This window comes from Pectinophora gossypiella, chromosome Z (genome assembly GCF_024362695.1).
Source record: "Pectinophora gossypiella chromosome Z, ilPecGoss1.1, whole genome shotgun sequence".
NCBI classification, from domain to species: domain Eukaryota; kingdom Metazoa; phylum Arthropoda; class Insecta; order Lepidoptera; family Gelechiidae; genus Pectinophora; species Pectinophora gossypiella.
Genome location: NC_065433.1, coordinates 19662326 through 19950683, shown reverse-complemented (window position 1 = coordinate 19950683; position 288358 = coordinate 19662326). Strand labels below are relative to the sequence as shown.

The window sequence follows — 288358 nt, the reverse complement described above, 5'->3', positions numbered from 1 at the left end:
TTTATTATTAATAAAACAATTTTTTTAATAAATAACATTCATTAATTGGCCGGAAATAAAAAAAAAATACTAAATATAAAACTGTAGTACTCTATCATAGACACTAACATAAACACTAAAATAGACTCGAGCCTGTGCTAAGGCATCAGCTACCATCTTAGTGTTACAATCATTAAATTTTAATGCCTATCAATACCTCTACATTGACTTGAGAAATGTTTTACGAAACTAATTACGTTAATGACCTCGTACCAGCTTTGTGAATAGATTTGACAAAGCACAATACACAAATAAATATCAATGGCAATACAGTAAAGGTTAATCCCTTGCGTTGCGATCGAGAATACATTTGCAGATTAAATTAAGCTGCAAATTACACTAGGGCATTTGGAACAGAGCATGTATGGATTCAAACGTGCTTTAATGCTATGGATGACGTGCCCAGTGGGCCTTATAAGGGGGTTAAAATGGGGCATAAAGTGTAGCAGGCTAGAAGTTTATAGTGACGGAGGTGAAGAAGAGGTGCGGAGGAGATTTTGGCAGGAGTGCGCAAGGCTGCGCGAGCCTAGTATGGCGTTCACCTGCGCGTACGCCACCTGCCGCACATCTGACACAGATGCAGACTAGTGCGGTGCCGCTGTGACAAATATCGATACATGTATTTAATCATCTCCCTAGCCTTATCCCGTTTCTCACAGGGCCCGCTTACCTAACCTGAAGATTTGATAGGTCCGGTTTTTTACAGAAGCGGCAGCCTGTCTGACCTTCGAACCCGCGAAGGGAAAACCAGCCCAATACAGGTTAGGTCACACACCTCCGAAAATGCATTTATCGGGAATGTGGGTTTCCTCCGATGTTTTCCTTCACCACTGAGCACGTGATAATCATTTAAGATCCAAACACGAATTCGAAAACAAATTCAACAATGATTGGTTTATTCTTGTACTGGATTCGAACCTGCGACCTCAAAGTGAGAGGCAAGCGTTCTATCAACTGAGCTACCTACTATCGATACACATATTTAATTACTTAACAGTTTACTTTTTTTATGTTATGTTTATGTTACTTTTTCCGCTACTTATATTCTAAAATTACTTTGATTACTTAGGGGATATCATAACGGCTCATGACATAATTTTGGTATTCGATCAAAAAAGTATGAAAATGATTATGTGTAATGTTATCAATCGGAAATGTTACTATGAAAAATCCATACTTTTAGTGTTATTCATTGTTATTATTAGTCACTAATGTACTAAGTTGGTACACACCTAGCTATTACGAATTAAGAAAGAATTTCTAACGTCGCAGCTTTGATATGCCTAACCGGTAAACACAATACTTGAAACCCGTATTATCTTGTCGTTTTTAACAGATTACAGAATTAAAAATATACATACTCCTACTACCTACTACGACTGCTACTTGACAGTCGTAACAAAATATGAAATATTATGTCAAATATGGTAGTTTATCGATAATAAATAATAATCTCCTGCGTCCTACGATAATCATCCAAATGCTTTTATATTTATTTTTACAAAATAAGAATAATAAAAATATCTGTGAAACGGACGGCCATGATTGAGCTTCGTGTGACGTCACGTATCCCAAAATAAAACTATCTGTCAGGTTTCAAGTTATACAGTTTTTTTTGCGAGAAAATAAAATATTTTGCTAGACTAAGTTACTTATATCCTCCTAAGGCCCACGGCCCTACTAGTAGTACTAATCCCATTGTTTAACTATTGTGTCTGGAAATCCGGGCCTTACGACGATATAATAGCATTAAATTGGACTTTTGATTGTTTAAAACACAGTACCTTTGGAAACCGGAAAAACCGCATGCTGTTACAATTTTGTTTCAGGTTAACTTGACGTGACCATCGATATAAACAACGTCAATCACTATTCCGTTGTGTTCACAATCTCAAAGCGAATAAGAAATGCGCTTTACGCTGCATAGTGTTCCAGTATCTACGATAATGTAGACGACCACCGCAGCGGTCCAGCGCTTCGTGCGCTTACGAGCACTATTGATCAATTACATAACTAATATAATCATTGTTTTTAACCATATCCCTGACGTTTATATGTGCGTCTATTTATGTTTTTCTGTTTTTCTCCACACCTCTTCATATGCATGACTCGTACGTAACACTCTTACTTATTTTATACAGGAATGGGTTCATCGATTATACTTACCAAATAGCAATAAAAAACTGTATTTTTATTCATTTATTGTTTTTAGCGATTCTTTCAATGCGTTTTTAAAGATATATTGGCATTGTTCACAGGTATTATTAATAATCATGAGCTAGATAAGACATTTTCTTCTTATAACTACTTATCTACATCTACAGTGGTATTAAATTTGTATGTACGAGTATATGTGTATGAACAAATTATGAGTTATTAATGAATACTCGAGCTTTGTTCGCCGGCGAATAAGTGTCGTCTCAACCGAAGTGCCGGAAGGGCGGCGCACACATGCAGCTGTGCAAATAACATGACATCTTCATTCTGATATCTCTATTCCAACCTCGCATTCACTATTGTTTATTTTTAATTTAAAAAATTAGAACGCTTAATTACTCTAACACTTTTGTAGTCATCATCAGTCGCCGATACGACGCACTTGTATGTATAGAGACCTTTATGTTTGTTCATGGCAGCAATAGTCAAAAATTTTAATTACTTAAACGAGATAACATGGCGGGTACTATAATGGGTCTTGGTTCTAACTGAAATAAAACAGAGTATACTATAAGATATTATTCTTTCTTAGTAAGTACTTTGTAAATTCGCATGTTGATTCGTAAGTAATCGAAATAACAAACTCGTTTGTCGGCAAAGTTTATTTTATTGCTGTCACAAAGTTTGCTCAAGCTAAATTCATTTAAATAGAGTTGTTTTCACAACAACTTCAGTTATAAAATATCCTAATCCTCACTAAATCAGCCTTAGATATGGCGAGGTGAATGAAAGCGTCCGAGTGCGCCCCCGGTGCGAGCAAACATCGGCGCGATAAGCCGCGCCGGCGCCGATCCGTTATATTGCTCCCACACCAACAACTCCTCGCAAATAATTTAAATTCGGTGATCGGAAGTAACGCCACCGATAACGTATTGTATGTTACACCCTGTACATGTTTAAGAATATTTGAACAGGTAGCCCTATATCGGTGCTGCAATTTTTAAAAGTTAAATAGGTAATAAAAATGTAGGCCTCGGGTGTAGAGACACTTTTCACATCCTGAGTAGTTTCCTCACGCGCCGGGTAATAGGTAGGTGGGTGACTTAAAGGGTCTCGCTATCGAGTTCATTTCGAGTACATAAAGGAAGAGCCTAATTACGTGAATATAAAAGTGAACCCGGGGCGGTATCCAAGGTCTCTCTGACCGGCTGTCTCATCCGCCAATATACGGAGAGCTCCGAAATTCAAAGAAGACGTATGGTACATACGTCCACAGTCTTGCATTGTAAAGTGGTCAAACAATAAAAACTACTTTATCACTAAATTGAGACGTTGAATTTTATGCTATCTGTAAGTACGATCTTATGCTATCTGTAAGTAGTTTCAGTCGCTTAATTTTTAATTCTCTTCCTACATCATAGAGTACGTTCCTAAACTAGTTTACCCACCTTCCTAACAATAGGGTTCCCTTGCAGATGTACGAGACCATAACCTTACCACAAGCATTACAAGCAACGGTGAAAGCAGTATTTCATAGCCAGTAAATGGCAACACAGTATAGAGAACATCTTCAGAGCAGCAAATCCAACGGAGATCACAGTTCGCCGGCGACGTAGCGCCCGCGCACGCGATCTGCCGTGGCGATTATCGCGACATCGTCTGGGAACATCGCATTTCACACAACGCCCGTCTTTGGTAATTACATGCCTGCATAGGAAAGTGACGGTTGGCATGCGAATCCGGCGAAAGACTTGTATAAAAAATTAACCGTTTTAATCGTCAGGATATGTATGTAAAGTACGAGCTATTTGGCCGTGATAACATCGGGTAATCAAAATTGTTGCCGAGTTCCACAGCGTTGGAGCCCACAGTGTTTTAATTTAAGATAATTATAACTTACTTACTAAGTATTTTGTATCAAGTAAGTACATCAGACATTTAATAAACATGCGTACAATGCTGAGCTAAACAGAAATGTAAGATAACTAACTACATTTAATGGACTGTATAACACGCCCAATTACCCATAACGTTACACCAGTACGGCAACGGGATATTCACCAGCTTTTCCATGTGTTCCAAAACGTTCATGTAGCGAATTAACACCTATTCAGCCTTTTAAAATAAGGATGTTCCTACGTACATTACACAACGAAAAACGTAATCCTGACTAGACTATGCACATCTTTCAACAAATTGACCGTAGGGTATCCAGAATTGCACTCTTGCTATTACGTCTAAGATGGATTTAGAGAGCATAATAATTTAAGAATTAAATTATCCTTATGTTCATATCTTGTTCTGAGACAGTCCCCAAAACCAACAGGTTGTCTATCACTCTGTTATCTCGGGTGCTAGGCGATAAATCGATAATCATATCGATTCGCAAACATTAACTACTATTTGCGCAACACACTACTTTACTTGAGTTACTGACTTTAATACCTTTTAACCGTATTTTTTTTTTTCATTAAAAAAATTGAGTGCCTCTGAGCACTATCAAACCTGGTTAAGCAGCGTTGTGGCCTATTCACTCTTGCCTTGAAATTCCCCAAATTATATGTATCGAGATTTATTTTTTTAGTAGTTCGCATATTGAAGCAGGAAGCGAATCTAGCGGTCTGAAGAGGAGGAATGTTGACCACATATGGATGGAATCCCTGTGTCATCTGATGATGGAAAGGTGCAGGTAGAATAATTTCGTGTAATTCCTGTCCACACTCACCGAAATGCAATATAAAAACTACAAAGACAAGCAACCGAGGTTTAGGAGCTTCCCAGATAGAAGAAGAAGAGGGATCCTATAAGTTACGGAGGCGCTGGCAGCAGATGTCATCGTGCGCATAGAAACAAACCCCTGTTTTCGCACAAAAATGTATTTAGATTCTAATACTATGATTAAAGATTATGATTAAAGAATCTGCTGCTATGAATTAAATAATAAAACAGCTTATGTTACAAAAACCAGCTTATCATTATAATGATTCCAGATTATAACGTTTGTAAGTAAGGATTATTATAAATATTGTTGTTACTTATAGCTGTACAATTAAGTATTTATTAACCTTTTACGAAATGTCAGAATAAATACGTATACAATGTAATCCATTATAGAATACCAACAAAAACTGAATTAAATAAGTAATAAAGTCAATTTCCAATAGAGAAATGGTCGTGCTTTATTGTGCAGATTATCTTAATATGACCAGTATGGTATATCGGACGGTGGTCGGCAAATGAGTCACTATTAAGGCAAATTACTCTCTTACGCTCATACGCGAATAAAGAACGCTGACAATCGAAAGGAATTTCGATAAGGTACACAGTATATCGAAAGTATTACAGATATAAAACACTAGATCCTTTAAAGTATATTTTTTATTTTCGTTGGCTGCAACATTCGTTTTCAAGGATTCAATATTTCTAACGATTTGAGGCTCTGTACGGCGCGCTGCTGGGATTATTGAATATTATTTTAGCCAATAAAGAACACACATGTCTAGCTTACTCAAAGTTCAATAACAATCATAAAAAATCATATTGCGTTGTTAGAAAAGCTTTATCTTCGGACGTCTTCAGGGTCTTAAGCCACCGTCGGAGCGGCAGCGGCAGAGGGACAAAAAACGCCGAATCACAGACTAGTCCGGTTTAATGGAGAAATAACAGCTCACTGTATATTGTAGTTTATAAAAATTTACTCTTAAAGGTCACCGTCATTTACTTTGATGGATTGTCTGTCCATCAATGGGGGCTGCTCTTAATATACTTTTTAACACTGAAAATTATACCGACATTCTATAACTACATGCCAACATAACTACTTTGTTCAAGACACGTTTCTCTTTTAAGTATCATTAATTGCAATCAATTAATTACCTAAACAAAATAACTCAATTGTAAAATCTTGCAACACGGAATCAAATATGAAGTCTGGAGCAATTACAGAGATAATTTCCTTTACAAAACTTAATTAAGTGTCATAAACATGAACAGCTTACATTTAATTAGAGGCTGTATGGAGGAGATCATAATCGCGCGCTCTTTTAAAAATTAAAACTTCCTTGGATCCACCCCAAGTTTTTAAATCCTCCACATCACGGCAGGGGGCGTGGCCTGTGCATCCGGTGCCGTTATCAGTTCCGGTGGGTATCGCCACTGTTTAATTAATATCTTGTGTGAATGATAGATATATCAAGTTTCTTTTTCTCTGCTTATCATTTTTATGGAGATAAAAATATCAGGCTTTATGCTTTTTATACCATTCTACGGACAATATTTTCTCAAACGTACCTATAGCATCATAGGTAAAGAATGCAAATCACGGATGTGCCGCATTGCTAACAAGTAGGTGCTAGTACTAAGTATCCACCACTCATTTGAGATCTAGAGATAAATTTAAAACATACGATTATAAATCATTTGTGAAAAAAATATAATCGCCGATGGTTTCTCACAGAGTGAACACTGTGCGGTGTTGCGAAGTTGTGTCTAACAATGAACAAATATCTAACAATTATTTCCTTCTGCCTTTGTAATAAAGTCATTTACCTACCTATTTAAATATGTTTATAAAGTATAATCGTCGAATTTGACACAGTGAATGTTACTCCTACCTACTAAGTATATTTTTCTGATAACTTGGGTCTACCATATTTTAGCAAAGATTTTGCGCCTAAACCGTTGGGTGAAAGTTGACATATAAGTAGATAGATTGAAACCCAGGGCACAGAATAAATAACAGTATTTTCAGGGACAAACCTAGGGTAATTTTTTTGGAACTTTTTTAAAGTAGGTACTGGCCAGGGACGGACTTGACGCACTTACCGAAGTCCACGCGGATGAAACCGCCGGTATAAAATGAAAATATAACTTTTCAAATTAAATACATTCGCAATTAAACACTGTAACTTATTAAAAGTAGATACCTAGTTACCCTGATAAGTAGGTACATAAATAAAACATAAAGTTAATTTTATATTATTATTAGCATAATTTATGGAAAAGTGTTTTTAATTAAGTATAATTAAACATTACCATAGGTTAATGTTACAAACTTGCTTATGGGATTAATATAAGTCTAAGTCAGACGCGGACAGTGCGTGGCAGGTGGAAAACTATAGGTAGGAGTATATCCATTATCCACAATGACAATCCAACCTTGAACTTTACATCTTAATATTGTTTGTATTCAAATCATTCAATGAGTACGCGGGTAATTGTTTCATAATATAATACAATCGATAGATTAATAGCTTATAAGTACATATGCCGACTATAAAGCATTCAGAGACGTACCTATTCTTTTTTTTAGGTATTACGTACGTTCTGACTAACGCGCGCGATAATCTATCACCAAATAGCTCTAAGAACGGCTGCAAGTTTTCTTCTGACCAAAGGACTTGCACTCTCGGCCGCCCTAGGCCTTATAGTACCAGTAGCCCCCTTTTCAGCTTAGGCGTTTCACACACGACCCGCGGTTGGCGGGAAAGCGGTTGGCAAGGCCGTATGTCCTTGTATGTAATCCGCTAATTCAAACACACGAACACCGCGTCGCCGCGCGGTTGACCGCTGCAAAATCCGTGTCGTATGAGAATCGTCCGATCATTTATCATATTATGAATTTGCGCCGCTCCCATGTAATTTAATGACGCAACCCCCGCATGTACTCACCACCACATCATAGTCAGGAAAATTTTCACAATAATAGTAAATATCTTGTTACAAATACTATCAATATCTGCCTACAGGTCAAAATATACTGTGTGCTTTTGTGTACTGTGATTTAGTGTCCTTTCATGTTCATTTCATTGTGGTGTATTGCAGTGTATTTTTACCTCGATTCATCATCACTAATTTAAGAGCGACGCTCTTTTCGGTGTAGCATTCTCCATGCTACTTTTTAGGGAAAATAGGGCAGTGGTCCTCCCTCTTGCCTTCCGCCCCGCAGTACTCTGACTGACGCGAGTGGGATGGCGCCCAGAGTAGTATATTTCAAAGCCGTACTAGGATTCCCGTCCGCCGCCTCTGAATAGTACTGACAGTTACTGCGACCCTCTGTCAGGTTCCAGGTTACAGTCCCTGTGCCTCGCCTCTTTGCTTTCGCCGTCCTGCATTGCCGTACCGATAGCTCCCATCTACGCCTCTACAACCGCTCCTAATACCTATTGGGCCACTCTAAGCTCGGGCTTATTCGACCTAAAGGGAAATCCGCCACTTCTAATGTATGTATTTACAGGTAACTCTTTGTAAAAGAAAGAATGAAATTTTTACTATTTTAGACGGTTTTAGAATTGTTCTATTTTCTATTAGGTAACTCTGTGTAATATGTATGTAATACCTATTACATTATTATGCTCAATCGTTATGGAACCACTATATAACTTCTAAGGAGCTGGTAGATGAGTTGCGTGTCGTGGTGGTGAAGGTATACTTCTTCGAATATACAAGTACTTGTGTGAGAAAATTGGAATAGGTAATCCAGGGCCTCTGGTGATAAAGTTAAGGCAACGTGCCTAAAGATGCTCAGGTAGACTCGAAACTCGGCTCAGGCGGTTTGACCAGGATTGGCGATAAGCTTTCAAGGAGACCGCTGAATGGAATGTGGGCTCTACACTCCCGGAGGTTCGTGGCCAGTGGTGAGAAGCGTAAAGACGAAGAAGAGCTTATGACAGCTCGGATCAGCAGTAAATTTAAAAAGTTCCCTTTTAATAATCGTTAGTATTATCATGATATTACGATTTCCCTGAATCTAACCACAAACATTAGTCTTTGCTGACGTAGTAACTAAACTTAATGTCAGTAGTAAATTGGATAATTGTCACAGGCACACTCACACGCAGAGTTATACTTTACTCCACCTTCGCAGAGCTCGTTTTGCATCGAGCATCTTTAAATATACTCTTCGTCTAACCTTTAAAGGAATACTTATCTTATGTCTTAACATTAAGACAGAGTTCAGAGGCAGGGAGCTTATAATAATTTTGATAATCACAAAGATAACCGGGCCGGCCGTTAGACAGCGAGTCAATTAAAAAGGGACATTAAAAATATTTCACCTGTGAGCATCACGAAAATTACTTCATTTAATGTCGGTTCAAGGAGCTTGGGAAACTCCGTATTTACGAATACGTAGGTAATGTAAAAATAAAGATTATTTAAAAACGTGAAATCTTAATATTCATGAACGTACATAGTTTATTAGGTAGGTTACTGACTAGTTCATATTTTTTTGCCTGAATGTTGATTTTTATTGTCTATTCTGTCCGAGTGTGAATACTAGGAATGTGTGAATGGTTTAATCCTGACCACAGAGCGTTAAATAAAACGTATTCAGACAACGAAACAATACGTTTATACTGAGCCTCTCAAAAAATTTGTTTATTATCTTCGTCGAATTCAACTGTAGAGTAGGTACCTTGATACTTTCGACAAACATAATATTTCGGACGTACGAGCTACGGACTATTACTGTTATGAAATTTAATTAAGCCAATATAAACTCCGGGTTAATATTAGTAGAGTAAGTGAAGGCAGATACGTACACATAAAGTTAGAGCGCGTCACGCCATCTAGCGACGAATAGCGAAAGCTCCCAGTGTCTTCTACAACTTTACATCAATGTAAAATGGTAGTTCATTTATTTTCTTAGATAATAAGTACGCAGTTTAATTTTATTCGTTAACTATATTAAAAAATACTACTTCAGACTCTCTACTTCTTAAATGGTTTATTCGTTTTGACATAAAACCTCGATCATGGGTAAGAAATCAAATTTTACGATCACTTCCGAGCCGGTCAAGGAGTGGGGTTATTTACGAGTTTTTGGCATACTGTTTACGATATCCGCTTTTCATGTGGTACGTATGGGCGGTGTGCGAGTGAATCGCGGCGCGCTCGCAGTGGGCACGCAGGTGCAAGTGGCGCACGCAATCTTTATGCCAGGTGATCCACCGCTGGCCGACACATCCCCCGCTTAATATAAACCTCCCTACTAAGTAGAAATACTTATTACAAACATTATAACCCTTCAAGTAAGTATAAGTTTGCAGGTGGGTGAAGATCTAAATTATTTAAAAGCGCGAAACTGATGTTCAAATTTCCTTGTTTAGCGAGTGATTTGTCTACTTTTTACTTTACTTAATTCAAAGAGTAACAAAACTTATTCTTTACTAGCTATTTATAAGTAAAGATAGGACGTAAATAAGTAACTAAAAGAGATAGAGCTTAAATAAGCTCTACCTAATAATTTTATGTTTCAGATAATAATATAGCTACCTACTTATTTATTTACCTGGTTGTGAATTTATTTTTCCTCAAAGCATTATTAATAATAAGCCACTATTCCCCACATTAGAGTAGCTTTTTCCCGTAAATGTTTTGTAATATTGTTTGCAATAAATTGTTTAATCATTATTATTGATTAAAAGCAAAACATATTTACGAAAAGGGCGGAAGACAAGAGGGGGAACCGCTGCCCTATATTTCCCTAAAAAAATTGCATGGACAATGCTACAGCTACACCGACAAGAACGTGGCTGTTAAAATAGTGATGATGAAAAGCAAAACTGATAAGAATATTCTTGTAAGCAACTCTTTATCAGTTATCGGCCCGAATCACCCTTCGTTCAAAACTCAAACAAAAAGAGCCATCTAACTGTCCAACGGTCATTATTTTTTACTCGGGAGTAAATTGTTTGTTTCGTCGTTAAATCATAAGGGTTGAAAGGGGTGAGCTCTCCAAATTATTGCCACCCCTATAATCCTGGCATAATTTACGAAGTCGTTGAAAAGTTTTATGCGAAACGGTAAAATGTTTTTATACTGTTTTTGTTCCTAAGTAAGTATGTGAAATTAATGTATGTGGCAATGAATTCTTGAAAGTGCCTTGTTGCATATTTTCGGTGGCCCTTTTTATCATTTTTCTTGTGAAGTGGTAAATAGACTGCCAAAAACCATAATAATAAATACGTATAAAGCTCATAAACTATTCGAGTCGATCGACAAAAGCTAAGCTATTAAGAATGAAGTAAGTATAATACATAATAGTCTGTCAAATGTAACTACTTAAAATCATGTAGGTTACCTATTAATCATTCAGATTTAAAACCTATTAGTAAAGTGTTCTATGTTACTTATAATAATATAAATACAAAATGTATACTTATTTATAGTGAAACATGTGTCCACTTTTTAAATACCTATTTAAAGCATTACATCTCATAGTTCGATTCATCAGTTCGGTCGTCGAACTAGTGAGATTTTTTTACTCATTTGTTCGACGGTCGAACTATTGAGAATATAAAAGTTCTACTGCATTTACGTGCGTTACTGCTTGGCAGGTTTTTTATGACTGAAATATGCTGTATACCGTGTGTACACCGTATACGCGTACTTACCAATGCAAAATTTTGCTAAAAAAGTTCAACAGCTCACAGGTTCGACAACCGAACAAATGACATAAAAAAATATTCTCACTATAATTTGACGTTATAATTTACAGACGTGAAATACCTCACTTAATTTGACGATAGAGCTAATGAATCGAACTAATGAAAACAAACTACTTAAAACACAAATCGTAAACGGTTGCATTTAAATTATTTAACTTGTTCAGTCTCGGATAAACTCTTTCCAAAACGTGTTCGATTGTTATGAAATCTTTTATTTTTGTCTTTTATCGTATAGAACAACAACGGACTTAATTTTGTCCGAGAATAATATGATGACTCTGCTGTCTTACCCCTTTGGACTACTCTAGTGATACGACTGTATCATTAGAAATAAGTAAAACGGATTGAGTAGCTTCTATTGAAACATTAATAAGTTAAATGGTAAATTAGAATTCTTACTTTGTTGGAATGTTTTTAAATAAAAATGGAACGGAATATGTATTATTGTAGTAGGCATAAATGCCTAATAATATAGAGTACTCCAAGATAGAAGGAGATAAATAGACTCACTTTAGAGAGTCTTCTAGGTAGGCAGATCCGTTACATATCCGTGAGCACGGGAAACATTCTAAGCTTTCCGTCTCTACCATGCATAGGAGAGTAAGTCACGTCAAAAATAATGTGTTTAAATAAAAGTACCTGAAATACCTATTATTGGAGTAGGTATAAAGTGAGTAGATAGGTAGATAAGTTCAATGTCTCTCCGCGATCCTAAGTAGGAAACATAGAAACATTATAAGTTCCGTCTCTACCATGCATAGACAGTGAAAAGTTAAATACTACACTTTTAAAATTATAATAACTGTATAAGTAGGTTTATAAGATAAACTTTACAATTAAACAGGACTCGAAATGTTACAAAGAAAGCTGCTAAAAATAAACTATAAAATCGTTCTTATTTTAAATCTCTATTCTCAAACTCTCATACTCAAACATCATAGTTTAGAATATATATTTTTTTTAAGTATAGCAAGTACTTAGTTTTTCTGGCCTGTGTATCTAAACATCTCCCAACATCTTATTATTACAGATAATTAAAACGTGGTAAGCTATTGTTATGTTTAATTACCTACAAGCAAATGACGTATATCATATTCTTTACCAGTAAAATGTCATAATAACATCTATTCAAAAATCTGTATTATTATACGTATATTCACACAATTGAATTAAGCATTTTATGAAATCATGATACAAATACAAAAGCTAAGTATAATGCTTTTCGCACATCAAATACTTCAACGTCAACCAAAAGATTTACTCTTGTAAGTACATTGTTTCCATGTCTATTCATTACCGTAGCTTCATAAAAAGGTTTGCTAATTATACCTATCCCATCCCATAAAGTACACTTTCCAAACGCAAGATTTTTTAAACGATATTTAATATAAGTAGTAGAAAATGTTTATTATAAAGGGACACCACACACATAAACAAGACAATGGTGCTAATTCCTGTAAATACCATCTAATTTTATTTTAAGTTATATCTGTCATTTTCTTATCCGCCGAAAAGGAAAGGGACGGGTAATCGACAAGCATAAAATTAATGGAACACACGTCAATTTTAAGCACAAATCTAAACCAACCGTCTAAAAATTTTACATCCGTCAATAACCCGACACAGTTAAGTAGACAGCACGTCAAACGGATTGCATACCAGCGACGTACCTTTTGATTCGCCCGGGTTATTCATTCATTTACTCATTCTTCCTAAAATTAAGAGCTGTGAATCATCCGTCCCTTTCCTTTTCGACGCATATGAAAATGACGGATATAACTTAAAATAAAATTAGGCGGTGTCTGCAGGAATCGGGGCCAATACATCATTAAAAAAATTCACAAAATAACAACAAGGCAGAAAGGATGTTCGTCGAAATGATCATTAGGTGGTAGGGGACGTCCTGAAATAAAGGCCTCACTCAGCACGAGTCGCAACGTGAACCACGACGCTGGTATTATGTGGACCCTAATGGTTTGGCTATTTAGCAAAATTTAAGACAAAGCCTTGAGTGTGTCCAATTGAGCGCGAATATCGGCTCAGGAAAGTCATGAGAAAGAATTATATTTGCTGAGCGATAACGTTAAGCGATAAATGGAGGAAAACATCTACCACGCCGGCGGGGTCTGGTGTTTACTGTTCGAGCTGATTGGCCGTCTCTACGGTTATTTAAACATTTCGTCAGGATCGGTATATTACGTTCTTTTGGCGCCAATATTTTCTTCCCGTACTTACCATCCCAAAACTACAGATATATGTATTAAAAAGTATGAAATATGTACTTACTATAAAAATGATGACCGAATAAAGTTTATACATTCACCACACTGCCGCTATTATAAAATTCCTCATGCTTTCCTCATTTAACGATTAATTCTTTCAAATATTCTTCCTCTCAGACGACGCCCTGAGCCGAGGTTCGCGCCCAACTGGGCACCCTCAGGCCTGTTGTCTTAAATTTTGTACCGGGTAAGATCCCTCAGCGCTCCCCATTTATCCGACCAAGTAGTTAATGCCATCTGTGGCAAATCTACAATAAGTCACGTCGAAAAAAAAGCTGTTATAAAACACACCGTGGTAGATACAGAGCAAACTGCGCATTACTCCACAGCGGACTTATTGTTAAGTACTTACCTGGAAGTAAATAGTGTAAATAATTCATCCCAAGTCCATTATTATCCATGCTAACATCTCAATCGGTCGGTGGTGGAGTGGGACATGTCCCATTGTGGTCACGTGCTGCGCGGGCGCACATTAACATACAGCGTGACGGACGTTGCGTCTAATGAAATAATAACGCGACATGTGTCCCGGCGAACTCAGGGAACGGACTAAGGAAAGGTAAGATTTAGGTAAATAACTGAATGAGGTTATTTAAGGGTACCTTGGTCTAATAATAAATGGGTCGTGTACTAGGTTCACGCTAACAGCCTCCGTGGTCTAGTGGTTAGAGCGTTAGGCTCACGATCTGGAGATCCGGGTTCGATTCCCGATGGGGACATTGTCGAAATCACTTTGTGAGACCGTCTTTGTTTGGTAAGGACTTTTCAGGCTTGAATCACCTGATTGTCCGAAAAAGTAAGATGATTCCGTGCTTCGGAGGGCACGTTAAGCCGTTGGTCCCGGCTATTAGCCGTAAAAAACACTTCCACCAACCCGCAGTGGAGCAGCGTGGTGGAGTATGCTCCATACCCCCTCCGGTTGATTGAGGGGAGGCCTGTGCCCAGCAGTGGGACGTATATAGACAGTTTATGTACTAGGTTCAAGATAAATTATGAAATTCCGATTACTAAATAAAGACAGATCTAAAACTAACGATAAACATTTTATATTTCTATTTAACTTATTTACGAATTTTAATCAAGAAAAACGTAATTAATCAGTTCAAATTTTATCACGTTTTTCTATGACGTCATAGTGTGCTTTTTCATACAGTTTCCATAGTAATTTCGTGTTTCGCAAAAAGTAGTCGAAAAGACGAAAAGTAGTCGCGTTCAGTAAATAGTAATTTTGGTAAATTTATTTACTTACCAAAAAACTGAAATTAATTTACTGAAAATATGAAAGCACAAAAATAATGATTATATTATAATATTCTGGATTCGTTCCTGTATTAATCTATGAGGCAACGGGCCAAGCAGCGGGTGCCTGATATTTCTTTTTTTTCTACAATTTTGAAAAGACACAATGGATCGGCGCGAAGGTGTCAAACACAACCCTTTCGATGTCGGCATATGCCGTTGCTATTACTACTGTACTCGGTTTCCGTTGGGCACCCAATACCACCAATGTAAACGTTCAATAAAGCTATTAATAGCTTCAAGTTTTTATCCTTATTCCCAAAAGAATAAGCAGAAACTATAGATTATATTTGTCGTCGTTTTTGCATCTAGTTGTCTTGCTTCTTTAACGTCCTTATGTAACAGGTTCATAGAACTGCGTCAGTTTTTCAGGCTTATTCATACGTTTGACATCCACTTTATTTTGACGTGTCTTATTGTAGACTAGCTTTTGCCCGCGACTTCGTCCGCGTGGCGTGTTATATAAGAGAGAGATCTTTGTGTGTGTGGGAGTGCATACTTATGCAGTTTAGATTTTTTCATACAATTTTTTTCCTAATAACTCCCATTTTTCAAAATATTACAGCCAAAAATAAACTTTATATTTACTAAGGTATGCATGCATGCTAGATTGAATTAATTGATTGAATTGATTTTTTTTTTAATTGATTGTTCATTGAGTTTTAATTTTAATACACACTTCCTCTCTTCCCTTCAACTATGCTGTGCCCTACAGGGTCCATGTTTTAGTTCCTATGCCTATGTAACACCCCATTGTACTACATGGAATGCAATAAATAATTTAATTGAATTGAAAACATCTATCTTACGCGGTTTCGATTTTTTCATACAAATGTTTTTTTCCCGCTAACTCCCGTTTCCGTGGGAATTTTGCAATAACCTGTTGCAACTAAGCTTTAAGTTAACTAAGGTACCTGCATGCCAAATTTCAAGCGTCTAACTTAAGCGGTTTAGATTTTTCATACAAAAGGATTTTCCCGCTAATTTCCGTTCCCGTGGGAATTCCGGGAATTCCTTTCTTAGTGTACCTCTACGGTACCTAAGCTATGTCCCTTCCAAATTTCAAATGCCTACGTTTAGCCGTTCAGGCTATGCGTTGATATGTCAGTCACTGAGTCAGTCAGTTTCTCCTTTTATTTAGATTTGACTTTTTTCATACAAATGTTTTTTCCCGCTAACTACCGTTCCCGTGGGAATTTTGTAATATCCTGTTGCAACTAAGCTTTAAGTTTACTAAAGTACCTGCATGCCAAATTTCAAACGTCTAACTTGAGTGGTTTAGATTTTTCATACAAAAGGATTTTCCCGCTAATTCCCGTTCCCATGAGAATTTCGGGAATTCCTTTCTTAGTGCACCTCTACGGTATCTAAGGTACCTGCGAGCCAAATTTCAAACATCTAACTTGAATGGTTTAGATTTTTCATACAAAAGGATTTTCCCGCTAATTCCCGTTCCCGTGGGAATTTCGGGAATTCCTTTCTTAGTGTACCTCTACGGTATCTAAGGTACCTGCATGACAAATTTCAAACGTCTAACTTGAGTGGTTTAGATTTTTCATACAAAAGGATTTCCCTTCACTACTCTGCTCCTATTGATTGTAGCGTGATGAAAAGTATACTATAACCTGTCCAAGAGTGTGAAGAATAATTGTACCAAGTTTCATTAAAATCCGTCCAGTAGTTTTTGTTTCTATAAGGAACATACAGACAGACAGACAGACAGACAGACAGACAGACAGACAGACAGACAGACAGACAGACAGACAGACAGACAAAAATTTTACTGATTGCATTTTCGACCACTTATCATCCCCTGATAGTTATTTTGAAAAAATATTTAATGTACAGAATTGACCTCTCTACAGATTTATTATAAGTATAGATTTGCCGCAGATTATTATTAACTACTTATTGGCATTAACTACTTGGCCTAAATAAGCGCTGAGGGCTCTCACCCGATACAAAATTTAAGACAACAGGCCTGAGGGTGCCCAGTTGGGCGCGAACTTCATTATTCCCTAGTAAGTAAGTATAAATATTTACGAAAATTCAATTTACTTATTCTAAACATAACTATTTATTTTTACCATCGCGTACCAAACACCTACACACAATGAAAATCAAGTTTTACAAAAATACCTAACTTCTGGTACCTTATTTTTGGATTTTTTTGGATGGTATTTATAAAATAAGTACGTTTATTTAACAATACTTTATCATACTGCAAAGTTTCGTCGCTTGGGGAATTAATGTTGGGGTCCACTAGCCTGCCTCCTTTCCTACACTAAAAGTCTATCAATTATACTACATGAGCATAGAATACTTTGAATTCCCAACACCTATATGTTGCATAAAGAAATAAGTGACACAAAATGTCCTTTTGTGCAACGGTGCATGTCATTGATATAAAGCAATACGCAAAAGGTGTATTTCCGTGGCGTCTATTGCACAGTACTCGTAAAGCGCAATCTGCATCATTTGCGGTTGCACATTTTAATTTGCAATTGTGTGCATTGTGGACACATTTGCATTCAGCAGCTTTCGGCCGCTCATTGTTATCGAGATAATAGTGTTTAGGAAATGACAGTCATTTCAAATGTGCATACTTTTTGTGATGCGATAATCATACTGATTTTGCGGCTAGTTACTTTACAGGTCGCCTGTAGGTAAGCTTCACGACCGCAAGCTGTTTCAATCATGAAATTACTTGAATCGAACGAAGATCTCTTTATCACTCCAAACAGTTTATTCAACAAATGAGAAGTACAAGCTTACTGACTTGAAGAAAAATTGGTTCTCATACAACCCAAATTCTAATTACTGTGTGTGCAACACATAAAGACCATTACACACGTCAGTCGGACGAGCATTAGGGCAGTAACACACCGGCTAATGGCGTGCCTCGTTATAAAACCCCTAATTATAAGGCCAAGGACTCACTACCCAACAATAACGACCCAGTGCGTCCTACAAGTAAAAGTGATTATTGTATCGACGTCGTCACAATCTTGATACTGTTAGAAAAACTATGAATACGAATGAGATGTTTGTGTCTAAAATCAACAATAAATAGTTATAGAAAGTTCGATTAAAGTAATATTTGATGTGAGATTTTCTGGTCTCATTAAAGAAACGGTCATTTGGTTGGAGTTATAGCATGAACCGTGTCGCTGTTTGGAAATATTGTTAAGAAATTGAGGGTCCTACTCGTATTAGTACCTGGGAACAAAACGAGTATGCGCATCAACATTTAAGTCGTAGGGCAAGCACTCACACAGACACATACACACGCTCATATATATACGCACAAAATTGATGTTTATTTTTTTTATTTTACCAAATAGTGTCATATAAGTAAATTCAGTTTAACAATGGTTTGCCTCAACTGACGTTATAAAAGATGTAATTGCTTAACACTGGTTCCTGAGATATAGGTCTCCTAGTTCAGGTAGCAGGGTTATACTTCTGTAGCATTTGTGTGTCCTAGCTATAGTATCCAATGTTGTGTCGACCTTTTGTATGACAATAAACATTTTCTTTATTTTTTTTTAATAATGAACCGCGTGGGTTTGAGCAGCCGGGTAGTGAGGTGTCGCGTGTGAACCGGCTCATTACAATTCGCCGGTACACATTAGTTCAGCTTACGGTCTGCTAGCCTCACACATTACCATTAATAATGTTTCCAGACACTGGAAGATTCGCTTACAAATTGATATGATTATGTCAGATAAGTAAGTGTACGCCTGGTACGAAAATTGAGGAAGAAATCACTCAAACCTGGTAAGTGAGTATCGCAAGCATAATAACCACTTAGTATGTACTAGACCTTCTATCGTGGAGGTTGTGAGGTGAATTACCAACCTCAGCTACCTTGGTGTCAAGGTCAATGAAGCCGCCAAAGGCATGACATGGCTCATGTAACGATTACTCACTTACATCAGTAACTACTAACCGGGACCAACGGCTTAACGTGCCTTCCGAAGCACGGATCATCTTACTTCCGGACAATCAGGTGATCAGCCTGTAATGTCCTAACCAAACTGGGGATCACAAAGTGGTTTTTTGTGATATGTCCCCACCGGGATACGAACCCGGGACCTCCGGATCGTGACCCCAACGCTCAACCACTGGACCACAGAGGCCGTTAATAATTTATTGTAAGTAGCGATGGTGATAGGTGTTAAGGGTCACTCAGAGTTTGGAAAAATATTGTATAGCTTGTTTGGCGACGCCTACGTTGCCACTGTCCACAACAAAACAGTCCGCCAGTAATCACCGTGCGGCCACGACATCAATACTTTTTATTACCCCAATATAATTTACATTTGATATTGATTAAAAAAGCGGCAAAGCTCCCAAAGTGCCGGCTTGTCACGACACGCTCTAAACAATAAGGCACGCGACTACGGCACGTGCTACACGACCAGTGTGGTCATGCCCTAAGGTCGTGACGTGCGTGATTACTTCATAATAGGTGATTATTGATATTCACAATGTTTTATCAAAGTTTATATTAAAATTCTGGTGACGCTATGAATGTTCATGTCGTCGAGAATAACTACAATAACGTCGTTAACAAGAAATCATAATGCGGGCGCTTCATTACCTTCGCCCATTGCTTTATAAAACGATAAATAAAATAATTACATTTCTACTCTTCAAGCAGCGGTATATTTTACTTCCCGGGCCCTACTCTTCGAACAATTTCAGTTTGAGAATCGCAAACTGCGGATATGCTCGTATTTTGTGTGAACAAAGTATTTCGGAGATAATTAGGCGTGGCATATATCAAGGAGGTAGGAATGTGAGGAACACGTGTCCCTGTCAACACTTTATTATTAACCGATGGGCCGGGACGGAATTGTTTCAGAGGGGATGCTGGCGACGTGCGCCAAATAATTTATACAGCCCACCGTCCCCACCCCACTCGAAAAAAGTAAACTATTAAGTTATCAATTACAATTCACATCACAGATGATCCAATTTCGCATGTCAGCGTACGTCTTTCAACGGCACAATATTTTTATTTTCTAAATTCAAAGTTCAATTCAAAGCTTTGGACATATCAATATCACCATAAGTACGTAAATGTTTAATATTTTATAAAAATCTTTGTGTACGGCTGAATAATGTTCAAACGTTCATTTCAAAAAGTCAAGCAAGTTTAGAACGGTTATTCAAATGCTGTGACATTTCTAAACTCTCGTAACTATCTTTAAGGACGGTTTAACCGTTGAACACGGCTTGTGCATTGTTTACGACCAATAACTGTTCACACATATAGTATTTATTGAGTCGGAAGCCAATTTAGAGGGAGATGCGAAATATGGGATGCGTGTGCGGCAAATCACTTTCACGTTTCCATTACAGTTTCCAGGTAAAAGTTCAGAACCTAAATTATTACACATTAGGTACATTTCAAACGTTACTTTCTCGTGAATATTTAATTTTCCGCCAGAAATAAAAGTAATTTGTACAGATTTGTTCTTTATTATGCAAGAACTACACTCACGAACAATATTTCCTAAAAAAGAAGAAATTCCCCACAATTAGTAAAGTTACAATTTGTTCTTCAAATGGATTATGAAATAAAAATCACGTGTGCAACGCGACCGCAGCTGCATACAGGCAAAACCGGGAAATTAGTCAAAGCTAATGCCGACATATTCGTAACACTTAAAAACGACCGCAGACCGTCGAAAACGCAATTTTTCACAGTCGAAAAACAAATATTTGGAGCGTACGAAATCGAATTTTTCCCCCAAAAACAGACAGTGACTGTTATTCCATACAAATACGCCGAGGCACGGAGCTATTAATTCATATTAGTGTTCTATTTTTAATATTTAAAAAAACACTGAATAAGTTTTTAACGTAGCTCGGTGAAAGGTGATAGCGTACACGGCGCTTCTTTGATATTTGAACACGTTACAAATGAGCGCACACTTCAGTCTTAATGTAAATTAAACAAATCTGTTTACAGACGTACTTATGTACTTACATTGTACATACCTATATTACAAAATACCTACAAGTTGACTAAATTGTAATGAAACGCGTCATTGTATATTTTATAAAGGCATTTTGTCGATTTGTATATACGTATCTATAATTTAATCACTCTATTATGCATCTCCTGCATTATGCAAATTTCCACAAGGAAGAGCCAAAAAGCGTGACTGTTTGCCTGGGAGCGCGGTAAGGTATCGGGGACTATTGTTGGCCCTGAATAATGTTAAGTGTTTCGCTATAACGTTGCGCCCGCGCCGGCCCTATAAACAATTTCGCGAAATAAATCCTCCACTCGCGCAACCTGTTGTGGGATTCTAATAAAATGGCTACTTGGTATAAAGTTTTGATCTAACTGCTATAAACGCAAAAGCACTTTGAGTCTGTATCATGATGAATTGTGTGTAGGTAGGTATATGGTAGTGACATACAATGTAGGTACCACCCCCACCACACACATACATGTGTGTGGCACACGGGGAAATCAACTCAAAATCATGATCTGAATCATTCCCCTTAGTATTCGTTACGTTGTCACTCACTAACATCCTCTAGAAGTAAAATTTTTATATAAAACCAAGTATGATATTATTTTTAGGTGAGAAATATTAAATTAAATTTTACTTGTATTTATTTTAAATGAGTATGTCTTGATTAAAAAGGCAATAGTACAATATATATATATATATATATATATATATATATATATATATATATATATATATATATATATATATATATACTCGTATAATAAAATATACTTACATTTCAATAAAGTATATACAAAATAAATAAGATTACGCTGTGAAGCTGTATGGTTATATTCCATTGCCGTCAGAACTTTGTTTCACAAGAGAATAAAACGCGCTTTGCACTGTTTTAAGTAAGAAGGAACGGTGAAACAATATTAGAACGTAAGCAGTAATAGCAGAAAGATTACTGTAATCTTTCCTGCGTATATTTCTTTACATTATGTTGCATGCTATTAATGGCTATTGTACACAAACAAATTTTAAAGATTTTTTGTATTTGTTGGTAGTTAATGAGGTAAATAAATAAATAAATAAAGGCAAGCCAATACGTGGTGGTCGGAGTGCAGTGGAATCCCGGGCGCGCAGATACCATCGACAGCGGCGTCTCCGATGCGACACGAGCCTTCTTTACAATTTACATTGTACACCGAACTAACCTCCACTCCAAGTAATTGTTGTAAGTATCACTGCTTTGTTACTACCACGGAGTAGAAGAAAGGGGTTGGAAAGGCCCTAACCCGCATTTTGTGTTTGAACCACTGTCACCGGTTCGACCCTACTCTCTTTTACTACTACTCCTGCAAACAAATATCTACGATAGCTCTACTGCTTCTCAAATTCCATAGCCACTTTACCGGCAATGTATATTTCATGTGATAGGTTGCAATTTTATCATTGTTTTTCGTAAGATACTGCATACAAAAGTATTTTTTTGACAAATAGCCGATCGTACTAAGATTTTTAGCTGTCCTGTAATAAGGAGAGATCTCCTTGCATGATAGTGGATATTAGTTTTTTTTTAACTGCAGATTGTAATGCACAAGATGATCTTTTTTAATATACTATCATAGAGCTCCGAGTGTCGTAAAGTTTGCGAACGAGTGGAGTGTAAAGTTGAAGTATGAACTATTTGCTCATACTTGTATGGCGCGCGTTTCCTGCTCACTTGGCCCTTCCAACATCTTTCTTCTATCCCGTAGCTACTACAGTACACTTTTCGAAACTCTTTACTTATTAAATATATAAGAAAATTTCATGTATGTTATTCATTTGTAGGTACTTACCCATAACATTCATGTTTAAAGTTACGTTACGCCATGCAATTTTTGTAAGAAAACGCTCATAACACCTATTCAAACCCCGACATTCCAATAAGCCTTTCAAATATCGAAATAACGATTCTTCACAACCAATATATATTATATTAATTCTCTATGCGCAGTAAATAAATTACACGGACACGTAATATTTGAATCTTCGTGTTTATGCATTATTTATGGTCGAGACACTAGCATTTGTGTAATGTTTATTTATTAAAGAGAAGTCGGTAATGTTATTGAAAACGCCTGCGCTTTTGCCGATGACAAATGAATTAATAAAGTTTAGCCACTCAAGTTGGCTGTAAATCTGTCGACATAAGCACGACTAACGGTGAAATTGTGTACGAAGAGCTTCGTTTGTATTATAGGTAAGGCGTTTACGTGACTTTCTCCTTTGAGAATATATATTCAAGATCAGGGTACAAATGCACAAAGGTATAGGAAAACCATGTTAGGTACTTACCGAACTAAAGAATAAACCTAAAGGCTATCACTTTGTAAAAAGACATAAGTAGTGATGATTTTTCCCGTTTTAATTTATTTTCAGGGCATGTTATTGTTTCGACGCTATTACAATAAATGAAGCGTTGTAATCCTTCTCAATCTGGGGCCTGTTTAATAAAACTTACAATTGTAAATTACAATGACAATTTGATGTACATTGCGGAGTGTGTGATTATGAATATTTTGCAGTTTCATATTAGCTACGTAATGAACATCAAATTGTCGTTGTAATTTACAATTGTAAGTTTTATTAAACAGGCCCCTGGCCATCTCTATGCAATGTAAACGTAACTTTACCAAGTTACGTTCGTTACCAAGCAAGCTTAGTCGCCGGATCCACTCAACCGTTTCTCCATACGCGTTTATTAAAAACCTAATTATGCCATTTATCATTTTAAAAGTTCATTATAGCTTCTTTATACAAACCGATTATTGTAAACCTTTGGAGAGTCGAGGTAGCTCAGTTGGTAGAACGCTCGCCTCCCACTTCGAGGTCGCAAGTTCGAATCCAGCACAGACTACATTTTCAGTGGTATATGACCTAACCTGTATTGCGCTGGTTTTTCCTTCGCGGGGCAGATTAGAAGGTCAGACAGGCAGTCGCTTCTGTAAAAAATCGGACCTGTCAAATCTTCAGATTAGGTAAGCGGAACCTGTAAGAAACGGAGATGATTCTTGTAAACCTTTATTCACGAAATGAAATGTTATGATAATTATGACATTACCTTCCTTATTACGTAATGTGTAGGTACGTTCGAAGACAAGACAAGTGCCAATTGTACTATCATTGACAATATTCGCAATTCAAAAATGTATTTAGGTACATTCACTTTCATATCATACAACCATTTATTTGGTATAGATATATCAAAAAATTAACTACCTACTTATTTGGCTAATAATTGAAAACTATGTAACTCGCTCGCCAGTTTATTTTTAAATTATTTTTCAAATATAACTGTATCCAAGCTGCAATTTTTCAGATAGTTTTCAGTTCTAAGAAGTAATGTGAATATATTGTAAGATACTGAAATCAGTATTGTTTGTCTGTTAAGATAAATAGATTGTGTTGGGATTGATTTGTAGTTATAAGACAATATGTTAGAACTTACCACAGTCGCTAAATAATTCATTTCTTGTGTAAGTAGGTAGGTAAGTCTGAGCCTGAGCATGGTATTTATAAGAAGACCAGATATGCTTGAGCATACCTGGTCTTCTTATACCATGCAGGATTGATCCTATGATAAGCCGCCATTGATGACGTAAATGTTACCATTAAATTGGTATCTCCAACATTGGAAGAACGTAAATTTTATTATTGAAAATTAAGTGAATTGCTGACTAATGTATTTAAGTAATTACTATTATTTTTCACATAATTAAAAATCATAAAACTGTACTTACTTAAAAGTAAATATTTTACTAAAAGTTCAAAATTTCCTTGCAAAGTAAATATTATAAAAACATTGGTCGTGGTTAATTTATTTTTTACGAAATGGCAACGTAGGATGGGATGACGTCAGCTGCTGCAGCGTGCAGCTAACCTAACCTAACCTAACCTTGAAATGTTAGCTGTCACTTTTGAGTATAAGTACCTGGTTTTCTTATACCATGACTAAAAATAGGTAGCTTGGATGTACACGTAATGAAATAACCAGTGTAAGTGGTATTAATTTTCCCATTCATACATTCATTTTTAACGTTTATACCTGCCTTATTTACGTTTATGAATCAATTACACCTACGATTACGAAATAATTACAGAATATCTGAGTATGTAATGCACATAATATGACGTCTGATGAAGTAATTGTCCTGGTTATAGCTTTTATTTAATTACTGTAAAACCTGAGTGGATCGTTTTAGGCGAGTTCTATAATTTAGTAGATTATAAAAGAGATTTTACTATCAATAAAACTTACAATACAAATGCCAGGACGAGGGGCCGTGGAAACGTGTCTCGGCGCTCTCTGTGGGGATTACAGTCGCGAGGTGCCAGCACGGCCCTGCGCAACCCAGTGACAGAGCACTATTTAGATATTTATAGTCATTGGCATTTGACGTATTCGCCTTATTTGCAGGAAGTAACTTAGCCTAACTATGGCATAGGTATAGAATAAAAATGATAAACAAAAGATTGCATCGGAAAATGTAAAAAATATATTTTTAATTTATCTTTATAAATTATATAACACACACATACATAAACAGCCTATATACGTCCCACTGCTGGGCACAGGCCTCCCCTCAATCAACCGGGGGTATGGAGCATACTCCACCACGCTGCTCCACTGCAACAAATTACAACATCTATATAAATCGTTTTGTTTTCTAATACTCTCCATCTTAGTGCGCTTATAGACCAGCGATCGTCCTTCGTCTGTAAGCGCCCTAAGTGATTAATTATTCAACAAAATATGTACATGACATTTCGCTAATTCGCTAATAGAGTCCCTAGCACGTGACTAACAACACCAAACGCCGCTTTAACTGACGGTCAATACAAATCTCCCCTTAAATAACGTAACGTTCTGCCAGATTTGCTTAGAATTGCACAATACAATTTCGGAGATTTATCGATAAAGCCATAAACAACAGATGTGCAGTAAGTCTTTAAAATCGAATGTGGCGTAAGCAATTCAACAAAGCAAAACTATAATGGTTATACTGACGGCTTTACCATAACTATGAAATAGAAAGCTGACATAAACAATAAGAATAAGAAAAATTAGAATAAAATAAAAGATAAGAAAGCTTTGGAAATTAAAAATAACGGTAGAGTAATCTTCTTCTCTCGTCATAGAATAAGGAATAATATACTACGTATAGAACGGCAACTCTCCGCTCCCCACCAGCAGCTGAGCTCACCCCCTCTCGAACATAGTTTAGACTCGAATCGTATGGTGTCACACGTCACACACACGGATGCGCGTGTACGATAATGTCAATGTGTAGAGTCTGAGTAAAACGAGGTTGTTAGTATGAAGTGTCCGGGCTGTGCTCTCGTGTGGCTTGAGAGGTGGATTACCAACCTCATCAACCCTGGTGTCAGGGTAACTATTGACCCGCCAAAGGCCCCTGACATGGCTCACATGGCATAGCTGACATGTAACTACTACTTACATGAAAAAGTAGTAACCGGGACCAACGGCTTAACGTGCCTTCCGAAGCACGGATCATCTTATTTTCGGACAATCAGGTGATCAGCCTGTAATGTCCTAACCAAACTAAGGATCACAAAGTAATTTTTGTGATATTTCCCCATCGGGATTCGAACCCGGGACCTCCGGGTCGCGAGCCTAACGCTCAAGCACTGGACCATGCCGTTATGGTAGGGTAATATGTAAACGTATAATCCTATACCCGATCTTGATCCATCGTCACTGTAAGTAGCCCAGTGTACCAGTCGCAACGTGTTGCTGAAAAAATGTCTAAATCATTTTATCGGCCATAAGTCAAAAACAAAACACGCCGCCCTGGCGCTCGGTCGGCACATGTTCAAGAAATCGCGTGACAAAAACATATAGTCGGTCGGGTGTCCGACCACCGCCATGTTGGATCGTTTGGCATGGGATGGGCGGGCATTGACCCCCGCCTGAAATAGGCAACCTTGACCGCCAACTGCCCTGTTTACCCTACTCCTTGGGAGTGTGGCGTCTACGACGGCCGTTCGTTCAGGACCACAGAGCACGTTTTATAGCTATAGTATATTTCTCCTGTTTTGACGATTTGCAAGGACGACAGGTTTACGTCTATGTATAGTTGATGTGACACCATGGATAGGCGAGTTTATTTAACCTTACCCTATGAAAGTAATTTTAATTTCTTTTCAAATGCTGATTAAAATTGTAACTACTTTTTTTTGGTAAGTAGGTATTTGACTTTTACGCAATATGGTACTTGCTCTTATAATGTATTATATTATAGGTAGGTACTTCTATTGATTATTTTATTTTAATTTAACAATTTACACGGTTATAAACTCATTAAGTATTAACCTCTTAAGGCCGAGATTGCCAGACACAATAGTTAAACAATGAAGTTTGGATTTAAAAAGGACTCTCGGTCTTACGACTTTAAAAAAAAACTTGTAAATCACGGCTACTTATGAATGGATCAGCTTTTTATTATAAAAGTTACTCATCATCAGCCGTACGACGCCCACTGCTGGGCATAGGCCTCCCCCAAGGATCTCCACGACGATCGGTAAAAGTTACTATACGTCTTTAAATTGTCAATAGTTTCCAGTGTAGACAACACAGAGTGTGTCGCCGAGTACGTACACAAGTAAAACTAAATTACGCGTGTTAAAATGTACAGAGCTGTTCATGTTTTTCTGTCAGAGTGGAACGTGTGGTGAGCCAGCCGGTCTCGGGAGGTCTCCCACGTGCCGCCGCTCCCACGGCCGGGGGGGGTCACAATCTCGCCACTCCCGCCGTATCTGGCACACGACCTCCACTGAAAACCTACAGCCTCGACAAACAAACACATTAGCCCTATTTTTCAGTTGTCGCCTGTTTGATGGATATTATGTAGGTGCTAATCACTGAAATACTATAAACAAATAGACTCACATTCGCTAAGGACTTTTTTAAATGCGTCCGAACCGTGTTTAATTATGTAGATAGTATAAATTCTTTCCCCCCAAAGTAAGATGTTATGGCCGTTCAAATAAAGTGCAATATCGGTTGTGCAGTGTAGTTACACGCCGTCTCTTGTGACAAGATGCGCCGAGGACGCTTTTTTCAGACATTGGTTGTCTATTTGTTATACGAGGTCTATGGTGCTCATATTCATTTTATAAAAATATTGGGCTTGATTTTGACTCCTTATTTCGTACCTTTTTAGATAATAGCTGTTTTGTTTAAGAATTACAACACATCACACGCAGTGTACCGCGACCGAAATTCGCAACTAGTAGGGCAGTTGACACCTAGTCTTAATGGTTGCGCAACCAACAAGCAACATTTTGTGGCGCCACAGAGATTACAACACCGAGGTGTCCTAACGAGATAAAGCCCTAAAAGCACAACACATTGTATTACCTAGCTTGACTTCACTGCAATAGAGCTTGAATCACAAAAAATCCAAAAACCCACTTTTATTAATACTACGCATACGCGAATGATCTAAATAACAGCTTCATTTGCTAGATTTGCAAATAAAACATTCATAAATCTACTTCAGCATTTCCTGTACAGCATTCATCCACAGCGCTTAAAGAGCTTCGGTAAACTGCCTTGTAATCAGCGCACATTCGAATGCCTAAATATTATTATAGGTAATAAATTAAAGCAGTAGGTACTAAATCCCAGTGAATTCGGCCCAGGAATACCTAAGCTGGATTACAGGATTACATGTGACGCCCGCAACACATATCTTGTAAGACACAAAAGATCTCTACAAATACATTAACGGCCTACCAATTGCTATAGCTACTAGAATAATCGTTACGAAGATTATCATATTCTTGATTTTAAAATATACGATATTCTGAATTTTACAATAGGGTTTTAAAACGAATTTGTTAATTAATTTAATTATATAGATGTATAAAAAATATTAGTAATAAAATAAAGTTTAATTCAGGTCCCTAAATTGAAACAGCGCGCTTGCTGAATACCGCGTGGCGCCATCTTTGGGTGAGTAGCGTAACAGTAAAATGAAATATAAGTTTAGAAGTTTAGAGGGTAGTAAAAATGATTCAAATTGTTGTCAAAAATAGGAGCACTTGTTATTTTACGTATTTTACATGCAGCCCCTTTACACTTAAATTGCACTTGTCGTTACATTAGTCATATATAATTGACAGCACAACGAAGTTACAAAAAACAAACTTTTACGGAACTCATTACGAAATAGATAGGTAATATCGGTGAACATTACAATTTGCCCTTCATCATAAGCTCACACTTCTCAGTCGGTAATATATAGCTTAAAAACCACGTAGTATTGATGACTTTATTACTTACTAGTTAATCCACCTGCTACTCTGTCTGCATGGACTTCGGTTATCTATCAAATTTAGCACTTAGCACTCGGAGATAATGTAGGTTAATACTGGTGAAAGAATTTTCATAATCAGTTCAGTAGTTTCAGAGATCAATTCCTACAAACAAACTTATACATTTTACCTATTTATAACATTAAGTAGGTACTTAGGTATATTAGTGTCGATAAACTTGTAACGAAATTTCAAGTTCGCTATCCAAAACTCTAGTAGCATGTCTGGATGAGTTCACTTATACTATAAATAGCCAAGGATCGAGATGCCTGCTCCGAAATAGCTTGTAGACTTGGAAATAAGCGTGTTTCTGGATTGTAATGGCCGCTCCTCATGTACCCTGCCGGCTTTTGGCGCCAGTCCATAGATTAAATAATAATTTCAACTTGACCGCTTGCAATGAAATCTCGCCATTTTTGCTACCTATTAAGTTTTTTTTTAACTTCAAAGTTCAAATGGTTAGTGATAGGCTGTGTTTTGGTCGTGATTTATAAATTATAATATTTTTTGCGTGTACAGTGTTGGCTTTTTACAAACACATTTTTAGATTAAAACTGAAGTTTCAGTATAGTCTACACTGGGAATCTGAATCCATTCGAAGTATGATGTCGGTGTAAGTATTAATGATAAGTACCATCCCTAAAGACGAATGGATTCAAGAAATAGGCTAGTTTCCTACTAGTCAAATGAGTTACTTTTTACTAAACGTCAAAACGCGAAATTACTATGAAATTTGTATAAAAAAGCACACTGTGACGTCGTAGAAAGACGTGATAAAATATCGGACTTATTGATACGTTTTTCTTGACTAAAATTCGTAAATAAGTTAAATAGAAAAAAGAAAAGGTTTTTCGTTAATTTTACATTTGTCTTTACTTAGTAATCAGAATTTCATAATTGATTTTGAGCCTAGTACGGTCACGAGCATTAATATGTATACACTTTGGTACCATGTCACATTAACTTTTTTGACAAATTGAACTGTAAGTCTCACTAAATGTCAAATATGTTAGTGCGACAGAGTCCTAAAGTGAGTACATTATATTGCTCATGACTGTACACGACCCAATTACAAAATGGGATTTACCATCTATTATACACTCGTATAGTATCAATCTTTAGAGGACGGCTTTTTCGCTCTCTTGTAGACACTAACGGATGCCGAACCCTAGCTAGATACCTATGACATGCATGCATTTAGCTGTATGAAACAACACTCCTGCGCACTTTCTCGAGACATACCTACCTACAGTTTGCTCGCCGCGATCACACACAATTCAAACTTTCGAGTCATGCAGAATCGCACAAAAATTACCTAAGCCCAAGGTATTGTTCCACTCGTAGGAATGTTTACAATGCCACTTTCGCAACACATTATTATATTTCGTATTTCAACTTTCCACGATAATTTTTATGATATATGTACTACTCATATGTCCCAAGTTGGTCTACAAACGTTTTGTTTGTTTCCATTGTAATCTGTTATCTATGTGAACTTTTCTGTAAGTTAATTGTATTTAATAATGTTCAGACTTTTCAAGTTCCGAAGGTGTTTACTTATTACTTACTTACGTTATAGGTATACTTTTTGGATATGTAATACTCAAACCGTAACTACCTCATAGAAATGTAGTGAATGTACTACTTTAGTATTACATACATACATAAATACGTCCCACTGCTGGGCACAGGCCTCCCCTCATTCAACCGGAGGGTATTGTGTTTTAGTATTATTTGTGACCAATTAGTAGGTTAACCTACCTTGTGTTATAGCTTTAGTTGATATATTTTGTCCAGAAAATAAGTACGTATTTTTGTATACATAGAAAATACTTCCAAAGCGACGATCAAGGAGAAGAAGCCTGTGCCCAGCAGTGGGGCATAAATATATACGGGTTTTATGTCATGGTAAAAGGAGGCAACCAACTACTTATCTCAATTCAATACGTTTTACGAAACTGGTTGAGCATATAACAGATACCTAAAGTATATTACTTACTTATAGAAGATGGACGTTTATTAAAAGTCGCATAAAAGAAGCAAGTGGGAACAGACAATAAATGCATTAGTATGCTGCAGGGGCGCGGCGGTGGCGGCGGCGGTCTGCCACGACGCGGATTTACTGTTATGAGGCGCAAGCGCATCTCCTCCGTCTCTCTGACGACGACAAAAATGCACGGAATTCACTCATCTTTCATCCTCTATTGTGCATGCATACTCGTATGCGGTTTCGCCATTTTACGCATAATTCAAGCAAAATAGGTTCTCTTGGCGTTTGCAGAATTTATAAACTTTGTACTGGGAACATTGGTATTTTCAACTTAGTTCAGCGCAGGTAACAGTCAAGCAAAAATACAAAACTAAGTACTTCAATTCACTGTGTCCAATTACTATGCAGATCATCCGTGAGAAATTTTTCTAATCCCCTCACATCCAAAGGGGTTATTATTTTCCATGATGGTAATTACGCGAGTCTGGCTTCGATCCAGCGCCGTTTCCACACGGCTGAAAGCGAGGCGCTTCTTTTGCCAAAAAGTTTTACCACGCTGACAATGGCATTACTAAACAAATTGACCGTGTAACAATAATTGAGTGTATAGTGACCTCGTAGCAATAGAGTCATTTATGGCAGACAGACACACAGACAGACGGATACATAGCCTGTGGGAACCGGCACACCATTGTTCACGTCCAACATAATATACTGAAAACTCAGATCATTACTAAAGAAAATAATAAATAACTGCCGTATTTTATTATGTATTTTATTTTCAATAATATTCATTTAAGCAAATAACATTTCGCCTAGAAAAATCGCGAATGCAATGGCGTTGGATAACGCTTACGATTTTATATAGATACGAGGTATTACAAACTAACTAGGAGATACGAGTACTTATACTGAGTACTCACGAGTTAGGTTCTTTAGGATGTTAAATTATGAATAACTAACGAACTAACTAACGAACTTTATCGTCTAATAATGTGATAGGTACTAAGTACTAGTCTTGTTTACTTACATGTGCTGATAACATAAAATTCGACCGAGAAATGTCACCATACGGTCATTCAGGTCCTTAAAATCCCTTCCTATTGTTCCAAAATGCCACGCAGAATATCCCTTTCCCAAATTGTACCTTTTCCAAAATATCACTTTTCCAAAATGTCCTTTTTCCAAAATGTCCCACTCCCAAAATGTCCTGTCCCCAAAACACCCCTCCCTGCCTTCGGTTCATCATAATTATCCATCTTTAGAAATAAACAAATCCTAAGCTAAGTTCTTGTTCTGCGTGTATCCCGGCATCAGTGACAACATGGGAGTACCTACATAATGTACGTATCTTATAGCGTGCGAAAAACGTTTCACGGTCGACTTCGTGCATTTACGGTGCATCCGCCCACAGACTGCATATTTGGGCAATTTCAAACTAATCACACAAGCAGATAATTTCTGCTGTAGCCGCTGTAGTTACTTATAAAATAAAAATAATTTTATTATCGAACAACTACGTATACTTACTACTGGTACTTATCTATATTATTGTATCATATAGGTGCTTAAGTAAAGTTTGTATTCATATTTTTTCCCAGATTTTGCGCATAGCCAATAGGCTGCTAGCCAAATTATTTAGCACATATAAACATGTAACACGACTTTCTTCTCGTCTAGCAACTGTTTTGACACATACACACATAATATCACGCCTATTTCCCGTCGGTAGGCAGGAACCACGGAATTACACTTATTACGATCCTGACACATCTCTTTCGCTTCTTTTGAGAGTACTTTGAGTGACTGTTTTGAGTGTTACTTGAAATATAATTGATATAATGTTTTTATTCGTATGTTTATGTCCTTTGTATATGTCGTTGTGCAATAAAGTATTATTGATTGATTGATATAATTGATATAAAATCACATTGACTGCTGGAGCAAGTACTATCTCTTTGACTCTTTTGTCCAGGTAAGTTTATTACCCATTTGACCCGTGCATTATTAGGCTATTAAGCGACATCAGATCCCGGTGTATTGTTGGTTACAAATACCACTAATTTGACGACACAAACTCAATCGCACGCATACCTATTGTAGCATATTTCGCTCATTGACCGTGTGAAAACCTTTTTTATCATTGTGAACGTCCATGAATGCGTGATTGTACTTAATTTACAATAACTACTGTATATCTACTGTCATCGAATTAAATGCATGACGGATGAATAAACAATGCATGCATCTACTTATAGGGCCAAAACTCACCGAAACACCGAAGGCCACGTCGTCGGCAACGTCGACATCGCATGTCGACTAGTAACTCACTTGGCGATGCTTTAGCATCGTTGCTAAAGCATCGCCAAGTGAGTTACTAACCTAGCATTCATTTCAGTATGAATTGTTAGCGACCGTCGCCTGCGATTAGGCCATGGCGTCTCGGTGAGTATTCAAACGTGTAGCCTTCCTTTGAACACAAGATTAACCTTATAACCGGATATGTCAATTTTTTAAGACTTCTAAAGACACCACTTAAAAAGAGATCTGATGTAGCGTAAATTATGACAACAGCCTTCGAAACATGGAGGAACATCAAACGCATGTTGCTGAACCATGGCACGTAACAAATTGAAACGCTACCAAGGCTTTAAAACGAGTATGAGGACCCTATTTCACTAGGACACCATAGTTGCGCCACCAGCGGGTAAAAACAATTGCGTAACAAGCTGATACCAGGTGAGATATCACGACGTACGACTCTTATGATGCCGCGGTGGTGTCCTTATGTGACTGTGTAAAACCGATATAATAAGTGTATGTATTTAGGTACTTAGGTGTAAGTTAATGGTCGGTAGTGCTAGGTGTGTAAAAGTTCAATATAATATTAACGGACTCTGTGGTCCAGTGGTTGAGCGTTCGATTCACAATCCGGAGGCCCAACTGCCCAAGGTTCGAATCCCGGTGGGGACATATCATAAAAAACAATTTGTGATCCCTAGTTTGGTTATTTATTTTTTTTTTACTTATACCCCTGCCGCGCAAGATAGGCAGGGACTTTCGTTAGCAACATACGTATCTTATCAACATATAGTATATTATTTCTATTCTGCCCGGAATAGGGCCCTACACTACGTATACGCACACATTCATTCTGATCCTCTAGTACCATACCAGTTCTCGCTTTTATTCCTCTCGCACTTTTATTCGTCGTCTTTCATTCTTGTCATACCTACTTCCCTAGTCTATTACTTAACTTTCTAGGATGCAGACACAGAGGGGTTTTCTTTATTGTAATAAATGGTTGCAAAGGTGTTTTATTTACAGTCTTAATTTACACAGTTTTAATTCATACAAGTTTGTTCTTAGTCTATATCTTATAACTTATAAGCTAACAATTGGTTACTAATGTTTATCTTAAGACTAATTGCTTATCTCTATTTTTTCACAGTGACTGTTGTAGGTATATTACAAAATATACTATGTAGTCATGTTTCTTATCTATGAGTTCCTTTTATTTACTAATTTTACAATTTTTACGATGTAGTTCACAAAAGTTTCGCTATTTTACAGGCTGATCACCTGATTGTCCGAAAGTAAGATGATCCATGCTTCGGAAGGCACGTTAAGCCGTTGGCCCCGGTTATTATTTACATGATATAAGTGAGTAATCGTTACATGAGCCATGTCAGAGGCCTTTGGCGGCTCAATCATAACCCTGTCACCAGGGTTGATGAGGCTAGGCACCTATTCCACCTCACAACCCACACGATAAGAGGAAGAAGAAGATATAATATTAGCGTGAATATAAGTATGATGCATAACGTACAAAGTTGACAAGGTGCTTACCAACGTACAGTTGTAACCATTGTCTCAAACCATCATATTATCCCCATAAGCAGAGCATGAACATATTAAAAACAATTTGCAATGGCAAAGCTACACCTACTAGAGCTGCCACAGTGATGCAACGGATGCTTCGCTACTCAATGGTTTTATTCAGTTTTATCATACTTAGTACAGATTATAATCCTAATAACATCTAGACACTGCAATGTAGACTAAGTATCTGTAATTATGTCGAAACTTTATTCTATTTCAGACTTTGATCTCATAGATAACAATCTGTATAACAATAACGTCCTAATTGGTAGTAGTGAAATTGCAGTGTTTGGGGACAATCATAGTTTAAAAAATAGTATTTGGTATAAAATATCACTTCTGGGACCAACCCGACAGCATGATTGCAGTGCCGCACGCAAATAGAAATTGGAATATTCTCATTATGTTACAATTGTAATTGAAGAAAAGTCTGAAGAGCAACACAGATGACACTAAAATGTATCCGAAGGAAACCGCGGGCGGCGCTAGTTTTGTGTTTTCGATTCTGCTCCGCACCACCCAAATCCCCTGGTAGTTGCGGATTCCGAGTACATTCCGCTTAGGGACGGTACTGAAAAGTATCGGCGTCCGAAGGACGTAATATACGATCCCGACGACCCCATTACTCTAGCCATAGAAGCAGCCAATCAGCTCGCGACACCAAACACTTCAGGGCCTTGATATCGACCCCGCCGGCGTGGTCGACGATTTCCCTCATTCAGCGCTTATCGCTATCGACCCACTAGGGTCGATTAATTCATTCAAATATTTTTCCTCTCAGACGACGCCCTGAGCCGAGGTTCGCGCCCAACTGGGCACCCTCAGGCCTGTTGTCTTAAACGTTATACCGGGTGAGAGCCTGCAGCGCTCCCCATTTGTCCGGCCAAGTAGTTAATGCCATCTGCGGCAAATCTACAATAAGTCACGTCAAAAAAAAGGTAGTTTTGTGTAATGCCTGTACTTAGTACATTACCCGACCAGACATCTAACTAGGCATGTCAAGGCTCGTCCCGTGTCATTGCCGCTACTTGCAAAATTCACTCTTAAACGCCGTATTTCACAGTCAAAATTTGAATGTGTGGGGGGTTGCATAATGAATAAACACAATGTACCTACGTGTACTCCAGTGTATCAAGTCTTACACACGGCTTGCGACATCAATGTACACAAATGCGTATGCGCTCATACGGACATTGCGTTCGCGTATGTGCACCTTTAAGGTGTTTTTAACATCCGATCCGAAATCGATTCTAGTCTGAGAATGACGGATAGTAAGTATACAATTATTTAGAGATATCGGATGACGGATATCGAATGTAGTGCGTACCTAATATGCAAATAGCTCTACGACCACTTTCGAGCCGTCCCGGACTCGGATCGGATTGGAATCGGAGGTAGCGCGAACACACCCTTATGCTTATGAGCAACGTTACTGTGTACAGTCATGAGCAATATCATGTACCCACTTTAGAACCCTGTCGCACTATCACATTTGACAATTAATGAGACTTACGGTTTAATTTGTCAAAAAAGTTAATGTGACATGGTTTCAAAGTGTATACATATTAGTACCTACTCGTGACCGCACTCGTAGCTGAGAGATTACTGCGGGTTAAAACGGCCACACCGAAGCAATCCATTTAAGAAAGCAATATTGCATTTTGACATTTGCGCATATAAAAGTAAGTGCGCAATGCAAACGACTGTCAAATATCATTATGGCTTTCTTAGATGAATTGCTTCGATGTGGCCACTTTAACCCCCCTGTTCCTTATAAGATACTTATAACAGGCTAAGTTCAGCAAGACGACTATTTTGGACTGTTGTGAAAAATCCCGAACGTTATTCAATCGTATATTTCATAATACTTCAGTCTGATAGCTACGTAAAACCTTTAGATATACTTTAGTCATAGCGTTGATTGCACATCAAAAGAGGTAACAGACGTGAGTCTGTTTGCTAAGTACCTACATAAGATCGTTTATTTACGGAAATATATGCAAAACATCTAAATTACAGAATCTTATTCAGAACCAATTACCTATTATTTCGCGTAACAAGCGCTGCTGTAATATAAATACCGATATCCTGAACGGGAATTATCAGTGCATACGAAATCCTAACCATCTGTTGTTTACTGCCTAATAATTTTGATAACTGCGTATATTCGTGTTTCCTGTTTCTGATAAATTAACTGTGAAGTGAATGGGCAATGTGCGATTACTTAGTTCCTTTACGAATAAGATGACGCAATACAAGTACTTATTAATAAAAAAGAAAACTCGAAAAGGCGTTGTGAAGTGTAAGTGTATTGCTCAGAGTGTATTGTATAGTATTCTTAATACACCACTTTTCTTGTCGATCAAAAAAATATCAAAGAATATATACTAAGCAGACTGCACAAAAACATACATGTTTCAGAAGTAGTGATTAATATTATTATTTAAGTTAGACAACGGCTGGTTACGTGCTACTAATATTCGCTCAAAATTAGTCGAAGACATAAACAATCACAAAAAATAACGTGCAAATGACAATAAACATGTTGACAAAGTTATTAAAATGACAGTACAATATAATAAAAATACTTGTCTTAGGTATATGTACCTACGTAAGTAGGAGGTAATTATTAGCATCTTGACATTTAGTCCTTGTCATTTTTGCGTAATCTCATTTTCTTACAATTCCCTTGCAACAATAAGAAGATAATTATGGGTGATGTAGCAACTGCATTTGTGTAGATTTGTTGGGATTTTCCAGAGTAGCAATCGAATAAAAAGTCACTTCAATTAATTACATACGCTGTGAACCATCAAATGACGTTTCTGTCTGTAGCTTACGCTACACGCTAGATTATCTTATCATCGCGATAGTTTAAATAGACAAATAAGTGAAAAAATCTTAATCAGTTTTCTAAATAATTCTATTTACAGGGGGAGGAGCCAGTGATGGTTAACGCGCTCGTCCCGGCGCGGGTTCAAATCCCGTCCGAGTCAAACATTTATTCGATTTAAGTAATTTTCTCTTTGTGAGTGTTCTTAAGCACTGCTGAGCGGTAAAAAAACGAAAGATATTTAATAATGATGAATAAATCATGTCCTTAAGTAGTTGAAGAGGGTTTGATTTGTACTATTTAACCATTATAAGTACATTATTAGACACATCACAACTAGTTGTAAGTACCCGTAGTTTATCAAAACAATTACATTCTTTTCCAAACATTGGTCCAAATATTTTTCCATTAGTATCAATAGCCGTCAAACAAACACGACACAATTCACACACCTCTTGAGCAAATCGTCATCATCATCATCATCATCATCATGTCGTCCAAACCGGTGACGGCGACTCCTAAATATCTATCCCGGGTCGTTGTTGTGGTAGGCTCTGATGTGGCTGGCGAAACCGAACTTCGACTTGAAAGTCCGGTCACACGGCACACAATAAAATGAAAAAAATGAGTAAATGGTACCAATGTGATGATCTGAAAATGACAAGTTTCTTTAATTTCGAATAAATCAGTCTTTGTTCTTCTGCCGTGGTGGGTTTGTATGTCGAGTGCAGTCCTCAGTCCTCACCAACCGCGATGTCGCAAAAATAAGTTGCCTCTTTGACCTTGACATGGCCCATCTTACAACGATTAAGGAGGAGGTTACTTACTTAAGTAAGTAAATAGCAGTACGAACCAACGGCTTAATGTGTATTCCATACTTCGAATTATCGCTATTTGGTGAAATTGTGAACTTCCCAATCACAGATGTAGAAAATATACGTCAATTTATAAAAAATATATATAAATAATTGTAGTTTTATATATATTCTTTTATTTTCGCATTTAAGAATAACGACATGGGCTATGATAGATATGTACTGTGTTGGTCATCAATAGTGCGTACTTACTTACAAAATTTATTTCTACCAAACAACTGTTATTTACCTAACGTTTACTTACGAGTTATGGCAGATAATCTTGAAAGTACGTAACAAGATACTTTGTACCCAATCAAACATACAGTCAAGCGAAACTAGGTTTCGTATGAGAACCACCTTAATGTCCTTGGAGTGTTCATTTAATTACTTAAAATTAAATATCCGTAAGACACGCGCGATGCCGGCTCTATCGCCATTCGCTAAACTCGCGTCGGATATAACGCACTAATACTTACTGGCCACTAATAAAACGTCAGATAAAATAATTTCAAAATGTTAGATTTTAAATATTCTTTTCTGTTAGTGTTTTGTTTTTGGTGGCATGGCAGCTTCGAATTGGTGCCGTTGCGTAAGTTTTGAAACCTTCATTTTATTCTAATTTTAAATGTCATTCATTAATTCATATTATATCATATTTCCTTTTTTTAAATAATGTTTATACTTATTACCGTTAATTTACATGCATGCTTTACGGAATTACGAGTAGCAAGCAAAATATAGGAAACCAAAAAAATGCCAATACCGGCGGTAATTTACTTGTGGATTATTTTAACTTATTTTTAATTTTTGTATAAACTAAACTTATCTTACTTTTAAACTATGAGTTATGTTTATAAATTTAATTATGTTTAATTTGCTAAGCGACTTCATTTATCTCTCTCTCTATTTAAGAACTGCGCTCTTGTTATTGGAGTAATCGCCATTCCTCACATCCTCATTTTCTTGACTTCTTTTATGCATTTGATTTTTCAAAGTTATAATGTTATTTAATTATGGGATATTTTAGATTAAGAACGACTTATTAATATACTACCTAGTATTTTGATTTCCAAATTTCAAAAACGTAACAATAAAAGGTCTGTAATACAAACCTTTCATTGTTTCGTTTTTGAGGAAGATCGAGCAATTTTAGTGTTTATTTCATTTAATACAGACTCTGTATTAAATAAACAATAAAATTGCTCGATCTTCCTTCTGTAGGGGTTGCTTCCAAAGATAAAAATAGAAGTTCACGAATCTTTTAATATTATTTAACAGATTATTTATAAATTTTCCATATTCATAAACAAAACTTGTTCTAATCGATGTGTAAAGCGATTGCACAGTATAACTGGGTCGCTAGTTGCAATAGTGGGTACGTTTCGTCAGTCGTAGAGGCTTCGATACACTGACTTGCTAGACGAAATCGCTATTTGAGCAAACTACGAATGCTATTTATAGGTACTCTACACTTATAAGTATACGTAATTGTTACTCCCTATAGGTAATAAGTATTAGGTTTTAATTATGTTAAATCAGCGTGGAAAGTATGGTACTAGCGTCTTCAACGTCGGCTAATTCAATTGTAGATAAATATGCTTCATTTTCGAAACTTTTGTCATATTCTGTAGTACCACACCGCATAGATCCGATACTCCGAAACTACTGATAGCATCTGGACGCCCTTCGAATTGCAACGCGAGTTGAGATCGAGAGGAATGGAAAGGCGCATTGCGGGCATTAGGACAGTCCTAGGCAACAGGAGATATCTAGATATCGTAATTAGATTTTAGGTAAAAAAAATATGTACTTATCTAGTACTTAAAAATAAATACAAAATTTTGCACATAAAATCTTATTACTCCTGCGCAACCAACTGAGAGTTCGAGTTCAACACTTGGAGTAGGTACGTTGGCACCTGCGAGAAAATCATAAGACACAATTAGGACACTATAGGTAACTACGTACTTACCTAGTACTTATTAAAGGAAAAATACATATTTTTTTTACCTAAAACGTAATTACGGTATCTAGATATGTCCTATTACCTATAAATTATATTAATTTATATTTACTCTAGAACAGTAATTAGGCATAATTGTATTTATAATTCTATTAAGAGTATTGTTGTCCATAGAAACTTAATAAGTAAATTAAATAATTCTATACATCAATCTATCAAAATAAAGTACAATTTGATTCTCAATAATCTACCCCAGAAAAAATGTTTATTATTCCGGCTAGTTACATAGACGCCGAGTCAAAGGGACTTCACAGTGGCGAAGTATATACTTAATTTATACTTACGTGTTATGTACGTAACGCATTTCTATATTAGGTACTTTTTCGCAGCGGACTTCATCCACCCATGCGCGGAGTTGACAGACGAATGCTTCACGAAAGCCACCTTAGATGCTATACCGGGCATCGTAAAAGGGATCCCTGAGGCCGGCATCCCGAGTCTGGACCCGCTCTACCTGGACCGCAACATCAGTATGGACCTGCCCGGCAACTTGAAAATGACCTTCCACAACGGCAAGCTGATAGGCCTGAGTACCTGTATCCCCGACAAAGTATCGTAAGTTTAACCTATTTGTGGTATATCCCGCCCGGAACCCCCTCTACCTGGACCGCCACATCAATATGGACTTCCTCGGAAAGCTCAAGATGACCATCCACTTGGTAGGCCTGAGTACCTGTATAACCCGACAAATTATCGTTAGCAACTTCGCTCTCCAACGATCGTTAAGTGTAAGTCGTTTGAGGTTTAGCCATTGTGAAGGATTTAGCGAAGAGCGGTACACAGGTTTATTCTTGTTGCCTGTGGAACTGTCAGGGCTGAACAGAAGTCTATAAAAGGAGAAGGGTCAAATATATAACTTTTCATAGTGAAGTAGGTAATTTGTAAGAAATGCCGGTACAACATAACCCGTACTTATACGGGTATGAATGCTTAAGAAAACTAAGACAGCGTTTTATGGCTGGCATTAAAATTGGTCATGTATATTATCTGACGCGAATAAATAAGATTACCTAAGCCTAAATTGAAACATTAGTCATAGTCCCTGAACAACTTCTTCTGTAAAACTATTGTCTAGTTGGTTATACCTCTACCACTGTGTAGGTATATATTCTCTTCTCTTCTATCGTGTGGGTTGTGAGGTGAATTCTCCTCATCAACCCTGGTGCTAGGGTTATTATTGAGCCACCAAAGGCCCCTGACATAGCTCATATAACGACTACTAACTTACAACAGTAAATAGTAACCGGGACCAACGGCTTAACGTGCCTTCCGAAGCACGGATCATCTTACTTTTTGGACAATCAGGTACTTATATATAATCAGGTATAGGTATATATTAATTCTATACCTCAATCGGTTGGTTGTCAAATCAGGGATTAGTGGTAAAATTATGATAGAACGTAAGTAAGCACATGTTCATTTGTAAATGGCTATTGTCTTTCTGTTATTATGACCTCATTTATGTGATGTCCTTCACTTTTTCAGACAAAAGCAATGTCTAATGATACAGCAAAAGGGTATTAAATACATACCTAATGATGTAGGTATTTTATTAACGTCACCTGTCGCCTGCGAAACCCAACAAACAAAACAAAAAGCTAATTAGGTACTTTAAAAGCTGTTCAAATTTAATAGAGAAAAAACAATAGTTCTATGAAAAACCCACATTCAAGATAAACGCATTATACGCTTCAAAAGTACCTACGTGATGAAGGTCAGTTCAATGTTTACATTTGTTTATTTTCTTAGAAAACAAGGAAAACTTTTTTAAAGTGTCAACCGCGTCACGCGAGCTTGTCAAGATCTTGCTTACAGTCACATGTTTAATAATAAAGAAAATTTTTATTTTTCTGACGTGTCGTATTGTAGATTTACCTTAGATGGCAATATAACAATTACTAATTATTATTCGGCAAGAGATAAAGTAAAAAATCATCATGAGGAACCATGAGGAGCCATGTCAGGGGCCTTTGGCGGCTCAATCATAACCCTGACACCAGGGTTGATGAGGTTGGTATTCTACCTCACAACCCACACGATAAGAAGAATATCATGAGGAATAGAAACTCATGTGCAGTAAGTTAATAGTAGTTTTCGAGCCGTAATGTGGTCTAACCTACAACTTAGCTAGGTTTGGAAGATCTTTTTGGTCTTCTTCTTCTATCCTGTGGGTTGTAAGGTGGATTACCAACCTCATCCACCCTTGGTGTTATGGTTATCATTAACCCGCCAAAAGCCCTGAAATGGTTCATGTAACGACTACTTACTTACTCTTAACTTGACTACATACTTTTTGGTCTAGTTATGACTCTTTGTACTTTTTATTTTTGATCATATAACTTAATTGCCCAGCAGTGGGATCGAATAGGCTAGATAAATAGACTTAATTGGCAGATCACCGAGAGACACCGTTTTGATTGTAAAATGTTTATTGTTATTGTTAAATAATAAAATAATAAAGAGGGGGGGATAAAAGCTAGGGAGATAAAATATATATTTTAAAGTACTTACAAACAATGGAAGAAATTGTTGTGAGAAATAAGGCCGCTGAATGTTGTTCTTTTGACATTTTGTAATAGTTCTATTTGTTATGTTTTATGTGCATTAAGATTATTTGTAATAATTTGTTAAATTATCGAGGCAGACATCTTTATCCCTCTGACAGGCACAGCAAAAAGAAAATATATAGTTTATGTTTATGTTAACAGCCTCCTTGGTGTAGTGGTTAGAGCGTTTGGGTCACGAAATGGAAGTCCGGGTTCGATTCCCGTTGGAGACTGCCCTTTGTTTGGTAAAGATACTGCAGGCTTATCCTCTCATATGCCGAGATACCAGACACAATAGATTTTACATTGTGTCTGGTCGAGATCCGCGTTCCGGCGTTCGAAAGATTAAATCACCTGATTATCCGAAAAGTTATGTGATTCCGTGCTTTGGACGGCACGTTAAGCAGTTGGTTTCGGCTATTAGCCGTAAAACAGCTCCACTATCCCCCAATGGAGCAGCGTGGTGTAGTATGCTCCACACCCCCTCCGAGTGACTGAAGGAATGCCTGTGCTCAGCAGTGGTACGTATATAGGCTTTTTATGTTATGTTACAATACAATACGTAAATACACTTTATTGTACCAAAATAAAAAGAAATAATTACAAAAAGACTCTTAACTCTCTCACCTCTCTCTCTTATGTTAATGTGTTTGTTACAGATCACGGCGTGAGAAACGCACGTTTATATTCGACATGCACTGCAATTTCACCATCAAGGGCCACTACAGCCTTCAGGGTCGTCTCCTGCTCTTCAACCTGGACACTGATGGCAACGCCAAAATCAAAATCTGTAAGTACTTATCCATAAATGCGAAAGTAATACCACAGATCATACTACTAACTGTCGATTTGGGTAAAACCCCGCCGAAAAAAAACACATTCCTATTTAAAACAAAAAATATATTTTAAAAATACAAAAATAAAACAATAAAGTTTTTCTAAAAATTTTGCGAAAAATCTTTTGCTGTAAAAACAATAATTAATTTAAGTACTTAAATAAGCGAATGATAAATCAAAAAAGCAAGCTTACTAAAGTAAGCTTTCTAAACTAGATTAATCTCTAAAACTAGTATATTTCTGAAGTGGAATGTAAGGTCACTTTGGGTAAATGACCTAAGTGTTTCGATTCAAGGTTCATAAGAGTTTTTACACGCGTGACCTAAGCACTTATAATAAAAATATGAACCTGAAATGCCAAACAACTTGTTGGGAAAACCGATTTACTTAAATTAATTTCGGTCTATAAAAACCAGTATTAGTTCTTTTTCTAGATTTACTTTTTTAATAGGTATAAGTAATCATCCGTATAATATGAACACATTCATCGTCACTAATTTAAGAGCCACGCTCTTCTCGGTGTAGCATTCTCCATTCTTGTCTATCAAAGGCCAATTCTTTCGCTTCCTAATAACATGACGTTCACCTTCTCTTTCATCTGTTCCATGTAAGCTCTTCTTGATCTTCCCCTTCCTCTCTATCTATGTAGCTAGCTTCCCTTCTACGATGGTTTTAATAAATTCGTCGTGCCTTATTAAGTATCCAATCATCTTGCTTCTTTTGTCCTCAATAACTGTCAATATTTGCCTGTTTTCCCTTACTCTTACTAGCAATTCTTTCCATCCTCCTCCGACACCATTTTTCAAAGGCTTCGAGTTTCTCATGCGTGGCTGTAAGTTATATATTGAATAATTGTATAAATCTTGTTCTGCCAGGGAACCAGCGCATTCGTCTGGAGGTCCTGGAGAAAGTGGTGACGAATGCGAAGGGCGAGGGTCACTACAAGATCAACTCGTACAAGTATAAGGCAGACTACGGCACCGACTTGAAGCTCAACCTCACCAATCTGTTCCGGGGAAGCGCTGAAATCAGTAAGTATTGCCGATCATCTTCTCTCTCCCTCTCTCTATACATAGAGTAATTAAGCTAAAAGTAAGAGCTAAAACGTCACATTGAGTATTTCACAAAAAAATCATTTTTTTCTATTTGATACTGTGTGAAATGCATCATTGCGAAATTCGTAAAATGTTGCACATTACATAAGAAATAATAGAATTCCTTCTTTAGATGTGGCAATAAATGATTAAAAAAAATCTAAGTAGTCAAAAGTCAAATAAAGCGCATTTTAATCATGACGGAAACAAATGATCTCATGAACATGACATAAGATAAAATGATAAACAGGAATTCTAAGTCCTAATTAAATCTTCCTTACATCTATACTAGCTTATTTACCTGTTTCTTTTTTTTTTCTCGCAGGTGCCAACGTGCTCCAAGTGTTGAACTCGAACTCTCAGTTGGTTGCGCAGGAGTTCGGCGGCCCGATCCTCGACTACGCCATTGACTACGCGATGAACGTCACGCAGAAATTCTTCGACACCTACACATATGACCAGCTCAGCCCCATTCCGCTCACAGATGACTTCTTCGTGAAGGAGTAGCGAGAGATATCAAATAATTTAACACGTCCTGAGACATCACGTCTATAAGCCTACATATTTAGGAAGTCTAAAATCCCCGCATATCCCACATTTTTCTTAACAACTCGGTTCCGGTATCTCACAAAACAACACTTATATATGTCTTGCTTAATTTTAATTGTGATTGGGCTCCTGAAGACAGAAGCATACCTATATTCAAACTTTAAACCAATCGTCGACATTCTTTCAAATTCAAAATTCAAAACTATAATTATTTGTCATAGTTAGCTTACAACATATTTACTAAAACTTTCCTCTCAAGCCGAGTGCAGAAGATTAACCCTTCTTCATCAATTTAGGTAAACCTGTATTTTGAAAGCTGTTGGTTTACTGAATAAATATATACATGCTAGATTGCGTGTATACGTCCCACTACTGGGCACAGGCCTCCCCTCTATCGACCGGAGGTAGTATGGAGCATACTCCACCATGCTGTTCCACTGCGGGAATAAATAATAAATAAATGTCATAATTATATATCTGTACTCGTCTCTCGACGTTGTCTCCTAGAACTTGTTGAGTAAGTTAAACATTACTAAGGGGTAGAGTAGAATAAACATTTGCATTTGTCAAGAATGGGGTATGGGGTTTTTGCTTAGTCTAAGAATTTGCCTACTTTGCTTGAAAAGTTTTCTAAGGTCATCTCACGATGTACTAACGACAATGCCAAAATTGATATTCATTAAGTCTCATGGTTTGAAATATCCTACCAATTGTTTGTATTAAGTTTTAGTTGTAAATAAAGTAAATATTATAAAAAGAGTGATTTATTATTGGTTGTTTTTGTACTTAATAAGGTTTTTTTTTAAATATAAACATAACCTTGACATTTGTTTATAATAGTTCCAGTTTGACGCCATCTCTATGAACAACGATTCCGAACCAGTCCTATTACATAACACTTATTTTCTTATCGCAAGTTTATCGATGCCAAAATAATAACTAAATCTGCATACCATTAATTTTGAGAAAACGATAGATTGTGTGTTTTATTTTATACGTCTAGGATGAAGAAGCAGTAAAATTGCTTTGATAGATTTGCATAAAGGATTAGGATAAGTAATTACATTACCATATTCATTTCCAATCAAATACCTACTTGTTTATAATAGAGGTCAACAAACTAAATGAAGTAAGACTAACCAGTCAATCGCTTGCTGACGGCAGAGTCAAGCCAACTTACCTACTCCATAAAATCATCACCATCATCTCCCTTGCGTTATCCCGTTTTCACAGGGTCTATCTGACCACTCAACCCGCGACGGGAAATCCAGCCCAATATAAGTGCATTTACCTCCAAAATGAAAAAATGAGTCATTTATGAACCAAACATGAATTCGAAAATCATTGGTTTAGGCTTATACTGGGATTCGAACCTACGACCTCAAAATGAGAGTCAAGCGTTCTACCAACAGGGCTACCACGGCTTACCTAGTTCATAAAATACTTATAAAAAAATAACCTAGACCGAATAATACAACATAATGGTGCCGTCCATCTCTCTAACAATTAATTACTAGGCAGCCGAATATCATATACCTATTTACTTATAATAAGTACATCAAAGTTATTTAACATCTCTAGACTAGTGATTGTTGTGTAAGCGAATTCCCTAGACGTCAGGGCTGACGCAAGCGCAACAATTACTTAACAAGGTTGGAGGGAGCACGCAGTATCCTCACCATCTGATAATGATCAAACGCCACCAGAAGACACGGTGGTAAAATAAATAATATATAAACTGGTAGGTAGGCATAGTATGTCCTTTACGTAGTTTTGACGGACCTAATTAGAATTATTTAAGTTTTTTGACCAGAACCACGATATAATTAATATTAATTAGATAAATCATTTAAAATATTGGTTGTTTATCCTTAAATAGGCAGTTAATCAGGTTACTTTTGTTTACCTTAAGTTTATACCTATATATTTTATGTATATCAGTGTAAGGATTTTTATGCTTAGGGAAACTCACAATGCAAAAATTTAATACGAAAAAAAATCTGACTCGGACTGGACTTGAACCCGAAGCTCTTGTCAAGCCGGGACGAACATGTCAACCATAACACTACCAGGTCCACCTCCTGTGCATGCGAAATTCTTTCGATCTGTGTATCCTCAATAAGCCGACGCCGGCGACGCCATTTATCTAGAATAAGTTCGGTTTTAAATTTCCTCTTTGTCAGTGTAAGGAGCCCAAACTGTACTTACACTTAGACTTGGTACTTAAACTTACACTATAGCGAGAAAATAATATTTTTCCCAACGTTAAAGCAGCCACGAAACACTCAAATAAATAATTGGCTATATCAGCAATGAGTCTATTATATCCAAAGTCTTAATCATCAGAACTATGAAATCATAGAAAGTGTAGACACTAAACACATGGTACTGGTAAATAGAATAATAAGGCTTAAAACAATAGAGGCCTCCTGGCTATAATCATAACCTTGATTGGGCGTGGTAAATGGACCCGCAGTCCGTTTCCCATAATCTGCATTAACAATTTGCCAACAGTCTTGTTGGCAACATAGTAGTCATACTCTGTGATCCGACGTCCACCCACGACGAGCTTTCACAGCGCATCCACTCCGGCGCATTGGTACACAGGGCTGTCAAAACGCTTAAATTGTCTTACATAATTTGTACATGCAGTCGTTCACATAAAAATAACATTAATTTATAGTTTTACTAATTAAATAGTTTTTTGACGAGAAAAATGTTGTTTCTTTTCTATCCTGTTTCGCTGCTTTAGTTTTAAAATAAAATTTACCAATTCTATAATATTATTATGATATTCTATATAAGAGCCATAGCTCTTCAGCATATTATTTTGTCATGATTTCCAGTACCTATAGTTTCCAGTACCTATGCCTCCGATAACATTGCCTACTTTACCTGTCTAGGTACTTAAACGGAAATCATGTTACGACAGACAAATGTGTATATAGGAACCTCAGTTCTATATATCTGTGAGTGTTCCTATGAACATTCCTATAGACATGAGAAAAGACAAAAAACTTAAGTTGTGATAAAATGGTAGGTTTAATCGCGGCCCTAGCAGCAATGAGCGTCGATTATGAAAGTTTCGAACTAAACGCCCGCGCCCGCGCAAATTTGGATCGATACGCTTGTAGCTGTTACTTGTAAGTACTTAGTAGACACATATTCGTGGTTAGAAATGCTAGTTACCCCTCAAAAATGTATACATCAATTGTAAGTAATAACTAAAACTTAAAAATATTAGTCTATTTCATCTGACATCATAAAACATATAGACTCACATTCGCTAAGAAGTTTTTCTATAAAAGCGTCCGAACCGTGTTGTAAGTACGTATACATTAAGTAATGTAGATACTATAAGTTCATTTTCTCAAATTAAAATGTTATAAGTGTCGGTATACGCCGCCCTTTGTGACAAGATACGGCGCAGACACTTTTTTCAGCGATTGGTTATCTATTATTAGTTATACGAGTTACATTTCTAAAAAGTCACATACTAGCTCCATCTCTTTATTTATTTATATAATATAATATAGATAAACGTTGGGGTCACCCTCTATGTAGTTAGTTGTAGCTTAACGATAGTAGTTCTGTCGAAAATTTTAACGTACCTACTAAGATTTGCCACTTTAACTTTTGCCTATCGCATCGATCATTCGTTTCATCAATAATATTCTCCACTCTATTTTTGCCAATTTTATAACTATCAATTTTATCATAAGTATTTTAAACTTAACTTGATTTCCCTAAATGATTGAAATTATCGACAGTTGGTACAAACCAATCTAATTAACACCCCCCATTCCGATGAAGGTCCTGGGTTCGAATCCCGCTGGGGAAATATCACAAAAATTACTTTGTGATCCCTATTTTGGTTAGGACATTACAGGCTGATCACCTGATTGTACAAAAAGAAAGATGATTCGTGCTTCGGAAGACACGTTAAGCCGTTGGTCCCGGTTACTACTTACTGATGTAAGTAAGTAGTCGTTACATGACCCATGTCAGGGGCGGCTCAATAATAACACTAACACCAGGGTTGATGAGGTTGGTAATTCATTTCACAACCCACACGATAGAAGAAGAAGAGGCACAATTAACCAAACTTCCTGCCGGGGTTTCGGATACGAAACGAAAGTACCACTCAATAGTAGCAACATACCCGTGGGCTGTTTATGTTAAACAGGAATAACTAAGCAATTTTTCCGTCATGAGACCAATTTTTATACTGTTCAAAATATTGGTAAGGTAATTCGTTTCTGTCAAGCATTTCGTTTTGATCACGCGATCCATAACATCGTCTGTGAACTTTGATTGTGAATTTATTTTACACAACTTTTAACCAAATAAACGGATATAAAGAGGGCAATAAACTGGAAATATTAAAATAAAACACATTTTAGTAGGTAGTCTCATTATCATTCAAATAAGTTATCACTATAAATTGAGTAACATGCTCGCCGTCGCGTTCGATAACCACATAACATGTGGTCGGGATCCTCAGCAGTGATGGAGCGAAGAAGAAAAAGAAGAATAAAATGTAGTAAGTACTTAGTTCCTCATGCGATTATGTGCCTCTGACTACCCCAATCAGGAATACGGCCGTGAAATTTTATTAATCAGTCTTCAGTAATAGCTAACTTTCAGAATTCAAAACATCAATAAAAATATTTACAACCACTTTTTAGTACTTATCTATTATTATAGTCACGTTCACCTTCTTCCTTGTGAGTTTGTGAGATCAATCCTGGTGTCACGGTTAGGTACTATTGAGCTGTCAAAGTCCACCCTGACATACATACAATCGTTATATAATAATAATATGAGCTGAGGAGCTCAGTGGCGCAGCGGTAAACGCGCTCGGTCTGCGATTGTTGAAGTTAAGCAACTTTCGCAAAGGCCGGTCATAGGATGGGTGACCACAAAAAAAAAGTTTTCACCTCGAGCTCCTCCGTGCTTCGGAAGGCACGTTAGGCCGTTGGTCCCGGATGCATTAGCAGTCGTTAATAACCACCAATCCGCACTGGGCCCGCGTGGTGGTTTAAGACCCGATCTCCCTATCCATCCATAGGGAAGGCCCGTGCCCCAGCAGTGGGGACGTAAATGGGCTGGTGATGATGATGATGATGAGCTAAGTAGTACTTAAGTAAATAGTGGCCGGGACCACTGCGAAGCACACATCATCTTACTTTCGGACAATCAGGTGATCAGCCTGTAATGTTCTAACCAAACTAGGGACCACATGTGATTTTTGTAATATGTCCCCACCGGGATTCGAAGGCCTTAACCATTGGACCACTGATTCCATTCATGATAATCTTCTTCTTCTATCGTGTGGATTGAGAGGTACATTACCAACCTCATCAACCCTGGTGTCAGGGTTATTATTGAGCCGCCAAAGGCCCCTGACATGGCTCATGTAACGACTTACATCATTGAGTAGTAACCGGGACCAACGGCTTAACGTGCCTTCCGAAGCACACATCATCTTACTTTCGGACAATCAGGTGATCAGCCTGTAATGTCCTAACCAAACTAGGGATCACAAAGTGATTTTTGTGATATGTCCCCACCGGGATTCGAACCCGGGACCTCCGGATCGTGAGCCCAACGCTCAACCACTGGACCACGGAGGTCGTTTTCATGATAATGATTATTTGTTAATATTACGGAAAATTCAATTTCATATTTATTCAGAATCATGGTCTGAATAGTCCCCCTCAGTCTTCGTTATGATGTCACGACACTCTGTATGCATATTCATTTTAAAACTCCAATAATCAAATACCAACTGTGACTGCAAATTGGCTGTTGGCATGACCACTTGTGAGTTGTGTCTACTAAGATGGGATTTCGAGGGAGAGTTATGTATTATGCTGTATTACTTACACTTAATTAAGTTTTTGTTTTGTTTCTCACACGAACGATAATATCACACGCACCATAATTTATCTCTAGGTAAACATAATGAAGAATATCAGTGCAAATGTTTCTCATCATCATCAGCAGTACGACGCCCACCACTGGGGGGGGTTTGGACCATAAGCCCACCGCGCTGGTCCAGTGCGTGTTGGTGGGTCGCCAGAGCCTCTCTCGTTGTACAGCAGGATCTACCGCGTGCAGGCGAGGTTGGCTTGGGCTCCGAATGGTGTCATTTGGAGCCCCTCACAACCCGAGCAAATGTTTCTACAAATTACTATTCCTAAAATCATTGTGGTAATATTCTCGGTGCGAATTAAATTTCCCACCGAGAGAAGTCCAAGATGATTTACAATCAGCTAAATGCGTATAGATAGCACCATACATCATGGCTACTACGCCGATTTGGCGGGTAATTAATTCATAAGCCGTTATTAATGAAAGTACAGGCGAGACAAACAATTGTTTCCGAAGTATTGTTCGTAATGGTTTATCCATTTGGATCAATCCAGAACGGTGGAGCAGAGACATGAGCAAGAGCAGAGCATGATGTAACCCTATTAGTGTATTTCGCGTATTTTAGAGTGCTTATATCAGCTTTTCGATATCAATGAATGTAAAAATCAGGGCATAAGTGTAAATTAATTTTCCAATATGCAAAATAGGGAGTCTAAAAGAGCACATTGAAGCTAAGCTAAAAATCGAATCTCAAAAGCAATATTAAAATTTGACTCTAACGCATATTAAAAAAGTAAATCACAATGTCAATTAGCAATATTTCAGGTTTAATTGAATTGTGTTAATTTGGCCTTTTTTTATCCAAAATCAATTCAAATTTTCATACAAAGTTACGTCGCCCTCAGCAGAGCTTCGCGCCCACCTGGGCACCCTCAAACGTTGTTTTAAATGTTGCACCGGATGAGAGCCCTCAGCACTCTTCATTTATCTGGCCAAATAGGGAATACCATCCGAGACAAATCTACGATAACAAACTTAATTCAGATAAATTATCAATAATGCAACATACGAAATCGTAGAAACATAACAATCGTTTTTTTTGACGTGACTTATTGTAGATATGCTTCAGATGGCATTAACTACTTGGCCGGACAAATGGGGAGCGCTAAAGGCAACCCACCCAACGGTACAACGTTTAAGACAACAGGCCTGAGGATGCCCAGTTGGGCGCGAACCTCGGCTCAGGGCGTCGTCTGAGAGGAAAAATATTTGAAAGAAACAATAGCGATAAGCGCTGATTGAGGGAAATCGTCGACCACGCTGGCGGGGTCAGTATCGGGGTCCTGAAGTGTTTAGTGTCGCGAGCTGATTGGCCACCTCTATGGCTAGAGTAATCGGGTCGTCGGGATCGTATATGACGACCTTTGGACGCCGATACTTTTCAGTACCGTCCCTAAGCGGGATATATTCGGAAGCCGCAACTACCAGGGTACTTATGTGAAAGGTATGTTATTCAATTCACTGTCTAGGTAAGGAAACAGAACAAAACATTTTTTTCATTAATTAAAGGTCTGCCTGTTCAATTATAATAAACAAAAACAAACCTACGCTACTAACGCGTGTCGGCGGCAAAGTTGAACTTATTGCACCAAAACAACGACATATAACAATTAGAAAGTTGGAACAGTCTATTTGCGCCGCTCAGGACGCAAATATAAAATTATGCACGAGGAACTTCTGCACCATAACAGTACCAGCCATTACTCCATTAGCCGTTGCAGACTCCATGTATTGATCTGGCTAAATTTACACCACGACGCATGCAATAATTGAGTAGCATGACTTGTAGTGGGAAATCCATAGCGACCATCAATTAAAGTGAACTATTAATAAAATAATAGGTCTAAGCTAATTTTAAAGGACTAGGTTGTGTAGTAACTATTACCTAATCTGTGACTAGGCGACCAATAATTAATTTCCACCGCGTATGATTGCCACATTTTTAGCAGCTACTGTCAATTACGGATCCGAAAACTGTTGGAATTTACTAATTTATCATGAGTATTCATCGCTCGGTTTTCGCACCCCATCCCCAAAACATACGGAAGTGTCTATCACCAAATACGGAATTAGATGCCGACGACAAAGTTGATGGTAAAAAAGTAAATTACGTACGTCCTCACAATGCTTATAGTAGGTATACCTGAACAATGTAGGTGATAAGTATTGTCATATCCTGAGGGTCTAAAAAGGCCACATCAAAGCAATTCATCTAGAACCAATATTGCAATTTGACATTTGTGCAAAAGTAAGTGCGCAATGTGTTCCTCGTGCTCAATATGTTCTCAGTACACCTACTCTTTTCATTTCAAAGAAGGGAGGAAATCACTGGCTCATCTCAACGACTTTACGTTCGTCATAAACTGTGTAGTTTACATTACGACCGATTGCAGACATGAGAACTGGGTTAATATGAAACTGTTAAGTCTTCTTTGAGAAAATTACTGAATCCTTAGTAAGTTACATTTAGACCAGAGAGTCGCCGCTCTTATTTAAAATCACTTCTTTGGAAATGTCTGGCTTCGCGGAAAATTTCCCTTTTCAAAACATATAATCTAAATTGTAAAAGTGATAGCAAAAAATCCAAGTGCATCATTAGAAAGGAATCTTTGAAAAAGGAATAAACTACTTACTTTAAACATTATTACCACGGGAGGTGAGTAGGTAACTATGTGGTAACATTTTAACCATGGCATGTAATTATTATACTTACTAGAGTTCATGTCGTCCATGGTTAAGTTACTTCATAAGGTCAGAAAAGTAGAACCACTATTTCGAAATAATTCGTAATAAAAAAATATAAATGAGACATACAAGACTCCTAAAAATAACTATTGACCTGCATAAAAAGAGCGTCTCAAAAAACTGCGTTCATAAATAATTTCAGTCATAACAAAATTGTCACGTAAATGAAAGACACGTTTTTCGTGCGTTATTTTTGTAAGTTCGTCGTCAGGCACGTGGGGTGCCATCGGATACGAAAGATTTTTGGTAACGTTTTAATTCGACTTCTCAAAAAACTGAGGGTGGCTAAGGATACACTTATCTTTCGCGCAAACGATATGTTATCGCTTACATCTGAGCTGTTCTCAAACTGGCATACAAGTAAGTAAGTATATGTTTTTTATAAGTGTATCATTTTGTTACATAGCAGCTAGAGCATTTGTTACCGGATGACACAATGTATGAATTATGGGTGTTTAATGTGCTTACCTACCTACTAGCATTGACTTATTAAATACATCGCACAATGTTAATAGAATATTGTTTTGACATAAACTAAGGTCAAGGCGCTTAGAAGTCAAGAGCAAAAGTGTCAGTGCGCTTCATAAAATGAATAATATTATGTAGATTATGCAGATGAGACTTCGTGAAATTTCTCGTGTACAGACACGATGTGTTCGGTGACCCATAAGCGATATGTTTGAGCAGCACTGGCGAATGGTGGGATGATCTCTAGTGACAAGCTTGCTAGCTTGTAAAGACATCCGTCATTCTACGCTCTACACCGATTAAGCCACCCCTGCGTTTTAACGCGTTACTAACACCCTCCTTTTGAAGTCAGATGAAGATAGATCTCTCGTCATCCTACATCCCTCATTTTTTACCAACGATTTCACAAACGCATAAAAGAAATCAAGAGGTCACAATAAGCTGGATGTCACAGGCAGCACTGTAATGTGCCATTTCCGATAGAGAACTTTAGTTGATTTTTTATCTGAGTGGTAATTGAAGAACCACGTCCGCTGCTATGTTCAATTTTTGTCGTTTAAAACTTAGCTGCCGGGATTAGCATGTCTTTTTGTTTCGAAAACAACAACTGTTTTATCGTCATTACTCGTAGGTACGTAACAAAGAAAACAATATGTAAGTACCTATTTATCATAAAAAATACTTAGAAATGTTGACGTCCCTTCGGTAGCCTATTTTTAGCCAAAACGTTCCCTTTCATTATAGTAAATCAAACGATGTGATTTTCCACCTCTGTATCTTTGGCGACATTCATCACTCGATGACAGTTACAAACTGATGTGTTTTTGTGACCATATATCATCACAAACCTCCCGCTGACGTGTCTCGTGCCCACCAATGTGGCGCATCCGCACTTTTTGCAACATCCAACGTCCCCTAACATTCTAACATTCTTCGTATATGTACCTCATCAACTTATCTACTTAATTAGTTTTATCTCGCTTTAACCACCACAAATTGTTGTAATCAGCCTCATGACTGCGACAATTATAAATCATCTTCTGATTTTCTTGAGTAATATTTTTTTATTATTATTGCACATTTATATCTACTTCAATTATCAGGTACAACGTTTTCTAAAAAAATGCACCTGGAATATAAAGTAAGTAAGCGTCCTTGGAGGAGGCCTATGCCCAGCAGTGGGCGTCGTACGGCTGATGATGATGAAGCGTGCCGCGGAATTGAGATAAGTACGTAAATGTTATGCTCAATATACGACTAAAATTACTTTTGCTCAATTTACTGGATCTAGGTACAACAAAGCACTCGACTACATTATAAAATAGATCTGATTACATCTAGCATCTTGTCACGCTAGACTAGACACTTATTTAAATAAAAAATAAGTACAAATAGGGTATTTGACAGGGTCAAAGTCAAATTATAAAATGCTAATCTAGAAATAGAAGCTAGTCTAAGACGATCAAACATCAATCTCATTTTACATTTAGGCTTATTTTCGAATTTTATTTAAGTACTTACTTATGAATTAAGTAACAATGAGTACGACGTTTGACCGCTTTTACTGTTGACGTCACAGGACAGTATTTCCATGCAAACTTCAAAGAAATATTTTGTTTTGACGTTTCGTAAAAAGTATATCATTTGACTAGATTGTCAAGTAGCCTATTGTATGTAAGACTGGTAGCCAGTGCTCATAATATGTGCTACTGTACTGTGGATGTATCTACCATAGGTACCAACGCGATGTGACGGGAGATTCAACGCCATGTACGGTCACGAGCCTTAATATGTATACACTTTGGTACCATGTCACATTAACTTTTTTGACAATTTGAACTGTGAGTCTCACTAAATGTCAAATATATGTTAGTGCGACAGAGTCCTAAAGTGGGTACATTATATTGCTCATGACTGTACTTTACCTACAAGTATCTACCTACCAGACGAAAACAGTTATTTCCATCTTAATTATTAACATAGTATCACGCCTGTTCTCCCAGGGGGGTAGGTAGCTCGCTAAGTTATGTTTTAAGTCCCATGTAATAGGTGCCGAGCCAATTGTCATTAACCTTGCATAAAAAGATTTATGGGCTTGTGACGTCATAGATAAGAATCTATGATCCAAACATGAATTCAATCTCATGTGTATAGTCGAATTCAGTGATTTAGATCCTGAGCCGGGATTCGAACCAGGGACACTCCGATATAAGACACGCGGTGTCCGAACAAGGCAGGGCTATTATGGATTTTCGTAATTATTTTAACACTTATCTAACAGCCTCCGTGGTCTAGTGGTTAGAGCGTTAGGCTCACGATCTGGAGATCCGGGTTCGATTCCCGATGGGGACATTGTCGAAATCACTTTGTGACACCGTCCTTTGTTTGGTAAGGACTTTTCAGGCTTGAATCACATGATTGTCCGAAAAAGTAAGATGATTACGTGCTTCGAAGGGCAGGTTAAGTTGTTGGTCCCGGCCGTAAAAAAACACCTCCACCAACGCGCATTGGAGCAACGTGGTGGAGTATGCTCCATACCCCCTCCGGTTGATTGAGGGGAGGCCTGTGCCCAGCAGTGGGACGTAAATAGACTGTAACACTTATCTACTTGTAGGTACCCAGATGCTCACTAAAAAGAAGTGCCGGCAGTTATTTTGTAACTTTTGTACATACCTTGTAAAATGCTATGTTTTCAGCCGATTAAGTTACTACCGTGTCACTTACCCGATACTTAAGCAGAATGAAACTTTTCATTTTTTTCTTTATTCTAATACGTGGATAATGTGGTTGATTGTACATGTACTTATGTGAAAATATCCTACACCTATTGTTAACATAATGATATCATGTTGTTTATTATCCCATGAAAATAAATAAATAAAACAAAAAATAAAAATACTTATATTATTTGTGTCAATGTCAATTACTTCATTAAAATTACAATACACACAATGTATTTAGTTATCTGTCTTGTTGCACGCATAAATACGATGATAATTTATTCTGTGATTTTAACAATTTACAGTCTACGTATATAATATTTAAAACATCTAATAATAATTGTTATACAGGTGGAATTTTACTGTTTACCCGGCTGCGACAAAGCATAAAGGAGAGTTATGGTGTTTGACCGCTATGTATGTATGTATATTGTGTATAATGCAACTTCTAAACCATTTGTCAGAATTTAACAAATGAGGTGTCACTAGAAGCGATTTTCGAATTTTTGCGATTGTCCGGTGATTAAAGGCCTGTGACGTCAAGCTAGATTCAATGTGGCGCCCTCTAGATGACATAAAATGTGTGCGAAAAAAGAATTTCAAAGGAATATGAATACCTATTTTCTTATTTCATACTATTTAAGGTGTGATTTTTCCTTAGGTGTGATCCCTCAGCGCTCCCAATTTGTCCGGCCGAGTAAGTAGTTAATGCGTGGTAAAGTAACGCCGAAAACACCTACTATGGGTAAATGTGCTCCATATTAGACCACATCGTGATATAGGTACCTGCCCAATACCGTCTTCACCATAAGGGCACACGGGGCCCGTACCCAGGGCCCCCATTCTCGGGGGGCCCCGAAGGATGCACAATTTCTCTCACACATTTAATCTCAAAACATTTTTGTCGGGCACATTACACTTTTTTCACAAATCAGGAATCTTCTCAAGAAGGTTAGATTTACAAGGCATATTGTATCATATACTACGCCATTATATTATCAAAAAAAACAAAAAACCTATGCTGTATTTGATTACCTATAAATGGGTTCATAGGTACCTACTTAGTAAAAAATGTAAGTGTTTTTCTTTTTTTACTTTCCAATTTGCTTTCTTTACTTTCAAAAAGGGCCCCAAATCTTGTGTGCCCAAGGGCCCCAGCCTAGTTTAAAACGGCGCTGTACCTGCCGCGAAAATTAAATACTTTTAAATGAATGTACCTAACATTAAACAGCCTTCACTATAACAGCTACCCAGTGTTCAGGAGTCATGTTGATCGAGCTGGGTAATGGGGCCATCGGCATCACATTAGTTCACTCATTCGTATGCCAATGTTTTCAGCTCACTGAAGTATCTAAATAGGTACGAGTACTGCCACTTCGACTGAACTTGGGTTCTATACAGAGTGTTAGTGACATCGTAACGAAAATTTTGTAAAGTATAGAATTTAAAATAAAATTCCACTTGATATTAACTCAGAATCAAGCTTGTGAGAAGCTGTAGTAGTTATAGGCGGATGAGACGTTTGTTATGTAAAAAAATACGATTCAAACTGTAACTATGTTACCTTTATCCTGTGGCTGAATCTTATCTTATGATCCCTATAAGAAAGGAACTTCTACTTACAGTTTGGATAAAATATAATAAAATATATAGAGCAGTCTGATGAGAGGCACCAGAATTGGAATTGCTTTAATGTCGTTTATTTTGGGTCCTCATCGCGAGTAAATGTTAGTTGTTAAAATCAATACTTATTATAATCTTATAAGGCAGGGGTTCCCAAACCCGTTCGCGGCGCACTTACTAATTCATTATTTTGTCTCGGGCGCCTAGGTAACTAGTCTTGCTAGTAAAAATAAAGAGCAATGAAGCACAAAAATTAAAACATCTACAATTTGAGGCATTTATCATATATGATCATAAATAAGAATTACGGGTTTACGGCAGGCCACGACGACGCTCACTTTGAAAACCCCTGTTATAAAGACTTACTTATATACATAAAACTACTTGTAATTTATTTAATGTCTCAGAGAAGAAATAAGATACGTGTCACAATCATAATGAAATCTCAATTAAACATAAACAAGTAGTCTTGAAAACAATTAGATGCGGAAACAGTCGTGGTAGCTGTTATCTGTCTAGTATGCCAGCGACAGGCGCCCCCGCGCATGCGCGCTGCATGTCAAATGGGCTCGCGCATTTCGCGTAGTGTCTCTACTCTCAGGCGCAAGTCATAAAAGCAACGATTGCACTACGTCCTACCTACGACCCATTTAATATCAAACATAAGTATTTGCCTTTAATGGTCTTTGTTACGAAATAACATTAACTCATCGACTATTATACAATTTATATATCGATAATATTAAATAAATATAATAAATTTAGTGAAGCGCATCGCGTAATCTCATGCCTTATACCCTTCCGACTAGCAAATTGTTACACGTTCAAGTTTGAGGAAAGTCAAAGTTCCCATGGTGACTCACGTGAGACAAAGAATCAGACTGAATTCGTGTAATATGCAAATCAAAACGGGCCCATGTCCTCCGTACGACATCCGTGACAATTTGCTTTTTCGGAGGTAGCAATTCACGGTCCTTTCACCGGTCATAATATTTAACAACAGCTGTCGTATTGAGAATTAGTCGAGTACAGAGTAACATAATACATACTTACATAAAATTCAATGTTTTCAGGAATATCTATCTACGGGACAGTCAGGTAGCCGGTTACCCATCCACTGTTAGACTTATCTGAAAGTCGTATCTTGCTAATAGGAAAATGCGATCGGAGTAGTGATCCTGCGGGGTTAAAAAGGCCAGATCGAAGCAATTCACCTAAAGAAGCAATATTGCTATTTGACATTTGTGTGCATTGCGCACTTACTTTTATATGCGCAAATGTCAAATTACAATATTGCTTTTTTAGATGAATTGCTTCGATCTGGCCTTTTTAACTCCCCTGATTTAAGTATAAGTAGATAGATTTGTATCGAGGTTGTACAGATACTAACCGAGAGAGTGTTCGACGGTATTGTGCAACGCGAGTCTTGTAAATGTCACCTAGTCACATGCGCTGAACAGCGGTGGCGGCGGCTCGCATAGCTAATTAGGATGTTTAGCGACGAGCCGTGACGACAACGCTGAGACCTCCCTGACAGCTCAAATGCACAATACACAAATCAACTTGTCATGGATTCTTCCGATTTCTGTGCCGTACAAAGACATCTTCACATAAAGACTAATTTAAAGAGTATAAGTATTCAGTGAAAGGACAGGATGATAGCGAGATGTTAATTGTTACCAAAGTAATGTTAAGTAGTGTTATTAGAGGTCTTTGCCCAGCAATGGGATATATTAGGCTAGAAAAAAGAATGTCAGTTCAGTGTAAACACTAACATGGAAAAAGTAACTTTTTAAATATTCGTATACGTTTGCTATGACACCCACAGAAATAGAAATAGATTTACTTCTAGGTAGGTACAGCGTGAAAATTCAAAACCCGATAAGATTTTTTGCAGACTTTAAAATCTTTATTGACTCTTTTCATTCAAAGATTCCTAGGTCTTCCGGTAGAAGGTAAAATAATGTTCATACTGTCAATTCAAAGTCCCACGTATGAAAGCAGTAAAGTATGAAAGACATGCATGTATGCAATCCTGTTAAGTGTTTATTAAGTATATTAAATGCGCGCAAGCTTTGCATCAATTATTGTGCATCGATTCATTCTCAGTAGTTTTGGGTCTTGCAAGCTGGCTGGAGTATGCGTGTCACGATGCATTAGCGATCAGTATGCGGCATGAGCTAACTAATTGATACGGGTAAGTACTTTATGCCGGGGGTAACCTAACGCACGCGCACTACGCGTCGCACATCGTCATCGAAAGGCATAAAAGAAGTATTCAGACGTAGGTGTTTAGTTAAACATTTCACATATCCACGTACACGACTTGCGCCCAATCAGGGTAGGCAGAGCAAGTCACCAGACGACAACTTACAGCAGCAACACTCGGTATTCTTCAATGGGTTATGAGATGGCATACGAACCTCATCCACCCTGGTGACAGGGTTATTATAAAGCCGCCAAAAGGCCTTTGACATGAGTCATGTAACGACTACGTACTTACATCAGTAAATAGCAAACGGGACCAACGGCTTCACGTACAACAACACATGGCATTGAAACTCGATCATGGTGAACCTTAAGGAGTCATGTCATGTTGTCAACGACGACCCGTAACTTAAGCCGCAGGCAGGTATTGAATTAAAATTAATTTGCAAATACAACCTGCAATGGACTATTTACACTGTCGTAAATTCCCTAACTCGACATCGGATGGACTTAATCGAATCCTTAACGCATGTTAACGCAATATACCTTCATTGTGTAGTTGTATTGCTTACTCGCATACCTACTCGAAGTTTAACGTCGTTGACTTTGCTAATATTTGTTTTGTGAATATTTAGTTTGATAGTTACTTACAAGGACCACTATATCGTTATTATTTTACGTTTTGAAACGTTAACAGAAAAAACGGTACAGATTATTTCTAGCACTAAGTATATGCCACCAGCAAGTTTAAGTCACATGTAAGTAATAGGCGGCAGCTTAAATCATGTACACCATGTTATATGCTGTAAGTGAACGTCATCGGTGTGATGCTCCCTGGCCTGAGTGTGAGTGGCATCCTCCTCAGGCGGACTAAAGATAAATGCATAATGTAATTATAGATTAAATGTTTCTCCATATTATTATGCATACAGGGTGTTAGTGACATTGTAACGAAAACTTTGAGGGGTGGTTCAGGCCATGATTCTGAGTTGATATCAAGTAGAAATTTCCGTCGCAAAAGTATGGATTGGAAAATAATTAAAAAGAAAAGAAAAATTTTCATGAATTTTTTGACACGAAATTCCACTTGATATCAACTCAGAATCATGGTCTGAACCATCCCCCTCAGTATTCGTTACGGTGTCACTAACACCCATACCTACTTATATGGCTACCGTATGTACATGTACGGGGTGTAAGTGTCATCGTAACGAATACTGAGAGGGATGATTCATCTGATTATTCTGAGTTAATATCAAGTGGAATTTTCCATCGTAAAAGTATAGAATTGAAAATAATTTAAAAAAACTAAAAAAAATCATGAATTTTGCGACGGAAAATTCCACTTGATTTTAACTCAGAATCATGGTCTGAAACAACCCCCTCAGTATTCGTTACGATGTCACTACCACCCAGTATATGGCGTGGCTACCTACATAGAACTTACTTTGTTTGTATTTCAAACGACACAACAATATAATGATTTATTTTTTACTTAAGGAAATAAAATAAGATATAAATACTGTCTATTTATTAAATAAAAAACGTTATCAGTCGTCATAAAAATTAAAACAAGGCATTTATTGAGGTTACCGTTACATCCATCACAGGATGGCGATTGCTTTTATATCAAGGCGAAGAAAATACAATAATTATGTATGTTCTTAACATTCCCAACCTTCCTTGATACCACGGAATAGAAGAAAGAAGTTGGAAAGAGCGTACCATTTTGTACGAGAATCGCTGTCGCCTGTTCAACTCCCACTCTTTTTACTACTACTCGTGCAAACAGATAACTACGATACCACGCATACATACTCAGCACTAAATGAACTTTACCAGCAAATTATATTTTATATGACAGGTTGCATCTTTATCATTACCATTCGTAATTTACCGAATACAAAAGTATTTTTGGTGATAAATAGTTGATTAAACTAACGTTTTTAGTTTACCTGTGATAATAAATCTCTCCCTGCATGATTGTAGATATTTGACTTCTTGTCCTGCAGGTTATATTGGCACAAAACGACAGTTTAATATAAGTACTGCAAACTGAGCTATTTGCTCATACTTGAAGCGCGCCTCACGCCCCTTTGGGTCTTAACCTCTTTATTCTATTCCGTGCTTAAAACCTTTTCTTTCTGACAATTTCTTCATTCATTTGACACTTCCAATTCCTACACTATCAATCCATTTATCTACTTCACATCACATGACGACAACACGAAATTATTCCATGACAATTATTATATACATCTAAAATAAAAATAACGTTAAAACATTACTCATAAACAATTAAGGCGATATACCTACTCTGCCCTGAACCAATTCGAAACACTGAAATAATTTGTATAACATTGTTTGTTGTTATATCTAGGTTAATAAATAAAAGTTTTATATACTTTGCATGTGCAGAGTGTAGCTTGTAAGTTGTCCATAATAAATAAATAAATAAAATAGTATACTTAAAAACATAGGTAAATAAAATTCATAAAATGATATATTAATAGTGTACACCTGAAAATTTTCGTATAATATTTTGAAGGTGCCACTTTTGTTTTTGTTAAAAAGACAAATTATGACATTTTCAAACAAATAATTCTCAACACAACCATAGTATAAGGAATTATACTACGTATAGAACGGCTACTCTCGTTCCCAACCGGTGGCTGAGATAGGTTTACCTTGCGTAAGTAGTAGTGCCTATCTAAGTAATAATGACGGTTAAATTAAGTATTGTAGTTTGCAACCCTCAGACGTCAACGTGAGTGTCTACTGAGAAGAATAAAAATCAATCGCAATAATTTACTGCAATGTTGCTAGAACGTAACCTTTGTCACATTTTGGGTGAAATTGGAATTAAAACACCTTTTTTACTTGCAATTAGGTTAGTACTAGAGAGAGACTAATTTTATTTCCATAGAATCCGATAAACTTCAACGAGAGCAGCCTAAATATACAATACAGCTTTCGAATTTTCATTTCAATACGTTGAGCACTCATACATAACCACCACCACCAGTGGTGATCTCATGTATGTATGTAGTTATCCCGTCGGGGTAGGTAGACAACACAGCACTTTCGCTCAAAAAAAGCTCAAGTTCGAATTGTTGTTGTTGTTTTGATGACATATCTCAAGCAACACTTGTTTCATTGCTTAGTGTTATATTTTAATGCACATGCAAAAAATCTTACTATTTGGAAACAATATCGCAGCAATAATATAAGCAAGATTTAGTTAAGAATATACCCAAAATTATAGACTCTACAGGTGTAATCTTCGCAGAGATTTATGTAGTTTTCCCGTTCCATAATAATTTAAACTAACAGAAATAGTCCACTGGCCTAAGAATCATCTAAGAAATCAATTTAAAAAGACTCAGTTAACACAGTTCAAACCCTACACTAACTTCATTCTGGAAATTTGTAAAAAGAAACATGCATTTAATTTCATTTACAAAGGATCTTGTAACTTACAAAATCTAAACCGATTAGCTGTGCAATTTCCTAACATGCAAATGTATCATTCAGGACCATACGTGATGGCTATAAAAAATAATTTAAAGGACCGTGTCAGGCATGGATCGGCGCGTGCCGGACGCTAATAGTAGTGGGCATAGGCCCAGTGCAACTGAGCAACCCCGTTCTATACCCATATGTCCGGGAATTCTGGCCGGTCACGGCACGCTACGGTATTGGCCGGTAAAGGCGTTGCGCCTAAAAATTCATACAGAGTATTTTTTTGCCTGTGCCGGAACAAACACTGTCCTGGTATGATACGATGTAGTGGACACGGATCTTTATAGTTTGATAATAGTTATAAGACAGCACTCTCAAATTCTCAATCAATACTCTATTTTTTAAAAAGCCATTTCAAAAATCACCCTTAAACTGTCTTCATTTGACACTTTCATTATTATTTGTGTTGATTTGCAAATATACGGGTAATTGTAATATATAAATAATAAATAACTTAATAGCTGATTTTTACCGTCAATTAATATTGTATTTTAGTTAACCTTATAATCACAACCAAACATTTTTATTGCTTTTTAGCCAAATAAAACAATATTAATGTCTCGCAAATGCAGGGATCTCGCGGGATTGTAATTTCTAAATTCGAATTTCCAAACTCAACTCGTATATCGCCTTAATTAATGTGTTATTGACATATAATAAAGACATCTTTTTAAATTAGATTTTTTTACAGATTCGTATAATTTATCGGATTTTTAATAATTGAGATAAATTATTAGACCCGTCCGTATGCTTATTTGATTATGAATGCTTTCAAACGTCTAATATAGAAGGTATTAATAGCAAATATTCATGCTTTGCTCTTAATTCCTTCTATATTCATAGCTATTATCCATAAAGGAATATAGAAAGAGAGTAATTGTTATCAATTAGTTTGTAGCATCTATTTACAAATGACGGACCGCATTCTAAGTAGAAATCTACAAGAATGTAAATAATCAAATATTGCACATAGGTGGGCTTTGTTGAATTGCAGTACTTGTTCCGACTCTTGGTCATCTGTAACAACAAAATATTATTTAAATATGTTTCCTTTACGAATACAAATGACAAATTGGAAGTTTTTTTTTATAAAATAACAGATATGTCTGAAATCATAAGATTCCCATAGCACGTTCTTTATTTAAATAAATTAGGAAGGGAAGAGGGCCTTTGCCCAGCAGTGGGATTTTAATAAAATATTAATCAAGAATTAGCTAACGTGGTCGAAACTAAGCACAACTAAGAATTCTGTAGAAAAAAATAGTTTTGACGTTTCATTAAAAGTACGAGGGGTGTTCAATAAAAAGTAAGAATGAGAAATATATTCCTTGGAAGGAAATAAAATAAATACTGGCTGGCATACCTCATACATTTGTTATCACGATAATATAAACAGTTATGGATTCTCATTTTTTTTTTTAAATATATATGTAATTTCTTTGTTGCTCGATTCCTGACTATGGATCAAACATGACTTCACCATTATGTCCCTGGAACTAAACAACAGTCCATGACCCAGAAGACACCGTCTTCTCCAACGCCTAAGAACTTTAAAGCAATTCCATTCGCCGGAAAGGTCACTCTCTTTTCTGGGATAGTCAGTGGTGATGGTCAAATACAAACAGTTATGGAGACACAATTAAGGGGACTTTATACGCAGAACAAATAAAAAATAGCAACAATAAGTTCGCGAGAAACGACATGGCAAACTTGCTAAAGTTGTTTTGTTTCACCAAGACAACGCTCCCGAGCAGAACTCCAAAGTTGAGACGGCTGCTATTAAATAAGCTGTGTTTGAATTGATAGAGCATCCTACATATTCACCGGATCATCTTCCTAGTGGTTTCTATCCATTTCCAAGGTTAAAAAAACATCTTGAGAGTTCAGAAATTTGAACATGATGATGTGGTGATCACTGCTGTACGAGAATTTATAAATCAGAATCAGAACGAAGAGTTAATTTTATGATTAGAAAAATATATACCAAGTGTATATAAACCTAAAAGGTGACGATATCGTGTAATAAAAGATAGTGTCATACTCATTCTCACTTTTTATTGAACACCCCTCGTATATCCTATAACTAAACTAGCGGCAAGGAATTTGTCCGGGACAAATTCCTTTTGCTTCCTCTTGTTTCGTATTAATTAATATATACGCCAAAGGAGCAAATAGCTGCTAGCTAGACTTTATTGTGTTCATCCAGTTACGAATTAATTTATAACTGTAGAGACGGAGAGAATTCATGTACTTTATTATGTCAAAACAGCAGCAGAGGCTGTCTAGTTTTACCTTGTGGAACCTCTGCTAGGGAGGCGGTGCAAGTGGGACCAGCAGAGGCTCGCGAGGTCGGCGCGGGCGGCGCGTAGGGCCTCGGGGCGCCGTTGTACGCAGCCGCGGCCTGCCCGGGCCTCGCCTACCGCGGCCTTCCGGCACCGGCGAAGGAGCAGGCTCAATCGCCTCTAAAGGAGCGTCGGATTCCAATAACGCTGCCCCTGATTGACAAAAAAACATTGAATTTAGTCAGGGGAAGATAATCATTGGATATGTAAGGTATTTTTAAAGACTTTATTTACATTTTTAAATAAAACGTTATGCTATTAAAAAAAAAATACGAATTATAATATTTTTGCTCTTAATCTATAGAACGGGTGACCGCTCGGAATGGAGAAATCGCTCGAAGTCGCGATCCTCAGTAATAAGGGACCGATAAATAGAAAAAGAAAATTAACCAGAAGCATAGAATAATGAACAATACTGCGTATAAAATGGTAATTCCTCGCCCAATTCGTATCGGGCGCCCATCCATTCTGAGTCTTACTGTTGTCTTTAATGGCCGTAAGGTGCTAAGGAGTAAGAGGGAAAACGCGCAACTGTATCGGTCTCAGATACGCGTTCGGTAGCACACAGTAAGAATGAGATTTTTGTATGGAATGTCAGAAGTTAAACCTACCAGCTGCTACAGCGACGGCGTTGTCCGCAGGCTTGGCGTCGGTCCTCCGACTCATGGCGTGTCTGGAGCCCCTCGGCCTGCCGCGCCGCGACCCGCGCCCCGACCGCGTCGCTCCCCACGACGACGATCGCATCGGTGGCGAGTATGCTGTCAAAATTCAAGTCAATAATTACATATGACGCATCAATAGATACTGAGTGAAGTTAAAGTAAACGTCGGCTTATAATTTCTGTCTACAGAATAGCCCAGTTATACTTGTTGATAGAGACTGATCAACAAAGTTAAACAATGCCTGAAGCGGCAAGTCATGGGATTAGTGACATTTTAGTAACCTTCATTTCGGGTTCCTTCTTCATGCTTCGGAAGGCACGTTAAGCCGTTGGTCCCGGTCACTGCTTACTGATGTAAGTCGTTACATGAGCCATGTCAGGCGCCTTTGGCGGGTCAATAATAACCCTGACACCAGGATTGATGAGGTTGGTAATCCACCTCACAGCCCACACGATAGAATGTTCGTGTTGTAAAAGCTCTTTAACAGGACATAAAGCTCTTTTTACATAAGTTTTGCGCTTTTGTACTGTCAGGAATGGAAAGGCACAGCACTGCCCCATGCCTACTCCAGAAACACTTGTGCCCAGCAGTGGAACGTATATAGCTATTCACGTTTATGTATGTTACTTACAGACAGGCGTGGCAGGCTGTGAAGGTATGTCGACCACTAGTTCTCCTTCATCATCAACGTCGAGGGGGCTGCCTGGCTCCGATATAGAGTCGCGCAGTTTCTTAGGTTCCACCGGTGTTGGCGGTGCAGGCTTCAAACAAATAATATTTGAATTTTAACTCATGTCATTAGAAATATGTCAAAGGAAATGATGATGATTTATGAGGGGCAAAATTAAAGGGAGAAGACTTCGAGGAAGGTGGAGCAAGTTTTGGCTGCGAAACATCCGTGGAACAGCTGTTTCGTCTTGCTTCTGACAGAGAAGAGTTCTCGAAGCTAACGGCTAAGGTCCAGTAATGGACAGGCACTGGAAGAAAAACAAGAAAAGGGAAAGGAAACGAGGCCAGTTACAATGTGGACGCGTAAACGTACGAATAGGTACAAACAAACACAATCTTCTAAATACTAAGACAGTTCGCCCAGTGTGAGTGACAGTTAGCCCGTCCCGCGTCCGTCTCGCGCGAGTCCCACGAACTAAAGCTGGAAGAATCTACAAACTGGTCCTATGACTATCGGTCAAAATGACAAAATAATCAAAATGTAGATTTTCGTTACCGTTACCTGTTGTTGCGGTAGAATTCCCATTTTTCTTTTTCTTTCCTTCTCCTCCATCAATTTCTTTTCTTCTGATTTCTGACGATCTGTAATGTTGCAACTATTAATATTTGCTTTTACTTAAAGGTAAAACATATTATTAGCATTCCTATATTAAAATGCGTACATTTGAGTTCAATTTCTTCATCGTCCAGTAGAAGCGACACGACCTCCTTCGGTTTAAGCGTGTCAGGCTTGAAGTTGCCTCCGCTGATCACCATCCTTTGTATCTGTTTATATCAAAAGTAAGATATAAGTAAATATTAAAAATGTGACTCAAACGGTTACCGTCTTGAAATTAAACAAAATCTTAGGGGGTTTAATTTCAAGACGGTAACCGTTTGAGTCACATTTTTAATATTCGTCTTCACATTGTTTGAGGTTTACGCGGTTATTATCATCATTGAAACACGTGATACAGGGTTCTTATAAGAGACTAATTCCTGATTTAACGCGGTAAGAACCCGGTATTTCTTTTCATCTTATTCGCCATATGAAATAATAAATTTTAAGGGCTACATTTTACAGGACATCGGGTACCGATTGGTTATTTATTACTCACAGATATTTCACTGTCTAAAATTCAGACAACGGAAGATCCGGATAGATAAACAATGTAACAGGTCTAACTTTGTCTATAAGAACATAATATATAATATGTACAATGTACATATTTATATATAAGATTTTATAATAAATTGTATCTAAGGAGGAACTAACCTCGCTCTTCTCTCTCGCTCTCTGCATGATTCTCTCTTCGATGGTCCCCTTGCAGATGAGTCTGTAGACTGTCACTTGTTTGGTCTGTCCCAAACGGTGTGCTCGATCCATAGCCTGTTGGTCCACCGTTGGGTTCCAATCCGAGTCGTAGAATATCACCTGCAGGTATACAATATACTCAGTACGCGTTCAGGGCCTCCGTGGTTCTGTGGTTGAGTAACCAGCCTTGAGCGTTGGGCTCACGATCCGCATGTCCCGGGTTTTAATTCCGGCAAGGATATATAACGAAAATCACTGTGATCCGTTTGGCTGGAGGTGAGTGCCACCCGGGTATTCCCCTCAGTCAGCGCTCCGAGTAAAAATGGATAGTGTAGGATTTCAATATAAATAATTATTAAAAAAAAATACGGTCGAATTGAGAAATTCCTCCTTTTTTGAAGTCGGTAATAAAATGAGGAGGAAGTTCCATGACATTATAGGCGTCCATTTTGTGGTACCTATGTCTAGTTGGTACTGGTTAAAAAGGAAACCCTTTAACTAGGAATGAAAGTAAATGACAAGTAACATTATAGTTCCAAAATAGACTTATATTGATAGCCAAATTAATTAAAAAAATAAATATTTACAGCCATCCGAAATCAATGAGTTACAAAGAAATGTTTACAATACAAGCTACAATCAGCTATATACAAATGCCAAATTGCTAGAACGGCAGAGCATTCCCCCACCATTATCTATTAATATCTACGGCGTTAGAGGAGATATTGAAAAACAGATTTCACATTAATCTTAAGCATATTCACGCGTGTATTTTCTTACTTACAAAATACAAATGAAACATACATTATATTTGTACTTACAGTGTCTGCTGCCGTCAAGTTAATACCAAGTCCACCCGCTCGTGTGGATAGTAGGAACACGAAAATATCTGCTCGAGCCTGTTTGAACAAGACACATTTATTATAGCTGTATACTCACAACATTTAAATTAATGTTTTAGTTCTGTATATACCATCATTATCATTAATTAGAGCCACGCGCCTCTCGGTGTAGCATTCTCCATGCTACTTTTTAGGGAAAAATAGGGCAGTGGTTTCCCTCTTGCCTTCTGCCCCACCGTGCTCTATCTGACGCGAGTGTGATGGCGCCCAGAGTAGTCTATTTTAAAGCCGTACTAGAACTCCTTTCCCTGTCAGGTTCTAAGCTACAGTCCCTGTGACTTGCCCCTTCCGTCCTGAAGTACCCAAAACGTATATTAATCGGCTCCTGTACTTCTAAGCGGTAACCGTAACAATAAACTATTATATATACCTACCTACTTAGTTTCACACGACTACTGCAGCAGTCATTATTTACGGTAGAGATTATTTATCGCATTGCATGCGAGCACTGTAAATAATTTCTTTTTTGCGATAACAGTCTTATTTACAATAAAAGCAAACTAATTTTATCAAACCCAAGACTAACCTGAAAATCTGCCACCATATCGCGTCGCGCCGATATTTTACTAGACCCATCCAATCGCATGTACTTGTGCTTGCGATGCCACATGTATTCCTAAAGAATAAGAATAGTATTTTATAAAGCTTTATTAATTTCGAACAATATTATACTTTATTATGCTGATGTCGAACGAAATGTTTTATAGAGAAGTAAGTACCTCTAATAAGTCGATCATTTTGGTCATTTGGCTGTATATAAGCACTCTATGCCCCTTTTCTTTTAGTCTCTTCAAAAGAGAATCCAAAACAGTTAATTTCCCAGCGTCACTCACTAACTGGTTTTTGTCTGGAAATAAAATAAATATCTTAGTAAAACACAATTTTGCATATAGTCTCCTTATAGTGAAACACAAGTAAACATTTATGTTTTTATGAAAAACCACATTCAACAAAACCTCGATTTCGTTCAAAAAATTCAATCGAGGAGAAATTTGAGACCACAGCACCTGGATTCAAACTAGCCTGTCTGTGGCGAGGTAAAGAATAATTCGATAGTTCATTTTTGTAAAATTCGCCCATTTCCGTCAGCTATGACAACACTTTTGACACCTTAAGTACATCTATAAATTCGTACCGGGTACTTGCACGTAGGCCCATCCGAAGGCAGGGCTGGCCGCGGCTACAAGTTGCCGCAACAGCTCCGCGCCCTCACGGCACTCGCCGTGTTGGTGTCGGATCTGGTGGTACGCGAAGTTGCGCGATACGGCAAACGCCTCACGAGTCCATGCGCACACCTGGTCAACATCGTTAACGTCATTAGCCAAATACAAATTATAACAATATAGGGTTTCAAAAATATGCATTGTTTTCAAAAGTACATACATAACATAACCAGCCTATATATGTCGCACTGCTGGGCACAGGCCTCCCCTCAAAAGTACATTAAATTTTAATGAATTTTATGTTTATTAGTAGTTGCTTCTATTGTTGAACTATGTGTGAACAAAAAAAAAACATAAAAATGTAACCTTAGGTTGAGTGGTGTACAAGAATCCGGGAACGGGAGTTGGCATATCTGGCAGCACTATGGGCGATCGTTCAATGTGCGGCGACTCCAGCATGTCTACTATTTCCGGCACAGGTGTGACGCCGCCGTCTTCCGTCTTTATCTCACTCAACAGATCATACTGTAACGCAAACTAAATAGTAAAAATATAATACTCTCATCCATGCATTGCATTACAATTAAAATGAGCGCATTGAACCAACCTGGCCGTCTCTCTCCCTCAAATGCCTCAGCCGCATGGCCCGATGTTCCACAGTCTCGGGAATGTAATGCAGAATGTGGTCTGCATGGGTGTAGAAAGGACCACCCTTGCCCCACAGAGGATCGGTAAACAGCAGTCCCTTCCATAACAAACTATCATCCTTCCTGCTCTTCAACACGTCTCCGTCAGGGCATATAAAGAGTAAATTCTTGCTATTTGTTATGTCATAATACTTAGGCGGTATGTATTCTCCACTATCTCGCTTCTTCGCAGCGCTCTTCCTCCGCGGCGGTCTACCACGCGAGTGCTTCCACCAAAATTCTCTATGACGTAATTTATCAAATTTCTCTAAACATTGTTCTATATGTAGCATTCTGAAAGTAAATACAATGATTGTGAAATCATAATCATTTCACTAGCAGTTTCGATATCTGAAAAAATACTTACGCATAAAGCCATCCACACAGCATGACTCTATAAAGTTCCGTTGGAGAAAGATCCATGAACCTCGTAAAACCGAAGAACCCACCAACATTAATTCCACTTAATTCATCTTCTTCACTAATACTGCCATGAATATATTCAGGTACGAGTATTGATAATTTATTATAAAGCAAATGCCGCTTGGATGGAATTGAACGAATTAAAATACATTCTTCTGCTACTATCTTTGGTATATGATAGTCGTCTACTTGCATTGCGAATGGCGACCTCACGTCCCTTCGTTCAAACAGTTCCGGATGGTTACAAACCTGCACATAAGAAATAAAAACATTTCACTATCTTCATTATAATGCTGCTGTCTAAGTCTTATATCCAATCAAACCTTACCTTTCTAAACTGCATTACTAAATTCATTAAATTAGATGTGAAATTTTTATCTACATTATGACCAGACTCAGCTCCGACAGAATAATGTAACAACTCTTCAATTTTAATCTTCTTTTTCAGGGCTGAAAATAAAATGCAATAAAATGTATAAAATGAATTTGGAATTTTTAAACAGTGTATGTATTTATCGATGATAACAAATTCCAAAACTTACCAATATATAAAAGCTTTTGCCTAATCGTGAGTGGACAGTGCACCATAATCTCAATTTTATCGGAAAGCTCGTTCTCTACGTCCTTTTTAATCCGTCGCAGCATGAATGGTTTCAATATCATGTGAAGCCGTGATAAATGCTCTGTAATATTTTAAACGCAAATTTAAAATGTACTAGACAGGCCACAAAGGAAATTAAGGAGAGGCTACAAACATTTACTTACTCTCGTCAATGGTGCTTTTGTTTTCAGCATGACTCTCAATATCTTTGGAGAACCACTCATTGAACTCTTCGTGCGAGTCGAACAAAGTCGGCATTATGAAATGTAGCAGTGCCCACAGTTCTGCCATGCTGTTCTGTATTGGAGTACCTAAACAACATAAGAACTACATAGTTTAATATGCAGATATAAATATGTTTATTTGCCACTTGCTTGAGATATGTATCACTAGTGAATGTCTGCGGCTCAATATAGATTACAAAAAAACGTGTTTCCTCGTTAAAAACGTATAAACGTACAGTTATTTTGTATAGAGTCAGATAGAGACGTTGCATTTGATAGAATGTATAAGAATCATATTTTTCCGAAGATATTTTGAACTTACCAGATAACAGAAGTCTATTTCTGCAACTGAAGCCTAACAACAGCTTCCATCTCATACTTGCAGAACTTTTGATCGCTTGAGCCTCGTCCAATATCATATACTGCCACGACACTCGATTCAAATATTTAAGGTCAGACACCACTATCTGATACGACGTGATAACCACATGGAAAGCAGCGTGAGGCGTATGGAGGTCTTTACGCTCCCAAAATTGACGTAAAATTTTCCTTTCCGCTGGACTACCCCAGTAAGGGACCTACAAGTGAATTAAAAGCCAAATGAAAATATTGTATCCGTTTTCTATTAATCAAAGAGCGAACTTGACTGTTCAGTTAAGCATATTTTGTTTTTAATAATGAAATATTGAAGATAAACATTTTGACTACATGCATTTTCATCGAAATAAAATGAAAATATGTACATAATGTGACCTAATTAATATAAGACAGATAGAAAACCAGGATCTATATAAATATAAAATTCTTCAAATTATGATAAGAATTTTGCGCCCTCATATGTCTATAATTCTCGCCAGGATTTTGTTGATGCATTCAAAGTAGGTGATGGAATAGGTGAATATTACTCACTACTTTGAAGTCTGGCACGAATCTCTGCATCTCTTGTTGCCAGTTGTGCAGTGTAGAAGCGGGGGAGACCACAAGGAACGGTCCCCAGACGCCGAGCCTTTCCGCCACGTGACACAAGAATGCTATGCATTGCACTGTTTTGCCAAGACCCATTTCGTCAGCTAAAATACCGCTGATACCCTGTACATACAAAATTACAAATAATAAGAAGCTACAAGTAACCAACAGACTAACATTGGAACTAAAAATACACACAATATAACAAGCTCACGCACGACTATATACCCAGTTGGGCTAGTCAGAGGTACATCCATCGCAAGATGAACTAAAGAGAGGAATAAAGAAACTTATTTATTTCTATTAACTACATACCCCTTCCAAGCTTTCTGTTAGACTAACGCGATAAATAATACACTCAAACCTAAACTAAAACAGTGACGTACCTGGTCATAGAGGTTTGCAAGCCAGTTCATGCCTTTGAGTTGATACCCCTTTAGCGTGCCTTGAAATATGTTAGGTTGATCGTAGTCGCCTCCCCGCCTATCGCTTTCGCTCTGCGCGTCATCCACGCCCGCTGCGGCGTCAAACTGTTGCGTGCGCGCACGTTCTGCTTTGAATGCCTCACGAGCGTTCCTTGAAGCTTGAGCTTTCATAGCTTCGCTGCAACAAATCAACATAATTATCTACATTTGTTTGTTGAAAGCGATTTATTACAAACTTACTATCTACATGGTTGAATTTTTCAAGTGTATTCCTGTACTTACAAAAACCTCTATTTTATTTAACATGTATAAAAAAACAATGTTATTATTACCTGTCATAGTGGTCAATGGCAGCCAACCTAGGATCTCTATCTTCATCTAGCTGTCTAAGTATTTGGTCAGCCCCACTGTCACCTTCTTCACTCATCTTCCTTTGCATAAAGTGCGCATATAATTCTGTTTGTGTTATTAGGAAATTCAGCTTACGCCTTTGGCGTTTAGCCTCCATTAGTTCTACGTCCATCTACAGGGAAACATTAAAGGTAAAGTAAAATATACAATTTAAATGTTTGTTAACTAAGACATCTATTAGATATGAAAGGTACATAATTACTTTTCTTTGCTCCTCTGCTTCTCTTTCCATCCGCCGCCGAGTTTCCCTCTCAGCTCTGTCATATCGCCGCCAGTACGCCTGCATTTCTCTGCTCAGTCGTTTACAACGCCAAACTGTTTCTTTCATATTCTTTTGAGACTGTTAGAAAAGCAAACTATTTATTGATCGAATTTATACATTCTTCTTTGGTTGTATATTCTTGCCATGGTTTCAATTACATCAGACTACCAATGGCCTCACCAGGGTGGGTTTGGTTTTTGCAGTTTTAAAAATCTTATCCAGGTGATTAAGTGCAGAAATAAAATACATTATTAGTTAAATAAGTAGACATGCTGACAAATCTTACCTGCATAGCTAATTGTCGCCAATGTTTGCAACATAATGTAGCCAATCGCTTTCTTTGCAACATAACTTCTCTATGAGTAGAAGTCCTGGCTCTTTGCATTTTTCCCAATTCTTTTTTGACGAGTAGTTGCCAATGTCGACGCCGACGTGCGGTCAATGCTTCAGGACTCTTCATGGCTGCCAGTTTCTTACGACCTCTGAAACATTAGATGTGTATTAAATGTTCGATATGTGATATTATAAGTCTCAATCAAAATATTACCATGTCTGTGGTCTTATTCAATCTGATAAAAATAGTTTTGAGTGTCTGGCTGTTATTTAAAAACTATTATTTTTAATAATTCCTACCTTATTCCTGGCTTGTCTAAAATTGCAAAATCATCCTCATCCTTATCTTTATCATCCTTAAGATTCCTAAGTTGCTCTTCCCAGTCGATGACGACCCCATCTACCTATGAGGCAAGACAACTTTAATACACATCGTCACAGTTTTCTACATAATTTGTATTTTAATTAGTCCATTGATTAGAGATATAAAACAAAACCTTTAAATGCAAAGGTCAGAGTTAAATAAACTCTGAGGCATAATAGACAACAATAATCTCTGATCAATGGACGATATTGGTACTTACCAGGTCATGAGTTTCATTGATGATTCGATTATCCTTGTTTCGGCCTCTCCTAGCTTTATATGTGCCTCTGCCTGCTGAAGCGCCTCTGTCTGAAGGACGACCTCTGCGGCCCCTTGTAGATGGAGGCTGTGGTACTGGCCGACTAATACGCCGTTCTGGATACCGGTCCACAGTTGATAATAAGCCAGCTCCATAGTACATGTACCGTGAGTTCTGTAGCAAATATTATCAGTAAATACTAATATTATATTCTAACAACTTATACAAGTTACTACTAATAACAAAGTAGAGATAACTTTAAAACCGATCTGGATATATGGAATCCAACTATGGGGCACTGCCAGTGCCTCAAACATCAATATCATACAAAGAGCCCAAAACATGATCTTCAAAAGCATAACAAATGCTCCATGGTTCATCAGAAACATGGAAGTACATGAATATTGAAGGCGAACACTGTGCAACAGGAAATAAGATCTACTGCGGCACGGTACAAAATCAGACTGGAGCACCATCCGAACCCCCTGGCTGGAACGCTCACAAGGCCTACCCACCAAAGACGACTGAAAAAAGCCGCAGTAATGGACTTGAGCAAATAGACTGCATATCTTACCTTAAAGAAGAGAGCGTTCCATTGGGAAAGTAATCTTTGCACTGCCCTACCAACACCTGATCTGCTTATAGTCGACTGACTGATCGCAGATAAAAACGGTAAAAAAATAACTTTAATAGTATAGAAAGTCTAAGGTGTATATGAAGCAAACTCAGAAGACGTTCATTTAATCTGAGAAAGCCCAGTAGTCAATATTAGTTCTATAATATTATAGTATATACCACAAAAAAGACTACTAAATGTATCAAGCATTAGTGCAATTTACATAGGTAGTATGGAATATTTTGGTTGTTCTTATATTCTTATAATGTAATTTTAGACTTACCCCAGGATCTTTATTGTACTCTTTAATATAATTATTATGACGGCGTCTTTCTTTGAGGATTCTTTTTAATCTTCTTCCCTTAGCAGCCGGGGAATCATCTTCACTACTTGTCTCCGATCCCGAAGATAATAGAACATTTTTGAGCCACTGCCGTTCTGCGCCCACTGATGAGAAATTATACAGGCGCAAACGATCGCCTTGTCGCTCTGCAACAAACAATCCTTTACTTGTTCAAATAGAACTTAATTAAAATTATTAAATAACATCATTTGTGTACAAGAAAATGCAATGTATACCTTGTTTTGTTGTGACTACACCATGCATCTTCTTGTCGCCCCTATAAAACTCATTTTCTGTTGTCTTAGGATCATCATCATCATCACTGTTGCTCTCAGCATCAGAGTTAAGGATATTTTCAACCTGGTTCACAAAAGGTCGTATATCTAAGGCGGTTTCCAGTCTCTGAATATGCAAGGGCCTAGCAACTTCATGTTTCTTCAATGTGGATTTACCAGCGACTGACTTTTCAGACATTATTCCATCTAAAATTGAGAAACACTGTAATGTATATTGACACGATTCAGGGTGGTTTATTATACGCCAAAATGTGTTTCTTCTAATGAAAAATGAACAAAACAGTAACGAATAAACAATAATCGCGAGCACACTACAGCTGCCACACACGAATCGCCAATAATTGGATATATATTGATAGCGAAGGGCATAATGCATAAAGTTGATCTTACACCAAAACTGATTTACTCCAGGATAACCTATGCGTGGTTACTTAACGTAGAATTCCGCAGCATTCACAAAATGGCGAACGAGAATCACACGAGAATATTCGACAAAACGCTGTCAATGTCGCCGCCCGAGCGGCGCAAATAACTACTCATTTCATATATGAGCTTGAAAAAACACGAACCCGCCATAATTGAAGCAGTTTGACATTTCGGGACGTATTAAGCTTTGCTGCTATTGGTCAATTTAATGCACAGTTACCGATTCACCAATAACAGTTGTCATTACCATAAATTTTACCAATCAAATCAAAACGTTGCCAAAAATGACAATGGAAACAGCTTTTTATAAAAATTGGATGTGTTCACATTAACATAATATTTTTGTATGTAGGAAAGGAAATATTTACCTAATAGGTATTATCACGGGTATTATGTTACCGACCGATCTCACAAGCTTAGGGGACAATTAGGGGAGATGGCTCTTTTTATTACAAATATTCAGTTAAATAATTGTTTTTTTAATAATGGTAAGGCGGTAAATGTGTAAATATACCAGCTACCTTACTTGGACTCGTTTATTTGTTTATGTTTGTAAAAAAAAAGAAAATCTTGAAAAAAAAAGTAATAAATGGGGTCATAAGGGGTCTAGGTCCAAGGGGTCATATCATATTTCATAAACCGTAAATAATCGCTGAACATACAGGGGTATTTCTCTTAGCCAAGGAGTCCCTCTATTTAATTTCGTTTTGAATGTCAAACAACAGCATGGAATGTTGTCAGCTTTACGGTACTCACTTGGGTAATCACAGACCTTTGTCACAGACTAATAATAAGAAGGTACTACACGGTAACCACAGAGGATCGATCGATTGTGTGGTAGCATTGTTTTTTTCTATGGAATGTCCAAGCTGTGCCGTAACTACGAATATACAAAACTAGCTTTTGCCCGCGACTTTGTCCGCGTGGCGTGTATCTTATCACGCGGTTTACATTTTTTCATACAAATGTTTTTTCCCGCATACTCCCGTTCCCGTGGGAATTTTGCAATATCCTGTTGCAACTAAGCTTTAAGTTTACTAAGGTATCTGCGTGCCAAATTTCAAACATCTAACTTTTAGCGGTTTAGATTTTTCATACAAAAGGATTTTCCCGCGGGAATTTCGGGAATTCCTTTCTTAGTGCACCTCTACGGTACCTAAGCTACGTCCCTTCCAAATTTCAAGTGCCTACGTTTAGCCGTTTAGGCTGTGCGTTGATATGTCAGTCAGTCAGTTTCTCCTTTTATATTTTTAGAAGATAGACCGGCCGGACAGAACCTGAGAATTTTCATAAGAACACTTAAGGGAATGGTTCATATTCAAATTAAACACAATAATAAGATAATCACTAGGTACCTATTCTTTTTATTTTACACATCAATAGCCTAAACCTTACTGCAGACAAAATTATGATCAAAAATACAATACGCTTCTAACTCTGTTACTACACAATATTAGTTATATAATATGCCTATAATATAAATTTCCATGTGTGAGAATGGTGCTGATTCCTGCACACACAAAGTAATTTTTAGTTTATATAGTTTAAACGGTTATATAACTAGCTTTACCTCTTGTCTTGTACTCGTAAGTCGACGGCACTATTTTCAGAGCTGTCCCACTAACATTTACTTAAGTTTTGTCTCCTAAAATCGGCACCAATATTGTTAATATACTAAACATATATAATATAATGAATATAATACTTGCTACTATAGCAGAGTGCGTTTTCGACTAAAAATCTTGGATATTTTAGCTTACAACTATTCTGTTTAAAAGGCTTCATGGTCATCTGATCCCATATAAAAATCGTCCCGCGGGCTGAATGACCCCTTTCGATTTTTTGCGTGGGTGAGTGGACTTGACTCAACCCGCGGACTCAGACGACTACTACTTTCAACTAAAGGGTCTACTCGGCCCGCGGGCTCAGACGACTACTACATTCAACCAAAGGGTCTACTCGGCCCGGGGGCTCAGACGACTACTACATTCAACCAAAGGGTCTACTCGGCCCACAGATTTATAATAGTTAAAATTGTAAAAATATGAACAATGCCCACTGGGCACTGTTCACTAAACGCAAACTGCCTAAAGGTCAATTAAAATGTATGTACGAGGTTATTATCTAAATTTGCAGCATCGAAAGACCTGTACTAACTTTACAACACTCGAAAAACCGCGTAATTCTCGTACTTTTTGGGTATTCTCAACTTAAGCCCGCGGGCTAAGTAAACCCTTTAGCGGTAGAGAGTGGTCGACTGAACCCGCGGGTTAAGTAAACCCTTTAGCGGTAGAGAATGGTCAACTGAACCCGCGGGCTAAGTAAACCCTTTAGTGGTAGAGAGTGGTCGACTGAACCCGCGGGCTAAGTAAACCCTTTAGCGGTAGAGAGTGGTCAACTGAACCCGCGGGCTCAGTTGTCCAGACAGGTGGAACGACTCACCCACGCAAAAAATCGAAAGGGGTCATTCAGCCCGCGGGACGGTTTTTATGTGGGATCAGATGACCATGAAGGGGTAACTGGCTAACTGAATATTACACTCTTTATATTCCTAACCATGCCTTTGCTCTAATGATAAAGAAGAGAACGGGCTGCATAACTTCCCACGTCGGAGTATAATTTATCAGGGATAATTTCTAATCGCCGCCGGTACTAAAAAGGTGGGTTTTTTAGTATCTAAAACTACAGCAATTAAGTTTAGGAAACTTGGTTTTGAAAAATTGGCTTTGTTAGATTTCAATTTTATTATAGGTAGGTTCAGTTCAAGAAAATACTTTTTTCTACTCCTCTACTTTAATCTGGCATTTAAATAACCAAAAAGTCTAATATAAGTACATACATAATTAAACTCTTTGAAAAAGTGTACGCTCTATGGCCTATAAAAGCATTGTTTACAAAGTGTAACTGTACTATAATGTCGCCAAAAAAGCATTGTTGTTGTTTTTTTTTTTTTTGACCTGGAAACTGGCACCTTTACTTTGTTTGGTGCCATAGATATACTATAAAAAAAAAGTATACATTTGCCGCCATTTACCCGCGCGTTGGAAAATAAATTGGAAAATTTTGGTTTCATTTAAAATTACGTCGTCGTAGAAAAAGTATTGTATGCAACGTTGTATAACTAGGTCAAAAAATGCTCGTGGCGTCTCTTATTGCGATGTTCGCCAAGGCTCACATCGCAACTCACGCCACTCGCATTTTTTGACCCTTCTTATACAACTGTTGCATAAAATACTATTATACAAGAGTGCCATCGGTGTAATATCATCAAGCATACAACATTGTGACTCAGTAAAATATTATAATTTAAACATAAATATAATACACCTATATAATCTATTTTTAATGATTTCTGATGTCAGGTAGAAAATCTTTAAAAAAGTACAATGAAATAGTCAATGTAATAAATGGGAGTATTTTTGGTATCCAATGAGCCCCATTATTTTGCTTACCTTTGGGCTATAATGTATAACAACAGTCGACGTTACGCTTAGTGGTATGTATACTACTGACGATCGATCTATTCGTGTGGTAGAACCCTTATTCTCTTCCTAGTCCTTTGGTTATTTCCAATGTTAGTTGTACTATAACCAAAGAATAATAATATTAAGATTCTTGTACGGAGTGTATGGGGTGAAGTATAACTATGAATTTGCAACACAGGATGGACAGAAACTGAGAATTTTCATTCCTTATGAATCTTGTGGAAAAAAGGTTGATATTTAAATCAAACACAGTAATAAGAGAATCAGTATTCTTTTTACACATCAATAACCTAAACCTTACTGTAGACAAAATTATACTTAAAAATACAATACGCTTCTGACTCTGTTACTACACTAATATTAGTTATAATAGAATTTTCCATGTGTGAGAATATTGTAATATTATATTACTTTAGAAAAATCAAAATATTTGCTACTATAACAGAGTGCAGTTTCGACTAAAAATCTTGGAATCTTTTTTAGCTTACAACTATCCTGTTTAATAATACATATTTGAATATTACATATATAAATGTAATAACCATGCCCTGGCACTGATGACAAAGAAGAGAACGGGCTGCATAACTTCTAATGCCGCCGGTACTAAAACGGCGGTTACAGTTTCTAAAACAACCGCGCTATATGACTGGGGCTGTAACCATCCAACACCTCATTACATACATACCAAATACGATATCGATTCAACATACATTTATATCACTGAAGTTTTGCACAACCCGTCCTCGTAACATCAATTTAAATAGTAGTCGATAAATAAAAACGTGTACTCACGACAAATATTTTACCTACCATAATTTTAAGATCTACAAAAAACTTAAGTTTTTGAAATATTGGCTCGATTAGATTTCATTTTTATTATACATTAAAAAGAAAAAGTTACGAACATGTTTAAGACTGTTAAGAGATGGTAATATTAACTGTACAACAGTCCAATGCACAATAAAGCTTATGCTTACATCATTGTAACTCGGTAAAAAATAATCTAATACATAATATATATATCATATATTTTAAACATCAATGTTCTTCATCGTCTGTATCTTAAGACTGATATACAAAGTAGAAAATATACACTGTTACCATCTATACAACACGAGCGAATCTTGACCAGTGCACATCATATCAGTATTTAAAATAAAATACAGCTAAGGGGCAAGCCACAAAATCTGCATTAATTTGTGTAGTTTGAAGTCCAAGTCCCATTGAGATCTGAAACAAAAATAAACAAATTTGTATATTTAATTTCATTACATTGGACTAACGCCAGGAGGGTGGGATACTATAATGTTTCTTATCCTATTTAATTTAGTATGACTCAATTAGAAGTGCAAGTGCTGGATGGTGTAAGTTTACGTTCGTACCTTAACTTGTGAGCAACGCTATGTTGATTTCTTTGACCATCTTGACGCGGTGCAGCATCTTGGCGAGCGCGGCGCGGCTGAGTGGCTGCGTGGAATACCACACTGGAGAGTCCGGCACGCACGACCTCTCCGGTTGCAGGTAGAACACGTCGTTACGCGTGCGCACCGATTCCGGACTGCCAAACAAGAACAGCTTATAAATTACAACTAAATAACAAAATTACGTGTGATTTGCGAACAAGTATTATATTTAATATAATAATTATTATTGCTGAATTGTGCAATCCCTACAATGAACACCATATTTTTTAATAGCAAACACGAAAATGTATACATACCATTTTGAAATATAGAATTCGTAAAGTTTCACGGGGCAGCGAAGCGGGTTCTCTTCATTTTCTTGTTGTTCGTAAACCTTCTTTTTCCGCGAGTTTGCTTCTGCAATTACAAAAAATTGCTTTTTACTATATAACCATTCATTTTATTGTTGTTGTTTTTGTTTTTATTTTACTATATTCTTCTAGTAGTAAGCTTTATGTATATTGTAACAAAAAATAAAGCTTACCTAGAGCAGATTGCGGCGGATAGAAACGCAGTAACACGTTCCGAGATCCGGGTATCTTGGCTTGTCCAGGTTGGTTCGGATTACGCTTCCAATGCTTCATTATGTGCGAGAACGATAGTTGCATATGCTCTTCAACAGTCTAAGAATAGTGAAAAACAGTAACATTAAACACAAAATATGTTGCAAAATATTTGCAGTAAGGTCTTCACTATCTACTATTTCGGCTGTGTCGTTACGTTTTACATACCACAAGATTGAAGTGTTTAGTATTGAAGAACATCAGTGTAGATAGCAGGACGTGTGGTGAATGAGCGCCGAGTTGTTTGCTTTCCCAAAGGTGTTCCTCTTCTACTCGGGTCACTATGTACTCTGTAATTAATTATTTAGTTATTATTCTACACAAGTAGTATACAATTGGACCGGGCCCGTTTGCCGTAGCGGTGGGCGCAGGATATCGCTCATTGGGTACTTCAAAATGGCTATAGGAGCTATGTTACCGACGTTTTCTTAAGAGATTGGCTGGAGTACGCACGGAACCGTGAAAAATGAAAAGATTAGATTCTTTCTCTCAGCTGAGAGATCTAAAAGATTAGATTACATAAGAAAAGGCTACGCCCGCTAAGAATTCATTTTATAAAGCCACCCGAAGATTTGGTACAAGAAATTCTGAAATCGAATTAAGAATTTCAGATATTGTACACTTTTTGTAATAATAAATAAATTTAGTTTACAATATTCTGTTTTACACCCACGGTAAACAAGTCTGATGGGAAGGAAAAGCCCAATTTTGGGACTAACTGCAGGTCCATAAATGGTTTCAAATACCTAAGAAATTATACTTACGAGAATCATTGTATAAGACGGAGAACTTCCTTGCAACTTCGTCTAAACAATCTGTGAATTTTTCATAGTATGGATCTGTAAATATGTTGTCTATGCGGCCATTCTCAAATAAGTATTGTTGTATGCCTGAAAACAAAGACATATTATTATGTTTCGTTAATTCCTTTCGATCTTAGTTCAGACCAGACATGTTCAGGTTAAAGTATTTACCTAGTACCAGGTAGTAAATAGTGTCCGGAGCATATTCACTACCGTTAGGTTTCCGAACCTCCTTAACGAAGAGGCAAAGTGAGTAATTGAGCTCATCCGCCGTTAACTGTAGTATTTCTGACTTGAATGGCTTCCGCCGTGTCGAGCTTTTCTCAATTTCAGCATTCTTCGTCATTACCCATTGCTTCCAAGCGTTTACGCCGAATGTGTACTGAAAAGTTAATACTTTGTTAATCAATACGGCAACTTCATGGTTTCAAAGTAAATAAATTAGTAATAACATTTGTCCTAATTCTGAATAAAACTCTGTCAGTTTCTAACTGCAACTACAATGGTGGAGAGATAGCTAGAAGCCTTGTATCTCAATGATCGGATATGTCACTATAACATCACAAACGAATATAATAAAAATAGAAGTGTCTCTACCGCATATTACCTTCAAACACATGTTAGCATCGGGTTTTTCAACGGGTTCTCGCGGTGGCTCCGGCTGTGGCGGCGGGGGCGGCTCAGACCGGCGGCTGCGCTTAGAGCGCGAGGGCTGCCGCGTCGCAGCCGGCGGTGGCACCGCGCGCTTGCGGGCCACCGCTGCCGTCGCTGACGACGCCCGTAATGCGGCAACCGCTCGTTGTTGCTCCAATACCATCATGTGGTGGTGGTGCATACCTTCGCCCTCTAAACCTGTAGACACATTTTATTGTCAAAAAACATTCCATAGAGCAAGCAAGCGCATCTGATATCTTGAGTATAGAAATAAATTGCAAACAAGTTAAAAGAGCGTAAGTTTCAAATAATATTACAAAAAATAATAATCAGGTGATGAATCGAAATCAAAATGTTAGGTCTGACTCGACTTGCTTTAATTTAAAGAGCTTATGTATATATATATAATATTCTGTATTTTTACCAGGCATTCCTGGATGTGAGCTGGGGGTGATTGTGTTAGCTGTCATGGCTGACTCCAAGTCTACTGGTTGGTCTTCGTATTCTGTCGCCATCTTCAGTGCCATTTGGAGCATATCCTCGCCAAAAGCGTTATTCCCATCCATGCCACCTACAGGACTGAAGCTCTCCTCTGTCAAAAAAATAATAACAAGTTATTTTCTACAATATTTTAACCTTTAATATCTCGTTAATATGTGTAACTTTGCACTGTACACAACATTTTGAACTTTTTAAATTCTTGCGTACTTACCGTTGTCGTCATCTGTATCTGAGTCACTTTGATCTTTTTTCTTATCACCGGCAACCATTTCCGCCATCATGAGTAGTTCTGCTTCGAATGGATCTGTAGGCATCTTATCGTGGATCTTATTGATCTCCTTCATTATTCCTTTAGCAGAATTCCTAGTAGTGGGAATAAACACTGGAGTTGGTATCGGGAGCGGTATAGGTATTGGGACAGGGAACGGCAGGGACCACATGGCGCAGGGTACTGGGACGTATATTGGAACTGGAATTGGAATTAGGACCCTACGTTCCAAGCTCGGGTCGGTCTGACATTCTTTTGTGCATGGGTGAGGACGACAAGATACTCCTTTTGAGACCATCTGCGGTTTAGACATAGTTCCTTTGTTTGCCACTTCTTGCGGAGGTAAAGTTTTGACGATGACATGGTTGTATATCTTTGGCGGAGGTGGCGGCGGTGGCGTCGGCGGTTTAGGTGGTGGTGGAGGAGTTTTAGGAGCAGCTGGCGGCTCCGGTTCCTGTGGAGCTTGCTGTAGGCGCTTGGATTTGGCTCGCGTCATTGACGGTAAGAGAGGTGGCGGCGCAGCCAGTGATTGTACGTTCGAGATGACCGGCATGCCAGAACGCTGCGTACCCTTTTGCCCCGCTGAAGAAAAAAATAAATTACTACTCAAGTCCGAAAGATAACTGATATTAAACTTTTAGATAAAATGTACTAACCATTTTTGTTCGCCGCATATGTACGTCGTGGGACGCCCGTAGGAACAGCCTTCTGTTGTTCAATGCCTTCGCCAGGCATAAGTGCTGGCGTGTGCTTAGAATATTGGCCCTAAAAAAATATCAAATAAGTTGAAACAAATAATTAAAGTTATTTCTTTACAAATACACCATTAAAACTAACATTAAAAAGTTTCTTCAATATATTTTACCTGAAATGACATGACGCACTGATACGTGCAGAAATTGCGCACTGTAGCATCGGACATTGTGAGATGATACTGAGCCAATGATGTCCGCTTGCACATGTCGCACTTCGTCCTAAAATAATATCAATAATTTAACAACTGATATAATAAACTACAGTTCAAATGTAAGAAGTAAGATAAGGTAAATGACTGACAAATGCTAATAATAAATAAAATGCTAATTTGGAATAGACGTCGGTCTAAGATGCACTAAAATCTACCGCATGTTTCGTGTCGACTTATTTACGAATTTTAATTATTAATTACGTAACAATGAGTACGACGTTTGACCACGTTCATTGTTGACGTTGCCATTTTGTGTTCTCATACAAATGAACAGTGTTGTCCGAAAAAAGTATCTCATTTGATTAGGTTGTTATTAAGCCTATTAGTTCTTACCTCCTTGACGATACAGCATTTACTGAAACTTGGTATAAGTTGAGACAGTTAAGTGAGCACATCATGACAACTTGTCCATTAGCCTGCGTTCGCCGGATCATGTCGAAGTTATACTTCTTCACTTTGCACCAGTTGCAAGGGACTATATGACGTGAATTACTTATAAAGACATTCATACACGATTTAGAGCAGAAGCACTGAGGGCTTGCGTTGTCGTAAATGGTGAAACATTTATTTTGTCGCCTTTCGAAATATCTCTTGCACCAACGGCATTGATCTGAAATTTAGAAGCATCAATTAATAAGTATCATACTTTTGATTCCATTCCAAATTTTAAAATACATCAAATATGTGCAAGATTGTACTCATAAGGTTATACTCATATTTACCTGGGAAAATGTTGTTGACAAATTTGAAAGCAGCAAAGCATGGATCTGAGCATAGTCTTTGTGTAGCATCTTCACTCACTTCTACTTCTATGGTAGTTGCCTTTTCTAACGAACAGACAGCACATTTAGCCCAAATTGGTTGTGGAATCGGGTTCTTACTCATTATATCAAACTTTTCCATGCATGTTTGAGAACAGAAGTCCTTAAATTGACCCTTGTCACCGACAGGCGCCAGGAAGCCTTGGTGTCCTGCTGAAATATCTCTCTGACAGTAGCAACAAATCTTTAAACCCTTTTTAAATTCTTCCAAACATCCAGAATTACAAAACTGGCGAATATCGTAACCAAATCTGACGCAATATTTCCCTAAGCTTGTATGCTGCACGTTATTCTTGCAATTCGCACATCTAGCCCCGATTTTGTTCTGGTATCGTCCCAAGCAGACTTCGTTGCAGAAATCCATTGTCTCCCAAGTTAGCATCTTATCGTCCATTTCAAGAATGAGTGCACATTGTGTGCATCTACGTATGAATGTACGTTCTCTTTCCTCCCTGGCTGCCTGTACCATAGCGGGCGTCTTCGCCTGAATTTTGTAAGCTTCATCTAAATATTTATCAGTAGCGTTACTTATCACTTTCAATTTAAGCAGTGGAGGATTAGTCTGAGATGTATTTACTTTACGAGGAATCCTTTTCTTTTTAATTATGTATCGCCCACCTTCTTCCGTATTTAAAGATTTAATGCAAGGCTGCTCGCAAATATGGTGTTGCTCCCCATAACGGATTAAAGTATAATAACACTTTTTAGTTTCATTGCACACTATGCACTCAATATCATCCACAGGAGTTGAAATTTCCTCCACGAGTATTTTTCGTCTTTTAAATACGTATTTGTCTTTTTCATCTGCCATCATGCTGTGCAAGCAAGTTAATGAGCAGTAATTTGTGTCTTCTCCATCGTAATTATAATAGAAGTAGCACACCTTCTTTTCCTCGCACTCAGAACATGTCAGCTGTTTGGGTAATATTTCTTCAATAAGGTATTTCTTAGTTGTGATGGTGTATTGTGCAGGATTGTCAGCTTGGTATGCTTTTAAACATTCTTCTCCACAAACATAGCTGTTTTCATTATCTTTGGTGACAAACCTATATATGCAAGGTAGTTCATTATTGCACTGTATGCATGTCTGTTCGACTGGGCTAATCTCCTGTATGGTATTTGGTACTAAGGTTTCTTCAGATTCCATTGTTTCGTCACCTTCATTTTCTTTATCTGAAATGAATAGTTAGTGAGGAAACTGGACCAAATATAAAAATATACAATTATTTACTCGGTTACTGTTCTTACCCCCACCATTTTCATGTGATGGATCTTCGGCTGCTGGATCCACGTCCATGTGTTCACCCACATCTTCAGTATTAGTTTGATCGTCTGTTTGTGAGATGTCCATAGTTTCATTCTCCTTTTTGGGCACTGTAGGCTCCAACGCCAAAGCAGCAGCAGCAGCTTTATAAAGCAAAAATATATATGTAAATACCTCTGTAAAATACTCTCAAATAATCTCATATAATAATGTACTTATTTTATTATAACACTGGCTAAATCAGCAACTTCGCACATATAGCAAGTTACAGGTATAACATAATGAAAATGTTTAGTTTTATCCATTCGCTGGTTAGGTGCAACTAAAAATAGTAACATCTATATATTGCATCCGTAATAAAGATATTTGAACAGAAATGATTTATCTTCAATAGTCCCGCAATTTCATTATGTACATTTCTTATAACCCGTGTGTTTAAATAATTAATTAACAGCGCCGCTCGCAATTTCTCGATGGCCACAATATCAAAAATAAAGAAAGAAGGTAATTTTATATACTGCAGATTCTAACCTGCATATTATGCTAATAAACTACAGTGTAAAAACAACCCTGCGCGGCGCCCCGCTGCGAATTGGGTAGTTTCCTAGCTCAAAGATATTTTATGAAATTCTGGTTACCAAATAAAGACAGATCTAAAGGTAACAAAAACGTTTTATTTTTTCCATTTAACCTATTTACGAATTATAATAATGAAAATAAGTGCGACTATTTGTCACGTTTTTCTATGACGTCACAGGTTGCTTTTTCATACAAATTCCATAGTAATTTCGTGTTTTGACGTTTAGTAAAAAGTAACTGATTTGACTAGTTGGAAACTACCCTATTGTGTGAATAACGGGGGCTTCTAGGGTAGCGACGAGCTCGATTATATTTCTCACTCGCATGTAGCGTTGACATATATTATCATAATAATAGAATAAAACCTAAAAAACACATGATTTTTCTTTATATTATAAAATAACGTTCCCGCCGGGTCTGTCCGTCTGTAATGTATGTTCGCGATTTTGATCCCAGTGTATAACGTATAATTTGTATAAATATAATAATAATAAAAATAATTTATTCAGAAAAAAGTTCATTTTTTACATATCAGCTTTACATTTTTAAGTGTATACATTTGTTCTAATGTTTAGATTTGTTACTGAGTTTATTATGTTTTACTGAGAAAATATCTATGATTCTTATACTAGGCACAGCTTGTATCTTATATGTGTATTGTGTAGGTATAAGGCATGTGATAAAGTAAGACTGTGAGTGAGAGAGGGTGAGTGTGCATGTGTGTGTGTATGTGCGTGTTTGCGTGAGGGAGGGACAGAGAGAAAGAGAGACAGAAAGAGAAATCGTGTATGTGTGAGCGTGAATTTCAAGTAGCAACTTTTAGAACATCCTCTCTTTCTTCATTGGTTAAGGACTGTAACCAACTCTTCAGCAACATGTTTGCCTGACGGATTTTACGTTAAGACATATAGTTATATATGAATGGGTGCAGAAAATTAAGAAATCTCCTAGCAAAACTAGTGTTGACTGCCCTTTTGTCCCTTTTGTCCAGTAGAAGAGCGCCTTAAATATAGAACTGTTATTCATTACGATTGCCAAGTAAAGGTAGAAGGAAGGCCAGAATAAGACCCGTTTCCCCGTGGACAACACCGACATTTGCGCCATTAGCAATATAGTGGCATAAAATTATGACGTGCGGAAGGAAATGCCTACTTTGAACAAAATTTTGGCTACGGCAAAAGCTGAATTTGAAAAACAAACTTAGATTTAGGTTTAAGTAAAGTGCTCCCAGAATCGAATGGTTCTCATAGAGCACGATAATATAAAAGCTTGGTGAGTGAAATACCTACGCCGCTTCATATAAAATGATGCCCTGGGTGCAGAAAAAAGAAAGTGGTATATATGGATGAATAGTGTATCCATCCCCATTACACTGTCAGCAAGGAGCACTCATCCACCTGGGCAAAGGTGGGTGATTTGTTATTCACCTAGCCAGCCTAAAGTTTAACTTTAAGTTTCCTTTGGCAAACTATGCGACAACATTACATGTAGCCTTTTTTTACAGTTTCCCAAGAAACAGGCTCCGCCTAGTTTGGGTACCTCTGTTCATTTGGTTATATTTTTAATATAAGCCCCATCCTACTTCATGTGCCTTATTGTATTGTTTTCTGAGGATCGATTTGTGGAAAATGTGGATGTATTTAACGTAAAATCATGACGAGATGTCAAAAATTTGCAAGATATTTAAAAGAGAAGCTGATAACGAATTTGCCTGAACAGTTCAATCTCGTCGTAGACAACGCTTCCTACCATAGCATGGAGTTAGATATCCCACTAAAAGAAGTCTACACCTAAGCAGAGTTGCTGATGCAAAAATGACATCGTCCAGGCAAAAAGCGTACGGTGCATTATCTTCTGCGAGATTCTGCTCAGTCTCTACTACAACTGCGACCTGAGCCTAATTGAACATGTCTGTAGTAAATAAAAAAAACACATATAAATATAGATCTACACTAAAATAAAAAAAATATTAGGTCACGAAGGAGGCCATACCACTGGAAATCTCAAATTAATCATATCGTAAAGAGTTGAACAACAATACTGGGAGCACGATGTAGGGAGTGACAATAGTAGAGGATTTTATTGTTAGTGTTGGCAAGAACAGCGATAGCAAAAACGAAGAAAGTAAAGAGCAAAAATGCTAAAGCGTACAGTCCACGGAAGAGTTCAACTTAATGGAAACGATCGAACCGTTAATGGGTTCAAACGAGCAGGATGTTGGACAAACCGGATTATAAAAAGCACCAATGCATTATGAATGATAAAATCATAAAAAATCCAATGTTTTATTTCCCTTGCTGTGTGTCTATCATATCAAACTTTTTTGAAATTATTATCTATTAATAATTAGTCATAAAACAATAAAAGGCAACGGAACAGATTTTTGAAAACTTGTTTTGCAAACCATACTACGAGTACCCGTCGCCATTTTCAAATATTTTTTTTAAACGCACGGATTATATTTTTATAGCACTTGCATGGTATCTTTTTTTCATGGCCTACTGCTGGACTATGACCTATTTTTATATCTTCTTCCACACTGCCTGGTATGTCCTAAACACTATATTTTTATTTATTAATGTTGGTGATATTGCATTATGAAATATAAAATAGCACATTTTACAATGTATCTTTCATCTATATGCTAATAAATACAAACACCCAACCTAGCCTTTATAGATCCCTAATTGATTGGCGCCTGTTGATTCATTAAATAATGTAGAACGCAGTAACAGTTGTCGTGTTCAATATTGATTGCTTAAGAACGCAAAGCTATACAGGGTGTTAGTGACATCGTAACGAAAATTTTGAGGGATGATTCAAACCATGATTCTGAGTTAATATCAAGTGGAATTTTCTGTCGCAAAAGTATGGAACGTAAAATAATTTAAAAAAAAAAAAACACTAAAATAATCATAAATTTTTCGACAGGAAATTCCACTTGATATCAACTCAGACGAGTCTCACTTACACCCCCTACAAGTACATATGGTAGCCATACAAGTAGGTATGAGTGTAAGTGACACCGTAACAAATACTAAGGGGGATGATTCAGCTGATTATTCTGAGTTAGAATCAAGTGGAATTTTCCATCGTTAAAGTATAGAATTAAAATATTTTGAATTTTGCGATGGAAAATTCCACTTGATATCAACCCAAAATCATTCCCCTCAGTATTTGTTACGGTGTCACTAACACCCTGTATATAATTTCAGGCTATTGTCACAGTAGTCGTCTAACAAACAAGAAATAAACTTTGTGCATCTTGAAAACTTTGGCAATTAGTTACCGAGTGACAGCATGGTGGCGTAATGAATTCAATGAGACCTATTTTGTTATTATTCGCAAGTTTGCATTATGTAAAAATTTCGCAGGAGCAATTAAAAACATGAAAATCGCCTCGAAAGTAATGGATTTCCGCACATAGTCAGATTGTTTGTATTCTCCGTGTGGGTGTAATGCGTATTGATAAAATATAATATAATATTTATTCTAAAATTATTGTTCAATCTATGTCTTCTTCGACTATCGTGTGGGTTGTGAGGTGGATTAACAACCCCATCAACTCTGGTGTCATCAAAATATTTTTGACTTGTTTTTATTCAAAAAAACATGTATGTCATAATGAACCTTCCGAGAAATATTGACGCCGTATCATATACTACGTAAAATAGAGGGTCCGTCGTTGTACTAGAAAGTTACAAAAAACGCTTTTCATGGGCAAGTAAAACACGCTTTTGAAACTCAGATTCATTTTTAGTAGACACTAGCTTTCCGTCTACGACTCCGTTTGCAAGAGCTTCAGTTTTCTTTTCGTAAGACAAAAATGAATAAAATCGGTAACAAGTTTTGACCAAGGGAAATAGAGATTAACACCATTTGCTTTTTTTAATCTATAATACAAAAACATATACGTATTCGTCAGAAAACATTCGCTGCGTGCGTTGCATAAGAACTTCGCAAAGCGTGTACGACTTTCGAAACATTCAAACTGCCGCCTGTGTGCCATAGCCATCAATATCAATACTCTGCGCGGAGTGATATCGCCGGCAGTTGACCTTACCCTATGACTATACCCTTATAATATTATCGGATATTGATTGACTGTTTGTAGGATACACAGGCCAACCCAGTCCAGGTAGTAAGTTTACTTCGCATTTGCATAGGAAGCTTGATAGCAGAGCACCTTAACTAAAAGTTGTACATAATCATAAAATACTAAGAACAGACACACTCAGTTAGACGCATTGTAAAGTGTATTTAATTACTAATTTGACAAATTAAATACTAGTCAGCATACCTTCAGCTTGTTTTCTTTTCTCTGCTAAGACTTTCTCAGCCGCTGCCTTATCTGCTTCTGATATCTCCCTCTCTGTGTCTGGTAGAAGACACACCTCCTCATCAGCCCCAGGTTCTCCAACCAGATCTGTCCCTTCAGAATGATCTTCTGTAAAATATTAGCGGCTTAGTAAGAAACAGTCTGATAAGAGAGAGATGCGGTGTAAAAGATGGTGTAGTGACTAAGTTAATGTTAAGTTGGTTTGGACACAGAGCAGATGAAGGATAATATGATTACGAAAGCGGTAAATAAGGCGAAGGTTGTCGGTAGGGTTGGCAGAGGAAAACATAAAAGGACATGCATTAACCAAATTAGAGATATCCGTAGAAAAGGTTCAATACCATCTACTCTGAACGGGCGTGCGTATATGAAACGAGCGATGCATGTGGGGGAAGGAAGAGAAGTGTGTCAGGGTTGAAGCAAATGAATTTCCACAGTTCCTCGTTACCCCGGTGGGTATGTATTAGTGGCTTAGTAAAAATTTTACGGACGCGCTGATCTGCTGCTGTTTTGATAATGGATGGATAAGAAACAACTGATAGAACTCCACCAACCTGCCGGATGCTCGTCGTCGTCGTGACCGACGTCGCCATCAGCGTTATGGTCATCGTCATCATCATCGCCCGGAGCGTTCGTTTGGGTTCCAGTAGCAGCATCACTTGTTTCTAAACTGGGTTCAGTTCGGTCCTTCAGTAGAGCGTCAAATGGGTCCAATGCCTGCACAGATGAAACATAGGAAATATATAATTTCGTTTACACAACTGCATTAAAATAAATTCTAAAAAGTAAAAATCACAAAGTTCAATAGCATTTGGCATTGTTATTTTTACCTGAGTGTGGTCCTCCTGTGAATCATCTAATGAAATATTAGGAGCAGTCTCGAATTCCGGTTTACTCACTTCATCATCTTTTTTATCTCCTTTCTTTTTCCCAGAAGGTTCTTTAAGTTTGTTAGGAGATTCATCAATATGTTTAGAATTGTCTGGTTTGATGGATTTATCCTGTTTTGTAGCTTCCTCGTCATTATTTTCTGATTCATCTCGTCTTGAGGAAGATTCTAATTCTTCATAAAATTCATCAATTTTTCTGGAGACATCGTCCAGTTTATCAGAAGAATAGTCTACCTTTTTAGAAACCTTATCTGGTTTTTCTGAAGTTCCATCTAATTTTTCCAAGGTTTCTTCCAGTTTTTTAAATTCATCCACTTTATCAGTGTTGTCTCTCAAAGTATCTGAGGTTACTTCCCTATTATCAGGGGTTTCATCCAATTTATCAGAAGATTCATTCAGTTTATTCAGGGTTTCTTCTGTCTTATCGGACACCTCATCTGTTTTTTTAGTAGTATCATCCAGTTTGCCAGACAAACAACAAGATTGTTCAGGATTGTCTTCTTCTGAGGTCATGTCTCCACTGGCTTTCTTACTTGTTGATTCAGTAGTCAATAGTTCCTTGGGTTCTTGCTCTTCAGATTGGTTATCTATAATGAATAAATACAAATTGTGTAGTGTTGGTCGAGGTAAACAGACATAATATCAAGAATCATGTAGTGTTAAACAGTCATAAAATAGTAATAGATGATCTTTGTAACTTTGTATAATAGTATTATCATTAGGTAATTAATTTCAGGTAATAAATTTGCCTATTGTTTGCTCAGCAGTGTCCCTCAGGAAAGTACTACCCTGAAAGGGGAGGGGATTAAATTAGTCCAATAATTGTCGACAAAAATACATATAGAAAATTAGTCACGGTTTTATTGACAATTCAAGATTTTACTAAAGAACACTACCTCATTACATGGAACTTAAACATAGCTGGCGAAGAGTGGGTGTATGTACTATACCCCTTTGCCCACCCCATTGGGGATACAGGTGGGATGGTTTGTTATGTTATCTAAGTGTCCCATCTATAATAAATAGATTTTCAGCAGAAAAGTGAGATTGATCAATGGAGTATTTCTCACCACGATAAAGACCGAATACAGAAATAATTCAAACAAAGAAGCAGCATGTCCATGCTGACAGATTGCTGAGTTGAGCAGGATACATAACAAAAAAATATATAATATATATTTCTCATTAGGCATAAGTATTTTTCTATTTAAACAATTTCAATCAACTAGCTAGCTAGAAGTAATTCAGGATGTTTAAAGAAAGTGAAAGTCAAAAGTAACCAAACTGGGGGGCAGGCATAAAGACTGATGAAAGTGGAAGAAGCGAAATTGGTGTTTAAGGATTGTAGTGAGTGGAATTCCTTGTTCTCTCTCTACCGCATGGGGAAATAGCCATGATGCCATGTGTAGCTAGATATCTGTGGACACTGATTCAAACGCCTCCTATTTTCCGTCCTCGGCACAAACAATCACGTCAATAAACAGTGTATGATGAAGATGAAGAATGGTAAAAAAAGTCTCTACTTGCGTGATGATCTTATTCCTGGTTAAAATGTTCTAAGTAAGTTTTTATGAGATAATAAGGTAGGGCTCTTTTTTTAAAAAGGCTAGTATGATAAACAATAATAATCAAATTAGGAGATATTAAAAAAAGCCTAAAAATTATATATTTTTTAAAGTTATGATTGACTTTCTTTTGGTAAAGTTATGATAGCTACATTTTTCTTGATATTTTTTGTATTATCTTGTTAAGTATTCAGCACTATAATTATATTTCACCATGAATGATCTATTACTTTAGAAAAAAACTCATGCTGATACATAAGGGCCAATGACATAAAATATTTAATTATCTATAAAACTGTGAATATTTTTCGCACCTTATTGAGGGACACCTGTATAGTCTAAGATAGGCAATACATTTTACAATGATTGAAATATTTTGAATTATATTAAGTTAACTGTTTTTTAACATAAAACTAACAACTAAATATCAAACTTTTTGTTCGTATAATGTAAATAGAGAGATGTCATTATTTTTATTTTATTTTTTAACAGGTTTTCCTTATTCACAAGTTTTCAAACCACTTAAAGGTCTTAATCTTTAGGCTATTGAGATGTGATAATATCCAGATCATGTTAGTTATGGCTCTCCTACTGTTTACTATATGGCTGTAATACTTGGGTCTTCACCAACAAAGCAAAACAATAAATCAAAGCTACCCAAGGAGTAATGCAGCAAAGTATATAAAATTACGATAATACATAGACCTAATATATTACAAATAGACAACCAATCTCTGTAAAAAAGTATCCGCAGCACATCTTGTCACAAGCAACGACGTGTTATGACACTGTACAACCGAAATTGCACTTTATATGAGGGAACAAACTTTATGTATAAAGCTTAATATACATATTTTAAACACAGTTTGAATGCTTTTTAAGAAAAACTCTTTAATTATTAGTCTGTTTTTTTATCTGAATATGTGCGAAAATTTATAAAATAAATGTTTCTTTTTATTGCATAGCAAGAAGTAAGACTGAAACAACAGATGCTTACACAAAAGCCCTAACATTAAAGTGCCGCTGGGCAGGACACACATCAAGATAATATAAGGTAGGTAGATAACCAGGTCTTTATTTTTATTTATTTATAGATAACCAGGTCAACACAAGCTACATAATGGAAAGGGCCAGAAGATGGAAGATCATTCAGATTTGTGGGCCGATGACTTCATATAAATTGCTGGAGATTGGATGAATGCAGGCAAAGACAGAGATTTATAAAAGATGGAGGACGCCATTACCGTAGAGGGGGTTCATATCTTAGAAATTGAAGTAGACTGCGGTATTTCCAAACTAACAATAATTTGAAATAAATTATTACCAACATTTAAAATGTAGTCTGAAAGTTGTATGAAATAAATTGCTTTTTATTTTATTAATTTCGGACTACATTAAAAGAAATTGAATAATATTTTAACACTCACCTTTTATTTTAGGGGTCACCTGGCCTTCAATTTCACTAGGTTCAATATGTACTTTTTCTTTAGTACTTTCATCAACATTGCTTTCACGGTCCACATGATTTTGCACTGTAGAATCTTCTGAATCCATATTATTTGTATTAGATACAGGTTCTTTCTCAGACGATTTGACATCACCACAGCTATCATCACTCATACTTGGATCACCAGGCCCATGGTCTTTTTTAGCTTTCTCAACATCAGACTTATTAACTGCTGGGGTGTCTCCAGATTCATCGGTGACACCCTTATTGCATTTTTCAGCAAAATCCTCTTTTTCATCCATATTTCCAATCTAATTGGAACAATTAAGTCATTTACAAGTTGAAATTCATCTGAAAATAGCAAGAAGAAAGGTATGGTTAAAAGGTTTAATACGCCAAGATGTTTATAATAGATACTGCCGCACCCGGCGTTAGTTTAAAGGTTAGGATACTTCAAATATAAGCATAGACTCGATGAAGACATGAAAACTTACAGATATTTTCAAAGTTCTTATGTTAACATGAGATATCATCAGAACATTATAATGTAAGAGACAATAAACTTGAAATATTAGCTCTAATTATTTTGAAACGACGCCAGCCCTAGAACGCCAGCCACATATCCCGCGCTTATTCATTTTTGAAGAGTGAGATACGAGAAATGCGCATATGTAAGAAAGGAACATATCATACGAACCCGTGTATAATAGTTTTATAGCCGAATTGGAAAACTAAACCGCTGTTTTGTAATGAATTATAGGATATTACCGACCGACAAGGATGTACAGTCGAGTTTCTTTGTCGATACGATGGATAAACGACAGATCGCTATTAGCAACTCAAGATTTGAAATAATAGAAATATGCAACATTTTACGTTATCACACAGTACTGTATACAGTTTGGAGAGCGTATTTTACTTACCTATGGGAAATAATTTCACAAACCACTCAATATAGCACAACAAACGGCCACCATTTTGGAATCAACTAGCCTTTGCAGTTTTGCGGTGCGGATGTATTAGTTATGTCAAATTGATGACCATTTATTCTAAAAAAGCCTTATATAAAGTACGTTTGATGAAATGACAAAAAATAATTTTATCTTTTAATTTAGTAGTACAAATAGTTACTACAAATAGCATTTATATGACTAAAACTTTAATAAGTAACTAATGCATTAAAAGTTTATTTTTGTAATGTTGGCAATAGATGACGCTTCTACGTTTAGAGATGTCAATAATTACAGTAGTTGTATGGAAGTACAAAATACTTAGAGATATTACCGGTTTTTTTTATAAAATCGATAAAATTGCCAAAAAATCTTGTATTGGTTACTTTATTTGTACTAGATTCTCATTCAACTTCTCTTTTTTTGTATAATTATAATTAACGTTGAATAATGAAATGTTTCCACATTTTTAACATAATTACATTTAAAAATAAATATTATTTTTAGTAAAATATAAAAATAGAGGAATTAATTTTATTTTTAAAACAATTATAATCCTTATCAATAATATTGGTGGCGGAAAAATAAAGAACCATGCGGATCTCTCACTCTTACATAGGCTATATAAATGGGATAAATTTGACGACGTTGAAATTGTAACTTGCTCTCAGATTTGTAACTATTTGTAAGTAATAAATAAAAGTGGGTACGATTGTGTGCGTGCAGCGTGAAGATGTAAAACGAATAAATCTTCTTGTTTGATTTTTTTGTTTCAAAATCAGTAAAGTAACGTTGTATAAATAATATAAACCAAGAGAATTAAACGCGTACTACATCATACATACATGTAATTCGATAGAGGAAACGATTTATGTATTTCATGTTCTAGTTCGCCATTACTATTATGAACATTGTACAGCGATATTTTAAATTAAATGTACACGAAGACGAAGCTTTTATGTGCTTGTGCATGTGAATGTACCTACACCTACACATCGTAGAGCTCTATTTCTGAAGAGGTTTGTTATTCATATTATTTGGAAAAGGAACATAATTTTCTTTCAATTTTGGCGGGAGGTCTGGCACGTTGTTTCACGCTCTTTGAATGGCGATCTGTCATCTGTCGCCTTTTGGCCTCGACGCCTTTATCTTACGTCCATGTTTCAACGGTATTTAGTCATAAAATTAGCAGTGCTATAGTGAAATTTCTTGTGCGGTGTGCGATCGATGTGGACATTCGACGATGCGTCAACGTTAGGCGCATCGGATATGGATAGGCGAGCGTGCCCGAGTTACGAAGCCGGGTTTGACGCCTACGATCCGTTGAGTTCTGTTTTGGAGTGGTCTGGACGGGAGCCGGCACGTGTGCTCCGGCGGCGGTGCCGCAGTGAGGGAGTGGACCGCTCGCCATACGAGGATGTTCCCTTGCACCGTTCCGCGGACGGTGTACCTCGCTACCACAGAACACTGCCTAACAAGAGCCACTTTACTCTGAATACCACACTCGAGGCCCATTTCGACAGATACCGCAACGAGTGTTCTTTGCCTGCTGCAGAAAACGGCGACTACATCATGGCTCACGATCAAAATAGACATCAAAGGTAAGGCACTAAATTTAAACATACAGATCCTGTCCCAGATTTATGGAAATATTATTTTAGAACCTACATTTCCATACAACGGAGCAGTTATTTCACTAGTAAGTAATATAACCTATGTTCATTCATATGCTTGGGCTCATTGCCAAGATGTCACATTATTACTGAAAAGCCATGCGGTTTTTTTATACATTCAAAAGAATGTGATAATGATTACAACTTCTATTTTGTCACTGTAGGTACCACCAGCCAACCAGACCAAAATTGCAAAAATCCAGCCCCACTAGACCTCTACTAGTTACAACACTATCCAACACAAAAGTGGAGGAAAGTCGTCTGCCAAAAGTTGAAGAGTTATTGGAAAAAGTAGACCATGATATGATGGAAGTGCCAATTACAAAACAACCTCTAAAATCAATACTCAATAATCCATTTCCCAAGTCGCCACCACCAGGAATATTAAAAAAAACGAAAAATAGATCTTATCAGGATCCAAGAGAACCTATAAGGATTCCTGAGGGTCGCAGGAGACAACGTGCTTCTAGCGAGTCTGACAATCTCTATAGCCATTTTCCTATTACTGCTCCTATACCAGGATATGATAGGTTAGTTATTCCAGAGTGTATTTGCATTGTAAATCTTTCATAAAATAGCTTTTTGCTCATTTCATTAAATCAAATAACTGCTTCCAACATTAATGTTAACAGGAAAAACATGGTTTCAGTGCAACATTATACATCACAAAATAATAATGTTATTTAATGATTATGCCTATCATTGTTAGCGTTTTGTAAAATTGGATTCAAAACATTTTGAATTTCAGTCGGGTCACAGCGAATATGAAAAGAGCCAAGGACAATACTGGAACAGGATATTCATATGGGAGTGCTATTGCTACCCTTGGTAATCCGCCTTATTCAAAAAGTCCTGCTAACTTCGCCAGAGTCAAAAGTAGCAACTACAAAGAACAGCATCATGTAGCAAGTGCTAAACCTGAGTGCCACAACATGCATGTGTTGAGAACCACTGCAATCAATAATGAGACTGTAGATGATGACCCAGTTATTGAAGGGGTAAGTTTCTTTGACTTGCATGATAAATTAGACTGTAATTTAGACTCTTTTGTTTGTAATTACTGTTATATATGTTTTTTTTTTTATATAAACCTCCTTGTAAAAATATTATCTATGAAATGACTAAAATCACTGAGAAAAATCAGTGTGGTCAATTTACTTGGCATTTATATGCTAAGAACTTAAATCTCAACTTTACTTTGAGAACATTTGTTCATTTTCTGAATAATCAATTTAAGTCGACCAGTTTAGGTGCTGACTCAGAGTAGAATATACTGTTAGCTATTAGTCTTACATAAACTATGATAATAGTGTCAACTTTTATAAAATTTATTTTATAAGTATGACCTTGTGTAATATTAAATGGCAAATTTTAAGTAAACTGTTTACATAGTTGTCTAGCCATATGTTCAACAAGCAGAAATGATGGATTTTTTAACAAAACCTGCTTTTGGGAAGAGGCTACATAATGGCTGATGTTTTTGTGCTGTGATGAATTTGGTAGCTAATTGTAAGAGTCATGCAATAAGTGTTAATGAAGTTTTAATTGTGATTTCTACCTTTATCATATGGTTGATAAAAATCTGTTGAAAAAAGAAACTGAAACCCAAGTCTTTGGTTTACACTGATTAACAAAATTCAAAGCAACATGGGTAATATTTGTGTATGTGTTATTATTATTTTCTTTATAATGCTGACTTGTAGTGTAGACCTTCTTGATTTTATATTTGTAATTAAACTGCTACTTGGTTTTATCTTGATTAATCTTGTTCTAATGTCTTGGGGTATATTCAGAACACTTATTTTATTGTGGCATCAATTCACAAGACCGGGCGTCATGCCAATTGTACGAAATGTCAATACGATGCATTATATCTGTTACTACGTTTAGAGATTCTGCGACCGATAGTTGTACAGTTAAATATCTGAAAATGTGTTTTTAATGTTCTAAAAGTAATTATCTTAAGGAAAATTAATGGTTTTTCTTTAAATTTGGCACAATACAAAGTGTTCCATTTCTAAAAGTTGACCTGTATTACTTAGCCTTGACATGTTTTGTGTGGTTATATTTGAAAGCACTTTACGCGTTCACGTGTGTACAAGGTACAACAAATTACAATAAGGTGTCTTAAGAATGCAGTGACTATTGCCAAGTATCTTACACAGTGCTTTTATATATTACATTATAATATAGCTTAAGAAATGAGATCAATGCAATGAGCGAAATATAAGATAGGTTTTCACTTCTCTGGCAAACTATTTTTATTTGAAGATTGTTTTTTTGCGAATGTCATGTACGTAATTAAGAGTCAAATATGATGGCGATATTGTCATTCAATAATTCCGAATTCTCTTTTGTTAGTTTTATAAATGTTCAAATTCACTTTCGATTATCAGCCACTCCAAGACTCGCCCATACCTACCTGCCCAGCGGTGAGCCCGGCGTTACCGGTGAGCTCGGTGACAGTCATACCACCGGTCCCGAAGAAATCTGCCAAAACAGTTAAAAAGAAAACTAAGCCCAAAGTTAAGGCCAATGGTAAAATGAAGTCAAAGGCCGAAATTGGTGGCGAGACTGAAGCTGAAGAGTAAGTACTTAGTAAACAGACTAGTTTGGTGCTTTGTTGGTTTGCTATTAGGAAATAATTCCGGGAAATTCCAAAAATTCGGTTATTTCTCACCTGGAACACCTGGTGTTATGAGCACACCCCTCATTTTGTTGTTTCTGAATGTTTTCGACCTACGGTCGCCTTTGGTTGAACTCGTTTAACTTCGTGTAAATTCGGCTAAGCCTTAAAGGGAATGCATCCTGGTTAGGTCCAATTTTTGGTACCCCCATATCACGTCCCCCAAGCTAAGCACTAGCTAGAGACTGTAAGAAACAGCAATGGTGGTAATAAACATCAGTCAGTCAGTCAGGTACCTTGAGGATATCGTACTCGTACAAGTCGTGAATACTACGTACTCGTATATGGGGGAAATGTAATAACGTCCAAAATAAAAGGTCAAATAACTTTTCAAAATTCAGCAACAGGAACAGTTTGCTTTGGAATTTGGCGGTGAGGCGGCAAGGTCGCATTAACTTGTATGTGGGTAACCCGCTGATGCCTAACACAAGAACACTGCGTCGTCGCCGAGCGGTGCACCGCTACAAAATCCGTTCTTGATAGAATTATCGCCAAATAAAACCCTAAATTGTTATATTAGTTTTCTTTTTTGTGGGTAATTGTCTGTGATGATGACGTAATATAAGTAACTAAAAATATATTTTAATTTTCGTTTTTTTTAGCTGTATAGAAATTAATCTAGTAATAGATATTGTGTGAAAATAGGACTAAATCGAAAATTCCGAGATTTCCCGGTTACTTGGGGCCTTAGTCTCCGGGATTTCCGCGACTGAAAAATCAGTCTCGTTTGAATTCCCTATTTGCTATTCTACGTAAAGCTAGACAAAGTAATTTTAAAGTTACCATTGCATTGAATAGGCGTCTGCATTGATTTTTATACGCTGGTAACGATATCACACATTCGTTGTACATCGCCGCTTCTAGCTGTACGCCGATGTTTTTGAGTTTCCAATACTTACTAGAATTTTATAATTGTGACTCCAGCGCCCACAGTACATCGCCATCGCCAGATCCACCAATAAATAATTGGGATATGGAAACAGATATTCTCATAGCTGAAATAGAGAAATTAGAGAAAATGACACCGTCGTCAGCCCAGAAGAAAGATGAACCGGTTGAGCACATTTCCAGTACTAAATTGCCAGTAAAGCCGGCAGTAGCACCAACTCCGGCACCTATACCAGCGCCGCCACCCGCACCAGCACCTGTTAAAAAAGCGACGTCGAAGGGCAAGTATTTAGTATTATAAAATTATCGAATAGTGATGTCGAGTAGAAGATTAAATTAACATAATATCTGTTACAGACAAAGTGCCGGTTAACAATAGTACCTTTCTAACCGCTTTGCACACAACCAACCCATTTAGATCTCTACCATCACGCAAAGGTGGCTACCGAGACACTCAGTTATACTCCCTTATTAATGCTGTTTTTAGTAACTGTAATCAATTATTTGCAAATGAGAGGAAGTTTTTTACATGTAATTGTTAACTATGATATACTATATAAAAGTAGCCATTTGCTATGTATTGTGTTGCTGGGTTAGAATTATTGAATTACGTAAAATAAGTATTATATATTATTAAATTAAGTAAATTAATTAAATTAAGTGTGATGGTAGTGCACAATAGAATCTGATATTTAGATGATGATGATTACATATTACTTTTATTAGTGCAACTTGTAGAACAATAGAATTTTTGTATTATCTATAGATAGAAATACTACTTAATTATTGGTATGAATTTTACGTTTTTTAGATTTTGGCTTTCCTTAAATTATATGTATGGGCTTATTGATTTTCAATATCAGAAAGAGCAAATTATTGAATTGATTTGGTTTTACATTTGCAGATTCTCCAATGCATATGCCTGATGTAGTGAGCAACGCCCTTCGTCCCTCATTGTTCCCTAGAGTCCCGCCTTATTTGAGATTTATCAATCACGACGACTCTCCTTGCCTTAAAATTCCTTTGCCAATTCAGAAGCATCTCAAATGGAAACTCACTACCATCACCCCCATCGTTGTTAAGAAAACCTTAACAAATTCAGGTTTCCGCCTTGTGAAAAGCGAATGTGATACTGCAGAGTGCCCTCAAGAAGGTAATAAAAACCTTAGCTTTGTTGCCTTAAACCTTAGTTTGTTAGTATTGTTCGTGAAATGATATTTTCAAAGTTGCGGAAAGAAACTTTGTAATTTCTCTACTGCCATGCAAGAAATTAGCTTACAACTTCGCAGGAAATACCAAATTATCATTTTGCGTGTTCTATGAGTTTTGTGAACTGATACGGATTTATTATAAAACTGACAAAAGTTTTGCAGCATTTTGTAATGAGCCTTGCAACAATCAATTGGCATTATCTACTTCAACTTAATTTATTATGATTTTTCAGAAACTATTGACTGGATAGGCATTTGGGGGAAACATATGAAATCGTTGATGTTCCGAGCAATAAAAGATGGCCAGAAAATGAACCATTTTCCTGGCACTTTTCAAATTGGTCGAAAAGACCGTTTGTGGCGAAATCTTCAAAAGTTAGCGAATAAGTATGGAATAAAAGAGTTTGGTATTATGCCCAAAACGTATGTGCTACCTCATGATTTGAAATTGTTGAAACATGACTGGGAGAAACACGCGGAGAATAACGAGAGGTGGATCATCAAACCGGTAAGTGGATGGTAAGGCAAAGTCAGTCTTTTTACAATTGTTTATACGAAATAGACATACTGACAGTTTCTAATATTTCAGCCCGCGTCAGCCCGGGGTACCGGCATCCGCGTCGTGTCCCGTTGGACGCAAATCCCTAAAAAGCGTTCCGTAGTCGTTCAGCGTTATGTATCCAAACCGTACCTGATTAATGGAAGTAAATTTGACATGCGCTTGTATGTGTTAGTTACGTCCGTGCACCCCTTGAGAATTTATTTGTACAAAGATGGGCTGGCCAGGTTCGCCTCAGTGAAATACAATGATGAGCTGGCGTCACTAAACGACAGATACATGCACTTGACCAATTATTCAATCAATCGATTGTCTAAAAACTACACTCCTAATGAAGATTTCTCTGCCTGTGAGGGACATAAATGGTTAGTATGAAATATTTTAATCAACGCGTGCTATTTTCTGTGCTCTATAAAATTGAATGTATATCTTTTAGGACGTTACAAACCCTGTTCCAATACTTGAAGACGGAAAGGCGCGTTGACACTGACGCACTGTGGGAGTCGATGAAAGATCTTGTTATAAAGACTATTATATCGGGTGAAGGCAGCATCAGCTCTCTAACGAAGGCCAACGTCACTTCCCGGTACAACTGCTACGAGCTGTTCGGCATTGACGTGCTGTTGGACGAAGACCTCAAGCCTTGGCTACTGGAAGTGAGTTTTATTAAAATTCCTTGAAACTTGTTTATCAAGTCGTACTAAATTTATTCAGAACCACGAATTTATCAAACAGAAAAAGTTCATGACAAATGCTGGACAAAGAAAGTATTTTTACGCTAACCATTTTGGCACTTAGCCAAATTGACAGTTAAGTGTTATAACAATACGATAGATTTACTTTGCATATCATTAGATTTCTGATTTAGTTTTTCGTTAATTATCACATCATCTATTCTGGAAGTAGGCGTAGGCTTTGGTAGTTCTTGAACAAGTTATAAATCACAAATAGAACTGTTCGATGAAAACCTAAGAGTGAAAGATATAATTGGTTTAATAAATAAAGTAGATCATGTTGGGTGTAAATTATTTAACGTTGTAATAAACTTTTTTAGGTAAATATCTCTCCCAGCCTGCACAGCGCGTCGCCCCTGGATATCCACGTGAAGGGGCCTTTAGTGACTACAGTGCTAAACATAGCTCAATTCCAAATTCCGGTCAAAACAAATCTCGAGATGCTGTCCAAAGAAAAACCTCACAAATTGGTAAGTTGATATTTCAGAATTTAGAATTGATTTTGTACACCAATGTTGTTTGTATTTTTTTTACTCATAAGTAATAGCTAGCTTTTCATTGGTAATTCTGATAAGAATACAGGGTGTAAGTGACTGGGAGGAATACTGAGAGGGATCATCCAGCTCATTATTTTGAGTTAATATCAAGTAGAATTTTCCATTTCAAAAGTATAGAATTGAAAATAATTTAAAAAAATAATCATGACTTTTGCGACCGATATTAACTCCACTTGATATTAACTCATAATCATGGTCTGAATCATCCCCCTCAGTATTCGTTACGTTGTCACTGACACTCTGTATGTAGGTATAAGTACTGCGAAACTATCGGATCTTTAGTACTATAGTGTGTACACGAAAATTGTGATTTTCAGGGTGGCTTGCCTTACGACAGCAGATTGTATACCATATATTTGTCCAAGGAAGAAAGGGACAAACATATAATTTATACGAATATGGAAGATCGAGATATGGTAAGAATTAAGATATTCTGAATGTTGTATTTTAATCGTTTACTGTTCTACTCGCGTCGAGATGTGAGGATGACGAATTTTTATGTACCTGGATGAGCATCTCTTAGCTGTACTTGTTTCTTTTTTGTGCAATGTATTTGTATTTGATGGGGGGTTATAAAATTGCAGTACCTACGCGACATTTTGTCAACGTTGACGCCAGATGACGTGCGTCACCTCATCCAAGCGGAGGATGAACTGACGCAATCTGGTGACATGGAACGCGTGTTCCCGACATGCCACACTTACAAGTACCTCGGCTACCTGACCGGCCCCCGGTATTACAACCGGCTGTTCGACGCCTGGGAGACACGGTACACCATCCACAGAGACTCTGGTAAGTAAAACAAACAACCTTATAGCTGCGCTTACACTCACACTCCTATATATTACGGATAAGATATATTTACTTTGTTTAATGTAGCTAAGAGTTACGGAAACCATTATAACATACGCGATTGTAGTATTTAACTCGGAAAACATTATAGGTGTCGATATAATGCGTTGCAGGTATTGAGCTCCTGCGTAACCTGTGCGACATCGGCTACCACCTGGAAGTGCCTCCGGTCCCTCTTAAGGTAACTGTCTCTTCCACTGTCTCGGCCGTGCACAGGCGGGTCCGACAGTGGCTTCACCTGTTTCTCGCTTTCGTCTCGCTCTGTCTTACTATGTTCCGGTTTTGGTGATGTATTCTATCAGTTTACATACATTTTGTCATCTTCACAAAGTAACTTCTCGTTTCAACTCGTAATCACTTCAATAAGTGTCTTTACATAAGTTGTGAAGATCTCAAAGCGATATTTTATTTATGTATCATTTGGTTATGGGCTTTTATTTATACCTATTTATATTATGTGGTTTATTTTTTAAGTATATCTTACGTTGTTATTACGATAAAGTAATACGAAACACAATCAGAAAGCCGGTTTCGAACCATATCAAACTAGTTTTAATGTGTAGGTTATTTTAAGTTAGGACTTCTTTAAGTTAGGAATCAACGGGTGTTGTGAATTACAGGGAAAGGCTGCAGTTAGTGTGGTGAGATCCCTTTAAGTTAATTCGGCATGTCATTTTTCTTATTTAGACATTTCTTGCTTAAACATATCAGTCCAAAGCCAAAGTGATCACAAAAAGAAAAAAAAAACCCGCTTTGGATAAAAACTTCATCTCAGTGTAACAGAAAGGTAGCTTTTAATCATGGCATTTATTTTAATCAAACAACTTTCATCGAATTATTTTGTCGTTTCTATACGTTTTTTTTCTGGCATTTGTTAATGTTTTAATGATACAAATTTTAAAATGATCCGATTGTGGCTGATTGTCAGGGCAAAGTGACAAGTGCGCTCAGGCGAGCATACTTGGGTTGTAAGACCGTCGCTCACAGTAAGTGCGTAGAAAACTGTAACAAGGCAAAACCGTTCCTAACAATGTGTATGGCTAAATTGAAAAATGGGCGGCGTAAACTAGTGCTTGATCGACATTGAAAGTGGAATTTTACGGACGCTATAGAAGAATAGAATTTAAAAAACATTATCTTAGACGTTATAACAAAATTGAGAAAGCTAGACTTTGTGTTGTTTAGACGTAGTATTTTGCTAAAGTGTAAAATAACCATGACAATGTGACAATGAATAACGTTTTTAAATTGTAGGATTTATACCAATCTTATTGTTGTCCTCGTAGATATACATAAGAAAATGACTGAAATTAGATATTACTTCAATGTAAAAATGTTTAATGACGCATGGATAAGCGAAATACGATAGTGTGTCAGTTGAAGTGTTGCAAAAATAGATGTACGATTTGTACGCAAATAAATTCGGTAGAAAAATATAGTTCAAGTAATGTTATAACATAGTCGATGTTATTTGAAATTGTTGAGATGTGTCCTTGCGTCCGCCCGCGGCTTCGCGCTCAGTAAATATTCCGACCCAGTACATAGATGTTGTAGAAATGTTAATATATTTCTTGGAAAATGCCGATATGATCTTTAGGTAGATGTGTATTGCTGCAGTAACAAAGGATGTAACCTGTGTTTAGGGTTAAACATTCTGGAATTTACTTCTTTAAATGATTGTACGAATATAGTTCCTTTTCTTGTTATAGTTTATTTACTTAGCCTTTTAAACCTAGCAAAACTGTATAATGTTACTTTGTAATCTATTTACAGTTTTATTTAGGTACGTCTTGAATATGAGAGGTATTGTATTGAAGTTGTAATATTTGAAGCAAAATTAGTAGTTTCTGAACGTAAGTAATGTAGGTGCTCTTTAATTTTAAACAGTATCGATTTAGATAAATATTACTTAACGTTGATGTACCAAGTCAATAATTGTATTTAGATTAGGCAAATTATTTTGGTTGCTATTGTCATCACATAATTGGATTTATAAGTAGTCGTTTCATTTATCAAATAGTACTTAAATATTTAATTAGTACTTACATGTAAGTATATTGAGCTAGTCAGGTTTATTACGGTAACTGTAAACTTTAGTTACGTATTTTAAAATTTTATTTATTTTTTATTTTTAAGGTTTAGATATGTTTTGTACGTTTAAGTATTTATTCTACCATGCTTTATGCCTAACGTTATGCATTTAATTCATTAGTTTTGACTAATACTCTCTTTTTGCATGCATTTAATCGTGTCAGACGATATTAACCTTTCATTGTTTGCGTTTGCCATTTGACAACATCGTGTCTATACTATCCTTCCATTCTTAATGTAGGGCGCATTATTGCATGCAACGCATACATTTAACATGTGCCATCGCATCCCAACAGTGCACCCTTCAACCACTCACTATATTAATGTGCTGATTGTTCCTCAATGCTATTCGGACACTTAACTGTGATCATTTATACCTTATGGTTACATATCGAAAGTCACTTCAAGACTTGAAATCTATGCTCTAGAGAAGCTTCTTCTTACGTAAATCATAATCTCCATACCTCATTCAAGTTGCAGATTTGATATATCACAGCCCATGGGTTATTTGCCATGGCATTATTTTCATCTCATTGTGGTAAGCTAGACGATAATATTTACCTTTTTTCTTCTCAATGTTCAGCATCATCTAAACCGGTAACAATAACAGTGCCAAGCATTGAACAAATGCCTTCACATGTTCTTTTTTTCATTCAACAAAAGCTTCAGCAGAACTAAACTTCCTTAAATAATATCGAAGTAGGAGTAAGTACGGAATAGTATTTTGAAATAGATTGTAACAGAAATTGAAAAGCTAAAATATATTTATTTTTGTCCGAATTTTATTTTATAGCTAGTTCATTTACCATTGGATAGATCATACCCTCATTATCATCAGCACAATTCTAGCCAACATGTTGCTTTACAAACGTTACGTAACTGTCTCATCAGTAGGACAAAATACAAAATTATTTTAAAGCAGATGACTTGTAGATGGTTGCGCAACTGACGGTGACCGATTTAACGAAATACATGCACTCATCTATGTAGTCGTGGATTGGTGGCATAGTAGTACAGTATTGTTGTTGTTGCAAGGGACAGTTAATATCGGTTGTAAAGCGACACAGTTGGCAAGTGAGTAACGGTGCCTTTCCCCTGCCCTTGCCCCTTCCCGCTCCCGCCCTCTGGTGTTGTAGCGGGCGGCGCCTCAGCTGAGCGCGTTGGATCGTTGCAGAATGATGTGGACGCGCCGTCACCGGTTGCTTCGGAGCGGCCTTCAGTGCATTCCATCCCATCGCTGGAGCCAGCGCCCTCCTCGGCTTCCTTGTCCACCACGGCTCGCACCTGTGGCGACGCCATCGCGCAGCCGACGGTCCCGCCGGCCCTCGAACCGCGTGCATAGCACTACGTCACCAAATCTCCGTGCGACCGACGTGGAATCTTCAGACAGTGCTCACATGGATATTACCATCGCATCTCGAAAGAAGTCCGCGAGTTCAACGGAAGATATCTGTGCGGATCTGAACAGAAATATACAGTGCGCGGAGATGAGCGAATCGGTCGCCCAGAGTGTGAACTAGACAGGGACAATAGGAGACCTCAGCGTGGCAATGTCGAAACTATATTGATCTTCTTTACGTGCACGCGGTAACATTTTAGATAACGAGATAGAAAAAAAAACAGGAAAGTGCATGAAAATTTTAGTTATAGGTAATCGCCCGTTATTTATATTTAAAATTCCAAATCAGCTTTACTTTGTCTTGATTCTGATGTACGCATAGTTAACTTTTAGTTAAGGGGAGCCCACTAAATTGCGAGTTCCTATTGATGAATAATGTCGACCACGGATCGGAGAGAGAATATTAAAAATATTTAACATAATGCATGAACAACTCGTTTTTACTATTATTATCTGTGAATTTTTGTAATTCATTAAATACTTGGATTTCGTTTAGATTATTATTTTGTAATATATTCTCTCAATATTGATGGGCACAACGGGCCAACAGCGTTGACACAGTTTTTATTGAAGAGAACTGTGAGGGTATATTGTAAAAGACTTCGTTGTTTTCGTCTGTAGGAAAGACCGTTTTGTATATTTTTCACCATTCATCGTGTGATGCGTATAAGAACATTAAAGTAATAGTGAAAATAATGATTTTGTTATCGCATTTATCTTGTCATCATGTACAATGACCAATAATTTATTTTGCAGACATTGTGTAAAATTTTGTAAAATTATTATAAGCACTGGTTTTAATTAATCTTAACGAAGCTCTTTCTGAAAATAGTGAAAGAATTTGGACTACTACAAATCATGACACTATAAATCATGAAGATAACCATATAGACGCAAAGAAGTCTTTTATCGTGAGACTAAAAGCATCAATTCCGATATTATATTACTTATAGGTAAATCGATAATTATATTCTTCACTTTTGGACGGGAAAATTTAATAACTAGATATTAGAAAAAAAATCGTAAAATCTTAAGACAAATTAGACATGTGATAAAGTTAGATTTTGGTGTTCAGTCTGACGTGGTAAGTGTTTAGAATAACAGCAACTCTTGGGTGTTCATATAGAACTTTTAGGAAAGAAAAATCGTATATTTGGCTCAATAGAGCGTGCGGGATATGCGTCATCGTAGAGGTTAAATGACTGATGATGCAATAATTATTCCAATAATACGTAGGCCGTAAAACAAAAAAAATATGTACGTAATTGACTGAATTGAAATTGATTCCACCATACACTGTATAACACGAATGTTCAATAAAAATAGCTGTAAATAATCATATAAATATATATGATTCCGAGTTATATTTAAACATCGTTATTGAATACATACATTCTCAGAATTAGAAACAATTTATTACTATTATGTAGAAATATTAAAATATTCTATGGCATTTCTTTCACAGCCGATTAATATTTTTTGTACTATTATCACACGTTGTTACAAGTAGTGCATTTTCTATTTAGATGAATATATCACGGCATAAGGATTCTCTTGACAGGATTTATTTAAATTACACCTTTTTCAAATTACATTGATTACCGATCACGGTACTTGTACTTCTAGTACTGTAAGGACAATAACAGGCCTGACGAGTAGCGTCTGAATGGAAAAAGCGCAACTATATATTTTCTCTCATCAATACTTAATTAGGTTTAACGCTAAGGTTTCCTCTGCAATAATGTGTCGTAATTCTAAAGAAAATTTTATGAATAGGTTAGGTGACTATAAATTACAATGTGTTCATTGTAACTTAGTGTTGCTAGAGTAGATGTTTGTCACGACTGTATCCTCGTGATTTAAAAAGCGTTTAATGGAAGAAATGTCTGGTATGAAGTACTACTATGTATGTATAGAGAAAAATATATGTTTTGAATTTTTTATTGAATCATAAGGTAACTTACAGTATGTTCATTCCTTAACTTTGAAAATCACAGTGTTCTTGTTTCTATTGTTTTAAAAATATGCATGCAGTCGTTTACGGAAAATGAAATCATTAAAGTTACCGCTTTTAAATATTTTTGGATACGAAAATAAACTTCGAAATCTATAGGTATTGATGTCTCTCTTTTCTGGAATGTTGTTTTTTTTTCTGTACTATTATTATATATCGGTCCATTTGCGTACTATGTTCATATAAATGGTATTAATTAGAAAGAATTTGATCCGTCATCTGGAAGACTCCGCCCGCGCTTTATACTATCTCTTTAATATCTACAAAAGCTGGCTAACCAAACTGCTAAAGCAAAACTAGCTCAACGGTTCTCGTTCGAATTGCACATGCACTGCATTCTACAAATATTTAGACTTCGCGTCTATGAATTTCCTATAAAATAGTGTAAATAATGTATTAGCTGGTTTGTCGTCGAACAGTGGTAACCTTTGTGAGAATTATTATCCTTAGGCGGCTGTTTACTTTTGTATTGGAATATAAAGATGATGATTTACATAAATTATTTAGTGCGTTGTAATAACCTTTATGTATACTTGATTATGATTATCCAATTGAGTTTTTACAATTTACTTTACTCAATAATTTAATTTTTATTTTTACAGCTGATTTCGTTTTTATTTCATATCACAAGGTGGTGATATTATTTTATAGTTACTTTTATTCCGCATGTAATGGCAACCAAAGATGTCGCACAGTCATACAGTAGTAACTCCTCCTCTGTTGATGTTTATCTAATCCACTCTGTTCTTCAAGCATTTAATCTAAATGTAACTGAGAGTTAAGGGACAGTTCAGAATTGAATTCTTATGAAACTGATTAAAAGAGAAAACCCTTTGGACTTGGATTTTTATTCCAAAAAAATGCCTCTGGTGACGAGGTGGTGATTTTCCGTCATAGAAATTTATCATGTTGAAACAATAGGTAATAGGTATATCATATTCTGTCCAGTTAATAGTTTCATAGAAGATACGTGATCTCGATCAGATTTAAGTGAAGTATCACGTTTATTAGACGACCTTATTTTGAATATTTGATTTAGGTCACAAGGTAACATGTTTTGTAGATAAGGGACAATTATGGGTAATCTTAACCTACAGTTTACATATTGTGTGGAAATCAGATTAAAACATTGTTTCCCAAAAAAACATTTATTTGCGTATTCTTTATAACACCAACATGCTTCATAAAATTTCAATACATAACACCTATGACTAGAAGCTACAAAAGTAATACTTAATACAGAATACTTTTACTAGGGTGCCTACGTAATAATATTGAATGATTGTTCTTGGTTGCTAAATGTTATCGCAGTGAGACTCCTCCGTCAATGACGTAGTTAGATCCAGTGATACTTGCAGCTTTATCGCTAGCCAAAAATGCTATCAGGGCTGCTACCTCATTGCCTTCCACCGGTTTCTTTAAAGGCATATTACCTACTACGTTTTTTACAAACAATTCTAATTGATCTTCGCTTAAACCTATACCTTTCAGTAAGTTAGTTTTCACAAATCCTGGATTAATAGAATTAACCCTAACACCATCTGGTGCTAACTCTAATGCCACGCATTTCGTGAAGTGATCCAGAGCAGCCTTAGAGATGTTATATGCCAATGCCATAGTACTGGGCTTTGTGCTAGCGATGCAAGAAACATTAACAATGCAACCTTTACTTTGGATTAAGTGTGGTACTGCCAGCATAGTCAAATGATAAACAGATCTCATATTTGTTGTCATAACTGTATCATAAGTTTCCATGCTTGAGTTTTTTACACCACCCATACCAATCACTCCTGCATTGTTAATCAATACGTCTAATTTTCCGAAATACTCTACGGTTTCTTTCACAATTCTCTCTACGCTTTCGTCTTCAGTAATATCTGCTGTGATGGTTAACGGCTTCTCTCCTTTTGACTTTTCACAATACAAAGCAATTCTTTTCAAATTATTTTCATTTCGGCCGACAAGGGCTAACTTCGCTGATTGTTTTGATAAATGTATAGCAGTGGCTGCTCCAATTCCGGAGCTAGCGCCGGTTATTATCACAACTTTTTCATTAAACTCCATGTTTAGTATTTGGATGGTGGTATTAGATTACAATAACACAATATGGCCAGCGTGAGAAGGAACACGTATAGGAAGGATACGACGCGGAAGGGAAGAGAGTATATTTACACCTATGTAGGCCGTAGGCTTAGCGTTGGTATATCTAACGTCAATGTTGATTGGGAGTTAACTAGTATTGCCATTTGTAAATATTATCTTATTTCTTGATAACAACGATTCCACAATGCACGACCAGGGGGGATAACAATGGGCATTGGTGCGTGCGACAGGCTTTTAAATGTGCAAGTGGGTTAATCAAAATTAATTCTTTATATAAGGGTTCTTTTTAGAATTCGGAGTAGTGTTCATAATAGAATTTTCAATACTAGCAACAACGAGTGTAGCGTCTGCGTGAAGGTTATGCGCGCGGCACGTGATGTGACGCGCCGCGCTCCGCTCGGTTGCGCTGCGCTGCTGTGACGTCGGCGATTCACTGTCCTACTTCGTGATTCGTTGATGAATTCACTAAACGATTTTAATGGTATATGAAACAAGGGCGATCACACAATTAACACTTCGATATACAGTAGGTACTTACATAACCCTGAAAACGATAAGATTAAAAATAAAATCATATAGGTAACCATAAGTTAAGGCGATTTAAACTAGTTCAATAAGTAGACAGGTACTTACTAAGTAGTAGCCTTGACCAAACGTGCCTTTCGAAGCACGGTATGATGTAATAAGGGTAAGGGTAATGTCCTAACCAAAAATTAAGGCTTTTGTTAGACGTGTCGCCACAGAACTGTATCCAGGACCTCCGAATTAATTATTATAATATACCTATCTATAATTTAAATAAGCCCGAAAACGTGCCCGAAAGCATCGCACTGGGCTTGTCGACTACTTATTAACATGTGGCTATCAGTAGGTATATGTATTCAGACAAACACAACTCAAGTCAGTGATCTCTATCGGTGTGGGCAGAGATAAAATGAATTTAATTTTGATTGAATGAGAACGTAATCTGCACCAATTTCCCTCATTTTTCGTTCCAGCTACATTATAACTAGGTATAAATAGGTATCCTTCAGTAGTGAACTTACATGTTCTTCATGTCTACCAATCCTGATGCCAGGGTTATTTTGCAATCGCCAGAGGCCCCTGACGTGCTATTATTCTAACTTTCGGACGCAGGTGATTCAGGCTGCTCTGTCCTAGAGATTTGTTTAATCTCTTATCTATTACCATCAGTTGAGTAGGTATTTCTGAGCTGTAACATGACACTACTGGAGGTTAATGAGACCTTTGTATTCTGCTGGTTCCAGGTGATGCTGCGTATCACATCAGGTTAAGTATTAATATTACTTCGTCTGCGCATGTATCTTTGTAAACTATAGCTCTTTATGAATTCTCAGACTTCAAAATAGGAGGTTATCAAACCGTATGTAATTATGTAATATTGTTGGAATTGCGCAATACCCAAGTTCATACTATGTTAGTCTATGTGGGCTTCTAAAGGTGTATGTATGTTCACGCATTATGCTGACAAATTGTATTGCAATAATATTTTTTATTGGAAAATGTGTTGTTTAACGGAAGAGCGCAAGTTTTTTAAAAATCGGCGTAACAGTTCTAAAGTTATGGACAAAAAACCATTAAATTATGGAAGTAAAACAATGAACTCGTTGATGTCTTTTGTATGAAAAAATCAAAAGTAATAAAAAGTAAGAAATAATATTTTTTTGAAGGTTAGTTTAATGGTTTTTTTATAAATACTTAGTTTAATTTAGTAGTTTCAAATTACAAAAAGTCAAATAATCCAACTTAAAATTTGTTGAATACAATATTTGAATCTAAAATTAAATTCTAAAGTCGAACAGCGAGTTCTACCCTGTAATCCAGAATTTTTCTCGGAACTTTATAGACAGGGTTGCGGATGTTTCTGGTCCGCGGAGGTCCGTGTTGCACTATGGATTGCGCCGCCTTCAACTTTAAATTCTGACATTGTTTTCAGCAAAATATTTCATACTTTTTTTGTTAGACGTAATTTAGAAGTCTATTTTTTATAATTCCTTTTTGTTAATGTTAGGTAGTACTTATATCAAAACTTTTTTTAAAGAATAAACGTGTGACTTGGTGATGAGAAATATGACCGGCCTTTGCGAAAGTTGCTTAACTTCAACAAACACAGACCGAGCGCGTTTACCGCTGCGCCACCGAGCTCCTCGCTGCGCCACCGAGCTCCTCGCTGCACCTGAGGAGATAACAACAGTAATTTTTTTATTTTACAATACAACAACGAACATTTAATTTTTACCTACCTATCTACTTTTTTCACAACTTCATATTTATAATCTAATATCTCGTCAAGTCACCGCATGGAAAGTATGAATTATTTTATGGAACTTTTCCCAGTAGGTATACAGTTTATGAAGAGAATTACAAGGCATTTCAAGATAGTTTTGCAAACTAAACATAGTAAATCATCTTGTATCCGTTTATGGGCCAAACCATTCGTCTTACGTTACCTACATTTACATATAAAACATTTCAATATATCAATTCGGCTACGATTGCAATTTGTGAATGGTGCCCATAAATAACTATTTCCCGTTTGACACATGGCGACCCTTCGTTTAAGCGGGCAACATAGTGGTCTATGTTTTCCCGCTATTATTTGACAGATGCGTCCTGAATTTGAAAACCGGAAGGATTTTTCAAGCCGACCCGCTTAAATCAAGTGTGAAATTCAATTGAGCGCCCATAAATATTGTCGCTTTGAGAAATGTTCCCGGCTTCCTTTTATAGTTTTATAGTTGCAGATATTTTATTCCGATTCCTTTTTCACTGTAGGTAAGTACTGTAAGTATACAGGGCATATAGTAATATTACGATTTTACACCCTGGATCCGCCCATGGATGATGTAAGTACTGTACACATTTTATTTTTCTTATTAACCGTAAGTATAGTATCTAATCCTAAGAATGCAGACTTATAGCATTATTTATATACTTAACTGCGCTATCTTTCCGCAATCGACAGCGGTAGATCTCAGTAGAAAAGTCATAGATTCGGCAGTGGCGTATACATAAAAGATTCAGCTTTATGTTCCTGTACGAAGCATGGTGCCGTTAGTGCGATGTATAGCGAGTTACCGCTGATCTATCGAGTAATCGGGCGATTGCAAGATAAGAAATACTATGCATGTCCTGCTTTATCTTAGTCTACTTTGGGTTTTAATGTCTCAGGACTGACGGTTAATGAATATCTCATAGGTTTATTTTTACTTCGATCTTACACTGATTAATTACCAGCTAAAAATCGATATAAGTGTAAGTATAGGTAATTGTGATGCAGTAGTAGGTATACTTTTTATGAGGGCACTATGAAAAAATATTTGTTCTTAAATAAACAAAGCTGTTTTTTTTTCACAACCAGAAGTAAATTGTATGTAAATAATATACAGCTCGTAATTAAAAGTGAGTGCGCGAATTTTTCTCAATTTCGCCGCGATCCAATAAAGAAATGCAAATGAGGTGCGGCCAAGAATTATTGCTGAGATGAGTAGGGCTGTGCCGTTCAGTGTCGATGTCAATTATTTCCTTAAACAATATTTAGATGAACCAACTAAACGTACTTACCTAAATAATAGCGAAACTAGTTTTATAGAGGCATTAGTGCCTAATTATCTTTTATGTTATGCATCTGAAATTCTTATATTTATCAAATATGGTTAGTACTATAGGTATTTTAAAATACATTAGTCCGACGTTTATATCTGGTTACTCCATGGTCTTTATTAATTGGATATATTTTATAGCCAAAGTTTTTATTTCTAAGTGTTCTAAACGAATGTGTATGTTTGTCGATATATTTCTTGCGCCGTCTTGCCTTATAGGGCCCCCTTTGGTATGTCGATTGTAAAAAAGTTTTTATTGCTAATTCCCTGGCCATTACATCTCTACGCTTATTTGGGCGTTTTACTGCCACCTCCCGACATCGGCGATCCGCCTGTAAATGAACTTCGACGTTTGTTTTACTATCTAATGGGGTGTTTACGCTCTTCTGTGGTTACTTTTTGATTACAACAGTTTTGTATTCATGGATTCAGTACAATAAAGTTTTTATTTCTTACAATACTTATAGGTATTTGGGAGTAATTAAGTTTCGAAATTCGATTGGTGATTTGTAGTGGGCATAGGTAAGTTAATTTAGAAAGTATAGTAGAATTACAACTACATTTATACAAGCGTTTATTTATTATCATGTGTAATCAAATGATAGTGCAAAAGCATTAAATCATGATTATGTCAAGGGGAAGCAAATGCATTTAGACGGCCCGTCTGATGGCATTCTTGTGCACCCATAAAAATATTTCCACGCGCGAAATGAGGGATTTAACCCTATTAAATGTTTGGTATATCGGTAATAAAGTTATTTGAAAATTTACCGTGATGCGTGTTTGCAAGCTAGTGTCTGGAACGAACAGACGTTAAACGACCTACCGATATGTACTTGTGTAACGAAGACTAAAAGAGTAGGTCCTACCTACCTATACATTCGTTTTGTCCAAAGTTTAACTGTTCGATTTGTTTTAGGTACGTTCAAGAAGATTTATTTTGCTAGCAGGTAGGTTTTGTACTTATCATTCCCCAATTGATGATATTTAGTAAAATATACTTAATAAGTATAAAGTAGTAGGTATAAGTTTGTTGTAACTTATACCTACTGCCTAAATGCCTTTACGTAGAGCTGGACATTTCTCGATAGTTATAAGTAGGTATTGTAGTTTTTATAGAATACCTATTTAGGTTGTTAATTAGTGAATTAATTATCCTATGAGCGTTCAGAACTCTTGTATTTATATATTTCTATTTTATTATTTTTTTATTTGTTTTTTTTTTATGTTATCATTTTATAATTTTATACAAGATGTTGCACTGTCCCGCACCAAATTGTAATAAATGTTCCTTTCCACTGGTTACCTGGAAGAAATTGCAGCTTAGCAATAAGGCCGCCAGATTGTACTGTATCTATCATCCATTGTGTGCAATAAAGTATATTTGATTTGAACTCTTCGACTATCGTGGATTAGATTAAATACATGTTTACACACTACGCGAGCTACAGTAGTGTGGTATGTTTGGTGGTAGTTAGGTACATGTAATTCAGTAAGGGTGTACGTCCCTCGCACGTGATCAGCATCTTCCACCGAACCTTTGTTAGGGTGTCACTACATCTAAAGGACGTCTCACATTCACATCTTACAGTGTCTGCTAACCATGTCAAATTATTTTATTTAAACAGATAATCTAAGGTACGGTTACGAGCACTTTGGAACCATGTCACATTAACGTTTTTGACGAATTGAACTGTAAGTTTCACTAATTGTCAAATATGTTGGTGCGACAGGGTTTTAAAGTGGGTATAGGATGTTGCTCAGGACTGTACCGTAGAACGCCTAAGCTTGCATGGTTGGGGTGACATCTTTTTAAACATACTTGTCTGTATTATTTGTACTTAACATTGTTTTACGAAGTCCTAGTATGGGATCTCTCATATCGAATTAGCTTCATTGATGCGATGCAACTGACTAACCCGACGGAGTGAATTGAAATTGTCAAATTAAAGATCAAAGCAGTCGTATCTTATATGTTAACTTAAGGTACCTATATATCTTAGGTATAGAATAGGCTTAAATACTAAAATCCCAGGACACTAAAGACCAGGTTTACGATTCTAAATTACGTGGCGACAGCACAAAGCTTACTTTATGTGTTACCTGTATGATTTGAATTTTATCATCTAACAAATAATTTCCCTTGCCCCAATTTAAAGAAAGGGAGTCTTGGAAACACTTTTTTTGGTGAAATCCGCATTGTACGTATCTACGTGTATATAGCACGTAGTAATTCCTTCGGCGCCCACGTCTCGTCTACGTGACCGGAATGAAAGCCTCGAGGAGGCTTCGAGGAGGCAGTAATATGACGGTAGGCGGATGGGGTGATTAGTAATGAAAATCCTGAGTGGTGACACTAGTTTAAATATTACACTGGGTTGCCAGCTGAAAACTACCCATTTGTTCTTCGTAATGGATATGTTTTCTTACGTTTTATGCCGTTCAACATTGTTTTTTCAATACCTTATAAAATTATTCTATCGTGTGGGTTGTGAGGTGGATTACCAACCCCATCAACCCTGGTTGGACATGGCTCATGTAACGATTACGAACTTATATCAGTAAGTAGTAACCGGGACCAACGGCTTATCGTGCCTTCCGAAGCACGGATTCTTCTTTTGGACAATTTATAATGTCCTATAATAAAACTAGGGATCACAAAGTGATTTTCGTGATGTGTCCCCACCGAGATTTGAGACCGGGACCCCCGAATCAACGCTCAAACCACTGGACCACGGAAGCCGTTAACTAAAAATGTGGAAATCTAAGTGTACAAATCTAAAATATAGGTAACATGAACTTAAATAGGTTCAAACTAGACTTAATATCCCATTACAAGAAAAATAAAGAAAACCATGAGCAGAAAGAGTTTCATACGTTTTTCTGAGATATCTGATTTAATTTAATGTATGTAAAATGTACGTAAGTACTTACTTGGTGTTACGTATAGCGACATGGATTAGCTTTAAAAACAAGGAGATCAATGTAACAATACGTTCCTACGTCAGAGGACAAACACGGTAAACTCGAGTAGGCGTGTTAACCATCTGCGAGCGATGGTGTCGGCAAGTCACGCGTCGTCATCGATCGCGCGACGTGACCCGTCCCGGCTGCAGAGCCACGTACCAACTCGGAACCGGGAGCACGAGCGTACCAGGGTTTTCGGGCATCGTGTCTGACACTACCCACTGTCAGCTGACAGTTATTTGCTACGGAACGTGTTCGGTCAATAAGCTTCATTTAGAACTCCGCGAGAAGCTTCCTATAACTGTTATTTTGTATGCTTCGAGATTAAGCGAACCTAAGTAAAGCACCTTTACCTATATTTAGTCATATTATTATCTTCCTTATTATATTCCCATGTTTCTCTCGCCAGTTATGTTTATGAAACCACGAAATCTTGATTTGCCTATACAGCCAACCTTAAGTATTTATCATTAAATATTTTATTAAGTAGGTAGGTAGTTCTTTAATATTGAGGTAGTTCTCAAAATAGATTTAAATCTAAAATTCTAGGCTATCATGACTAGAGCGTGTTTTCTTAATACAGATGTTACTATGCGGCCCGCGTACCCAGGTAAATGTGAGGGAGTGAGGGGGCCTACTTTTTATTTCATTACCACCCCAGGGGTCCTTTAAGTAGGTGATAGTGCGCCCTAATGCTAAAACGATGATTGTGTGAAAAAACTAGAAAATAATGTATATTTAACTACGAAAACACATCGCACTGATTGGTAGATCGGTAGGTTGAGCCTGAGGTCAGATTAAAGTACCTATTTATTTATTCTTATTCTATTTTCTAAACTATTCAACAAAAGTATTCACTGAAAATATTCTACTACTTAAATAAATGTCATGTGATTCGTTGATTGTGTTTCTATGTGTAGATAAGATAAATATACTTTTTTGAACACAAAGAACATAATATAGAAATTAGGGCAAAAATACAGAAAGGCACACGAAAATTCTTTGCAAATAAGTCGCGGGTAAGCGTAGTGTTAACGAAAGCGAAAACATATGTAGGCTAGGCGGTTTGTAAAGCGTGGATGCATCAGTTCAAAAGACAAGGGGTGAAACGAAATTTGCTTTGCAGTAGAATAATGGTTTGTGGGAACAAAGTTAAAAGTGTTAAAACGTAGGTATATCTATTTATTTCTAACCAGAAGACCAAGAGCAAGTAATAAGTAAGAAAAACAACGCAGCTAATAGTCAATAACTAGTTTTTCATAACGAGCAGCTGTCGTATTGTAAGTCGCAAAAATAAGTTTGAAATTGATTGACGATCGTTGCTGGCGTAATCTCACAGGATCTCCAAACAATATAATGTGAAACTGAATAAAAAGGCCCTCACTAAGCACTGACAACAAATTGTTTTTGCCCACTGCCGGGGACTGGCCAGTTTTTGCCGGATAATATTAAAAAGCCACAGTGGAAGTGCAATAAGATTGCATTGGAGTGACATGTGCTTGGACATCGCGGGAGCGTCACGAAAGGAGCGGGGAAAACGGGTTTACAACCCTGACGACTCTACCCTATACAACATAGGTAGATTAGGTACCTATTTTCTTAGTTAAAGTATAATTTATATTAACTTGCCGCTTTTAAAATTGGGCACTGATTAAAATAAATACTATTTTAAAACAAACGTGTAGTGTCTCATTGCGTTGCTAAAGCTTATAAGGGTTGTAGCTTACTAAAGATTTAGTTCCATTATAAGTACCTACCTACTGTTAGGTGAAACAAAATCGATTGGCCAAATCTCAACTGATATATCACTATGCTAATGAACATCACGCTTCTGTACTTTGACAAGGTGTAACTAGTAGGTACCGCACAAAAACTGCATATTTCTCCCATCAAGTGTCGCTACTCTTGAGTGTTCTTAAATTATGACACTTTCCCTTTCCTACTATTTGAGTAAACAAACATATTGTTTTGGTTATATTTTAACTTTAAAAGCATAGTTTTATATTAATTCCCTAAAGATCAGAAAGAAGAAAACTTAGCTTAATCTTATAAGCTTATTATAAGATTAATGACTACCTAAATGATAAAAATGTCTGGTATTGAATGTGTTCCTCTAGTTATTAAATAACTTGTAATGTATATCCTCATTGGTTTTTAAAAGATGTGTTGCTGTTGCAGTTTCTTGTCATTTCTTCTCCTCAGCCATAACACCTTGCGAAATGACGTAAATTCAAAAATGTTACATTGACCTTCAACAAGTTTATCCATGATAATTACGTTGAATAAATGATTCTGATTCTGATTCTTAGAAAAAGTTATTTTCAATCAAAACTGCCCTTTTCCAACTGGTTGCTTTCTTTGTTGTAGGATACTCTCCACATTGCTCCACAATTTATAGCAATTTATCATCAATTGGGAAGTTTCCTAGGTCAAACATAAATAACGAAATTCTGATTACTAAATAAAGACAGATTTAACGGTGACAAGAAACGTTTTCATTTTCCTATTTATTTTATTTACTTATGAATGTTAATAAAGAAAAATGTAATAGACATTTTGTCACGTTTTTCTATGATGAGGCTGCTTTATCATACAAGTTCTATAGTAATTTCTTGTTTTGATGTTTAGTAAAAAGTGACTGATTTGACTAGTTGGAAACTACCCTACGAAGATCTGTCAAAATTTAGGAACAATCAACAGTGCTGCCGCCTACATTTGAGCTTCTAGTTTTGTCCTCTAGACGTTCTGTCTAATACTACCGACGTTACTAAACGACCATGGAGGCCGTTGCCTTTTACATAAATAGGTAATATAATACAAGAATATAAATCGCCTGTGTCCTGGCCCTATCTAATGGTTAGTGAGAGAGGGAAGTAATAGCATAAGGACATTTGGAGTCGCGTCCATTTCACCTTGCACTGCAGATCGTAAATCAAAACTAATCCGAACATTTGGGGAATGATGACCGCTTCTTATTGATTGTCGAGTTGCGTATTGCTGGGAGATTAAGTCATAGACGGATACACACGTTCGTAATTTAAAACGTGGTGGGCAGACCCTCAATTGGGTCGTGTACTAAATAAAGGCAGATCTAAAACTAACGAAAAACATTTTCTTCATTCTATTTAACTTATTTATTAATTTTAATCAAGAAAAACGTAAAAATAAGTCCGAAATTTTATCATGTTTTTCTATGACGTCACATACAAATTCCATAGTAATTTCGTGTTTTGACGTTTAGTAAAAAGTAACTGATATGACTAGTTGGAAACTAGCCTATTTGGCAGAGGACGACGTGCTGCTGCTGTTATATACTTGCTATTCTTCTTCGTTCGTGTGGGTTGTGAGGTCAATGACCGACCTCATCTAGCCCATCTAACCCTAGTGTCAGGGTAAGATACTATATGGCCTTTGGCGTAATAATTCATTCAGGTATACAACTAGCCGGGACCGATTGATAACGTGCCCTACGAAGCACGGATCACGTACTTTCGGATAATCAGGTGTTCAGGCTGGAATGCACTCACCGAACTAGGGATCAAAAAGTGATTTAATTGTGATATATCTCCTACCGGGATATGAACCTGAGACTTCCAGATCGAGAGACTAATGCTTTGATAGTCAGACTATACGTTAACTTCGTTACTTGCCATTGGAATTCTAAGATGAAGAATGAAAAACACGGTTATTGCCTGGTTACCTTACCAGCCTATCATAGATGTTGGAAAGGGTATTCATTCCCTTAGTCGAGTTTTACGATAATTATGCCCTGCCCGATGGCAGCTGAAAATGAGCAAAATCAATCGACAGAATTATCAGTTCTGTGTTAGACTAAAGAAAAAACGTAGAATGCTGTAGCTGCAAGTTGTCTCATGGAGACTGGGGGCTCTGCCCATCTCGATTAAAATAGTTTTCATTCATTATTGATTGAGATTTCATATGTTTTTTTTCAGCCGGCTAACGGTAGATACTTACTTAGTTATTCTGTACATATAGGTAGGTATAAAAAAAACCAAGATCAAGTCGAAAATCTTATAAATAAAATGGAAACAATAAGAATACGATGAACAATTGGCATCTTCGTCAAAGCCGCTTAATAAGTTTCTGCTTACTTCTCCATCATCACACAGTTTTTGCGCCTTGCATACGCTACGCTCAAACATTGCTGTTCTAAAATATACCTTTAATCTTCAAATGAAGTCTTATTTCACCTTGTATGTTACCTATGAGTTTTATAGTTAATTGGTAAAGGAATATAAGCTTAACGTGTGTTGATATAAAGTTTATTTCAGTGTCTTTAAGGTAGACTTCAAAGGGCTAAGAGACAAGTGGAGGGACGACTTCTTACCTGTAGTTCCGACTCACTTATTTTGTCCATACTAAGACAATGTATGCGATGAATTCGCGGTTCAATGTAAAAACGCACGCGTCATCCTTACAGGGTTGTCTATAAGATAATTGCGTTTATACTCCGTCTAATACAGCTTGATTAATTTTATTATGGTAGGTACGTATATACAGCCTAATGTATTTAAAACAAATAAAAACTAAAACTTACTTGAGTAGGGGAGGTAGACAAAGAAATTTTTGTCGTAGTGCAATCGATACTGTTAGATAGAAAAGAGTCGATCGACGTAATATCGACTGATACATCATGAACGACGCAACACTAGTTTATGTAATTTGACAGATCTGAGATCCATCTCTCAGCTATTGTAAAATAGTATCTTTTCTTTATTGAAATATAATCGATTTCAGGACCCCGATACCGACCCCGCCGGCGTGGTTGACGATTTCCATCATTCAGCGCTTATCGCTATCGACCCACTAGGGTTGATTAATTCTTTCAAATATTTTTCCTCTCAGGCGACGCCCTGAGCCGAGGTTCGCGCCCAACTGGGCACCCTCAGGCCTGTTGTCTTAAACGTTGTACCGGGTGAGAGCCTTCAGCGCTCCCCATTTGTCCGGCCAAGTAGTTAATGCCATCTGCGGCAAATCTACAATAAGTCACGTCAAAAAAAAAATATAATCGCTAATTTTATTGAACTGGGTGTTCTGTTTAATAATACCTACCTATGTATATAGAAAACAGATCGTTAAATCTATCTATAATAGCCTAAATTGATATCCAATTTCGGACCTAGGCATCTTCCATGTTTTTCCACTTCCAACAATCTTGAGCTATCGACACATCGTTAAATATTTTTTTATTTATTTGTTTACGACTAGTGTGAAAGATAACATTGGGAAAATGTGAATCAATTGTACTGACTGCTGTCAAAATCAAGTTGTATAATCTCACGATGAAGAGTGCATTGTAACTAATAAAATTTTCCTTCATCGTCACATCATCTTCCTGGCGTTATCCCGTTTTCAAGGGGTCCTTTTGACAGGTCCGGTTTTTTCAGAAGCGACTGCCTGTCTGAACGTCCAAACTGAAAAACCAGCCCAATGCAGGTTAGGTCACGTACCTCCGAAACATATTTCTTGGGTTATGGGTTTATACATGGTGTTAGTGACATCGTAACGAAAACTTTGAGGGATGATGCGGGCCATGATTCTGAGTTGATATCAAGTAGAATTTTCCGTCGCAAAAGTTTGGAATGGAAAAAATAAAAAAAAAACAAAAAAAAAATCATGAATTTTCCGACAGGAAATTCCACTTAATATCTACTCAAAATCATGGTATGAATCATCCCCCTCAGTATTCGTTACGGTGTCACTAACACCCATACCTACTTGTATGGGTACCTGTATGTACTGGTACGAGATGTAAGTGACATCGTAACGAATAGATTTAGCTCATTATTCTGAGTTAATATCAAGTGGAATTTTCGATCGCAAAAGTATAGAATTGAAAATAATAAAAAATTAAATAAAAAAACATGAATTTTGCGACGGAAAATTCCACTTCATTTTCACTCAGAATCATGGTCTGAATCATCCCCCTCATTATTCGTTACGATGTCACTAACACCCTGTATAAGGGTGTCCTACTTCGTCGATAATTTTCATTCAAATTGATAATTCATTTCGTTGTTTCTCTTTACTTTACGCTTCGAGGAATAACATCAGAACTTGACTTTAATAATGTTAATCTTCACTGGCCAACCCTACGAGTGTAAAAGGAGCGTGACAGAGTGTGAGTAAATATATGTTGTATGTGATAGGTCTTATTCTATTGTCTTGTCTACTGACGCCCTATAAATCAACGGGGGCATCCGCCAACAATTTATCAAAGTAAAGACGTGTTACAAATATTTCGTTAAACTTTTTTATAAGTAACTAAAAAGATACTTCGACATCTACCTACTTAATCAATTAGCGATATTTTATACCGGGGGAATTAAACATAAAAATATAGGATCATTTAATATCCCTTGGTTACCTAAGTAAAGTACCTATCTACCTACTTACTCGTAATGTACGGAGACAAAATTTCTCTTAAAAAGTACTAGAATAGAGAAAAAAATATATATTAGCGAGAACTAATGTTTGCATATTAGTAAATATTTTTTGTATTAATCGTATTGTTTTCAGAGAGCGCAGCCAATAAGATGTTTTTATTGGTCGCCAAAGCTTCAAGACGTTCTCGTAAATAACTCAACTGCCAAAGAATAAAACTGCGTAAGTGAGAAAATGATAAATATTTTAATTGAATACCCCATTTTTTGTACATTTTCACAGTTATTGCCTTTTACGGCCACAGCATACCCCTCTTGGTAAATTCTTGTTAAAGTTAGTGCGTACGTGCGTTTTAAATACATTACTTACGTGTGGCTGTTAAAAAACGAACGATTAAGTCAAAAGCTGATCAAGCAGGAAGGTATGTGGCATTCTATAAAATTAATATCTACAGATATGCAACAATCAAGTCGTTAGGCATTTTGAAAGTGAGCCAGATATGGCGATGGCGGGGAATTAATTCTAATCGGCCGCTATCGTTAACGGAGCCAACTGATGCAAAAAGAAATCGAAAAACAAGTGTGAACGATGTAGATAACGACACATTGAGTCTGTATCACCGCACATTGGACATAATTAGTTCCTTCGCATCACTAAACGTTATTATCGGTCCATTCTCGGGGTAATTATAATAAATCCGTCGAGGAACCGCTAGTTTTTGTCACTTTTTACCGTCCCGTCGATCATTGTTGCGGCTTATATGGATTGAGGACTCTGCCTTCAAGCATCGAGACGCGGAGATTAAACTCAGCAGTCGATTTGTTAGCTTTTTGTAGCGTGTTTTGTTTTGGATACTTAAATTAAAGCATATTAAGTATATCTAACAAGTTAAATGGGGTATATGTTGGTATTTTATGAAGTATTTGGTGAAGTTGGTTGTGAAAAATAATTTTCGGCAGGGCGAGGTGAAACGGCGATAAGAGCGTTTGACAAACCCGAATTCCTCAACATTCTTCACACCCAATAGCCATCATAACACTCTGGGATTCTTACATAATATTTAGTTAGCATTTCTTCTCATTGTTCGACTTTTTATCGAGACAAAGGTACCGAGCGGTCGGCGCGCAGAGTATTCCAATGATCCACCGCATCGATGCAGTATCGATCTAGAGGAATCCGAGGGGCAATGAAACGACACAATGTCATATACAAGTAATTGTATATAATTGGGATTTCTCAAGAACAATGACACAAAATTACTGTTTGAGTGAAATAATTACGGTATTTTTTGCACTTGTTTCATTCGCTTTGACAAAAGCCGTTCAATCCGATTGTTGAGTTGATTTTATTGTGATCTCTGGTAAGATTATAAATCTTCGTGTAAGTTGTGCAGTTAAACGAATTATAATTTCAAGGTCATCATCGCCGCGCTCGCCGGTGCCACAATCCAATATCTTGTACAGAAAATCTCAAGTCAATCTCCAACAATCCGTTTTTACCGACTTTATGTTAAACGAAGGAATTCTACTTTTTGCCGTGGAACGGTTTATGTCAGCCCCCCACTCGCTAGTGCTTTTTCCGCTTTATTTAAAGCATTAATGAATAAGAATAGAGTTTGAAAAAGCGCCGTCGTTTGATTTAATACTCCCCTTATCTCCGATATTCGCAAGATAAAATGCTTGAGCGCAATGCGAGTTGTTATGTGTACTCGGGACTTAAACGGCGGTGGTGATTTTAGATTATTTATTTATAATTTATTGTTTTGTGCTAGATAGCCAGTTGACATGGAATTGTACTTATTTCTGAATGCACAAGTTTTTGTACTGTCTACAAGGATATTATTTTAGAGCCGATAAACGACTGGTATGAAGATAAAGGAACATCAAAGGATTCGTAAGAGAATGGTTCACATTTAGTGGTGTTTTTTGGCACTTTACACAAAAAGCGTTGCATTCAAGTAGGACACAAACTTCGTTATTATTTTAGCGTATCTTCTTACGATCGATGGCTTTTAATTACATTAATTGGTGCATCAATAAGCTGCAATGGCGACTTATCTGATGGGTTTAATTAAACCGTACATTAATTACATTATAATTACGGCGGACAATGACGCCACCTGTCGGCGGCATGCCGAACTAACGATCGATTGATCGCCGCTTGTAAAATGTGCTAAAACTAAAGGAACATTTTTTGTGACATGATTAATTTAACTACATTTTTATTAGGCGATTTACCTGATATTTTGTATAAAGTAAAAAACTATAGGTTTGTGAAAAAAGTAAAACAATTACTGAATAAAAAAGCCTCGAACATGTCCAGTGCGGTTGATATCCGCCGACACTAGACGATAAGATCTCAATGGCCTTCTAGTTTCTCCTTTTAGTCTGAAGTACGTTTACAACGATTTTAAGCTCGTGATAAGTAATCAATCAAGAAATACAACTGGGCTACCTCATGCTTTTATTAGGGGATGCATATTTAGATGATCACCAATAGGTAACAATAATGATGGTTTTACGTAACAGACGGAATCGAGTTAAATGGCTTACCTACATTGGAAGAAGTTGCTGTTCTGCGCTAATAATATTTACGTGGCTAGCACGAAACTGACCTTATATTAGTTTGTTTATTATCAGTATATGGGTAGATGCTATGTTGACATAACGAGCACCACCCCAGTAGCTGTAACAGTAAAGCGCCTAAGCTTTTAAAATATTACTAAAACCTTAGGCACCCGCAAACAATATGAAGAGGTTATCATACAAATAGAAACCTCTGTAGAGATTTTGCGTTCACGTTTAGACCAGATAGACATCTGAGGTCGAGAAAATATCAACCCGAAAAATCAATTATCTCATTGATCGGACTGAGTTACCTAAATAAAATTACGCAACGTGCGTCTGATGTGCGCGGGCGCAAGTCACACAATGGCAACGCCATCTCTCGCGCGTCGATCACGGGCGAAAAAATCACGTCGCTTCTATTGATACGACATTGACGGATTCGGGAGCCCGGAGCTAGGGCTGGCGCCTACTCTACAAATTTTACTTCCGTTAATGTTTTAAGACAAGTAGTATGATAGGTACTTAATTTATATGTGGATTGTTTATTATTATTCATGAATTTGTAGGCAAGTATGCAAATGTGTCGTCTATGAAATTAGAAATTGTTAAATAAAGAACAGAAGTTCTGATATACTTATTAGCTTAGTTAGAGCGCTAGTCTCTATATATAAAACAGTAATATTTACCTAAACATTATTTAAAAGAAATATTTTATGTTCTTATTCGTATGTGTTTGGAGCTACGAGTATGATTTTGTAAAATATTTATGACATCAAAGTTACAGTACTGAATATTGAACAGACGGATTTGTAGAACACGTCCATTATGACTATTATTACATCGATTCCTGCGTGAACCTTCAACGTTTCCATGACAGCTGGTCTTCCCCGAACATAAACAAAATTTGTCCCGGCAACCCTACTGTAATATACATGGCAGAGACGCCGCCATGACATGTTTACGGGCCAATTATTTGTATGGATTCCACCGCAATAATGATTTCTTGCGTCCGTCCGTCTGTCCGCTCCCGTATCCAACTCAACCATATATTCAATCTTTTTCTCTTAAATCGTGAATTTCATAGTATGCTCGAGGTGAAAGCTTTGCGGAGTGAAATGCGTTTTGAATAGCAGCGGTTTGTCACTACAACAACCTTACCTAAGAACAACAGAACCGGGGGTCTCAAAGAGGCCACATTTAAGCAATTAATCTAAAAAGCAATAGGTATTGGAATTTGATGTTTGCACATATAAAAGTGCGCTATGTCAACATCAATATTCCTTTTTTACATAAATGGTTTCAATGTGGCCTTTTAACCTCCCGTGCCTTAGTGTCGAAGTGGTGTGGTTGTACCCTAGTACTTACCTACTGAGCTTAAGATACCGAGAAAATAAGAAGGTACCATAGTATCCCCAAAGGGGTACGCAGAGAAGGCACATATTAGTAGAGTAATTTTTATTAGTTTCATTTCTTTTTAACTACATACATAAACTCACGCCTATTTCCCACCAGGGTAAGCAGAGACTATGGAATTCCATATATATTATTTTTTATATATGTATTTTTCTTTTTTACTGTTTATCAAAAAGGGTGCAAAAATACTCAGGTGATTTATATTAAGACCATAACTGTCAAATCCCGTGACAAGTTGCAGCCACTTTTGATGCGATGACCTGGGATGGATTAATATTTTATTTGGAGGCGGAATTAGTTGAACCAAACACAATGTAGTGTCCTTAATGGCAAGGCGCACTAACAAATATTAAGATATAACTATATCTTAATATTTGTATATCTTAATATAACTATATCTTAAAAATATTTACTTACGCTGAACTCAGCGTAAGTAAATATTTTTTTCTTCTTCTATCGTGTGTATTGGGAGGTAAATTACCAACACCATCAACCCTGGTGTCAGGGTTATTATTATTACTGAGCCGCCATAGGCCCCTGACATGACTCATGTAATGACTACGTACTTACATCAGCAAGTAATAACCGGAACCAACGGCTTAACGTGCGTTCCGAAGCACGGATCTTTTTACTTTTTGGACAGTCAGGCGATCAGCCTGTAATGTCCTAACCAAACTAGGGATCACAAAGTGATTTTTGTGATTTGTCCCCACCGGGATTCGAACCCGGGACCTCCGGATCGTAAGCACAACGCTCAACCACTGGACCACGGAGGCCGGTAGCACTTTATTTAATATCTTAATAAACTTAAGTTTAATAAAATTGGCAGTAGGTACACGCCTAGGCGAGTTGATAGTCTAGTCACGAAGAGGTATCGATCCGAGAAGCTTCCTATTATAAGAGGTGTTTGAGTCACACTGAAAAGACACTCCAAAGATAGGGAATTTTAACTAGGAAAATAATAAACATATCACGATAGTGTATTGCTAATGTGGCAGATATTAGAGAACAAGATATAAAAAAGTGTATGAGAGCCGCCATTTGGCCGCCCAAGTAGTTAGTGCCATCTGAGGCAAACAAAGTCACGTCCAAAAAAAGAAAGCAACATGTACGCAAAGACACAAGTCAACATTATAAAACAATTCCTGATAATACATAATGTACCTACGTACCTACGCACGTATCATAAAAGTCATAATAAGACATACAAATCATAATAAGACCCCACAGTCACTTCTGATATTCGTTCCAACATAATAGGTGAACCGTAGGGTGACAGGTCTTGTGGCTATGACCTAAATAGATAATTCATCATTTTCTAAAGAACATTGCGATAAACTTGAATATATCCCTATTTCCTCTTTTTTTTGTATTCTCTTCTGTCTACGGCACACTGCATGACCTCTTAATCTATATAATAAATGAGACATTTTTAACGCCTTCGAAGGCTGTATCTAAGAAGCCTTTATCCGAGTGCTGTGCTGGAAGATTGTATAGGTACATTGTATAGGTAGATTGTACAGATATCAATGAACTTCTATCTTCTCTTCTATCGTGTGGGTTGTGAGGTGGTTTGGTAACCACCAATCCTGGTGTCAGGGTTTTTATTGAGCCCCCATAGGCCTCTGACATGAGTCTAGTAACGGCTACGTACTTACATCAGTAAGTAATAACCGGGACCATCGGCTTAACATGCCTTCCGAAGCGTGACAATCAGATGATCAGCCTGTAATGTCCTAACTAAACTAGGGATCACAAAGTGATTTGTCCCCACCGGGATTCGAACCCGGGACCTCCAAACTCCAAACTCGGGAACTTCTTATAAGAATGATAAAAGTACATAATACCTAATAGCTAATACTTACTTCGACTAACAAAATAAAAACTATGCATGTTTTTATATTTAAAAAAATCAATACTAAAAAAATAATACCTTTTTTAAATTTTTCAATACATACAAAACACAGCCGGCGACAATTGGGATATATATACTATACACCCTGCCTACACTTTCAAAGATACACTCGTGATGCTATGTTGTTATAAACAGTAATTTCGCAGGTAAACACCTAATAAACGGTATAACCTAGGTGACTAACTATCAAACACGATGGTAAAAGGAGTATTAGCTTTAAAGTGGTACATAATAACTACCCAGTGTTCTGTCGGATGTCAAACCCGTACCTAAGGTTTTTTTTATTCGTATTCAAAAGGTTGTGCGAGCTATACATAAATCAGCCCGAGATCTGGTGTTCCGGCTGGAACAAGTCTTGTATTTCGGAAGTTCTCATTTCCTCACGAAGTTCCATCGATTGACTGTATACGCCATTCGCATACCTAATGCACAACCCTACCAACTTTACTGCACAGCCTTTTGGTTTTTATTCCCAGTGAAAACGACTGGTTTCGCCTTGGCAAACTCTAGGGTAAAGTTGTTTTGGTTGGTTCGGCTGTACGGAAGGTCAGCGAAGACTTTTTCAGTGTTCTAACTGTTACTTCTACGTTTTTAAGTACCTAAATCCCTACCTAGTTTATTGGTGGTTTTGTAATTAGATAACTTTTACTTAAAAGGAACATTACTGTTGTTATTTAAAGGTTTTTATAGAAAACAAACTTTTAATAATTTTGTCATAAATATATCTACGTTTTCCAAATTGATTTTCGAGTCGAATGACTCGATATGTACTGGTTAGGCTTTAATTAAGGTTGAAGTATTATTATATTACGTACGTAGGCACAATAACAATCTTTCAACAATATTATTGCTGCATTTCGACGTAATTCCTCAAACAATAAAGTTATCTCGTTATTATAGACAAGGAAGACATAAATTAAACTAGTGAGCGTAACTTGGTCTACGCCGCCTACGGCGTAGCAGCGTAGCAACTCTACGAGCTCATAAAACAGGCATATTCTGTAACAGACGGTAAACTAATTTATTACTATCACTGACCCAGAATCACCCGGAATTTACACCTTATCACGTGAGCACGCCCACTCGCCAATGCGGCCCGGCCCACGCCTTCCGACCGAGTCTCGCAGCCAATCAGCGTGCGCCGTTACAAGTTTAAAACGACGCTGCTCGCGTATAGTTGTTCTTGTCATGCCCGAGCGAAGCTTCCAAGTTTAAATCGTTTTTATTTCACACAATGTATATTTTTGAAGAAACGAGAATTTGAATTTAGGCATAATGAATTCTTTTTAATAACGTTTCTTTATAGTCCTATATATTTTTCTTTATTCTGTTAATTAAATCACGTATTTTGGAAATTACTTAACCCAATTTGCATATTCAACAACTTAATCAAAGCTTGTATTATTAATACTACTGAAACTTTTCATGTTAGAAACATCACAAAAATATCTCCATACAATCTACTTGAAAAATATAAATAACTTCAATATAAATATGTCACTTAGGGGAGAGGCATACAAAACACTTCCCTGAGCAGTAAATCAGACTCAAGATGACCATCATAATAATCCAACCACTTTAAATTGATTCCACCTGTCTACCATTTGTGCAGAACGTAGGGGTCATCTTATAATGGATGATGATACACCCTTACTTGTGCATATGGGACTTTTTACAGCAAATGAATGGATGCATGGTCATGAATGGAGGGTGTTAAGTAGAATTTATATGAGTTTTCTCTAAAATATATGTTTTAACATATTTTGCCAATCCTTTCCTAAATCACAATATATTGTGTTAGGAATATTTTTAGCATCAGTCACCAAATAATTATAATTATGATTGACCAAAATAATCTGTTTTTGTTACTTTCAATGTGCTATTCTAATTTCGTTTAAAAAATGCAAATATAATATTCTGCTACACAGACAATGTGTGACTATTGAGACAAGTCCTCAATAACAAGTCGAAAACACCGTTAAGCGTTAGTCACACCTGTGTCATTTCTCCGAGCAATTACTACCATGTAACCGGTTTACTAAGACCCCTTCAAATGTTTAGCTCCTTCAGGCCCGCGCTCACTTTCGAAGGTCTACCTTCTCTGGACATCGCAGTAGAATTACATCGACAGTTACAGACGTCAAAGCAGTCGTCTAAGGTTAGGTCATAGGTGGAAGAAAATGTAAATCGTGGGAATATTATAATTCTCTTAATATTCTATTACGGTACTCGTACTGTCAAACACGCAGAGATATTTACATCCCGTATTTTTTTTATTGTTAAGTTTATTGCTTTTGTATCCCGCTTTGAACCGTAAACAATTATGAATGAAAATGTAGGTAATTTTAAAATGGTATTATGGCATAAAAAAATGACGCATATCCTCGCCATTACAATGCAAATTTTTTCGGAGATTTTAGCGAAAGTAATTAGGTCAGTCACACCCCCGTAACACGAGTAGCCTACGTGAACGTGCCAGCCGCCCGCGGCACGTAAACGTTACCCAATTATACGAGACGTGACGTTCCGAGTTAGAGAATTCGACAGCGGCGGAGCGCGGTATAGTTGCGAGCTTGTTTCGTATGCTGGGCCGGCGACGGCGTACGCTGGGCCGGTTCGCGCACACATCCACCGCGCGCCGTATAGTTTTGATAGCAGATCCTCTCAATGACCGCTGGACCGACAGACCCGGCACACGTGTTTTTACCGCCTCACCGTCTTTTACCAAAATGCATGTAAATAGTGACGCATGCACCGCGGGTTTCGGAACGCATCCACTCGCGCGCGGGAAAACTTCATTACCTGACATTCGCGCGCTTTTAATTTATTTTCCCAAAATATGGCAGTGACTTTTCGAGTGCGGCTCTATAGTGGATTGATGTGACTGTGTCTAGACTCAAAGATTTTTCTTACAATTATTAATTACTTTGTGACTGTGCATGGTTTGTAGTAGATAATATTTGTGATTATGTGTACAAAGTGATTTAAAATTTGCTCTGAATTTCAATTAATTGTCTTATTCATTTTTAATGATTTACTTAGTAGTGAGCCTATGTATTGAGCTTGAGAGATATTTGGTACCTACCTTTAAATTTTTGGGTCTCGGTTATTCAGTTGCGTGCTAAAATTTAAAAAACCGCAATTAAATTACTCCACTACTCATATTATTGCTAAAGCAAAACTGATAGTTTTAATTACGCATGATTTCTAGTAAAATTAAGGAATTTCTCATACAGGCGAGAACTAAATGACGATTAACGCGACTCTTGCGCACTGAGCCCAAGTCAAACAGCTGTTATTACTTGACAAACATCAAAAACCTGTAATCCCTTGAGGTTAACAAAACACAACGCAATAAATACTTTAGACGAAAGCAAATAACATATCGGCTTCACTAATAGGTGCTGATCTAACAGACCAAAACAATCGTCGGGTTGCGCAGACGCAGTGTCAATATATCGAGTGTTGGAATATTCGGCTTCGATGTACTCTATGTTTCTTTACAGAGTTTTGAGATATCTTCGTGTTAAGTGGTAGATTGTGTGCACAGTATAAAGTTTATACCTATTTTAACGGATTTCGCTCCATTTGTTTAGCAGAGTCAAACATTACGAGCTCCATATTTTCTTTATTTGAAGTAATATGTAGTTTAGCCTTGGAGCAGTTGTGATAGTAGATAAAAATATATTTTAAATCAAATAAAGAACTAAGTAAGTATAGCTAATGGTAGCAAAAAACATAAATAAACCGCAATAACTGAAACACAAAATTTATCAAAAGTACTTCGCTAATATCTTTAAAAGAAACATCTCGGAAACTTTAAGGTTTTAGGCGACACTCATAATAGCGACCGAAGAAGGAGGAATTATAAAGAGAGTGAACCCTTTAGTCAGACGGTACACATTAGAAATATGATCAATTTTGCCTATCACTGAAGAATAAGTATAAACCAATTATAAAGTTCGTTTTGAATTTAGAAGTAAGTATATTAGATAAAAATAACCAACTTTTTATCTAAACTCTATGAAATAAGCAAATTGCATGGTCATTGCAAGTATGATGTGAAAAGCAGACGAACAAATATTGAATTGATTTTTGAACTATTGCAGATCATTAAAATAAATTAGTACAAAATGTATAAAAATAAAATAATGTAAGACAAGGTATTTCTGTTTTTGATAGGAATTATAAAGAAATATACTAGATTGGAAAATTAAATAATAATTAGTAAAATTGAATTGATTTAGTCAATAAGGTAGGTGCCAAAATATATTTATTGTTAGGTACTTAATTAATAATTTGTTTCTTTAATGTTATGTCGCCGACTAGTCTACGACTGTAACATTAGAAAAACAAAATGAGCAGTGTTTTATTTTCAAATATAGTAATCAGCTAAAGAAATGGAACAATTAATTTAAATAGTGCTTAAATTACGGAACATGGAACTAAAAAGGAACAAGCTCTGAAATGTTGAAGATGGAACAGTGACGAGCTAGTGCCGAGAATGGAACACCCGGGCGGTTTCGCCTCGTCTCCTTGGGCCGCCATGCTTGGCCATGGCATGCATGGCATGATGCAGCATGAATACACCCATGCACATGCACATGCCTCCATGCCGATGGATCTACACGTGCCTCAGCCATTCCCCTACTATCGGTAAGACATCTTATTTTGCTTTGGGTACATTTGTATTGCACGCACGCATGTAATGCATAATAAGTACGGAGTATACATACTTAGTTAAGTACTTGAAATATTCAGCGCTTTAGTTTCATATGACTTTTAATTTAATTTAAAAATGATTGTTTTTTATTTTAAATCAAATAGTTACCAGCAGTACATTATGAACTTATAGATGTCTTATGTTCCTGAAATAATTATTTATCTCTTGTTTTAGTTTACTGAATTTGACGGGTAAATGGTTTAGTTGCTTAAATTTTCTGTTCAGTTGATTATATTTAATTTCTCTTGACATATAAGTAATAGTGTAAGTTTTGGCCATAAATAGTTGTTTGTTTCTCTACTGATATTGTTCTGAATGCGTCTATCAATTACTATAATCAATCTAGTTCCGCTATCAAAATGTTTGGCGCATACTGAAGGTTTTATTTCATCATTAATTTTACACGATGAATATGCGTATATGAATGTAAGTGATTTCGAAGGCACGTTAAGGCGTTGGCCCAGTGGAGCAGCGTGGTGGAATATGATCCGTACGCCTTAAAGTAATTTAAAAAATAAATCAATATCAGTAAAAAGAAAGAAACAATAATCCACAATAGCATCAGCTCCTCCAACATCCACATCAGCGGTTGCTAACGTCCCCCCGGTATCCACACAAGTAACTTTACCAGTACCCACATAATCCCCCTCAATCCGCACCAGCATCCATACACCCCAGCCCTCTTGCAAAACAGTTGACATGTATACCATGAAATGACCTCTAATGGCTTAATATTACCTACTAATATTGATAAGGTCTTCCTTCATTCAAAAGACATCAACGAGTTCATTGTTATTGTTCTATAGTAACGATTTATTGATCATAACTATAAAACTACTAAGCCGATTTTGATGAAACTTACACTATTTGACATGGACGATATTTGTAGTTTCTGAGAAATAGGTGGCTAAGCATACATACATACAAAAATACATACCATATATCTATTTGGCATATGTGTTTAGAAGCCCACATGGACTAACTAACGAATACGAATACGAATATACGAATATTGTGCAATTCCAACAATAATTCACACACACGGGTTAAATTGATAACCTAACGAGTTAGTCTTGCAGAAACTATTGACAAGGAGCGACTGATATTGATATCGATTTTTTTCGCTTGTGTTTGAGTGGGTGTTTATTTTAGATTCAGAACTGGACCCTATAGGTGTCGCTGCAATCGGACAAGACAACATCTTTAGAATATCTGTAATTTTCTACCTTATTTCAGAAATAATTAATTTATCACTACTTCATGATTACCTATTCCCGCCTAATGAAGTGGCCACTAGTTGAAACATAAAAACCAAAAACCAATGTATGAATTTGTTAAAAATTGTTACTTTTTGTCAATAAATAAAAGCAAATGAAGCAGTTATGGACCCTGATGCTTGGTAGTCATTTTATGAACTGCACTATTTACTTAGAATGCTTTTGCAATAGTTACTAATACTTTGTGGTCCCTACTTTGCTCATTACTGGCTGATCACCAGATTGTCCCAAAGTAAGATGATCCGTGCTTCAGAAGGCACGTTAAGCCGTTGGTCTCGGTTACTACCTACGACCATGCAAGTAAGTAGTCGTTACACGAACCATGTCAGCAGCCTTTGGCGGCTCAATAGTAACCCTGTCACCAGGGTTGATGAGGTTGGGGCTGCACCTCACAACCCACACGATAGAAGAGAATCATAAAAAAATACACTTAATGAAGCAAACAACTAAGTCATTGAAGCTCAACGCAGACCACACACTGGACACTTCATACAAAAATGACATTCGTATCACCACACGACAGGACACGCCAATGATGAGCGAGATACAGTCTGCGTGTTCTCCCCCTTACTCTTTAGCGGCTTACAGCCATAACACCCAGAGGGGGTGAGGTTGGTGGCCGAGATGAATTGGTGCGGGCGGATAGTTACCGTTCTAAACTTACGATAGTAAGTATGATAAGTACAAAGCCAACGTTTGGTCTGGTGGGATATAGTGTGTAATTATTTTGTCATTTATAGCCTGATCATATTATGCTACTTCGGAATCAATCCGAATATCTTCCTAAACCGCGTAAGAAAACTGAATTGGCTAAAAAGTGGAATCGTCAGATATGGTTAGTTATCAGGGCGGCATGCCGACGGCAAGCGCAGCCGCGTTTTTTGCGCACAGGCATAAGTTACGTCGTACGCCATATCGCACGAGCGTGCCTACAGCATCTGATATATTTTTTCGAAAATATTTTCTTTAAAATGCACGTTTATTGTATAAATAGAAGCAATCAAAAAAATATAATGTCAAGACAAAGAGCAATGCTAAGTGTAGACAAACAACTTAACTAAATTTAAATACTTCTAATTAAGTAAAAAATATATATTTAGTAAAGAATAATTTCAGCTGTTTACAACTAGATACCGCAAAGCTAATACAAACGTAGTCAAAAGCTTACGCGAGGTTAAAACTCGTTTTTAATACACATGTTATCTTTTATTTTCGAAATTATGGCAGGATATCAATTCCTTTTTAATATCAATTCGAATTTCGATCTCGGAACGAATCACTGTCATTTATATGTCGCCAGTGCCACTAATGTCGGTTCGCACTATAATCTGTGCGCGTACGTACACTGAAATTATAAACCAAAATGGCGGGAACCTTGTCATTTGGCGCATTGAGGGTCGAGATGGTCACCAGTCGGACAATCCCTAATTATACCCTCAGATGTAAACCTCAGTTTCCGATTTTGAACAACTTCCTTCGATGATGCGTCTTTTGCTATAGATTGATAATTCGTGGAGGGTTTGTAGTGCTTTCTTTCTTGTAGGCGCACACATTTCTTTACACACTAATATAAAATATGAATAGAATGTATTAGATTTCCTTAAATATATTAATTGTTACGACATACACCAATAGTGTAGATGAATCATGTAGGTACTTTAGGTAATAGAATGCTGGCCAGGGTAGCGTTGATTGAGTTGGATCGCCTCGGCGAGGATCCAGTTCAAAAATTACTTGATGCTAAAATTCCGAATCAGAATTTCAAACACTGTTTTTATTGGCAACAGCTGTATTTGGTTTGTGCGTTTGGGACTTCATTACTCCCTGGTGTCGATTGGCCCCAGTTCTCCTATATAATTGGGATTCCCAGCCGCTTTTCTCCTCATCATCAATAATTAATGATGCTGCGGGAACGGCGCGTGGTGCAAACAAACGGAATAAACAGGACATTGTTCACTTCAACTAATGTTTCTTACTCGGATTTATTTCGTTTACTGTCTTACTAACAACTAAAATATTTTAGCGTTCGGTCCAATGCTTAAATTCCTGCAAAGCGATTTTTTGCTATTTCCTGTAACTTCGTACTTGCGATAATTTCACTTAGTATTAAAACTGTATATGGGCTGACGAACATACTCCTTAAATGGGCTTCAAAAGAGTCACAAGCATCATAAATCGAAGACTCGAGTCAAAAAACTATACTATCTTCAATTGCCCTTTAATTCCTCTTTCAGTGCATTGATCGTAAAATACGTCACAATTAGTCAGGTAAAGACCTGCTTTATTTATAGAAAAAGCTCCTTGGCTTTAAGATATAGACCGATTTCATTTCCAAATGAGGGTGCATTCATGTAGACTGAAGTGAAGCGCTGTTCGCTTTTTTTAAAGACAGATGAATTGATTGAGTTAAGCATAATAATGGAGACAGTGTTTCGATGCTCGTCCCAAGAAACGAAGAGAAATATTCTTTAATTGACTTAATTTTAGAAATGATTAGTTTGCTCCTTTATGAACTTCTTACTACATTTATAACGTGTAAATGTATTCGTATTAGTCTCAAGCATGGACAGTAAGAGAGTTCGTTTAGTTTATCGCTGGATCTGCCTGGAGTCGAACTGTTGACGGAGTTATCACTCTATTGTAAGCTTTATTTACTGGACCATTTGCAGTGTACGTTTTTCCCTTAACAGGACGGCAATTTGTGACATTGCTGTTAAACAGAAACAAAGGGAAATTATGTGTGAATTTTGAAATATATTTTAACGATTGAACATATAGAAGCGAGATAAGCTAACAAACAATCCAATGATTTTCTTGTGTCAATCCCATACATTTTGAGTTTATTTGTAAGTGTCTGATCAAAAGAGAAAACATTTTGGCTTTACCTAGTAACGAAAGAATTACAGAAGTGATAATCTTTACTAAATCAATCAAATGTACTTACCATTATTACCTATATAGTACTTAACTTTTTACAAAGTTCAACTCTACGATCCCTTTCATTTTCCCAACAAGTATCTAAAAGTCTAAATTCAAATACTTACCAAACTCTTAAAAAGTACTTATTTGACTGAGAAAAACTTTATTGCGGATTTAAAAGTCACCTGAAGGATGATACGAGCTAATCGCTGTGTCAGTTCACGACTTAATTGCTCTATAGAAATTAATATCCCCGCGCCATCCTGTCCGCTCACAGATTGCCAGTGAATGGTGGGAGTCTGGAGGCAGCTGATAAAGGAACTGATCACCAATATGTAAGGTACTATTCACAGGATACAGAACAGTCCGGTAAAGGACACCGCCTATTAAAAGGATTGGAAGACTCGCGTCTGATAGCGAAATCTATTCGTAAAATGCCTAAGTTCGCGGTTTATGATTTAGAGTGAATAATATGCTGGAGGTTGTATTTAGGAGGTGAATCAAATTCGGAGGTTGATAACGAACTGCGTTTATTAGGTATGGCACATTGATAACATAATTAAGAGTATAATACGAGTAAGTATACGTAGATATAGAAGTAAATACATTCGTCCACTACAATGCAATATAAAGCAAACATTTAAAAAATAAATGTTTAAGGTATCTGCTTAAAATTGAAGATCGAACACCATATTTTTTTAGCCTATCGACTACCCGTTCCTCGCATTTTCGACGTAAAAGAAAATAACAAGTATAACATAAAATAAAATTAGAAGGTGTCTGGCTGGAATTGACACCACTGTCTGATCCTTACAACGTTTGACGTATAACCCGACAAAATTAATTTGACAGCATACTTCAAACGACTTGTATACCAGCGATATGTCTATTTGATTTGTTCGGCCGGATTATTGTTTCATTCGCTTCACTCAACCATTTTAAAATTAACAGTTGGCAAACATCCGTCCCTTTAGTGGTTTTTTTGTGGAGTCAATACAAGCCTGTGATTTCTAACTAACTTCTAATTTGCCAGATACAGGTCCGATTTCGTGATGATTTTTTTCTTTTTTAGGGATAGATTTTTCCGTTTCATGTATAAGGTCCCCCCTAAATTTTAAACTTATCGAGATTTTTATTATTTATCCTTTCTAGTTTAGAGTGAAATCTATTTTCGTTCTAAATAATGTATTATCGTAATTTTAACTAGGTATCAAACAATTCAAAAGATACAGCCTTTTAAAGTTTGAACTTTGAGACCCTCTGACAGGCAAAAGGATAGACGCATTTTCTATTCTACTTCTTTTTTCACACCGGGATTTATATCCTGAGTAGTTAAGCACAGACTATGATCTCCATTGATCTCCATTTAATTACATTTTTGACAAGCCGCTCTTTCTTCCCAGAGTGTGAATTAATTACCAGTTTCATTACACTTACGCCGGTTTAGAGTAGATAACTACACTAAAACCTTTTTAATGTTTCATATCTAGGAGAATTACCTAAAATAAATGCTAAAGGAGCAGTCTAGAGTGCCAAGTGCCCTGGCTGGATGAATATCCGACCGGGGCTACAAATCTTAGAACGTTTTATAGACTGCGCCTTTTAAGGAAGCCTTTCCAAGCTTTACGCGAATGACAAGCTTTTCTAAAATACCTAGCATTCAGACTTTCAACAACGTAAGTAGGAAAGCATTTAAAGCAAACCAAGGAACGTTATTTAACCTACCGCAAAAATAGTTATTATGTGGTTATACATAGTTTTGCAAATACTAAGATGGAGGCTGAATGTTGACATTGCGGTTTCAACTACCTTCGCAGGCCGGGGCCTCTATTTCCTAGTTTGTTTTGATTAGTTTCCGAGCTACCTTAATTATGCATCGGCGGAAATTAAAATTCCTGTCCATAAAGATTTCTCTTTGCTGATATAAACACGTCACTTCGCTACCAAAGTATACACGTCAAATGTTTAGTAACGCCAAGTGCCAACACATAAAAATATACGTGAAATGTCACAAATACCAAGGTAAGTACATTAGATATATCGGCATGTTCTTTAAATTGGACGGAACGTAATTTGTTAAACGTTTTGTAAATGAAATTGGTGTTAGCATTAATAAGCGTCAATTGACGCCAAAATGCCAATGTTGAATTCCTACGCGAACCTCGGCAAAAACTTCCCCTTTGTAGCGAAAAAAATAAATTTTCAAGTCATAATTACTTCACGGGAGAAGGTAATCGACGTTCACGACATTCCTTAAAAGGGGAAATAAAAAGTGGGAATAAAAGAAATGTGCTAAAGGGATGCAGGGCAATTGAGCACAAATTAAAGGGTACCGGACTCACGACAGAATTAGGAAAACATTTGGAACACGACTATAGAAGAGCCGTGTTGCAACAATTTCCGGAACCCAATCCTTATTTTAATAATAATGAACTGAAGTATTTAAATTTTCTCAAGCAACGTAATATCTGAACCGAAATTAATAAGTACATATTCGGACAACTAAAAACTTAATTTAATTACAACTGAAACTGACTTATCTAAAAATTGCCACGATTTTGATAAACCTTTACTACTTTCATCAAAGCCGCTAAGAGTCACCCAATATAGTCCACCTATTGTAAGGTATTATATTCCACTTTACGTTCATTTTACATTGTAAGTAAGTAAAACGTGACTATTAATTCCTTTAGCAGTTCCTCTCTGCACTAGATGCAGAAAAAGAAAAAGAAAACAAAAAGATTAAGAGAATATAAAGCGACTCTACCCCTCTCTAAAGCTAGGATTGCACAGACTGCACCGTCCTTAACAAATGGGGTGTAAGAATTAAAAGGCGTTCAATGCTTTCCCTCACTCCGTCTCGCCAGTCTGTTGCCGCCTTTATTAGCTGCTTGCCATTTCGATTATTATCTGCATTTTAAAAGCGGGATTAGGGAGTTTCCTTGTACCTACATACATTGCACAAACCTGGCATTTTAAGTTTTTGAAATTGACTTAATTTGACAAAGTATGGAACTACCTAGTGAGTATTAAACTACTTATTAAGCTATATTCAATTATCACCTGCATTTTTAAGTAACAGTGTTTACAATTTCTTAGTTATCCAATGTATGTAACTTTGTACAAATCTGGCATTTGATGTTTTTTAAATTGACTTAATTTGACAAAGTTATAGAAGTACCTAGTGAGTATTAAACTATTACTTGTATATTCAATTATCACCTGCATTTTAAAGTAACAGTGTTTACAATTTCTTAGATATACCTTCCTATTATTAATTTGAACATGTCAAATAGACTGTACTCGAATGTACGGTATATTCACACTTTATTTATGTAAGCCATTAGGTGTACAAGGCCTGGCGACAAAAGTCACACTTTATTAAAGCATATTTGTTTTATTGAATAAATAATTTTATTATCGGCCTCGGGCGGGGAGTTATGGGTCGGCGCACGCGCAGCCAGCGCCGCGACAAATAGCCTGACTGTGGGGGTCCTGCAGTTGCTCCCCGAACTATGAGCTTCACATGTACATTTGCTGACTATCCTTATTCAGAATCTTCGAACTATATAGAATCGCACAACTTTCTAGGAAACGCTGTACATATATATTTGTACTTGCTGTTTATTTATTTATTAAGTACTAAATCAAAGTTAATAATAATTATACAATTATTGACAGTTTATGTTAAATGAAATATTTGAAACTTTCGTGGAATATTTGTGGTAAATGGTAAGAAATAATTGTTTCTCCACTCTACGCCCATAAATTCTAAGGAACAAGATAAAGATAAGAGAAATGGTCTAATTAAATTATCATTAAAATTACATAAAACATTCGCAGGAACCTCGCTACTTCCTATCTCGGAGGTTAGATACGTTTATAAGTAGTACCCGACAAAAAAACTCGACCGATATCATTAATTAACTAAATACACAACATATAAATTACAAGCCCCATATCTCACTCGATAGCGTCCCCATTCACAAATGTTTCAATATTACTGGAAAAAACAAAACGAAGCTCTTGATAAATTGACCCCATCGCTCTTGAAGCTTCTTCGTACACCCTGACAAATTTATTTATTGCCATTATTAAATTCACCAGAAAATGCTATTCTGTTCTTTATGTCCTTGAGATAGGAGCTGAATAATTGATATCTCATTTGTTAAATAAGAACTTTGGCGGTCGTGTGAAATAATTCTTTGGACTGAAACATCGCAAGTTTCGGTCTTGGAGTAAATTGAGATTAATCTTTATTTGGGGATGAATAAGGTAGAATTATGCAATGAGTTGTAATTTTAAGGTTAGGTGTCAAAGAGTGTGAGATATCTCGGGTTGCCGCCTGCCGGTAGAAAACGAGGCGACATACGTTACGTTCGGAATTCACGCTGCGAGTGTCGCGAGAAACCATGTTCTTTATTTGTTTAATCCTCGTTTCTCGATAAAGCATTTTGTCTTTTATAAAATTCAAATATCTCTTTGTAGAGTCAAAATGTCATTGTAGAGTTGATAGGATCATAGTTTGTAACAAGTCGTAGGTATTATGTCAAAATACTACTTACAAGTAATTTAGATTAAGATTTTATTTATGATGTTTGACTCCCATTCGTTCGATGAATTACGTCAGGCTAGGAATTCCATATGTATCAGTTTTCGCCTTATTTATATCGTGTTCGGTATCGCCTCTGGATAAACTAACAAGCCAAACAGTATACTTAATTAGTACAATCTTAACTTTATGCGTTCAGATTGTAATGGTAATTAGGGTAGCCCTTTCCTTCTCCCGCCTCTTAAGTGGCGTTTTCGTCGATTTGTTATAGATTAGATAAACTCGGATTTTATTATTAAAAATACATTTAGTGACGATATTAAGTACCTACTTGTTTTGTGTCGCTTAAAAGTAATTTGTAATTTGTATTATACAATTATATTTATAATAATATTATTATTAACTTTGTAATCATTGGGTTTTACCTTGAATAAAAACATTTTATTATTTATTTATTTTAAAAGCAATTCGATTTTAGATTGACAGACTATGTCATTGGTTACCTATGTGTTTTGTTTTATACGTATGGGCATAAATCAGGATAAGATGAGATCGAATCCTGTTATTATAGTTACTTTTTTTGTTGGACGTGACTTATTGTAGATTTGCCGCAGATGGCATTAACTACTTGGCCGGACAAATGGGGAGCGCTGAAGGCTCTCACCCGGTATCTATAGTTACGATTACCTAGTGTAATTTGTATTTCAGCAAGTTTAAATATTATTGCTGTGACGTGTTCAGGCCGTGGGGATGACATTCCTTTGCAGTGGATTATTGTGTAGGTATCTTCAGATTCAAAAACAAAATGTGATTGCAGCTTCATTTCATACTATTCAATGTTGTCTTCCTTAGTAGATATTGAGTGAGTTTACTTATAGATAATCTTTATGAGGTAAAAAGATTTCAAACTTACCTTGTAGTTCGTCAGGACAATGTCGGAATGCAACATGTCCGCTCTTGAGAATGAGTAGAAATCGGTACATTACATGAAATTGATTGAAACAACATGGAGCTGATAAATATTTTCATTTTAGAGTCAATTCAAAAACAATCTGTCATCGAAATGAATCGAAGTGGCTCGGTCGGACAATTTCGCCACCCGCGGCCAATCAAATGGTACGATGAGGTTCGATATGAGATTGTGGTGCAAGCTACGGGAAAAACGCTCCTTCGACATTGTATCTTTTTATTCTAAAATCACCATGGATTTTACCAAACTACATTTCTTTCAGAGTTACCTCAGGTAGGCCGTTGAGTAAAATTTTGATAGCGGTATAGCAGGCGTATTGAGATAAAAATGTGAGAAGCACTTATAATAAGAAATCGTATACATAAGTACTATAAAAAACATTATTTTACATTCAAGTACTTGCTTCATAATTTGCAGTGTTCATCATGGGTAATATGATTAGCCACCTGATACGACACGATTCATTTATAACAAACATCATAGAAGGAAAAATTTAAGGGTAGAGAGGAAGGGGTAGACCTAGGAGAACATTTATGAAACAAATAAAAGAGAAGGTGCAGGTCGTGTCGTATCAGTAGGTGAAGGTTTTGGCGGGAAGAAGAGAGGAATGGCGATTACTCCACCGACAAGAGCGTAGCTCTTAAATAAAGAGAGAGATCATGGGTTATGTAGCTGGCACCAAAAAATAAGGCCTAGATTGATTTTCTGAAGATAGCATGGGGTTGTGTGGGTTCTATCGCTGTCGTTTGTCCCGTGTCACACTCACTCAATATAAGGCCGGAACGCGCCGCCCTGTAATTCCAATACTTACGAACATTACCTGGGATGGCGACTATTATAATGTATTAAGGAATATTATTTTATGGCTATGGCCCCGGTGCGCGCATTATGGACGTTTTGAGCACGTCTAAAAATACCGCCGGTGTGTAAGCACCTTTAGTGGTACGGTTCGGCCGATATGGGCTTTGTTCGCTAATACTCCTGTGATAAGAAAACATGTTCGACATGTTCGTGGTGTAAGGCTCTTTAATTACTTCGGTAAGTAATTTACTCATTCAAAGAATTCACTCTTTGGACGCAGGTGAGTTCATGGAGGACTATAAGTCAGATTGGGCGGTATAAGTTCTATTATTGAAATTCTGGTAGGTACATGATTATCTTAGTCGAGTATGCTCTGGGAGGTTAGAAAGGCTACATTGAAGCAATTCGTCCAAAAAGCAATATTTGACATTGACTTAATTTTATTATGAACAGATGTAAAATTGCAATACTGCTTGGCTGGCTGGCTTTTAAGACCGTCTGGTTTGTGCCTAGTATCCATTGTGATTGAGATATATTTTTTGTGTTTTTCTGAAAAAAAAAAAACCTACAACTCATTACACAGGATAAGCTAATATGATATTTAATTTCGACAGTATGACGTAAAATAATTCAGGTAAGACCTAAGAAGTTTCGAGAAACCAACATTGATGACTCACTTGCCAGCATTATTTTACTCATACCTTCCAAAAAATACTAAGAATTGTCGCACATTATTTGCGTGTGAACATATCTATTACCGTTACTATGGCAACGCGTGAGTCAGGCGTGATTTGAGCTGTAATGACTGTCATTTTGCCTGTACGTGTCATTATTAAAGCAATTATTGCGAGAAAACCTCGCGTTAGTTTGATTGTTGATAGATAGCATGAATTTATCAGCTCATTTTCGATAGGTAGGTACCGTATGTCGTGTTGGGTAATAGATACAGTATTCACATTGTAAAAGTGCAGAAAACTGTAATATGCAGCGGTATGAGTCTTTTTTATTTAGCATTCTCGTCTATGGTGTGATTTCTTTTCCAGGATGATTACGAAATCGTAAAAATACGTACTACAATGTCGTTAATAACATACTACGATATCGTAAAAAAGTTTTAAAGATATAAGGGGGTAGGTAGAAGTGTATAGTATACACATCCACTCTTCCCACGCTATATTTATTGTTATTTGCGTTATGTTTACATTTCTGCCTACCCCTATGTCATATATATGTAATATAAGCCACTTATACAAGTGGCTACAACTGGTAGTGACTCGTGGCTTGCATTCCTGCTACGGGTGGGTTTTGTCTCGGTTTGACTATTAGAAAATAATAAGTTGCGTATATGTTAGATTAAGATTTATATCAGTTTTACGTACAGCTTTAAAATATGATAATAATAATAGAATTATAACTGACAACTCAGTACATTGAGTAGATACATCCCTTAAAACATATCGAAATGATCAAATCAATTAAATCAATAGTACCACCAGAAACGTACAGTAAAGCGTGTAATAATAATGTTCCAGTATGGGTACAATCTCGCTTGCGCAGCTAGGTGTGAAAGGTTATGTTGAATGCGCGCGCGCACCGTGGATTATGAGAATTATATCGTCGACTGTGATTTTACACCGCAAACTGGGAAACTGACGGCGTAGAGAAACATGTGGATGGCCTTGTTAATTTATTACGAAATAAGTAATCGATTTTAATTTACAGAAAATGTTACTAAAACTATATTTGTTATTGCCATAAAAATATATTTTTTTAATTAAAAATAAAATACAATAGACTAGGGATCCACAGGTTACATCAAAAATGTAATTAAAAACAGTCAATGAAATCCACACAAGCTTCGTCAAAGATCAAACCTTAGCAGCAACAAGGTTCGTCAAAAAAGTAAGTACATCTGATGTACAAAGTTCACCTAATATTCCGGGGGTTGGCTTAGTTTTTAAGTATGATATTTTTGCTATAGTTGTTAAGAGCTGTTGGTCTCCCAAATATTAAATAAATAAGTAAGTTTATAAGAAGCCACGTGATAAAATGTCCTAATAGCATGTGTCAAATATCATAATGACAACGAATCGTAGCCGGGTAACTTAAAGCTTTCATATTTTGCTAAGCCCTTGAAATATACTAAGTAATTTAAAAATCAACCAACTTCACTTCTAACTACATAAATAGTAGTATCAAAATGTGAATCTTTATTTTTCAAGGTATACAAGGTAGGTAGGTGTAAGCTTCATCATCATCAGCCGTACGACGCCCACTGCTGGGCATAGGCCTCCCCCAAGGATCTCCACGACGATCGGTCCTGCGCTGCCCGCATCCAGCGGCTTCCCGCGTCCTTCACCAGATCGTCGGTCCACCTTGTAACGGGCCTAACCCACTGAGCGTCTGCCGACACGTGGTCGCCATTCTAGAACCTTTCCGCCCCATCGGCCATCGGTTCTCCTCGCTATGTGTCCTGCCCACTGCCACTTCAGCTTTCAAAGCTTACTATATTTTAAAACAGACTCAGATTTTATCGTAGATCTATGTTCGTATCCACATGTTTCTACCGCTGATCATTCGAGGGTATAATCTGGCGTACAGTTATTGTTTTTTCCGATGCTAATAAGCGGTTGGTGTCGGCGCGGTCATTGATAGAAAATTATTGATTGCGCTCGCCCAGTAAAACTGATCCAATGGCGCATGCTGGCGATAATGCCCAATGGCTTTAGGTGAGGTTTAATTTCTACACAGTATGGGCTGTGTAGTATATGGATAAATATTTAATGATTGGGAAACGACCTCCGTGGTCCAGTGGTTGAGTGTTGGGCTCACGATCCGGAGGTCCCGGGTTCGATTCCCGGTGGGGATATATCACAAAAATTACTTTGTGGTCCCTAGTTTGGTTAGGACATTACAGGCTGATCACCTGATTGTCCGAAAGTAAGATAGTCCGTGCTTCGGAATGCACGTTAAGCCGTTGGTCCCGGTTGCTACTTACTGATGTAAGTAAGTAGTCGTTACATGAGCCATGTCAGGGGCCTTTGGCGGCTCAATAGTAACCCTGACACCAGGGTTGATGAGGTACTCCACCTCACAACCCACACGATAGAAGAAGAAGATTGGGAAAACATGGACTTTTTTCAAATAAAAGATAAAGTAGGTTTAAAATATAGTGCGTGTCACAATAGAAGTCTCGCGGCTTCGGCGCTAGTGTCGCAGATTCTGCGTACAATAGGCTAGTTTCCAACTAGTCAATTCAGTTACTTTTTACTAAACGTCAAAATTACTATGGAATTTGTATGGAATAACAACCTGTGACGTCATAGACGTAACAAAATGTCGCACTTATTATAATTAAAACACACACACACACGCACACACACACACACACACTCGCACTCACACATACACACACACTTATTATTACATTGTCGCACTTATTATTACATTTTTCTTTATTAAAATTCAGGAAAGAAAAAAGACACCTTTTTGTCATCTTTGGATCTGTCTTTATTTAGTAATAAAAATTTCACAATTTATCTTTGACCTAGGAAACTACCCAATAGTTATGAATGTTAATTAGTTTCATAAAATTCCGTCGATTTCTTTCGTGATGCGGATTGTTATTTTAAGTTTTGTAATAACACCGGGGGTGTCTTGATGTTCTAACTGTAATTTTCGAGTATTCATATTTCGCCTAATATTAAACTAAGAACGTCTCAATTTAAACTAAGCGTAAATCTTCATATATGTAAAACTAATTTTATTTCATTCATATTTTAATATTATGTTTAAAATAAGAATTAATATTCAAAAATCAATTACAAAAAGTGAAATGTGGTGTTCCATTTCGAATTGCATAATTTCAATTTGCACGAAGGACATGATAAACAAAGTTATAAAGTGAAAGTTTTTTTTAATGTAGTAACAATGAGCAGGTGTGAATGCTGACTGTGACATTTTAGATAAGGATATCTACAAATACAGAGCTTTTTCTGTGAAAACGACTACATAGAAAAAACTCTCCTTTCACAGAGAAAACCTCTACTTTTTCAGACAATGCACAATTACCATTTCTTAATAGAACTTTGTTAATATTATTTACCAAGGTAACAAACATAAAAGTATTTTAAAAAAGTCTTCAAAGATGAAGTAAAGAAAAAGTCGAGTAGGTACATACACATACACTATACAATTTCTTTGTCCCGACTCCATTCTCGCAGTAGAGGGAGGTGTCAGGTATCTTTTAGAATATTTATCTTTATCTTATCTTCGGCTACCGAGTCCACAGAGATAATTGGCGACTAATTGCTTTTCCCTGTAATTATATACAGTGTAACACTTAGCCCGTTTGTGTAAGGGTCTAATGAATTGTTTATTTTGTCTTGATGAATGTTTGAATGTGTTAGTTTACGCATAAATGTAACCGCGACCGATTCAACGCTGCTACGTACTTACGTAGGATTGTCATTAGAAAATGTTGCGAACATAAACTTTTGTAAACGTCCCCGTATTCCCTTTAGGGGTGTGCAGGTTAGGCTACGATACTGATACATTTCCTCCTACTTCCAGTCGACTTCTACAACATGTCCTTAATGCTAAGATGCATGAAATTTTAATGTGTGTTTATTGCAGGTTGAATCACCCAATTGTCCGAAAAAGTAAGATGATTCCGTGCTTCGGAAGGAATGTTAAACCGTTGTTTCAGGGCTACTAGCTCAAACACTTCTATCAACCCGCATTGAAGCAGCGTGGTGGACCATGCTCCATACACCCCCAAAAATCGCTTGGAAATATTCAGTTTGCCCCTTTGGCTCAAGTTATCTATGGATCATCGTATAACAGCTGTTTATCACAACAGTGTAAACGTTCAACGTGAGTGCCATAGCATTTGCTTCATTAATTAAACGACGTGTCCTGGCTACGTCACATTGTACCCGAATAGGCAAATAGCGAGCATATCCCGCAAGTGAGGATGTGTGTTATTGTAATTTTATGCAATAACCTGCGCTATGCACGCCTGTCGCGAACGCGGCAAACGTGTCCCGAATTTACGAATTTAGAGCGCCATTATGAATTATTTTGCGCGCTTCTACTGTTTCTATATTTATTTTGGATTTATGACAATATATTTTCTTATATTTCGATTTGAACTATCCAAAACACATGTTAAAACGAGTTCAACATATCACCATTTCCAAAACCGCTTCCCTAACCAGAAGATTTGACAGATCCGGTTTTTTACAGAAGCGACTACCTGTCTGATCTTCCAATCCAGCGAAGGGAAAAGCAGCTCAACACTGGTTTATGTCACATACCTCCGAAACGCCTTTCACGGGAATGTCGGTTTCCTCACGATACTTTCCTTCACCGCAGAGCACGAAATAAACATTTAAGATCCAAACGTCAATTCGAAAACAAATTCACCGACCAACGAGTTCTTCATACTTACCTATATTGTTTTAATATTTTATTATCATAAAGTATTACACTACATATCCTGGAAGTATGAAGTATGTAAAACTATTTTTTATACTTACTTTTACATATAGAACGTATGTTATTCTTTTCTAAATGTAAATGCAAGAATGAAAAATTGTTTTTTTTTGTATTTCTCTGCCTACTTTCACGTCCATGCCTTTCCTATTATAACCAATGCCTTAAACAGTGAAACAACTAATCAATCAACTTTAATATAGCGTCATTAAATTTCAATGAAACACAACATGGTACATTTATGAGCAGTGTTTGAAACAAACCGAAGCTAACGGACGCAGGACGACGACACGTGCTTTCTATAGCTGCAAGTTTTGCGTGTTTGCGCCAACTTGCAGCCTCCGTGTGTTGCGGATCAAGGGTCATCCGTAATTAGACATTTTAGAGCCTATTTGAATACATATAGAATCGTTAAACCGGAGTATACCTACTGTACCTACCGTATCTTCTGTATAAATAATATTACACAGGTACGCACCTACATGAAAGAAGAAATTGAGGACGCGAAGTTGAAACCGCTGGATCTAGAAGCATGCTATACATAAAGGCTCAAGCAAAAGGCACAAGACTCAAGCGAGTGTTAAGAAGGGATTTTTGAATATTTGGCTCCTAAAGCGCTTTGCCTTTTTCGCCCTCATTTCACTGTACATATTCAAAATCAGGAAGTTTGAATACTTTATGCCCTCTGCCTGAGTGTTTGATTAACGTCTCCTTCAAATATTCTCTGAATCCCAACGGCAGTTCCTCCAGTCTGTAAAATTGATTGCCACATTACCATGCCGATAAAATGTTCGGAAACGATAAGTGAGTGTTATAAAATGCAAAATAGCAGGTCGCGAGTGTTGACAATTGCAACACTGAGCTTTGCTGGCGAGAAGCGTTCTTAAACCGAATCCGATTACCTTTTATGGCGTTTAAGTTTTCGAACACGCTCTAGAATAGCACTTGAAAGTTTGAACGTGTGTTTGTTCGGATTAGACGTCCAAATGGAAATTTAAAATGAGATTCATATTCAATTGACACTTTACGTTGCATTCGTTCTTAGGAGCTTTTAGATTGGTTATATTAAAATTAGGGACTTATCATATTTTAGTAATTGACTATTTTTATATGGGTTTTCAGATCACACTTATAGATACTATCGTTCATCCTTATGTATAAAATAAGAATGGTACAGGTAGGTACTAGTGTGTGGAGTTTACTTAAAAGCTATTACTTAAAATTGTTATGGCAGAGACAAAAACACTAATAACAAGCATAATCAGTTCCGATGTATGGAACGCAGAGCGATAGCGATAAAGACGTGGTTAGACTTTTTAATAACATTTTAGTAGTAGCGGAAACATGATGAAAGCATTTGCGGCACGTAATATGGAACGCGAGCGTTTTATGATCAGAGCATCAACGCTCATGAGGATTATTGTTCGACATATTTCACTCGACAAATTTACGAACGCCCCGCTTGCTCGAGGTGTTTTATTAAAATTTTGTTCGGGGCGTAAAACATGTGTGCGCGATATTGGAATTTCTAGGAAACGTAGAGAACTCTTATTAGGTATTTTATAAACCATTTCGTGTTCTAATTTAAAATTTATTTTATCTACTTACTTAATACTTTCGCTCAGAAATACGCTATGTGAAATTTGCGAAATGTGTAAAAGCAATTTATGAACAAAATGTAGAGGAAATAAGTTTAGCAGACAGCGTGTTCCAAGTTGGCCGGACGTAAACAGTTGAAAAACGCAAGAAAAAAGCAGAAGTCGGCTTCTGCAGCGTACAGGGAGCAAAGTTCCGTTCTAATATCGGAAGATGTTCGCGTCGCGCATACAGATGTGGTATTACGGCGTAATTTGCCGGAGTGGGCCGCGCGGCGCCACCCGCGCCCGTCGCTCCCACCATGGAATCGGGCATTTCGGAACACGCCGACTCGCACTTCTTATTTAAACAAAAATTCTCGCTCAAATATTCTTCAAAATATTATTTATTCATTAAATAATCCTTTCACATACAACCACGAAAGAGAAATTAGCCTGTGCTTCGCTGTAGGAATCAAAATGATAACGTTAAGACCTTACGTTTCAAGGCTGTAATACAGGGTGTCCCGTAAGTTATGGATTAAATACCTAATGCTCATTCTATAAACCACTCCTCTTTCAACTTATATTAAGAATGAGATAGCTCCAAAGAACATTTTGAATGAGTTTTTTTATGTACCTATTTAGTACCTATACCAGAATTTGGAGGTAGGTACCTATATAATTCGATGTTGCGGTAAAATAATGAAAGATAAGAATTAGGTTATATTTAAGAAGGAAATACATAAATAAGGAACTACGTGTTATGTTCATATTTGAATACAAATGAATAGCTTCTAATTCAAGAAGCAAACGACGTGGAAAGCTAGAGAGCGCCTTTCAAGTTTCAACGCACATAAGACTCGGTAGACATTCCGTCAGTAGTGTTCGTAATTGTAAGAGTTGGCAAGTCTATTTAAATGAAGATCACTAATGCGTTAACCAGTAGTTATTAATAATGTCCACAGTGCTTTAGTTGGCACTTGTACTGAATAATTCATTCGGTGTCTGGGAGGTCGTGGACGGGGAAAATAGTCTAGGTCATGGATGTAGGCGGGAAGGAAGCGCCATTGTTACTAACTTAGCAGGTACGCATGCCGGGGCTAGACAATTTGTCAAAGGGAAAACATGTCTTGATTTGCAAAGTATGTAATTTGGACCATATGGTCCGCTTAAGAAGTTTCACAGATAAGCTCGATAAACATAAACAATCTCAGTAAGAAACTCGTATGTTTCACTCCTGGGTAAGTTCTGCTCTATGGATTTTATTGTACTTCGCTGAAATGTCCGTGAGTAGCGTGCGATAGTAGTAGAAACAGTGAATTCGGCTATTGAAGATATTGACATTACCTGGGATGGCTATTAGCTCCAAGTATGATAATAATTCCTTGATCTGCCGCTTAAAGGGACTTCCAGAAAATCTTTAGATCACTGTTCAAGATGAAGGTGTGAGAAAAATGGCTACACAGAAGTGGAAGCAGCCTGGATCAATAAGGACTGAATGTACAATTATACATTTTTTACATGAACAATATAACATTCCCTTTGCATGCACATTATGCCATATTCGAGGTGATACACCATTATGTTGATACCACCGCCGTACCGTTTTTGCTATAATGTATTAGCTTGTTACAGTCGCGGTGTTGTGTTTAAGATAAGCAATTAAGAGGATAATTATTTGTAAGTATTAGTAAAAAGTATAGATAGAGGAGTAAGTACGGTAGAATGCGCGCGGTTTGCGTTGCCTTCGTGCTTTAAAGTGGAAAAATATAATCTCTTTACTATTCCGATGGATAAAGCTTACCTATTACCCCAAATTCTGCCTTGACTATCAATAATGTCTTTTAAATTATTTTTTAATCCGATATAAGTGACATATTTCCTTGTTGTGTTATAAAGTAACTATTCACTTAACTTATGGTATCTTTTCAGGTATCGAGACGAAGCGTTATGCTGGTCAGACAGGTAAAGTAGTACGATTATCATTTACCTATTCACATACCTACTTGCATAAACAAACAAGCGCTCAATAATATGTTAGGGTCCGTTATGTTTATTTTATTATTATTAGATTAAATAATTAATAACAGCCGGAATAAAGTCGTGAATCCGTGTCACGACTTTATTATTTGTATTTTGACACTGGCAGTTAATTTCTTTTGTTTTGACTTTTGATTTTTTCTTTTCGAAGAGGAACGTTTTTCCCGCGCTTTTTAAAAAAGTCGGGGGCTGCAATTGTATATTCGGTGACGAATAGTTGGACAGTTAACATTGATTTACAAAATATAAGATTATTCAAGATAATTGCTAAAGTTGATTACATCGAGCACCTCCCCAACTGAGAGCAGTAGTATTATTATCACAAATGATAGAGAACTGTTCGGGAATATGTAGGAAGTTATAATGAATAATACTTAGGTGTAAGTATATATTAATAATATCCAATGTTTGTCTTTCTGTCACAACATCAATGTCATTCTAAGTTACACGGAATATTCTAGATGTCTTTCGTTTCGTCTCCCAAACGCATATAACAATTTACTATTTTAGTTTCTAAATAAAAGTAAACAAAGTCTAGGATTAATTTGACTTATATTTAGAATCCTTAATGCAAATAGCGGCTTAAAAGACCAAATGTAAACTATGGCAAGATCAGTGTAAACATTCTGACCACTATAATATTTTAATCTCACTGGTCAAATGTAAATATTTGCTGTCGACCCGGTTAAGCCATTGTGGCTAAGACATTTTGAATAATTTAAGTCTATATATAGGAATCTCTCGGTATAGCATTGTGATTTATAATTCGATCGTTAATTTAGCACAAAATTAGGTTGCAAATATAATCTCGAATCTAACAACAACGCCCTCCGTAGTCCAGTGGTTTGAGCGTTGGGCTCACGATCCGGAGGTCCCGGTGGGGACATATCACAAAAATCACTTTGTGATCCCTAGTTTGGTTAGGACATTACAGGCTGATCACCTGATTGTCCGAAAGTAAGATGATAACGGAAGGCACGTTAAGCCGTTGGTCCCGATTACTACTTACTGATGTAACTAAGTAGCTATGTCAGGGGACTTTGGCGGCTCAATAGTAACACTGGCACCAAGGTTGATGGGGTTGGTAATCCACCTCACAACTCACACGATAGAAGAAGAAGAACAACATTTCTCGAAAGATAAATAACTGAACTGAATCTATGTTTTTGTTCGTTCTCATTTCAGCATAGAAGCTATTTAGTGTTTTTTATAAAATTATATAAACCGTCACATGTTAAGAGGATTGTTGAAAAAAGCAATCTTGCACTGATGTTATAGTCGTTGAAATTCAATTGGATATCGATAGCCCTAATTCAGGCAGCGGTCAAGGGATGGTTTATTTTGTGGGTTAGATAACAATGGGAAGCGGGATAGGGTTGTCCATTTCTAAATTATCCTTTATTTTATATTTTCACCTGCAGTTCATCGTAATAATTATGTCCGAATGATTATTTTTCAATACATAAAAATACATTTTTGAATAATGAATAGGTATACATTTTTAAATAATGACGTTATCAACTCCATACAGGTATACATATACTCTTTGTAAAGTATTTTTGAATACAGATTTATTCAATGTAATATACAAAGTATCCTATAGATCGATCAGTTATTAATTATTATTTGTCAATAATATGTTTCATATTCGCATATATAAGGGTAACTTGATAACGATGTCAAAAATCTTTGCCCAAAAGAAAAATAATATTACCTATTGTACGCTTGTGTGAATAAGCTGGGCGCAATTAGGTACTTCCTTTGAGGTAAGATATTTGCTTTATGTGGTGAACGTTGTACCGGTGTGCCTTTAGCTCTCCCCATTTGTCCGGTTAAGTAGTTAATGCCATCTGCGGCAAATCTACGTACAATAAGTCACGTCAAAAAAAAGCTTTATGTAGCAGAAGACAATGAATAAGTGGATCGAACGAGTTGTCTTCTTTTAAACTTTTTGAGAGGATTTCCTTATGCAATTGCAATCAAAGAGTATGAAGGGCGATGAATAGAAGGTCAAGTATACGTGGACAGTGTCATAATGGGAATGGATATGTAGAAAGTGAGGGTTGGGCAGCCCTATTGGTGGCGGGTCAAAGCGGTCAGCGGCGGTTGAGTTAGGGTTAGGGCTGGCACTGCGAGTTATGGGATGCGGATCCCGCAATTACGCCGGCCTGCGGGTTCCGTACCCACCCGCCACAGTGCTATCCACCAGATTGTTGTTTAATTGCTTCTATTGCTTCATAACTTTTAATGCACGAAATACAAAACAGATGTTGATGTTATTGTTTAGTGAAATGATTGTTTCAGTTTTTACGCGTTTAGCAAAAGTATTTTTAAGGATAGGCGGGTGCTGTGTAGAGTTTATAGTGTTAGAGTACGTAAGTATATTATGTACTTAACTACGTATGTAGATACCTATTAGCAGTTAAGAAACCATAATTATTATGGTTATAAATCAATTGTAAATCTAATTCAAGTTTGAATATTCAATTATATTATAATTCTAAATCAAGTCAATATAATTGAATATTCAAACTTGAATTAGATCTGTGCTACTCGTTTTATAATAGTTTATTATTATATTTATATTTGAAGAGAAATTCAATAGCGTATCTACGACGTGCTAATTGACATCCGCGGTTGCTAAACAAATCGCACCTTACGATTTATTAATACAAACATAAAACTGCTGATTTCTCAATCGAGGTTTGATATCAAATAGAGGAAATTTATTTAATTGATTGGCCTAATGTACCTTTGTTTACTTATTCACAAACATCGTGGGAAAACTAACATAAAGTTTTTGCCATATCTACACCGTAGGAGCTTATGAATAATCAATAGAAAAGTACCTACTACTGTAAACATTTATATAGTAGTTGTTTATCTGACAGGCATAGACGCTCCGGTCCACCGCAGGCGCGTGACGTATGCTCTTGTACTCGCGAAAACCAACGGCTAACACACCGTATAATAAAATATGCAATTTGTCATGTAAAAGACTGGCCGCAGGACTAAATGGCTACAGGTTATTAGGTATATCTGCAAACTGGTATAATGTTGCATTTAAAAATAAATTAATAACATAATGTTCGCGACCGGTACCAAGACAGAGTATCCTAATTAGGAAATGATAGACTAGCTCAAACATGGCTATTTAAAGAAAAGTGTCTCTTTATAATTTGCCACCTAGCGGGCTGCTGGGGCACGCCGCACCTTTCAGGCTGACGTAGACAAATGCAGTTCAATTACCACCATTGCCAATGCGGATAATAACACGATACCAGCCATGATACCATACATCGGGCACCGATCAAATACCAGTTAATGTTACATCGTAAACTTGTACATCACTTATTTGCATTTCGTTACTAACCTGTATTTATTAAAATCGACCATTATCGTTGTCGAAAAGACCCCGCAAACCAAATTCTTCGCGCGCGAATTTTGGTCGCAAATAATTTTGCAACTTTTTATTTCCTTTTTTTAAATTAACGTCGAAGTGCGCGTACGCAGCCAGTACTTAAGTTAAACGTCCCAAACTGGCAGCAATTTGCGGGGGCCTGAGTAAGCTATAAATCATGTTAAATTATTTTTTCATTATGTTTTCGTAGCGAGGTGTGCAGGGTTAATATTCTATTAGTGCTGACGGTTCATTTTATTAGCCTTTGATTGATGAACTTTTTAGTGGATGATTGAAATACCATTTTTGGTATTATTCCATTTTTCACTGGTTGTATTGTAGGTACCATAACACGTAGCTTTTTACTTATGATATGTTCAATTTTAAGGGATTGTATTATTTAAAATTACCATTCCATTGATACCAGTCCATAGACCTACATCTAAATATGTAACTATTCACAAAAAGCACCAACACTGAATTAACAAAGTCAACTTGTTCGTTCTAAGCAGTGGTTACTTTGTAAGCAAGAGAGTAGCGACAGAGGAACGTCTAAAGCTTTTTAAGTCTCCATTAGGTTCTTATTACGACGAGATCTCAGGATGTTATCAGATGGTAAGGAATTAGCCAGCGATGCGCCATTACGGATACACTGCCACTTTCGTAATATAATACCCACTGTCTACTAACAATGTTTTGTGTCAAGCTGTAATTTGTGTTTGGGATGCAATCAGGGTGGATCGGCGGCTTGTGGCAATATTGATAGGATTAAAAAAACATATATTTTTAAATTAAGGAGAGCACATGAAAGACCTGTGTTTTCAGCTGCTTTATTGTATGTTTTGATAAAAAGACCTTGAGATGTAGTAGACGTAATAAGATTCAATGATGATTCGTATAAAGATCTTCATACCATAATAGTATATTGAATCTTAATAAATAATAATAAGGATAATAAGATTACGAAAGCGGTATATAGAGTGAAGGTGGTTGACCAAATTGGGTACGACCTTAAAAAAGGTTTAGTACCTAACATCTGCTCTGAACCGGCGAGCGTGTATGACTCGATTGATGAATGTGGAGGAAGCAAAGCAAATTGAATTCGATAGGTTCTGCTTACCCCGGTAGGAAATAGGTGTGAGTATATGTATGCGTTTATTAAATAATATATGTAACTGAAGCGAGCCCTCTATAAGCGCCTCAGTAGTAATAAAGAATAAGTAATTTTTAATACACATAATTGTGTGCATAATACACAATCTTAGAGTATACACTGCAGAAAACTGAGCCCACTAACATACTACATATACTTTAAAATAAACAATTGATGGAGCTTTTAAGTACCCAGCCAATAAAATAATAATGCCTAAGGTTTATGAGAACCACTGATCGATATAGTAAGTAGAAGACGAAAAACCGAATGGTCAACGATGAAGCATTACATTTCACTGCAGAAAGTGGCATAATGTGTATGTAAACATTGTCATTTGGTCGGTTATCCTGTCAGATACATCCATCAACAAAGCCATCAAGTTCCATAGCTGCCTTTTGAACCGCAGCCCGTAAAAAGTAAGTCCTAATATATCAAGTCGACTTTAATCATGATTGATGCACAAGTTTGTAATTAATATTGTAATATCGATTTTTTACATCGTAACCTTTAATAGGGTATTAATCGATACAAGCATCGATATCTTTTAATCGATGTCTAAAATAGTGTGAGCTTTTACGCAGATGGTGTAAACTGCACAATTATGAGGGTTCATTGCTGGAACCTTTTTTTTTTGGAGTTATTTCATGTGGGTTTACACTCTATGGCAACTAATAAGTAAGAAATGGGGTAAGACGATAATATTATACAACCTGTCATATTTACCTAGAAGTAATAACATAACACGTAACTAAACTTTGTTTACAATATACACTGGAATTTATTAATTATAATTAACAATACTTATTAGAATTTTCGTTGAAAAAGAAATACAGAGGCTTTTTTGCTATAGTTAATTTACTTTAATAACATTTATGAAAATTGCCTCGTGTGGTCGTAATATCCGTTAACACAATGTCTTCATAAACTTACTAAGTCGCCACAAGTATACTCTAGGGTAGACAAAATATAGAAAAGTATTGTGATATAGTTTGTGATACTAGATTATATTCTATAAAGTTCCAACAGGATGTCTGCAGTGCACATGTAGGATCAATGATTCATATAATTACGTTCCTAACTGAAACATAAATCAAAACACATTAATGCGGGTAGTAGTCATAATCTGCAGCGACTCGATACCGCAGTAATCATATGTTAGAAAGAGACTTTCATATCTGCATATCACTTAACAAAAAGGGATAAAGCACTCGCCATTTTGATTTAGTAAAGCGGTCGTACAGGTGATGCCATCTGTCTTCCTGCGGCGTGCGTTTTTGACGCGCGGGCGCATCTTAACGAAATACTTTTTGCAAAGCAAATTGAGAAAATTTTTATGCATTAAAACATGTAAAACTTTTGATATATTGAAGTCGTACATTGCTGTTAATGGATGTTTCGGTTGGCAGGTAAACTTCATAAAATTTATTACGACACATTTTTTCTGAAAATTTTAATCTTGATTTTAATTAGTGAGAGGGTGGCCTTTCGCGTTAAGTCGTAACAGCCTTAAATAACACGCAACTACGTTCATGACCAACAGTTGTAGTAAATCGAGCTAATCTTGTAAAACTAAGAAACCTACTTATATGACATAAAAGTTAATTCGACATAACCAATTATTTCAAAAATAAAGTCCGCAGATGTGTAGCGGAGAGAATTTTACATAAACGCGCCAATTTGCTGACCGTAATAACACGTTTATATTTCCGTCTCGCTCTGGGCCGCAGGAAAATCATTTGCTATTTCTGTCGCGCATATCCATCGATCTTGCCCGATATGTGCTTGCTTGGACCATAAGGGCCAATAATTATATTAATTTCTCACGATATGCTTATTATGAGTTGATTGTATATGAAGCATACATTGTTTTCCCGACGATTTTGTTCGATAGTTTTTTTCGATAACTGTACCTTATGATTTTAATGAGAAGCTATTGGTGTCGGTATTGGTAAGAAATCAACAGCAATTTTCACGTTGTTATTGCTAATTAACAATCTGAAGCAAGTAAACAATGTTTTACGGAAGTCTGCAATCAGAGATTGTTTTTGTTTCGATTGTGTACGAAGGAAGAATGTTTCATCTTGTCAGTCCTTTGCACCCAGAGTGGATGTCGACGCAATCTGAACGCCTATCAATGAAATACTCTAAAAATAGCAAGACCAGTCTCCGACTCAGACAATTGTAGAAAATTGTCACCGTATCCGAGTGAATTATCCATCAGATAATTACAGGATAAGATATGTCAGGCCATTATTTCGCTAGCTTATTACAAATTGAACTCTATTACACAGAAACTAAAGATTTCATAACTGCTATTCAAGTAGTAGCAATTCTATTCCTCATGACAGGATCTATTTATCGAATAAGAAAAATAAAGTCCTTATCCCGATGTCGTTGGAGAATTGATTGGATTCGTGGTATTGATTTTTTATTATGATCTTGTAATTATACTTGGAAATATGTGTCCGCATTTAGTGCAATGTTTCTCAATTGGTAAACAAAATCAATAAAGTGCGACTGCTCGAGAACCTGTGCCCATTTATTTTATCACTTCTACATGTAACTTATCAGAACACTTTTAATGAATATGTCAACTGTGTGGACTGTGGATAGTCATATAACGAGCACGCAGAAGCTTACACTGAACATGAATATTGTTATCTATTCTGTAGGTAAAATTTTATCTCAGCTATAGCTCAATTTCTTCTAAACACCGGGCTTCATGCTCGAATCTTACAAATGACGAAATAAGCCGATACTATCCGTCCATTGTTGCATTCCCTGTTTTTGGTCCTCGTCGGATTCCCAGCATCGCTCCGCGGATGTTCTCGACTACACTTTGCTTTAGAAGTAATGCTTTTTGCACGCATTTAGCTTTCGGACAGGTTGGCTTTGACTTTTGTCTCGGTAACTACCGCTTCACTCTTCTTTTCCTAGTAGCAAACAGTTTGAGACGCCATTTTTACTTACAAATAGGTAATAGTCATTAGTAAGATATTGCTTATGAGAATTTTCAACACACGCCTCTGTCACAACTATGAAAATAGTTTCGCATACGGTCGTAAACTTTTATGCTCCTTATTAGTAGTAACAGCGAGGTGTCAAGACCATATCTTTGGACACAACAATTTCATTGTATACAACACCTGCCATAGAAAAGCTGTGGTTTTAAAACAAAATAGAAAACGATATAAATAATTAGAATTCAATGTATAACTGATGTACAGATGTCAGTCTGTTCGTCCGAAGACATTGTCTATCTGCGGGACGACGTACGATATTTTAACAAACTGAGTGTACTTTAAATAAATTATATCGGACTGCGGCGCATGCGCATCGTTAAGGGAAGTTGACGAGAGTGCGCACTCGGGGATTTTGACTTTTGTATTTACATTGATATTACTAATTTATATTACCATCATTGTTTATTTAAATACTGCCTAGGGTAGACTGATAAGTATTGAACCGCTTGTGATTAGATGCATATTCACAATCCATATTATTATATATGTCCACCGTATTATACATATAAGTACATGGTTTGGGCACTTAACAAAGATGTTGAATTGCATGATAATCACACAATATTTACAAAATCAACAGGCAGTGGAGTAACGTGGTGGAGTGTGCTCCATACCGTTCAAGGTTGATTAGGGGAAAGCCTGTTTCTGCTCACGTTTAGCACGTATAGGCTGCTTTTTTAAAAATACATAAACTATAGTGTAGCCGGGAAAGGAGAGTGCAGAAAAGTAAACCCAAATTACATACAGAATTAATATTACTTTTAGTCTAAAAAAAGCAATCAAAAACTTTTTAAATCTCTCCAGTTTACAAGCAGAGTATGATCATCTCTGTAGAGATCCACCTGTCGCCGGTCAATCGCGTGCGCAGGCGCACTGGACGCGATGCAAATGTCTGCTGCCATTGTTACGGGCTCGCTAACGACTGTGTCCGACCGGATCGTTACCAGTGACACACCCGTATGCCCGCCCGTGAGAATATACCAAACACAACATTCTTACTTCATTGGTATTTCAACTACCCGGCTGAGAAGCAAAAAAACTTAAAATGCTAAACAAACTTATTTTTAAAACGGTACCGAAATTAATCACAATTATTATTAGACTCCGTCAATTCATAAGTCACTAGACAATTAGAACATCAGCTTCACCATACTTCATAGTGTAGAAAATAATAACTACAAATATTGATTAAAAATATATTGTAATTTATTAATAAAGCGTCTTCCTAAAGCCAACATGCATCCGCTTTTACGATTCGATTTTTAAGAAATTGATTCCAGTCAAGTACTTATTACTTAATGGAGAGCTTCCAGCTTATTTCTTAATAAGCACATTTGGTACTTACTAGAATATTCATATGTACTTATAACTAATTAGGTACACATTTATTTCTCCGTTCAATATAAGAATTTCAAACAAAATAGCCCTTGCAATTTTAGTTCACGCGTACAATTTGCGGGCCCGTCATTTGAACTAGTTAATCGCGTTAATCCCACGTTTTGAAACTTGTCAAAATACTGAGAAAAGTTTTACGAACATGCCCAAGTTGGTCCGTCTCGCAATATTTGTCATTATGTGTCGTAACCGGTGTCAGTCAGTCGGTAACTGGACGGTGTTGAGAGAAAGAAATGTTTTAGTTCCGCGCTAGCCGACTCATTCACAGTGAGGCGTTTGCTTTAGACGCTCAACTAGGAGCATTCAGTACAACACTTATTATTTTCCCACTTTTGGCGAATAGGCTAGCTTAGGACAAGAGGTTTTTCGATTCTTAGCTCGACAAACAGATATTACATCCAAATAGGCCTGTTAGCGTTTTGTTTTTCATTTGACTGTAATGTTACGTGAAAAAAAATATGTTTGGGTTTAAGTAAGTAAAGAAATAATTGTGTGTGAAAGAAAAAATATAAATACTTATCTACCTCCACGAAGTTTTTTTCTCTTTCATTTAGGGGCTTTTAACAAAGTTTGCTATGCCAGTCCCATCGATCAAGAACTGATACGTAAATAATATCGTTAGATCTAAAGATTAAATATCTGCATACCTACAATTTACAAATAGGTATCTGTTACAAGTTATTGCTGGGAATGTCAGTATACCAGCGTCTGAACTCGCGACAGTACCATAAGTGACATCTTTGTTTAGGCCGTCGACCGAGGTTTTCACACTGTCTCCACATCTGAGTCAGACGACACGGACAAAGGAGTTTTTGTATAAATGTAAATTTCCATTATGTTCCATACTTTACATGCAGATTGGGGACGTTAAGACGCGTCGATTGACACTTTCAAACTGTCCCACAGACAATGGTGGGGTTTCAAAAAGGGTTATTAATGTTGATGATTACTTTTTCCGTGTTTGTGTAATTGTGCAGTTGTTAAATACTTTGACAGGTGACACGGAGTTGCGACGTATTTATTATACGATATACCAAAATAGCGAGTGTATTTTTTGCATGCGTTTACGAGTATTTATCGCGTGAATATATTGCTGTGTAAATTTTTCATTAATATGACCACATTAAGTTTCGCTACGTAGAAGTCGTATGTAGCAGCAGTTAGCAATAAGCAGGTTGTCGTCAAATGGACGCACTCAGACCATCATTGAAGCCTTCAGGCGGGTGTTGACGTGTACCTACACCACTTTGTTGCAGGTGTTTCGCGATTTATTATCACATAATGTCTCACTTACATAACTAATTTAATATTATGTTGCTGACGATGACTAGGCTAATACTAAGGAGACTTGAATGCTGTTTTTTACGGTTATGAAAAATTGTGTCTCTCTTTTGAAGCAGTTATGTGGTGGAATTTCTTTGAATTTATTATAATATTTAGTATTTAAGATGGATATAATCGTTTATATTGACAATTGCACGTCTCCATGGAGTGCGATATATAATGGCGCGCCGGTGAGTGACGGCCCGAGTCGACCTCTGAATGCGTGCGCTTTGCATTTCAAATGCAGGCATTGTATGCACATTTTTACCGACTTATTACTTTCTATCTAGTAGCGTTTGCAAAATTTGGCGGAAGGCTGTTTTCATTTAATTGGTTTGATGTTAGTAGGTATAGTGTAAATGGTTCTATAAAATCGTAAAGCCCGGAATTCCGAATACAATGTTGAAACAATGTACTTGGGCCTTGCGATCTTAAAGATGCTATGGCTTATTTTTGAATAAAAAAGCTCACATTTTAATAAGTTATTTCCAAAAATATACAATTGCATTGATTAAATCGGAACAAGCGGGTGCAGTAAGGCTTTGGATAAGTCATCGCTTCTAGCTCGTCGAAGTTTCGGGCATCAGGGCAACTCGAAGCCCTAGCCGGCGATTGTCGTATGACGGTAGTTTGTTCAGTAAAGTAGATGGCTTCGGCCGCTTGAACCTCTATCATACCGTAGTGGAGTAAGCTCCTTACCTCTTTAGTAGCTGACATGAGGTTAATAGCGGGGTGCATATAAGCTCGGAACATTACATGTTTTGCCAACCGTACTGAAAGAGTAACGAAGCCTGAGCCAACATCAAACCGCTGTGATGCGTATTTTTGTTCAAATTGTGACTGATACCCCCGTTAGGCGCGGGCTAGGCTAAGGGCTTCGAATAAATAAGTACCTATCTCCGTACTACGATAAACTCTTAACCTATTCTATATCGGCACGTTTCACGGAACTGGCTTTCTAGAAGTTAAAGAGGTAGTATTACTATGAGAGAAATTTAACTGCGCGTTTTTATTTAATGTGCAATTAGGAGTAGCGCTTTCACTTGCTAAAATACTTGATATTATTATTTCAGGTACTTACCTAATAAAAAACTTATGAACGAATCGAATGTACGTAAGTTTTCTGTGAGAAAATGTATTCTCCTACTTGTTTTATGAGACAAGATGGCATGCACTTTACTGTCATGTTATGTTGCGGAGCCTTACCACAAACTTAGTATTAAGTAAACGAGCCTAATCCCACAAATCTCCTTAAAGGTAGTACGAATGCCAACGTTTTAAGTAACACCAATCCCAAGTTGCATCTCGCTTAACTTGCAGCTTCTAAAGAGTTTTTAACGTCCGCCTTGCGAGCTTGGGATTTAACTTACTACTTAACTTAAGCCAACTTGTTCAAGTTTGTGATGCATTATGGTAATTTTATTTATGGTAGCTCGCTGTTTTGTTTACATTCATTATGTTTTTTATCAACTGGCTCGCATTATATTCTCAACTTTGTAACTGATTTTGTATTGGAAAATTGTTAATATAATAACGTTTAATGCGACGTTTAATGTCGACCCCTGTACGAAAAATAAGTAGATTTTCGGGAATGAACTGTGAAGGACCAGTTAACCTTATGTAGTTTAAAGTATATAAAGATCTTCACGATTGTAGGCACTCTCTTCAATAAAACATAAAAGAAATGAGCCACTCACCACGTGATCACGGCGTCGCCATATGAAGTACCGGCCGGTAGCTGATGTTTGAGACGTATTACACAATGTTTCCTTTTGATTTTGTATATAATAGTTAAAGTACAGTTTCTAGATCAGAGGCACAAGTCCACGAAGAATATTATCAATTATTTCACCACAAAAACAATATTAAAATGCGGAGCACACAGTAGTGGGTGTCACGCGCAAGATGGAGACTTTTTTTTTTTTTTAAATGACACCGAGGCTGTGGTTGTCATTGACGTACAGCCTAGTAGCTTGTAGACACATAACTTATATGAAATATTGAAAAAGGAACCAAACAATCGTGTTTCACTTAATACTTAAAGAAAACAATAATTAAATCCTAAACATATTCCCCCCCGCTGCAAAACATAAGGTTTGCAGAGAATATAATACTAATAATTAAATGTAGGCTCGTCCCGTTGAATAGGCAGGGGACAAAGCTTAACAGAAGGTCGCTTCATGGTACCAGACTGAGTCCGTACTGTCGCAACACGGATAACACCATCGGACCCGGGATGAACATCGATAACTCGCCCTAGCCGCCATTGCATTGGCCTAAGATCGTCCTCTTTGATTAAAACCAAGTTACCGACAGAAATAACACCCGAACTATTATACCATTTATTTCGTTGCATTAATGAATTAAGATAGTCATGGTACCAACGACGCCAAAAGTCACGATGTAACCGTTGTAAATGATGCCAACGATTGTTCAAATTAAGTTGCGTTTCCGGTATTTCTGGGACTACTGTGAGAGGCTCGAGCGTTAAGAAATGGCCGGGTGTCAAAACAGATAGATCAGTTGGATCGTTACTAACCGCGCATAATGGACGGCTGTTTAACACGGCTTCTACCTGAACAATCAGGGTTTGAAGTTCCTCATAGGTCAAAAGCTGTGAACCTATGACACGATGTAAATGAGTTTTTATGGATTTGACTCCAGCCTCAGCCAAACCTGAGAAATGTGGAGCTGAAGGTGGATGAGTGCTGAAAGAAATGTGCTCAGATTGGGCAGCATTTTCCATAAGAAGAGTTAATTGGCGATAAGCACCAACGAAATTTGTTCCACAATCACTAATAATTTGAGAACAGCGACCTCGGCGTGCAACAAACCGACGGAGGGCTGCTATAAAAGCATCGGAAGACAGATCACATACCACTTCGATATGAATGGCCTTAGTGGCGAAACAGACAAAGATGCACAGGTACATCTTTTCTGAGCGAACACCTCGTTTTCGTTTTCCAACGATGACATTTAAAGGGCCTGCGTAATCGCATCCTACTACCGCGAAGGCCTTTACTCCTGATACTCTGTTGGAAGGGAGAGAAGCCATTATTGGTTGTACACCAGTTGGCTTGACTCGAAAACATCGTATGCATTGGCTTATGCAACTCTTGATGACTTGCCTGGCTGAAAGGACCCAAAATTTTTGATTTAATAAAAATTGAACAGTTTGAGGCCCTGGATGTAAATGCGATTCATGCACATCTTGAATAACAAGCTCTGTTAGCCGCGATTTTTTCGGTAATAATATGGGATGTCTAACATCATAGTCCAAGGGCGCATTTGTCAATCGTCCCCCTACACGCAGAATAGACTGTGAGTCTAGGAAGGGGCAGAGCTTTCTCATAGGTTTTGATAGAGGTTTGTTGCTGTTGAGGTTTTCTATTTCCCCATTGAACGCTCTCTTTTGGGTAAACGATACTAACAACTGTAAGGCAGTTTCCATCTCGCTGGTGATGATGGCACCTCTGGAGCATGGTCGCTTTCGGGCGCGGTTTATAAAACGCTGCACATAGGCCAATACTCGCTGAATTTTCTTAAGAGAAGAAAATCTGAATAGTAAACGTTGGATTACATCTGAATCACGAACTTCAGAGACCAGAACCATTTTCCTTTGCTCCTGTTCGGACAGTAATTTAGCTTGAGATGAAACCTGGACATTAGGCCAAGCTTCTTTGGGTTGTAGTAACCATTCGGGCCCGTGTAACCACAACGGATGCGTTACAAGCTGGTCTGGCAACAGACCGCGGGAGACACAATCTGCCGGGTTCGACTTAGTGTCTACGTGGTTCCACACAGCTTGTGGTAATTTGCGTTGAATGTGACTGACACGATTAGCAATGAACGTCTTCCAACGTAATGGAGAAGAGTGAATCCACGCCAATGTGATCATGGAGTCCGTCCAGGTAAAAATTGCTTCTGGACACATCAGTGGTGACAATGCTTGAATAATGAAGCACAGAAGATCCGTGAGTAATACCGCCGCTGCAAGTTCTAAACGAGGTAGGGTCATTTGTTTCGTGGGAGCAACCTTGGATTTAGCGCTTAAAAGATTAACTTTTACAGTTCCATCAGGAAGTTCATATCGAAGATACACAACCGCTCCATATCCAGCCTGAGATGCATCTCCAAAGCCGTGAAGATGGTAATTTGTTGCATCCGGATGAGTAACTTGTCGCGGAATTGAAAACTGGGACAGTTGAGGAAGTTGCTGAACATATTTGGCCCATAATTCCAATATTTCAGGAGAAGGTTCTGCATCCCAGTCGGTTCCTAATAGCCATAATTTTTGAATAAGGCACTTTGCAAAGAAAGTAAGTGGTGCAAGAAAGCCCAACGGGTCAAAAATCCGTGCAAGTTCTGACAACATTGTACGCTTCGTACAACGTCTGTTCAACGGTTGAACCTTGTATGTAAAATTATCAGATGTCGGGTCCCATCTCAAGCCCAATACCTTAACGAAATTGTCTTGATCCAAGTCACAAGTCTGGGACCTAGAAAGGCAGTGATCCGAAGGTAGATCTTCTAGAATACGTAGGTCGTTACTAGCCCACTTTCTAAGTTCAAAGCAACCTTTGCGTGAAATGTTAATGAGCTGATTGCGAAGTTCTAGCGCATCATCCAAAGTTTTGGCACCGGCAGCAATGTCATCGACATATATATCGCGGTTCAGAACTTCAGCCGCCTTCGGGTAATTCGATCCCTCATCCTTAACCAACTGTTGTACTACGCGAAGGGCTAAAAATGGTGACGAGGAAACCCCATAAGTCACTGTATTCAGTTCATATTCGGACACAGGTTGAGAAGGATCAAAACGCCATAGTATGCGCTGCAAATGCCGGTGCTTAGGGTTCACCAAAATCTGGCGGTACATTTGCTTGACATCAGTGGTCATAACAATATTATGCAGTCGGAACCTTAAAAGAATAGCCGAAATATCAGTTTGGAGCTTCGGCCCAATTAATTGGTTTTGATTTAACGAATTTCCGTCAGAGTCTGGGTCGGACGCATTAAAAACAACGCGAAGACGAGTCGATGCACTATTTTCGTTGATGACACTGTGGTGAGGTATATAATATGCATCAGATCTATCAGCATCAGATTGAGGTACCTCAGACATGTGACGACGATCTAAGTAATCTTGCATGAAATCAGTATAAGCTTTATACAAATCGGGTTTTTGCAAGAGCCGTTTCTCGCAAGCATAAAATTTTCGAAGTGCCTTATACTTCATATTTTTATATTGAGGGGTATCCATTTTCATGGGTAACTCCACGATGTAACGTCCATCTGTATCTCTGTAGTGCGACTTAGAAAAGTGTTCTTCACAAAGTGTGTCTTCCAGAGATGTAGGTAGTTCACAGGGAACATTTTCTACCTCCCAAAGTTTTTGAAGTGTCATATTCAAAGTGTGGTCATTAATGGCCAATAACACATTAAGTTTAGGTACAGTTTGACAAGGTACGGTTCCCATGAAAACCCAGCCAAAAATAGTGTTGAGGGCCATGGGAGTCGTATCAGTCGATGGAATCGACCCAGGCAATAATATAGAGGGCCAAAGTTCAGCTCCGATCAGAACGTCAATGGACCCAGGTAAGTAATAATTCGGATCAGCAATTGTGATGTCTTTGAATGTCGCCCATGTACTATTATCAATCCGAGAGGAAGGCATATCTCCACATATTCGGGGAACAATCATGGCTTCGAACGTAAGGACTTGCTCACGTCCGCGTCGCGGTCGAATCACACAATTGACCTTGCCAAGGTCCTTGACCTCTTGGTTACTTAAGCCGTAAATTGGAACGTCACTCTTATATTTGGGCAAGCCCAACCGGCGAGCGCAAGAATCAGTCATAAAATGAGCCTGACTACCCGAATCCAGCAGCACTCTTACCTCTTGATAATTACCCCATTTGTCTTTTATTTCTACCCTTGCAGTCGACAACACTACAACCTTGCCAGTGTTAATCGTATTGGTTAATACACTGACAGGTTGATCGAATTGGACTGGACGAGATCCTGACGCATCACCAGTGGGAACAGGGGCAGGTATGGAAATAGACGCTGACTGGGCCAAAGGCAACGCGGACTGGGCCATAGGCGACGCGGACTGGGCCGAATGAGAAGCCTGCTGGGCCGGGAAGTGCAACAATGAGTGGTGGCGACGACCACAATGCCGACAATTTGTCTTAGACCGACAAGTGCGGCTCGAATGATTTGGACGCAAACAGTTCACACACCATTTTTTATTCTTAACTGTTTCAAATCTTTGTGGCACTGCCAAAGATTGAAAGTCTGAGCAATGGCTTATGAAGTGGCCCTGAGAGCAATAACTGCAAATATTATCCGTAGCAGTAGCATTACTGGCTACAAGTGTCGTCGTGGTGTATTGGCGTGGTGACTGAGCAGTGTTATTATTTTTAATATTCGTATTACTCTTTTTAAAGTTCGCATTGGTTCTTTTATCGGTAGGCTTTTCAGTTCCCAACGCTAAAGAAGACATTTCCCAAGCTTGGCAATATTTCATCAAGAAATCTTTCAATGTGTCGAAGGAAGGAATTTCAGATGACGTCACGCTCATTTCAAATTCCTTGCGAGTAGCAACGTCAAGTTTTGTCAATAAAGTGTGAAAAAGCACAAAATCCCATTCACCAGTCGGCAACTTTAGATTTTCCAGAATCGCTAAATTTTCCGAAAAAATATCTAAGACATTACGTAATGACGCAGCATCGTTTGCAGCAAGCTTGCAGTCGCGAATTGCCTCCCATGAAATAAACGCGAGGTGCCGTTTATTCTCATAACGAGTTATCAACGTTTTGTAGGCAACGTCATAGTTTGATTCCGTTAAAGGAAAAACTTTTATCAATTCCAATGCCGAGCCTTGAAGTGACGACAATAAATAGCTAAACTTCTCAACTTTAGACAATGACTTGTTTTTGTGAATTAATGAATCGTATAAATCTCGAAATGGAAGAAAGTTTTTATAATTACCGTCGAATGGTTTTAACATAAGACGCGGCAACTTAACCTGCGCTGACGACTTGTTGTTTTCACTATGGTTGTCCGACGGCGGTATGTCATGAGAGCTGATATTACCGGACTTCGGTTTATCGATACCAAAAACTTTACACTTTATTTCAAGAATATCCGAGTAGGTCTCATCAAACTGTTGACGAAATATATCCTCTTCGTTGAATGCCTCTTCATTATCATCGTCCAGTTTTGATAAAATTTTATTATGTACGGAATCAAATTCTTCTGTCAACTCCGGAAGGCGATCGCACCATGAAATAAATCGTTCCTTATAAGAACTATCTGTTAAACATCTTTTTGCACATATATATGCATCATTCAACCGTTTGATTACGATTTTACGTTTAGCTTGATTCATACCGAGTACCATCTTAATTCCGTTACGATCACGATAAATAAACAACAATGGGATATAATTTTGTATTATTTTAAACCAATGCACAAGCGAACAAACTTATAATTTATTTTATCCTTAATCTTATTATGGAAGAATAGCAACTCTAGACAAATATCACGGAGTGTGCGACAGTACCTACTCTCGGCTGACTGAAACGAGAAAGCGAATAAACGAACCGCTCGGGTTATATGTAATTAGATAATGAAATTACAACATTTGTTTATGCACAATATATTCCCCAATAGAACTACATGGTTAACACAATATTTGAGAGTAAAATCCATAGGTCTTGTACGGTACGAATTACTGACAATCCGGTTCACTAAGGACCAAATAACATGTACGAAAAATAAGTAGATTTTCGGGAATGAACTGTGAAGGACCAGTTAACCTTATGTAGTTTAAAGTATATAAAGATCTTCACGATTGTAGGCACTCTCTTCAATAAAACATAAAAGAAATGAGCCACTCACCACGTGATCACGGCGTCGCCATATGAAGTACCGGCCGGTAGCTGATGTTTGAGACGTATTACACAATGTTTCCTTTTGATTTTGTATATAATAGTTAAAGTACAGTTTCTAGATCAGAGGCACAAGTCCACGAAGAATATTATCAATTATTTCACCACAAAAACAATATTAAAATGCGGAGCACACAGTAGTGGGTGTCACGCGCAAGATGGAGACTTTTTTTTTTTTTTAAATGACACCGAGGCTGTGGTTGTCATTGACGTACAGCCTAGTAGCTTGTAGACACATAACTTATATGAAATATTGAAAAAGGAACCAAACAATCGTGTTTCACTTAATACTTAAAGAAAACAATAATTAAATCCTAAACAACCCCGTTTACACTGTAATTTCTATTATTTTACGAAGAACGAGTACAAGAGACAAGTATAGCATGGTATTATTAATGTGCCCATGTTTTTATTTCATCGAAGTCTGCTGGTAGAGTCTGGTTGTTTCCAAAACAATATCGGCGTGGCGGGGACCGGTTCCGAACCGTCTGCCTCCTCAGCCACAAACTCTGTACAACATTACCTTTCCCCAAAAATTCCGCCTGTAAACCCCATAATGTTGTCCTAAATCTTCCAAGTATTAAGAGAAGAGGATATTACATGTAAATCCAGCTCGAATGGCCGTTTTAAAATTACTTTTAGTGGGGAATGAAACCGCGAAACTGCTCTTACCCTTGTCTCGAGCAATTTCGTGTATTACATTTATTTTATATTTATTTCTTACGATTTCTGTGGTATTGACGGACGATTACAGTGCTTGTGTACTCCTATTATTCTACCTGTACGATAACTTTTTACGCATCAATTTTACGGTGTCTAAAATTAGCTCAATAGAGACTGGTTTTCTCTTTTTTGTCATCTTTACATGCGTTTCAAGTAAATATGGAAGGTTTTCTCGTATAAATGTTTTGTAGAAATCTTACTTACATTCGTCGCCCTCATACAATAAAGCGAAAAGGTAAAAAATAAAACAAAGTAAGGGTCGAATGTCACGGCATCATCCGAAGGTGAATTGTACTTAGTGCACAGTGAGACGTCAGGGCCTCACAACACACTGATTTTTTTTAAATAATATTTACTGAAAACCCTTAAATACTTTATGATAATATTAGTTCACATGTATTAAGTTACATGCTGTGACATAATTATTTGTTTGTTTTAATCCTCCAAAGCTCACTTAATTTATCATTAGGTAATACAATTTAAAAAAAATATTTAGCTATTACAATGTTAATATAAAAGAACGTCTAGGGTCCTGTCTTTTCCCCGGGTACAGGTTGTGAGAAGCTGAAGTGGTATTAGGCGGATGAGACGTTCGTTTTATAAACAAATGGCGATTCAAACTGTAACTATGTTACCTACTGAAAAATATATTTTTGAATTTGAATAAGCGCAAGTTGAAATAAAAAAAAAATTTACACATTCTTGATCGGGTTTCGTATTTTATAACAACGTAGTACTAAATTATGCAGAGTTATTTGCACAATCATCCCTTATTTCTGCGGCTACATTTTAAGTAATTCTTCTTTTACCCGACTATCACAGTATCAGTACGCAACCCATCCGCCGTTGGTGTCGATAAAACAGTATGGATCAAGTGAGACGGCGCGGAGGTTCTGACGGCCCTGGCGCATACGTCTCTGTGTCCGCATAAATCCTCATTAGACGCCCCCTAGGTTTATGAGCGCGCGATCCCACGGCGGCAGTAAAGCGGGCCACAGGTATTACTATTGCATTACCCATGACTTTTGTTCAACGAAATTTCGACGGTAAGTGATTGAAGGAGATACGCGGTTTTTCGTCTTCTTTCGATCTTCTTTTCGGTTTAGACGGATTTGTGTAGGTAATAAATTCTATCCATGCAAACCATGGTATCTCCCTATCTGAATAATTGACAGCAATAACATAAAGTCCCACAGCTGGGCACAGGCCTTTCCTCAATCAACCGGAGAGGGTATGGAGCATGCTCTACCACGCAACCACTCACAGATCTGGAGGTCCGCGTTCGATTCCCGAAGGGAAAAATGTCGAAATCACTTTTTAAGGCTATCCTTTGCCTGGTTAAGACATTGCAAGCATCATCTGACTTGTTCGGAAAGTAAGATAATGCCGTGCTTCGGAAGGCACGTCAAGCCGTTACTAGCCCAAACACCTCCACCAACCTGCAGTGACAGCAATAAGTCATCTGCAACCACCTTTAGGGTGGTATTAATATACCAATCTCAGCTTTGAGACGGCCCTCAAGATCATGTCAATGTGACAGTTCCAAAAAATAAAATACTACCGAATATGAAAAGACAGGAAAACTTTAAAAATAAAATAAATAATACTATTAAAGACGATGACGTTTACGTTAGTTATTTAAAAATAAATACATACTATGAACGTGAGTACGTTTTTTTTTTTTTTTTTTTTTTTTTTTGACGTGACTTATTGTAGATTTGCCGCAGATGGCATTAACTACTTGGCCGGACAAATGGGGAGCGCTGAAGGCTCTCACCCGGTACAACGTTTAAGACGACAGGCCTGAGGGTGCCCAGTTGGGCACATGGAAAATCAAAGATTGCTTACATCCGCGTATATTAGTAGGCTACGTTCAGGTTGCGGTTGCAATACCCGCGAGTGGCGGGCTCGTAAACTCTCATACATTTGTATGGGAGATACCCTGCTCACCACCATCATCTCCCCTAGCATTATCCCGTTTTCACAGGGTCCGCTAACCTAACCTGAAGATATGACAGGTAAGTACCTAAAGTGACCTATTACCAAAGGGTGTCTAGTTTGAATCGTACTTTCTTCCGAGTGATAGGTACGTAGTGCTTTTTACTACACCTACAAGGAAAATGAATATTAATAATTTTAAATACCTAATCATTATTTCCATGTAAGTATCTATTGAAAATGGAATACAACGAGATAACGAGGCACGACCATTTTTTTAAACTGATTGTTCTATTCTGTTATATTAAAAAAAAAACACGCTCAGGCTCTCCACGATGCCCCCTTCCCCCACTAGTAACATTTTTCGAACTTTAATATAAAAACTCTTTAAAAAAAGCAGCTGGAATAATAGATTTTTATTTTTTTTATACATCTTTCCCTCCCGCTTATTTGTATAACAGAAATGAACGTTCTGCTCTTTATTCAAAAAAGGAAGAAGACATTTTCCGAGTAGGTGTAACTAAATATAAAGAATATCTGTGTAAAAATACATATATTTTTGGTGTAGTTATTTTTGAACGGTTTCTACCAGCTAACATAGCAGCCTCGCCTCACTCGCGCTCCTCGCTAGATAGCCATCACCCTGCCCGTCGGCAACGAGATATTTGTTCGGATAATGTATTACTTAACCGCAAAAAATCATAATTTCATTGCCCCTATATCGATATCAATTTGCATACGGTCCGGTTAAGTAGGTGATTAGCATTACCAGTACACTCGATACCAAAACAGTGATAAAATAAAACGCAGATATTAGAAAACCAAAGGGGTAAAGAATATGTTATTCTTATTTCTTGTAACTTTAATTTCTAGTGATCTATGTAAGAAAGAAGAAGGTAGTTCGGCTTACGTGGTCAGGGAAAGTACGCACAGTAACTTTCGTTATACCTACCTACATAACTGGATTAGATGCTAATTCATATACATCCATGAACTATGATATTAATTTATATCTAGAAGTATTTTTCGTCAAGGTAAAGCTGGGAATAATTTCTTATTTACTACCTGTAGGTTCGAACTCACGACCCATAGAATAAGAGTCAAGAGCGCTTCAAACATAATTCCCGCTTAAGCAATAGGTAATTCTGTAATTATTAATAAATGAATTTTATGCCTAATGCCAATGATGCGGCGGGAGCCTTGGTTGAAACCTACTTACACCTTGTTTTGCAACTTAACTATTTACGAGCCATTGCTTCGAGCATTATAGCACAATATTCTAATAAGTACTTGAAAAGGCTATTTGAAGTGTAATAAAATTCTTAAGTAAGTACTTAAAGTATATTTTATTAACCAAAAAAGATTTTCACGAAGTAGTCAAGCATTATTTGTAGCAGCAAAATATCTACAAGTCTCTTCTATATTTATTAATTTTACTCTACATGATGTAGGTATGTATTTTGTCTAATACTTATGAAAAATAAATAAATGTAAAATAAAGGTGGGAACTGACTGTACACCTCCGCGAGTTGTACAGCTATATATCATGGGCTAGTAATGTTCTTCGCTAAAGATTTTTAAGATTTATGCAACCGATAGTCCCTATACGTACTCTCAGATTAAATATCTTTTTGCTCATATTAAAAATAAATCTTATTCTTATGTTACCGTTTTCAGAAGGTTGTTAATAACACTGTGATGGATTTGTCCCCTTTCGACTTATTAATTTAAAATGCGTCAAGTGAGCATTGTGCGGTGGCGTAGAAAAAAACATTTTTCCTTTAGCATAACAAATACCTAAGTTACTTACATAATTTGCCTATAAATAATTGACAGAACGAGAGGCGCGTGTCCCCAAAACATTTTATTTATTATTCACGCGATGTTGCCAGTGTTCTGTCATATTACCCCTATATTGGAAAAATATTCGCTCTTTGTGAGGGGAATGTGTTCTGTGGACTACCCCGAAATTATTGTTCGTATGAACAAAAAGGAAACAAATAAACTAAAAATAACGCGTCGGGTTACGCCGTTCTATATATGTTCAAAGTTTTGTTTTACATTATGATAATCTGCTTACCCTTGGTGAACATATATCTGGAATTTGCGGTAATGTAATCGCTGGAACCTAGTTATAACCGAAGTGCTTAGGAGATACTTAAGCTATTAAGACACAAATACGAGCTATTTTCATAAGTTTTGTTCTGAGGTTTTCCTCAATACCAAGAAAACAAGACATCTTTATTCAATTAATGAAGGATGCCAAAAGCTTCGTAAGTTGAGAAAAAAGTTGAAGCCAAATGTGAAGCAAACTTACGAGTCAGTTTCCAATCAAAACGGTAAGTCAAAGGTCGAAACTTGGAACATTCCGCTGCAAAGAATTAATGAATCATTAAGGTCCTCTATTACAGATTGCTATTCGATTAGGGACCTTTACTCACACACTCACATAGTGTGCGAGTGTGGCACGTAAATAAAACGGTGCAAGGGGAAGTTGCGAATTTTCCGGAGGGCGTGCTGGCACTAGCACGTGGCACGTCGCGACGGTCGCAGGCCTACGCCGGCCAGCCAACTAACTTCTACCACCACGCAACTTTACAAATAGTGTAACTTACTTTTCAACATCTCGCAATTAAGGAATATCGTCTTTAATACTAATTAATTCGGTTTTAAATTTAATTTTGCACGGAAGTGATAGTTCGCGAAGTAGTTTTTCAAATAGTTTGATAGTTGAAAAAAGTTTTTACACTTTCACGGCGAAACTGGCGCAGCGCTCATTCTTAACGTCCTGATTAATCAGACGTCGTCCTTATTCGTTTCATCGTGGAATTTGACGTTTGAGGAGTTTTCTCGGAAACACGCGATGTGGGAGTTCTCAATGTTTTTGTTTGGATGCCTGCAACTTTACATGAAGACATTTTGTACTGATGTGTTGATTGCGTAAATAATTTTCGGAACATATGCATTGGAATGTGAATTGCTTTTGTTCAATGGGCAGAAAAAAGGGGTTTATTGCGGCCCGTGTTTTGGAGTTCGTACTTAAGTGGGTTCGAGTTTGCTAATTAGTTGGTAGTCGTATGTAGGTAACTATGAAGTTTGATTTTTTACGCTTGTTGGTTGTTAGAGGTGTAATAAGTAGTGTTTATGGGGTACTAACATACATATTTAAGTTAGTAAAAAAGTAATTGACGGTAGCATTTGGCATGACTAATGCCGCGGCGGACCCGGTTTGATCTCTGCGAGCGGTCGGCACTGGAGAGGCAATCGGTATCGCAGCCAAAGTAAATCAGTATGATTGCCGACGGATAGATCGATTTGTGATCGGTGTATTATTGCTCATCTGTGCGTGGAACTACGAGTTTTGATCGTTTACCAGATCACTTTAATTGTGTCTTTATTATATAAAAAAAATCTGCTCTACATTGAATATTACAAAAAAAATATATTATTTTTTATTAACCAAACTTTACTACTTATTAATCAGACAATAGTGTTATAAAGTACTTAATAATAACTCTTGTCCCTTAAAGAGGTGAGCAGAGCCATAAGCTAATCGCAAGAGAACTTGTAGGCATTTTTGATGCCAGGTCCTCAGATGGACATAATGGATGAACCTGCTGGTGAGAGCTGATCGTTTCATCGCCCATTATATTATATTATATTAAAATTAAATTGATCTAACTGAAGTTGTACCTACATATCTTTAAATATTCCTTTTATTTTAAGTACTATACAAGTAGGTAATTAGGTACGTACTTAGTGTTTTCTATAAAATATTGCTCAACTATAAAGTCCTCCGACGTTAGTAAGTAGATATCCCTGCAAGGATCAAAACTGCTTATAATACATTCGTCTCAATACAAAGCATCAAAGCTGGAAGTTCACGATGCGTAGATAATCAAGTTAAATAGCCAAAAACAGACTACTCAGATCTCAGTCGTTTCCTACAAGTGTTGATTTATATTTTTTGTCCATTCATAATAGGAGCAAGCTTTTTGTTTCCTAATTGGTTTTTCCTTATTATCGTTAGAGCAATGCCGCTCTTCAGATATTATAAGCATCGGGCTCTAATTACTTAATTTCACTGTGTAGTGGGTAATTTAACATTGAAATAATTTTTATTGACTGATTAGTAAAGTAAGTTTGTTTATTGATCTTCAATTATTACATCATCTTCTTGCCTTTAGTTTTTTTTTTAATTTGGGTTGCAAAGGAAGACGGAGTACCTAGGTACTTACTGAGTAGCTTTGGTTAGGGGACTAAAAATGAAAAGTTCAATAGACATCGCGTATCGCGATTTCTTATTAGAAAGTTTCTAAATAACAATAGCTAAACGCCGCCTATCGGCATGGTGTTGTCAGTAAAATCAAATTCTCAAAGCAGTAGGTATGTTCTAATTTCGAATCTCTGCATGTCGCGGCGCAGCGGGCGCTAACGACATCTGTGAGTCGCTAAGTGGAACTATTGTTCGATTCGATTCGGTTGCGATCGGCTCTCGTCGGCGTTTCTGTCAACTAGTCTGTATTAGTGACGGTCGCGGTGGATTTTGGATTTTGGAATGTGATGTTTTTGTCGGCTCATATCGAGCTACTTCGGGTTATGAACTTTTGTACGAATGTTGACTAGGGACCAGTTTACAAATGTCCTTCATTGCTCTTCTAAATAGAGTAGGAACTCTATCTAGTAGTTGACTCGAGGAGAAACCAGAGTAACGATACTAACAATTTACCGTGGTATCTCCAGTTTTCCTTACTTATTCTCAATCGTTTTTGAATTACCAGGCCATGACTTTCATATTTTTTGGTACTAAATGCGATATCTAAGCCAGAAAGTTCAATAAATAAATATAAAATGTATGCGGTGCCAATGGTGAATTTCTGCAGCCCATACTTAGGCACTCCTCCGTACGGGCCGCCTTCAGGGCTCACGGATCCATATTGGATGTAAGTATAAACACTAAAACGCGTTATAATGTCTAAGATAATCGTATAATTTACATAAGCTATGCGGTGATGAATATAAATTGATATCGTTGAATTGTTACAGAAAGCCGTCGGTGGACGGCGTGGCCAACGCAGCATCCGTCAACAGTCGGTAAGTCAATCAATTTCAATCCTCAACTTCATATTGGCTTATGCATTTTGAAAGAAGTACACCACCACGTTCAACATAACACGGCTTGACACCGCCCAAAACGTGTTTATTCTAAACCAATCTACATCTGAGATCAGCCCTGATCCTGAAATGATTTCGCTGTTCGAGTATTAAAAAATCAAAATCCCAGGTATCCGATAATCCAATCTCTAAAAATGGTAATTTCCGATGGGGTGTTCTCACGGACAAAACAAAGGGTCAAGCAACAGTGAAAAAAAGCGGCTAAATATTGAAAAGGGAAAAAGAGACAATATCCAATCACAATTACGCCATCGCAGCGTGTAATTTGACGTCGGTTATTCGAATCGAGTTTTGGAATAAGCATCTTATTCGGAGCGAGATATATCCTTGTAAATGTTATTGATTAACGTTTTATAGCTGCGCCACCATGGCTTAATGCTTTTCTTGACGCTGGTACGAAGTGGCTTTTACATCCGCTTTTAAAATATCGGGAAACCTAATTTTCCAAAATGAGTGGGGTCTGTTTAGTATTCCACCCATGCGGCCGCTAAGCCCAGGCTTAAGACACTGGACGAAAATAATGAAAAAGCGCCACTCCAGGCTAAGCCCGGACAAATTAGATCCGTCCTCTTCGTACCTTTGTATGTGGCTGACACTGCCACAATGGATGCAGTCAAAAAATTGTACAGCGACCGCCGCCTTTACCACCCGCATAGCTTTGTAGTATTACCTACTGTTGTGTCACTAACTTATGTTATGACTGAATGGGTATCGTGAGATCCACTGTAACCTAACCTAACCTTTGACCGTTAACTATCGAAAAAATATTACATTCTCTATTTTAAACCTCTACTTTAAGAACATTAAATCCTTCTATATCATATTCATCTCAGAACTCTCTCGCTTCCACCTCTACAATTTTACCTGCAATATCTGCCATCTTTTTCGCACTTTAGAAGCACGTGACTTGCCTACTAGTTGCGTGAAGTTTTCCCTACTTTATGGCAGTTTCCATGAAAAATCACCTGCCTGGATAGGCAGGCCCCGCCAAATGAGTTTTCTTGATATAATGCTCTACTTACTATTACATCCGAATATTTCCTAACTTGTACTATTAGTCAGATATTGAAAATGTTATGATAATTATATTCGATTTGATTTGTAGATATTATTTCTTTACACAAGAGGTATTTTGTGTGCGTCATTATGTTACTATTATAATTTGGCTCTAAAGAAGTAATCTACAGATTTATCTTTATACGAACGAGCGGTTAAAAGATCTTATAATAAAATATAATAAACATAATTTGAATATCGGCGCCATAATTCTTCTAAAGGCTCCCAGTTACAAATTTGCTCGGGCCATAACTAACTACCGTATGCAAATACATTGATTAAAACAATAACAATAAAGCAGTACCAGCGAATAAGGCATCGATGCATCCCGATGGTTCCAATCGATCCGATCGCCAACTCCCGATTATTGTCCCTTACTAGGTAACTCGTAATTACTCGATACTATTGTGTTATGAGATTTATCGACGATACTAGCCGATGTTACAGCTGGTTTATTATAAATCTCAATGTTATGCTCCTTATTTACGACGAAACCACTGAGACCGATTCCGCTCAGGTAAGACAAAGTCCTTAAAAACTAACTTTATTGACGCGCAACTTATGTAGGTATAACAATCGTTACAGCTTCCCTTCAATATACTGTAGCTTTAAAATCAAAATACCAGTGAAAAGGTTGAAAAATGCGTCAGTCCCCTATTCCATGGGTATTTGCATACGAATGAGATTTCTTCTTTGTGACCGACAATATGTTTTTCACTTTCGTTTCCTCGAATCGCTTTTAAAAAGTCTTCGACAAAAAATATTTGATGCGCCGCTTTGTCACCGTGACTGATCGTTTTGTTTTAACATATGTTTAGCGGATACAGACAATAAGCAGTAAGTGTAAATACCTACAAATAATACTTTTCCACTAAATAAGTACTTATGTACATTTCTGTTGTTTACTCACTCCTGTTAAAATGGACTCAGCGGTGCTTGACTGTAGGTAAATATATTTTCGGTATTTGGAATTTCATATGCAATATAACCAACACCACACCAATATTAAAATATCATATTCATTTTACATAATACCTTAATAACTGAAGCTTTTTAACTTTGTTTAGAGTAAACTGGTTTAGTAACCAATGGGGTCTACGAACAACATATAACATTGCAATTAGTAAAAAAATATTCTCATCACCTGTCGATTCATTGTGAAATATTGATTAGTTCTTGACTTCCACGATAAGCACGTAAAAGTGCCATTGGGATACTAAATGTTAAAATGAGGTGGTTTATAATCTCAGCCGTAGAAAAGCTTTGTAAATCTAAGATAGCATTGTCAATTGCGTTATCTATACTAAGATAATGAGTGAACAGATGGCTTATCTTGAACAATTTGTTGTTCTCTTTGTACCAATGAGACCGCCTCTCATTGTGGCAAATGCAATTATAAACTAACTCTACATATTGCTGTAATGGCAATAATTCTACAAACACTAACGATGCTTTGTATACTGAACACTATATTATGATGTAAACTAATAATCTATTCCAATTGATTATTTAAAGAAATATCTATTAGTCTTTATTTAATGAATAGGCTGACTTTTCATCCCTAAACCAATCTTTCCTGCTAAATAATAGCTACCACAAAAACTAGAGCGAGAATATTTTTTATATGTATATAATATAAACCACCAACCCGCATTGGAGCAGCGTGGTGGAGTATGCTCCATACCCCTTCCGGTTGATTGAGGGGAGGCCTGTGCCCAGCAGTGGGACGTATATAGGCTGTTTATGTTATGTATAATATAAACAAAGTGTTGTGAATAGTTAGTCAAGTATTTAAATACTCTTTTCTTCCAACTATATCGTTTGAAAGACAATTAGCGGGAGCTTAAGATTTATAGCCTCGATTATACCACCGTTTGACCCCTGACAACTACCGTTTTAATTTCTTCACAGCTTCTATTGAGTGAAGTTAATAGTATGGATATTACCCAACAATTAAAGTCATTATTTTCTTTGACTAAATTAAAAGTGGTAAATTATTCTTTTGACACACTTTTACAATATTTTTATATAACTTAATACATAACTTAAGTGTTTTTTTTCAGTAATATAATCCTATTGTCGTATCCATATTATAACGAACATTTGTCGACATAATTAAAGCGACGCGTAGTCGGTGCATTAATTTATACTTTTTTCCTTCGTACTTTTAATTTGTCCGCGCCGAGTGTTTTGCATAAATTCCAGTGTTTCCTTACAAAAAATGTTCAAAACGCCCAATTAGTAGGGCGGGAATAATTTATTTGCTCTTAATAAGAGAATTCGGGGATTCCCTTTGTTTTAATACAAGGTAAGTTTAATTTACAAAGAAGATGAATAAGATTTATTTAAAAGGGCCGAATGTTCCAAAGTCCGCACAGGATAAGGAAACAGAACTTATCATCTACGTGCTGACCTGGGAAAATCAATGATTATCTCAGTAGATTATAAGCTTTCAAAAATATATATATCTTTAAATTGATATGTCGCGATATTATGAACATCTGTAGATATTTTTATGAATATACGTCATATTTACAACAAAGCCATCGGCGATGAAACAAAAAAGCATAATTGATGGTTATGGCTTTAGAGCAGCAAATAAGTGGCAGTGTTTTTTTCGAATACAGCAAAATATAAAAAGTGTCGAATGCAACCATAACTACGACTTACAGCAGTACATTTCCTAATATCATAATCTTACACAGAAATGCTTTCACATTTCAAAGTAAATGCTTCCTGGCACCCTAAAATGATTTTGAGAACACCTCTCTGGTGTTTCTATTTAAGATTTTGGGGTTTGGAATATAGGGTTCTTTTTAGTTCGTCAGGGCTGGTGAAGCAAATGAAGTCAGCGTGGCCCTCGGCTATTAGTCCACGGATTACGGAACTGATCCCGGGATCGGATGACCAACGTCATATTATTAAACCAGGATTTGGACACTTGTTACACTAATTCATATTTCTATTGTTTGTGCTCGGACATTCTGGTGTGGAATTCCAAATTGTTTGCCTTTACTGGTTTTTTTGTATACCTGCCTAAAGGATATACGACTCAGTAGGTAAATTATTTCGGTTAGCGGCTGGTCATATAGATATTTTTTTGGGAAAAATGTATCAATTTTTTATCTTGTATAATGTACATTTGACATGTGTTTTTATATGCATTGACGTCATAAATCGTCTGAAACAGACGTATATGGCGATATGATGACGATGATAATAATAATGTACATATTCAAACTACTGTTGTAATCGTGAGTTTATTTTTTGTGGCATCTTGTGTCTCTACCTATCTCATTACAATTTATATTTCTTATAGTGTGTGTTTATATAGAAGTGTAATTTAAAATAATACAATAAGATGTGGACTATATGTAACAGCTGTAGGCGTAAAAATTCAAAACAAGGAAAATAAAAAAGGACTTGTAAGCTCCCGGGAACAATTAAAGCAGAGACACACCGTCTCAAATCAGTCGGGTTGTCGCCGCGTCTCGGCCGCGTCTAATTCTCTTATAAATATTCATACTTCTATTATACTCGCCATATTGTGATACTTTGATTAAGTGTCTTCAACCCTCGACGCAGCTCCTGATTAATGGAGGTCGAACAATTGTACGGCGGCGTCTTTTGACACGTTTCTTCACTTTTACACGTTGACATGACTTGATGCGTGGTGACGCTATCTCGTCATTTTATTTTATTAACAATGTCTGTAACGACCTCCGTGGTCCAGTGGTTGAGCGTTGGGCTCACGATGGCTTCTAAGCCACAAGCCGGGATCTATCCCGGGTTCTAATCCAGATGGGGACATACCACAAAAATTACTTTGTGATCCCCAGTTTGCTTAGGACAATACAGGCTGATCACCTGATTGTCCGAAGGTAAGATGATCCGTGCTTCGGAAGGCACGTTAAGCCGTTGGTCCCTGTTACTATTTACTGATGTATCTACTTACTATGTGAGTAATCGTTACATGAGCCATGTAAGGGGCGTTTGGCGGCTCAATAATAACCCTGACAGCAGAGTTGATGAGGCTGGTATTCCACTTCACAACCCACACGATAAGAAGAGAAGAAGTCTGTTTAATTTCCCTGCGTTGATTATTCATGATATCCTAAGACCCGTATTTTTGTGAAAAGAAAGGTGAGTAAAAAGCAGTATATGGTTGTTTTTTGTTACAAGACATTTTTTTTGTTTTTAATTTGGTAGAACACACCTACTCGGATACAATTTTTTCAGTATCTATATATAGCAGGAATATAATTTGAAGAAAACTTGATAAAAAATTAGTTTTTGTAACAGACGAAATATCTAATTAACATCTAATTTGCGAGATCCGTTTAAAACAAATAGCTGTCATTAGCTACATAAAAGTCTTGAGTGTTGAGTCCCCTTTACATCTTAAGGGGAGGGATGTTCAAATTGTTTGATTTTAATTACGTTCATCATTCAGATGCGGAGGCTGTTATTAATAACTCAGTTGTCGCTGTCATGTCGCCGTCGACGGTAAACGTCGCCGTTTATCTTACAGTGTATCATCACCTTTAGGGTTGATTTGAGTATATTTGCTTGGCCTTAATATGCATTTGGGGCATTTGAAATAATTGAAGCGATGCTTCTGAATAATATTCTTAACATCTTGAAATGTATATAATGTTTATCTAAGAGTAAGAATACCTGAATATTTATTACTTGATGGAAATATAAAACACATCTAAAACTAAATCATTTACGATTATGACTTTAAATAAATTACAACATTTTTTGTTAATATTTGGAATAAAGCTGTATTGACTCGAACAAATGAATTACATTATGTATTATACCACGTAAACAACATTCGATATATCTCAACTGCAGGTAGAGTGATAATTTAAATAAAGTTACGAGAAAACAAATGGGAAATGCAAATCCCACTGCGAATTGGAGGCGAGACATCAAACTTCAATAATCAAAGAGGAATCCCCCGAACTAAGGTGTTGGAAATCTTCATAACCCTAGACTAACTTGCGAAGTAGACACGAACAGCGATAAACATTTATATAATACATAATTTATTGAAAAATGGTTTATACATCAACTACAATTAACATTGTTTATACTTACTTAATGTAATTATTACAATCTTATAAAACAGTCTAATTTGGTCATTTTACTTAATTAAAGTAAAATGGATAGAGAAAGCGTAGAGAATGTGCTCTTACGGACGAAATTAGAAAAAATATGACAAATAAATGAGGAATATAAGTACGAGGACTAATAAATAAAATTGACAAGCTGATCCCCTTAATCTTACAAATAATGTCTTACACAAAAAACAGGCAAATCCCTGTAAAGGCGCGTCTTACTCCTTTAGTCTAAGGCAGTGTTCATACATCGCACCGGATTTAGTTAACATATGTACTGTGGGGCGGGGGATGAGGGCCATAAATAATAATTCCGGGCCGACTTGCGAGATAAATCGACATATGCTAATACTGAGCCAAATTATTTATCGAGGGGTAAAACCTTATCGAGACGCCGGACCAGAAAAGGGGATAAGAAAAATTTCGGTTGGAAATGAAAAGATTTCTCTCAACGGATTTTCTTATTTCCAAGACAGGGCTTCAATATAGCTGCAGGATTTCTGTGAAAGAAGACCTATTTTATGCGTGAATTGTTTATGATTGCCGATAAAGTTCTGGGCTGCTTTCCCAAAAAAACACATTTAAAGTCGTAAGGCCTATAACGTCCTTTTAAAATCCAAACCTTTTTTTTTATTGTGTCTGGAGAGCACAGCCTTACAAGGTTACAGTGCTACCACTGTGACTGTTGTTGCATATTGCGTAAGTACAGAATAAAGTGATTTTAGTTAGCCGAATCGAAGGAAAATGTGGTCGCTAGTTTCGAACTGCCGGCCAAAACAGTTACGCCTGTTTGCTTTCCCACCACACCAGTAATATGTTTCTGTGCCCTCGCGACTGATAGACTGACTTTTCCTAAGCCAATACTCCGTTGTTTTATTGAACTTATTTGTCAAGAACACTTCTAGCCGCTTTTCTTTCTTCTTGCAATTCGTTCCTTTTACCTTACGCATATAAATCTGTTTACGTAAGTTATATTCCATTGCGCGATCCTTATGAAATTTAACTTTCTTTCTTGAAATAAGTAACTATTTTAACGTTTTACACGATTGTTCCGATGACGTCATCAGAATTTTTCACATTAACAAAAATATAGATCTTATCTGTTGTGTAATAGCGATTATAACTCCATATAAAACTAAAAGCGCATACGACGTAGCAGAATTTAGTTCTGCTTTCACCTTTAGAAAGAGGTTTTTTTTACCCCAAAAGGACCATAGTGTAAAGAGACGTTATATTTCAGTATAAAATAAATAAATAATAATAATAATAAATTGTTTATTTTCAATAGATGTATATCTTAACATACACATTTACAATTTTACATGGTTTTACATTGTTTCTAAAATATAATAAACCATCGTAGCCTAAGCTAAGTTCTTACTTGAGACTTGTGTTACAGGATACGAAGATTCTCCGTTACATGGGTAGGTGATACAACCGCCAAAATTCAAAATAGTTCTGTAAGAAAGAAAGGAGAAAGAAACAAAGTTTATTGAGTACATCAAACAAGTCACAATGGAGGAACGTTCACCAAAAAGACGTAAAGAAAATATAGATGACATTGTACAGATTTAACGTGATAATTACCTATTCGTTGATTGTTCGGGTACACAATTAAAAAAATTGCTTCTCTTTGTTTGATCAGAATAATAATGGGTAAAAGATATGTTGCGAATAATAGCAAGGGAATCATTTATACCCAAAAACAAAAATAGAAGATCTATATGTCTTTTATCCATGAAATTAGAAGGTAAAACGAAGGTAACTCTATAGCGCTATCTATATATTTTTGGGGAACGTAACCTGAAAAGGCCTTGACTCCGAATAGACTAGACTAGATAAAGATGACTTATTTATTTATTTTAATCCTGCTAGAAAATACGTTTCAACAAAAGGAGGCTCGTTATGTCAATTGCCTTCATAACTCTAAAGTTAACTGACGTTCAGCCGAGCGTTAACTCTCGAGCCATTTCAGTTATGATCTGGAGTTTTAATCAGAACGGTTCAAGATCCGTATTTGCATGTGGATAACTTATTCCGACACATTTAACTTCCTACTTTAACTAAATGACGCTTTAGATAAAACGTTTCATTATTTTTACTACTTAGGAGTCAGTATTTTATAAAAGGCAACGTAACGGGTATATTTCTTTTTTTTGATGTGACTTATTGTAGATTTGCCGCAAATGGCAGTAACAACTTGGCCGGACAAATGGGGAGCGCTGAAGGCTCTCACCCGGGTCTCACACAACAGGCCTGAGGGTGCCCCGTTGGGCGCGAACCTCGGCTCAGGGCGTCGTCTGAGAGGAAAAATATTTGAAAGAATTAATCGACTCTAGTGGGTCGATAGCGATAAGCGCTGAGGGAAACGTAACGGGTATGAGAGGAGTTAATTATGATTGTGCCGCTGTCATTTTTTTAACATTGTTTTTTAATCTTCTATGTTGTGGGTTCTGGGGTCGTTGACCGACCTCAGCAACTGGTGACAAGGTTATTATTAAGTCGCCATGGCTTTTGTAACGACTTCGTACTTATCATAGTAAGTAATAGACAGGACCAACAGCTTAACGTCCTTCCGTACGCACGAAATCATCTTTTTTTTCGGACAATTAGATGACTTCAGCCTGTAATATCATGCCCAGTCTTACAAAATGTTTTTTTGTCAAAAGTATTGGGAATCAACTCCAGGACCTCCGAATCGTATGCTCGTGCTCAACCACTGGACCACAGGGGCCGTCAATTTTAGTAAATAATTTATAATTTAATGCGTTTAGCTACTTATTATCCCGGTCTTATCGTACTTAACCCTTTCACGGACAGAGACCATGGGTCATTGATGGTTCATAACAGGTAGTATGACACCTTGGAATCGGAACGTCCGTAGACGTTCTGTCCTTGAAAGTGTTAAACACCAACTATGTCCTGGGATGATCTCTTCTCTGACATGATGGACTATATTATACACTCCTATAGTCAATCATAGGCAGTGGTGGCTCTAGTAAAATATTTAGGTGGTGCGAGACCTCAAAGTGGCCCTCGGCCCCTCAAAATACAAAACCCAGTTGCTCCCCTCTAGATACGTGGCTGCTGGCCAAGGAGGACCAGTCTTGTTGATACCCCCCCCCACCACCTATTTGGGCGCTCGGTGCGGTCACACCGTTCGCCCCTCCACTGATCATAGGTACATCATCATCAGCCCATTGACGTCCCCACTGCTGGGGCACGGGCCTTCTCTATGGATGGATAAGATCGAGCCTTAAACCACCACGCGGGCCCAGTGCGGATTGGTGGTTATTAACGACTGCTAATGCAGCCGGGACCAACGGCTTGACGTGCCTTCCGAAGCACGGAGGAGCTCGAGATGAAAACTTTTTTTTGTGGTCACCCATCCTATGACCGGCCTTTGCGAAAGTTGCTTAACTTCAACAATCGCAGACCGAGCGCGTTTACCGCTGCGCCACCGAGCTCCTCATAGGTACATACTATTTATATTTTTCAACTGTTTCACTGGTGTTGATTCCAGAAGACACCCCCTAACTTTATTTTTTCATTAAGTTATACCTGTCCTTTTTTTACCTGCCAAAAAGGAAAAGGATAGTCGACAGGTTAAAATGTATAATATCAAAGTACGAGAAAAAGTTGATGTTTATCATCTTCAATTACATTTTGCACACAGATTGAAATTAGCTATGAGTTAGAATGGATATATAGGTGGTTAGTAGAGAAAGATGGTATCAATTCACGGCGAGACCTGTGAAGTTTATTGCCTGCGCGTACGCAAAGGTTACGCCATTTATTCATATAAAACCTGCGCGGGATTGAACACTTGATTCATATGCCCTGTTAAGGAGAATCAAATTGTTATATTATAATTATCTTAATAGTCCATACTCGAATTGGACAGAAAAAAAAACTGTAAATAATAAGTAAACGCCATTTAGTAAGCATTTGGTGCGTTTTGTATTTGACGTTAAAAAAAAAGATCAAAGTTAACGTAACACAAGTTCACGAACATATCCTAATTGGAGCAGACAGGGGTACATCCATCGCAAGATGAACGAAGTACCCATACTTCACCTAGGTTTAAAATATAACAGATAAAATAAATTAAGTACTAAACCTGAAGATAGCTTCGTCGTAAGGCAAAGATAGCATAGGCAATAAGTATTATAAAAAAATATCGATACCCTCGACATCGATTCTAGTTTTTTATCGGTAATCTAGGATGTCTTTTATAATATTTTATTGAATTATAAAAAGTTTTAATAGTATTTAAATGTTTTGGATGTGGTGATGTTGCGGCGCACTTTAGGTTTACACATAACGCGGTAAGCATAAAAAGTAAATGCTTCTACAAATAAAATGATACTAAAACTTATATAAGGAAGCCAACGAAGGGAAGATCTAACATACGTAATAGAAGCGGATACCGTAGCTCAGCAGAAGGACAATCATCATCATCATCACCAGCCCATAAACGTCCCCACTGCTGGGGCACGGGCCTTCCCTATGAATGCATAGGGAGATCGGGCCTTAAACCATCACGCGGGCCCAGTGCGGATTGATGGTTATTAACGACTGCTAATGCAGCCGGGACCAACGGCTAACGTGCCTTCCGAAGCACGGAGGAGCTCGAGATGAAAACTTTTTTTTTTGTGGTCACCCACCCTATGACCGGCCTTTGCGAAAGTGGCTTAACTTCAACAATCGCAGACCGAGCGCGTTTACCGCTGCGCCACCTAGCTCCTCACACCAAAAGGACAATACAGACCACGAAAAAAGAGCCAATTAGATTGTCGCGTCACTTGTCCCTACGTGAGAGAAAGACTATTTTAATTACTTATTTATTAGGTTATAGTGAAGGGCAAATACCCCCCCTCCCGCACCGCCCCGCCCCGCCCCTAACCGATAGTGACATCAAGCAGACTAAATAAAAAATAAATCTAAACAAAAATATCAATGTGGCCTTAAACTAAGTGGAAAGAGACTAGTCATTTAGGTACATGTTCTTGTAATATATTGAAAAGGAAAGTTCAGTATCTAAATATATAAAAGGAGAAACTGACTGACTGACATATCAACGCACAGCCTAAACGGCTAAACGTGGGCACTTGAAATTTGGAAGGGACGTAGCTTAGGTACCGTAGAGGTGCACTAAGAAAGGAATTCCCGAAATTCCCACGGGAACGGGAATTAGTGGAAAAATCCTTCCACGCGGACGAAGTCGCGGGCAAAAGCTAGTAAGATACAAAGTTCAAGCAATTATTAACCCAGTCTGTTACTTACATATCATATTTTTTAAGCTTTACTTCTTTGTCATCAGGAATAATACGAAACCTATAACAAGGCTTAGCAATTTCCAATGCCATTCCATTACACGGACATTTTCAGAAGGTAGCTACGTAACCATAATAAGCAGTATATTAACAATTTATGGTTATTTTATTGCTTGTGTAATAAGAAGGAATATCTAGTACAGGCTAACCTACTCAACGTTCAATATAAGTAAGTAGAAATCATAGTTTTATTGGTGGCATCAAAATTTAATATTTAATAATTTTACTAACTTCCTTGTTTATCAAACGCATATAATTTATTCTCAATTTTACTGCATTGTTATTAGGTATTATAAATATTAGCTTTTACTTAAGAAAAGTCTTATAAAATAAAATGCTAATATATTTCTAGACAGACTTTCTGTCCTTCTATCTCGCGAAGGCAAAGCCCAATACAGGTTAGGACACATAACATCGAGACGCATTTTTCTGTGAGTGAATGTGAGTTTCTTCACGATGGTTTCCTTCTCCGCTGAGCAGCGTAATTATTTATGTACCAACCATGAATTCCAAAAAAAAAATTACTTAATTTAATTTAATCAAACCAAGTCATTAGTGCAAGTCCGGTACCATGGAATCGAACTAGCGCTCTCCGTTTGAAAAGCAAATCGGTGACACCACAAGACCACTGTGACGTTTTTTAATTAAAGTATAATTTTGACTTTCACCATGTGTTCCCTGGTGATTCTATATTCAAATTAAATGATATTTGATTTGTAAATAAGTTTATCTTTAAGAATATCGCACAGTAACAAATTCCTCTATCTACATTTGATCAGACGTACAAAACTAGCATCATCAGCATTAACATACCCCACCCCAGTGACACATAATAAAACAATAATTAAACGCGCGTACACGGAGGGTCTTGGAAAAATCCAATTTGCCTTTACGACTGGGCCCTTACTCAAAACGACGTAATTATGACTTCTATAGTTACTTTACAGTTTACAGTAGACAACATATCATAACCACTGAATTTAATACTGTAAATACCTACTTACACTTCTTTTCTCATCAATGTGGAAGATAGGAAAGGGTACAAATCTTATTTGTGTTCAAAGAATCTATTGTTTTTGTTCTTTTTCTCAAAAGAACAAAAACAAACAAAGACAAGTTCATTTACAAAGAGAAATGTAAATATTAATCTTATAGCTAGGAATTATGATATGCTTAAGTAAATTAGTAGGTTAAACTTATGTTTAGGTTTATATTGGCTGTTTATAAGTGAAGTAATATAACTAAGTAACAGCCTTCGTGGTCTAGTGGTTCGAGCGTTAGGCTCACGATTTGGAGGTCCGGGTTCGATTCCCGATGGGGACATTATCGATATCACTTTGTGAGACTGTCCTTTGTTTGGTAAGGACATTGCAGGCTTGAATCACCTGATTGTTCGAAAAAGTAGGATGATTCCGTGCTGCGGGAGGCACGTTAAGCAGTTGGTCCCGACTATTAGCCGTAAAATACTGTGTAAAATACGGTGTGGAGTATGCTCTATACCCTCTCCAGTTGATTGAGGGGAGGCTTGTGCCCAGCAGTGGGACGTGGATAGGTTGTTTATGTTATATTATGTGCGACTTTATAAACTACCATTACCATATAACATATGGCTAGAGCAGCTACATTTTAGGTATTAAATAATATCTTATCTTATCTTATCTTATTTAGCCTATACGATCCCACTGCTGGGCAAAGGCCTCCCCTTGATTTGATAATAAAAAAACGCCCCTTGATTAAATAATATATTAGTCTGAAAATTATAACAATAAAAGTGGGTTTATATTCCCTCATTTTAATAGTAGGCATTCATCAATAAATCTTCCCGAGTCGTCTTCATAACTGAAACGGGAAAGTGGAAAGTTGTTAAGGCAAACGTCGGGGACTCGTTTACTGTCATTAACTGTCATTAAAACCGGCCAGACTGTCATTAAGAGTGTCGTAAACTGGTGTCGGGGTTAACACGAGTCGCTGGGGATTTTTCCTAAGTCGTTGGAACCTCTTGGAACTTTTAAAAGGATTACACAGCTTCCTTCCATGTTAAATATGTTTAAGTTCCACAACTTAGTCTATACACAGTCTTAATTAACACGATGTATAATCACATTATACCTACGTATTTTAAAATAAGTAGGTACTTGTATTTTAAAGCTATGTCTATTACCTTCAAAACACTTTTCCCATTTGAGACATGATACATAAACATTTTGAAAAACATTGACGAAGCAATAAATGTAACACAAAAGCACGCCAACAATGATCTGATCACATAGAACGACATTCCCGAGTCAAAACGAAATGGAAATCGAATACTCACGCCTTTTTCCTAAAAGGCATTTTCTGATAACAGCGCTCTTTCAATACGAGGCATCCGTAACAATGCAGTCAGCCCATTATGAAGAACTGATTCCACCTTATATGAGATAGAACGCCTTTTTTGAGTATTTCATTTGTGACCTTACAACCTATCTGCGATGTTACACCGAACCGTTCAATAATCAACCTAAATCCGAAACCTCGTAAAGTCCAAGTATTAGCGAGATGAGATAGAACGGCCGAGGTGCGACTTGTAAGGGAAAGTGGGTTTTGAAGGGATGGCATTACAACAGATATTGCTTGGATCCAAATTAAAAAGTTGCGTCGGAAAAGGAATGCCATTCGGAGTCAGTGTCGACGCGTTGTTTAGTAAAATGTGCAATCATATAGAAAAGACGATCCGACAAAAAGCTGTATTATCCGATATTATTATACAGGGTGCGATTGTTCGCGCGATTCCAAGCGAAAAAATTCGAATCGGAGGCGTTAGGTGCTGGACATTTATTTCGTTTTCGAATTCTTGAATCGAGAGAAGCAGTTTAATTGATCGATTATGGAATGGAGTGACGTTTTCAAGATTCAAAATGGCGTGATTTTTGCATCGCAGACGTGGAATGCTCAGCTTCATTACGCTCAGAGTTAATGTTACAATGTGTCATGCAATGAAGAAGGGAAAGAAATTCATGAATGAACATTAACGATTTATGACTTAAATTCCATAATCGATTGCTTATTAACAACAATCCTTCGCGCATTCAGTTTTTAATTTCCATAACAGTTTGCAACGGTTTTTATAATCGACACTGCATGAGGCATCAAGCTGTAGATATTATAAATTTGGGGAACTCTAAATATTTATTAGCACCACGTGTTTCTGATGGACCGCAAGTTTCGTTGAGGTCCGTCAAAATTGCATCTTCAAACGTAGGCCATAAAAATAAAACATGGCAGGCGGCGGTCATTCCCTACTTATTATTTATCAATTGTATAAATTATTGAATAGGACTATCCTTTAGTGAGGGAGTGCTCATCTTGACCCCTGAAATGCTTTTGTAGATGCAGGGGTCACTTTTACGAGCGGCCGGCTGTTTCGATATCTCGATTTATCGTTACTAGCGTTTCGCTTGCGGCTTTCATTTCAATACATTGGGGCTCATTATATACGTAGATACGTATACGAAGTGTATCTCTCTATTCAGTTTTTTACGGGATTGATTGGATACCTAGCCACCTAATAAAGATTGAACAACCATATCTACGAAAATATTAGAATACTTTTGGAGACACTTAATTATGAACTTTCTTTAGAGGTAAATTCAAATTTGTTCGACTTAATTATGCACATATTTATTAGAATCATAATGATATTATCGCAGCAATTTACTTGTGTCAGGTTCCTCAGTTTGTAAATAAGTAGAATTTACGGCGCTAGTTCATTGATCTAAATGGATCAGCGCATTTATTATAATAACTTTACTAAGTAATGCATATTAACTAAGTTATACACCTGCAATATTGTCTATAGAAAGACGGTAAACATCCGTTGCCCTAAGAGGGTATAGTATTACCACAACATTGCGGTTTAAGTCCGCATCAATTGTCACAAGGAATTGAAAACACCCCCACAATGACGTCAATGGCCTCTGAAACCGAGAAGAACATTGATCCTAATCCTTAAAACAGTGAGTTCCAAGTCAATCGCTTTTTGTTCTGTGTCACAATGTTAGGCGCAGCGCGATGTATGCAAATTACAAAGATGGTAAAAAAATAATGGATCTTATACGACAGCTCTCGTATCAGCCGTTTTGTATCAGTAAAACCAGCAGCAGCAGTGGTAGCAGCTTAGTTTACAGAATCCGAATTGATATAAAAAAACTATAATTTATTATTTGTCATGTATCGAGTTTTTAATTAAAAACTGTTCCTATAGGTAAAATCGAATCTTATAATATCGAATTTAAATAATGTATTGGAGAAAACCTCAATAGTTCGTCGAATAATCCCTGACGGTATCAAATACCGTCGCCTCAGCTTATAACCTACGTCAACCCAGGAGGCTATTGTCTTAACCCAAAATCGAATCCTCTAAAAATGCATCAGATAGTTCGGTAGCGGACGGTTATGTCTCATAAAACGCCTTGAGGTCGTTGCGATAAACGTTTGCTGGACGACCGGACATCTACAACTATTAAATGGAATTGTGCCTCCGGAAAATTGCCTACGATTGTTGCTCAATGCTGGATTTAGAGATCAGAAGATTTGTGGATAAACACTCGCAGTAGTAGTAGTGTTATTGTATGCGAGGCGTTTCAATAGTTTGTCTTTATTGAAAGAATACCTACCGTACGTGGTAATCCCGTGGGCCTCCTAATAGATGGTAGAGACTGCAATGCCTTACGTAACAAAAAATACTTTTTTAACCTTGAACAATTCAGGAGAGTCTGTAGTATTTTTTTAATGGCTAGTGACTTTCCTGTCCCGACATGTCACTGATTATAGATTTTGTCATGCATATGCATAAATGCAAGTATTATGTCCCAGTCGTAAGTAATGAGCAGAGCTTTTTACCACTTTTTATCTCGAAACTGATTAGTAATAAACTAGCTGTTACTAAAAAAAATCACACGGTCCACGTATCGCTCGTCCACAATGTCGCATCTGCGCAAAATTCATAAAATTCTAATAAAAAACGACAAAAATGTATTCGTATGCCGCAATTAAACTTCAACTACTTTTTGTTTATCAAGAGACTCGATCGATCCTCGTTTGATAATACTTTAAAGCATGACATCTTATTGCAGAGCGGAGCGACAGCGTTTAGCGATAAACATAGAATATTACAATAAAAAACAGTGAACTTTATCGGTACTAACAACAGTAATATCATTAATTATAGGTACAAATATGGTCATACGCAAGTATTCAAGAAAGTATAAATTCCCACCGACTGCATACTGCTTTCCGCCAGCAACTGGTTACTAACAAACCAGTCTTATTGCGTACGCGCATAAAACAACAATTTTTATCGATTGGCGACGTTGATTGACAGTTCCCGCTGCGTACGCCCCTTGCAAATGTTCACTTTTTACCTATTCGCTTCACTTTTTGGTGTTTAATGAATATTATATTATTATAAGCAATCGTACACGACCCTTATTGGGCTGTGCCAGTGTTCAAAATGGAGATGTTATAATTAATTGAAAATTCCAGAGTAATGAAATGGTTAATCAATGGAAATGACTAATATAGCGTACGTAAGGATAGACAATTTCAATGTTTAATTTTGATACTATCTATATAATATGTTACTATAGCTGAAAACATTCAATTTTTTGCTACATTTTATGTAATATAAATTATCGTCATTATCATAGGTACAACAGGTGTCTTTAATTTATATTACATAATTTCAGAAGTATTGTCAGATCAACAGATCCATTTAAGGTTTTATTACTTTAGCACTAAGAATAGGATAAGCGTAGTTGGAAATGCACTTGAATTCCATAGATGTAGTTTACGTACATAAGACAACTATGTCCAACCGCCACATTTTTAAGATTTTTAAGGACAATTAAACAAAATGGGAAATATTTTTTTTGGGGAAGAAAGTTCTTAAAAAAAAAAACATTAACTAGGTTTGTTTTTATTATTTCCTTAATTCATTAAATGTTATGCTATAATAGCTATAGGTGCCTACAGCAAGTTTTAGAGCAGGAAATACGATGTTTTCGTCCGATCCGGAGTCCGGACGGCGGGGGTCAGCCGATCGCCAAATTATGTAAAGTGTTCGGTCATTACGGACCTCTACTGACGGCTCTATCTGTGAAAATTACGTCGCTGAAACCTACTTGATATTTGAAAATAACTTGGCAAGCCACAATGATTGTTGGATACTTTTGTTTCAAGTTAGTGTGTATGTAGGTGTTAAAGTACATTCATAGTAAACACTGTCTTGCTTGATCAACTTCACAAATTTAAGAGCCACGCTTTTCTCGCTGTAGCATTCTCCATGCACTATTTTAATAGGGCAATGGTTTCTCTCTTGCCTTCCGCTCCCTAGTACTCTGTCTGAAGCGAGTGAGATGGTACCCAGAGTAGTCTATGTCAAAGCCGTTCTGGGACTCCTGTCCTCCGCATCTTAATAGCAATGACAGTACTGTTAGTCTTGCTTGATAAAAATCCATAATTATGTAATATAATACCCGCATCATATACTTGAAGATAGACGAAAACAAATACAAACAGAGCAAAATTTTATCAATACCCTTAACTAAGTTAGTTTCGCTTCTAAAATCGTCCACAAAGTGGACCGAGACAGGGGCACGAACACGAAACTGTCAGATTAACTATCAAGACTACAAAGTCACCTAGAACTGACATAGTTCGTGCCACGTGCGAGTTACAGCCCCCGACACGAGGGTAGTTTTATTAAGAATTACAATTATTTATTTACACCGCGGCTGACCGCGCGCCGCTTATACTATCCACAAATATGTTCGTATGGTAATATTGTTAGTTTTGTCTGAAGGGATCAGCGGATGTTTTTACGGTAGTCCGGACATTTTGGCGTGAATCTAGCTTTATAATGGGTTGAATGTAGACGGACAGTTTAGTGGGGACAAAACAGGTTAGCTATAGTAAATCTGCATAATAGTTGAAACTTTAGTAAATTAAACGCTAAAAGTTGGAGATAGTTACCTAGTTTTGCCTTCAAATATTCTTATTGTATGTCTAGACGATGACGTTTTATGTTGTTAGTTTCGTTACATACAAGTGGAAGTAAAAGGTAGAGCCACAAATGACAAAAAAATCATTTATTAAATCATTTCTGTGTCAAAATCGAAACTATCACCGAAATGGAAAATAGCATTGAACATTGCAAGGCGTTGTCTAAATAGTGTCCTACAGTAACTATTTAGTAATCTGTGGTGGGTACTACTATTAGTAAACCCCGTCACTTTATACATCGTGAAAAATGCGGGTCAGTAGATGTTAATAAATTACAATAAATAAATCAACTATTTCCGTGCCTCTTATCAAAGTAAACATTCTCGTTAGATGAAGCTCTCGATATTATGCAAATCATATTATTATTCATAGGTACTGTTTTTGCAGAGGGCGCAGATCGGAAACGAACCCCTAATCTCACTTTCCAAACCTTTTGCAAAACTAAACACACATTTGTCAAAAGGATCATGCAGAGTATTTTATCCTCTAAAACAAAGACGTAAGAATGTATAGAGTCAGCGAAAACACAGCTCAAGGGTAAAAAGATTGTGGTTCCAAGTAATACGCAGTCTCGTTCATAGATGGCGCTGCAGGCAATGCAAATTTCCGATAATCTAATTTCCCGCGCGATGAAAAATTGGGGATTTCTACACAAGAAAATCTGATTGGGAAAACATCTGTAAGTTATTCCAAGTTATTATACTGTAATAAGATTAAGGTGCGCTGTCTTTATTATTTCTTAACGCTTGTTTGATATGAGGAGGGCTCTTTTTCTTGGGAAATGATGCGTGGTGTGTTTGGTGAAATTGACTTTTTTGTCTGGGTATTAATTATTGGTTAGTCGAATAATTGAAAACAAAATGTTCTTTATATAAGTTGGTTTCACATCACAGCTTCATTCAATAGTTAATGAAGAACGCATTGGAAAAGTACTACCTAATGCATATAGATCGATAATAAAGGTCGGTAATGGTCGGTTTGATTATTATTCAAATAAAAAAATGCTTGAAAATTAAAATCAGAACCACAAAAGTTTCTCAGCACCTATTATTCGTTCCAAACTACGATTACTATTAATAAAATAGTAATTGTAACGGAAATAACATAGTATAGTAAGTACCTACGTACCCGGGATAGTTCGACATGCGAGTAGGTTCGTGGAGCGAAGGTCATGGAGTCGTGATGGCAGGCCGTGGGAAGGAAGTTCATACGCAGCTTGTATGATACTCGTTATTACGAATAGTAAGCTATTTTCATAGAACGGTATTGAACACAGATTTTATGTGATTTGTCTGGTGGCAGATTTACAATAAGTCACGTCAAAGAAGCCAATTTAATTATTTTTAAAATAGGACTTTTGGTAACATAGGGGTAAAGGCCCACATGAGTAAAGGCTGAATACATAGGTAGGTATTTATTTACCTATTTTATTGACCTGTTCTTTTTACAGATTACAAAATAAACGTGTGTTTTATTTAAGGGCCCAGTCTCGCAATGTGGGCGGTATATCTAAACGTTTCTTTAAAAAAAGGAAAATGATAGTCACCAAAAATTCGCCATGACACAATTTAGCGGATAACTGTCCGCAATTTTTTTTTCGCACATGTTTGACAGCCAGGTAAAGTTTGATCAAATTAATTGATAATTAGATCCAAAGCTTGGCTAACAATTTCTTAAATACACGTTCACACCTTCTTTATTTTGTATTTGTAAGAAGGTAAAAGACTTGAGTACGGCCAAGCAGCAAATGATTTCAAATTAAAATGTACAATAATTAGAAAAAGTAGTTCAATAATTAGAGATAAATAATATAGAGTAACCTATAATAAGGTTATATTTTCTAAGCTATTTTCTTTTCACTGTTGGAAAGCCTCTCTATATTTCTTCCCCGACTCTTTACTTGTGCTTGCCGAACCTATTATATTTCTCCGCCGAATTTTTACATGTCTAATTATTATTGAATTATTAATTTGTCAAACATCTCAAGAAGTAAGAATGAAGTATAATTTCTAGAGAATGGTCTCATATATAGGTTTAGTATGAATAGTCTTAGGGTCAATGCGTCGCAATATTGTCGAATATAAATCAATGCTTACCGAACCCTAGCGAGAACGTGGTGCTTTTTAGTGGCATTGCATAATATTTATGTAGCAAAGCATAAGTTTTAATTTTGCTTGTAATTTCATTGAAGTGTTATGTGATTTTGTAGGCATTCTATTGTACACAGACACAATTTTCATTTAAACGTATTATTTTAGAGTTTAAGTACTTGCTAAAATGTTAGAAATAGTTTTTTAGTTAACGAGTAATTTAAATATGATGATGAGATGAGTATGAGATGAGTAATTATTAAAAGAAATGAAGACCGAGAAACTACCTATTTCATGATCCACTTCTTTTTTGCATATACCTACGCAGACGAACTGGTTAAAACGAAAGCATTCGCATTTCGTTATAAAAACTAATGAATCCTACTTACTTATTAATTCCATAAAGAGGCGACGGTCACAATATCGTCGCGGGTTGGAGCGGCAAAATCATCTGCATGGAAATGCACATAGCTGGGCCATTGTTCATTGCATTCACAATGTCGGAGACGTCTTATTTTCCCTATGAACGATTTATTTTATTATACATCTTATTGTGCCATCACGGTTTAAACGACTTTCGGACATACCAACAACATCGGGTATTTGTTTCTACGGAATTTGCTAAAATACTTATAATCCTATTTTGTCTTTGTCCTATTTTAAAATGTCATAAAATTTTAAATAATAAATTAACATGTACAATCAAGTTATTATTTTATCTTAAACTTCTATTACTTAGTCTTAAAATCAATGTCAGGAGTGTGTATGCAGATTAATTATTGTTGACTTCTGGCTCTGTCCTCCCCGTTATCGGCTACGGGCGTGAATTTGTGTATGTACTATGCTTATGTTAACTCGCCTAATGTTTATAAGTATACAATCTTCCTTTGTATTCAATGTTTGAATACAGATTAAGCAAAAGCGGGATGGTTACTACAACAAATACTGCATTAATTTAATAATGATAGACAACTTTGATAACCAATACCTAAATACTACATAAATAACAAGATATTCTACGTACTGGATGGTTACATTCACCATTATTCCTGTACTGCATCAGATTATCAGATGGCATTCAGTACGTAATTGACTGGCAAATGAATACTACCCAAGCTATTACACTTATTTTAACTTACTTATTTAAGCTTATGAAGTCACTAACTGACATTGTGCAAGTTATTCGTAACTTCATAAAATGCCTGCTAATTTTAAGTTTGCTAAAGACTCGTTTGAGTCCGTGACACTACTATCGCCATCTAGTTCCGTTACAACAAACTATAGAGACCGCCACTTTAAGATAGTTCCACGCTGCGGGCACAGGTGGCGCTAGCATGTATCTTTGTGAAGCTCTATCGTGGTAGAGTCGGAGGTTCCAAACGTACACTATTTTTTTTGGATTGTAGACTAGTTCTAGACCTGTTTCGAGTTATGTCATATGTGTATTGTTTGCAATCTGTTTGTGTACCTTTATTAATAAAAAATAAAAAATAAAATAAAATAAAATACAAAAATAAGTTTAGAAAAGGCACAGTAAAAATGATAATTATGATCTTATAATTATACGTATGTACCTAATTGTATGTAAAAACTGTATCTATGATTAACGTGAAATATTAATGAAAAAATAACTTGTTTCAGATACTATGCACAAGAGAACTGGTAAATTAATCATTATTTTTTATTTTAAATACATTGAATAATTTAATACAATTTTCGAACATTTTCATCGAGTTGAATGCTTCTAGTTAGTTGGTAAGTTACTAATAAACAACATAATAAGACTATGCTTGGTTTGCACCTCTGTTGTTACATGTTAGTTGAATTCAAGAATAAATCTATTTAGAGTATGAAAAGCTAAGTATTTAATCAGTGCTCAAGGTTAAGTTTTTCAGATACGAAAATAACAATTGTTATTGCAATTCACTTTTACTTTAGAACGCAGTTTAATTTTAATGTATTGTCAGTCGCCACGCCCCTTACATTTTTATTCACAAGAATTATTAATAAATAAGTACCTAGGTACTGTAACGTACTAACTTCATCCCTCGCGCTAATGCAAACCCTGGAGTCCTCCAGAAAATGAGTCAGTAGGAATTCTCCCATAGTTCGCTTGACAAGTAACGTAAGTACTGGAGTTAACTTTGTGAACCACTTTTACTATTTTTATCATTGTTTTAGATAGATAGATAGATAAAATACTTTATTGAGCACAATGGACACAAAATACAGAGATAAGAACAGCATATACAGAAAAGTACAACAGGCGGCCTTATTGCTGATGCAGCAATTTCTTCCAGGCAACCTTTGGGTACAGGAAAATTTTCGGGTTAGTGCATTCTAACAAAATAAATAACTAAAAGAACAACCTACATAAAATAAGTACATTTAACTACATAAATAATATATATATATATATATATATATATATATATATATATATATATATATATATATATATATATATATACTTATATCTCGTTCATATTTTTTAAATAATTTTAAATTAGTATGCGTAAAAGATAAAGCATAGAATCGTATCGTAAAGCCATTCCATAATGTCGGATTTATGTTTATTGGTGGGTGATTGGTCTAACAGAAAGCTCTGTGAGACGTGGCGGTATCTCTGACTACCTCAATTGGGAATAAAGTCGTGAGCTTAATATACGGACTCCGTGGTCCAGTGGTTTGAGCGTTGGGCTCACGATCCGGAGGTCCCGGGTTCAAATCCCGGTGGGGACACATCACGAAAACCACTTTGTGACACCCAGTTTTGTTATAGGACATTACAAGCTGATCACTTGATTGACCAAAAGAAAGATGATCCGTGCTTCGGAAGGCATGTTAAGCCGTTGGTCCCGGTTACTACTTACTGATGTAAGTTAGTAGTCATGTCCGGGGCCTTTGGCAGCTCAATAGTAACCCTGACCGGGGTTGATAGGGTTGGTAAACCACCTCATAATCCACACGATAGAAGAAGAAGCTTATTATGTTATTTCTGTTAATAAAGAAAGAAAGAAAAGAAAGAAAGAAACATTTATTATTTAGGACACCACAAAATACTAATACTATGACCGTACTACTTCCATCTTGTTAAGTTCGTAGTAATAAATAAAACTACCAATAAAAATGTTGAGCAAGAATGATGTAATTGTATTGTTATAATTATGATTTGAATAATTAGTTCATTAGCTACCTATAGGTATACCTACTAAGGCACGGTGCGGATTTACACTCGGCTTCAAGCATTTCGATGCTGCTTGTCCCTAGACCACGGTTTGCTTGCTTTTCTTAATTTCTTTTATTGTCTTAAGACAAAAGAATTTATTTCAGGGTCCGTTAGCCACCAACCCTTCCGTGGCTAATGGTGGCTCCGCGAATTAAAAGTACAATTCCTAGTTTTGAGGGTTAAACATTTTATGTTACTGCCGTGTACAAATTAACCGTATAATGTTTTTCATTGCTGTTTAATTTTGTTGCTTTTCTGAGACAATGCGCAATGCGTTTGTTTGTGCGAGTGTTTCGTTCTGCGCGTGAAAGGGATGAAACAGTTTGGTCTAGTTTTTGATGTACCTCGTTTGACTTTTTGATAATTGCAATACAGATAAAGCAATGTAGATTTACTTTTCTTAATGCGTGTTGCTAAAATACCTACCTATCTGTATGAAGTTAGTTCGAGACACAATCAAGGCGTGAGTTTAGATAGTTGACTCAATTCGTTACTTATTTGCGATGCCAATGTATTCAGCGCCCCCCATCAGACATCGACTGCGTTCGACAGGGTTAATATCCTCACCCGTGACAGACACACGGACAAATTATCCGGGGGAATTTATGGACTTCTCTATTTGATGTGGTGCGGATACATGGAATACGGTTGGCCTATGATTTTCCCCGCTTATTTTTATTTAGTGCCTTTTTTATTAGATATCATTTGGGAAATTTAAAAATTGACAAATATTGACAACGAATTTCGTAGGACACGTAATAGATATGAAAGAAAAAGATCACGTAATTCCATGGCCGGTATGGCACATATACTACGAAATACGTTTTAATACTTATCAACTTCAAAATTGCATGTGTCTAAACCCGGTCGCGAATCTACACCACTAGTAATATAATAAAGTCTCAGAGAACCAAAATGATTACCTGAAAATAAACCTTAATCTCAAAATCTTGAGATACCCAACAAAAACTACTGGATCTTTATCGATGGTACTTAAAGTCATGCACTAGTTTATTTCAAGGGACGTAAGAACTTTTAAAAAGCTTATTTTTTATTCCACCACGCGACCCGATATATTTACCCGAGTGACGTTCACTGCCAACCCTAATCCACTGCTCGTAGACGGATTATCTCGCGTCGGCGTAACTTCAAAGCTCGCGAGGGCTGTCGCGGTGTGAATTTTAACACTAGGAAAGTAGGTGGGTACGAGTATGTAGTTTGTTTTGAGATTGTAAGCACATAATCTTTTTGTTTCAACTTCTTATCCCGTTAGGCGTGCGCCTCGCATTCAGATGTGATCGCTAATGTAAATGGTTTCATTATGTTATGTTAGATGCTGGATTAAATTTTGGCTTGTAATTTTGTAACTATCCAATTTTACTTGTTTATTTGCCATAACATAAAAACTGCGAATGGTTTGTCTTTTGACTATTTGTAATCTACGTAACCCAATTTACTTTCCATAACAACAAAATATCCATCTTTCTAAGGTATATATGTGCTACAAACAGAAAGTAAATTACGCATACAAGTTATAAAAGATTTCAAACACCCAACATGCTAAACAATTGAAATACAGAAAAATGCTGTTTATTCCCAAGCATACCCTTTGCAGGGTACCTGGGCTGGCATTTGAAACTTGTATAATAAATACTAAAGACTTAAGTAACTTAGTTTACTAATCTAACCTGAGGAAGCCAAGAAGGCATCTCAAAGGAAAATTGTAAATATACGTTCCTTGATCTAAAGCCTAAAGCGAATACATCAAGCGAGGTGCCGTCGAGATACATTTCAAGTTCGGTAAGACACAATTTATATGCAAATGTGCGCACCGCGACTCATACAGAATCACGTCTACCTGCGCCAAACAAGGATTATCATTATTATGAATTATCTTATTCCTTTTTTCTTACATTCTTCTAAGAGATTTAATAAATTCTGCAATGGTTAGAAAAGTTTGAATTACTGTAGGAGATTGAGGGCTTTAACATACATACATAAATTCACGCTCCTAATCCCTAAATGGTGGGCAGAGCCAAGTACAATCTATGTGTAATTTATGAAGTGTTATAAATAAAAAAAGTGATCTGAACACAACTTGCATTCGAAATTCTAAGATGGGTATGATGAACCGGATGGGGACATGTCATCAGCCTATCGTCCATATAATGGCCGATCATGTTAGAAAGGACAGGACATAATCCTTATTTTGTCTTACGACATGCCCGGGAAGTTTAGCAGCTGAACGATTTTGGCTCACTCTCAGTTCGGCATAGAAGCAAATCTGCAATTACTGTATCTTGTCATTTTGTGATCCCTAATTTGGTTAGGACATGCATGAAAGTAAGATGATCTGTTTTTCGGAGGGCACGTTAAGCAGTCGGCCTCGGCTACTATGCACTTACTTAATGAAGTATGTAGTCGTGGGAGATGTCAGGGGCCTTTGGCGGCTCAAGAGTAACCCTGACACCGTTGTTGAGACCGGCCATTGATCTCACAACTCATATGAGAGAAGAAGAAGAAGAACCATGAATAGTGTGCTTTTTCTTCTGGTGTCTAATAATAGTCTCCTAATATGATGGATAAATGGGTTTCAATACTAAGCATCGATACAAGCTATCTATTGAAGATTTATGATTCTACCCACCCCGATAGGGATTAAGGGCGTGCAATATTTGTATATGCATTAAAACCACTATAAACGAAAACTGAAGCAGCTATCTCAATAAAGTATAAACAAAATATTTTCTTTAGGCAGGAACATAAAAAGGATTTGTCGAACAACCGTAGCAAATCAGAACTTAATAAGTGCATGTTTATCACCTTTTTATTCTGAATTCTTATAAGAGGGGCCATAGAAACCATTAATTTTTATTTTGACATGACAGCTCGATGAAAATGTTAAACGCTTTCTATACAGTATATACACAGGCGTGTTTCGAAACTTTGCGATTTTTTAAATATAAACGCGAAAATTTGTGACTATCGATGTTTGAATGTTTTTTATCATTTTATTACGTAAAGAGGTATATGGGTCGTTCTTCTTTTTTATCGACAATGATCTGTCCTTCAGATGATCTGTTCTGCTTCTGATAAGTTATGTTTTAGAATTTTATTTCATGTTTTGATTGTCCAAAAATATAGTTATCTTATTATACTCAAAATACAAGCAAAATACTAATCGGTTCCTCAATTAGTTATTAACGTAGCTTGATCGTTTTTCACAAAATTCTGTGACAGAGTGGTAAATTGAAATGCTGTCTCCGATGAAAAGGGCCACTCTGTCACAATATTTTTTGGAATGCGCCTGCAAAGAAAAGTATGTTACCAAGATAAAGAGAACCACGAAATAGTCCTCTACAGACACATATTTATATGATGTTTTAAAATAATTATTGCCGTTATAATTTTAAAGATGTTAAATCCGATAAATCGAGAAAATGTCTTTTTATTGTCGATAAAAAAGAAGAACGACCCATATAACATATACAATCGAAGTCGCGAGTAGCTAGTAGTTGTTTTCCAAAATTCTGAAAATACAATGCTACAAATATTTTGTGTTAGAAAATTAATTTTTACTATAATATTTATGCTGATATCCGTCGAAAGACAGAAAGTCTCAATAATAATCCTGATAAGGGTTGATGAGGTTGGTCATCTACCTCTCAACCCATACGATTAGAAGATGGAGAAGAGAAGAGCCCCACAAGGCTGGGGATTTTTGACTCAGACTTAGCTTGTTATTATCTTAAATAATTTGTTTAATTTTATTGTCTTTATCTACTTGTGGCTCTGCCCACCCCATTAGTGATTGCAGTCGTGAGTTTTAGTAAAATCATTTTAGTTATTTATTTTATGTTTTCCTTTTTTACTTAATTCCAATATACTAGACTACTGTATTTCTATTTGTTGGTTCTACCTATTTTGTAAAGGTCGGTCCACACGTCCTCATATAATTTAGTACGTAATTTTGATATATTTATATCCAATATACAAATTATTTGTATTGTATGTTATTTTAGTTATCAGTTTACCATCCTTAATATCTTAACATGTTCATCATGTCATACGCCATCCCTCAGGCGACACTTACGTAAGGCAGCGGTGATAAATTGCAAGCAATTTTTTTCCCTCAAAAAATGATATAAAGTTAAATATATTTTGTTTTATTTATTGAGTAGGTTAACCTATCTACTAAAATAATCTAATTTAAAATCACAATAAAACGATTATACATATTAACTTAAAATAAGTATTTTTCTATTTACCATTGTAAAGTATGTAATATTATTACTTACTAGCTTTTGCCCGCGACTTCGTCCGCGTGGCGTGTTATATAAGAGAGAGATCTTTGTGTGTGTGGGAGTGCATATCAAATTTCAAGCATCTAACTTATGCAGTTTAGATTTTTTCATACAATTTTTTTCCCAATAACTCCCATTTTTCAAAATACAGCCAAAAATAAACTTTATATTTACTAAGGTATGCATGCATGCTAGATTGAATCAATTGATTGAATTGATTTTTTTTTAATTGATTGTTCATTGAGTTTTAATTTTAATACACACTTCCTCTCTTCCCTTCAACGTTGCTGTGCCCTACAGGGTCCATGTTTTAGTTCCTATGCCTATGTAACACCCCATTGTACTACATGGAATGCAATAAATAATTTAATTGAATTGAATTGAAAACATCTATCTTACGCGGTTTCGATTTTTTCATACAAATGTTTTTTTCCCGCTAACTCCCGTTTCCGTGGGAATTTTGCAATATCCTGTTGCAACTAAGGTTTAAGTTAACTAAGGTACCTGCATGCCAAATTTCAAGCGTCTAACTTAAGCGGTTTAGATTTTTCATACAAAAGGATTTTCCCGCTAATTTCCGTTCCCGTGGGAATTCCGGGAATTCCTTTCTTAGTGCACCTCTACGGTACCTAAGCTATGTCCCTTCCAAATTTCAAATGCCTACATTTAGCCGTTCAGGCTATGCGTTGATATGTCAGTCACTGAGTCAGTCAGTTTCTCCTTTTATTTAGATTTGATTTTTTCATACAAATGTTTTTTCCCGCTAACTACCGTTCCCGTGGGAATTTTGTAATATCCTGTTGCAACTAAGCTTTAAGTTTACTAAAGTACCTGCATGCCAAATTTCAAACGTCTAACTTGAGTGGTTTAGATTTTTCATACAAAAGGATTTTCCCGCTAATTCCCGTTCCCGTGGGAATTTCGGGAATTCCTTTCTTAGTACACCTCTACGGTGTCTAAGGTACCTGCGTGCCAAATTTTAAACATCTTACTTGAATGGTTTAGATTTTTCATACAAAAGGATTTTCCCGTTAATTCCCGTTCCCGTGGGAATTTCGGGAATTCCTTTCTTAGTGCACCTCCACGGTACCTAAGGTACCTGCATGACAAATTTCAAACGTCTAACTTGAGTGGTTTAGATTTTTCATACAAAAGGATTTTCCCGCTAATTCCCGTTCTCGTGAGAATTTCGGGAATTCCTTTCTTAGTGCACCTCCACGGTACCTAAGGTATCTGCATGCTAAATTTCAAATGTCTAACTTGAGTGGTTTAGATTTTTCATACAAAAGGTATTTCCCGCTAATTCCCGTTCCCGTGAGAATTTTGGGAATTCCTTTCTTAGTGCACCTCTACGGTACCTATGGTACCTGCATGCCAAATTTCAAACGTCTAACTTGAGTGGTTTAGATTTTTCATACAAAAGGATTTTCCCGCTAATTCCCGTTCCCGTGGGAATTTCGGGAATTCCTTTCTTAGTACACCTCTACGGTATCTAAGGTACCTGCATGACAAATTTCAAACATCTAACTTGAATGGTTTAGATTTTTCATACAAAAATATTTTTCCGCTAATTCCCGTTCCCGTGGGAATTTCGGGAATTCCTTTCTTAGTGCACCTCTACGTTATCTAAGGTACCTGCATGCCAAATTTCAAAAGTCTAACTTGAGTGGTTTAGATTTTTCATACAAAAGGATTTTCCCGCTAATTCCCGTTCCCGTAGGAATTTCGGGAATTCCTTTCTTAGTGCACCTCTACGGTATCTAAGGTACCTGCATGCCAAATTTCAAACGTCTAACTTGAGTGGTTTAGATTTTTCATACAAAAGGATTTCCCTTCACTACTCTGCTCCTATTGATTGTAGCGTGATGAAAAGTATACTATGACCTGTCCAGGAGTGTGAAGAATAATTGTACCAAGTTTCATTAAAATCCGTCCAGTAGTTTTTGTTTCTATAAGGAACATACAGACAGACAGACAGACAGACAGACAGACAAAAATTTTACTGATTGCATTTTTGGCATCAGTATCGATCACTTATCACCCCCTGATAGTTATTTTGAAAAAATATTTAATGTACAGAATTGACCTCTCTACAGATTTATTATAAGTATAGATAGGTTGATTGTAACATACATTACATTACGTACATTTTTCGTTTAGTTGTCAAAATTATCTTTAATAATTTGTGGTAAAACGTGGCATTGATGAAATAATTAGGTACACGTCACGAAACATGTATTTTGATCTATGATAATAGTCTATTATAAGAAATGTTTTTGTTATTTTAAATAGTATCAATTTAAAATAGTCAATCCGCACCCATTGAGGCGTGCGCTAAACGATCGCAATAAATAAAGCTGTGTGCAGGCAGGTGCGTAATTCGCGAACACTCGGGGGACCAGTGTGTACAAGCCTTTACGAGCGCTCAGAAAAAAGGATTGCTTACATTATTATTTTTATTTGCAATTGAATCGGTTTCGTGTATGTCTAATAGATGTACAGGATGGTGTATTTCTTTTTCACATATACCTATAATAAAACACTTGGTATATATAGTAAAATCACAAATAATAATAATTTTAACGTGAATCAAAGAACACTAATAAAAAATGAATAAAAAGTGTTTGACTTCGTTGATGTCTTTTATATGGAACTCATTAATATAATTAACAAGTTTGAAACATAAATTAGGCATTATATAACATAACCTGAAAGCGACCTTTCGTCCTTTCTTAAATGAAGTTTAAGTATAATTGTTTACAGTCATTATGTTAGTTTGTGCTGGGCATGCTATGGCCAGGTGTGGGGATACACAGAATTTTAAAGAACAGCCTGTATTCCCAAAGACCCAACCCCTGAGACACCGAAATATGTTAAACTAAGCACCTTGCTCGCAAAATATAAAAACGCTGTAACCCGTATAATGACAATTTAAAACTCCCCGTTACAAGCCATTTCGCCTGCACAGTATTGTGTTTCCCACCACCAACATAAAGTGACCTGCACCTTCCTCTACCTTACCTATAAATCTTCCTCCTCCACGAGTCTTCGAAATCTGGTTGTAATTTTGATGGTTACCTCTTATTGTCTATTGCACTCGAAACATAGACAAGCGTTTTTATTATCTGTGGGGGTTTAAACTGAACTCGAACCCCTTAAGTGTTGTAACTTTTTGTTTTAAAGTAGGGTTGTTTGCTTGGCCATATTTAGAACAATTTGAATTAAAAATATGAGAGAAAGTAGCACGCACAAGTCATTGTAAAACAACCACACACTGTAACAGTGTACAAAGGTAATATGAATGTATAACAGTTTAACGTGGTTTAATATCTAAATAGGTAAGCCGGTCTCCGTGGTCCCGGGTTCGAATCTCGTTGGTTACGTGTATCACAAAAAATCACTTTGCGATCCCTAGTTTGGCTAGGACATTACAAACTGATACCCTTCAGTAAGATGATTCGTGCTTCGGAAAGCACGGTACCGGCTACTGCTTACTGATGTACTAAGTACGTAGTCATTACAATGCCTGAGCCATATTAGGGGCCTTTAGCACTCCAATAATACCCTCACACCAGGGTTACAGTGGTTGGTAATCCACTCAATAACCGACACGATAGAAGAGAAGGTAACCGAGTTTTAATTCGTAGAAGTGGGACCTATGGGAAGGCCGTACAATAAATGATCGAGGGGCTTCTACCAACCGTTATTGCGAACCACATGTGACATACTACAACTTCAATACGATAGAGTTTAGAATTAACCAAATAATAACGACTAATCGCGAAGACAAATATTTCATAAACTTGAAGAGTTTTGGACACTGTTTTATATAACCTGATAGATATTGCTTAAAGAAATAAAATAATAGCCAGGAGCTGGAATTGTATCTAAAATCCTGGGAATGTTTACTGGGCAACTAAGTTATAACAGCTCTTGTGTAATAGGTCATAGATTCCGATTTGAAGGTTCATCAATTTAGATAGACTTCGTTTAGAAATCAAAGGCTAGTAACCTTATAATGCTTGTTGACGATCTGCGCGAGGATCTTTTTGGCAGTGAGATTTACTTACTATTCCTGTCCAAGTTTGGTGGTAATGTATGACGACAGCCGAGACATCAATCAAATAAATATTCCGATCAGGATTCGAACCGACTACCGCTTCCTGCCGATCCGACGGTTGGGCAATAACTTTGTATGTTGCTGCCTTATTAGTTGTTAGAAAACCATTTTCGATGAGCTGTCAAGATGACCGACCTGGTATATGGAAGACCGTTGTACTTAGGGTTAGTACCTGAGGAAGTACTGAGAAAGGATGTCGCATAATGTGAAGTTACTCATGTAACGATTACTTACTTACATCAGTAAATAGTAACCGGGACCAACAGCTTAAAGTGCCTTCCGAAGCACGGATCATCTTACTTTTGGACAATCAGGTGATCAGCCTGTAATGTCCTAACCAAACTAGGGATCACAAAGTGATTTTTGTGATATGTCCCCACCTGGTTCCAAACCCGGGACCTCCGGATCGAGAGCACAACGCTCAACCACTGGACCATGGAGGCCGAACTGAACTAAAAAATATATTTATTCAATTGGTAACAAAGCTACAATTTTTTGTAGAACGTCTCCGCCTAAAATAACCGCAGCTTTTCAACTTATAACCTACTTAACTGAGGAAAAGTAGCTGCAAGAAAAACCTCGGCACAGGCCCTAGCGACGGCAATAAGTAGATAGCAATAAAATAAAATTTCAGTGATTAATTAAGAGGCTGCCTAATATAGGTACTTATAGGAAAATTTAGAAATAGAATTAAGAAATAAATAAACCATTGTTTAAAGTAAATATACTTAGTTGTTTCCTCAATTTATAAATGGCAGACAAGATGATGGTCAAGGAGCATTTTAAGCATTTTAAAAATACAATGCAGTGATTCTTTTTCGATTACTTATTCTTAGTAAAACTTTGAGAATTTTTATTCGAAAAAATTAATACTGTTGTAAAGTCAATGTTGTTCCTTAAAAAGATAAATATTACGGGTGTCAGAAAGCAACCAGCCACAAATCCCAGCGGTAGCATATTGCCGAATTTCCATACTTGTAATCTTCAAGCCGCAGACAAATAAATTTACAAATGAAATATGTAAATTTCATTCCAGAAAAAGAGAAGAATAATCTCTGCGGAACCTCGCTAAGTGACTGTTCGAGGTGCGAACAGGCACACAAGAAAAAAATCTCTCTCCAAATGAATATTTTACAAGCATTTCTTTGTGGTTTCTTTTTTAATGTTTATTTATGCGTTTTGTGGGGTGTACAGATAGGGGTTAATATTAATGATTTGCTGTTATTGGGGTGTCGTAAGTTATCAACCAGACTATTAAGGGAAATCGACGATAGCATAACACTTTAATGGCTTTTCTATAAATACTCGTGTGTTTTAATATTGCTGTTATTATGTTAGTCCCGAAAAGCGAGTGTTTTCTTCCGCTGAAAATATGCCGCTACATAGCGCAAAAGATTTAACTCAGCCAAAGACAAAGTGTTTTTTTGTTCCTTAAGAAAATAAAATGTGCATAAAAGTATAAGAAAAAATATTCATAGTTGGTATTACACAAATCTCTGTCCATCAGGCTGGGTGACGCCGTATCACTGAGATCTGACATGACAAATGATTGCCGTATCCTTCTGCCACTATAGTATGACCTCCCAACCTCTCCCTTTGCCCTATTATACTGGGGTGAAAGGGGACCATTAATGTGCGAAGAGAGCTCTCCATACATTGGTTTAGTTATATCCGTCTTAAAACAGGGGACTTTGATAAACGCTTATACCGAGAGCACTTGCTGGAAATATGAAAACGTATATTTTTCAACATCAAAATAGTGTACCTATATATTGCTTATTTGGGAATTCTTTACACACCTAACCAGCCAATCAGGGCCATTCAGGGTCGCTAAACTGATTATCCATTCTGAGGTGGTCGATAATAATTAGATGTAGTCGTCATGCACATAATATTATATTGTGCGTTAAACAAATATATTTACTGATTAATAAGCCGAGCATGTATTGCTACTGCCCATCCTACTCAGTATGGCCGGCGTGTTCTATTTTTGAAATGTGCAGTAACGGTTTGCGCGTGCGTGATCGTGGTACAATTTGAAATTTGATGTTCGGAGAAATTCGGTCGGCATTCCTGGCCAATCGCAGAGCCCGCTCTGAAATTTGAATAGTTTCTCTTTTTTAAATATTTAAATTAAATAGCTTTTGGCGCACTTTTTGTGTCATTTAGGAGCTATGTGAGAAGCATTGTATTGTAGTAGAAGATCAAGATTGAAGTGCTTTTATTTACGCCAGCAAGGCGCCAAGAGATGGCGCTAGTATACTTTTAGAACGCGGTATCGCAAAATTACAACAATATCATTACACGACCTTGCAATTCCAATTTGGCTAACTTTGCGCAGAGGCAATATCGTAACCGATGAGGTTAATCCGAGGTGCGATTATTGCTAGTTGAAAACTTTACCAATACCCCGCCGTGTGGACGTGAAATACCGTCCGCTATGGCAATTTTTGTACGGCCGTAAAGGCCTAATAAACTAGAAAAATGTGTTGACATCAATAGTTATCACTTACATCGCATAGTTATCAAATATGAAGAAGTCATAAATATTCTTGTTCAATTGATGTCAGAATATTATCACAATGGCGGCGTAGGGAATTAAGTTAGATGATAATGCTGTAAAATAGTTATTCTCTATGAGAAAACTTTGTGATCGCTATTTATTTGTTTTGCATATTTTTTACGAAAATCTATTGCATTTTGTATGGTAATGAGTAAGTAATGAGCGGCAGTGGGAAGGGAACTGAATCGATGTAATCAACGCTAATCGACAATTTGTCGCCCCATTGACTGCCATGGTTTCACACCCTAATAGATATAAACAGACAAAAATAAATAGTTTGCTATAAAAAATAATTCTTTTTTGCACATCCTCCACTTATAATGCACCTACTTATACCTACGTTCATTTCGTACCCAATCTAGGTAGGTACCTAATCGAGGTAGATTATGTAGGTAAGTGTAAGCCATACATTATTCAGCCGTTCTTCATCTTCAAAATATAAAATTTATAATAATTCGCATGTTAATTGTCTTCTATGACACTAGGTAACACAAGCGATAGGCATTCTACGATTTATGTCCTAGATATAGGTAACATTAATTGAATCAATGGTAAATTATTATCCTGTACAAGTCCCAAGTGAAAGTTGTTTACATTTAAAAAACAGTGCGTAAAGTTATATTTTAAAAAGTCGTTGAAAGGCAGAACAATAATTTCCAAGGGACATTTTGTCGCTAAACAAATTGGATGTTGCAAGATTCTAGGCACGGACAAGGAGCGACCCTGCCCGACTGCACACAGCGTAAGTCGAGATGTCAACAAATTGCGGCTGTTTTTCATTTTTAATATGATTCGCTAAAATTGTAAGTATCATCTTTTTTATTATACTTGTCCTACCGTAAACAAATTAAGCACGCTAATGTCTGTGTTATCAGCATTGACATTTGATAGATTGGAGGTCTTTGAATTCACTTCTGAATTTAAGTCTACATTCGTTGAACGACAAAAGTAGTAGTCGCTTCTGTAAAAAACCGGACCTGTCAAATATTCAGGTTAGGTAAGCGGACCCTGTGAAAAACGGGATAATGCTAGGGGGATGATTCGTTGAACAAAGTAAAGCTTTATCTTCCTGTCTTTTTCATTTAATATAAGTAGGTAATAAGAATATATCTACACTTATTTTTATCCAATTTTAGGACATCCATAACCTTGTTTTTCTATTGAATAATTCATATTGACAGCCAATCATAACAACAAACGAATTACCTAACCATCTTTTACCATCGCTTAATTTACTTTAACAAAAAATTGTTATAGTAATAGTTAAACTAATGGTAAAATAAGTTTGAGCATTCTACTTTTTCGCGAAAGTTGAGTTACTTTGTTTCCAAGCAGTCGCCTTAGGGTTGGATGAAAAACGACCCACCAGAAATTAAGTCTCGCTGGTGAAAAATGGCTTTTTTCGTGGACACAGTTTATGTGACTTTATACGGTAAACACGGGCCCGAGTTAATAGTGGTGGAGCCACTGTGCGGCTTAAAAAATGACCTATCACGCTTCTGGGACAGGTCGCTGTGTTTAAAATGGTCGCTATTATAGTGTTTAAAATATGTGTAAAAGTAAGCAGATACCACAGATTTCCTCTTGCTATGACCCTGAGAAATTATACCTTTCATCAAAAATATCGAATCACTTCCCAATGTTTGTTCAACAAAACACGAGTTTGATTTAATTTTATGATTTGAAACATTAACTGTACGAATTCAAATTCTTATAACAACGACATTAAAAACAGTAGCAATTAAGTTTCGTATATTAGACTCCATTTTTTTCTTAGTATAATAATGCTGTCTAAATTTCAAAATACATGTTGACCTTAACACAACCTTAACATTAAAATTACATTTGTTTTTTTATTCCTAACACTCGTATTTCATATTTTCAGATAATCCTTACAAACTGTTTTGTTTTTTTTAAAGAGAAGTGTGTTTTCATTTACTTAAAAAGATATAGATTAGGAAGAATTACGATAGATAAACATTAGTAGCATCACACCTATATCCCGACGAGGTAGTCAGAGGTGTAAAGTATCTATACACAAACTCTTCGCCAGCTATGTTTAAGGCCCAAGTAAGAGGGCAAGCCTATTGCCATTAACCGGACACAAATCTTAGAAACCGTGTGATAATAATTATCTATGATCCAAATATGAATTCAAACTTATAAAAAAAAAAAAACATTTAGCACATTGAATAGACGTTGCACTGATTAAAATTGAAGAGACCCATTAAAATATAGAAAGATGTAGGGCATTACTCGATCCCTAACCAATATGCGTGCATGAAACAATCAATTGGACGAAAAGAAATGTATGCCAAGATCAAATGCAAATCTCTTAACCTACTGGAAAAGTTTTTATATGGAGATTGTGTAAGATAAAATAGCGTTAATTTACGACATATCAGAAACAAGGAATTCAGAGCAGACTTGAACAACAGTCATTTTCGATTCATAGTATCAACCGGCCATCGAACGTTACAAACCAAAGCGTCATAAATTGTTAAAGTAACAGTATTTAATATAATATTTTGAAATGCTACACTCTCGATGTTATCTATAGCGATTTGCAGTAATATATGACTTAATCCAAACCGTAGCAGGGATGGATGAACAGAGGGGTCTATTTTATTGCCGGTGAAAAAACTACTGTAAATCAAACTAACGTATCTGTTTCTTCTAGGTAATTTGTGAAACTATTGTCCTTAATGATTAATCTCGTTGTGTTTTGACACGAAATCTTTATGGCCTCCCTGTACCGTTTTATTTATTGCTTTATCTCGATTTTTGAAGCTCTTCATGAAAACATGGTTATTGGGTCCGGTCTTTTAAAGAAAGTCCAGGTCAAGAGTACTTTTAGTCGATCATCCACGAAGACCTTGATGAGAGTAGAAGAAGCGGAAGTGGTGTGTCAGGATCGCAGTTAGTGGAATTCCGTGGTCTTTGCCTACCCCAATGGGAAATAGGAGTGAAGTTATGTATGAGTGTAAGACTGATCTTGCAAACCTTGCCGAGATTAATAGATAGAATTTCATTATCTAGTTTTGATTTCCGTTTCTAATAAGCACCTACAAAGCAAATATTATAAAAAATAAATAGAAAAAGAAAGAAAGAAAAATATTGATTAATATGTTTGACGTCACAGAACTGACTTAAACTACAACTCATAAAAAAATAAACTTTTCTATTACTCTACCACTTAATTTAATATAGGTTTTAGTCATGTGTATGGCGTAGATATAACTGCATACATACCTGTTTCTGTCTGTTTGCCTTTCCGTGAATCTCGCTCATCTCAAATGATAATCAAAACTGACATTTTATTGCAACCAAAAAACAACAGCTATTACAAATAAATTATATAAAACAAACCACGCGATTAAGCCATAAAAATGCTACTGTTTTTTGACACTCGTTCCTTTCTAGGAACATATAAACGCGCGCAACGATTTGTTTATATCACATTAACAACAAGAGTGCCTTAATAAAGTAATAAAAACCCAAAAACAGGCGACTATGAGTATAATTTCGCTATTAATATTCAATTTTACCCCAAAACTTTGCTCCCACTTCAAAGAAAAACCTTAGATGACGATCTAAACCGGAGTGTCTTCTTACATAATTTCCTAGTAGAAGCTGGAGGGTAGTTTAAAATAATTTTCGTGAATGAAAAGTATATTTTTAAAAGCGGTACGTTGAGCACATTGTCAAGTCGTATTTTAGGTAAATTAATGAATGTGTAGGTATAGTCCAGTCCATATAACGTTATGTGTAGGTTTAGAAATGAGTTCAGATTTAGGGCTGATAGTGTTGTTTATTCGTCAAAGTAATAGAGGTGTAGGTGTAGTTATGTTACTGCTGGGCGTAGGTATATTACTTACCTAGATTACGAAACGTTCAAATTAACAAGTTACTGGCATTAAAAGTACGCCATTAGAAAGGAAAACTCTACTAAGTACTTACAGAAGAGTACGTTCTAGATGTTTTTGTGTCAGTTTTGTATCTTAAAATTTGTTTTATTTCTACTATGGGGGACTTTCCAGGCTACGTCCTCGAAAATAAAGACAATTGTTGCTTGGTATTTGAATTAGAGAAGTTTAGAATTATGTTGCTACCTATATTGCTTCTATTATTTTAATCAGAATAATAATGGGTGTAAGATGTGTTGTGTCTGGGTGTAACTTTTGGCCAAAAACAAAGATAATTATATCAATAAAACATGCATATGTAAATAAGAAGGTTAAATGAAGGCAACAGTGCACAACGCCATCTATATTATTTTTGGGGAACGAAAGCCCTCATTAAATTAGTATTCGTTATAAGTACTTACAAATAAAAATACAAATCTTTACAGGCGAATGTTGACATAACGGAGTAAAACATTTAGTTTACACTAATTATTAGCTTTATGTAGGCCTAAAAAATGAATGTAAGTAACCAACATAATATCAGTATGAGTCAGTATGTGATTAGCAACACCACGTCTGCGATTGCGCAACCGAGGCGAAAAAAAAGCCCCCGATGCGCAGGTACGGCACACCTGAGAGTTTTGACAGCTGATTATCGAGCGATCATATTGCTCTTGCGCAGATTTACGGCGTCGTAAACCGCAGCACCCACGCTTCACAATGGGCTGTTGACAAAACGGGCGCCTACGAGATCTAAAAACCGAGCTGGCGAAAGCTATAAGAGGACATGTATCTATTTTAAAGTTTCAAAACTAAACAGAGCAACTTATCCTAATTTATTAGGAAAGTTTATTATACAAACTTATAATAATAAGTCTGTCTGCTTTTGATATTAATCTTTATACTTAGTGTTAGATTGTCTACTAATTCTGTGGATACCTAAACCTAAATCCGAGGCAATCGGCGCATGGCGTACGGGACACATGTCTTGCAAGGTTTTCATTAGCAATAATACGATAATTTCTTAAAAAAAAAATAAGATTAAGTTTGCCTCAGAAAAGTTTATCCATACAATTCTTTCCTTAGCGAGAAGGCATCATGTTATTATAACTTACACCCGCGGTCACCCGCTTTTGTCTATCTTCTAGCGGCGACAAAAACTTGCTTATTGATATCCACTCATAATTTTGACATTTTATTACTCCCGAATCCTGAGAACGGTAGCGACTGTGATAATAGCGTTTGATAGGTATTTTTGGTATTTTGTCTTATAATTATCAAATATTTAAGATATTTCAAGTCATTTATATTTGAAAAACCTTTTGTACCTCCTCAAAGTAGGTATAACTTCAAAATCTCTCATTTCATAAGATATTATTGTTATTGCAGTTGAAACCATTTTACTTTATTCTTCATAATTATGTAAACTGTTTAACTATTTTTCACTCAAATAAGACAATCACAACATACAAAGTACATAATACATTTTTCGTCATAACGTAGGAAGAATATTTATCTACCTCCTTAAAATCAACCCTTAAAAGTTGTGAGTAAATTAAAAATAGCAGCATTATAAATGGGCTTGCGACACTTCGGAGGCGGGCGATGATTAATGCTGGGCGAAATTAAAACGAATGCGATAATGTAATTTTTATCTCAGGCCTTATTTATGACTAAAAGGCCATCTTGTACGCGGATGTTGGCTGTTTATTGCTGGTACATTCACTTTATATTAAGATTATACTTTTCTAATGGCCTTATTTAGTGACCAGCATTTTAAAGTTATCTACAAATTACTTACTTAAAAGTAAGTACATTTATTTGATTGCATGGATCATTTAGCGCTTCATTTATCAATTCGATTAAGTATAAATAGAGATACCTACATCAAAACCAGACGAACGTTTTTTTCAGAAATTTCATTAAAATCATTGCAAAAAATAAAAACCTCTTTGGTGCACTTAAAAGAATCACAAAACGACGCCCAGGGGTCTCCTATAACCGGCTGCAGTGAAAATTTTGCGAGATTTATTTGAATAAATTATTTTCCCTACCTGAAGTGAAGGGTTGTTAAGCGAATTTATGACGCCTTACACTGCCATTTCAGAATGTTTGATGTTTTTCGCTTAGTCCTTCGCAATGTTGACTAAATTGTGTGTCTGCAGGGCAATAACGTATCTATCTACTTACAGTATTTACACAATGTAATCTAACTTAGTTACGATTCGATTGAAAGCATGACATCATCGCCAGTTCCACAAAGAGAAACCAATGACAATGGGCGAAAGACATTTTAACAGGAAATAGTTTATATTCTTTAAACAATTGCAATAAACGGTTGATGTCTCTAGACTTCCAAGTACAAACTCAATTCGACCGTACGGTCTGTGAAACGAAGTGCACTTTAATATAAACTGCTTCAAAGTTAAAATGAAATACGGGGATGGGATTTCAATCTGTGAATCGTAAGGCATTCGTTTGAATTTCAATAGTTGTTACTAAGTTTTATAAGTCCATTTGAAACGGAGACGGTGATTGGTGATTTCAAATTTGGAATTCCGCGCGCGAACGCCGTTGATAGATCGGTGATGGCTGCCGACCGTGGCAGGCCATCGGGTTTCGTTCGCAGTGCATTTGACCAGAAAAATCGACGTACGTGGCCTCCTTGCCTCTATATTGATATCAGAGGGTTGACGGGGAGGGAGCCCTGTCTCGTTTTTTTGCGAACACAAACGGGTCCATCTTTAGAGATAAGGGATGAAGCCACGGTTAATAATGGAAACAATATTCTCTTATCCTCCTTTATAAATGTGCTTACGAGAGATTTAAATATTTAAATTTTTTGAAGCTATCGGAAAAACTTTGATAAAACAACTTTACTTACATGTTTAAAATTGCAGACTGTCATAGTTACAATGGTTGCAGAAGTTTCACAGGATCAGTCGTGCGTATTTGTCAAGGAGTCGAACTGAGGGGTGCGTTTGACGGCGACGCGCTCAACGCAACATTGGGTACTCTCTTTGGAGATGGAATGCAATCTAATGTCAAAATCTATATTCTATATCTACTATTGCAAAACACAAAATTAAATGATTCATTCTATGTTTTGCTCTAATAAAACAAAAGTATGTATTAGACATGACACAGTGTGTAATAGAACGAATTGACAAATAGTTCGAACTAAGTCAATCCGTGCAAAGTTTCCTCATACCATCTCGTGTCGGAAGGCCCAATAGGTCCCCAAACACCAAAGGCGGATATCAAAGAAAATTCATCACAGCCTTGTAAAGAAATGTCAAAGCACCTAATTCAACAGCGATGGCTTCATACCATTCAGATTTCCCGACGGATCTGTCGTCTCGGACAGAGATAGAGGGATGTCTGAACCTGTGAGTGAGAAAGGGACAAGTGTATGGTCACGGGCGCGATTCAGATGATTGGTGTACGTGCAGACCCGACCGCGCTTCGACGTGACTTTAGAGTTCGACTGTAAGACGAAGACGTGTGGGAACTGGACTGTTTTGATGCTTTACAACTAGTTGCGAAAGTAAAAAATGTTTTCCTCGAGCTTATCAGTGCTGTTACGAGCTGAAAATAAAAACATTCTGAAAAATGGCAATACACAAAAAAGTTCTTATCTACCTACACAAATAATCGTACGACAGGTAAAGCTTTAGCGACAGTCACTTTATTACCTTATAACATAACATAAACAGCCTATATCCCACTGCTGGGCACAGGCCCAGGGGACCCTCAATCAACCGGAGGGGTTACGGAGCATACTCCACCACGCTGCTCCAATGTGGGTTGGTGGAGTATTACCTTATAACTTACACTAATATTCTAATACATTTAACTAACTAAAATTTTCCGAAATCATCTATCACTCGTCTGTCATTAGCTAGCATTGTTTATAAAAATCAAAGTATCAAAACGCATCGTTCGCATCGCAAATTGGCAGGCGTTGAGTCTACTGCCTATCACATACCACGACTTTGCCTGCTGTGCTACTCATTCATTGTTTACCGGTGGTGGTTTGTTCACATTAAGCTACAATCGACCACCTGACTATCAAGTTGAGGTAGAAAATAGATTTTAAGTGTGTTGTTGTCATAATATTGAACTTGAAAGTATAACATGGATGGGCAATTTAAAGCTATGTTAAAGATAATAACTAGGCATGTTGTATCTACTCAAAACGCGGTATATAATTTTTAGTTATTTCAGATTAAAAATAGAGACAGCTTTTGGGCTGCTATGAAAATAACATTTTGAAGCATTAACTTAAAAAAAAAAACAAAAGAACGTTTTACGGAAAATATAATGAAAATTTTCCTTAAACTTAAATCTTTTGGAGGATTACGAATATAACTTTTAATTACAATTCCACATGCAAATAGGCACGTACCATCAAATTGGGAGGGCAATTAACTTATTTAACAACCTAGTATTATATTATGCTATAGTTTATTTAAAATCTATCAAGTCATTGACCTACAATTACGAGTACAATGCTTAGTTGTAACAGTTTTAATACGTTTTTAATCTAACTTCCTATAATAGGTTCCGATATTAATTACGATTTTATAATTGTTCGAATTCGTGGCCCGTGTGTTATGTCACGTAAGTTGTTATACTTCAATATTATCGTGGATATTTCCATAATAATATAGTCTTATAGTAAGTATATTGTTTTAGTTATTACCAACGTAAGTCTTCCTGTGATCCTATTCCCAAATTGAAATGTTAAATTGTAAAGTAACTAACAAGAAGCTTTCTTACCGAAAAATGGTCAATCTGTTACGTTTATTAATGTTGCATAATTCATGCCAAACTTAATTAAAGGAAACCACTTTTAAATTTTTCTAGCAGTTGTTATTGTCGGAGTCCATTTAAAGTCTCAAAGCCGCCTGGCATAATGCACAAGTCATGTTTTTGGGACGCAATTTTTTTATAAACTTTTTTATTTCATTTTCTAGTCACCCACAAGATTGCTCTTGTTACTTGAAGTCGAGGGGGTGGCTGTAGAGCTGAGAATGTGGTGTACAGGACATTACTGCGGTTACCGTACGAGTACACATAAAATTACGGTTAAACATAAATTAGTTTCACAGTTTCTTTAAGCGGATAGCTATTTTCTTAACCGTATAATTATTTATTTTTGAACCATTTGTAAAAGAGTAAATTATTTATAGTGTTTTGCAGTATTAGGGTCTATATTTTAATAGCTCTACGTCACAATTCGTTGGTGCGTGCAACTGTGGGACGTTTAAATTTTTGCGCCTGTCAACACGTCAATGACAAGCAACTCTAATAATTTTTGTGCTTATTTAAAAAATATAAAGATTTTTCAAATAAATGGTTAATAAATCTGTTTTAAAAAAGGAACTGGCCAGTTAAACTAACGACTTCATTGCTATTACTAAATCACATAAAAGCAGTATAAAAACAGCATCACTTACTGAATTATTTCGAGCATCTAAGGTGCGCGTTCAAAAACTCAAACGCTAACACAGCCAATTGAAAAATTACCCCGCGTTATTAGGTTTCGGAACGTTACGTAGAAATTCACTTTACGCCCTTATTACTGGTTGGAAAAAAGAAAAATGCAGTCGAAGTCGGCGGAGCGAGAAAAATGTACTTGAGAGAATGAGGGGAGGTGTTAATGTAATCGTGCCTTTTTAAAAGTGTAAGTAGCAATTTGTACGAATTAGGAAAATGACGATAATTTGTTTTAGGTACAGTCGCGCCATCTGTTGTTTGAAATTTATATTTGTGACTTCAGAAGTTATTTATGGCTCAGATTTGTACTGGTAATGAAGAAAGAACATATCTAATACGAAGTATTAAAGTAATCTAATATACTCACCGGTGTTTCTACCGCATAGTTAAGTAACTCTGAACATTGCCTGCCTATGAAATCTGTACGAAGAAAAAGAAGATCCTCTGATCTGACGAACCTCTAGTTTAGCGACTATCGATGCTTATACACTACCTATAACAGTAGTGGGGCCATGAAACGGCATTAAAAGCGGTGGCTGAATGACTGCAGAGTCCACAGAACTCATTGAATACTACATGTATCATTAAATTTGAATATAAATTCATCATTTCAAACAGTCCTTGTAGGTATCGTGGCTCGAAACACACTAAGACGATTGTAAACAAACTTAGTTCTCAACAGTTTAGGCCAGCAATTTATTTACCTAGGATATAGATATTCATAGGTACATCAAACAATCCATCTAGCACTTCGAAAGTTTGTTAGACTTTTGAGCAACGGATAAATATTAAAATATATCCATCAAATCATCCATAAATGGTTTTAAAATTATTTATACCTTCCCTGTAAGATAATTTCACGGTAACTTTCGAAAGGCATTTTACGTACTAGAGCCTGCGATCGATCAATGTTCATCACTCGCGGATTGCAAGGCCCCCTGTAAGGAGCTGGGGTCGCATAGCGTGCCCTGAATGTCTGATGAAGTCACTCAGCTCCTAAACTCATATCCGGCTTCGACTTTAGGTATTATTTTTAGCAAGAACACTCGGAGATGGCTTTAATAACGTGTTTACTGTGGCTCTGTTTCGGCCAAGGGGTAATATTTCAATATAAGCAGATCAGTAACAGACGAAAATAGAATCGAGGATAAATCTGAGTATGAAAATTAAAAAAGAATCAAGTAAGGACTTACAATAAGATAGTACTAAGATGTCGGAACTTGTAGTACTTAAATAATCTGAATGAAATATTTTTGAAGGGCCTGAAAAATCTTTCTTCTTTAAAACTTTACTAATGGGTAGTCTCATGAAATTTTTGCATAAAAAAGCTGTAAAAAATGTAAAGTAAGTACTTTATAACTTATAAAATCAACAACGGCAGAACGGTGCGTTGTTGTTTATTTTTAATTAATGATTCCTGGAATAAAAATCCAGAAATATTGTTCTGTTTTATAAAATATAGTTATTTATCAAGATCACTAGAAATTACCCCACACAATTCCAAAACATAAAGGGTTAAAAGATCATATCACGACCATTTAAATCTTAACCCTTTACCAAGGGGTTGTTTTATTAATTTATTTACTCCCATATCTACGGAATTATACAAATTTCGCCATAATTGGCCCCATATGCAAAGTTTAACGTTTCTCTTTGATTTTATCTCTGTTTAATACATTTTCTCGAAGGGTTTGCCGACGTAGCTTTGTTGATCGAGATTAATATATCTTGTATGAATGATGTGATATCAAAACTTTATTAAGTATCTATATTATGGTTAACAGCCTACGTGGTCTAGTGGTTAGAGCGTTAGGCTTACGATCTGGAGGTCCGGGTTCGATTTGCAATGGGAACACTGTTGAAACCACTTTGTGAGACCGTCCTTTTTTTAGGTAAGGACATTTCAGGCTTGAACCACCTGATTGTCCGAAAAATTGTCGGCCGATTGTCGGAGCGCACTTTAAGCCGTTGGTCTCGGTTATTACACGTAAAAAACATCTCCACCAACCTGCAGTGGAGCTGCGTAGTGGAGTATGCTCCATGCCCCTTCCGGTTGATTGAGGGGGCGCCATGCTTAGCAATGGGACGTATGTTATATATTATGGTTGTATCCTCACGCTTTATAGTTTACGAAGTAGATATAGACATCCTGTTGCCGGTTTTTTATTATCAATTTCAATACTCAATCTACGGCCTGAAACAATACTGACAAGCAACTAAATTACGAATCAACTGCGCTGAGGATTAGTTCAATCCACATAACGATGGCCTTTTATATGAAAGGACCTGGGTTCGATTTCCACCTAAAGCAAAGTGGCTCTTTTTTTCTGCATAAAAATTTAACTATGTTTAAGTACCGTAGTGGAAGCCGCTTAGGGTGCTGTCATAATAAACTTTAGAATGTGCTGTAAGCATAGCTTAATTAATATATTCAATGTATGCAATTAGGTGAACACTAAATGTCATACCGTCCGAGATAGTGCTCAGTCCAAAATTTATTTACTTAGGACTTTATTTGCGAAACAAAGGAAATTCCAGAACACTGGGCAACACCGCTCCATCTAGTGCTGGGGCAATTAAAATTAGAATATCTTAATTCATATCAAAGTATCGGGGTTGCCATCTTAATGTGTGGAGGTTCCCTAATTCCGGGGTAATACGGAGATAAACTCTCGTGTGGTACACTTGGACATGTTTATTTGTACTTAAGTGAATGTTATGTTGTTAATTTATACCGTGTGGGTTGTTCTAGATGTCGTACGAGTGTTTCATTTGCGTAGATTAGACTTGCGAGGAAGTGGGAGTTAGGTAAGTCTGAATAGATATTGAAAAAGTGTAGTGTAGCATATAGATATAATTAAATTACGTAGGTATATCTACAAGTAATGTTTATGTTTGTCCTTATACTCAGTCAATATATTTTGTACAAAATTGTATGTAATGAAAAAAATATACTGTGAAAATTTTATTTAATTTGGGAAATAAGTGATTCTTTACATTATTGCATTATTGATTGTGTCATGGGACCTTTGCGGCGGGTGAGGCGAAGGGGGGGCTGTTTGACTTAGCGGGGATCCCCGCTACAATGTTTATTTCAGTAGGTATTATCTGTTTTTTTAATTATTATTTTTTGACACATTTTATATTATTTTGTTTTTCAAGATGTAAACAAGTGTTGTACCTTTCATTTGAAATAATGCTGTTATTGCAAGTGTCTGAAGATATAGGTAAAGAGACCAAAATACACAGGAGTTCATAAAACACAAATAGAGGTCGCTTCATACGTGCGAAACCAAGATCATATGACAAGAGATTTATAGTTCCTGACACCCTACCAATAAAATAACGGCTAGGTCATTGTACGTGCGTCCCTTGCTAAATGTAGGGCAAATGCGATCGATCCTGCTTAAAATTCACTATCGAACACAATCGTGGTGCGGGGGGAAATTAGCGAGTGATGTGCTGCCGAGGGGGTGACGAAAGTGAAATGAAAACACTAGACCACAGGTGAAGGACTAACATTTTTTTTTGTCGTAATTGATAATTATAATGAGGGACTTTCAAATCGGTGATGGCGTTGTTAAGTTTATTCTTCGTTTAAATTTCTGATTTCATGGATAACAGACATAACATAAACTGCCTATATACGTCCCACTGCTGGGCACAGGCCTCCCCTCAATCAACCGGAGGGGGTATGGAGCATACTCCACCACGCTGCTCCACTGCGGGTTGGTGGAGGTGTTTTTTTTACGGCTAATAGCCGGGACCAACGGCTTAACGTGCCCTCCGAAGCACGGAATCATCTTACTTTCTGCCATTAGGTACTTTGTATTTTGGAATAATTATGTACCTAATGAAAAAATACGTAATTATCATGTTAAAACTGAACAACGCTTTTTTTTGACGTGACTTATTGTAGATTTGCCGCAGATGGCATTAACTACTTGGCCGGACAAATGGGGAGCGCTGAAGGCTCTCACCCGGTACAACGTTTAAGACAACAGGCCTGAGGGTGCCCAGTTGGGCGCGAACCTCGGCTCAGGGCGTCGTCTGAGAGGAAAAATATTTGAAAGAATTAATAGACCCTAGTGGGTCGATAGCGATAAGCGCTGAATGAGGAAAATCGTCGACCACGCCGGCGGGGTCGGTATCGGGGCCCTGAAGTGTTTGGTGTCGCGAGCTGATTGGCTGCCTCTATGGCTAGAGTAATCGGGTCGTCGGGATCGTATATTACGTCCTTCGACTGAACAACGCATCTATATTGTTTTTGGTGAACGTCGCCTGGCAAGTTACTCGTTGACGTAATTTACCTATCCGTTAAGTATAGATTTATTTAGTACTAAATTAATCCTATTGGTTTTGATAAGTTCATACAGCTTCAAATGCTCACAACAATTGCAATAGTTTATTTGTACACAATAAAACAGACTCTAAATAAAGAGATTTCTTCCAGCTGACCAGAGAGATATTCAATGTATAATAATATATGATATGTATAGACAGACATACATACGCGTACATTTTAAACAAAAAGCCAATAATTTGCACACACGTACTTAATTTCTTTTGTTGCATTTAAAGTTCATTTACAAAGTTAACCATCTGTTTTACTTAGTTACTTATAAAATCAATAATTAATTTTACCGCTTGCTACTCAATAAGCGCAGCGCAGCTAGTAAGCAGACTGCTATTGCTTACTGGATAAGCTTTAGGAGCTAGGTAATTAAACACTTGGCAATAAGTGGTGAAAAGGCGCCTTCTGCACCCTATTAGTGGTTAGAGCGTTGGGCTCACTATCTAGAGGTCCGAGTTCGATTCACGATGTCGAATATCACTTTGTGAGACTGGACCGTTAGTTTGCCTAGGAAATTGCAGGCTGTATCTCCTGATTGTCCAAAAAAGTAAGATGATTCCGTGCTTTGGATGGCACGTGAAGCCGTTGGTCCCGGGTTACTAGCCAAAAGCCTCCATTTATTCGAACTGGAGCAGCGCGATGGAGTATGCTCCATTCCCCTCCGGTTGATTTAGGAGTGGCCTATGCCTAGCAGTGACACATATGGGCTATTTTTAAATTATAAAAATCCAATATGAAACAGAATATTTCTGATCCACAATCTGCACTGTTATTATATCATTGATGTAGCATATTATATGTTAATAATGCGTAAATAAGTCAAAACAAAAAATCAGATTGATTTTTGAACTTCTTAGACTAGCTTCTTTTATCTTTGACCCACCCCATTGTCATTTTTATATGAAATAATACATGTGAGTAGGACCCAGTACCGACTGGTTTAAAAATTCAGCATAAGTATTTTATTATTATTAAAACCAATATAAGTACACTTACTTAAGCGTTTTATTGTTGAATTATTTGTCTATTTAATATTCCTGATAGATTCTATCTATCTATCCTTCATTTTTTTTACAAGAATCGCAAGGTGAAACACAAAATCTCAACAGGTAAACACCCGTAGGTACAATTTTTCTAGGTCAGCCATTTAAAATCGACTGCTTAATTGAACACCGCCGATTGGGTGTCACAAGCTGTTAGCAAAACCAATTGATTTTTTACAAAATTTTATGCCGAATAAAATCATGAAAAAATGTCTAAATTCTATTCAATTGAGCAGCAAAGATTTTTCCGGTTGAAAAATCGATTACAGACGTAACTGTAAAGCGATCGGCACTTGTAAATAACTCGAGTTCGTCGACCCCTGGTGCGATTGGTACGTCGAAATTTCCAAAACTCCAATGTCAAGATCGTGGTCGACAGGTTCAAACACCTGTCGCGGTAACAAATAAAAAATGAAAATCACGAATTATCCAATAAGAAGGCGGTTTCCTAAACAGTGGCCTAAACGTGGTAGCGCTTCGGCTTTTGTGATGAGCGGATAAGTCGCTCCTTTGGATACCGCAGCGATAAAAAAAAAAAATTCTTACTGTGGTTCTATTGTGTTATTTTAATAAATAATTTTAAGGAAAAAACAAATATTTAAAAAAATTCAGATAATGTGGAGTGAGCTTTCGCTCCCAGTCCCGCTGCTCTTGCGCACCATGTCCGCGGCCCGCGTACCAATGCGTCCGCGCTTCTGGTCGCTCTTCGCGTGACCGTGTCCATTACAAGATCTCTTTATTGATTATAACCAGAGAGATTCCGAACACTTTACCGTAACACCGCCCGAAACATTCCCAATTCCAAACTTCTGTTCTTCAGATTAACAGTTCACGGAAGCTTATTTCAATCGTAAATTTAGACTATTTAGGACAAACTTAGCACGAGTGGCCGTAACAGCAAGGTTATCTGAACAAAAACATCGGTGTTTTTGCGAGAGATTGTAAATCAATTGTTAGACGTATACTTAATTTCTGTCACGAGTCATTAATTAACGCAACTGATTAGTGAGTAAAGATCGCCGATTAAAAATCGAATAGCGATGCGGTGTGGGTATGCTATTACGTTCACGCATTGAAATTATAGCAATGTGTGGTAAACTTGAACGCGTCTGTGGATGTATAATGTTGGTATTAGTCCCAACTCGGCACGCAATGGCGGACGGAAGCCACAACTGCATGCCACTTCCGGCCGGCGGTCATCTAACTGGACTCATACCGTCATCCAGCCCGTTTGGATAATACGTCTATTGATTGCTTTGATTTGCTCATATGTAGTCTATTTATCCGAAATTCGATTTATAATTTGAAAATTGCTGCCGGTGAAATATAAATCTTTGGTAATGGACATATTTGTAGTCGAGTTTTAGTTTATTAGCTTTGCATAAATATTTTAGTAACTTCAAGATGGGAAGTCAGATGAACGTTTTTGAAGTTTAGTCTTTCAGGACTGAATAAAACAATTCAGGATTTCCTTTGTCTCAGACAATTCTAGGTCCTGAAGTAATTGACAGTTCAAGGAGCAATTGAAAAGTTTATAAGATAGGAACATGGTGTTATAAACAAGGATAGGTACCTACCTATGTATCTATGTGTAAAATAAAATGAAACGAAACTGTAATCCATGAATCGTGCAAAACCATGGCCTTTGTCTTTCCAACTAAGTGCCTACTTTCGCGTTACGTGATAAACATTGTCGTATTATCTGCTTAGTGGACGAGCTTTCAAAATTTAAGCTACAAGGCTCTAGGTAGCATTATCATGTGACACTGAAAATAAACTGTCGAGTTTTCTCAGAGCTGAAACTAAACAAAAATCAGCTGTGCTTACACTGCCTACCGCCAGAGGCTGGTTGTAACAGCCCATTATTCTGCGGGCGGACGCAGGGCGGCATACTAACGGCGCCCAGACGTGAGCGAACTTGAACTTTGTGCTATTGATCACCAGCACAAGGATTTGGACAATCCCCCACCTGCGTATTTCTATTTACATTCCAATCTATTTTTGGACGTTTAATTGAAATTGGAATGCGGGCGAATTATCTTAGCCGCCGGGACGGTGTTTCGCAAAGTTCTGGGATCCGTAAGATTGTCCTTGGAAATAAAAGATAGTAGGAAAGTAGGCACTAGAGGAAGGGTTGTTATTAATAATTTAAGATAGATTTTGCATAAATTTGCTTTTTTATATTTTTTTTGCGTTTGCCCACAATCTCACCTGAAGGTAAGTGATGATGTGGTCTAGGGTGAATCACGCATACTTATCAAATGCCTATTCACTCTAGGCTTGAAGACTCCTAGATTACAACGAGTTGGAAAAACAGACGACGGCAGGCAGTTCTATCCTTCGCTGATCGCATCAAAAAGGAAGAGGCGAAACGTTTTGTGTGGGATAGTACCTACCTACCTAGTATATCCAGAACATAAGGATGAAATGCCTGCCTATGCGTATTTGTCCGTAGATGGAATAAAGTGGGTGGAATTAACCCATGAAGTTCCTGCGCCCACTCACCGAAGTGTATTCTATAAAAAAGCGACAGAAAAGCTACCGTTCGTCTGTGGTCTAGACTTTGTTGTCGAGTCTTTAGTAACGAGTCATTGTCTACGAGCTATATTGCTCGTCGCTCCTCCGAGTCGAGAGCGGCCAACTGAGAGCTGGTAGTCTTGCCAAAGGTAGTCCGTACAAGAACGAACCTGTGATGAGTAATGGTCGAGCAACTGCCGTATTGTCTGACTTTAGAAAGAATGCCTAATTTTTTAGGTGCAGTTTTTGCTATCGACTCGATGTAGCGGCCAAAGTTTAGGTTGGTTGCTGTTGCAAAGATTAGGTATTCTACAGTTTGTTTGTGGGTAAAGGCTCCATTGTGTAGATAGACAGAAGGCATGCTTGGTGAAACCAGCAGACAGCTTGTCAATCGATATAACCCGTTGTGCTCAAGGTGCGTACCCGACCACGCCCATTGCTCGTACGTTCATTCACCGAACGCATCCGCTTTAATATTCAACGACCAGCTAAACACGCAATGTTAACCTATTAACGGTCCCCGAAGTAATAATTAAAAACCATTACGCGAATCGGGAATGAAACCGCAACACACCGCATCTCCTCAACTGGCGCGCATCCAAACTTCACTTATTATATTCTATGAGCGCAGGCTATAAACGTATTCCTGAACATATCACGTAGACGACTACTACCAATTTCAACCAATCAGAACGCGACAATTCAACTTAATAGGCTAGGCCACGCCCAATCACGTAACCGCCTATTACGGGCCATGTAACGACGCAGGCTTTTAACTTCGCGATGACGTCCGATCGATCTGCGTCTTTGTCGTCTGTAGAGCGCTGTCCCTTTCCAATTTCCGAATTGATGGTGTACGGGGTGTCTAGGCTGAGTGTGATAGAGTCGCGTTTGGCGCGCGTGCTTGGTTTCAGTTGCACGTCCGAGGTTGAAGGAGGGGGACGCGTGCAACTGTTTTCGATAATCGGCCGCGCGTTCCGTACGTGAAAAGCGGACAGTATCCCGCCAGTCACGTCCGCGTAAAAACGGATATATGCCCAGAATATTTATTAAGTGGGTGGCTGTGCGTGACTTTTCCCTTGTGAATAGCTAGCCCCTTAAATGATCACCCACGAAAATAGTACGGGCGATTGTTTGCTAACTGAAAACGTCACCAACAGCCTGAAACATCAAAATTCCGCCCAAACTGCCGGGAGCCGCAACTCTCAGTGACATATCAAACTCTCACTCCTACAGACTTGCAGTGAGCACTGGTCAAAAACAGAAGCCTCCAAAAATAAAAATAAACAATCAGGCTGAAAAAGTGTCGTGTTTGGGTTAAAATTTGGAACAATGGAACTTTATTAAAATCGGACTTATGAACTTTGTGTGACTATTGAACGCAATGAGGAGTGATATCTCGCGAGAACTCTGCAGTGGCGTTGTGAGGTTGGACTAGATCGCTGGTAGAGACAAACGTGTAAGTGAGAATGTTGCCGTACCAGGCAGTGGCAATGGACTACGCAGTGGCTTCTGGTTTCCACCATCACCAGCGGCCGGGCGGGCTCCCCGGAGTGATGGGGCTGCCTGGCCCTGGGCCCGGGCTCAATCCCGGCCTGAACCCGGCCTTCACCCATTCCTGGTTCGTACAGACAAGCCCGGATATCTGTCGGCAGCAACAAGCATCCAACCAATCGCATCTCGAACCTGGGCACGTTTCATTTTTTCTTTACATTTTTTATTTTAGTTATTTTTCTATTTTTAATGGCTTGTTGACTTAGTTTGAAAAGTTTTTTAATACTCTTTACTTATTACAATTGTTATTTATTGATTACATAATAATAAAAAAAACCTAACAGATTTAAATCAAAGTAAGTCAACAAGCAGTTAAATTAATAGAAACTTATTACTATTTTATGATTGCATTTATTTTTTTTGCATTTCCTTTTTTTCTGTGCTTATTTTATTGGTGCTTTTAGAGTAGAAATTGAATGAAATGTTGTTTCAATGTTAAATTTAAGAACAAAAATACTTAAGCAACATGCCTAAAACATGTCGTGATCATGTAAAATAAAGGAATGTCAAATAATGTTAGTAATAATGACGGCGAACAAGATAATAAAGTTTTTAAGTGTCCATAGCGTAAAACGGCAAAATTACTGTCGAAAATATTTCCTGATTCATATCTAGATGGCATTGTCTTACTGGTTCCTAACACGACTGTTGAAAACCTACTAGTTGTAGTAACTACTCGGAGAAATGGACAGGAAGTAGGTTTTTTTATTTTGATATTCTAGACACCCACATCGTAACTATAACAACCAGAAAAACGACTGCAGAAGTTTGGAAAGTTACCTACATGATTTTCGCATTTTAAATATAATAAAGACATATCGCTTCTAAAAACAAAATGAGAAAAATAATTAAATGAAGAAATAATTTGTTGTTTGTGACACGAAAAACAATATCACTTCACTATAGTGGGTGTATGTTTTATAAAAACACAAGAAACCAAGTAGAGACATGAAGCGTGCGTGGTCGGGTAACGTACCTACACAAATTAAGATTTTATCATTTCGTGACGGTTGATGTAAGTGATGCTACACAGTTTTGTGGTATGCAAACTAAGCACTTAAATGCTATATTATTTACACATTTAGGTATATTTTTTGTTGAATACTTTAAATTATATAACCGGTAAGCTTGTTTTGTAATTTAACATTAGATAAATTTGTTGTTAGCTGCGAATCTACATATCCGAAAACAAAATTCGTAATGCATCTCATCTCCGGCGTTTACCTAATTTATTTAGATTCTGTCAACCTTACTCCGTCTACAGATTAAAAAAAAAGTCGTTTTGCTGTAACTTCACATTTCATTTACTGGAAAAGGGAGAATGAAAATAATGAAATACCTAAGTTGTTAATTGTGTGTAACAGCTAATTTCATGATAAAATTTTGTTGGATATCACGCAAATGAAGGCTAGGTAGGTAGTTAGTAGACCGGTAGTGAACTAAATTAAATAAAACTATGTAAATATTTTCATTTAGAGTTATTTTCAGAGTAAATTAATTACTTCCAAAAACAAATAGGCTCTGTAGAGAAAATATTTTGTAGGGAAATTCTTATCAATATAGGTACGTAAACATCGTTATCCCGTTTTCACGGGGTCTGCTTACTTGACCTGAAATTGTAAGTAATAAATATAGCCTAGCTTAAATGTTACCAAGTAGGTACGAAAAATAAAAAGAATGGTCTACTACTTTTAGGCACTGGGCTGGTTAACTATCACTACACAGTTTATCTTAGAATGTATGTAAAAACGAGGCTAGATGCAGATTATCATTAAAAATACCTAAATGCAGATCCTATTTATGAATGGATTCCGTATCTATACGTCTAATTGAGAAAAACCTTGATATTTTAAAATAAAACACTGTCTATTCAACACTACAGTTCGAAACAAGAGGCATCACCATATAGCACGTATTATCGCACGATCAGGTTCACCTTCGCAATTTGTCGTTTTCCCAGAAACAGAAACTTATTTGTCATAATGAGGCTTACAAAATTTAATACAAACAAGAGTACTTGCTTATTACTCACAATTTTGAAGTCAAAAGCTAATTGGGATGAGAGTTTGCCTAATTTATTCCGTAGTCAAACGACCGTTAAATTATGCTTAGGTTTTCTACTTGCCTGCATGTTTTAAACCAATTAGGTTAGCTCCATCCCATAAAGATTATTTTGTGATTTCTGACAAAAATCTGAATTGAATTTACTTACTATTACGGGGGAATCGCGCGGAGTGTAAATCAACACACATACAACAGGGATGAAGAGGAAAAGAAGATCTTATAATGAGGAGTAGCGGTATTCTTTAGCAATCTGCCAAACTTATAATTATCTAGTGGCATCTTATAAGCTGTCTGTTGTAGTTGAAGTTCCATTAGATACTTACCATAGAGCAACACTTGCATAAGTATTCAACGCCTGCTAATTTGAAATGGTAGAACACTAATATAATTTCATATTAGGCGAGTTGACTAAGCGAGCACCCATAGTTTATTGAATGGAGCAAATCGATAAGTTTACGAGTATTGTCCTGCTATCCGACCTTATCTAGTCGATACTTATTGCCTACATTCATATACGCAACTAGAGTTGAAGTGTTGGACTCGTTACTCCAATTCGTAGACTAAATCAAATGTCCAGACCGGTTGTTAGCGTAATACGTCCGGTTTCATTGACGACGCTCTGTTACTCCGACTGACAATCTTGAATGATACGCAACCACGCAACCGACGGACGGGTAAACCTTGAATGGAGATTGTCCAAAATTTTGCACCGTTGAACCAAACTCGGAAAACATCGAGTAGCTGGCGAGGAGTGGGTGTATAGGTAATATACTATACAACTCTGTCAACCCCTTCTGGGATAAGGGCGTGTACGTCTTCTGTATTATGTTATGTGTCCTTAAAATATATTTTACTTTAATAGGAATATAGCATTCCGTCACATAAAACAAAAAGATATGTTTTTTTATTCTACATCGCGTTAACTTTTTATCAGTTTATTCACGAAACAAAAACAACCTTTTTGACTCAATCACAGGACAAGAAACCTTTTACACTTCATCAAAATTTCTAAACCGTCAAAAAAGGGATAGAATTTTTAGAAACAAAAAAGTAACGTCCGTGTTGTTAATAAAGCATGTTGATTGAAAAATAAAGACCGTATCTAAATAATGTAACATGCATTCGCACCATCTATTGAATAGCCGAAAGAAACGAATTAATGGATAGGGACGTGTGGTAACACTGATACTAATTTATTACTAATCTCACAACAACAAGTAGCTATTGTTACGCTTATATGACAGCGACAACAAAGCTTTGAGTTATAAATAAAATTTATCGAAATCACTGCAATCCACATTATATGATTCAAAAAAATATAAAGAGTCGGCAAGGTTATCAAGAGACGCGCAGTCTGTGGTAACGAGTCTGATAAAATCGATCAAAAAATTGGAAACGTATTTAGCTCTGATCATTTCCAATAACAACAGTGAAAGGTAAAAACAAAAATGCGCCCATTAAACAGTAACAAAGTCTCCAATATTTACAAGAATAAAAGTCGAATTCAATCGTTGCACCTGATCGAACAAAAAATCTTTCCCTGACCACAATCGAGTGGGGAAAAAACACGAATCTTCGAACAGTTTTTGTAAGATGTAACCGCAATTAGAGGTTTATATTACTTTTTAGTAGTCGTTTATATCGAATTTTGGGCTATTTTCTGCAAATGTGATATTAAGATAAGATGTGTTTCTAAAAAATAAAAGAGATTTTTTTCTGAAAAGTTTAAACGTATGACAATTTCACTAATTCGTCCCTGACGTCGCAAAAAGACGTATCTGCAATTTTCTGCTAAAATAAATTGTGTCTTTTTGACAATAACATAAGGTGCAAATCAGATCCGCCAAAAAATTGAGATACGTCACTTTGCGACGTCAGGGACGAATTGTTTATTGGCGCGAAGATTTTATTTAAATAACAGCTACATACATTTCTTACCCCATTTGAATACACGTTCAAAGTTCTATTGTATTGAGTTTTTACTACCGCAATCAATACCATTCATTCTTAAACTAAATATGAGACTAAAGAATCTTATATGAAAAAACGCAATATCCAAGTTAATATCACAGTCAACTAAGTCTTTGAGATTCACTAGTCTATTACGATTACTTTTTATCAGCACAAAAATGTGTTTACATGCGAATATGAACTTTATCGCTAAGCAGCAATAGATGAATCGAAGTTGTTATTCGACAGTAGGTACTTTGCTATAATCTAAGCGACTGCCGTCGGCCCTTTTTTGAATATATGGATCTATTACGTTTTGTCTAGTGTTATTTTTTGTTTAGAATTCACAGGTTGTTAACATTTTTGACGGCAGCAAAAATTTCAAGTTGAACTGTAGACAATTTTATTAAGACTGTGCTACATTATTTTTGACATGATATATGGGTAAAAAGAAACCAGAAACGGAAGTAGGTACTTATCGTGAAGTAATATTGTATAAAATTTTGAATTTTTCGCCAGAATGTAACTTAGATGTCTGACTGTGTTTAAAAAAAACTATAATTACTAGTAGATAACAAACTGTTTAGTTATCAAATAATATACTATGATAAAATCTTAAGTAAGTACAAACTCTGTTTTGTAAAAAAAAAAACACCAAAGTTTTGCTAAATATTTTTTCATAAACATAGAGCAGCAAATAAGTCCTTAGAGCCAATGACAGATCCTAGTACTAAGTAGCATAAAAGTACTGAAATTAAGAACAGCAGTACGAGTATTAGTGATGTTTTTCGCTGATCGTGACACGTTATTTGATCACCCTGTAGAGTACAGTAGGGAGCCTCAATCAGCAACCAAACGCTGAGTCACTACAATTCGTCGCGCCCTCTATCCATTCGACTTTTTACTACTTCTCGATGATGAGGAAGAGAAAGGACTGGACTTATGATTTGATACTTTATCAGCATAAGAAAACTAGATCCTATATATACATATATAACATTTCTGATGACTTAAAAGGAAGTGGTATGACTTGCTGCATAAACCTGCAATATTAATAGAGACAATAAAAAATATTTAAAAGATAAAAATAAATTCTGACATAAAACTCGATAATAATTAAATTAAAGTAGGAAGGTATATAATACAAAACCACCCAAGAAGCTTTCAAGTCTATGTTTATTGGACAATGGAATAAAACTTATACAAGTCGATCATTTGAAAAATAACCAATTTCGCTTGCGGTTACCAATCGGTTACGGTTTACTGTACATGTAGTATGGAAAATATATGTAAAACTGTACCCTCAGACAAAGTAAAGGCTCGAAAAACGCTTTGTTTCTTATAATAGACATTCCAATAAGACTTTGCGATAGTGGACCGGCCGTAATCGATCACAGTTCGGATTAACTGCGAGACAAGTGTCCCGAAAATGATCCATTATTTCCCCCTTTACCTCATCAATGGACTTTTGTACTGACCCCTGTTGTTTTAATTCTTTCTTTTAGGGTTGTTTTGGCATCGACATGGGGTAAAGAGAGTTCATTTTCCATTAAACGCATCAGAAGAAGGAAAAATCATATTCAAAAATTAACGTTTTAACAAAAAAAAAGAGGCTTTGTAGACGATTAGGTATCGAAAAGACCAGTGGTTAATGACGGCATTGTAGGAAAACGGTCGAAATAGTACTGCACAGTGAAGAAAATTCAATAACTACAAATGGCCAATGAAATTACAGTGAAAGCACTAACGAACAGTGCGCCGAGCTGCAAGTTGCCAGACAAAAATACGGAAAAATATCTCCCCGCCCCAGGCGCAATCAGCCGTCCCTTCAGTCGATTATTGCAAATAACTATTATTTCCTTCTCCTTTCAATTGGCAGCGAATGCAGCCCCGATATTTCTCTTTGTATTGCTAATTTGGGCTACCTACGTTATAGTTTCGTCTACTAAAAGAGTTCAATTCAAGTGAAAATAAAGTCTATTTTCTACATTCAAATAAAATATTGAACAAAGAATTTTCGTAGAACCGTTTATAGAGATACGCTCAAAAGAATAAACGAATCCAATCTTCGTATACGATAATGCTAATACAAACATTTGTCCATCCGACATTCCTACAAACCGCTATCATATGGGGCTTCGCAATCCCCGCGCCACTATTTTATTCATCAGAAAGCCATCCTCAGTAAATCCGGGCTATTTCATTTATGAATGAAACAATTTTCCAGTTTCGCTACGATTTTGGCAGGCAATTTGCTAAGCGGCGAGCTACCATTAGTCATCCTCGTATCGACGCGTCTAGCAGATTGGTCATTTTTCGTTCGCAAAATGTGGGATCACTGTCCACTGGGGCGGGCCCGCGATATCATTTCTTGTATGCACAAACAGATCTTTGGGGACTATAGTTTGCCTTATCTAAATTATTCATAAAACAAATGAAATTATTACATGTACGTAAATTTTATAATAGGTATTGTTTAAAAAGTAAAGTTTCTGCTTTTTACCGGCTTAAAAAAGGAGGAGGTTCTCAATTCGACCGTATATAATTTTTATATTAACACAGCTAGCAAGAGCGAACTTTTATGAATCAAACAAACGCTACATTCAATCAGCATCTTCGGACATCCCCATTGGTATTCCTGGTGTGTTTCAAGGGAAAATTGGATATGACGTGATTATTAAAGTCCGGCTAAAGAGCGGCAATTTGGCGCTCGTACAAATCGCCCGTCCCACTGGGCCCACGGGGCTGGACGGGGAGTTAGCTTTATTTATTTTTGCCTCGAATATTGTCGACGAAGCAACACTGTGTTGTTATACACTGTACCTATCTTTGGCTTACACTGAAGTTAGAAAGTAAAAATAATTGACTAGCCTGGAAAGTCTCAGTAAAAAAATTAAGATTCCTTAAGGATCCGCGTGATAATATCGCTCGGTATAATAAATACTAAACATCTTCTTAAACTTAATGACATCTCCACGATTAAAGTAACCATTACCTTCGCCGGTCCCGTGTCGAGTGGAGACTATTCAAAACGTCACGAGCGTCCTTTCTGAAATTCGCCGAGTCATATTAAGCTCATCTCAGGGGTGCGACGCTAGTAAAATGTCCGTCCCGGGAGACGGCTCCTCCTTGATTATTTCCGAAATGATGTCGAGGTACTAACAGTGTCACTCCTGTTAACAAGTTTTCGGAAATAGCTATCATTACAAAATGATATATTAAACCTACCTACCGAACATAAAGGAAAATAATTAAGTTACTTGTAAGAATTTCGTTCACACAAAGTTTAATAAATCCACTCTCACCACCTACCGAGCCATAGCTTCTGTTGCTTTAAGAACCGTGATATTTGACATCAGATGTAACCGCGTGACCTTTCGTTAGATACGCCTTTTCATCAGGTTTCGTGATGTAGGTACAATGGTGGTTTTTGTTGACCTTTGACAAAGTACAAGAAAGTCTCCTAAAGCTCTTATTAAGCGGTGGCATCAATTCAAATATGTTTCTATAGTACCTACTATTTGTATTGCTTTATACATGACGTGACTATTTATTATTGTGTTGTTGAAACTAGAAACTACCATACTTAAAAATACTAAAAGATTGACAATGAAGTGACGTATACCTGCCGAAGAATTCCATCAAGGGACATGAATACAAATGATTAAGAATATAATAAGGCGAAGCGTAAACAACATTTCTTGATTACGATCTACGACGATGGCGATACGTCGACAGATAATCGTCAGTAATATCAATAATCCTCAGGCGTAATAAGCCGATGACATTTTCATTTCCTATGTCAAATATGGCGGCGTCACCCCTCGTTTTTATTTAGTTAATAAATACCCTTCGTATAAATAGATGTCACGTTATTTGACCGTTTAGTTAATACAGATGCGACCATGAGACATTATTGCTAATATGTTTTTATGAGATGAAGAAAAATGTCTCTAATTAGTCCTTATTTCTCTAAATGTTTCTCTTCAATACGAAGATGTTGCCGGTACATTTATTTGAATTTCCCTGTAAGTGACCGTGGGGCTTCCGAGGCCCAAGGGAATGAACGGTTGACTAAATTCCAAGGGTTCAAATGTCCGCACTTTTAAAGAAAACTAGCCGACCCTTAAGTGTAGGGTGTGAATTTCTCTTTGTAAAACTTTTGTGAACTCTTAAACATTTGGTAGGTATTCCTTATTTTGCATTTGAAGCAGAGACGTGTAAAATCAAATATTATTTAAAAGAAAAAATACATGAGTATATATACATGTCTTCATAAAGATATGTCACTTTATGTCTTTGGAAACTAAATATAGGTGGATCGCTATATCAAAGGGTTAATTGCAACCGTTTCTTTTCATCTTCGTAATAATCCATAATACCTGCTTATAGCCCTCATCTTTATGGATAATAATTCTCAAAATTGCTGAGAAGCATTATTGTTGTGTGTAAGTGTCCCCACGAAGAAGTGGAGTGTGTACTCATTTGGTGACAAAACCACTTCAAGTTCACAATGTAACTTGTCATATTCGTCATTCGAAGATGGAGGGAAGATTTATTTCATTTCTGGGGTGAGCTTTTAATAAGAATATATAAGAATTTATAGTAACAAAATGGTATCTTTGTTGTAGTGCGTACAGTATCGGAAGGACTAGGGATAAAATTATTAGTATGCCTAAATGTTAACAGGTCGGTATTAGTGGTTATTCGTAAATAAGAAGAGTGGTTATGACATGGTAGGTATTTATAATTTAATAACTATTTGCAGATTTAACATAGCCTCGCCTGTATCCGCGAAGATGTCTGTCTATCTCTTCACCACTCCTCGCCAGCTATGTTTAAGTTTCATGTAATAGGGGACTAGCCTTCCAATTGCAGATGTAAATTAAATAAGCATACAACAGGGGTGTTAGGGAGCTCTGTAACCGTAACCGAATCCGAAATAAAAGTTTCGGATAATATCGGATAGTGGCGGAACTTAATTGAGACACGTAATGACAAGTTGTTTTGATCGGCTGGTCGCTGCCAGTGCCGACACACAAGCCGCGCGCATTGTTTGTTTTCCTTCTTTTGTCGTCATAACATTATAACTTGTCGTTATAACTTTTGTCATTAAATAAATAAAACCACTTTATTACCTATTTGTATTTTACTTTTGAAATTCCTTAAAAAATAATATCCGTAACCGAAATTATCCGAAACTAACGGATAATCCGAAATGATTTATTATCCGTATCCGTATCCGGTATAATAATCATTCTTAAATTCGTATCCAATCCGTATCCGAAATTTCATATCCATAACATCCCTGGTATACAAATATGTTGTGGTATTAAGAAATTTAACAAGAATTACCTACCTATTAGTTTCACACCTTTAACTATCCCTTTAAAAATCATTACTCTGATCTCCAATAAAAGCATTTAACCACAACAATAAAAGTAATGTTTGGATTGGTGCCTATTCAGGCAGAAAATACTTAAAATTTCCCATGTGTATAAAGGAGCTACAACAGAAAGATGAGGGGTTAACAGGGAAGGTGTGACCTTTAACCCTGCAGCGATTGACAATCAAACTAGCAGTGCTGAATGGGTTCTATTGATTGTTTTGTGCCAAATCTCGCTACCTGTGACTAATCTGTCGCCAAATGTATTGAATGTCTCGCTAAGTGCCCCAACTTGGCAGATGGCAATATCGAGTCATTTGGCAACAAGGGAACGGTGTCTAAACACGCATTTTTTCCTCAACAAACACTAATAAGGAATCGCCATGTATTTCAATGATTATCTTCCTTATTTGACGGGTAGATGACTCGCGTACTAATGACGATGACTAGACCTGTCGGTTTCGGTAAAAGCGGCTAGATACGCGCAGGTATTGTAGTCAATCTGCGATCTGAAAGTACGGAAGCCGTAGCAGGCAACTTGCGGGCACCTCGTCTCTCATACCAATTAGAATGACTCCTGCCAGTCTAGCTCTGAGTTCATCACTATTTTTATCGACTAGCGGTAAATACAGAATATTTAGTATGCTGGAACAATAATACTACCTTTTATGTTTATATTGTTTCGTTAATGAAACGCTACCCAATGATTAATACGATTCAACACTCTTACATAAACTGTCATCTCCAACAGTCATAATCATAAGTAGAGAGACGTATTTCTGATTCCCAGGGGCCAGCTAATTTTTCTACCCAGGCACAACTCAATTTGTCCCGGACACATTAACCGTAACTACTGCGACACGGTTGCGTACTGGCCAGCTTTTTACGACCGGGCCCGGGTTCGATTCCGTCGCATTTTTTTCCTTCAGTTTCTTCTATTTCAATTTGCAAGAAAATTCTTTTCGTAAGGTTGGTGTAGGTTAACTTCACTATCTGTTTTCTGGGCGATAGGGTCGAGGTTTGTGAAGCCGAATTCATAAGTTAGGATTTCTTACTTCTGAAGCGTACCAATCATCACTGACCAGTTCTTTTCGGAGGCGAAATGTAAAATAGGGCTCAAGAACGTAGGGTTTAAGGTTTGTTTTTGTGCAGTGGGACGTTAAGAGAGTTTTGTCTGGGGGTCATCGCGTTAGTAGCATATTGTGGGTTCGATTCCCAGGTGTACGGGGCGTCGAGACACGTACGTGCACACTTAAAGACAGCCACTTCTAAAATGAAGGGAGGTCCGTCATAAAAATTGGACAGGACAAAAAGTACTGGAGTTGACATTTGTTTTTCAAAATAAATATAAAATAATATTGTAATTGACCTACCTTGTGACGTGTAGAAATGGTGACTGTTATTAAAATTGATATTAAATAATTTCAAAGTACTTAATTTCAATTTCTACCCATATTTCAAAGCAATACTTACAATTCTCATAAAACCACAATAATGTTTGTTTTTCATAGAAAATCAGAAAATAAAACATATTGGTTGGTGCTCCGTCAATAGAAGGCTTTTCCAGATTTTCTTTTTGTAAGCTATCCCATTTGTTGAGAACAGGGGAGTACTTATCCATTTAGCTGTGAAAGTCCGGAATGCCTCATAAAAACCATTAGACTGCACAGACAGGAGTGGAAAACGGAATCTCAGTTTCAATTCTGAAAGGCAATAGACGCTTTCGTATTTTAAGACCCGATTATTTTGGGAAAAAGAAACCCAGTCATGGAATGGAATTTTCCGAAAGAGATTTTTAAGGAAAATGTAAGTAAAAACAAGTAAAATTATTATATACCTACATTTACTTGTTTAGAAGAGACAATGTTAACATTGAAGTGGAGGCATACTATGTTGCTTCGCACGGCAGTCAATAGTAACCTAGGTACTCCTTCTGACAAGAGGCCTGTGCCTATGGGTGGAACCAGGGCGCGGGGGGGGGGGGGGGGGGGGATGTCTCATGGGGATCATGTTGCGATGGATGTACCTCTGACTACTCCAATTGGGATAGTCGTGAGCTTACCTTATGTAATCTGTTTACAATTTGTATAAACTTATTGCTTATTCTTCTGAGAAATAATTCAACGCGGAAAAGTAACGGTATGAGAGGAAATTAAGTATGGATCCATAAAGACTCATAATAAATTATTGTTGACCTTACACAAAGAGGTGACTATGACCTAATCTTCCACAGTTAGGTGGTACCCACATGTATATTACCGCGAGGATGAAGGTTTATAAACGTGAATGATATTAGTGGCGCTATTATGCCAGTTTGTGTTAAAGTAGAAAGGTAGGTAGGTACAAAATTTCATATAACATAACATAAACAGCCTATATACGTCCCACTGCTGGGCACAGGCCTCCCCTCAATCAACCGGATGGGGTATGGAGCATACTCCACCACGCTGCTCCAATGCGGGTTGGTGGAGGTGTTTTTACGGCTAATAGCCGGGACCAACGGCTTAACGTGCCCTCCGAAGCATGGAATCATCTTACTTTTTCGGACAATCAGGTGATTCAAGCCTGAAAAGTCCTTACCAAACAAAGGACAGTCTCACAAAGTGATTTCGACAATGTCCCCATCGGGAATCGAACCCGGACCTTCAGATCGTGAGCCTAACGCTCTAACCACTAGACCACGGAGGCTGTTACAAAATTTCACACCCCAATACTCCCATTTGACCTTGTAGGTAAGGGTGTATCAAATCATCTTACCGTGTGAGTTGTGAGGTGGAATACCAACCTCATCAACCCTGGGGTCAGGGATATTACTGAGCCGCCTCTCTCATGGCTCATGTAACGACTACATACTTACATCAATAAGTAGTAACCAGAACCGACGTTTTAACGTGCTTTCCGAAGCACGGAAATCAAGTCATAAAAACGTCTATCACGTCAGACACGACTACAGAAATTAATATGTCAATTATGCTATTTAGTTAAAGCAGATTTAACATATAATCTAAAAATAACAATTTTATTTATATTTGCCAAAACATTGCAATCTGTAATAGCCAGGGGCACTCAACCCTCGGAAACTGTAAAGTTATTTTAAACAATGTAATGCGTCCCTCACATTGGCCCGGCCAAGCTGACCAACGGACCCTTGGAACACATTAAATCAAGTTCAATGCGATTGTTGTTCTATACTTTAACTGTTACGCACGTTTATCGGAAAATACCATCTTTAGAAAGGGTTTGTTTAGATTTTCTTTTTTAAGAGTTATTAGTCCCTGAGCTGCAGTTATGTTGTGATAAGGGTTAAGTTGTTTTCGATTTGAAGTAGGTACGCTATTTTAAAGTTAAGATAAGAATTTTACGATGTTTATAAGATTAAAATGTATAAATTCGATATTCATTTTAAATAGGTAGGTAATTACTTGCACACTAACGAACTACTCACTAGCGTTAGTAAATATCAGTACATTTCAAGATGAGTAACATTTCAAAGTGCACTAATTTTCAATTTCGTACTGAAATATCTACTAAAAGATTTGTGGGCAGTAAACGTTGTAAGTCAGCTACGAAACCCAAGACGACATGACAAGATTAGCCGTATAAACAAAAGAAGACGTTGGTTCAATTTTCAAATGACCTTACTCAGGTGTCAATAAACCGTGGTCTCCGGGGAGTGAAGACGTAATCGCGCACGATCGTAAACCAGACCCATCAGGGGATCGCTTACGGTGCACCTTGTAGGTGTTGGGTTTAGCACCCCTGGCCATAAACTTTCAGCTGATGTGTTCGTTGTTAACGGAAAGAGTTTCATTAGGTACTGGCTCCCGGACGACTACTTAGACCGCTACTTAGCTTTACTACTGTCTACACGGACACGGGGACAAGATATAAAGCCGGTACAAACTTAACCAAATCACTCTTTTAGAACTACACCATAACACGTCAACAGTTAACGAAAATTATCATATTTTAAACTACGACTCGAAGTGAAACAACATCCCGACGGTTGCAACTAAAATTACTTTAAACCCAAGTTAAACCAATCTCCTCTTTGTGGATGTCATAAAATGTAAATTTACCTTTTAGTCCATTTTAAATGTAAATGCCATATGTCGGAGTAATAAAACACTGAGCTCATTAGTAACCCCGCCCTTGGGTGTGGCGTGGGAGTGGCCCCACGAATACTCCCACCTTGGAAAAGATGAGACCATTTTTAAAGAATATTTTTGCGGAATAAATTAATACGAATGTTGTCAAAATAAGGATAATTTTGGTAGTTGTAATAAAACGTTGGCACAGTCTTCGAGTAGATACTTATCGAACATGTTCACGTACCTAACTACGAGTACCTAATATCCTAATTTTGACAATAAAAACGAACAATAATGTTCTATTTATAAATAGTCCTTTAAATAAAAAAATAATGAACTTTAAAAATAATATTGTAATTTCTTTGCAGCATTCTCGAGCTCCGAAAGGAGAAGAGTCGAGACGCGGCTCGCTCCAGACGAGGCAAGGAGAACTATGAGTTCTACGAGCTGGCGAAGATGCTGCCGCTGCCTGCAGCCATCACCAGCCAGCTGGACAAGGCGTCCATCATAAGGCTGACCATTAGCTACCTCAAACTCCGGGACTTCTCCGGGCACGGCGACCCGCCATGGAGCCGCGACCCACCGCCCACCAGCAAAGCGTTGAAAGGTTTGTATGTTTACTAACTTATAAAGCTATAACATCCCAAACGCGATTAATATTTAAATCACGAATTCAAACTCAAATTCAAAAATATCTTTATTCAGTAGGTAACATAGTTACACTTTCAATTTTTACATAACGAACGTCTCATCCGCCTAAAACTACTGCAGCTTCTCACAACCTGTATAGCCGGGGAAAAGAAGCTGCAAGAAAAACCTCGGCACAGGGCCCTAGACGTTCTTTAAAAAAATAAACTTAAAATATTTCTATACAATTGAGTAATTGAGCTGCCTAATATCAGTTCTCAGACAGTTAATCCCATGCATTCATATCTTCTAAATAATCACTAACTTTATAATAACCTTTATTGTAAAGTTTTTGTTTTTGTTTAACTACTGTCTTAAAACAGTTGAAAGGCAAATTCTGAATGTCAATGGGAATCTTATTGTAAAAACGTATACATTGCCCCTTAAAAGATTTAGTGATCTTATGTAATCGACTGACTTGTAAAGCAAGTTTATTTTTATTACGGGTATTAACAATGTGCCGATCGCTATTTTTTGCAAATAATCCTATATGTTTTTTTACATATACATATTAAATTTTCAAAGATATCTTGTGATGCCAAAGTTAAAATACTAATTTCTTTAACGATGATGTTACTAACACAGACATAGGTGACATATACATAACATAGTTTAAACATAGCTGGAGAGGAGTGGTGGTATATACTATACACCTCTGCCTACCCTTTCGAGGACAAAGGTGTGATGCCATGTGATATTTAAGAGCAAAGAGAGATGGTAAATACAGAAAATATCAAAGATGCTAAAAGCAAATAAATCCTATACCTAATAAGTATCTCTCTCTCTATTTAAGAGCTGCGCTCTTGTCGGTGGAGTAATCGCCATTCCTCTCTTCTTCCCGCCAAAACCTTCACCTCCCGATACGACACGACCTGCACCTTCTCTTTTATTTGTTTCATAAATGTTATCCTAGGTCTACCCCCTTCCTCTCTTCCCTTCAATTTTTCCTTCTATAATGTTCGTTATAAATGAATCGTGTCGTACCTAATAAGTATATTATTTTTATATCGTCTGGACTGTAATATAGAAGATCAGTAATTAAATTACAAAAAAATGACACGTAGAGCAGATGAAGGATAATAGGATTACGAAAGCAGTATATAAAACGAAATTGGTGGTACGGCTGGCAGAAGAAGACCTAGGACGAACATTGACCATATGGGTGATTATTATATGACCTTAGGAAATTAATGTGGTGGAAGCAAGAGAAGAATGTCAGGATAGAAGCAAATTGAATTCCATAGTCTCTGCTTACCACGGTGTGAAATAGGCGTGAGTTTATGTATGTATGTAATTAAAGCATAGAAAAGCTTACAGAGAACACTTACATACTGTAAATCAATTAATTAATTAGGTAAACAGGTTGTTACTTCCTACGTAATCTTCAATTCGTCATGCATTGAAAGAAGAATGGTCACGTGTGCGACCCACAACAAAGGACACACAAGTAAGCAATTTACCAAGAGAATTTGCTAAAGCCAAACATTGCCCATCCCCTAAACTATGCAAAATGAGTGAGTAGGTTTAAAATAACTGAAGAGGGTTGACAAATCTGATTTGCCTTCGTCAAGTCATTGTCGGTGATAACCGTGTTACCGCACCCTCGTACAGACGGTAAAACAAAATGATTCTATAATATTTAGTGAGTACCGTCGACATCTGACGGCGGAGTAGTCGAGTTGTCAGTTGGTTGGGATATTACTAGCCACTTAAGGATGAATTTTGACTAAGAATGATAGATCATTATAATTTGGCAATTACTTAGATTTAACCTGAGAATGCATTAGACATTCGTGTGAGAACAACATTTGGTGTCTTAAAGGTATTTTTGTAAGGCAGTAATAATGAAATCAATAAGCAGAGCAGTACGCTAAAAGCATTAAAACAAAATCGTTTTTGATTAGTTGTTTTTACGTAGATAGGTATTCTTGTAATTCAAATAGAAAAATGATGTTTTTATTTAACCAGCTGTTTAAGGTATTTTAATTTGAGACACAGCAGATGTTTTTAATGTGAACAAAAAACAGCAAGTACAAAATCTTAGGGTAAATCACAAACACAAGCAAGCGAGGCGTGCGCGCAAATAAATGCGCTCTGGGGACTCTGGATTCACCGCAATACGTCAAATAAATACTACCTACTTGTACGGTTTGGTAAAAAAACAAACGTTTGTTTTAACGAGTCAACATAGTGCATGTGCTGGATTCGAGCTTGATTGGATGTGGAGTTCGTATAGAGAAGAGCTTTAAATTTGTAAGAAAAAATAGAATAAACAAACTATTTCTGCCACTCACTTTTTTGTTGCCCATCGCGATGATAGACAACTTAAATCTATTGGTAGTAAAATTTACAATTCTCGATTTGTTTTCATAAAAGAAATAGACAGGAATGGAAATTTATTATATTGGTCAGTCACTGAAACGTGCCTTATTTAAAAACAATGTTATATTTCTACATATTCGTTTACCTTTAACAATGCGCTTTTTAACCCACGCAGTGGTCCTAAATTCGTAACAAGTGTACCAATAAAACGCCCTACGATAAATCCAATTTTGGCCCCTAATGCGCTTAATGCGACCACGGGGCGAATCACTACGTATGCCACTGTCATTTTAACTCAATTTTCAAACAGGCTTTCCTTCCCACCTATAGATATATTCAAATAAAAATATTCGACAATAAAACACAAGTGTTTAGGGGTGTCAAAATTGTCTCTAAAAATGTTTCGGGGGTTAAATTTTGGAGTTTCGAATGTACTCACGTAAGCAATAAAGATTTAGAAGGGAGAAGAAGAATTTTGGAAAATATACTTCAACGTATCGTAAAAATTGCCTTCGCGAGTTTGATACGTGCGTCACATAAAGAAAGATTAGCATACCTTGCGCTGCGGATCGTTTATCGATACGTTTCAAAAATGCTACTTCTTCCTTTTCGCCAACTATATTCATTTTACAAGGCGACAACAATTTACAAGGATGAATTAAGCTGATAACTAAAATAAATTCAATAGAAAACCACACAGTATAACCTAATATAATTATTTATGAATGCATCTGTCAACATCTAAATTGTAAGAGACACCGCACCATATTTAAAAATCTTAATTAATTCGGTGGGGCCGGACCCCCGGTGTAACAATACTCCGCGAATTAGGCCAAAATTTTTAATCTAATCAATTAACAATCAGTGCAAGCGATATACCGCTTGTTAGTACTGCTTATTTGGTGTACGTGACTTGGTTGGTATATTCAAATCGTACCGGGGTTCGTTTGACGATTTCGCCGAGCCCGATTAATTGGCGCGCGCCACTGTGCGTCTTGCGCCTGTTTAAATTAGGTTACGTACTATATACAAGAGATGTTACTCTTGTTAACCATTTTATTGCAAACGTAAATGTTTCGTTAAGCCCACTTAGCGTTCCATTGCGATGCAAAATAGTGTTCCAATTAGGACCTGTCGCTGCTAAAATGAGGAAGTGATCAGTCAACCGTTGATCTAATAAAGCCATAAATTATGTGTGGTGGAATTCATTTACATAATATTTTTCATCCTTTGTAAATGTTCAGATAATAAAATGAAAATATCCGTCCGTGTGTTTAAATATTAAATAATATTCGTGACTGCCTACCTTATTAAGTATATATATCTTATTATTAAGTATATTTATGTAAAAATTGAAAGTGTAACTATGTTCCCCAATGAGTAAAGATATTTTTGAGTGATAACAGTGTCAGTATCTACCATAGTTATACATATCGTTATTAAGTAGGTATTTTTAGAATTAGAAGAGCTATGGTGTGTCTTAACCTCTCATATGCCGAGATACCAGACACAATAGATTTTACATTGTGTCTGGTCGAGATCCGCGTTCCGGCATTTAAGGGGTTAAGGCACAAAGCACAAGGCACAGGCCTAAACTAATGATTGTCTGTTTTCGAATTCATGTTTGGATCATAAATGATTATCACGTGCTCAGCGGTGAAAGAAAATATCGTGAAGAAACCCACATCTCCGAGAAATGCATTTTCCGAGGTATGTGACCTAACTTGTATAGGGCTGGTTTTCCCTTCACGGGTTGGAACGTTACACAGGCAGTCGCTTCTGTAAAAAACCGGACCTGTCAAATCATCAGGTTAGGTAAGCGGACCCTGTGAGAAACGGGATAATGCTAGGGGGATGTTGATGTTGTGTCTGAACGCGGGAAAGTAGAGTCTGGCTAATCGTCTCATTATAGCATCCTTCATACAAAATCAAAAACAAATCCAAACGTCGCCTGGGGCAAGCGCTAGCTCTCTACTTATACACTGGACATCGTACATAATCAAGTATATTTACATGCAAGTCATCAGATGCGAAATTAACGCAGCCTATGTATGTTACCGTATAATGCGAGTTAATGAAATGATAGACATCTACGGTGGCTGACAACCAGACTGACAACTTGACAAATTGCAACTAGATTAACTATCAGAAGGGAGCTACACTAAAATAGCGAGGATAAGGGAGCTACACTAAAAAGGTCAGCTTTTTGCTTTTTATACCTCTACATACGTATATCCGAACAATTAAAATGACAATAGTATTTGATACACATAAATTGCGTATCGTATCGCCAAATAAACAAACGTACGACATACAGGCGAGGAAAACCTCCGCACACGCAATATTTCTCAATACTATAACAGGAGACAAGTCAGATAAATTCAACAAATTAACTTCGGGGTAAACACATGTTTCGTTCCCCATATTGCCGTTTGGTGGCGGCACGGTTGATTTATGGACACTAGGGCGCAAGATCTCGCGGTGAACACACCTATAAGATTTCAACCGGTTTTTTTTTTCTTAGAGGTGTTTTATGAGAACTTGCATTAGATTTATTTACTACGTATTACTAATCAGAATCAACTAGATAGGTATTAATATACAAGTAAATATCAAAAGCAATTAATGAAGTAAAGAAATTATGGCCATTAAAAGCTTTAGGTATCCATTTTTCGGTGTAGTGGAAAGGAAATAATTCAAACAGGGATGTAGTAACTATCAAAAATAATGAACTTAATATTACAAATATTGTTTACTCTGAAACCATATCTAGTAAGAAAGCAAACTTTCCTCTTGACCAGTCCAGACTTGAGTTATAATTCACGTTCCTTAATACAAGGCTACCGTAAATCATGCCACGGCACATCTGCCGGGCAAATAGAAAAATAACAATAAATAAAGGGAAATACGTCCCACGCGCCGCTACGACACGCGGGTTAACACGAAATATTGGAGAAAATGTGTTACGATACATTTTCATCCTGTTTTTATTTTCGCTATTCTCTTTAGGCCAGAACTAAGCATATCTGTCGTAAATTTTCTTATTTCCTTATTAAGATCACTATTTATGCCGTGTTTACAAACGAAGCGAGCCGAAGTGCATTTACTCTGGAATAAAATGCAAATTGGTACCTAAGCGTTAAACGTCAATTAAACCGGACGAGAGCATGTGAGGCCGCGGGAGACAATTTTCATATTTTATGGCTCAATCAGAGCATATTCACAGGTTGACCGTGATATTTATTAACAATATTTAATCCTACGTCATATGGGACGATTCATTCAAAAACTATCCTGCTAGCTCATTGTTTATTTGTCACCGGTTCTATAGTTACAGTACAATTGCTCGTAGATATTGGACATTAAACTGCATCCGAATTCCCCATCTTACAGCATCTTCGCACCCTAAGCTCTTTCTTTCCGGGAATTTCGTCTTGCTTCAATAAGCTAACCCTTCCGCTAATCCGGGCTATAATGAACTGCGCACGTGACCAGTACATATTAAATACACACCTAACATTTCCTTTGTCCCCTAATATCGCCGTAATGAGCCAAATCAATAGACCTGGCGTTATATGTATTAATTGATTACTACATTGTAAATCGAATAAGCGGGAACAATGCCAAGTGTAAAGCAAAACGAACTCATATTACAATTTAGGATTGTCCTTGAGACGATATGCATTCAGCAGTTTTGGCAAGTCAATTAATCGTTTGTTAATACTTTTGTTGCGTTTATGAAAAGTAATACAAATAAATATCGGAACATAAAGCGTTTATTTTCAATCTATAACTTAGTTGCCGAAACGTTATTTTTGTACATCGTCCCTTCAGCCGGTGCATCACAATCATCACCCTGTGCCATTCTATATTGACAGTACGTGTTCTGCATGGCGGATCGTTTTCCGGGATTTTGTAGCTATTTTTATTTGGTATCGATCGTTGTCGGGCGGCGGGTAGGCCCGACCCCGTGCGCAGTTTGAAGGGTTGTCTGGCCATGTAATTGGCTAGTTACAATTCATTATTATTTCGGTGCCGTGATTTTTTGGTATTTTTCACTTATTTTAACGGCCGTCGTTCTGCTTACGGGCATGAGGCTGTCTGTGATCAATGGACTAAACCATCGTATTAAAAGCGGTTCACGGTTCCACAACAATTTATTTTGTGTAAATTGAGTTATTGCTATTTGTCATATCGAGTTGATTGTAACTGTTTTATACCCTGTATTAGTAGAACAAACACAGGCAGACAGTATTTGCCTCTAAAGTTTTAAGTAATTTACACATGGTATCGATATCAGATAGATCGCGAGGGCCTTAAGATATTCTTAGAAAGTGCGGCTTGTTAAAAAGCACCGATCAATCGATAATCCTCAAGTGAAGAGGTCTAACCACAAAGGGCGGTAATTCTTCATTAGAGATCCCGAGTTCCGGTCAAGTGCTACCCCCAGGGGTTGGCAATCAACGCTTCTAACTTATATTATTTTTGAGGGTGCGAGGGCGTCCGCAGAAAAGTTTCGCTTTTAAAAACCCTTGAAGGATTACTGGTGAAGATTGAGCTATAAAAGTTGAAACGATAAATAATATTATACCTACTTCTCTTCCCCGATTGTTAGTTGGTCTGGTCATGAGATGCCTTTGAGTAACACAGTAATTTTTTTTTAGTAGCTTTAGTATGTTTACTTAATTCTGGAAACAAAGGTAGGTATGTATTTTCAAAACTCTCTCAAGAATTTTAGGACCTCTTTGTGTAAGAAATCCATAGAGTAACGTTTACCGTCCACAAAAGTGCAGACCCTCCATTACGCGTGAGTTTTATTTAATTTCGTCTTGTGAAAACATCACCCCTGGTAAATGTTAGCACTGGACACATGCCGAAATGGACAAATACCACAAATTATTGCTTCTTCTATCTTTATTGGCGATATTTTTGTTTTTATCGAGAATTTTATGGTTTTCAAAATAAAATAAAAAATATATTTTCGTTGTTCAGCTCTAGTAGTAGAGAGATTATTTACTTTTATAAAATAATATATATAAGTACGTAGGTAGGTACCTAATTGATAGACTTAGCTCCACCATCCCGCGGTGGAGCAGCGTGGTGGAGGGGGTATGGAGCATACTCCCATACCCCCTCGGGTTAATTGAGGGGAGGGGGACGTACATATAGTTATGTAATTTATAGAAATACTTACAAATATATTCATTGAAATTTCACGTGGTAAACATACCCAGTTACCTACCTACTTAAGACTTAAGTAAGGCTAAAATAAGATGAACGAGGTGACAAAAGGAATAATCAAAATAATTCTATACCTATTGATAAAAGCAAATCAGAAAGATTTTTCTAACATAGATGTTATTTTATATGGTTTTTACAAAGAGCGCAACTATTAATGGACGCAACACTTAGGGCGACTTATTAAATCAACCGCAAAAGTGGACGTTGCATTCTGTTCATTTGTCTTAGGGAAACTAATCATGTTACTGCCACTTGTTTAGCTATAGAAAAAGAAATGTATTGTGTATTTATTGCCTAAAACAATATACATAATTCTAATAAATGATAGATTTGTATCGTTTTTAAACAAGGAACAAGATTTAGAGTCAAAAAGTAAATAGCCGTGAAAATGTTTTAATATGTGAAATAACATTTAAGCTAAGAAAAATATTTTGTCGCGGTGAATCATTTATCAGCTTCAACGGCCTGTGGTCCTATGGTTGAGCGTTGGTCCCGATCTGGAGGTCCCGGATTCGAATCCCACTGGCGACATATGACAAAAATCATCTTGTGATCCCTAGTTTAGGACAGGTCCCTACTCCCTAGTTTAGGAGGATCCCTGGTTAGGACAAAATAGGTTGATCACCTAATTTTCCTAAAGTAAGATGATCCGTGCTTCGGAGTGCACGTTAAGCCGTTGGTCCCGGTTACTACTTACTGGTGTAACCGTGACACCAGGGTTGCTGAGGTAATCTAACCCACACGTTAGAAGAAGATTTAGTAGGCAACCCGAGAAATACATTAGTACTTATAGTTGGATAGATATTTCTGCAGCACAATAATAAAAACATCAACGATTAATACCACACTTTATTAAGTTCTGGTAACGCCTCAACAAATTACACCCATAATGACGACAATATCTGACTTAAGGGTAATGCCACACCGCCACCAGAATGTAATGAGAAAATTATACCAAGTCTTAGCGGCCTTAATAAAAATTTGTTCGACCATCTAGGGGCTGATGGAGTAAAATAAATGGTTTTATGTAGCTACAGCTACCTACACTTATCAGTACCTACTTTAGAGAAAAGCATATTTTTATTAAATGTAGAATTTATTAGCAGATATTCAAAAACATTTGCAGGTCTATGATTTATCTCTTCCGCTTCCTATTTTTACACATGTGGGTAAAATTTATTTGAAGCCTTTTTTACTTATTGTTATTGTTCACAACACTTATAAATGCATTCGGTAGGCATTTCAAACATTTTCCTTACTAAAGATATTTAGAAGCAGAATAAAAAAAATACGAACTACAAAACTTATTAAGTTAGTAAGCTGCTCAATCATACCACGACATTTTTTATCTGCCTCGCAAAAACCGACAAAAGATATTTCTTCAAGTACTTTACTTTTCACACGGATAGAATTACTAAAAAAAAGTCACATGGCCACAGATTTAGGCCACAAACCATATTTAACCTGCCAGATGCCGCGATACTACCAAGCGTGTTCTTTATTACGATTTAATTCAACAAAACAGAGAGAATCCACCTTTGATATGCCGACTTGCAGTCTTTGTAGTTGAACCACACTTCTACTACTGAAATATACAAGTGAATAACTGTATTTATCTGTAGGTATATTCGATAATGTACCTAGAACTACTAATGTTAGTTGAGTGAATATCAATTTTTATCGTAATTGAGTGCCATAGAGATGGCATGCGAAATCCTTTTCTATGAGAGTATTTATCTGAGTAATGTGAAAAATCATGGTCAACACAATAACGAATCAATGAATATACCTTATAGTATATAAGTCACGTGTGTTAGTAGACTAAATTCTGTATGGTTATGGTTACACAGAAGATATTTTAATTATATTATTATTGATGAACTAAGAAATTGATGGTGTCTCTAGCTTTGAACGTAGCGCACTCGTGGACTTTTATTTTGTGAAGTAAATATACGATGCCTTGTTATGACAAACTTTATTAAATTTATCATACAGAATGGTTTGGATTTGTTTATATATGTAGTTGTAACGTTTTGACTCGTGTATAATCTTTCGGTAGCTTTACTTTGAAACATTGTAAATTATATTCGCTATTTAGTCTATCGAAATCAATCGCTATTTGGTGGACTTTTAAATTTTTGTAAAATTTCACGTGTTTACAATTTACATAATATTTCTATTGGTACACAATCAAGATAATTTGAAGATGATAATTTATCTTAAACACATAAGGCAAAAGGTGCTGATATTATATATGACTCTAATTCATTAAAATACTGGCGTAAGTTTGTAGTTTACAATAAAAATCTTTCACAGAAACTAACAATAAAGCATTCGTGATACGAGTACGCAGTCGTTGTGACATGCTTTCGCGAAGAGCCGCATTTAGTGTTTGGAAAAATCTACAATAGATTTACATAATACAACCGATCATTACGTAAAGAGTCGTGAGGATTCCGTCACAACTTCCTTGCTAGTATATGACTTCTTCACGATGTGTTATGGGGTCGACAGAGACGGTTAAAGGCCTTTCAATAGGTCCTTTGCTTGACGACAATAACTTTTTATTTATAAAAAAAAGGAAAGCTTTTGCCATCCAGTGGGATTCTTCTAAAGGATTCATACTCTAAGGGACCTATTTGATACTTCAAAGACAGCTTGGTAACGTAACGCGGATCGTGCGTTTGTATGTCTGTATGGACATGCCGACGTCACGAACTTCGGTCACGATGTCTCGACGCATGTCCTTGCACTCAATGGACTCGCTTTACCATGACTTCCAAAACTTGTTGAAGTCACTTTCGTTAGATAGGGGAAATGTTACCTAATTCGCGCGTGACTCTCATGTACTAGATAGCTTTTACCAACTCACAAAGTTTATGGCTATTTATGGGTATCGAATTGGCATTTCTAGATGGGGCTAGTCATGGGTTGGATGTGCATAATCTTAGAATTCGAATAAAATCGTTGTGAATGTAATCTGCCGAACGTAGAGTCTAGTTTAAACTTACGTGCGAACGTACTTAATGATCAAGTTTGTTATATTTTTAAGGAGTACTAATGTATGTCAGCACAGAAAACCGGTTTTAATTTCGAGTATTTTGACACTTTCATTTGCAAAGGCAGTACAAAACAATTTCCCGACAAAGTTGTTGCTACTGTGCCGGCCATGTTTCGATCCGTCATGCGCGATGGTATCGGACGGTGTCGGGTTGCGTGTGCGCACCCGACTTCTTTACGACGACGGCTAGCTGGTGGCTTACACGATTTTTGTTACTTTATAACTTTAACAATGGTTGTGACAAACATAATCCTGTTATATTTATAAGTTTAAGAGATAAAGAAAATATGAGTGTCAAAGCTTTCAAAAGCTTAATTGTATGTTTATGACCCAATTTTAATCTTTGGACCTTTCAACTAAACCATGAGCCATGTCAGGGGCCTTTGGCGGCTCAATAATAACCCTGACACCAGGGTTGATGAGGTTGGTAATACACGTCTCACAACTCACACGATAGAAGAAGAACTAAAGGGTAAATGTTAAAAAGCAACGCTATTTATTTGATCTAAATTATAGATGTTATCAATTTTACATATATGTTATAGTAGTTATTAATTCTTTGTATTATAAATATCGAAGTTCATGATGAGTTTTGACTTACTTTAGTAAACCACACTGAATAGGTGTTGTAAGTTATTTAAAGAAGTTTCCATTGTTTCAGGTGCACAGAACCGACGGACATCTGCTGGGCTGGCTATGGAGCTATTTGAACAGCATCAGGGCACACACATTCTTCAGGTAACATTCTTATCTTTGAAATTACTAACAGTACTAAAAAGTAAGTAAAAAGTAACTAATACGTTACCCTGTTATGTTTTGATCGAATGCAGATTTTGATTGTTATGTTAAGAACAAGTATCTGCATTTGTTACAAAAGCAAAGCAATTAAACGGCCGTTTGCTTTCATTATATATTATGGTCAATAAAAAATGCCCCAAAAACCATACACAAAGCCTTTCCACATTCGAACTTGACTTTGTATTGCGCAATCAGTGGCCGACTTCACGGTTTTTTATCGAGCTACCATACAATGGCATGCGCACAATAGATCTACCGCAACACATACCCAAATAACGAAACACCAATTTAATATTTCACCGATTTCACTAAAATTTCATAACAATATTAATAGAATAGAATACACATTCTGGGGCACTTTGAAAGGGTTTGCAAAAAATCTATTATAATGTCGTTCGATCGCGTAAATTATATCGATTTGTGCAATCGATTCTCTGTCATTATAATATTGTGGGTGCTGCGGTTTTCTATTCCGCGGACTGAAAATGGTCGAGTACGTGATTCCTTGGATCGGTTTTTATGTACAAACGTAACTTTGCGGGACAAGTTGTACGTTTTGTTTGAAAAAATAAGGACGTACATGCTGGCACGCGCCTGCCTCTGGTGACTATTGCAAAATTACAGATTAACTAATATACCTACATTTGAGAGGTTAAAAGTTTCGCCTCAAATTCAATTGGTTTGTATTAATAAAATTTTAAAAAATATATAAGTAATATTTTATTAGTGACAAGAAAAAAACTGAATCAATATTTAAGTATAAAAAGATGTTATAAGTTCAGAAAATACTAAAGCTTAAATAAACTAGACACACGTACACAAAGCGTGCCTCCTTAGAAAAAAAAACAAATAGAACAAAATTGACTGCAGGCCATTAGGGAAGTTAATCCAAAATTTTATTCTTATTTCACACTATCATCTTCTACCGTTTAAACGCAGATTTTGTACAAAAAATCTCATTCAATTCGAGAAGTACTTTGTCAACCGTGCTTCTCATTAAAATAAAGATTGAACCAATCTGGGTATAAAAACACTAGATGGTTTATTTCCCTTATCATTTTCGATGCGAAGATGTTTTTATAGTGTCTAATTAATTATTACTCCGTTACGTTATTTGTTACAAAAATACAGACTTATAATTTATAAAGAAAGTAAATCAAATCACAAATGTCAGCGAGTAGGTATCTTCCACGTCAAGGCAAATCGCACTTTATGTTACGAATACGATGGACAAAATCATAGTGTAATCGTGTGATATATACCTAAAATATAAAACGACAGCCTATAGTCTCTTCTAGTGTCACTATGAAGTTAATTTCGTCTGGTGATCGTTTTTATTTACCGCTACTTGTTTAGCTTTTTTATCTATCAAACGATTGGAAATTAAAGTGCGAGTCGTATTCAGAATGCGAAATAAACATTTTGGTACTTTTTATTCTAATTATGTAGAAATCTTATCTAACATTAAACATTATTTCTTAATTGATCATACTTTCTTGTAAAAATCGATAGTCTATTATAAAATCGATCAAGAACTTTAAAAATGTTTGAGTGTCTTTGTGTGACCAAGTTGTTTTTTATTCACAGAGCCTGGATGGATTTGCGTTATCAGTAGCTGCCGATGGAAGGTTTCTCTACATATCTGAAACTGTTTCTATCTACTTAGGATTATCACAAGTAAGTATACCTTTGATTCCCTATTAATCTGCCGCAATAGGTCGGTTGCAGCTGTACCAAGCTTTCATAGAATTGGGAAAAGAGGTTTGAAGCAGTGGGTAGCGTGTTGGCGCATCTCATTCACACACGAACTCACACACTGGTAAGAAGTAGAGGCGAACGATACCATCTGAAATTTTCGGCGGCGCTAGAAAGACATCCGGTGGTAACTGCAACAGATCACAGATAAGTCCTACACACGTGTCGAGTTATGCTCTCTACGTGGGCTGCTTTTATACGTACCTATCTATTTTTTGTCAAGTTTTGATCTCTAAAGGTTTGAGTTTCTTGTAAGGACAGGTTATTGTTTTACAAATTTTATAAATAACGTCTCAGTGTTTTTTCGTTTCAAGCTAAATGTAGACGTTGTAAGGATACCTCTCTAGAACTGTATCGTTTCCAATTTATTTAACGACAGAGGTGTACGTAAAATATGTTTGTTATTTCAACAATGTTAATAATATACTTGGGTAAATAAAGTATTATAAAGAAGTAAGAGTTAAGGTTTGAGCAATGCCGGAAAATGAGTACGCACTTCTGAAACTGTTCAAAGGTACATCGGTCAATAGAAAACCAATTGAGTACAACCTTATCATTAGTCTTACATTTATATTTTAAAAATTTAACAAATAATAAGTGTAAACAACAAAAATACGGTGGCATTTCTATAACGCTCAAAAAGTAAGACATCTAAATAGAATTAAATATTTCGAAATTAAACGGCGCTCTGAAAAGATCCAAAAACTGGGAAATTCTCGTTTCCAACATGGCTGGCTTCAGGGGTGGAGGGACTGAGACGGAAAATGGGGGGAAAGGGACGATGCGACATGCCGGTCACGTTCCGGGCAAGGCGCGCGCGTGCTCTTCATCCTAATGCGGCTGCGAACCTTACCACTCACACACCCCCTAATACTCACACTACCAACGTCTACTAACATCTAAACACCTTTCCAACACACAAGGATCCATAAGTCTTCTTCACCGTCACATGTCTGTGTGTGTAGACATATAAAATACATAAACTTCCTGGTAAATAAACGTAGATACAACTTTCTTATAAGTAAGGCTTCTGTTAGACGCTGCTGCTATATTAAATTCTGTTGCGGGTATTTTTTCGAGGTCCGCAGTAAAGACTGACGATAACGTCGACAATGGGAAATCATATTTTTCCTTTATAGATAAAAGAAGAAAATGGATACTTTATTTTTTGTTTTGACGTGCTTCGGCCTTTTCGAGGAAATTATTTACGTGTCGTTTTTTGTTGATGGCGGTGAAATGTTGGATTATTGGATTACCGATGTATCAGCCGGTTCTTGCAGCGCTGTTAAATGGCGGATTAGAATGAGAGAGAACTTCATTTATTCGTTATAGGTACAATGATTTTACATAAGTTTTAGAAATAAAATAAAAAGGTACATTCACATTTACAATTTTATGTCAACGTCCTGAAATTTGTGGCCCATCAATCGGAAAATCGGTAAACACAATAAAATCCTAAGGATCTTTCTCAGAACAGACCACCGTAATGTCACCATTGTTTCTGGGATTCACATGCAAGGCTTGACTGCGGATACACGTCGCTTGAATGTTTAATAGGGTCCCACAATTTATATTTGATAAATTTATTTAAAGAAACATTTGCATAAGCCGAGAAAGGGTCAGTTTGAAAGTCAAGTTGGCAACCGATTCAGAGGTTGATAGTCATGAAGATGTTACTTTGATAGTTTTTATTTAAATAAGAATAATAATATTAACAACTTGTGGATTTTAGTTATTATCATTTCCCCATATTACGTTTTACACCGTCGGCTACTTTTTGCCTCGTTGGAGAATTTAGGCAATAGACCACGTACCGTTTAGAGCCCCGTTAACTTAATTTTCTCCCATCGCCTCATCGTAAAGTGCATCCTCGTTACGTCTCAGGTTTTGTGTTGTTTCTATGAAGCCACCTGCTATGCGATGCGTGATAACACCCGTTCATTCATATCATAACGATGACAGCGGACGTGCTGACATCCCACCATTCAGTCGTCGGCTGCGACTGGTTTTTGGACGACTGTTGACGTTACATCATGTTTAGTTCAGGATATCATTTGATATCATATCAGGGTATGACATGAATTATGTTGATGCATAATTTGGAGTTACCTTGTCCGATTATGCACTAAATACTTTAATGTGTTATTTAAGGACTACACGAACAGATAATATGTAGATATATTATATACAATAAGTTCACTCTCTTCTTTAAGGTACGGATAATGATAGAATAAATTCCACTTTATCACTTTCGGGGCTTCTGTATCACTAACGCGCAAACTTTATCACAACCAGGTTGAGATGACCGGCAGCAGTATATTCGACTACGTGCACCAGGCAGACCACGCTGAAATAGCAGAGCAATTAGGGCTGTCATTAGCAGGAAGATCAGGAGGCGCAGGACTCAACAGTCCAGCGTCAGGCAGTGAGGAAGGAAGCCAACATGGCACCAATAATCCTGACGGTAAGTATAGGGGAGGACTTCTTTGATGAGTTGCAAAAGAAAATCAGTGTTATATTTGTACAGAAAAATAATTTAAATAAAAAAATCAATAAACGTTTTGTCAAAAGGAGCGTTGACACTCAACATTTTCTGTTGGCTACACCCAACGAGCTATACCGTTATTTTTTCGGCATTTGGTACCTTTTTTAACATTCCCAAGAGAACAACATGACGATTAAATGTTCGTGTTGTCCAACTAAAAGGAGAAAAAACTGCCCAGAATTCAATTATAGTTTCCTTATTTTGGAGGCCGTTGCACCTTCTTCATTCAGCGACAATACCGGTCCCAAAAATTTCACTCAGTATGTCGAATCGTTCAATGCTGTCAATAATAAGTTGTGGTTCAGATTGAAATTAGATTATGGACTCTTCACGGCGCGTTGGGACCTCATGAAACGGTCGCTGGGGTGTCAGTACGCACCTTTATACCAATTGATTAAATATTTAATTTTACTGCTGGGAACGTATCAAACGTTTTGTTGAAATCTGGGCGCCACTGCGTACCTAATTGATTATGGAGCAAAAGAAAATTAAAAGTAATATTTCGTGATATTTCTGTGTATTATTGATACAGGCATAAGTAACTATAGAAATATGCGGAAAAACAGGCGTTGAGTTCATTGTTGACATAATCAGAAAAAAGTTATTCTAATATATTATTACAACCTGCCAGAAGTAACCTATCTCTCGCTTCACTGCACTGCGTTTTTTAACATTTACTGCTGCGGTTATACCTAACGTAAAAAAGTTCATTGAAAGCATTCAAAGTATAAAGACAATTTTGTTTCGTACCTACATAAAATGTGTTCAACGTTAAAAATAACAAAGTTTATATTGTTTGTTTACAATGCAGTTCATATTTATTTTGAATATAATATACAAACACATATTATATGCAGAACGAGCGTAACTGATAAATATTTGACCTTAATTTTTTTCTAAGTTAACGGAAAAATGGCCCTTCCTTTTTTAATTTAGTGCTACGAATACTTCGCTGGTCGTTTTCAATTTACTCTCAGATATGTAAAAAGTATTGATAGGTAAAAAATCAATCAGGATGGAGGTGGTGTGACAGTGAGGTATTGTGCAATGACAGGCGTGGTTAAACGAAGTCACAGAACAGTGGTCCGTGGAGAAGATCGACATTGTCTCCTGATAGGCGTAGAATGCTCATCGGGAGCCGTGTGATGATGCTAGGTAATTGCTGGATGCCAGCGACACTCAAACGTAAAAGAATTCCGTTAAGAAACTGTACAAACTCCTTAGTATAAAAATATTTTGCCACTCTGCAGTATAGCTTTTAATTCGAAAAAAAAAAACAAGTGTTATACCTATTCGTAACATAAAAACGTCTGCCAAGGTTGTAAGCATAACTACACCCTGAGTCAATCTTATTACGTATTGGTACATGTACAAAGGCATGATTCAACGGTGTCCATCATAATGGAAATTGCTGGGCTATTGACGAAGATTGAGTGGTTGATGCGGTTTTACAAAAAGTTTTGCAAGTAAACCGGAGTTAGCTAAAAAAGCTTTTTCTTTAACATCGTTGGATTGACTCATCTCTGCAATTAAGGCGTGAAAATGTTTTCGGTACACTTTATTTACCGTAGATAGTAGGCTTTACTAAAAATATTTTCTATGTAGGTACTTAAACGTTTTAGAAGCACTGTTGAATTTCTCAGAGGCCAGAGCAAGCTTAGTGAAATCAATTAAAGCGTGGTGTTGGCTTGACGGCTCCCAACGCTACTCCACAAATCTTTTAATTAGCCACCCGTGCAATCAATAAGCCAACCAGTCAATCAATTTTACCTCTTTATAACAAGAAAATTAGTTTCTTTTATTACTACGAAAAGATTTCGGATCGTTAAACCATTAAGCCTTACATGTAAAAAATGCGGTCATGAATGTGTTGATTGAATTGAAGTCGATCTTTGTCAGAAGGATGTAAAAGCTATTTAATAAGTAATGCTGTATATTTTACTTCTACAGTGTCGGCACAAATGAGTCTTGCAGCCAGTGGTTCACTGTATCGAGGCATGGATCGGGCCTTCTGCATCAGAATGAAAAGCACCCTCACCAAGCGAGGCTGTCACTTCAAATCCTCCGGATATAGGGTAAGCAAATTCACTGCAATACATACATAAGCTTACAACTACATCCATCGCAAGATGAACTAAGTACCCACAGCTCACCGAGCTTTCTGTTAGACCAAGGTGATAAGTGGTCACTGCAATGAAGGAACGTAATAGAAAAAAAAGCTTAAAGCTTGTCACCGTTCATGTATTTTTGCACAGGGGTAAGAGATAATTTTGTACACCGAATCGAGAAAATTATTCAAATTGCATTAATCATAATCATTTGTGTACAGTTTCTTATCTTCTAGTATTTAGAATGAGAAAATAAATGGACGCTGAATTTTCATTTTCGATCTAGGTTGGAAGAAACAAGGAGGGTGAGCCATCAAGATATGGAGAGAGTGGTAACTGGCGGGTGGGTATCTTGCGGAAAGAAGTGTTGTCTCACAGGAAACGATATAATTTACGGTTTTATGATTTATGTTTCAGGAATAATAATAACATTAAAACATATCAAAAAGTTGTTGGTATAGTGAATCAGAACAGTCGTTTATAATATAAATGAAATAAGTTATCATAATCTTCGTTATTGGTTGCACACGTTATTGCTACATTTACGGCTATAAATGATTTTGTACGATCTCTAACCGCCACAATCACAAATATTATAAGGTAGAAATTAGAATTATTGTAAAGCGCGGGGTGCCGCCGCAAGGCGCAGTCTATGGGCCATAATTTTTGCCTTAACTCGGTGTTAGAACATAAAATGTGATTATATCTCAAGCGACTTGCGAATATCCTACTAGATAGGTACGTAAAATTGTCTGTAATAGATTGTTGTCAGGGTGTAAATTTTCCTTTTATTTCATAAGCTTTTTGTGGACACTTCCTTTGTGTTCAGGGAGTTGCTGGTTTCTTTATAGCGTGTGAATTGGGAATATATGGTTATGTCCTCCTAAGGAGTTCTAAGACTTTTACGTATATATATTTCTACGTTTATCCGTGTGCGAGCTTTTTTGCGGTATAACTAAAGTTTAAAACTAAAATATATTTCATCAAAAGTTGAATGATTACAAAACTCGATAAAGTAGGTAAATTAGAACTTAATATACTCGTAGTGAGGCACTCGTTCAGTAATTACACCCATAATTTGTATTTATCTCAATCTAAATGGCTCATACAGTTCGTACAAGAATCGACAGAGCAATTAGCGTGGCCCGTTTATTACCTCTAAGCTTGGATAACGCGCCCAAGGCTAAGGTTTTATTGGGAAAATTGCAAATTAGTTCATCCTTGATTTCACAGACGATTTGGTACCTGAGAATACTGTTGAGTACGTGCTTTCTGAATTTCGCACGTAAAACAAATAGCTTTTTAAAGTTATCTTGTTACGTTTCTAAAGTTTATCTTCCTGTATGAAACACGTTCCCCATTTGCCGTTTTGAGACAATGAAATGAGGAAGTTTTAATAAGATTATTTATTAGGAACTGTGATCTGTTACGATTTTTTTACTTTATATTTGTTGTGTTTTTAATCCACAGATAGAAGACATTAATATTATTGTAAGCTTCAGATATAATCTTATAAGACTTGGATGTATGCTTTACATGTCTGTGAATCTATTTTCTTTCTTTGCAGGTTGTCTTGATGTTGTGCCGGCTGCGGCCGCAATACACATTTTCTCACAGCCGCAAGTCTCCACCAGCCCTGCTTGGCATGGTGGCGTTGGCAATAGCGCTGCCGCCTCCCTCAGTCCACGAGATCCGACTCGAGTCAGACATGTTCGTCACACGGATCAACTTCGATTTCCGCATCGCTCATTGCGAGCCCAGGTACTTTTATGACAGTTTATCTGCACCATATAAAATCCTACTAGAGCACCTAAAATAAACTTTACCTTAAAAGTTTTCACAGTGACTAATGCAGAGACGCTCTATCTTGTGCCAAGTGAGTTAGCAGGAAATTCCAAGTGGTATAAGTAATCTGTGTTTTGTTACAGTAGGGTATCGGAGCTTCTTGGGTACACGGCGGATGAACTCACCGGCAAGAACCTCTACGCTCTCTGCCACGGCGAAGACGCCAACAAGCTTAGGAAATGTCACGTAGATTGTAAGTTGAACCCCTGTTGTATATAGTCTAGGTACTATAGTCTAAATACTAGGTACAATAATACATAGCGCAATCAATATTTAGTTAATTTCACAGAGGCATTTTATACTATTACATAGCATTGTTATAATTTCAGGATCTTGTGGAGATGCATTTTATGGCTTGTTCTAGTTACTTCCAAAGTGGCCTCGTTCGTCACAGAATGTATCATCGATTGTCTTTTACGATCGCCGATGCAAAGTCCACCCATGACCCAATAGTGTGTGGTGAAATCCTTCGGAGGTTAATGTCGTAACTGTCGATTTGTATTCAGTTTGTACCCTATAGAAATCCATGTCAAGACGACTGGCAGCTCAAGGCGTAAGTGCGGCGTTACGAGGAAAATTTACGACTTCGATGTGTCTTGTACGGTGGGAAATTGGGTTTGCAATCATCGTCGTCTTCGCGTCATACTTTGTCGACTGATTCAATCTCCGTCATTTTCAAAATATCCAATATTGTGCTATGCGGGTGTCACTTCTCTTTAGAACAAATACTATATACTCTGTTTTCATTTACTATTTATTCAATAATATTTTCAGATCCTTTGCATGTTTCAGAAAACCTCAAAAACCAAGCAGAAATTGTCGGGTTATTGCCGATCTTTTAGGTATTTCAATCACGTCTTCTTCATTTCTTTAGTGGATATCAAAAAATATATTATTTCGATTCAAATAATGTAATCTTTTACATATACGTACGATAATATTACTTTTCTACGCATTCGTCAGAGGAATACAATTTAGGCTCGACGCCATGCGCCGGCCCGTCTCTATGTGGGTTGTGATTTGAATAATAATTTTTATACCATCATTTTGGTTTCCTTTCCCTGAACATAGACGTGGGAAACGTCAGTCTTTAATGTCCTGCGAGATAGCTCTTGCTGCCTTTTCGTATTATGTTTCCTGTTGCCTCATTTTTTGTGGTTCCACCTGAAATACTTTGTACGCTTAAGTATATTATAAGATGTTATACATACAGCATGTAACTTTACTCGTGTCGGACCAGCTTAGATAACGATCAAGGGTTGTAGCGACTGCGAATACTGTTGTGATTTTAACTGTTTATGCGAAAGCGAATGTCACTGCGAATGCGAATGGGAAACGTCTTGTCTTTTGTATTAATTGACGTTGATTGATAAATTGGATGGTACACAGCCTATAACCTGGCCAGGAGTTCGCGGTTTGCATAGAAACAAACCACCTGAGCCCCTCTGCGGAGCTACGAGGTGAAGCAGCGTGTCCTCCCGCGATCGGCCGACCTTCAGCACGTCCGAACGTGTTTCTGGGTAACAAAATGTTTCGTTAAAACTTTTGCATTATTAGCTGCGAAAGTACCAGCGAAAGCGAGAATCTAAAATGGTGCGAAAGCCTCGCTTTCGCCCACGTGAAAGCGAAGTATTCGTTACAACCCTACCAGTCAGTATCTGAATCTATTTCGGAAAAAATATATATCACATACATTTATTTGGTTAGTTATTTTTCGAAATAAATTTATACGCAAAGAAATGTTTGGTCCCGCTCAGAATCCGGTACTGACTGCCATATTGCGGGTCCGACACGACTCATGTTACATGCTGTACTATAATATTTGGCATGATTTAAACTTTTTAAAGAACAAATTACAGCAGTTACTAGTCCTACCACTACGGCGGAGCGAAATGGGAATAACTACGACGAATTCTGTGGTGATGGGCGTCGAAAAGCCACCTTCTCGGCTTGGTCGAATTCTTAATACGTAATAAAATTTAGACGATACTAGACAGCAACGAAATACAAATCGTTTCGTACCAATTTCTTTTAACCAAATCAATAAGAATAATAAAAAATGCAACTTCCAAAAATAAACAATGCAATCAATTGCTTACCTCCAATTCATCCTGCAAATTATGATCTCAACTGCTTCTAACGATACTAACTTAGGATCTTATGATAGTCAATAAACATTAAATGAATGGAAGGAATCATGACGTAACGATCTTGTGTCCAATCAGCAAGTGAGGCACATGGCAAGATGGCCGTCGATTCTAACGCCAATCACGACTGGGCGTTAACGTCACACGGTTTTTTTCTAGCACCTTACCCGTTGATAGCTTTACGAGACCATACATTTGAATTTAAAATGTATAATATAGATGCCGGTCAAATGTGGACAAATCGGGAGTAGAATAACAATTGTTTAAATTACCATAGAAGGCCGGGTGTTTGTTAGAAAGCGGGTAATTTAGTTTCAACTGAATACGCCGCCAGGATGCCTGATGGCGTTATTGACGACACTCAAACGTTATAATATTCAAATTTTTACATTAGGTAATAAAATTAAATACTTATGTTTGAGACTTCCGATATTTATGTGGATGCTTTGGAATGCTTAAGACAAAATAAAACGAATGTCTAATGGTCTAATTTAAATAAATAACAATAGGCAATAAGTACCTCTGACAACAATTGAAGTTCTATTTACTTGGTGCTACTTACTTTAGTAAAATATTTGGTCTGATCGACGCGTTAATCGTTAAATATCTTGATCGAACGGGTTACGGAATTTAGTAAGCTCCATGACGATGGCGCTTTAATTCATTCTAACACTTTTTGGCCGAAGTCCAAGTGCATAGATTAATTAATAAATGGCAACTTCCAACAATACACAATGCGACAACAAACCAAAACGCGAGTTAGTCTTAATGACTCACGTAGCACAATACACGTGTTCATCACTTTGTCTTTTGTATACGCAATTGATTGAATATAATGTGCAGTTGCTATATTATTATCGACATATTGCATATTTAGTTTACAAATGACATTGAATGCCATCAGCAGAACGAACGTATAGTATCTTATTTGCATTATGTATGTCATGAGGTCATAATTCCAGATTAGTCTTCGTGGCATGTACTATTTCTTTCCAAATAAATCTTCTCTAAAGAGTTCGTGTCGGGCCTCGCTAGAAAGGGTTCTTTAGGAGTTCGTAGGACTGAAAGGCTGTCTACAGTTTTTGAGTACGTTTTATATAATGATACTAAATTCAACTTTCGCTGACTTTTATAAAGACGTTTCGCAGTTCCATTCGGAGGTGAACTGTTTTTAAACCACTTCAAAACTATTAACTATAGACGTCTAATTCCTAAATGGTAAAATATCAGATGTTGCTAATAAAACTTCGCTTCTTTGTTTCAGTAATGAACAAAGGGCAAGTGTTGACTCACTACTACAGAGTGATGAACAAGCTGGGTGGCTACACGTGGATGCAGACGTGCGCCACCGTTGTCTGCTCCTCCAAGAACGCTGAGGAGCAGAACATTATTTGCGTTAACTACGTCATCAGGTAAACATAGTATTCAGCTATAATACAAAATTCGATGTATCCACAAAATTCGATGTATCCACATCGAATTTTGTATTCTACTTTCTGTTGATAATTCACATACATCATGTTTACAGTGGTCGCGAATATCCGAACACGGTGATGGACTGCTGTCAATTAGAAGAAAGCGTGCAAGGAGTGAAGCGAGAAGAAAATACCGGAGACCCCGAGAACGGTCCACCAGACGCGGATACGTCCGGTGGACCTCCCCCGCCTTCTCGACATCCGACGGAAAGAACTGAAGCTCAGGCTAATTCGGACTCGGCTTCCGCAGCACCGGTCCCAACCTCAGACGTTACTCACCTCACTAGACTGAACGACACCCAACCACTACCTCTTCACACCAACCCTGAAAGAACCTCACCTATGCCCGCCAGAAGACTAAAGAAACGGAAGCACACCACAGATTGCGATGATGAAGAACGAGATGAAGACAGGCGAAAGTCGTCATCAAACCCTGGAGCTGCTATTTCCCCTGCTGAACGAGACATGACCAAAACCAATTTAGCGATACCCGAAGGATCAACGGACGCCACTTCAGTAAGAGATCTGGAAAATGCTATGTCCAAACATTTGCCTTCAGTAACTTTAGATGGTAAGGAAATTTCACATCGGCCTACCGATTTTTCAACAGACGCATTGCTAAAACAACAGCAACAGAAGTCCACGATCCAATGGATAGGAACACAAAATCATCACCTGAACCATTTGAACAGACAAATTCCTGGCAACCACACGTCGACACCAGCATCAGCTTTGTTAAGGCAATTGTATGCAAATCGGGAAAGTGTAATTCGAAGCAATTTTTTGGGCGATGGTAGAACTGGAGGTTACTACTCTAGTGACGGTCAATCAGGTCCACTGCCTACTCCACCAGGCAGCGAAGGGTCAGGTTATGGTGAACAATTAGCTCACAAGGGTACTGATATAGGTTCTTTAGCTTACGGTGGTTATGCTGATTATCATTCGGCTATGACACCTCCCGGGTCGGTGTCGCCTAGAGACAAACAGCAATATGCTCTATCATACGATAACAGTGCCTATTCGGAGGCTCTGAGGCATTCTTACTTAGGTGAAGCGCCATTGCCGCTGAAACCACAAGCTTATTCCGCTGTGCCTGGTGCTTTGGACTATGCATCTTCTTTAGATCAGTCACAGTTCTTCCATCCTCCATCGTCGTTTCATTTATATCACCCTCAAGCGCACCCGACGCATGCGACTCATGCTCATCAGCCTGTTGATAAGTCGGCTCCACCAAACACTAACTGGTATTCAGCTGGTTCATAACCAAGTAGCTCTTATGCGCGGTAGCGTGCTGAGTCTGGGATTTACAATAAATCACTTTTGGCGGTTGCAATAAAATGTTTGTTCAATAATTTGTTTCATTATTGGGTTTACGAAAACTCTGTTGTTAAGTTTAGTATTTTTGTTATCGTTGAACAAACGTTAAACCGATGTGACATTCCATTTTTGGATTTGACTTAAGTTAGTCACAATCACGTAGATGTTGTAAATAATACAAGATATTCTGTTTTCTTTAAAGAAAAACCTAGTTATTGGGAATTGTATACGGACAAAGACTTCAAAATTATTGACCGGTACATAAGTATACCGAGTTTGACTATTACAAATACTCAGTCAACATTACGATAATGACAACTCTTGAAGCTTTTAATTATAATTATTTTTGGAAAAATTATAATTATAGCTATTTCTTTAAGTTTAATATACATTTGTGCCAAATACTTGGTGCTTGTGGCACTGGATCGATGCATTTGCAGTTAGCTTATTCAATGACCATTGAGTAATAGAAGTACGCTTCAATTTCACGAGGATAATGTAATAATAATGAATAAATTGTAAGGGTGTCATTGTCAGAAGCTTCTCCTTAACAAGATTAGGGTTGTCTTTTCGAATCAATAATATACATTGAGCATCAAAGTTAGAAAGGCTAGAAGAAGTTATAAGTTATAGGCAATAAGATTTAGTTAATAACTTTGATTCTGAAGACACCCGTGGGCTATACCTATAACTATAGCTTATTGCATATCATTTAAAAGTAAGCTTTTGTAAATTATTGTACCATAGTTAGTACGTCACGACTGTATCTAGGCGGTAACATTACTTTAACGCTGTACATTCTAGATATAAGTTCTGACATCATTTCAATTTTTACATTTTCATCTTTTCTAGGTAAGTTGATTAAAAACCTCGTGGTAAATAAAATACACTTATATATAAAATAAACTGTCTCTAGACGTCCCACTGCTGGGCACAGTTCCTCCTGTCGTTTTCGTACGTTTTATGTTATGAGGGACTTTACAGGCTACGTTTCCCAAAAATGTTATAGATGGCGTCGGGTACATAATTATTCAAAAATACAATGTAATGGTAGAAGCATGTATAAAAATATTTGTTGTTTGATATTTGGATCACATTATTTATAGAATTACGTTGCTCTTTATTTTGATCAGAATAATACTGGGCCATTATTTATATCTAAAAACAATGATAAAAGATGCATATGTCTGCTATCCATGAAATTAGAAGTGTAAACGAAGAAAATAAATTACAGCGCCAGCTTATACTGTTTTTGGGGAAAGTAGCCTGGAAATTTCTCATTATCACAAACAAAAATTTTCAAAACAAAATTAACATAGCACAGCACACATTTTACTAAAAAACTTTGAAATGTTGTCTTTTGAAATAATTTTATTAGTGGACGTAAGAACCCCTTGTAAATATGCGTATCATGTAATAAATTACTTTTTTTATTATTTTAATAATGCTCAACTTTTAGGTGCTAACCTAAGTATGTTGCACTCATTTTGTTGGTACACTGTTTATATTATTTCGAGTGTGTATTTCCGAGTCTTCTTATTTAAAACTCGACCTCAACAGTAATGACAATACATTTGTCTCGTTAACTTCATAGTGCCAATTCGTAAGGTACGGCAAATTATTTCTCGAGAACATTCCAGTATAATAAGAAACATTTACAAATTTTTATTCTTTCATGACAATTGTGTTTAACTTTCGGTAAAATACTCAAATGAACAGACTTGTATAATATATTTGTTTTAAACCAAATTTCATTTCTTATTTTTATATAAAAATATTTAAAATAAGATGATTAGGTAGATATTATTACAGTAATTGGTAAAACATATTTATGCTATTTTAACTGTGCAATACGAGTGGAAAATGTTGTTCATTTCGATTTTTAAAGGCTTCGTTAATGTATCGTAATTTAAGATAATTATCATTAAAATTGTAGTACAGTTGTAATTATTATTAAAATGGGAATAGGCTTGTAATGCAATTATCTGTTATTACGTTATAAATTTGTTTTTTTTTTTTTATCTAAAGACTTTTCTCCATATTTTTACTTTAACTGCTATAAAATGAACGAAACCGTACTTAAGCAAATTTAATTTCTCTGAGTAAATAAATGATTAAGAATTTTCAATTTTAATTGTTTTATTTTGCGCACGAACGTAGCACCAGGATATTTATAAGTATGCAATACATAATAATTAAACAATATATATTATTTTATAATTATGTTTTTATTTCAGTCACAACTTATTATAAACAATGTGTAACAGTCAATGTTAATGTGAATTTCAATAAAATATATCGATTGAAATAGTTATAAAAATAAAAAAATACGAGTAAATGCTAGAGATTCAAATAAATACAGATAAAATATTTGTATAATGGACGGACAGAAAAGTCTTGCATCTTAAGCCTAATTAAGAGTAAATAACCTCCTTTGAAATAGGTAAAAATGCGATATGTAAAGCTATGTATAGCATTTACATTTATTAGCTACATTACTATCAGGCACTTTCTGAAAACCTACCTGTAATTATTATTCTATGTTTCTATACAATAAAAAATAGAAACATTTCTCGTAATTAGATATAAAGTAACTATCTTGTACTGCACATTGGCGCGTATCATATTTTACGTTAAATATAAACATTCATAACGCGAGCATAAGGTATATTTATATATAAACGCAAATATACTATAGTAATAGTATAAATATATAACGCAAAAACTATAGTTGTTAGTTGTTGTATTTTTGCGTTTGCGTGCGTTTCATTTTAGGTAAGTATAGTATTTTTTAAGTATATATATATATATACTTTCGTGTTGTTTTTTTTTCTTTTTAAAAGTACCTCACAATGTTTTTTAAATCTCGAGAAATTGAGACCCTTGGCTATGGATGTATGTTAAACGATAATTATAATACTTAATATAAGTTCCAAATTCATTACAATATAAAATCAAATTCATATGATTAATTTTGTTCACTCGCTACACTACAACAGAAGATACAAGTTACCTTATTTAAAAATAGCCGTCAAGGCTAGTATTCAACTAAAATCTCGATATTGGGAGACTGCATCGCGAGGATAATCTGGTATTGAGACAAGACGCAGAGCCAACAGTAGATCTGAAAATAATAAAAGCATAAAGTTAATCAAATTATGCTGGAATTAATCTATTGTCTTGAGGACGATTATCTAAAATTTTACATAACGAAGTATATCTGTTTATCATTATTACATAATTCCTAATTGGTTACGGAGAGCCACAACTCAACAATCAATCAGTTTACAAAGTTACAAAGTCCTAGGATAGAATTTACACAGTTTGCCTACTTTGGTTTGTAATAGCTTAGGTATGTATCTTGTGGGTTATGCACTATTACGGCGTACTTAACTATTGGCCAGGCCAATCGTAGATCTTGGTCTACGGGAACCCATTCTAATTTTCTTTACATACTAATTAACTAGCTAAATTTACTGCCTTTTAGCTTTTGTGCCTTTTACGTTATGGGAGTTAGAGGTATGTATAAAAAACGTATGAGCTAGAATGGATAGAAATGCCTCAGGACAGTGAGATTGAGACATATTATGTGTGAAAAGAAAGTACATAATACTTACGTTGTATGCCATCCACAGGAAGTCAAGAAGTGCAGCGAATGTAGCATCCAGCTGAAACAGAATAATAATTGGATAGTTTCGTAGGTCAAAGGTAAATTATGAAATTCTGATTACTAAAAAGATAGATCTAAAGGTCACAAAAACATTTTTTTTTTCTATTTAACCTTTTTATGAATTTTAAAAAAGAAAAATATAAAAAGTGCGCCATTTTGTCACGTTTTTCTACGACGTCATAGGTTGCTTTTCATACAAATTCCACAGTAATTTTGTGTTTTGACGTTTAGTAAAAAGCAACTTTTTTATTTTCTATAAATTCGGGTTTGAGCACAATCTCACTTGTTAGTGAAAAAACGATAAAACACCCATTAAATTATACGCAAAATTAGAGTACAGTATTAGATGTTTTTTAACATAACATAAACTCACGACTATATCCCAATTGGGGTAGTCAGAGGTACATCCATCACAAGATGAACTAAGTATCCAACTGGGTGAGTGAAAACTGTACTTTAGATAAATGAATAACTCCAAATGATATTAGGTATCATTGATATTTTGAATATAAAAAATTAATCCGGATCATCATGAATTTTTAGCAAATGATGTAATTTATAGATGGCTAAATTAGCTTCTCTGCGGTACTCATACTAAGAGTAAAGAAAAAACTTGGAATTTATTTCGATGCTTTTAATACTAAACTAAGAGATTGTGCTATGTCCAATAGACTTTACTCATGGACAATAGGCTCTTAAAATGTCACCATAATATTCCATCATATCATTTTTAGGGTCCCAGTGCAAGTTGTCTTATATACACTGGTGGACAAAAAAATACGCATCAAGTTCTGTTGCCGGGGTTTTTAATAACTATTTACAAAAATAATTATTATATGTCTTAAGTTACGTATTATTTTGAAGAGATCACCAAACGAGAGATAATAAAAAGAAAACAATATGACAAATAATTTGCGTAGAGTATTTTTCCAAATGTCCGGTAACAAAACTTGAGTCCAATTTTTTGTCCACCAGTGTAAGTAAATAGGTAACCTTTTTCTAGACAGATAGATAGATACATAAAATGCTACAGGATTAAGGGTGTAAGTCACAATCATAGAGATTCTAGTCACATTCGCAAAACAAACTGATTTTGTTGTCTGGTTTGACCAAAAAACATTTTTTTTATTCTACTTTATTATTTCTATTTGAAGATCATAGCCTAAGAGCATTTTCTGTGGCCAAGACAAATAAATAGCTTAAAAATACTTGTAAATAGGTATGTATATATTTGTTTCAGTCAGCTTATATGGTACATTTATAGAGTAAGTAGGTAGTAAATATGCATCAGGTCCCAGTTATATTTTAAGATTATTTACTAAATTATAATGTTACCAAAAAATATCCTTCGCAAAGCCATAACCAGAAAAAAACATAGCAAAATTTCATTACAATCTATACACATTAACTTCAAATACAGAATGCACACGTAACATGTAAAATAAAAAAGAAAAGTACAACATAAATACACAATGGCTCCGATTCCTGCAGACACCTCCTAATTTTATTTTATACTCGTCATTTTCTTGTCCGCCGAAATGGAAAGGGACGGATGATTGCCAACAAGTTAATTTTAAAATGAATAACCCGTGCGAATTAAATAGGCATCTCGCTGGTATGCATTCTGTTTGACGTGCTGTCTACTTAATTCTGTCGGGTTATTGGCTGATGTAAAACAACAAAAAATTTTTAGACGGTTTAAACATTTTTTATTTGTTACTTTGTATTCCATAAATTTTATGCCTGTCGATTACCCGTCCCTTTCTTTTTCAATGGATAACAAAATGACAGGTTAAAATAATTTAAAATAAAATTAGATGGCGTCTACAGGAATTATCACCAATATTGTAATAAAAATTATACTCACATAGATGTAGTAACCGCCAAGGAGCCACAATCCGAATATTAACTGGAAGACTATAATGAGGCCCATAGTGATCATCCATGGTAATAACAATCCACGCATCCATATGTCCATGCCGACAACCTGAAATTACATAATCAACTATTAAAGTTATATAACACAGGGTGTCGGGAATATAAGAATTATTAGTGTAAATCTGAAGTTAGGAACATCTTATGTAGTAATCTGCAAAAAGGAAACACGACAATAGTGGTTTAATTTTGAAATTATATAATTGTCATTAACACATACACAGCAAGTTCTTAATGTTTGTTCCAATGTTTTTTAGTGAAACTTGCAAGATCCATCTACTAGACATCTAGGGCTCTCAGATGAGCATTAAGCATCACATCATACATTTTTAAGCCTGCTACAATTGGCATTACATGTGTGCAACTTGTGAACTTGATCTACTTATGTTAGGTCACAAGTACTTCTTCTCATCATATGGGTTCTGAGGTTGAATACCAACCTCATCAACCCTGATATCAGGGTTGTTACTGAGCTGCCAAAGGCTCCTGACATGATTCATGTAACAACTACTTACTTACATTAGTAAGTAGTAACCGGGACCAAAGGCTTAACGTGCCTTCCGAAGCACGGTCATCTTACTTTTTGGACAATTTGGTGATCAACCTATAATGTCCTAACCAAACTAGGGATCACAAAGTGATTTTTGTGATTTGTCCCCACCGCGATTCGATACCGGGACCTCCGAAGAGTACTTATATGTATACACTTTGATACCATGGTATCATGTGACATGTCACATTAACTTTTTTGACATTAAACTGTAAATCTCATTAAATGTCAAATATGATAGTGCGACAGGGTTCTAAAGTGGGTAGGTACATGATATTACTCATGACCATTCATTATTCCCGATACATCTAACAAAGGAGCCGTTTTCAAGATTAGAACACAACTCTATAAATACTAAATAGGAATTGTAACCGCAACTTGCTTCTTGTCAAATTAATAGTTATAACAACTACATCTAACAATGGGGCTATGTAACAGTATCCAATCTCATTAAGGACATTAATTACACATGACTCAGGATTCATTACTTACCATTAGAATAGAAGACACAATGAGGGTGATTAGAATAACTATAAAGATTATTCCAAATACTTGCAGGGCTGAAAAAAATTTATTAAATATTATTACTTGTGATGGACAGATATTTAATTCACTAAACCATGTCATGTAAAACCTATTTGATACAAAACCCCTTCATTATATTTATTATTTTTGATGTGGGACTTTCCAGGCTACATTTCCTAAAAAATATATAAATATATAAATCCTATCCTTTGCATTAATTTCCAATTTCCAAAAAATCCTTCTATTTTTATGGATAACCGGCATATTTTATTAAAAAATATATATAAATGAAGACCCTTGTTACACCTAGGCACAAACCATCTCCACACCTTATTATTCTGATCAAAATAAAGAGAAGCAATATAGGTAGCAACATAATTCTATATCCAAATATTATGTAAACAATTATTTTTTTACACAACTTTGTCATTACATTTTATTTAATCTACCTGAGCAATGAGAAAATAGTTAATTACCATGTTGAATCTGAGCAGCATATATATTTTTGGGGAACATAGCCTGGAACGTCCCTCATTTCAATTTATTAACCTCTTATCTGCTGAGATTCCACACTCAATAAATTTTATATTGCGTCTGGTTGAGATCTGCAATCCGGCATTCGAAAGGTAAAACCTAGCCTAACCTAACTTATTCATTATAACATTTCTAACAGGCTAAAATCAGAGGTATGATGAATATCATATTTTTTATGCAGTGTCATCTTAACACTATCCTGTTATAATTGAAAACCCTGTTTCTATTGTGTGGTACTGGAAGCTTTATAGCTTCACAACATCGTCAACACATGTTGCACCACAGATAAAAATGAAACCAACTAGATTTGAAAAATGTTAATGCAGCAGCCAAGAAATGCTTAAATAATTTGTATGTACCTTACTGCTTTAATTATAAATTATTTAATGGCTCAGTGTATGACCTACTTTAACTAGAATCGTAACTAGAAATGTTTTTATACTTACATCCTCTAACATCAGCTTCAAACAGTGGGTTCCAGAGTTGCGTGGAGTCTCCTCCGCACATCTGGTACACGATGAACGTGATGAGGACCACGCTCATCGCGGCTGTATAAGCAGCCACCGCCCGGCTTCCGGTCTTCACATTTGACGACCAAATGCATGGCGACCAGCACGACTCGAGCACAGGCATCCTCACAAACTACTCGATCTTTGGCTTCACAATACAAAATAACCCTCGAGAGGTCCTGCAACCGACAATAGTTACCGTTCAATTATTTGTATACACGCGAAACTATGCCACACCCAAACAACTTTATACTGAAACTTTTTGAGGCAACTGTGTGAAGTTACCAACTACATAAATAAATTATACATAATTCTCTATCGCTTCTAAATATGAATTATCATTTTATTAATTAAAACTTACTCAGAAATATAATTTTCCGGCAAAACACAACCAAAGTAACCAAACTTCAAGTTTTAACCGTAAATAAACTCTGACAGACGATACGTACGACACGACATTGACACTTTGACAGTATTTGACGTTTTTTGAGACGCCACCCACTGAACAATAAAGTGGCACAAGAGTGAACATCGTGCAAGCCACGAGCAAACCAAGTAGTGTTGAACGTGTGTGTGATGTCAGAAACCGATAACTTATCGGTTTTAAAAGAAATACATTTTACATAAAATTAAAGAGTGAAAATGTTTAAAATTCTGTAAATACTTTCTTTCTGAGAACAAATAAATTTCAGTATTTCGTATCCTACAAAATCCTGCATGAGAATAGCTTGCTTATAGCGCCCTCTGTTATCGATATTGCCAACTTTTAATGTACGTTCTTTTTTTATCTAGCTCAGTACCTAGTTGTTCTTATTAACGCTAGAGGGAACTGTTAGATTAAATGTTCTGTTGAAATAGGTAGACCAGGTACATAAATATTGATTATTTTTTCTAATAGGTACCTAAGCATATTTTATTAGGTCTTTAGTATTTTGTAGGTAAACCAAAATTAGGTTGGTAGGTGGGTATCATTATGTCGTAACAGATGCGTCTCGTATATCTTTATTTTAGAAGTCTCCATTATGATTAGATTACAATACTTACGTTACTTAGTTTCTGCTTCATGGCTTCAAGCCTAGTACCTATCTATCGAGCAGGGCAGAGGAGCAGATTCTCATGGGATAATGAATCCATATGCGAAGCACTTAAGTATACTTACTACTTTTAATAAATAAATTTGCATTCAATGGCATTGGTCGTGACTTGGTATCAATAAGCCGTTAGAAAGTTAATAAGGATATAGGTAGGTACCTATTACCTATAATAAAATTGACCGCCAATTAGTAAAACAAAAACCTCGTGTGAAATGGATAAAAATCTAAATAATATATAATACTTACACGAGTTATAAGTAATACGGGTAGGAAGTACATACTTATATAAACTTAAGCCCGTAATCCTTAATGGGGTGGGTAGAGCCGCAAGTTATCAGAACACGACTTGATGAACCGTATGGTCACTAGGCTGCGTCGCCTATAATCCATCGTGTTAGAAAAGACACAATCCATAATGTACCTACCTAAGTACCTAGTTGTCTTGCCGACAAACGAAACATGAAAGTTCACAACTATGGTTCTAATGACATATGGCCCTTACTGACGTCCCTTAATTACGTCCCTACCTTACCCTACCTACCTACCCCTACTACCCTATTTACCTTATGGCCCTTAATTACGTTGGGAAATACCTTCCGAACGTACTTACTACTTACGTTTACTTACTGAAATACTTACTCCACTCGAGGAAAGCTTACATGTTGGAAGTTGGAACGATATACCCACCTACTAAGTATAAAGTATTTCACTCTGAAAAAAAAACTTCACGGTTTAGGTATTTCTAGATTACTTATAATTAATTTGCTTTGACTTGTCTATTGATGCACCTTAGCGCTAAGTGCGTGCCCTTAGGCACGACGTATCTATTACCTATTTAAAAAACATTCCTGAACTATCATTTGCTCAGCGGTGAAGGAAAACATCATATGGAAACCGATATAATACCCAAGAAATGTGCTTTCAGAGCAAGATATGTATATTTGACGTAACCATATTTAGGTTGGTTTACCTTCGGGTCGGAAGCTCAGACAGGCAGTCCCTTCTGAAAAAATCCGGAACTGTCAAACCTTCATGTTAGGTAAGCGGTCCCTGTAAAATGTGATAACGGTTAGGAGATGAACTAATCGAACCCGTCGCATACTAAAGATGGGTTTTCAAAGACGACCCAATTTTCATTCAAGATAAAACGTTTTGATATTTATACGTAACAGAATCAGCAATTATCAGTAAGTA

The 288358-nt window shown here is 36.8% G+C and overlaps 7 protein-coding genes and 1 non-coding gene across 15 annotated transcripts; 4 read left to right on the top strand and 4 right to left on the bottom strand.

The window, feature by feature from the left end:
• Nucleotides 1–39583: 39583 nt before the first annotated feature.
• On the top strand, nt 39584–46976 carry LOC126380582 (protein takeout-like). The gene is made up of 5 exons (XM_050030108.1): nt 39584–39746; nt 41510–41735; nt 44386–44516; nt 45439–45594; nt 45983–46976. Exons 1-5 carry the CDS (start codon nt 39671–39673, stop codon nt 46162–46164), a joined length of 771 nt encoding a protein of 256 aa, XP_049886065.1. The 5' UTR covers nt 39584–39670; the 3' UTR covers nt 46165–46976.
• A 16447-nt stretch (nt 46977–63423) lies between these two features.
• Nucleotides 63424–79287, bottom strand: LOC126380551 (chromatin-remodeling ATPase INO80). Of its 3 annotated transcripts, none has more exons than XM_050030032.1 (28): nt 79121–79287; nt 78671–78916; nt 78375–78580; nt 77437–77649; nt 77153–77256; nt 76806–77001; nt 76460–76597; nt 76179–76369; nt 75808–76024; nt 75365–75544; nt 74778–75033; nt 74396–74542; nt 74173–74313; nt 73959–74080; nt 73575–73879; nt 73129–73501; nt 72888–73058; nt 72494–72653; nt 72078–72205; nt 71885–71974; nt 71278–71355; nt 70418–70576; nt 69825–69927; nt 69665–69744; nt 69065–69194; nt 68383–68529; nt 67722–67924; nt 63424–66446 (listed from the first exon to the last, which is right to left on the bottom strand). In XM_050030032.1, the coding sequence occupies exons 2-27, from the start codon at nt 78906–78908 to the stop codon at nt 67737–67739; spliced, it is 4461 nt and encodes a 1486-aa protein (XP_049885989.1). In that variant the 5' UTR covers nt 78909–78916; nt 79121–79287; the 3' UTR covers nt 63424–66446; nt 67722–67736. The 3 variants fall into 3 exon arrangements, with proteins under 3 accessions (XP_049885989.1, XP_049885990.1, XP_049885991.1); XM_050030033.1 differs by having other exon boundaries at nt 72888–73046; XM_050030034.1 differs by lacking the exons at nt 78375–78580; nt 78671–78916; nt 79121–79287 and having other exon boundaries at nt 77153–77272; nt 77437–77518.
• A 3609-nt stretch (nt 79288–82896) lies between these two features.
• On the bottom strand, nt 82897–99757 carry LOC126380547 (zinc finger MYM-type protein 3). 2 transcript variants are annotated; one of them, XM_050030018.1, is made up of 20 exons: nt 99689–99757; nt 98746–99116; nt 95694–96340; nt 95418–95580; nt 94825–94971; nt 89930–90088; nt 88583–89854; nt 88194–88470; nt 87759–87867; nt 87550–87658; nt 86837–87475; nt 86549–86716; nt 86078–86322; nt 85642–85852; nt 85432–85557; nt 84836–84957; nt 84589–84727; nt 84362–84461; nt 84024–84199; nt 82897–83871 (listed from the first exon to the last, which is right to left on the bottom strand). In XM_050030018.1, exons 2-19 carry the CDS (start codon nt 99065–99067, stop codon nt 84025–84027), a joined length of 5130 nt encoding a protein of 1709 aa, XP_049885975.1. In that variant the 5' UTR covers nt 99068–99116; nt 99689–99757; the 3' UTR covers nt 82897–83871; nt 84024. The 2 variants fall into 2 exon arrangements, with proteins under 2 accessions (XP_049885975.1, XP_049885976.1); XM_050030019.1 differs by having other exon boundaries at nt 89936–90088.
• A 668-nt stretch (nt 99758–100425) lies between these two features.
• Nucleotides 100426–115528, top strand: LOC126380553 (tubulin monoglutamylase TTLL4-like). Of its 4 annotated transcripts, none has more exons than XM_050030040.1 (14): nt 100426–100734; nt 101553–101918; nt 102137–102386; nt 103785–103975; nt 104999–105243; nt 105867–106115; nt 106407–106681; nt 106763–107097; nt 107169–107388; nt 107787–107936; nt 108341–108439; nt 108608–108815; nt 108989–109056; nt 112103–115528. In XM_050030040.1, exons 2-14 carry the CDS (start codon nt 101692–101694, stop codon nt 112484–112486), a joined length of 2901 nt encoding a protein of 966 aa, XP_049885997.1. In that variant the 5' UTR covers nt 100426–100734; nt 101553–101691; the 3' UTR covers nt 112487–115528. The 4 variants fall into 4 exon arrangements, with proteins under 4 accessions (XP_049885997.1, XP_049885994.1, XP_049885995.1 ...); XM_050030037.1 differs by having other exon boundaries at nt 100426–101316; XM_050030038.1 differs by having other exon boundaries at nt 100426–101316; nt 112141–112447.
• LOC126380584 (uncharacterized oxidoreductase TM_0325-like) lies at nt 115509–116595 on the bottom strand. Its single transcript, XM_050030110.1, has one exon. The coding sequence runs from the start codon at nt 116441–116443 to the stop codon at nt 115682–115684; it is 762 nt and encodes a 253-aa protein (XP_049886067.1). The 5' UTR covers nt 116444–116595; the 3' UTR covers nt 115509–115681.
• Nucleotides 116596–138068: 21473 nt separating this feature from the next.
• Nucleotides 138069–280436, top strand: LOC126380558 (protein trachealess). 2 transcript variants are annotated; one of them, XM_050030050.1, is made up of 14 exons: nt 138069–138314; nt 139758–140028; nt 159620–159652; nt 185687–185734; nt 208106–208126; nt 253415–253653; nt 265019–265095; nt 266743–266832; nt 269206–269374; nt 271406–271530; nt 273131–273324; nt 273492–273601; nt 276820–276967; nt 277084–280436. In XM_050030050.1, the coding sequence occupies exons 2-14, from the start codon at nt 139877–139879 to the stop codon at nt 278291–278293; spliced, it is 2616 nt and encodes an 871-aa protein (XP_049886007.1). In that variant the 5' UTR covers nt 138069–138314; nt 139758–139876; the 3' UTR covers nt 278294–280436. The 2 variants fall into 2 exon arrangements, with proteins under 2 accessions (XP_049886007.1, XP_049886008.1); XM_050030051.1 differs by lacking the exons at nt 138069–138314; nt 139758–140028; nt 159620–159652; nt 185687–185734; nt 208106–208126 and adding an exon at nt 238935–239691 and having other exon boundaries at nt 277084–280435.
• Nucleotides 220447–220585, top strand: LOC126380801 (U4 spliceosomal RNA). Its single transcript, XR_007568538.1, has one exon. It is a non-coding gene; the product is annotated as a U4 spliceosomal RNA (small nuclear RNA).
• Nucleotides 280437–280591: 155 nt separating the features above from the next.
• LOC126380592 (uncharacterized) lies at nt 280592–286571 on the bottom strand. The gene is made up of 6 exons (XM_050030119.1): nt 286432–286571; nt 286008–286249; nt 284995–285062; nt 283885–284004; nt 281965–282015; nt 280592–281471 (listed from the first exon to the last, which is right to left on the bottom strand). Exons 2-6 carry the CDS (start codon nt 286192–286194, stop codon nt 281385–281387), a joined length of 513 nt encoding a protein of 170 aa, XP_049886076.1. The 5' UTR covers nt 286195–286249; nt 286432–286571; the 3' UTR covers nt 280592–281384.
• Nucleotides 286572–288358: the final 1787 nt, after the last annotated feature.

Coding starts and splice junctions, on each gene's coding strand:
- LOC126380547 (XM_050030018.1), bottom strand. CDS start 99,067: ATGGATGAAAAAGAGGATTTTGCTGAAAAATGCAATAAGGGTGTCACC. Junction 86,323..86,548: donor CTCACATCCAGGAATGCCTG/GTAAAAATACAG, acceptor ATGTGTCTACAG/GTTTAGAGGGCGAAGGTATG. Junction 85,558..85,641: donor TATTTACTACCTGGTACTAG/GTAAATACTTTA, acceptor CTTTGTTTTCAG/GCATACAACAATACTTATTT.
- LOC126380592 (XM_050030119.1), bottom strand. CDS start 286,194: ATGCCTGTGCTCGAGTCGTGCTGGTCGCCATGCATTTGGTCGTCAAAT. Junction 285,063..286,007: donor TGAAGCTGATGTTAGAGGAT/GTAAGTATAAAA, acceptor AATTTTTTTCAG/CCCTGCAAGTATTTGGAATA. Junction 284,005..284,994: donor TTGTGTCTTCTATTCTAATG/GTAAGTAATGAA, acceptor ATGTAATTTCAG/GTTGTCGGCATGGACATATG.
- LOC126380582 (XM_050030108.1), top strand. CDS start 39,671: ATGTTAGATTTTAAATATTCTTTTCTGTTAGTGTTTTGTTTTTGGTGG. Junction 39,747..41,509: donor CTTCGAATTGGTGCCGTTGC/GTAAGTTTTGAA, acceptor ACTTTTTCGCAG/CGGACTTCATCCACCCATGC. Junction 45,595..45,982: donor CCGGGGAAGCGCTGAAATCA/GTAAGTATTGCC, acceptor TTTTTCTCGCAG/GTGCCAACGTGCTCCAAGTG.
- LOC126380551 (XM_050030032.1), bottom strand. CDS start 78,908: ATGTCTGAAAAGTCAGTCGCTGGTAAATCCACATTGAAGAAACATGAA. Junction 77,650..78,374: donor AGTACAATAAAGATCCTGGG/GTAAGTCTAAAA, acceptor TATTTGCTACAG/AACTCACGGTACATGTACTA. Junction 71,975..72,077: donor AAATGATCGACTTATTAGAG/GTACTTACTTCT, acceptor CTTATTCTTTAG/GAATACATGTGGCATCGCAA.
- LOC126380553 (XM_050030037.1), top strand. CDS start 100,943: ATGTGGACATTCGACGATGCGTCAACGTTAGGCGCATCGGATATGGAT. Junction 103,976..104,998: donor GGCGAGACTGAAGCTGAAGA/GTAAGTACTTAG, acceptor TTGTGACTCCAG/CGCCCACAGTACATCGCCAT. Junction 105,244..105,866: donor TAAAAAAGCGACGTCGAAGG/GCAAGTATTTAG, acceptor TTACATTTGCAG/ATTCTCCAATGCATATGCCT.
- LOC126380584 (XM_050030110.1), bottom strand. CDS start 116,443: ATGGAGTTTAATGAAAAAGTTGTGATAATAACCGGCGCTAGCTCCGGA.
- LOC126380558 (XM_050030050.1), top strand. CDS start 139,877: ATGGAACACCCGGGCGGTTTCGCCTCGTCTCCTTGGGCCGCCATGCTT. Junction 266,833..269,205: donor TCTACTTAGGATTATCACAA/GTAAGTATACCT, acceptor TATCACAACCAG/GTTGAGATGACCGGCAGCAG. Junction 269,375..271,405: donor TGGCACCAATAATCCTGACG/GTAAGTATAGGG, acceptor TTACTTCTACAG/TGTCGGCACAAATGAGTCTT.